Source organism: Pongo abelii, chromosome 8 (assembly GCF_028885655.2).
Source record: "Pongo abelii isolate AG06213 chromosome 8, NHGRI_mPonAbe1-v2.0_pri, whole genome shotgun sequence".
NCBI classification, from domain to species: Eukaryota; Metazoa; Chordata; class Mammalia; order Primates; family Hominidae; genus Pongo; species Pongo abelii.
The window spans coordinates 6,185,532-6,473,142 of NC_071993.2; the positions used below are offsets into that span (position 1 = coordinate 6,185,532).

The window sequence follows — 287,611 nt, forward strand, 5'->3', positions numbered from 1 at the left end:
AAAATACAAAAAAACTAGCTGGGGATGGTGGCGCATGCCTATAGTCCCAGGTACTTGGGAAGCTGAGATGGGAGGATTGCTTGAGCCTGGGAGTTCGGGGCTGCAGTGAGCCGTGATTATGCCACTGCACTCCAGCCTGGGTGACAGAGTGAGACCCTGTCTCAAAAATATATCAAAGTAAAAAATATCCATATGAAAGCCATAAATTGCACACAAAAGTTATGTTTTTAAAAAAGTAAATTTCTTATTGAAAAGATTAGTTTTCAACTAACTAATCAATGCAATTTAAAAATGTGTGAAAATATTTTCAAACAACCAGAACAGACACCAATTAGGTGGAAGATGAATTAAAACTTAAAAAATTTCAGAAAATTCTATGTACTTTAAAAATTGATAATCTCCTTCATTATATTTTTATTTTTATTTTTCTCTCTTTTGAGACAGGGTCTCACTCTGTAGCCCAGGCTGGAGTACAGTGGTGAGATCTCAGCTTAATGCAACCTCTGCCTCCCAGGTTTGAGCAAGTCTCCTGCCTGAGCCTCCTGAGTAGCTGGGATTATAAGCGCCCACCACCATGCCTGGCTAATTTTTGTATTTTTAGTAGAGATGGAGTTTCACCACGTTGGCCAGGCCGGTGTTGAACTCCTGGCATCAAGTGATCCACCCACCCTGGCCTCCCAAAGTGCTGGGATTACAAACGTGAGCCACCGCACCCAGCCTTCTTTCATCATTTTTATTACGAAAGCAATGCAAGCATATTACTCAGAGATAGAAAAATGCAAACAAGCAAAAAAATTTAAATAAAGAATCCTTATAATCCCTATCTGGAGCCAACCATATTGGCAAATATCTTATAGATACTTTGTATATATTTATATATTTTTAAAACAAAAATGGGATCCTTCCATGTAAATTATTTGTCTCTCGACATAATTGAATTTCCCTAAGTTGTTATTGTTCGCTAGTTTGTTCCTATATTTTTACTATTAGAAACCTTACAGAGCAGGAATAACTGTAGAGAATGACTTAGAAAGACAAAAAAAGTGAAAAAACTTTAAAAAATTTGTGAAATGGGCCAGGCATGGTGGCTCACACCTGTAATCCCAGCACTTTGGGAGGCCAAGGCGGGTGGATCACTTGAAGTCAGGAGTTTGAGACCAGCCTGGCCAAAATGGTGAAACATCATCCCTACCTAAACTACAAAAATTAGCAGGGCGTGGTGGCAGGCGTCTGTAATCCCACCTACTCAGGAGGTTGAGGCAGGAGAATTGCTTGAACCCGGGAGGTGGAGGTTGCAGTGAGCCCAGATCATACCATTGCACTCCAGCCTGGGCAACAAGAGCGAGACTCTGTCTCAAGAAAGAAAGAAAGAAAGAAAGAGAGAGAGAGAGAGAGGGAGGGAGGGAGGGAGGGAGGGAGGGAGAGAGAGAGAAGGAAGGAAGGAAGGAAAGAGAAAGAAGGAAAGAAAGAAAGAAAGAAAGAGAAAGAAAGAAAAAAGAAAGAGGGAGGGAAGGAAGGAAGGAAGGAAGGAAGGAAGGAAGGGAAGGAAGGAAAGAAAGATTTCTGAAATGGACGAAGCTGTCCAGAGATATACACGCCTGTAATCCCAGCACTTTGGGAGGCCGAGGTGGGTGGATCACCGGAGGTTAGGAGTTCGAGACCAGCCTGGCCAACATGGTGAAACCCCGTCTCTACTAAAAATACAAAAATTAGCCGGGCATGGTGGCGGGCACCTGTAATCCCAGCTACTTAGGAAGCTGAGGCAGGAGAATCGCTTGAACCCGGGAGGCGGAGGTTGCAGTGAGCTGGGATCACACCATTGCACTCCAGCCTGGGTGACAAGAGCAAGACTCCGTCTCAAAACAAAACAAAACAAAACAAAACAAAACAAAACAAAAAATACAAAAAAAAAAGGAGACGAAAATCATTCTCCACGGTGCACCGAAAGCATCCCTACACACAGAATCCTTGGGAATACTTGTTTTTGATCAAATTATAATCTGATCAAATTGTCTTAACTAGATTGTCTACCCTCCAGGGCCCGCACCCCTTTCTTTTCCCTGTTTCGGGGGTCCCCCGGTTCCATCCATGCTGCATACTGTAGCATTTCACCCAGCCTTTCCTGCCAGCCCAAACACCACCCTTATCTTCTTTCTTCCTGGAACATCTGCCCTGCTAATTCCCAGTTTCCGATGAATTCTAGCATCTGCTGCCTGCCAGCCTCCCGCCAGGCGCTGAGCACAGCTGGAGCGGATCACGCGACTTGTGTACGCAGGTGTCATTACCTATGTTTGCTCTGCAGCCTCGAGGGGGCGCTCCAGCACGTCTGTCTTGTCCCTCTTCAAAAGCTCCACCGTTTTGTGTGTGCTTTCTGATAGTTGCATGGCCTGGGTTCTGCTCCCCCATTGGGTTAAGCTTTGGATTCTCAGTGCATAAAATAAAGATGATATTTATTACTGTTGACAGGAAACGGAGGCAAGCATGAGACTGCTCACGTACTAGGAAATGAAGTAAGGCAGCTTTCCTCCTGGAAGTTAATCTAGAAAATTCCTAAACAATGGATGTGATTGCATCTATGGTCTGTAAACCAAAAAGTTACTTGTGTGTGTATGATGGAATGATTTGGGAACAAATGCACAAATTTTCAACCAAAAAGGGAGGAAGGAGTGGTCTCAGACTGCAGAGTGGAGACACCAAGCAGATCAGGGAGTACAGGCAGACAGCAGGTTCAACCTGGAGGAAGTCCTGCAGTTCTGGGCCTCCTAATCAGGGCTTTTGCACACCCACCCGTGCTTTGATCAGGGGGTGGGGAAAGACCCAGTCTAGACACCTTCTATCTTTGCCCTTCTTCCTTTTTCTGTCTACACACTATTACTTTCTGCTTCTTTTATTGACCAAGTACTTCCTTATGCTTCTCACATTTTTATTTTATTTCCAGTTTCTTGCACAAGTGCTTAATTCATTTAGCTTTTTCCAAGTTTTTAACTGATACAAAAACTTAAAACCATGAATTTTCCTCTTAGTACTATCTGAGCTAAATCCCATGAGTATGTCATTTTCATACTTTTCTAGATATTATGTTATTTTGATTTTGTTTTCCTTTTTGGTCCAAGTGTTATTTAAGCATTTAAAAATCTTCAAGGGGTAGGCATGTTTTATTTTCTGTTTTTTCATTAATTTCTACTTTTATTGAATTGCTGCAGATAATATTACCCATATGATTCTACTTATTGGACTATGTTAAGATTTTTTTCTGTGGTTTAAAATATGACTAATTGTTGTGAATATTCCTTAGACACTGGAAAAGATGTAATGTCTATTTAGGGGCAGTGTTTGATATATTAGATCTATCACAGGAATTGTATTTTTAGGTCTTCTCAATCCTCATTTACTTTTTGTACTCTTAGTCTGGCAAAGGAGTGTGCCAATTATTTCTGTCTATTCATTCACTCCTACAGTGTTTGCTATGAATAATGAAATTATGTGATTTGGTGCAGAGATTTTCCTTTTTTCCTATTTTTTTCTTGATTGTGAATTGTGCTCCTCAAGATAATAAAATGTCCTTCTTAATCTTACTTAATGCTTTTTGCCCTGAAATCAACTTTGTAGTAAGCGGTTTGTGATTCCTGATTTTTAAAATATTTTTTGCATATTCCTGGCATATTTTTTCCAATCTTGTATTTTCAAACTCAGAATAACTTTAGCACTTTCTTGTATACAACATTGAGTTGCATGATGGTTTGTGCTCCTATCCGAGGTTGTAGTTTTTTAATAGGTAAGCTTAGGTCTATATTTCTTCTTGTGAGACATTTGGTCTTGTTCTGTCATATAGTTTGGTTATGCTTTCTGTTTTGTAACTTTTTAAAATATTTCCCTATATTGGTTTTTTTATTTTCTGTGGTGTTGTGTGTGTGTGTGTGTGTGTGTGTGTGTGTGTGTGTGTGCATGTATGTGTGGATTATTTGAAAGCTTTGTAGTTTTGTTCTGGGTTACTCTCAGAATTATACCATCCCATGACGCCCTTAATCCTCTATTTCTTTAGATTGTCTTTTGTCTCTCCACTATATTTCTTTTTTCCCCCTTTTCCCGTTTTCTTAATCACTGGATTTTAATGGATTATAGTAACTTTCTTGGTATATTCCTTCGGACTAAGACGTCGGCTTAAATCTCTACTATTTGATGTATCGGCTTGAACTCTATTTGACACCCAATTACAGATGTAAAAATCATATTTACCCGAAGTCCCACTTTCCCTTCCTCTCCCTACTTCTGTCAGCGACGTCGTTTTTAAAGACCGAGGCTTTATAGCATTGACATTCTTTTCTGTACCCCTAATCGCGGCATCTGTTTCCTTAATCTTACGCTTAACCCCGTGCTCCTTGCCATCCTTTTTGCAGCACCTCGCCTATGCAGATTTATTTTCAACTTTTTGCTTATATAGGAGTGGCTTTGAATGAATGAGATCGAGGGGCCTGGAGGGACTTCCCCCACCTCCCCTATCAGAAAGCCCGGCTTCGGACCACTTCTCCTCACCATCTGGGGGCGTTGCCGCGCTCCCCAAACCTTGTGGAATTTCGAAAATGTGCGCCAGGGCGACACCTCTTGATGGTAAAAGAAGACGCCGGCGGAGGGGAGCGTGCAGTGCGGTCCTCCCGCGGGCAGGGGGCAGTGCGGCAAGTCGCCCTCGGCGCAGGCGCAGAGGCCGAAGCAGGCGCAGGCGCAGGCGCGGCGCAGGCGCGGGCGCGCTCTCCCGGCAGCCCGCGCTCCCTGACCCCGAGCCGCCGAGCGCCCTGAGAACTCAGCGGAAGGTGGGCGCCGCCGAGGCCTCCTGCTGCCGGCGGGTTTCCGCGGAGTGCCGCCCGGCTCCGCGCTGCCGCCGCCGCGGCTCATGGGCAGAGTCGGCCGGGCGGGCCGGGTAAGTCGCGCCCCGGCGGCCCCGGGTGGGCGGCCTGGCGGGACCTGAGACGGGCGCGCGTTTCCGGGAGGCGCTAGACGCAAGGCCGCGGCTTTAGGCCCGTCGCGAGGGGCGGAGGCCGGGCCAACGCAGCCCGAGCCTCCGAGGGTCTCAGTCCCCGCGGCGGGCCCTGTTCTCTCCGCGCGGCTGTGGCCCGGGACCCTCCGCCCGCCGCCGCCTCTGGTGACCCAGGCCCTGACCTTCTCCCTCTTCCCTTCTTCCTCCTCCTCTTGTCTGCCTCGGGCTCTTTGGTACTGAAGAGCGTTTCTCCTCCGCCTCGGGCACCGCATCCTGACGAAGTTGTCTGGTCACCAGAACCCAGTAGCCCGTAGCGTGTCCCCCCTGGCCCCGCACAGTTGCCCCTCTCTGGGGCTCAGAGAAAGGAGCCAGTTCCTCCCAGGGTCTCAGAACTGGGAGTGCGGACGTTGGCGTTTCCCAGACTCCGGAGCTCCCCAGGACAGGAATGCAGCCCTAACCCCGGCGTCGCGTCGGCTCGTGCAGTTTGAACGGTGTTTCAGCGCTCACGTCCGACCCCAAGCAGTCTTTGAGCTTCGCTTCTTGCCCAGAGGATGTGTAATGATCGGAGAATGCAGGTGGAATGAGGTTCTGCCCCTGCTTGCAGGAGTTTGGTTTCTAGGAAAGCAGGCGTGAAAACCCAGGCCCGGGTTGATTTGAGAAACGCAAGTGGGGTCTGGAAGGACCTCTCTTGAGAGAGGAGGTCGTGCTTATGTTGAGTCTTGAAGGTACTTCGTTAGATGTGAGAGGTGGGAAAAAGGCACCCGGCGGAGGAAGTAAGTGCGAAAGTAGCAGAAGTGAAGCCCCGTAGTGCGTTCTGGAAACTGCAGGTAAGGCAGAGAGAAAGGTTTGAGGAGGGGGTGCTGTGTTTCCAGGAGTAGTCAGGTCAGAACATGGAGGTTTCTTGAGAAGCAGTAAAGGAGTGCCATTGAGGGTCCTTATTTTGCTAGAGCCAGGCATATGGATGGGAACTAGGATATTCTAGATAAGGGGAAGATTCGCATATGCTCACATAGACGGGTAGATGTGCACTGGCTCCCCGCAGCAGATGGAGTTTTTAAAAGGATGCAACACAGTTTCCACATTTTTAGTTGATAAAGGCTGGACACATTTTGATCGTAATGACGACTTTTAGGGAATATGGGGTAACAGTTTAGTGAGCTAAACGAGAGGGCCTTATTTTTAGAGTTAGTTAAGCAAGGTGCTGCGTGCTGTCCAGTTTATAACAGAGCAGGTTGTGCGATTGTGGAGCTCTGCGGAACCGAAGACAGCCTTTCTGGAGGCTCTTGAGAGAATTGTTGTACACTTCCAAATGCAACTTTATTTAAAGTGGATTTCTTTTTACCTGGTTTGTTTTAACTTACCTTTACCTTCCCATTCTCCCCTGCATAGGAATTTTTCAGCCCTCCTCCCAGCAGGGAACAGATGATCGCAGGCTAGTCATCTCTCAAACCTTTCGTAATAGTCAATAGTGAAGGAAGTTCTGTTATTCGCCTAAATTACAGGTGACTGTAGTGGACTGTGTTTGCAATACTAGCCTATGGCATTTTGGTAACAGCAGAGATTGAGATTGAATGGAAAGATTAAACTGACAAGGGTGTCAGATGGAGGTATGGGAAAAATTTTTTTTTTAATTCTTTACAAAGTCATGGTAGATCTTATGCTTGAGGTAATATTTGCCATATATATATATATATTTTGTTTGTTTGTTTTCTCCTGAGACAGTCTCACTCTGTAGTCCAGGCTGGAGTGCAGCGGTGTAAGTCGGCTCACTGCAACCTCCACTTCCCGGGTTTAAATGGTTCTCCGGCCTCAACTTCTTGAGTAGCTGGAATTACAGGCGCTCGCAACCATGCTTGGCCAATTTTTGTATTTTCAGTAGAGACAGGATTTCACCATGTTGGCCAGGCTGGTCCTCGAACTCCTGATCTCAGGTGATCCTCCTGCCTCAGCCTCCCAAAGTGCTGGGATTACAGGCATGAGCCGCCGGGCCCAGTCTTGCCATATTCTTTAGGCTTCAAAGAGGCATGCTTTGTTTTATGATGCATGAATATCTATTTAGTGATAGAAATATTTCTTCCTAACAAGCCTGCCTCTTTAGGTGCTCAGAACTCAGACCTTGACTCGTTATTGGTTGTGTGGTGGTGGTAGTTTTTCTCTCCTTAATTATGGTTTACAATTTAAATTTTATCCTACTTATCATAAGTTATGTGCTTAAAAAGCAGATCTGCAGATCTCACTGTTTCATAATAATGTGATTTAAATAGGTGCACTGACATTTTTCGTCCATTCACTAACACATTTAAAAAATATTAATAGAGCCACTTACAATATTCAAGCATGGTGCTGAGCTACAGATACAAAGCTGAACACAAAAAACACCCCTGCCTTTAGGGGGCTTACACTGCAGGAAGAAACCGGTGTGTGAAACAATAGGCAGCATAACTTGCCAAGGTTGCTGTGATCTGAGTATGCTTAAGGAAACCAGTTGCGGGGAGTTAGTTTTATGTGGGGGCAATAGTCACTAAAGGCTTCTGAGATGCACTTGAAAGATAAGTAGGTGGGGTGCTTTTGAGAAGACTCTTCCATGTTCTTTTTCCTGCCAGTTGCACATGTTTTAAAAAAATACTTTCCAGCTTGGGTGGAATCTTGAAAACTCACCATTCTTCCTTCTGGCAGAACCATGTTTGTTATGTTTCCTAAGAAAAAATGTAGCATATATGAAACGTGGGTTGCTCAAAGGGAAGTGTTGCCACAAAAAGGAAAGAAATAGCAAATATTTTAAAGTTATAAAAGCCAGCAATTTGTATTTACTTTTGATCCTGGCTTCTTATGGTATATCCAGTTGTTACAAAGTACAGCTTTTTGTTACCTGGCAGCAGACCTAATGAAATAAATGTGTTATGTTGTCTAAGTAATATGTCAACGTTAATTAGGGTAAGTTTGGGTCTTGGCAGTCTTATTAATGTACTTATTACATTTCAGTAGTTGCGGTGGGGAGAATTAATGAATAAACTTGTATATTCATAAATGCTTAATACAGCTGAAATAAAGAATACACACTTTTTAAGGACTAGATTAACTAAAACTGTAAATAAAATTAACATAAAAGGAGGAAAGCAAGGAAATAATGAGAAGAGGATTCCAGGGAAATTACATGAATGGGTTGGGGGAGTAGTATGGTTGAGTGTGGTTTCTTAGTCTAGATCCTGTCTTGTTTTGGGTGGTGAATTCACAGGTGCTTGCAGCATTATAATAATTAAAAGCAGGTAATAAGTATGTGGATGGATGCGAGTGTGATGTTACTATGATTAATCCCATTCTGTGAACTTAAAATTCAGTGAAAATGATAAAAACGAAGAAAGCTCTTTTGCATTTGCTGTGATGCAGAGATTTGATTTTATAAGCTCAGTGTTACAGAAAACTAGCAGGTGCTGGTAAGATGACATCAGTTTCTAATATTTAAAGCGTTTTGCAGGTTTGAGAAGAGAAATGAGGACCTTTAAATGAACATGAGATTTGCTGCCTAATGATTTCTGAAACTTTTGCGCAATGCAGCAAATCAACTGGAATTGTCAGTCAGCCATCTTAAATAACATGGAATCAGAGGAGAGATGTGTGGTCTCATAAAATCTCATTAATTCACTATTGAATTTTTGCTAAATATTGAATCTCTTGATGGAAGAACTGTTGGCAGCTGAGATCTAGTACACTGCTTGATTTTTAACCTCAAAGTTTAGAGAACTCTTCATCAGAGTTGACTCTTCTGGGGAGAGTGAGGAGTGTTGCCTCCCTCCCTGGGGGTTACCTCCTTCCCTTATTCCCCAGTGCTGCCTGTTTGCCTATTTATTTTTTATTTTATTTTTTTGAGACAGAGTCTCGCCCTCTCATCCAGGCTGGAGTGCAATGGTGCAATCTCGGCTCACCGAAACCTCCGCCTCGCAGGTTCAAGCGATTCTCCTATCTCACCCTCCTGTCTCAGCTGGGACAGGACTACAGGCGTGCACCACCACACCCGGCTAGTTTTGTATTTTTAACAGAGACGGGGTTTCACCATGTTGGCCAGGCTGGTCTCAAATTCCTGACCTCAAGTGATCTGCCCACCTCGGTCTCCCAAAGTGATGGGATTACAGGCATGAGTCACCGCACCCGGCCCATTATTAGTATTTTAATAAAGCTTATTAAATGCTTGCTATATGACAGAAATTGTAGATGCAAAAATAAATAAGTGAATCTTTCCCCTCGAAGTTTAATGGGCATTTGGTTAGCCCGTTTCTGGTGGCACTAATGTATTCATAAACACTTTTGGTAAAGTTCTCAAGTTATAAAGAGAAATGGGTTGAGTGTCCCTTACCAAAAATGCTTGGGACCAGAAGTGTTTCAGATTTCGGATATTTTTAGATTTTTAGAATGCCTGCATATACATAATGAGATATCTTGAGGATGCGACCCATGTCTAAACACAAAATTCATTTATGCTTCATATATACTTTCTACACATAGCCTGAATATGCAATGTATGTCATACTTTTAATAATTTTATGCATGCAAAAAGATTTCACTGCGTTTTTGACTGTGACTCATCACATGAAGTCAAGTGTGGAATTTTTTTTTTTTTTTTTTTGAGACGGAGTCTCACTCTGTCACCCAGGCTGGAGTGCAGTGGCGCAATCTCAGCTCACCGCAGGCTCCGCCTTCCGGGTTCACGCCATTCTCCCACCTCAGCCTTCTGAGTAGCTGGGACTACAGGCGCCCGCCACCATGCCCGGCTAATTTTGTTTTTGTATTTTTAGTAGAGACGGGGTTTCACTGTGTTAGCCAGGATGGTCTCGATCTCCTGACCTCGTGATCCACACGCCTCAGCCTCCCAAAGTGCTGGTATTACAGTGCGAGACACCGCACTCGGCCTGGTGTGGAATGTTGTATTTTGGGGTCATGTTGTTGCTCGGAATGTTTTAGGTTTTGAAGGATTTCAGATTTTCATACTGGAGATAGTCTGTATTGAGAAAAGCAAATATCTAGAGTTTAGTTTGAGTTGCAAACAACTTTTGATTTATCTTTGAGTTTGTGATTTCCCAGAAAGTCGCATTGTTTATTTCTCAGAATGTGTTAGTATTCCCCTTCCATTTTAAGAATAAAGAAGGAACAGAAGAACCCGTAGTTCAATAGGCTTTGGTTTGGTGACCAACTGGATGAAGAGGGCTCAAAAGATTAAACTAAGTTAGGTGAAAGGTGCATGGTCATTTCTGAAGAAGTGTGTTTGGGAGCCACAGTGCTAAGCTGGACACTCAGCATGGTTTTTCTGTGCTGTTGCTCTGTTTGAGTTTTCTTAGATTAAAATTTAAGGATATGTATCTAGATGTGAACAATGAGTTTTGAGTTCTGGGTAAGCTGGAAGAAAAGTGTACAAAAGCCTCAAAAGCTATTTGGTGCATTGTTCTTCCTTCTGGCCAGTGATTGTTGGCCAGAAATTTTGTAATTGAGAGGGCTTCGCAAATGGAGTATAAACTGCAGTTTGGCCTCATTTCCTATTTAGCTGTGGGTTGGATATTGATCTTAGTCTGGGGATAGAGCAGTGAACAGAACAAACTGGATCTAGGTTTTCTTGGAGTTCAGAGTTATTCAACTAGGCTCTGAAGTGGACATCAGGGGATTCCCTTCAAGACTTTGAGGACATGGTTATATTTCAGCCGTATTTCTTAAGGAATGGAGTTCATTATTTTTTCTTGATTTGGCCTCAGTGCTTCAGGCCTGTCATGGGACATCCCCAAGTTCCTGAAAAAGGTCAGTTTGGCACTGAAGACATCTATCAGGAGGAGAGGAGGAGACTGTCTGCATCCCGGCATCCCTTCATTCTTTTCTTTTTTTTTTTTTTTTTTGGCGGAGTCTTGATCTATCACCCAGGCTGGAGTGCAGTGGCGCGATCTTGGCTCACTGCAACATCCGCCTCCCGGGTTCAGGCGATTCTCATGCCTCACCCTCCAGAGTAGCTGGGATTACAGGCGCCCGCCACCATGCCCAGCTAATTTTTGTATTTTTAATAGAGACAGGGTTTCACCGTGTTGGCAAGGCTGATCTCTAACTCCTGACCTCAAGTGATCCACCCACCTATGCCTCCCAAAGTGCTGGGATTACAGGCGTGAGCCACCGCGCCTGACCATCCCTTCATTCTTATGTGATTTGTTTGAGCAGTCGGCCATCAATACCCCTGGACAGTCTGCTTTCACTGCTTCTCTAAGGCCTTGCGGGGACCTTTCATTTAAAAATCAAAATGGAGAGGTTTTAGTTAATCTGAGGGTTCACGTATGAAGGAATGGAAGAAACTAAAAAGTGGTGACGGTTTTCTGGGGTGCTGACTTCAGGCAGGGAGTTACTATACTTAAGACCAAGGCAGTTCTTCTGAGGGAACAGAAGTTGGTGTGCACTCCGTCCCCCACTCCACACAGTGTGGTACCAACATCACCTAAGGTGTTGGGGTGGCAGGGTCTTAGATTCCTGGTAATGGGAGAGCTGAGAACTAAGAGTACCTTCAAGAGAAATGCTTGCCGAATCAGACTAAGGAGGGTATGTGTTAAATATTTTCCTTCTCTTCTGAGCCACAGAACACAAGCAAATTAGGCTTTTCGATAACGCGGTTTCCATGGGAAAATGCTTTATGGGCCCCCTGGAAACTGACAGACTTATTTGTCCATAAATTGGGAACTACTGTCCTAAGCATTTACTTGCAATTTATGGGTTTCTGTTTAAATTATGTTCTCTTTCTGTCTGTGAGATTGATTTCTTATTCGAAGAAGTAAGCTATGTTGGTGGGTTTCAGAATGTTGAGTTTTTTTTAAAAAGTGGCAGTTGGGGTTCACTGGCGAGGGCTCTGGTGTTGGCCTGGCTGGGTTGAGCTTCCACTGTGGCCTTGGGCAGATTGATTCCCTAAACCCCAGCGTCCGTGTCTGTGCAGTGCTGGGCTTTCATGGGACCTACTGCTGATGCTGCATTGCATGTCATGCTTTGCGCTTGCTGACTCGGTTTTTGTTTCATCGTGTTCCTCTGTTCTGCACGGAAGCTGTGTGTTGCTCGTTCACATGCAGATTGTTGATTGTCTCTTTGTAATCGCTATCATTAAAGATGACAAATTTCCACTTGGTGTGATATGAGGAAATCAGAGTATTTAAGATATAACCAGTCTACTCCCCCCTTGATAATTGTAATTGACAAAATCACATCTAAGAGATCATTTCTGTCATTTTTTTCCCTGGGAGTATGTTTAAATTTTTTCTTTATAAAAGGGTAGCTAATTGTGCTATATCAACCTGCTAATTTGTGTTTTTGTAAGGCTTCTACTTTTTGGCACTGACATAAATAGAATTTTTTAAAAATTGGATATATGTAATTAATGATGTCCCAATTCTTACCTCATTATGTGCCCTAGCATTGAAGGATTTCACTCATGAATCACTAGACTGCATGATCTTATAGATGGAAAAATGAATTCTAGAGGCTTATTTTAAAAATAATCCATGGTGTATCAGGAAGAGCCCTACATAAATGGTACCAGGAGCCTGGGCCTCTGTTGCTGAAAGGTCCGGGACCTTTTACCTCTAAAATTTCATGATACTTATTTTAACAAGAAAAACCTTTATTGAATTGTGCATTCTTTAATCCCCACCCCTTTTGCCTTTCAGCATTAAACTGAAGAAAAGATGTCCCTGTACGATGACCTAGGAGTGGAGACCAGTGACTCAAAAACAGAAGGCTGGTCCAAAAACTTCAAACTTCTGCAGTCTCAGCTTCAGGTGAAGAAGGCAGCTCTCACTCAGGCAAAGGTAAAGACAAGCCCAGAGCATGAGAGCAGAGGCCTCCAGAGCGGGTTCCTCATTAGGATGAGAAGGAATTTGGTTTCAGCTTGCTCTTCTGCCTTTGTATTGGGTAAATGGTGTTAAGCATTTGTAGGGGGAGAGGAATGAGGAGTTTAAGGCCACTTTGCTACTCCTGGATCCTGGGAATAGGAACATTTCGTGGGGTAGGAAAGAAGAAAAACAGTACTCTGCGGGGGCTGGGCACGGTGGCTCACGCCTGTAATCCCAGCACTTTGGGAGGCCAAGGCAGGCAGATCACGAGGTCAGGAGATTGAGACCATCCTGGCTAACAAGGTGAAACACCGCAGGCGCGGTGGCGGGCGCCTGTAGTCCCAGCTGCTTGGGAGGCTGAGGCAGGAGAACTGCTTGAACCCGGGAGGCAGAGGTTGCAGTGAGCTGAGATCATGCCACTGCACTCCAGCCTGAGCGACAGAGCAAGACTCCAATTCAAAAACAAACAAACAAACAAAAAAACAGTACTCTGAACCAGCAGTGACACTGGTTTTCAAACTTAAGTAGTGGAGATCTAAGATTGAGTGAGAACTTGTTTAAGGTGCTAATTTTGTAGCCATACTCCTGATATTCTGGCAAACCGTAGTTCAGGCTGGAGCCCCAGGAGTGGGCATTTTTAAGTAGCATTCCTACTGGTTTGTTGGAGGTAGTTTGGAAGCAGCACTTCGGGAAGAAGCTCCACAGAATACCTAAGCTGCTGGGTGCGATTTATTGAGGGCTCAGGTTGATTGTGAAGGTGTCAGGCATACGTAGTCTTGGATGCTAATTGCTTTTGTTTCTGTTGTGTACATGTTGGGTATTGGCAATGTCCTTGAAATAACTCAACATGTAAAACATTAAAAACGTAGTTGTCGATTTGCCATTAAAATGTAGGCATGAGAATGGTATTATGGTTTGTTTACTATTTTAGAGATCTTTATGTTCTACAGTATGCATTCGTAATGGAGGCTGTATCCCCCCAAACAGAGCGAATATTGGTCTTTTTGGGGGTGAAAAAATCTTGCTCATATTGTGCACAGTGTATCTGTGGTGTTAAAATTTCATGTGCGGGAGAAAATGTATTAAAAGGCTCCTTGTTGGGGAGGCAATAATTAAAGTTGAGAAAAAGTACTTTAGAGATACGTACTGAAATATTTACTGATAAGATGATGTCATTTTTGGGATTTACTTCGAAACAATTCAGTCCCGGGCAGGGGAGGGAGGGAAGAACAGAACTACCCATGAGTTGATAATTGTTGAAACTGGATAGTAGAGACTTAAGAATTAATAATAATCTCTAATTTCATGTTTGAAAATTTCCATAATACACAGGTTTTTGTTTTGTTTTGTTTTGTTTTTTTAAGACGGAGTCTCACTTTGTAGCCCAGGCTGGAGCGCAGTGGCATGATCTCAGCTCACTGCAAGCTCCGCTTCCCAGGTTCACACCATTCTCCTGTCTCAGCCTCCTGAGTAGCTGGGACTACAGGCACCCGCCACCGCGCCCATGGTGTTTCACCTTGTAAGCCAGGATGGTCTCGATCTCCTGACCTCGAGATCCGCCTGCCTTGGTCTCCCAAAGTGCTGGGATTATAGGCGTGAGCCACCGTGCCTGGCCAATACACAGGTTTTTTTTTTTTTTGTAAGTTCTACTCATTTTTCTTTTCCCTTTACCACATCAATAGATACTTACATGGAAGTGCTTACATTTCATTGTTCAGTATTGTAGAGGGTTTTTTTTGTCTTTTTTAAATTCATCATTACCAAATTTAGATTTTTTGGATGCCAGTATTTTTTGTTTTTTTTTAAACAAGCTTTCATTCCAGATGTAAGGAAGGTTAGCAAAACCTCGTTTTTCTCTGTAATTTTTTTAAAAGTACATTTATAAAATCTTTGTAGATTTCGTGTAACTTTTGCTTTGCAGGAAAGATGCAGATGTGAGCCACCGTGCCTGGCCTCATATAGATTTTTAAAACTTGAGGTAGCTTGTGAAGTTATTTCTACTAACTTTATAAAACTTTTGAGATTGCTATGTACAGTTAGTTTTGTGGGGTTTTTTTTTTTTAAGGGAAATGAAGATTGCATTCTCTTAGGCTGTTTAGTTACTCAGAATACTAGATTGGCCTAGCCAAACCTGTAAAGGTATTTATTTGGTAGAGAAAATTTGAAGCTGTGGTTTCATTTGTATCTCCATTTGAAAAAATACAGAGTTGTTTCTTGGTGTCCACAGGGGATTGGTTCGAGGACCCCCCGCCGCCCATACCAAAATCCAAGAGTGTCCAAGTCCCTTATATAAAATGATGTGGTATTTGCACATAACTAACACACATCCTCCCATATTTTAAATAATCTCTGGATTGCTTGCAATACGTAACACAATGTAAATGCTGTGTAAAAAGTTGTTATACCGTATTGGGTTTTTTATTTGTATTTTTTGTTGTATTGTTTTATTAATATTTTCAGCCTGGGGTTAGATGTGGAACCTACTACATACAGAGGGCCAACTCTATATTGAATAGAAAATAATAATAATAGAAAATATGTGATTCTGGCTGGGCGTGGTGGCTCACACCTGTAATCCCAGCACTTTGGGAGGCCAAGGCAGGTGGGTCACCTGAGGTCAGGAGTTTGAGACCAGCCTGACCAACATGGTGAAACCCTGTCTCTAATAAAAATACAAATATTAGCCCGGTGTGGTGGTGTGCACCTGTAATCCCAGCTACTCTGGAGTCTGAGACAGGAGAATTGCTTCAACCTGGGAGGTGGAGGTTGCAGTGAGCCGAGATCGAAGCACTGTACTCCAGCCTGGCGACAGAGCAAGACTCCATCTCAAAAAAAAAAAGAAGAAAGAAAGAAAATATGTGATTCCAATAAATCCCCCTTCTGTTCTTTAAACTTTCGTATTTACTTCGTGAGTTGTTAATTGGATTAAATTTTGTTTGCTTAAATTTATAAGTATTGTTATATTCAAGAGAGATGAAGGCTTATTTTGTGCCTTTTATAGTGGTAATGAAAATTTGTAACACTTTAAATTGCAAAAGAGAAAAATTAAACCTTTCTAATCAAAAGATCTAATGGTTACCACCATACCCATATGATCAACCTTAGCATTGCTGTTAGCCTGAGGCAGTGTGCCTGCTGCGTGATGCAGGAAGGGGCACCCTGCCTCACCTGGGAGGTATTCCTGCCTAAAAGCTTTACCCTGAATTCAATCAAGCCTTTCACCTCCAGGTTTCAGGAATTACAAGGCATAGAATAACAAGCTAAACTAAATAACCAGGTAGTTATTAGACAGATCTAGAACAAACAGCATTTTACAAGACAGTGTCAGAGGAAAAAAAGGAAGAGGAGATGAAGATGATGGTGATGATGATGATGGGGAAGAGGGACTGTTCTTGATCAAGACACTTAAAAACCAAAAGCATTTCAGGAACTTTGGTAGGATCCTGGTTCAAAAAAAATCAGCTGTTTAAAGGACATTTTGTAGGTATCTTGGAGAATCTGAATGTGAACTGGATGGGAAATGACATGGGAATTAGTGATTTTATTAGGCATGGTAATCTGACAGGAGAATGTCCACAGTTTCAGGAGATTGGGGTGAAGTGTCATGATGTCTCCAACTTTCTTTCAAATGGTCTAGCAAAAAATATAGGTGTAAGGCCAAGAAAGTATGGTAGAACATTAACAATAATTGAATGTATAGAAATGATTTTCTTTTAAAAACTTTTTTTTGTAGATTCATAATAAAGGAGATAGGAAGGATTCTATATCCTAGTGGGGTGAATAAAACTCTTATCTCCAAGTATCTTTTGAAAGTGACTAAGTTTACTGTAAACCTTTCACAGAAATGGAGAAAATCTCGTGTTTTTGAAAAAGCTGAAAGAAAATAATATATGATTATAGTAATAAAAGGCTGTTGTTTTAAGATTATGGTTTTCTCATATCTCAAAGGTTTGTTTCAGGGACCAGAAAGAAAATCTTTGTTGCAAACAGTGTGAATTTTAATTTGAAACTTCAGTGTGTTTTCCTTGGTTTTGATGATTTTAGAGCCAAAGGACGAAACAAAGTACAGTCCTCGCCCCAGTCATTGACCTGAAGCGAGGTGGCTCCTCAGATGACCGGCAAATTGTGGACACTCCACCGCATGTAGCAGCTGGGCTGAAGGTAAGCCCGTACCTGCTTGTGACCTTGATACATTTTTCTGTTTTCCATGTGGCTTATTTTGCTTATAAGTTCCTCTTAACAGATGGTCTCCTTAGTAGGCCTTTGAAACCAGTCAATATTATTTTCCACCTAATTTTTACTTTTGTTTTGCCAATTATAAAATTTATCTATTTGAAATAAAATAGTTTGTTGTAGAAAAATCAGAAACTAGAGATATGCAGACAGAAAAACAAATTACCTTCAGTCATACAATCCGGAAGTGAAAAACTTAATATTTTTCCCTTCTGTGCCTACTCCACCTTCTGCTAACTTGCTTTTCTTACTTAATACGTTGTGACTCTGTCAAAAAATATAGGACTGTATGATCACGTTAATGGCTTCACTGTATTCCCTTGTGTAGATGGACTATAATTTAATTCCTTTAATGCTGGATATATATGGGTTGTTTCTATTTTTTGCTATCATAAACAGTGTTAGTACTTACTGATTTATTGTGGATTAAAACAGAGAAAGGGGTTTTAAAACCCACTTCTACCGCCCTAACCTTTATGATTCCAGTGATTTTACATATGCTTAAAAACAAACGTGGTCAACTCTAGAAATTGGGTTACTGAGGATGAAGAAGATCTGGAAAAGGATAACTCAAAATCATAGTTAAAACTAGACAAAATGAGGTAAAATGAGTGAATAAACGAGTTAAAATTATACCCACAATTTAAGTATACGTTTATCTTTCCACAGATGGCATTCAAAAAATGACTGTGTTCATTTAAACAGCATCATGAATTGCACAAAACCGCTTGATGAAAAATGACCAAAAGATTAATAATAGTGCTATCAAGACAGTTTCTTAGCAAGACGTGCCTGTCCTCCCCACCACCTGTGGGAAGGGCTGCATCAGGCTGGGGCAGCCCCAAGGGCACACTCCTGCCCGTCTGTTTCGCGTCACTGTTCTGGGTTGGGCTCCGTCTGCTGCCTGTCCTGCTTATGTTCTGGGCCAGGCTGTGGCTGCAGCTTACCCTTGAGTTATCCTTTTCTGAGGGGAGCAGGTGCTGTTCCTGAGGGCTGGTAGTTCTTCAGGAGGGAAGGCACCCCATGGTGGAGGTGATTTTTTGCTGATTCCTAGTCATTGAGCATTTTCACCCATAAATTTGATACCTAGTTTATTCCTACTACATCTAATTAAAAAACTGGTTCATCGTTTCTTCTGTAATTGTGTATTGGTTCTAGTACCTATAATATTAGTCTCCTATTTAATGAGTAAGCCTTTTTCCTCCTTGTTACATAGTTTTCACGATCAGTTTTTAATTTTATTCTCATTAAGCGAATGCATCATAATTTACACAAGTATTCCCTAACTGTAAAACCACCTAGATTTGCTTTTACATTGCCTTTATAAATACCACTCTAATGAACATCTTTTTGCAGTTTTTATTTTTGAGACAGGGTCTTGCTCTGTCACCATGCTGGAGAGCAGCGATGCAATCTTGGCTCACTGCAACCTCCTCCTCCTGGGCTCAAGCGATCCTTCCACCTCAGTCTACTGAGTAGTTAGGACCACAGGCATATGCCACCACACTTGACTCATTTTTTGTAGAGATGAGGTTTCACCATGTTGCCCAGGCTGGTTTTCAACTCTGGAGCTCAAACGATCCACATGCCTTGGCCTCCCAAAGTGCTGAGATTACAGGCATGAGCCACTGCATCCAGCCCTCTGATGAACATCTTTACAGAGATGTTTCTATGTAATTAGGGTTATTTTCTTAGATTTTCTGAGGTGGCATTAAGGTATCAGCCGTTTTTATGGCCAATCTGTTCTGGCACCAGTTTACTCCCAGCAGTGCACAGTATCACCTCAGGCATATGAGGGTGAATTTTACCCCATCCTCCCCCCTCAGCATTGAGGGTATTAACATGTTAATTTTTTTAAATTGAACAAATGACTTTATTCATTGCAGCATTCAGAAAAGGATGATTGATTTCATTATTAAGCGTAGCAGGGTTTATATGTAAAAGTTTTTTTCTTTGAAATTTTGAAGTGTCAGAGAATGAACCTTCATATTGACAGTTTGTTCTCTTAGACACATTGTGATAATTGTGTTAGATAAAGTGAGTGGCTGGTTGTCATTTTCTCTCTAAATAATAACTGAAAAGAAATCTTCATGTGCTTTTGTATTTTTTAAATGTCTTTTATGAAATGAATACAAATGCATAACTAACCTTTAGGAGCCCTACATTAAATACATTTTCCAGTGGTAGGGCCTGGGAGGTGATTATAGTTATTTTCCTAATTGCTCTTATTCATTGGATCATAGCATTTCCTGATATTTCGTCGTAAGGAAATGATGAAGTGTTTGTTTTATAGTGCAAAATGTCAAACTGAACCATGAAACACTGGAACTGTTAGATTTAGGTCTGTTAATATGGCATGTAAGCTGTCTTGATTTTGTCAGTTCTGTGTTCAAGCAGGAAACACGTTTACAAACGACCTTCTTGCCTTTGATACAGTTGGACATTGTACCTCCTGTAAGAGGTACAGACTGGGCGCTCAAGGATATGAATCCTTGTCGTTTTGGATGTGTTTTAAAAAAATGGGGACACTAATCCTAACCTATGCTTGTTTGAGGTGTCTTTGAAAACCAGAGAAGGCATCTTATTGTTACAGATAATAACGAAGAATTATGCTAAGAAAACTAACAGGAGAAAGTGTGGGAAGGTTTAGGAAAGTGGGGTCAGAGCTTCCAGCACCACGTGTAGACCGAGGCTGCCAGCCTAGGGTAAAGTTCTGTGTCTACTCATGTATTTCCTAGTATACTGGCTGTGCTCTGCCTCTCTTGTTTTGCTAATTTCTTTGTCATGGCTACCTCTTTTCTTTCAAAGAGTAGACCAAGTTTCTGAATGTATAGACGAGAAAACACAAAGTGTTATCTAAACCTGATTTTAGTGAACCTTAAAAAAAATTATGATGCTGGAAGGGACATTACATCCCCTTGTGTCAAACTCAGTGCCTGAAATGCAGCCTACCTGGGAAGGGACATGTGTTCAGAGGATTAAAAAGACCAAGAAGATGCTTTCTAAGATCTCCATATATTGTTATCTCCATGTAATCAGAATCTGAAGTTATTCTATTAAAATGATGACTGCAAGAATGATTGTGGTGTTCATGGTTGTTTTATTTTTTAAGTTGTCATAGAGATCTATAAAAACGAGTATTCAGTGCTTTACTATAAATATTCTAATTTTTTGACTCAAAGTACTAGTAACTTATATTTTAGCTGGTGGTGGCTTATTTAGGAATTCCAGGAAAAATGCCATAGAGTATTATAGAAATAGTACTAATCTAAGAGGTGAAATTTATGTCCTGTTTCTGCTGCCACCTGACTAGGCCCGTGGCTTTGTCTGGTATTTGTTTTCTTTGTCTATAAAACAAAGGAGGAGGCTAGCTGATGTTCAAGGCCCTTTTATCTCCCATATGCTTTGACCTTAATTCTGTGAGTAAACTGGTAAGATATAAAGATGATTTTTACTGCTGTTTTTACCTTCCTCAGGATCCTGTTCCCAGTGGGTTTTCTGCAGGGGAAGTTCTGATTCCCTTAGCTGATGAATATGACCCTATGTTTCCTAATGATTATGAGAAAGTAGTGAAGCGCCAAAGAGAGGAACGACAGAGACAGCGGGAGCTGGAAAGACAAAAGGAAATAGAAGAAAGGGAAAAGTAAGGCTTCCTTTGGATTTGGGGATATTTTACAGTTGAAATATTCATTAAAATGTTAATGAATGAGCGTCGCTGCTGTCTGTAAGGCTGAAGTTAATTGTCATGGGTGATCTGAGCAGTCACTACAAGGAATCAAACTGTTTTACGATTTGTACCTGTTACATCTCAGAATCACAGCAAACTTCACCTATAGACTGAAGACCTGAAGTGTATATTTTGAGTGAGTTGTTAGAAAAATAACTTATAAACCTGATGTTGAAAATTTTTTTCTATGCTGATACTCTGCTATAGGTTGACTATCCCTAATTCAAAAATCCGAAATCTGAAATGCTCCAGAATCTTTTGAATGCCAACATGCCGCTCAAAGGAAATGTGCATTGGGGGATTTTGGCTTAGGGATGCTGAACCGGTAATTGTAATGCAAATATTCCAGAATTTGAAACACTTCTGGTTCCAGGCATTTGGAATAAGGGATTCTCAACTTGTAAAATCACAGCTATTTAAAGTACTTAAAATATTCTTCTTAACTTTACTATTTTTGAGCCAGGCGGAATTTTTTAAAATTCATATGCAGCTTTTATTTATGTTTTTGCAAAGTACGAGTAGTAGGATGTATTTGTAGTTCTTTTTAAGAATATTTAGTAGTAATTATCAAATAGTTAACATGTATTAAATATTAATATACTGTTTCCCATTTATTGAATCGTTTCATGAGTGAAAGTGTTATAGACTATTGAAATGATTGAACTATAACTATGTTGATAGGCCTTAACATTGGAAGAGGTCAATGTCAAGGAACCTTTTTTTTCTTGCTGGTTACTCTCATATACTTATTGGTTCAATTTATCTCTCGAATTCTTCTCACTTCTCATACTTTATCTACTTTAGTCTTTTACCAGTTATGCTTCCTACCCCCTCTACCCCTGCAACTTAATAGTTGATTGTGAAAGGATCTGGATATCTTCCGGTCAAGAGGAAGTCATCCCAGGTTCAGGTCTCTAGATTGGTTCATCTGTGATGAACATTTATTTCCTTTGTTATCACAGAAGGCGTAAAGACAGACATGAAGCAAGTGGGTTTGCAAGGAGACCAGATCCAGATTCTGATGAAGATGAAGATTATGAGCGAGAGAGGAGGAAAAGAAGTAAGGCGTGAACAAATATGTCTTAAACATATATAAATACTGGAAGTGCAATTCCACTGTGTGCTTTTTCTTTTCAGTTTGATAAATAGTTCATTTGACATTGATTGGGTAATTTTCTTTCTGGAATCCCAGCAATACACATTTACGTAACAGTTTTAATTTATATTGGGTTTTCATATGTATTTTCCTTTGAGCTTCACAACCACTTTCTAACATGTATTTATTGGATACTTTGGGACTAGCTTAAAATCTGTTCCTGCACTGTCTTTACCTGCAGCACAGTCCAGTTGGCCTATGCTGAGTCCACTCTGTTGATTCTCTTAGTGGGAAAGCATAGTTAACATTGAGTGTGTCTGTGTTGGGCATTGTGACACATTTCATATCCACTATCTTAGTTAATCCCCAAATGTTCGGTTTTTATTAACTTGTTTTGGAATTCAGTATATAGGTTGAATATTTGTAGGTCTCGTTTTTCCAGCTTATAAATTGACTGCCCTTTTTAATAAGGAGCATGCTTTCCACACTAAGGATGTTTTTTTTTTTTTCTTAAACACCAGCAGGAACTAGATAGCTTTGAATGAGAAGACTTCGTTTGACCTTGTAGCTCATGATAGGGAAGTAGTGGCATGCCCGTTATATGTATAGTTGTTGACAGATTGATGTTCTTATTTTAATGTGATTAGTAGCAGATTTCCAGTAATCACCCTGAATTTTTTTTAACTGAACTTATTAGAGCTAATCTGCTTTTCAGAATCAGTAATCACTCTAGGTCCTAGTGACAAGGTTAATAAAATCATAGAAGTATTTCAAAAGAAACAGAAGAAGGTTTTACTCAGGTTCATATTTCTCGAGGATTTTATATCGTCCAGTCCTGTTCATCAAAATGCGTGGACAGTGGCTTTAGAATAATTTCTAGAATAATTCTTTAGAAGAATTTATTTATTTATTTATTTATTTTTGAGATGGAGTCACTCTGTTGCCCAGGCAGGAATGCAGTGGTGCAGTCTCGGCTCACCACAACCTTCAACCTCCTGGGTTCTAGCAATTCTCTTGCCTCGGCCTCCAGAGTAGCTGGGATTACAGGTGTGCACGCGCTACCACGCCCATCTAATTTTTACATTTTTAGTAGAGACGGGGTTTCACCATGTTTGCCAGGCTGGTCTCCAACTCCTGACCTCAAGTGATCCACCCACCTCAGCCTCCCAAAGTCCTGGGATTACAGGTATAAGCCACTGCACCCGGCCTTTTTTTTTTTTTTTTTTTTTTTTTGAGACACTCTTGCTCTGTTGCCCAGGCTGGAGTGCAGTGGCGCCATCTCGGCTCACTGCAACCTCCATCTCCCAGTTTCAAATGATTCTTCTGCCTCAGCCTACCAAGTAGCTGGGATTACAGGTGTGCACCACCATGCCCAGCTGATTTTTGCATTTTTAGTAGAGATGGGGTTTCACCATGTTGATCAGGCTGGTCTCAAAACTCCTAGCCTCAAGTTGCCTGCCTCAGCCTCCCAAAGTGCTGGGATTACAGGAGTGAACCACTGCGTCCAGCCAGAAGAATTTCTTTTGTCAAACATTTTGTGCTGATTCAGCATGACTTTGTAATCAGTTTTTAAAGTTTTACATTTTGTTTTTATTTCATTGTTGATTAAGCTATAATACATATGTGTTATGTAATATTATGTATACGTAATCCATATATGTTAGGACTTATACCTAATGCAAAATTGCTTGTGGTCTCCACTGATGTTCTCCTTCCAGTTGTCGGATACCAGATAGAAAAGATCTGTCTTATCTCTTTTGGTTTGTTTGTGTTCACCATTTGTTGTCCAGGAAACACACCAGAAATAGTGACAACATGCAGCAGTTTCTTCAGAAGCCAGAAGGACCCACACTTTCAAATGTGTGTTTAGTTCCAGTGGTTTGCACCCTGGAAAAGGAGTGTGCTGTGTGGTGGGGGAGATTTGGTATCGCAGGGAGCTGGGTTTACTCCCTTTCTGTTGATTCACTCCCCTCTGATCATTCTCTTATTTGTAAACTGGATGCAGTAATATCTGCTTCAGAGGTCTGTGAAGCCTGAACGAGGCCATGTGTATAAAGGGCCTTATGGGTATTGCTCTCGGTAAATAGTTACATTACTCTCTTTTTAAGTAACTGCTGGTTCTCTTGGTTGTATCGTTTTGCCTTAAAATTCATTTGCAGACTACATTGTGGGGCTCTTGAGTTCCTTTTATGAAGGAACAATTTTGCATATCTGAGGGAGTGTTGCCACTTTTCTACATTTTAAATCCTAGCATCAGAGGTTTGTTTATATGTAGCAGGAGGTCATCTGAAGTAGCAGGTCCTCCTTTTTTAGTTTTTTCTTAGTGGGGGTGGGTGGTAGATATATGGTGTGTCATAGTCCTTTGGGAGTCTGACATCAGAAATCTCCTTTAATGCTTGGATTTGTGGTTTTGCAGGTATGGGCGGAGCTGCCATTGCCCCACCCACTTCTCTGGTAGAGAAAGACAAAGAGTGTAAGTAGATCTGTTTCTTCCTCTTTTATTCTGATACAGGTCTTTAACCCAATCATGGGGGATCTCAGTTTGGGCCCCCAGGTTTCCTGAGTGTAGAGGGAAACGGCCTGCAAGCCTGCCTGGCTCTGTCACCTGAGGCCGCACCTGGATCTCAGAATGCAGCACCCTCCTGCAGAGACCTTTCTATGCCAGGCTCTGAGGCTTGGATTTCATGCAGTGGGATCCATCTCTTTTTTATGCAATTCACTTTGATTTCGTTAACATTTCTTATTTGTTGTTAGATTCATTTGGAGTTAAAACAGCAGATCATGACAGTTTTTTAACTCAGAGGTTTAGAGGCTGTTATATTCATGACCCTCCACAAGGTGGCATTGCCTTCCTTGATTAGATTTTTTCTTCCCTTTCCATTTCAGTGCAGGTGGGTTTGTGTGTCATTGCGTTGCCAAAACACCCTCATCCACTGTTCTTCTCGCAGTGATCTGCTCTAGAATTTGGGGGTTGGGATTGGACTTCTGAATATCATCTAGGTCATTTTCCCATTCTCTGGATTGGACCATACTTAAACTATCCCAAGCGGATATTCTCATTTATAGTACTTTTTAAAACTTGTTGAATTATTTATCTTTTAAGGAAGATAATTTCTAAGATGTTATGAAATACCTATTATGTGAAAACAACAGACAAACAATAAAACCCAATTGAAACCAGTCTCTGGGAGTGGGGCTCAGGCATCTCGATGGTCTTAAAGCGTCCTGCTGACTTTCATGTAACTAAGGTTGAAGCCGCCACTCCAGTGCGTAGCCCCTAACCTCGGAGACCTTTGTGGGCCGTGAGCTGATGAGATAGTGAGGTCGGAGTCTAGACAGGTGCACCCAAGGTACTGCAGGAGTCAAAAGATGGCCAGATTGTATATCCTTAGAACATACAGAACATCTTTCCGGCAAGAATATTCATTCAAGAAGATTTTAAAGGGTAAATAACATTTCAGTAAGATATAAAGAGGACGTTTGAGGAGATAGAAATAGCAAAAGGAAAGTTAGAATCAAGAAAGTAGTGTCCTCCCTCTGTGGTTTTAAAAAAAAGTCATATAAAGGCCGTAAAATTGATTTGGTGTTTTTCTCACTCCTTGTGGTAAACCAAAAAGTAGGTTAAATTTGTTCAAGATAAATAATTGATACAAGTGAGGTTTCAAAGTGTTTTGTGTAGTATTTTGGTGAGCCTACTTTATTTTTCTCCAATAGTACCCCGAGATTTTCCTTATGAAGAGGATTCAAGACCTCGATCACAGTCTTCCAAAGCAGCCATTCCTCCTCCAGTGTACGAGGAACAAGACAGACCGAGATCTCCAACCGGACCTAGCAACTCCTTCCTCGCTAATATGGGGTAATGATTTGATGTTCTTATCTAAGGACTTGAGAGACAGTGTGAAGCGTTGATAGCCCTTTCAATAGATGCAGCTTGTTTGAAACTGAGGACGTTCAGGCTATGGGGAGACTCTTGGTGTGTGCAGGTCACACGGTGCCTGCCTCAATCATGTGGAGCGTGTTCCAGTGTAATGATGGGGCTTGTTCAAAACAGCAACCTCCTACTAGAAGTTTTGACTCATTTTGATATTGAACATTATTTTTCTAGACAGGCACAGAACCTGATTAATGTTTACATTCGCCTTTGTAACATTTGCAAATAGTTCATATGAATCAGAGCTGACTTACTATCTCCAAAGGGCAGGTGATACGTTTTTTTTCCTGATAAAGTGGGCCATTTGCTTTGAGGTCATGGTTCTAAAACCTTTGGTCTAAAAAACTCAGGGTCATTCTAACTACAAGTAGACATTTGTTTGCCAGCGTATAAAATTTGACTGTAAGGCTGACGCTCAGGTGGGGCTTGGGGATTTTTTTAAACCATGCTGGGCTTGGCAAACATTTTGGTTGAGAGGATGTTCTGTGTTGTTGACTTTGATCCTGTGAAACGGCTGTCCCATGAAGCGGTTTCACACGAAGGCTTTGTTCTGTGCTGTGTTGCATCTGCCGGCTGCTGCCTGTAGCAGAAACGCAGCTGGGGAGACAGCGGGTGGGGTTGAAAGTCACTGGTCTCCCTTCCAGTGCTCAGTGACCACATGCAAGTGGTGACCGTGTTTTATGGTGCAGACATAGGACATGGCCGTGGCTGCAGGAAGATTTGTGTGCTGGAGGGTTGGACAGACGTGAAGCTGGTTTTGTTTTGTTTTGTTTTGTTTTCCCTGTTTATGATAAAAACTGACTTTTTACTGAATTTGCTTTTAACCAGGAATTACATCTTTAACTTGTGCTTAGGAAAGATGCAAGATGGTACCTTTCAGCAGTTTCTGGTCTTTTGAGCCCTAGAATAGCTTGTTCCAATGAAAATGTTAAGAAGTAATGTAGGTGCAGTTCCAGTTGAAGCGGGGTTTTGTGGCTTAAGCCCTAAGCAGCAGTGGCCATGGGGTTGGGGTGCCCTTCAGGCCCATGCCGCACCTCAGAGCGCAGTGTGAGAGCCATTTGGTTGTTGCAGAAAGCAGTGACTGAGAGTTGTGGGGTCCGGTTTCAGCTCTACCATTAACAGCTGTACAAATAATTTATTTGTTTTCTGAGATGGAGTCTCACTCTGTCGCCCAGGCTGGAGTGCAGTGGTGCGATCTCGCCTCACTGCAACCTCTGCCTCCCGGGTTCAAGCAGTTCTCCTGCCTCAGCCTGCCAAGTAGCTGGGACTACAGGTGCACACCACCATGCCCAGCTAATTTTTACATTTTTAGTAGAGATGAGGTTTCACCATGTTGGCCAGGCTGGTCTTGAACTCCTGACCTCAGGTGATCCATCCACCTCAACCTCCGAAAGTGCTGGGATTACAAGCGTGAGCAACTGCACCCAGCCTGTACAAATAATTTCTAATATGGCGTCTTGCATTACTTCTAAGCCCACCCCTTAAGCTAGTCAGCTAATCTTGGCCTCCGTTTCTCATTTGTTAAATAGGTGATCTCTAAGGGTTCTTTCATTTGTATAGTCTGTGGTTGGAAACTCTCCTGTGCTATTTAGGAAAATGGGATCATCTTCATTATATGAAACTTCATACTTACTTTTTGATAGCCACTTTTTAATAAACTGTGCTCATAAGCTATGTGGCAGTGCAGGTCCGGAGCACACAAAAGGTCTTGTGTTTCCTAGCAGGGCACTGAGGAGGCTCCACCAGAGAAACTGACATTTCCCCTCCAAGACAACAAGATATTCTGGATCTTAGTCATAGCTTTTTCTATTTCTTTCATGCTGCACATCCCCACAGCTTCCATCTAATAGCCCACTCCTAGTTAATGAGTGACTTTGTTGAAACCGCTGTGGAGCACGCACTCTCTCCAGAAGGAGGTTGTTGTGATGTAAAAATGCAACCTATCTCCAGTTGACGATGTCAAGGCTAAGAGTCCTTTCCCTTCTCCTCCTGCCAGGGGTACGGTGGCGCACAAGATCATGCAGAAGTACGGCTTCCGGGAGGGCCAGGGTCTGGGGAAGCACGAGCAGGGCCTGAGCACTGCCTTGTCAGTGGAGAAGACCAGCAAGCGTGGCGGCAAGATCATCGTGGGCGACGCCACAGAGAAAGGTGTGTCCCCAGGGAAGCGTGTGACTAGAGGGAAAGGACTGGCCCCATCCGTATCAGACATGGCCAGTCTTGATCCTGATGTGCCAGCAGGAGGACAATGACGAATGTGGCCAGAGGGAGAGGGCTGGCCCTGCCATCACTAGAACACAGGCCGTCCTGATCATATGATGCACTGCCACTTCTGTTTTGTGAAACCAGGAATCCTGAGGCTCATCTTTATTTTTTCAGAACAGAGGTAGAGGTGAAGGCTTGTGGAGGAAAAGATGGTGAGAAACTTGGGCAGAAAATGAATAGTCCTCAGGAAGCAATCTTGGTTATGTGTTTAGAGCATGAAGGACAGAGCCATATAGTGTGGCAGTGAATATACGTGCTATCTCCATCTCAGAGGTCGTCTCTACTTTTCCCTCTTGCCCTTTCAGTATAGATGTGATTTCTGGTTCTCTTACAGATTGTTTGCTTTGCGAGATCTAATGTTATGTTGCAGTCTCTTGGTAAATGATGCCTAGTTGGTGTTTTATTTTCATTTAATTTTTACAGTCTGTTCTGTATTGAGGGAATTCAGGAAAGAGACAAACATATGTTAGCATTTTAATCAGGGAAATTAAGTTTGAGTCAGCCTAGCTGAACTTCCTTTGCTAAATAAAGAAGAAAACTTTTCTGGCAGCCCCGTTAATACACAGCTAGGATACCTCACGAGCCTGACAGGTGAGTGCCAGAAACCAACAGTCGTCCCGACTTGTGAGGTTATCTGAAGTAAGGCAGCCGGTGGCTGGATTAGTAACAGCATATTCCCCTGGGCCCGTGACCTTGAACGTTTGCTCCAAGTCAACTCACCTATAGGAATTAGCACTCACATGCCCTGTCAGCCCTTTGGGAAGTGAGATGAGCAAAAATTGCAGGTAATGGTGGAGTCTCAAAACATCCACATGCTATTGTAAAAACATGCCAAAGCAAAGCAGAGGCTTTCATTGCAGATAAGGCTGTGTTTTCGCTCAAAGGCCAATTGTATAGATGCCTAGGACATAAATGGTGGGGATCGCTATTGAAATTAAATTAATTATTACAAGTAGGACTCAGTTCTGTAACACATCTAATGATATGTTTTGATACAGATGCATCCAAGAAGTCAGATTCAAATCCGCTGACTGAAATACTTAAGTGTCCTACTAAAGTGGTCCTACTAAGGGTAAGAAGCTGAGGAAAGCAAGCTGTCCGCCTGCCTACATTTGTGTGTGTCACCCCAACCTACCCTGCTCCCCCTAAAAGTTAAAACTGAAAATGATACTTTGCAAATAATACTTTGGGCAGATCCCACGTAAGGCTGATTTTAGATTTTTCACTAATGTGTAAGTCTCTTTGCTAAGTACAGTGTTTTAAGACTGCAGTGAGTAATTAAATATTTGAAATTGCTAGAGCTTCAGATAGTTTATACATTTTGGTGCTTGCGTAGATGCTTTTGTAGCTCTTTACAGGCTTAATATATGTTTTAGTGTTTTAGGAAATCCTAACTTTTGGGTACTTTGGGGATGAAATTTTTCATTATGTCATTTGGGATTGAGAACATTTACCATCACTGAGTCATATTTATATACCTCTGCTAGGTGTTTGTAAATTATACCTGGTACTTGAATTTGTTTATTTTTATGTTTAAAGAACATGGTTGGTGCAGGAGAGGTGGATGAAGACTTGGAAGTTGAAACCAAGGAAGAATGTGAAAAATATGGCAAAGTTGGAAAATGTGTGATATTTGAAGTAAGAGCGTTTTCTTTTGATGTTTATAACACAAGTTGTAATTGGCAGATTACAAAACATTTTCTACAAACAGGACGGGGTATGCTATAAGTAACATTCTTACTGCAGAAAGTGACAGGCGTTGGTTATTTGTACTTCTCTTGCTCAGTTATTACAGTCTTAAACATAAAGACAGTGACTTCGAGTTTTATTTGGTGAAGAAACAGGAATGCTTCATGATTGAAGATCAGTATGATGACTGAAGACCTTGATTCTAGTGTGCTCAGTAGTTTAGTTCCTTAGACATACCTTTGGTTTCAGTCATTTGGTGAGTATTTAGTGCCTCTCACATGCACTGCACTGTGCAGAGAGCACTTGGATTACAGGAAGCATGCTCTGTACTCTCAGTGGTGTGTTCAGTTGAAGAAACACAAACACATATAAAATAACTAAAGGATACTCAGTTACTAGACTAGGTAGTATTGACTAAGTTCAGGAGTTGAGAAAAGGATTAGATCAGTGAAAAAATAGAGACTGCCTTGTGAGCAGTAGCAGATATGGGCTGCGCTTTGAAATGAACAGGTGGGATTTGCAGGGAAGGGTGTTCTGATTGGGATAATGGCTCATAGGAGACAGTGAAGATCAGGACTACCAAAATGGAATGGATGGGCCTGTTGGGGATTAGCAGAAGTGCTTAGGTGGGTGGAATTACAGAGGGCTAGGAGAGCTAGACAGAGCTAATCAAAATGAGACCTGATGTGAAAGGCCATTAGAGCACCAACCTTTTTAATCTGAAAGCTCTGCTTCCTCTGTTTCTTTATGCTATTGCTGTTTGTTGACCACATAATTATTTGTTTACATCATCAGCTGGCACAGGGCCTTTATGAGGTCAGAGACTGCCTGGCCCTGTGTTCCTGGCACCTAACAATGCCTGTCATAAAAACAGGCATTCAGTACATTTTTGATGATGAACAAATTATACTTATTTCCTTGGTATTTGACAACTACTTGACTGTATATGATGATAATTAGAATATTCACTCTGAGAAATCATTTAAAAGAGAAAACTCATTCAGTGCAATCTCAAATCCTTTACTCATCACGCTCTCATTTTTTTCCAGATTCCTGGTGCCCCTGATGATGAAGCAGTACGGATATTTTTAGAATTTGAGAGAGTTGAATCAGCAATTAAAGGTTAGTTGTACAGCTAAATATTAAAGAATAAAAAAGTTGAATTTACAGCCTTAATCTTTACAAGTAAAGTTACTGTTTAAAGTTAAACCTTTATCTTATAGGATACCTATATTAACTGTCTTTTGTTTGCCTTTCAGCGGTTGTTGACTTGAATGGGAGGTATTTTGGTGGACGGGTGGTAAAAGCATGTTTCTACAATTTGGACAAATTCAGGGTCTTGGATTTGGCAGAACAAGTTTGATTTTAAGAACTAGAGCACGAGTCATCTCCGGTGATCCTTAAGTGAACTGCAGGCTGAGAAAAGAAGGAAAAAGGTCACAGCCTCATGGCTGTTGCATACCAAGACTCTTGGAAGGACTTCTAAGATATATGTTGATTGATCCCTTTTTTATTTTGTGGTTTTTTAATATAGTATAAAAATCCTTTTAAAAAAACAACAATCTGTGTGCCTCTCTGGTTGTTTCTCTTTTTTATTACTACTCCTGAGTTAATGACATTTTTTGTTAGATTTCATGGTAATTCTCAAGTGCTTCAATGATGCAGCATTTCTTGCACTAAAAAGAAAAAAAAAAATAGAAAGTTTTGGGACATGGGGTTATATTAAATTATTCTTTGTTTTTCTTTTTCTTTTAATAAAGCCTGCAAGTTACTAAATTGTAGTTTCCTAAATTCTGTAGTAAAGTATCATCTTGGCAGTGTGCCAAAGGTGAAAATGATGCTTTCTCTAACAGAGAAATTCTTAGTGACTCCAGTCGTAGAAAAACGTCTTTACAACCTGAATAAGATTGAAGAATTGTGAACATACCATGGCCTATTGGATGAATCATTTGCCGTTAAGCTAAGTCAGACTGTAGGGTTTGTGATGGAGTTATGGAGTATGTGGGTATAGAAATCATGAATCTAGCATTTGTTTTCAGAGACTCAAGCATAGTCTTTAGGGTAGATCAGAAATGACAAATGAATTCAAAACCTAGCAGGTGCATTGTAAATGTGTGCCTAGTTATGTTTTGGAAATGGCAGTTCCTTGGGGTCATGTTTCTACTGGCAGAATTTGCAATAGTGTTCTATTGTGTGTAATTTTAAAATGTATAAGATTATCCACATTGGCCAAGTAAACTGTACTGCCAATTAATAGAATTCTGGAATTGTGAGAAATTGTATCATTGAAGTTCAGTAGGATGTGTGGCTTAAAAATTTATCAGGACCACTAAAAAGAAAACAAAAATATTTGGTACTGAGGTTCATTGCCAGGGCAGGAGTTATTTCCAGAAAATACTCATGCCTGTGTTCTGTTCCTTGCTTTCCCAAATACTGCATGTGACTTTCCTAAGTGGCAGCTGAAAGACTCGAGCCCGTGTTGTCTCCTTTGGTTATTATGACATGAAAGTGTATCAAGAACTCAGCATTTCTTTGCATCCATGGACTTGGTTTGGAGACATAAGGAATATTCTGACCCTTTTTAAAAAAGGATTTTCTCATGTTTTTATTTAACATAAATAAAAGAATAACATTTTATCTTTTGTGGTATTATTTTATTGAATAAAATTGAGTTTTATGATAAAAGTGCACCTGTTCTGTAAAGTAAGTTGGGGTTAAGGAATGTGAGGTAAATTACATAATTGAACATTGTGGAGGAGAGTAAGAATCAAAAGCAGCCCTGGAACTTTAGTTATCTATGGAATTAGGCATACCATTTGTCAAGCGGACACCATGTTTGAGCTTACAAGTACCCGAGTGTGCCATGCTGAATGTAACGAGGACTAGTTTAATTTTAGAAACTAATGGTTCCAACCCACCTTTCATGCATGCATTTATTGTTGTTATGCTTTGTAATAACATTGTTCGCACCTAAATGGGTGGCTTTTCCTAACATTCTCATGGTCAGCAACCAGAGAATTGAAAGCAACTCATACTACTTGATTTCCGTTCGCATGGGCACAACTTAGTGCATGCCTTTCTCCCCAGTCTTTTATTTTTAAAATAACTGCATTAATCAGTTAGTGCTTTATTTATAATGAATTTCTGATAGTGGAATAATTTCTAAATCTCCTGCAAGTTAGTACTTGAGAAATTTGAAATTAATTTTCAATATTAACATTTAAGCTAATATAAAAATTTTAAATTTCAATAAAAATTAAAAATTATGTAAACTACAATATAACTGGCAAGGTTCCGTGTAATAGACGTTTGTGATTCTTGGTGGCCCATCTGTGAGTTTTCGAAACCCCCCTTTTTTTTTTTTTTTTTTTGAGATGGAGTCTTGCTCTGTTGCCCAGGCTGGAGTGCTGTGGCGTGATTTGGACTCACTGCAACCTCCGCCTTCTGGGTTCACGCCATTCTCCTGCCTCAGCCTCCCAAGTAGCTGGGACCGCCACCACTCCCGGCTAATTTTTTGTATTTTTAGTAGAGAAGGGGTTTCTCTGTGTTAGCCAGGATGGTCTCGATCTCCTGACCTTGTGATCCGCCTGCCTCGGCCTCCCAGAGTGCTGGGATTACAGGCGTGAGCCACCGCGCCCAGCCTGAAACCCCTTTTTCTGTGTGGGGAACTTCCTCGTTTCCCTCCTCCCCGCAGGAGACTAGAAACTTGCTTTCCCAGCCTGTCTTGCAGGTTGAATAGGGTTGTGCGCTTGGGATTTCTGATCAGACCAGCACCGCAGTGTGGGAGAGAAGCTGTGTGAAGAGTCTGTCCTCTGACTTTGGCAAGGGTTCCTCTGCACAGTGTTGTGTGGCACTGGGGGCAGCAGTGGCAGAGACCTTGTCATCCCTGCTGGTGTGTGGTATCTGGCAGAGCAGTCTATGAAGGGGTTTGGGAATTTTGCTTTACATAAAACCTGCGGCTTGTCCCTGGCCTTTTCCTTTTTTTTTTTTTTTCTTGAGACAAGAGTCTTACTCTTGCCTAGGCTGGAGTGCAGTGGTATAATCTCAGTTCACTGCAACCTCCACCTCCCAGGTTCAAACAATTCTTGTGCCTCAGCCTCCCAAGAAGCTGGGATTACAGGCATGTGCCACTACACCTGGCTAATTTTTTTATTTTTAGTGGAAAAAGAGTTTCGCCATGGTGGCCAGGCTGGTCTTGAACTCCTGGGCTCAAATGATCTTTTTGCCAAAGTGCTGGGATTATAGGCATGAGCCACCACACCCAATCCTTTTTTTTAAATTTTTTTATTTTTTGGTAGATTTCTTTCTGCTTAAACAAGCTAGAGTGAATTTTTAAATCTGCACCTAAGACCCCTGACTGATAACAGATTGATAGCTGGGATTGCACATGACAAATCCTGAAAGATGGAGGAGGTAGGATGGGACTGGTAAGGACCCAATTTCCCTGGGCTGAAAAACTGGTGAACCTCGTTACTTGGTGGTGAGGCATTTAGCCATTTAGCCAAGCTGCTGCTGTTTCTTGGACTATGGGCTGGTGTTATGGCTTGCCTCGGCCTCCCAATATGCTGGGATTATAGATGTGAGCCACTGGCCTGGTTTTTTTTTTTTTTTTAATGTGCATAAATTAAGATTTAGTCGTGCTCTGAAGTTTTATGGGCTTTGACAAAACTTAATGTCAGGCCGGGTGCAGTGGTTCATGCCTGTAATCCCAGCACTTTGGGAGGCCGAGGCAGGCAGATCACCTGAGGTCAGGAGTTTGAGACCAGCCTGGCAAACATGGCAAAACTCTGTCTCTACTAAAAATAAAAAAAATTAGCCAGGTGCGGTGGCACATGCCTGTAATCCCAGCTACTCAGGAGGCTGAGGCAGGAGAATTGCTTGAACCCAGGAGGCGGAGGTTGCAGTGAACCAGGATTGCGCCACTGCACTCCAGCCTGGGTGACAGAGAGGGACTCTGTCACAAAAAAAAAAAAAAAAAAAAAAAAAGCTTAATGTATTCGTCTTTATAGTATCACACAGAATGGCTTCAAAGCCCTAAGAAATCCCCTGTGCTTCATCTATGTAGTGAAATTTCCACCCTACTCCACACCTGCATTCCTGGCAACTACTGATGTGTTGACTGTCTCTAGTTTTGCCTTTGCCAGAATGTCACGTAACTGGAAAGCACATACCACACAGCTTTTTTCAGACTGGCTGCTCTTGCTTGGCAACGTGCCTGTCAGATTCATGCATCTCTTGTTGTGGCTTGATAGCTCGTTCTTTATTCCATTGTGCGGATGTACCACCATATGTTTATCCATTCACGTACTGAAGGCCATATCGATTACTTCTAGTTCTTGGCAGCTATGAGTAAAGCTGTAAGCATCCATGTGCAGGTGTTTCATGGACATGTTTTCACATTAGCGGGGTACATATTTAGGAGTGTGATTGCTGGATTACATGGTAAGACTTTCCTTTTGTCTGCCCCGTTTTCAAGCTCTGTACTGGCATATAAACTTCCTCAAATCTCTCCCATCTTTAATGGAAATAGGTCAAACCTTGGATTTTTAGCCACTCCCCAACTCCCTGGTGTCCCCATTCTTTTTTCTCAGAGAATCCCAACATCCTGCCTCCACCTCCTTGCTTCTTACTGCCTCTTCCACTCAGCCCACACTTGCAGAATGAGGACTGCGTCGACTACAAATTAGACCTCTGCTTCCACCAGGCCTCCTTGATAGTTCAGCTAAGAGCCGTGCAGTGAGTCTCCTGACGTTTTATGGCACTTGACGCTGGTAACCACTCCCTTCCTGAGGACGGAGACCACGGCCCTGCCAGTGCCTCCTTGTATCGCTCACCCTTTACCTCTTCCCAAGTGTTTTTATCTCCTTGCCTTGGCCTTGGGCTGCTTCTGTGACTCACCCATATTTGAATCTCAGCCAGTCTTCCTTACCAAACTTTAGATCTGTATCCAAGTGCCTATTAGACATCATCCCCTGACTGTCCCCTTTGCACCTCAAACACATGTCCCAAACTTTAACTCACTTCTTCCCTTTCAAGCTCTCCTGCTAAACTCTCTGATTTGGGGGAAAGCATCATCTATTCAGTCATCTAACTCAGAAACCCAAGAATGACCCTCCATTCCTCACTTTCCCTTCTATCTAGATCCAGTCTGTAGTTGAGGACCGCCGGTTCTGTTTCTTTTCCATCTTTCGTGGTAACGCAGTGGAGCTCCTTCATTTCTGACCCCTCATCTCCTGGGAGTAGGCCCGTGGGCTCCCGCTGGTCTCCCTGCTTTAACCGTGCACCCCTCTCATCTTCCGACTCAGTGCCTCAGCTGTTCAAGCCACTCCCATATACACAATCCTTACCGCGTCTAGATTCGTGCTTGGAAGCCGGGGCGTTCTCACTGCCCTTGCTGCGCCGCCCCTTCCCTTAGGTTCCTGTGATGGGAGCGTTGGCAGTGACTTCTGCTCACGCTCTCCCTGCTGCCTGGAGAATTGCCCCTTCCCTCATTCTCCTTCCAACACGTATCCTGGGTCTGCTGAGTTGCTACTCATGCGAGGTTTATTGGCACCACAAGCCCCATAATTGAGAAACAACAGTCGCCAGCTGCATACCTCCCCCGCGGGAACTACTTTTAACTTTTTAGCTGGCCTGCTGCTGGTCTCTGCCTCCATACTTCTAAATACATCCTCATGAGGCTCCTTCCTTCTCTTCCTAAGCAGATGTCTCAGAAGAAGAGGCTGTACTTACTTTCCACCTCCCTCATCTCCATTCAGTCTTTAACTCGCTACAACTGAAGGAGTAAACCCAGAAAAAGATGGCATTGACTCGGGGAAATAGGGAACCCCAAGTAGGAGAGAGGAAGCAGTTCCTAAGGTCATGATGAAAGAAGTCTTGGTCCATAGCCATATAGGGGCCTGGAGAACTCGCGGTCCATCCAGGAGCGGGAAGATGAGGGGCTTTCCAAAGTTGTAGAATAATGGTAATTAACCATGATATATACAACTGACTCAGCTGAGATGAATACACAAAATGCCATATCATATAAATACTGATTACAGGTTTGTTTTTAAATGTTGCCCTAGGCCTAACTTGAAAGAATGAATAGGAGGGTGTGTGTGTTGGGGGGCGCGGTGCGGGGGGTGGGTGCATGGGAAAGCTAAACTTTGTTTCTTTTTTTTTTTTTTTTTTTTCTTTTTTTGAGACGGAGTCTAGCTCTGTCTCCCACGCTGGAGTGCAGTGGCACGATCTTGGCTCACTACAACCTCTGCTTCCCGGGTTCACGCCATTCTCCTGCCTCAGCCTCTTGAGTAGCTGGGACTACAGGCATGTGCCACCACGTTCGGCTAATTTTTGTATTTTTAGAGACAGGGTTTCTCCAGGCTGGTCCCGAATTCCTGATCTCAGGTGATCCACCCACCTCAGCCTCCCAAAGTGCTGGGATTACAGGCGTGAGCCACCGTGCCCAGCCCACTCATCTGCTTTCTAGGAAGTCAGTGGATTGTCAAACGTTCTCTTGGTCTCTCCTGTGCTGGAGCGTTGCGCTGGATCCTGTGTCTTAATCTTCTTGATTTCCTCTCTATTTTTGGTGGAGCTTATCTTGAAGTAGTTTCCTAAGAAAAGATACAGGGGAGATATAGTTTGTTAGGCCATGCATGTCTGAAAAATCTTAATTCTGCATTTTTCTTTTTCTATTTTTCTTTTGAGACAGGGTCTCCGTTGCCCAGGCTGGAGTGCAGTGGCGCGGTCACAGTTCACTGCAACCTTGAACTCAGGGGCTGAAGCGATCCTCCCACCTCAGCCTGTAGAGTAGCTGGGACCACAGGCACTCACCACCACCCACAAAAATCATAATTCTGTCATGCTGAATTGCTAGTCTGACTAAATGTGGACTTCTTGATTAAAACCCATTTTCCCTCAGAATTTTGAGGGCGTTGCTACATTCTCATTTTCTTGTTTTGCTGTTGGTAAAGTCAGTGTCCTCCTTGCTGACCTGTTTTTCTTCTCTCTGGAAGGTTCTGGAACCACTGGAAGTTTCACGACTATGCCGTGGACCTCTTCTCGTTCAGCATGGTGGGCATTGGGGATGAACCCTCTTTTTTTTTTTTTTTTTTTTTTTTTGGAGACGGAACCTCGCTCTGTTGCTCAGGCTGGAGTGCAGTGGTGTGATCTCGGCTCACTGCAACCTCCACCTCCCAGGTTCAAGTGATTCTCCTGCCTCAGCCTCCTGAGTAGCTGGGATTACTGGCATGCACATCATGCCTGGCAAATTTTTGTATTTTTAGTAGAGACAGGGTTTCACTATGTTGGCTAGGCTGGTCTTGAACTTCTGACCTCAAGTGAACCGCCTGCTTCAGCCTCCCAAAGTGCTGGGATTACAGGCATGAGCCACTGTGCCTGGCCAGGGGATGGACTCTTTCAATCTAGAAACTCATATCCTTCAATTCTAGAAATGTTTCTCATAATAGTTCTTTGATAATTGACCTTCCTTCCTTCACTGTATTTCTCTTTCTGGGACTTTTACTAGTCAGTGTATTTCTGGGTTGGTCTCTCTCTTTTCTCTTTTATTGGCAACCCCTGATCTAAGGCACTAAGGTATAGAGGTGGTTGAGTCCTGACCACAGCCATGAGGGTCTAGATTTATGTAAATGATGGAGCTGTACACATTACTTTATTTATAGCAAGATATTGTAAAGATTTTGAAATGTCATTTATATGAAGTCAAGATTATTAAATTCATAGTTCACTGTAACCTCAAACTCCTGGGCTCAAGCGATCCTCCCACCTCAGCCTCCAAAGTAGCTGGGACTACAGGCACATCCCACCATGCCCAGCTAATTTTTGTATTTTTTGTAGAGATGGGGTTTCACCATGTTGCCTAGCCTTGTCTCGAACTCCTGGACTCAAGCAATCCTCCTGCCTTGACCTCCCAAAGTATGGGGATTCCAGGCACTGAGCCACTGCACCTGGTCAATGTATTTTTATATATGGTCTAAGGGTATCAGCAAGTTGCAGATTTGATAACAGCTGGGTCTTTTTATTTAGTAACCACCCTTTTTTCCTCCTCTGTACTCTCACACAATATTAAAATATCTCCTATTAAATCTCTATTATCCTCTTCTCTTCCTGTTGCATTTTTCTCCCACAACTTAAGGCTCAAATCTAAGCAGTGAACACATAAGCTAAGACAGTGTCTATCCATGGACGGGTTCGTGACAAACCCCTGTGGGTCCCTGGCTTGCTGAAACCAGGTTTCACATGAGGGGAGGAAGTGGGTTGACAAGAAGGGGGTTGCTAAGGGAACTTTATTACTCATTTCTCTTGGAAAAAAGCAGAAGGAATAAATAGAATAAAAGTCTGATAATTTGGCAGACATGCTTTGCAGTTACTTGCAATACTGTGCTTAGGTTCAGAATAAGGAACTAAGTAACAATCATTGATGCTGAATCGCTTCAGAAGTAAGCTGATGGTGATTCAATAAACTCTCCCAGATGACCGCTGTATACACAGGTATTTTATGAGGGTGCAACTGGATTAAGTCATTCTGAACTGAATTTTGCATAATTATTACCAAAATTTGGATTGAAAAGTAAGTTTACAGTTGGTATTCCTATTATTTTAGTTTTTGTCAAAATAATATCTGTACATAATTATAAAATCAACTAAGTCTTCGAATACTCATAAATCAGAACAGCACTCTGCCTCCACCAGTCCTGTTCTCCAAAGGAAAATACATTCAGTTCTTGTTTTTTTTTCTTGTTGTTGTTTTGTTTTTTTGCTTTTTTTTTTTTTTTTTTTTTTTTTTTGAGACAGAGTTTTGCTCTTGTCGCCCAGGCTTGAATTCCTGGGCTCAAGCGACCCTCCACCCTTGGCCTCCCAAAGTGCAAGGGATTACAGGTGTGAGCCACCATACCAGCCTTCAAGGGCAGTTCTGATGCCTAACACCCACTGATCCAGCTCAACAATATTGGATCACTTGAGGTCAGGAGTTCGAGACCAGCCTGGCCAACAGGGTGAAACCCTCTCTCTACTAAAAATACAAAAATTAGCCCAGCATGGTGGCGTGTGCCTGTAAGCCCAGCTATTTGGGAGGCTGAGACAGGAGAATCACTTGAACCCGGGAGGTGGAGGCTGCAGTGAGCCGAGATTGTGCCGCTGCAGTGAGCCGAGATTGTGCCGCTGCACTCTAGCCTGGGTGACGGAGTCAAACTCGGTCTCAAAAAAAAAAAAAAGTCTCCAATGCCCTCTGGCCTTCCCGGTGGACATTGGCATATAAAGCTCACAAACACCTTCTCCCTTGCAAGGAGGATGATACAGAATCTTCACATTCTGCTGCATGGCACCAATTGTGCTATTTTAACAACAATGACTGTGCAGAAATGAAGCCAGTGCTTTTTTCCTCCAAGCCTTTGGACAAAGCATGTTTTATGACAAAAATAATCCCTCCGGCTCACATGTCCTCTCAGGCTTCCCACTGCTCTCCCACACAGCCTCTCGCTCCAAGAAGTGAGTCCCCTCCCGTTAATGCCAATCTTTCGGGCACACCCAGAACTTGTTTCCAGAGACTGAAATAACATTTCCAACAGGGTGGTGCCACCGGATTTGCTGAGCTGTTTAGTGGCCCGTAGTGAGCTGATTTGTGTTGGGTAGATTATCTTCCCTGGGCGTGACGGGAAGGAGAGACTCAAGGCAGAACTTCTTTTTGAAACAAATGAATTTGGAAATATTAGGCAAGGAGGAAATAGTGATATAACTTGTTTTTTCCAGTATTGAAAAATGCTACCTCTGTACTTAACCGCAGAGTAAGAAACGTTCACGAAAGTATATATTTTTATAGCATTGAAGTTAACCATTGGAGAGGGATTTATTAACAGCTTACTATTAGTCAGTATGAGAATTTGTTTAAAGTATTAGATACCCCAAAATCCTATTCAAAAAGACACAAATATGACTCTAAAATATGTAAACAACAATGCTAGTAAACAAATGAAGGTACAATTTGGCCCAAGAAACCCCCACGTTCAGAGCTTAGAGAAAATATATTACTTTTTTCCCCCTTTCTGGCTTTTACAGCCTTACTAAAACAAAAACAATTCTGGTGACTGAGGATTCAAAAAAAAAAAAACCCAGCCGGGCGCGGTGGCGCACGCCTGTAATCCCAGCACTTTGGGAGGCCGAGGCGGGCAGATCATGAGGTCAAGAGATCAAGACCACCTGGCTAACATGGTGAAACCCCGTCTCTACTAAAAAAAATCAGCCGGGTGTGGCGGTGCGCGCCTGTAGTCCCAGCTACTCGGGAGGGTGACACAGGAGAATCGCTTGAACCCAGGAGGCGGAGGTTGCAGTGAGCCGAGATCGCGCCACTGCACTCCAGCTTGGGTGACAGAGCAAGACTCGGTCTCAAAAAAAAAAAAAGAAAAAAGAAAAAAATTGTAATTCCAAAGCATGAACCCTTCACTGAAGCCACTGAACACTCATCCACACCGAAACTTCAAAAGTTAACACTGGTTCACACAGTTTGCCTGATCCTTGAGCGGCAGAGTGACTCACTGTCTGCAGCCAGGCCTGGACAGCACCGCTGGTCCTAAGTCCCTCAGTGTTCAAGTCTCAGTCTACCCAGCCAGAGACGACCGCTGCGCGTCCTCCGTCAGATGGCAAAGCCATGACTTTGTGCCGACCTACAGAACGTCAGTTAATCTTGGGAATCTAAAATGATTCATTTTATTTAGCAAAGTGTTTTCAATTCCTTCAAGATTGGTGCTTGTCTAAACCATTTGCTCTGAGTGAGTTGTAAGGAGTCAGGTACAAAGCACCTTAAATACCCCAGGCTCAGGGCGTTTTGAACAGGCCCTGCAGGCCGGCAGAGGCCCTCTCCTCCTCCCCAGAGAGCAGCGCTGTGGACCTTGCTGAGCTGGTGACCCGCCATCCCCAGCCCTTCTCCGGGAAACCCCTTCTGTAGGAAACAAATTTCTCACTTCCCCAGCACCTAAGTGCCATCATTCTGTCTGGTGAGATGAAAGTGGAAATATCTCCATCTTCTGGGGAAAGCTTTCATTTTCTTGGTGAAAGGAAAAACACAGCTGCTGAGACTCCTGTGTCCCCGGCTTCAACCTTGAACTGGGGCCCGGTGGCTGGAGATGCAGGGAAAGGCTCAGACCGTGAGCAACTCCAGCTCACTGCAGTGGGTGGACTAGAACATTATCCAGCCTCTGCACCAGTCCTGGACTGCTCACCCTGACTTCTACAAGAAAAAGAAATCCCTTTTTGTTAAGTCATAGTAAGTTGGGGTTTCTGTGACTTAACAGACGTACACCTGCAGGGTGCAGTGGCTCACGCCTGTAATCCCAGCACTTTGGGAGGCCAAGGCAGGCGAATCACTTGAGGTCAGTAGTTCCAGACCAGCCTGGCCAATATGGAGAAACCCCGTCTCTACTAAAATACAAAATTAGCCAGGCATGGTGGCGCATGCCTGTAATCCCAGCTACTTGGGAGGCTGAGGCAGGAGAATCGCTTGAACCCAGGAGGCAGAGGTTGTGGTGAGCCAAGATCGCACCATTGCACTCTAGCCTGGGCAACAAGAGCAAAACTCCATCTCAAAAACAAACAAAAAACAGACCTATACCTAACAGATAGGGAATTTGGTATCTGAGAGCCAGTGGCTCCAGGTGACAGACACTAATGTATGGCGTTGGCTAAGAGGAGGTCCAGTGGTGGGGCGGGGACCCAACTCCTTCAGCCTGGAAAATCAGGGTCCTACTTGATGGTAAATGATCAGTTGTGTGCTCACCTGTTGTGAGACCTAGAGACTAAAGCTGTAGCGTAAAACAGTGGTTCCCAAACCTTTCTGGCACCAGGGACTAATTTTGTAGAAGACAGTTTTCCATGTACCAGGGTTGAGGGATGGTCTGGGGATGATTCAGGAGCATTATGTTTATTGTGCACTTTATTTCTATTATTGATACATTGTAATATGCAATGACATAATTAAACAACTCACCATAATGTAGAATCAGTGGCAGCCCTGAGCCTGTTTTCCTGCAACTAGGGCCAGCCTCCAGGAGACAGATGAGGAGGTGGGCAGGTCACCAGGGCCAGCCTCTGGGAGACAGAAGAGGAGGTGGGTAGGTCACCAGGGCCAGCCTCTGGGAGACAGAAGAGGAGGTGGGTGGAGAGGGAAGGTGTTAGGTTGGATGATGTGTGGAGAGAAGGCCTTTGCTATGGCTGCTCGAGCATGCGACCAAACAGAACAGACCAGGAATTTACAGCTAGATGTGTAAGGTAATTACATTGTCCCAGAAACCAAAGGCTGCAGTGGTTCACTCCTGTAATCCCAGCACCTTGGGAGACCAAGGTGGGAGGATCACTTGAGCCCAGGAATTTGAAACCAGCCTGGGCAACATGGTGACAGCCCATCTCTAAAAAAAATAAAATTAAGTAGGTGCAGTGGCACGTGCCTGTTGTGGTCCTGGCTATGCAGGAGGCTGAGGTGGGAGGATCACCTGAGCCCCGGAGGTCAAGGCTGTAGTGAGCTATGATTGCACTGCTGCACTCCAGCCTGGCCAACAGAGTGAACCCTATCTCAAAAACAGCAACAAAGAAGCCCTCAGGCTGGCTAGCAGTAGCCCCTGTCTGTTTAGGCCATGAGGCCATCTGCAGCCCCTGAACCCATACTGAAGAACTGAATTGCAAAACCCTATGTTCTCCATCAAGGGTGTCATGCCCAGGGCCCTGCTTAGATGAGGACTTGGAGGACCCTCCCAGAGGCCATGGAAGTCAGTGGGAAGGTCTGATACAAGGTGCCAGGCTGGCTCACTGGGGAGCTCGCTGTATCGCCAGGGCAGGGAGACCTCACTGCTCCTTCCAGCAGGATCTCGCGTGTGACTCGTTTTGTCTTCCCATCCTCTGAGTTTCTGAAGGGGGATTGTATTGCAATGGTCTGTTTCCTCTTCCACCATTCCTTACTCAATATGTTGATGATGGACTACATGTCTTTGGGCTATAGCTGGTGGGATCACGAGGAGCTCCCTCTGGAACCCAAGGGGACGCCTGCACGTCATCTGGATGCGCAGGACTCGGGAAGGTGGATGCCATGGCTTGGGTGGTCTTGAGGGTGGTCCTCCAAGCCTTTGGCAGGGGCAGTGTGTTCTCTAGAAAGAGGTGCACTGGGGCTGACCTGGGAAAAGACCAACCCGATTCGCATTCCCAAACCCTTTCTTGTATTTAACTTTTCAGAAACGTTCCATCTGCTCTCTCTCAGCACCACTTTGCAGCTAATCAAGAAGATGCAAGCAGACATCCACTGGGGGCAGGGAGGGGTTCCGAGAGTGCTGAGCCTTCCGGATTAAAGGGACATATGCTGCTGCCCGAATCCCAAATGCAGCGTGATGCCTGCCACTACCGCAGCCCATCTGCAGTCTTGAGGAAGAGGGTGCAGGGGCTACAGAGGCTGTCCTTGACATGAATCAGCCTTCAAAGCAGGATTAACTACTGCTGCCTCCAGACCTTCCTGTTTTGTGAGAAAAACAAATCCCAATGTGTTTAAGCCTCCATGAGTCAGGTTCTCATTTACATGTAGCCGAAAGCATTTCTGAAGGGTGCAAACACACTCAAGAGATGAGATTCTACCCCATCAGCAAAAACCGTTAGGTGAAGTTGATGAACCTTTTTCAGTCAACACTGGTTTCATGTAACAGCTTAGTGATCTTTCCAGGGGGTGAGATTTGGGGTGCACTGAGGAGGCCTCCCTACCTAAAATAATTCCAGCAGTCCTGTTATTGATGTCTGAACTTCTACATGCAGAGCCACACACAATCTGCGTGGTATCTACACACACACACACACACACACACACACACACAGCTGTTAGGAGGGGCCTGAACAGCCAGGAGTGAGGACGGCAGCATGGGAGCTTGGGACAGAAAGCCAGGCTGTGGTTTCACGCATTGCAGATCCTATATACCAGAAGCCATTTCTCTTTCTTCCTTCCTTCCTTCCTTTCTTTCTTTCTTGTTTTGTTTTTTGAGACAGAGTCTTTTTCTGTCACCCAGGCTGGAGTGCAATGGTGCGATCTCGGCTCACTGCAACCTCCACCTCCCTGGTTCAAGTGATTCTCCAGCCTCAGCCTCCTGAGTAGCTGGGATTACAGGTGTGCGCCACCATACCTGGCTAATTTTTGTATTTTTAGTAGAGACAGTATTTCGCCATGTTGGCCAGGCTGGTCTAGAACTCCTGACCTCAGGCGATGTGCCCGCCTCGGCCCCCCAAAGTGCTGGAACTATAGGCATGCGCCACCACGCCCGGCCAGCCAAATCTATTTGTAACAGATTTCACTTTCAGAAAATTTCTCCATATAATCCAAATCTTTCATTTTCCAGTACAGACCTCTTTCCTCTTAGCACTCTGTTCTTGATGACTTAGAAGTGTCTTTTCTCTTTATATCATTTGCACGTCATTCCTTCCCGTCTCCGGCTTCTTCTTCCCAGCCCTCCTCCCCCTCTGCACACAGGAAACCTCATTCTGTGGTGTGAACAGGGGGATTCCCGTCTTCCTGAAGCGACTTAGTCTTGAGCTGCCTGTGCCCTTCCCATCGCAGTGAATGCTGCCAGTTGGGGATGACTGGGCAGCCATGGGGAAGGTGAGCAGAAGGCAGAGGAGTCCAAGCCCCTGAGGTGGGGGTGGGAGCAGGGAGGGCTGCAGGCTCAGCTGCTGGGGCAGGAGGAGGAGAGCCAGGACCTGGAGGAGTGTGTGTGTGTGTGTGTGTGTGTGTGGTGGGGTCAGTGGGGAGCGGGGGAGTCTTTTATCTTTACCACTTGTTTGCCTGATTAACCTACTTTTCTCGGTTTCTAGGGAAAGAGCAAAAAAATTTTTTTCTTTCTCTGAGACACAGAGTAAAGCACGTGGCATCAGGACTGCAGCAGAAGGCCAGGCGCAGTGGCTCACACCTGTAAACCCAGCACTTTGGGAGGCTGAGGGCGGGGGTGAATCACCTGAGGTCAGGAGTTGGCGAGCAGCCTGGCCAACATGGGGAAACCTCATCTCTTCTAAAAATACCAAATTAGCCAGGTGTGGTGGCACGTGCCTGTAATCCCAGCTACTCGGGAGGCTGAGGCAGAAGAATCACTTGAACCTGGGAGGCGGAGGTTGCCGTGAGCCGAGATCACGCCATTGCACTCCAGCCTGAGCAACGAGTGAAACTCCATCTCAAAAAAAAAAAAAAAAAAAGAAAGAAAAAGAAAAAGAAAAAAAAGACTGCAACAGAAGCGCAGGGCACCCTGGGATCCCTGCAGCCTCTCACCTTCAACCTCTGTGCTGGGATCCATCAATTCCCTTCCCATTTGACTGTCAAATCAGAAGGGTCTTTGCTAATTTCAGCCTAAATCGGGAGAAAGCTGACCTCGATTTAGCTGGAATGACAGTGATGACTAATTTGTACACCAGAATTAATAAAGCTAGCTCTTCCCCCACGGGGAGAGAAAGATGATGTGGTTTTCTTGCATCTGCACTAACTAAGATTGCTTTTTGGCAAGGTTAGAGAAATGCTAATTCTCCACACTCCCAGGAGGGGGTCTGCTGACAGCTCCTGGACTGTCACCTGAATTGGGGTGTGACTGGGCCAGGGATGTCCCAAGCCAACCAGCCAGGCACCTGGACGGGTGGGCTCTTGACCCCCTGAGGCCACTGTGCTCTTTGAAGGAAAGTCAGTAGGTCTGGAGGCAAGCGTGGTGGGGACCCCTTCCCCCTGGCGGGCCAGGAGCTCCTGTTATAAGAGCTCCAACAGGCCTCCGTATTTTCTGTCCCTTTTTACAGGCAAGAATTCAATTCTGGGTCCTGAGCAGGGGTTGTCCCGGTCAATAAGCAACTTCAGTTCCTTGGGACAGGACCCCAGACTTGCTGGTAATGACGTCATTGTTTCTTTACTGGGTAAGTCTCTCTTAACCCTGGAAAAGTCTGTTCACACAGAGAAGCGTGAAACAAACCTCATACTTTTGATATTTTGGGGTTACGTTTAGGCGATCTGTACATATTTGATATTTTAAGAAGTTGCCGTTTTAAGAGGATGTGGCATATTTTAACTTGTAATTTTAAATGCAATGAATGGACTGGCCTCTTGATTCCAACTTAAAATATGTAATTGGGTGATTGATAAAGATTTGTGATTTAAACTCAGATATTCAACGCCGATTTATTAAGATTATAGGCAGTATGGGAACATTTAAAAAAACCCAGAGATTTGCCAGAGTTAGTTGTTAAGCACTTGAGAATGCTTGTGAATAAACTGAAGTATTTAAAAGTATAAAGTATTAATATTATAAATGCAGTTTAAAAATTTTAAGGCAGCAAGTTCAGTGGCTCATGCCTCTAATCCTAGCACTTTGGGAGGCTGAGGCAGGCGGATTGCCTGAGCTCAGGAGTTTGAGACCAGCCCAGGCAACATGGTGAACCCCTGTCTTCACTAAAACACAAAAAATTAGCCAGGCATGGTGATGTGCGCCTGCCTATAGTCTCAGCTACTCAGGAGGCTGAGACAGAAAATTGCTTGGACCCAGGAGGTGGAGGTTGCAGTGAGCAGAGATCACGCCACTGCATTCCAGCCTGGGTGACAGAGCAAGACTGTGTCTCCAAAAGAAAAAATTTCAAGGACATTTAAATAAATAAATTTCAAATAGGAACAGTCATCAAAGTTTTCCTTAACAATGACTGTTCAATGTTTTCTGTATTATAAAATAAAGTTATACATGGATGGAGCTGGAGGCCATTATCCTAAGCGAACTAACACAGGAACAGAAAACCAGATACCGCATGTTCTTGCTTATCAGTGGGAGCTAAACACTGAGGACACAAGGACACAAAGGAGGGAACAACACATACCAGGGCCTCCTTGAGGGTGGAGGGTGGGAGGAGGGTGAGGACCAAAAAGCTGTCAACCGGGCACGGCGGCTCACATCTGTAATCCCAGCACTTTGGGAGGCTAAGGCGGGCAGACCGCTTGAGCTCAGGAGTTTGAGACCAGCCTGGGCAACATGGTGAAATCCCATCTCTACAAAAACTTAAAATTAGCCAGATGTGATGGTGCATGCCTGTGGTCCCAGCTATTAGCGAGGCTGAGGTGGGAGGATTGCCTGAGGTAGAGGCTGCAGTGAGCGGTGATCATGCCACTGCACTCCAGCCTGGGTGACAGAGCAAGACCCTGCCTCAAATTTTAAAATAATAATAATAATAATAAAGAAGGCTACCTATTGTGTACTATGCTTATAATTTAGGTAACAAAATAATCTGTACACCAAACCCCTGTGACATACAATTTACCCATATAACAAATCTGTACATGTATCCCTGAACCTAAAATAAAAGTTAAAAATAAATAAATGTAGGAGTGCAAAAGGCTTATTGAAAAAAAATATAAAGTTAAGAATAAATAAGTAGGCTGGGCGCAGGCCGGGCATGGTGGCTCATGCCTATAATCCCAGCACTTTGGGAGGCTGAGGCAGGCAGATCACCTGAGGTCAGGGGTTTGAGACCAGCCTGGCCAACATGGTGAAACCCCGTCTCTACTAAAAATACAAAAATCAGCCGGGCGTGGTGGCACATGCCTGTAATCCCAGCTACTCGGGAGGCCGAGGCAGGAGAATCGCTTGAACCTGGGGGTTGGAGGTTGCAGTGAGCCAAGATTGCGCCACTTCACTCCAGCCTGAGCTGGAGAAAATCTATTTTGTTAAGCAGGAGAATCTATTTTGTTAAGCAGGAGAATCGCTTAAACCTGGGAGGCGGAGGTTGCAGTGGGCTGAGATTGTGCCACTGCTCTCCAGCCTGGGTGACAGAGCGAGACTTTGTCTCAAAAAAAAAAAAAAAAAAAAGTCATTTGCTCCTCACATTTGGCCACTGATGAACACTGTTTGCATGTTCCAGGTGAGGAAACAGGTGGAGGAAGGGAGTGCCCGGAGCAGAGGCCCAGCCCCGCCCACACGGCCTGGCTCTCCTGCCTGGTTTAGTTTGGCCTCTAAAGCGTCCTTATTACAAGCAAAGTGCAACCCCACCACAGAGAATCCCGTTTCTCTCTGGGAGTGCTTATGTGATTAATTTGAAGTCACCATGACTCTGTTTTCCTCTGCAGAATTCAGCAGCATATTCCAGGATTCCAGGAGCGCAATGCAGTAGAAAGCAACCACTTGGCCCAGGAGACCGAGACTAATTTCTGGAAAAGAGGCAGCCAGGCTCCTCAGCCTTATGCAGCTCATGAAGACTCAGTACACTGAGATCGAAGGTCCTCAGTTCCCAGCTAAGCGAGCCTCCAAGGACTGTGACGTCCCAACCTTCGGACGAGGATGGAGGCGGGAGGAGACACAGCGCCGGCCAGGAGACCTGGTGCTGGGGCTCTGCCCCTGGTCTGGCGCAGCAATCGGGGCAAGTCACTGCCCTGGCCGAGGCCGGCTTTGTCGGCAGAGAAATGGGTGAATGCTGCCTCCGCTTGAATCCAGAGTCAGGATGTTGTGGGAAAAATTATATGAAGGTTCTTTATAACATTAAAAAAATTATAAAATAAAATAAACCTGTTGCATATTTGCCAGGGGCTGGGCTTTCTGAGAGTGGACAGGGAACAGCTGAGCGTGCTTGACGGCTCTGTGGTCTTCAAGGACTCTGTCTCCTGTGTGACACTGTCCTTGGCTCAGCGGGCTGTGGAGGCCCCAAGTGACGCTGTGAACAGCTGGCAAGAGCCTTTCCCTGACTCTACAGCCTCCCTGTGGCTCCTCGTCCCTTATGAAGGAAGGGGTGGCTGCCCCACCTGTCGGTCCTGGGCACTGTCCTGCTCCCCTGGTTGTGGAGTTGCCAGGACGGCGGGACAATCAGCACGACGCTCTTCTTCTGTCGGGGACATCACCACAGAGAAGAAAAGAGCCTCTCCCTAGAGAGAAATCCTGATGTCTGAAACTTCAGCTGAATGGAGGAGAAAGGATAATTCATCCCCTTTCCTCAGAGCCAGGGCAACACGTAGGAGCTGCGTTTTGAGGGGAGGATGACAGAAAGGGCGCACACAGCACACCAGCTGTGCTAGGGCTGGGCCAGGCCGACCGTGGGCCCTTGGGGAGCCCATGCCCCCCACCAGCAGCCTGCTGCCAGGTTCCCGGGCCCGTGTGTGCGCCTCCTCCCAGGTGTTCAGCTCGGCTCTCACCCAGGAGCTGCCGGGAAGGGCTGTGCAGACAGAATTAAGGTCCCCATGAGTTAACTGTAAGATGGGAGACTGCTGGGGGCCTGAGTCCTTTAAGGCAGAGAGCTTTCTCCTGCAGGACCCAGAAGAAGACATCAGTGTTCAAAGCACGAGAAAGATCCAACCTGCCCTTGCCCCTGCTGAAGGAGCAGCCACGTGGCATGGAACGAGGGTGGCCTCTAGGAGTGACCCCGCTGACAGCCAGCGAGGAAATGGGGATCCTATTCCCACTCCACAGGAACTGAATTCTGTCAGCAAGGAGCAGCTGGGAAGTGGAGTTTTCTCCAGAGGTTCCCGATGAGAACTCAGCCAGTCAGCACCTTGATCTCCGCTGGGTGAGGTCTGTGCGGATCCACAGCCAGGCAGTGTGACTTCTGACCTTGAGAATCGGGAGCTAATGAAGGGGTGGGGCTTAAACCACAAAATTTGTGTGTGTGTGTGTTTTTTTTTTGTTTAAAAAAAAAAAGAACACTACATAGCAATAGAAAGTAAACAAACATCCCCTCCCTTAAATCGCACATTTATTGAAGTTCAGTAGATGTAAATTAGCACATCTGTCTCTTCCTTCCTGAAAGCATTTTTTTTGTTTTGTTTTTTTGTTTTAGAAACACCGTCTCACTCTGTTGCGCAGGCTAGAGTGCAGTGGTGTGATCTCGGCTCACTGCAACCTCCACCTCCTTGGTTCAAATGATTCTCCTGCCTCAGCCTCCTGAGTAGCTGGGACTACAGGTGTGCACCATCACGCCCGGCTACTTTTTGTATTTTTAGTAGAGATGGGGTTTCACCGTGTTAGCCAGGATGGTCTCTATCTCCTGACCTCTGGTGATCTGCCTGCCTTGGCCTCCCAAAGTGCTGGGATTACAGACATGAGCCACTGTGCCGGCCCTGAAAGCATTTATTTTGAAACAATTTCAAACTGAAAAACACCTCTATCCCCTTCTCCCACACTGACCAATTGTTCCTCACCAGTTGTCCATGTATTTGCTAAATCATTCTGCATGTGTGTGTCTTGTGTGAGTTCGTATTTTTTTCTGAGCCATCTGAGCCCATTTACCCGTACAAATGAACAGCAAGCCCATTTACTCCTACAAAGAAAGATATTCATTTATATAAGCACATAAAAAATTCAACCTTGATGAAATGTCTATTCTATAGACGTAATCTGAAGTATGAATATGCCCACTTTACAGATGGACAAACTAAGGTGGAAAAGTTACATGCCTTACCCAAAGCCACACAAATGGTAAGTGGCAAAACCAGGTTCCACCTTGAAATCCTGGGCTCTTTTTCTTGTGTTCTGTCTGTTTCAATTGGGGTCCAGTCGGAACAAGATAAACTACTCTGGGTGTTTCGAAGAGCTGAGATTTAATATAGGAAGCCCTGTAACTGTAGGAAGCCACAGCCATTCCTTTGGGGGACTCAGAGAGGGGAATGGTGTCACCCAACAGCCCAAGAATGTGCTCAGCACCCCAGCTCTCAAAGCTTCAGGAAGGGAGAGACCCCCTCCAGCTGCTGCTGAGCAGGAGCCCAGGAGCCGCCCCCTGCCCCCTGGGCTGACCTGCCGGAGCCTGAAGTCACCAGCTTCCCGTCACTGCTCAAGCGAAGTGGGGGTCTGAATCCACAGCTTCGCCATCAGCTATTGGGGGACCTGCACGAGTCATTTAGCCTCCGAATGCCTCATTCCTCTGTAAAACGGGGCATCTGGTTTAGATGAGCTGTAAGGTTCATTCCAGTTCTGAAATCTCTAATTCTTCCCTCATTGTGTTCTTTGACTTTGAACAACTCATGCCTCTGTTTTGCACCTCGTCTTTTTCAGTAGCCTCTTTAGATCCGATAGCAGTCCAAGGGGAGGCAAGGGAGACTGGGGTGGTGGAGGACACCCACAATGACCAACCTGTGTGCTTGCCATGGCTGGCTTCTGCTCCAAAGGCACCCTCTCCTCTTCTCCACACCCCATCTCCTCTTCTTTCTCCCTTGCTCCTCATCTGAGTTCCTTTCCTAGGTTGCGGAATTCCCCACCTTACAGACTTATGAGGCACTATAGCTGCTGAAACCATCAGATACTTCCCCAGCCTTTCCTGCAGCTAAGGGGGTGGGGTTGAGACCTCCACGGGGGAGCCAGACGCTCCTGCCCGGCCTCTGAAGATGACTCAAGAGACAAAGGAGCAGGCTCAAGAGGCGGTGCCCCCATGAGGATCTAGCGTCCTGAGTTTGCCAGAGCTGCTCTCTGATGTGAATTTGGCCAAAGTTCTGGCAGCTTTGGCTAGTTCTCCTGACTTTCTCCCAAACCTGTGAGCTACTCGATACCCTCCAATAAATTCCTCTCTGATTTAATCACCCAGAGTTGGATCCCTAGCTTGCAGCCGAAACCCCTGACTGACACACATGTTACCTCATGCAATGCTCACAGCCACCCTAGGGGCAGGCGTTCTTATTGTCTCCATTTTACACATGAGGAAACTGAGGCACAGTGAGGCCAAGGAGCTTGCGTATGAAGTCACGTAGCTGCGAGGGGCGGCAGCCCCCAGATTATGTCACCAGTGCAGCCTAAGACATGGCAGAAAATGCTTCAGGGATGAGGCCAGTTGTGGTGGCTCACACCTGTAATCCCAGCACTTTGGGAGGCCAAGGCAGGCAGATCACTTGAGCCTAGGAGTTCAAGACCAGCTTGGGCAACATGGTGAAACCCCGTCTCTACCAAAAATACAAAAAAGTAGCTGGGCGTGATGGCACATACCTGTGGTCCCAGGTATCTGGGAGGCTGAGATGGGAGGATCACTTGAGCCCATGAGGTTGAGGCTGCAGTGAACTGTGATCACGCCACTGCATTCATTCCAGCCTGGGCCACAGTCCTGTCTCGAAAACAAAACAAAACAAAACAAAACAAAAAAACAGAAGAAGAAGAAAATGCAGCAGTGACAAGAAACTCCTGGTCACTCAGCACAGGCTTTTCCTGAGGATAGAGATGTGTGGTGAGAGCCTGTGCAGTCCCACCTGTAGAACGAGAGCTGTTCCATCTCAGCTTCATCTAGAAAGGTGACGTTTCCTATAGATTTTTGTTTTAAGCTTGGAGCAGAAGACCATACTGTATAAACAGCAAATTAGGAAAATTAAACATATTGTTTTAGTGGAAGAAAACTGATTTTTCTTTTCCTTTTTTTGAAACATGTCTCTCTCTGTTGCCCAGGCTGGAGTGCAATGGCGTGATCATGACTCACTGCAGCCTCAACTTCCCAGGTTCAAGCCATCCTCCCTCCTCAGCCTTCCCAGTGGCTGGGAGTCCAGGCGTGCACTGCCACCACACCCAACTAATTTTTAAAATTTTCTTGTAGAGATGGAGTCTTGCTATATTGCCCAGGCTGTCTTGAACTCCTGGCCTCAAGTGATCCTCCTGCCTTGGCCTCCAAAAATGCTGGGATTACAGGCATGAGCCACCGTACCTGGCCAATCTGAGAATGCATCCTCGTGGTTAAATGACTTATGACTTTATCCTTCTCTCAGATTCCCTAAATGTCACATAACCACAGCACAATTATCAAAATGTGAGAATTAATAACTGGCTAATAATAACTGAATAATAATTAACTTGCATTTCATCAACTGTCCTATGAATATCCTTTTGGGGGTTCAGGATCAGTCCAGGGTCCCTTATTGCGGTTGTTGGTCATCGTGTCTCTTCAGTCTCCTTGAATGTGGAACGCTTCCTCCACCTGCTTTGTCTTTTGTGATTTGGACATTTCTGAGGACGTCCTGGCTGGGTATTTTGTTGCACATCCCTTATTTTAGGTGTCTCATGTTGCCTTGCGATTAGATTCAGCGTATGCATTTTTGGCAGGAATACCACAGATATGACTTGGTATCCTTTTCTATGAACCATGTCGGGAAGGACATGACGTTGATTCCGCCCATTCCTGGTGAGGTCTGCCAGATTTCTCCCCTATAAAGTTACCATTTTCCCTTTTGTAATGGATAATTATCTGGTGGGGAGATGCTTTGAGTCTGTCCATATCCTGTTTCTCATGGTATTTTGCCCACTAATTTTAACACCCACTGATGATTCTTCCCTGAAACAAGTACATTGTGGCACTTGCCAAATGGTGATTTTTCTAGTTCCATGATTCCTTCTACATGTATTGGTTGGAATTCTACTGTAAGGAAAAGCTTTCTCTCTTCCCTCATTCATTCATTCATTCATCTATTTATTTAAATCAGTATGGGCTCAAGATTCTTCTTTAATTCCATGGGTCACAATCCGTCTACTACCATACTATCTTGTTCTTCAGACTGTCCCAGAAGAGCCCCTTCAGGTCAGCCCTGGTGTCTTTGGGACATGTCCCCATCATTTTGAGGCACCACAGATGCTCCCGGCTCATCTCGTGCTTTCCCACCCTAACCCTCTAACCCTCTGAGATCTCCTGGTTCCTTTAATTGGAGGATGGTATTTAGAATACCAAGACCTGGGAGGTAGATGCACTCATTTACTTTCTTTTTTTCTTCTTTCTTTCTTTCTTTCTTGCTTGCTTGCTTTCTTGCTTCTTTTGAGACAGAGTCTTGCTCTGTCGCCCAGGCTGGAGGGCAGTGGTACAATCTCGGCTCACTGTAGTCTCCGCCTCCCGGGTTCAAGTGATTCTCATGCCTCAGCCTCCTGAGTAGCTGGGATTACAGACGTGTGCCACCACACCCAGCTATTTTTTGTATTTTTAGAAGAGACAGGGTTTCACCATGTTGGCCAGGCTGGTCTCAAACTCCCGACCTCAGGTGATCCACCTGCCTCGGCTTCCCAAAAGGCTGGGATTACAGGCGTGAGCCACCGTGCCGGGCCTCATTTACTTATTTTCAGTGTTCACAGTTCTCTCCGATACTGTGGATCATGAATCCTTTCACAGTCACATGCATGTGCATGCACACACACGCGAATGGTCTGGGAGCCCATGCCCCGGCAGGTGGGGTTTCTCTTGTCCTGTCCCTCTCAGCAGTGGTGCCCACCCAGGCGCCCCCTCCTCCTCACTCTTCTTGGAGACCAGAGCTTCCTATTCACTACCCTGGGGCAGTTAAAGCAGCCCCTCCCTGCTCCTAGCTAAACAATGATGATGATAATGGCAATGATCATAATGATGATGATAATGGCAATGATCATAATGATGATGATAATGTTAATATAATAATGATGATGATAATTATAATACTGACGATAATAACAATAGAAGCACCCATTTATTAAGCTCTCCTTGTGCTGCATGGACAAAACACTGAGGCTCAAAGAGCATTTTTCACATAGCATAGGAAGGGACCCAGCAGGGACTCAGACCCATCCCAGATCCCCCAGCCTTCTGGCAAACTCCAAGGAGATGGGGAGCTTGAGGAGGGGGATCCACACCACAGGCGGGCCCTGGCGTGGGGACAGCCCGGTAGTGGGAACGGCTGTGGACTCTCACGTCGGGGATGTGGCAGAGGCCTGAGGGTGGGCTCTGGACTCTCACATTAGAGATGTGGCAGAGGCCTCGAGTGGGGGTGGACAGGAAAGGCATCGGCCTCAAGTACTCCGTGGACCTGGCTGGTCCTGCCCCCCCACACTCCTTCACACACGTTCTTTATTGCCATTGTCCCTGCCCTCATCAGAGGATCCCAGCATGCTTCCCACAGCCTGGAATTCCTTTGCTGGGAATGGGAGACAAAGCCATACATTCTATCATCAGAGAGGAAAGGCCCAAAATGCAAACATGCAGCCAGAGAGAGGGTGTGGCAGGCAGGAGTTTCTGAGTAGGGAGTGTCAGATCCCCTCCTACTGAGTGCCACCCTCCCTTCCGAGACAGCATGGGAGCCATCAGCCTATGAACCGGAGAGAACTCCAGGAAGGAGCCCTTTTCTTCCTGCAATGAGGGCAACCGGAAGCTGTGGCCATGGCACCTGCTGTCCCCGGAGCCTGGGCACTGACATAAGGGAGGAAGGCGGCACCTCCCTTTCCCCCTGCCCTGGCCACAGAAGCCTCAGGATTGACAGCTCATCTGCGGGTAGGTCTGCCCAGGTAGGGGTCACTGCATAAGGGGTCTGAAGCCCCCGGGGCCCTGGGGTCCCTATCCTAGGTCACCTGCAGGCATAAGTCGCTCCTTTCCTCTTCAGCTCTGAGGTGTGGTCCAGAAGTAGTGGACTGAACTAAGCAGCACAGTGGTCAGCATCACCTGGGACTCCGCCTAGAATGCTAGAAATGCGCATTCTTGCCCCCGACCCCTGCAAGACTTACTCAGTTAGAAACTCGGGAAACAATCGGTGTGCCCAGCCCTCCAGGTGGGTGGTTCCGATATCTGTTCAGGTTTGAGAACCTTTGTGCTCAGGACCTCCGGTTACCAATTCATGCCACTTACGGTGACCATTCTCAAATGATGACAGAAGGAAGAAGGATGAGGAAGACTGGAGCCTGGCTGGGCAATCCTTGGTTTCCTCATGAACCCTTGCAATCAGGTTACATTTTGAACACCACTGGGACATGCTAAGAGCTCCTTTGGAGCACAGCAGTGCTCACATCAATAGTCCAGCAGACTAAGCACGGAGATGTCAGCAGACACACTTGAAAGTTTGGTGAGTAATAATGAAAATACTCAGTTCCGTGATTCATACTATATTGTTGACAGGTCTGGGAATATAGTCTTAATTTAAAATTGCTTCAGATCTTTTCTCCAGGTCTGAAAACCAGAGGGACTGTGCCCACGATCCCCACCGTTTCCCTGACCAGCACGGCTGTGGCGAGTTCGTTGTTCAATCCCGGATGGCTCGGCAAATTCAACCCCCTCCACCCTGTTCTATCGCCGCATGGATCTGCAGAGGCAGCCATTCCTGCCGGGTGGATTTGCCTTCTACGAAGGATAACACAGAACCACTCTTTGAGTTATTTGACACTGACATCAATCCTAGTTGGCTGACTCTGGTTGGTGGTGAGAGAACAAATGTTCCCAGGGACTATTAAACAACCACAAAAATCTGAGAGGGCGGTTATCTGAACATGGAACAGAAACAAGACAGTAACGAGTTCCAGTGCTCTTTTTTTTTTTCTACACAGGATTCAAACGAACTCAGAGTAGCGAGATCAGAATGCATGAGTCTGACCCGTTTTTACTCACAACACCTCTGATACCAAGTGCGTGGGTTTTTTTCACACCGACAACCAGTTCCCCCAACTCTCCAGACACCAACTGGGTGGTCTACGATTCCATTCAAATCTGACACTAACTCCACAGGCTCCGAGGCTCAGTCCCTCAAGACTGCCCTGAGTTCAGACGCCAGCCTCCTGACTCCAGCCCAGGGTACCCACACTTCTGTCCAACTTGGCTACAAAGTTGGGGGTTTCCTACACTCCCCCTACCCTCCCCCACAGTTTCACATTCAGTAATTTCCTAGAACAGCTCACAGAACTCAGGAAGGCACTTTACTGGTACTGGTTTATTATTAATATAAAGCACTGGACTCAGAACAGCCAGATGGAAAAGATGCTTATGACGAGGTAAGGGGGGGGGTGGAAGGCCAAGGGGCTTCCCCATCCTCTTCAGGCTGCCACCCTCCCGACACACCTGCATGTGTTCACCAACCCAGAAATTCTCCACATTTTATCTATTTTTTTTTTCTTTTTGAGTCAGAGTCTTGCTCTGTCACCCAGGCTGGAGCGCAGTGGCATGGTCTCGGCTCACTGCAACCTCTCCTTCCTGGGTTCAAGCAATTCTCCTGCCTCAGCCTCCTGAGCAGCTGGGATTACAAGTGTCTGCCACCATGTCTGGCTAATTTTTGTACCTTTAGTAGAGACGGGGTTTCACCATGTTGACCAGGCTGGTCTCAAACTCCTGACCTCCAGTGATCCACCCACCTCGGCTTCACAGTGCTGGGATTACAGGTGTGAGCCACAGTGCCTGGCTCACATTCTGTCATTTGGGGCTCTTTTTTTTTGGATTCATTATGTAGGCATGGTTGATTAATCACTGGCTGTTGGTGATTAACTTAATCTCCAGCCCCTCTCTCCTCCCCGAAGGTCAGAGGTCTGAGCTGAAAGTTCTGACTAATTCCAGCTCCCAGCCCCCATCCTGGAGCTGCCCAGTCCTCTCACTGACATTCAAAAAACACTCATCCCTCTGGAGATCCCAAGGGTTTTAGAAGCTCTGGACCAGAAAACAGGATCAAAGACCAAATATCCAGCCATGGCACCATCCACCTCTGAGGGCATGTGCTCTGGCCTTACTATGACAGCGGCAGTGAGTCTGATACAGACAGGATGATGCACGCTTTATCTGGAACCCTTGGCCTTGGATAAAATTTGTCTTCTGTAGCAGTTAAGTCCATGGAGCTAAGTCCAGGTCCACCTGCCATTGCAATTATGGCAGGGAAAAGGACAGAGGGAGCTGACGATTACACCTAACTTCGGATTTGGGGCGCCCTTCTGTTTCCCCACTTCCTGCTTCGCTGACACTCACACCCCCAAAGGCGGTGGCGCAGAAGTTGAAGTCAGGGCTCAGGACTCCATCTACAGCCAGGCCCACGAGCAGGGTCTGTTCTGAAGGCTCCACCAGCAGCTGTGTCCCAAGCCAACTGGCAAGACACCGTCCCCCCTCACAGTGGCTTCCTCCCCGTGGCGTCATCTCCCTTCCAAAGAGGGAGGAATTTGGACTATTACCCATGAACGATAGCAGGCTAAGAAACAAATTATGATTACGAAAGATTAAAGAAAAAAAAAACCACCCACACCTACTGGCTGTACCTTTCCTGCATGATTTTTGCTACCGCATGGAAAGCGGGCCAATCGCTATTTGCATGGGTGTTTTAAATATCAGGAGATCAGGAGATTTGCTCCTGACATCATTTTTTTTTTCAAAGTGCAACAGAAAATAGCACTTTTCACAACAATTAACTGTTAACTGGCTCCAAAGAAGGTCTGCTTTTTAGACATTTGGGAGGAATAAAACGCATCTTCTCAGATGTTGGCCTTGGCAGAGGCAAGGTCAGTGGTGCTGGGAGGTGACTCCCTGCATTTCCGTATGTCCGTTTCTTAAGTGGTACTATTACTTCCCTTGAGTAAGGGACGTAATATTGAGTAATATTTATTGAGCTGTGTGTGAGAGACTGTTCCAGGCTCCGGGAAAACAGCGAACAAAATAAAAAAAATTGGCTGCTTTCATAGACCCCACACACGAATAAGCACATAGGGAGTCGGTCAGGCGGTGACCCGTGAGGAGGAGAGAACGCAGCCGGCGGGACGCGGAGGGGTCGAGGTTAAAGCGAGGCAGTGGGGAGGCCCCCAGTGAAAGACGCGAGTTTCTGGGGTGCTCCCTCTAGCCAGCAGTTAATTTCAATTCTGCCGGGCGCGGTGGCTCACGCCTGTAATCCCAGTACTTTGCGAGGCCGAGGTGGGCAGATCACTTTAAGCCAGGAGTTCCCGACCAGCCTGGGCAACATGACAATACTCGTCTCTACAAAAACATTTAGAAAAATTATCTGGGCGTGGTGGCGCACGCCTGTAATCCCAGCTACTTGGGAGGCTGAAGCGGGAGGATGGGTTGAGCCTGGGGAGGTCGAGGCTGCAGTGAGCTATGATCGCACCACTGCACTCCGGCCTGGGCGACTGAGTGAGATCCTGTCTCAAAACACACACACACACACACACACACACACACACACACACACACCCCAAAACAACAAACAAAAAAAAAAAAAGAGAAAAAGAAAAAATTACACAATTTCAGTTTGTTCAATTTGAGTCAGCTGGTGATTCGAGCGTGTCCCCTGTGCCCGTAGGACATAAAAGTAAAAATGGGATGGAATTCCCTCAGGTCCCGTCCTTCGGGAAGGATGGCTCGGAACAGCCCGAAAGAGCAAAGGGAGTTGGTTTCTTCCTGGACCAATCTTCCCCTGTCCCGTGGAGTCCACAAGGCAGGCGGCAGCTTCAAGGCCGGCAAGTTCCGCGTCTGGGGGGCTGCGGGCCGCCCCTCCGGGACCAGGGGGATCTGGGCGGGACAGGGCGGCCCGGCCCACGCCCCGGCTTCCCCCAGCAGCCCGAGGGCGCCCCGAGCTCACGGCTGGCGCCGCCCCGCGCTTCCTGCCTCGCCGCGGATCCTCCTCCGCGCGGTGACGCGCCAGGCTTTGACCAAATATGTCCCTTTCCCCTCCCTCGCCCGCCCCGCCGCCCGCAGGCGCCCCGAGCCGCGGGGCTGCCGCTTGGACGTCGTCCTGCTTGGGTGTCGCGGGCCGGCCCCGCGGGGAGCGCCCCCGGCGCGATGCCCTTCAGGAAAGGTAGGAGTCCCGGTGACGCTGCCCACGGCCCCAGCGCGCGCGGGGACCTGAGCGGCCGCCTGTGGGTACCCGAGCCTCGGGTCCTCGCCAGGCGCGGAAGCACTGTGCACCCGGGCTGCGGCGGTGCAGCCCCGCGCCGAGCGAGTCGCGCTCCGCCTTGTCCCCTCCGCCCTGCGCTGCGCCCCGGACCCGCGTGTCCCTCCATATCCGCACTGTCTCCTCCGGTCCTGCGTGTCCCCTCCGGCCCTGCGCGTCCCCCTCCGGCCTCGCGTCTCCTCTCCGGCCCCGCGTCTCCTCTGCAGCCCCACATTGTGCCTCCAGATCCGCGCTACCTCCTCCAGACTCGCGCTACCTCCTCCAGACCCGCGCTACCTCCTCCAGACCCGCGCGTCCCCTCTGGCGACTCCGCGGCCGCCACCACGTGCCCGAGCCGGGGGCGGCACTTGCAGCGAATTCCTGCTTCCTGCTGCGCTCCAGCCCCGGGCCGCAGATAGACCAGGGCCCCCGACCCGGAGAGACCCGGAGGGCGGCTGGGCCCGGGTCCTGAGGGCGGGATTGGTGGGCTTGGGAGCACGGAGAGGGGCAGCGCGGCGCGGGAGGTAGGCAGCCCTGGCCTGAGTCCCACCTCTGCCCCTCCCGCCTTCTGACCCCCGGGCAGTCATTTCAGCCCCCAGCCTCAGTTGCCTACTGGGCAAAACCGACAGATGGATAGGGACGGCCGCGTGAGGGTGGGAGCCGTCCCCAGAAAAGCAAACTCAGGCCCGCTGATGAGCGCGGCCCGGCCCCTCCTGCAGGGGCTGCCCTCCGCCTTCTCCGCCCTGCGTGCCAGAAAGGCCCGGCTACCTGGTGTTCCCTACCCGCACCGGGGGGGGTCCCAGCGCACTGGACCCCGGTTTACAGGCCGGGTGGTTGGAGGCCCAGCACTGCCCAGAGCCCTGGGCCACTCTCAGCTCAAAGACCCGGGAGAGAAGTGGGAGCCGCAGAAGTGTGGGGAGGGGGCCTCGATTTGACTTTCAAATCAGAGTTGTGTGACTCCTGCGCCGTCTGTTTGGGTTGGGAGGGGTTGAGCTCTGGTGATGATTGTCACTCAACACCCGAGACTCCCCCACTGCGACCTGGGCACACTAAGGACGTTGAGGACTGGGGGTGTGGCGGGGGAGGGGGGGAGCCTGGCCTCCCCTGGCACTGGGCCTGTGCTGTACTGTCTCTCCCTCCCCGCACCCACCCCTCTGCCTCTCTTCTCTCATAACTCAGAGGCATGGCCAGCGTGATGCTACGGTTGCCTGGAGGCTGTACCGGACTTGTTTTTCAAACAGAGGGTGCCTAGGTATCAGCGTGGGCTCCTGGCGGTGAAGGGGGTGGCTGCTGACTCTCCTGTCCCGTTGGGGTAGGGAGATGGGGGAGGGTGGCCAGAAGGAAGGTGACAGCCAGCAAGCAGGGGCTCTGCCACTCCTCTGTCAGCTGGACACGTTTAGTCTCACAGCCACTGTCCTCGGTGTCTCCATTAATCCAGGTATGATGCAGCCACCTTGACTCTCTGGGTTCTCTGGAGGCTCTCAGAGTGTCCCTCCCTCCCTACTCATTAACTGCAGGGGACAATCATTTATCTCTGACTTCATCACTTCTGCCCACTTTTGTCGATGTGGGCTCTGGTTGGGAAACTCCTAAAAGAGACAGACTTCTTTTTACTTGTGAGGGCGCTCAGTAGAGAGCCTTATGCGGCAAAGTATTAAATAGCCAAGCTACTAATGTATTGTTTGCATGTGAAGATTTTGCTTTATGACAGCGTATTTTAGTGCATTATTAGATCACACAGGACAAAACATTAGCAAACTGCCAACCAAGGTAAGCTTTGGTTTTTTGGTTATTGTTATCATTGTTTAATCTGAAGAGACCTTGCTGCATGAAGAGGAAGATGTTATCCTTGCATTTGGCAGACGCTACTTCCTGGAGGTCCCAGGGTGTAAGAAACAGTGTTGCTTGGCATAAGTGCTGTCTGCGTTTCCCGGTCACCCTGGTGTGAGCCAGGGCACAGGCTCTTGGAGGCTTTATCTAGGCAGAGCTTCCCCAGTTGCAGGTGGGACCTCTCACTTAGAAGTAAGCACAGCAAGTGGGAACTGCAGGGAGCCAGGCCGTGGCTGGGTTTGGTGCTGAGCCGTGGTCTGAAGCTGCCTGGAGGGGACAAGGTCCTCCTGTGAGGGACAGCACGGCACCTCAACCCTGCACTGACGGAGGTGCAGGAGATGCCAGTGCAGCTACTCTTCTATATTTTTTTGACCTTTGAGCCATCTGAATGTGTTAACTATTCAGAAAAGTAATTTAAAAATTGGGAAATGAAAAGACTTTGCCACCCTGCTCCCAAAACCAAGAGAAGCCATCTGGAGAAGGCGTCTGTCCTCTGCGGGCTGGAAGCTGAGCAGGGACAGCTGTGGATTCTCTCCCCAGGCTGCGCTTCTGCCTCTTGACAAGCTTCAGACTTTGGGATCAGCTCTGTCAGGGGCCTGGTGGGTACCAGGCAAGTCAAGGAGTTTAATGATGGGGAGATTTGGGTAGGAGATAGGAAAACCATAAGGGATAGTGCAGAGCCCTGGGCATTAGCACCTCGAGGTTTAAAATGTCAAGTGGCAGAGCCAAAACTAGGGACAGCCTGACAGGGACTGTGGCCTCTGTTGGAGAGGGCAGGTAGTGTGTAGCCTGCAGAGAGGAAGCTGGGAGAATCCTCGCCTAGACCTTACTCCTTCCTCCCTCTGATCTCACAGCTTTGGCAGCCAGAGGGCCGGGGAGCCTGATGGAGTGGTCCATACAGGGGAGCCTGACGGGGTGGTCCATACAGGGGAGGCTGCTGGGACACAGAGCTGGGTGGATTTCCCTTTTGGAGGAGAGAGGGTCTTCAGGGTACAACAGAGAAGCAGCCAAAGATCTTAGGTGCTGGTCCTGTCCCTCACTTATGGAAGGAACTAGTGGACAACTACTGAATGTAGTTACGGGAAAGGTGAGTGGTTGTCTACCACGTTATTCATTCATTCTCTAGATTGGGCACTTGCTATGCACCAGCACACGCTAGGTACCAGCTGAACAGCAAGACATGGCGTCTCCTCCCTGGAGCCCACCTCCTGTGCTCTCCAGCAAGTGCCAGGGAGGGGAGTCAGAAGTCCCAATGCAGAGCAGTTCTCAGTAGGAGGCCCCACCTGAGGAGGCTGAACTCCGCATTGAGGGGGTGTGACACTGGTTGACCTCCTGGACTGTCACACAGGCTGTGGTTAGGTTGGTGCTATGGTGCTGGCTAGAATGGAGCCAGAGGGACTTAGACTTCATATTCCACCTGTCCAACATGGACCGCAGTGGTGTGGCACGTGGCAGGCAGGAACCGTATCAGGTGGGTGGTGGCTGCATCTGGGCCATGTCCCCTGTGCTCAGCATGAGGCTGGAGCAGCAGCTGACAGTGGCAGTCCTGGTCCAGGTGGGGGAAGGATGGTGTGAGCATTGCGTTCAGGGCTCACAGCTCTTCCTGTGGGTCTCCAGGGTGACGGTGGTTAGAGTGGGAGGAAGGTCTGTGTCTTTGGCCAATCTGTCTAGAAGAAGGTGAAGTTAGTATCTTGATGTGAAACATAAAAGAAATTCATGAGAAGAAAAGGAGGCAGGAAGCACTTCAGCTGGACACGGAGAGGAAAGTCAGGCATATCATGCCTAACTTTGGGAACCACAATGGAGGGACGCTGGGGCAGTTCTTCCTCTGCAAGAACTTCTCTCCTTAGAAATCGAATAGATGGGCCAGCGTGGCGGCTCATGCCTGTAATCCCAGCACTTTGGGAGGCCGAGGTGGGAGGATCACTTAAGGCCAGGAATTTGAGACTAGCCTAGACAACATAGCGAGACCCTCTCTCTACCAAAAAAATTAAAAATCAGCTGGGGGTGGTGGCGTGAACTTGTAGTCCCAGCTACTCTGGAGACTGAGGTGGGAGGATTGCTTCAGCCCAGGAGTTCAAGGCTGCGGTGAGCTACGATCACACCACTGCACTCCAGCCTGAGTGACAGAGCAAGACCCTGTCTCTCTAAAGAGAAATAAATAAATAAATAAGATAGATGGTGTAGACGGTGACTCATCTCAGGTGATGGAGGTGTGGCTCTGCTAAGAGACTGTGGTCTTGAATAAATTGTTGAGGTCCTTTTCAAGTCTAGAATCCTATAAAAATGTCTTCAGACAGCAGTGTTCCAAGGATTTTTGCACATTCCGCCTTCAAAGGGACAAGGGAATAGCAGGTGAAAGTTCTAATAATAAATAACAATAAGGCCGGGTGCAGTGGCTCACGCCTGTAATCCCAGCACTTGGGAGGCCGAGGCGGGTGGATCACCTGAGGTCAGGAGTTCAAGACCAGGCTGGCCGACATGGTGAAACCCTGTCTCTACTAAAAATCCAAAAATTAGCCAGGGGTGGGGGCGGGCGCCTGTAATTCCAGCTACTTGGGGAGTTGAGGCAGGAGAATCACTTGAACCCAGGAGGCGGAGGTTGCAGTGAGCCGAGATCGTGCCACTGCACTCCAGCCTGGGCGACAGAGTGAGACTCTCTCTCAAAAAAAAAAAAAAAAAAAAAGATACAAAATGCACTGGGTGGGATGTGACGGCAATGTGGCTGCGATATCTGTCACCCCAGTGATCGCCAGTGTTGATTTGGCTGATCTGGCTGGCTAGGTGGGTGTCCCCTTCTTCCCTCACCACTCCACGTGTGTCCCTCCCGAAGCTGTGCACTCGGTCCAAGAGGACGACCATCCCCAATAGAGGAGGACTCGTCTTCAGTCAAGGGTACACGAGTGGCTGCACTCCCCTGCTAGAACCTCCAAAGAAGCTCTCAACATGCACTGTGTGACCTTACTATAATATCCTCCAGTTCCATCCCAAGGATTTCACTCTTTTTTATGGCCGAGTAGTATTCCATGTTGTATATGTACATTTTCTGTATCCATTCATCGGTTGTTAGACACCTAGGTTGATTCCATGTCTTGGCCGTTGTGAATAGCGCTGCAATAAACATGGGGTGTGGATGTCTCTTCACGCCTTTTAAGTTCATGCCTTTTCTGTCACCTTTTGCATTGATTCTATGCACATAGCAGCTCTTGCAGGCGTATCTTGTCCCATAACCAGACCGGAACACTCATTTGTTCTCAGAATGCTTTCTGCATGGTAACTTGGAGAGCTATTTGAGTTACAGTCTATACCTCATGCTTATATTGGACCTGGTGGTAGCCAGTGTTTCATAAATTCTTCTACTTGGTTAATCTGTCATTTTCTTTTGGAATGAGTAGTTGCAGAGCCACATTAAGATCCTTATAGGCCAGGCGCGGTGGCTCGTGCCTGTAACCCAGCACATTGGGAGGCTGAGTGAGGTCAGAGGATCACTTCAGGCCAGGCGTTCGAGACCAGCCTGACCAACATGGCAAAACCTTGTCTCTACTAAAAATACAAAAATTAACTGGGCGTGGTGGTGGGCGCCTGTAATTCCAGCTACTCAGGAGACTGAGGCACGAGAATCACTTGAACCTAGGAGGCGGAGGTTGTGGTGAACTGAGATCGTGGCCACTGCACTCCAGCCTGGGCGACAGAGCAAGACTGTCTCAATAATAATAATAATAATAAATCCTTGTAAACCCTAAATGCTGAAAGATGATGGCATCCCCCCATGTGTAATTTAAAATAAAGACAATACCCAGGCAGGGCGCGGTGGCTCACGCCTGTAATCTCAGCACTTTGGGAGGCCGAGGTGGGCGGATCAAGAGGTCAGGAGATCGAGACCATCCTGGCTAACATGGTGAAACCCCATCTCTACTAAAAAAAAAATACAAAAATTAGCCGGGCGTGGTGGCGGGTGCCTGTAGTCCCAGCTACTCGGGAGGCTGAGGCAGGAGAATGGCGTGAACCTGGGAGGCGGAGTTCGCAGTGAGCTGAGATCACGCCACTGCACTCCAGCCTGGGCGACAGAGCGAGACTCCGTCACACACACACACACACACACACACAAAAAGACAATACTCAGCCATAAATGTAGGGAAGATGAACACATTCCTGAATTTCACTATGGTCATCATTTGGTTCTTTTTTGGAAATACCAGATATCAAGTTCTAAATACCACTGCCACCCAGGGCGGCAAGCATGGGCACTGTCTGAACACTGGTTAGTCCAGCCCCAGACCCCAAAATACCAAGTGCTCCTAAGTCCTCAGGACTGTAGATCTCCCAAATTCCCAAGTACGCATTGCATTTCTCTGCCCCCTGTGAGTCTGTCCTTTAATTTCCCAGGTCACCGGGAGTTCCCAGGGTGGGGCCTGCATCTTCATCTTGGTCCAAGCACCCAGCACTGACACGGTGGTTTTCCTACTGCCTCAGCATCTGCTGTGAACGCCTCTCGGGCTGGAAGCCCAATCACACTGTGTCCTCCTGTCCTTCCCAGTATTTGTACGTAGATGAAACTGGATAAAATGAACACGAGGAAAGGAGCCACAAAGTCACAGAAGCATGGGAAGGGTGGGGAGGACCCAGGCAATGGGGGACGGGGGTAGGGAGGACATTCCCCAGAGAGGACGGGGTCTGAGGCCAGAGCCTTCCACCACCTCCTGGCCCCTCAACATCATGGCTTTCTGAGCATCTGCACATGGAGACCATTCGCTTTGCTCATTCTGCAGGACTGCGGTCATGTCTGCATATCCTTTGCTGCAGGGGACAGTTCTGGAAGCTGCTTAGGCAGGAAGGCACAGGTGGTAGGAATCATGCTGCAGGCTGCGTGAAGTATGGGCGCTTCATGGAAGCCACTGAAGAGCACTTGGCCTCAGTTTACCCATCTGTCAAAGAAGGGGGTGAGCTAAGATTCTCTCCAGTTGGAGATCTATGCTTCCTAATCGCTCGGATGCTTGTCACACCGAGTCTCCAGCCCCCCAGCCTTCCTGGCTAAGTCGGCTGCAGGAAGCAAAAGGAATTCCGCCTGCACCTTTGTCCTCCAAAGACTTTGTCCTGGGCACATGGCCTGGTATCTCCCTGCACCTCCAGGTCAGAAGCTGGCCACATTTTCAGGCAAGTGGCAAATGAAGAGGCCATGACCTTGAATTCTCCAGGCAACGTGCTCCTTCGGCTTTGACTCTAGGACTGAAATTTATGTCCAAAAAATGTCAGTGTTGGAATCTAAGCTCTTGAATGCACGTTCTAGGTTCTCTCCTATTAAGGCAGCTTGGGGCCGGGTGCGGTGGCTCTCACCTGTAATCTCAGCATTTTGGGAGGCTGAGGCGGGTGGATCACTTGACATCAGGAGTTTGAGACCAGCCTGACCAACATGGTGAAACCCCATCTCTACTAAAAGTATGAAAAATTAGCTGGGTATGGTGGCGGGCACCTGTAATTTCAGCTACTCAGGAGGCTGAGGCAGGAGAATCGCTTGAATCTGGGGGGCGGAGATTGCAGTGAGCCAAGACTGTGCCACTGTACTCTGGCCTAACTCCGTCTCAAAACAATAACAACAACAAAAAGCAAAAATTGCCTATCATTCATGACTGCAGAGGAAGAGTTCCAAGATTTCCAGCTGGGTGGTTGAGATGGTGGATCAGGACAGCAGGGAGACGGACACAGGAAGGGAGCCCCAGTCTGTGGAACACCGTCCCACTTACCCTCGCTCCCCGCAGGCAGTGTGTATGAGTCTTGGTGGTATCTTGTGTGCGGGTCTGAGCTAGGGGGCCTGGCCCCAGGAACGTCCAAGGTTCTGGTTGGGGCAGCTACAAGGTGTCTGAAGAGCAGAGGGGTTTGGTCGTCCTGGCACTTCCGCAAGCAGCCTTTCCAGCTGTAGCTCCGGAAAGTGCTCTGACATGACAGTTCAAAAACACACTGCCCCCTGGCCTGGGCTTCAACACTCACTTGTCAGAAAGTGAGGTCCTACATGCCCCAGTCCTCAGCCAGAGAAGCAAGAAGCAGATTTCCCAGCGGCTGTGGCCCCTTGCATTGGTGAGGACACTGGGGTGCTACCTCTGTTTGAGGGGTGACTGACAACTGTGCTTTCTTAGGGTGGAGTTGGTCTGGTGTCGTGACTGTCTGCTTGAGATACTGACCCCTGGCAATCAGATTCTGGAAGTCCTCTCCTGAGGCTGCTGAAGTCATCCCAGAGGCTTGTCCAGCCACAGGAGTGGAGAAAGATCCAATCAGGCAGGCGGGGGCAAACGGGAAGTCGGAAGGGTACCCTCCCCCCTCCCTGAGAAGTGTGGACTTTCAAAAGGAAGTGAGAAAGAGGAAGGTCTTGCCTAGGCATGGGGTAGACCTGTTTGATGCAGGCAGACTTCAGGGAAAGCTGGTCCTCAGTGCCATGGTGCTGTGACTGTCGGGCAGCAGGCACTGGCTCACAGCCGTGGTGGGGACGCCTTGTTTCTCGGAAGGACAGAACCGCCCTCCCACAGCTCTTGTTCCTGGCTTCACATTAGAATTAACTGGGGAGCTAAAAAAAAATAAAAAAAAACCCTGATGCCCCAGAAATTCTGATTTGATAGTTTCTGCCTTGATGCCTAGACAAAAAATGTCCTGAAACAATACTTAACCTCAGACAATACTGTACATGCTGATGTTTTCTAGTCTGTTCCATTTCATTAAGAAAGATTCTGGTCTTATTCCAGTAAATTGATTTCAAGGCCACTAATGGGTGGTGACCCACACTTTTGAGATGCCTGTTCCGGGCATCAGCTCCCACTGCAGAGGCTGGGGAGCCGGACAGCTCCCTTCCCAGGCTCTGCAGTGGGAACGGATGCCTGGAACAGTTCCTGCAGCCAGGCTCCAGTGTGATTCAGGTCCTGCAGCAAGTTCTAGGTGGTCCAAGTGAGGCAGAAGCCTTGCTGGAGGCTTTACTCCTCCACACTGCTGTGGAGCCTCTGACCCTCCATGGAGGCTTCCCAAGCCAGGCAGCAGGGGAGGACGCGTCTGGTAGGAGGGTGGAAAGCATCACGATAACTAGCCACCTGCAAGGGCCAAATCTCTCTGGGACGTTTGCACAAGGAACATTCCGAACCCACGAATAGAGGAGGGCTGCGGATCTGGTAGCTGACGAAATTCAGTAGAAAAGCAAGAAATGTATGGCCAGGTGCAGTGGCACACACCTGCAGGCCCAGCTACTCAGGAGGCTGAGGTGGGAGGATCGCTTGAGCCCAGGACAGCGAGACCAGCCTGGGCAACATAGTGAGATCCTGTCTGTACAAATAAAAAATTAAAAAATTAGCTAGGTGTGGAGGCATGTGCCCGTAGTGCCAGCTACTTGGGAGGCTGAGGTGGGAGGATTGCCTGAGCCTGGGAAGTTGAGGCTGCAGTGAGCCTTGATCGTACCGCTGCACTCCAGCCCGGGCAACAGAATGAGACCTTGTCTTTAAAAAAAGAAAGAAGAGGCTGGGCACGGTGGCTCACACCTGTAATCCCAGCACTTTGGGAGGCTGAGGTGGGCAGATCACCTGAGCTCAGGAGTTCGAGACCATCTTGATCAACATGGTGAAACCCTATCTCTACTAAAAATACAAAAAATTAGCTGGGCGTGGTGGTGGGTGCCTGTAATCCCAGCCACTCGGGAGGCTAAGGCAGGAGAATTGCTTGAACTGGAAGGCGTTGAGCCGAGATCATGCCACTGCACTCTCAGAAAAAAAAAAAAAAAAAAGAAAGAAGAACGGAGAAAAGCAAGAAATGTAATTGAAAGGCTGATGGGCTGCCCTGTCCTGTGGGTGCCTACCCTCATCCGTGATGCAACTGAAGTCACTTCCGTAAGCTCTTCAGTCCTTTCAGCAGTGCCCAGCAGGCCAGGGGCGGCTGTAAGTGCAGAGGCTGCGGCAGTGAACAAAACAGACAAACCTCGGCCATGGAGCTTACATGTGAATGGGGTAAGCCTGTGTGGCTTTGTCCTTGGGAGATGCTTTGAGTGGCTGGTAGGAGGTCATGGTGACCTCCCTGGGCTGGTGAGCAGGTGAACGCTGCATGTGTCAATGGATGTGAATGCCAAGAAGAAAATAACTCAGGAAAGAGGAGGGGGAGGGGCTGGGCAAGGTGGCTCATGCCTCTAATCCCAGCATTTTGGGAGGCCGAGGCAGGCGGATCACTTGGGGTCAGGAGTTCGAGACCAGCCTGTACAACATGGTGAAACCCTGTCTCTACTGAAAATACAAAAATTAGCTGGGTGTGGAGGCAGGTGCCTGTAATCCCAGCTACTCAGGAGGCTGAGGCAGGAGAATTGCTTGAACCTGGGAGGTGAGGTTGCAGTGAGCCGAGATAGCGCCACTGCACGCCAGCCTGGGAGACAGAGCGAGACTCCATCTAAAAAAAAAAAAGAGGGGGGAGAGGGAGTCAGGGACCGGGAGGGAGGAGTGTGGTTGCACACAGGATGGTCACTCCAGGGGACATTTGGACCAAGACTGAGGGGAGTGAGACAGCCTGAGGGGAGTGAGGCAGCGGACAGTGCCATTAGCTCAGGAGCATGTCCAAATGGGGAAGTGTGAGGCAAAGGTCCTGTGGCCAGAGCGGCTGAGTGCAGGAGGAACCTGTGGGCCAGCACCGCTTCTGCAGGGTGAGAGGGTGGAAGCCAGGTGGACGCAGGCTTAGGAAGGGAGTGGCGGCTCAGCACGTCCTCATCTCCCATGGTAGGGCCTTGTTTGGCCTCTCACCTGGAGACAGGATGGCCTGGGAGGGTTTTGGTGGAGGTGTGGGCTGAATTAATATATTTATTTATTTTTTTTTGAGACAGGGTCCCACTCTGTTGCCCAGGCTGGAGTGCTGTGGTGCGTTCTCGGCTCACTGCAACCTCTGCCTCTCGAGTTCAAGCGATCCTCCTGCCTCAGCCTCCTGGGCAGCTGGGATTACAGGTGCATGCTACCGCGCCCAGCTAATTTTTTTTGTATTTTTAGTAAAGACGGAATTTCACCATGTTGGTCAGGCTGGTCTTGAACTCCTGAGTTCAAGTGATTTGCCCGCCTCGGCCTTCCAAAGTGCTGGGATTATAGGCGCGAGCCACCGTGCCTGGTGGGCTGAATTAACGTGGTACCATAAAACGTCTCTGCCACGGGTGGCTGCTCTCCTGAGAGCAGATTGTGGGGTGGCGGGGGAGGCAGGGACACCAGGTGGGAGTCTCTGGGCCTGTTGCAGGTGGCTAGGATCAGGGTGGTGTTGGGGGTGGCTGGATTCTGAATATATTTAGGAGGCAGAGGCGGCGGGATTTGATGGATTTGCTGTGGGGTGAGAGAGAGTGAATCATGGGTAGCTCCCCCAGCTGCGGAGACGCTGGGAGCCAGGTGGCTGAGGCGGTCGAGGCCTGGGTTGTAGTGAGCTGCGGGGAGCCCGCACTGCCACAGCAGCTGCACCTCCTCCAGGCCCTGTCCTTGGTAGAGGCTGTAAGTGGCCTGTAGGAGGTCATGGTGACCTCCCTGAGCAGCTCTGTTTCTGTCCATGGTTCAAAAGGATGGGACCCAGTAAGCAGCCTTCCACAAAAGTCCACTATGCCCCAGGTCAGTCATCAGACAGAGCCATTTCAAGAAGAAAATGACTTGGACAATGGGGGCTGATGCTCACTGCCACCAGCAAAGAATTCTGAAAGGTTCTGAGCATGCTCTCTTCCAAGCTGGGAGAAAAGCACTTACAAGTTTTTTCTTTTTTTTTTTTTTTTTTTGAGACGGAGTCTCGCTCTGTTGCCCAGGCTGGAGGGCAGTGGCGCCATCTCGGCTCACCGCAAGCTCCGCCTCCCGGGTTCATGCCATTCTCCTGCCTCAGCCTCCCGAGTAGCTGAGACCACAGGCGCCCGCCACCACACCCGGCTAATTTTTTTGTATTTTTCGTAGAGACGGGGTTTCACCGTGTTAGCCAGGATGGTCTTGATCTCCTGATCTCGTGATCCGCCTGTCTCGGCCTCCCGAAGTGCTGGGATTACAGGCGTGAGCCACCGCGTCTGGCCGAGTTTTTTCACTTTCCCAGTGTTTCCGTGTAAATACTACACAATTACCAACCAAATGTCTGTCCTTCCTCTGTTTCCATAAATGTCAAGGGCTCCATTGCGAGGGGGAAGCATGAATCCCCACTCCAGGAAGACTTCCTGAACAGACCCCACCCAGGCACCTGCTGACCGGGTTCACTTCCAAATCAGGGTCCTGGCTTGTCCTGGTTTGTCCCCGGTTTTAACCTCGACAGTCAGGTCACCCCTACTTCCAGCTAACCCTCGTGCCACAGACTTGTTGAAAGTTAGATGGCCTCATTTTAGAAAAATAGATTTAAAAACCTCATTCGTGTTTGAACACAGAAAGAAAGAATAAGAAAGTAGGCTTTATGGTGCTGGGCTACTGGCTTGAAACTTTGGAAGATATTTTTCTTTCTTAAAATGTTTTTATGTTTAGGAGATATTAGTGCAGATTTTCTACATGCATATAGTGAACATCCTACCCAATAGGCAATTTTTCAACCTTCACCCCCGCTACCATCTCCCACCTTTTGGAGTCTCCAATGTCTATTATTCCATTCTGTGTGTCCGTGTGTTACCCATTGTTTAGCTCCCAAAGAAGAGATATTATATATATGTACATATATATATGTGTGTGTGTGTGTGTGTGTGTATTTTTAGAGGCAGGGTTGTGGTCTGTCTCCCAGGCTGGAGTGCAGTGGCACGATCATGGCTCACTGCAACCTCCACCTCCCAGGCTCAAGCAATTCTCTTGCTTCAGCATCCTGAGTAGCTGGGACCGCAGGTGTGCGCCACCGCAGTCTGCTTTTTTTTTAAACTTTTTGTGGAGACAAAGTCTCCTTGTGTTGCCCAGGCTGGTGTCCAACTCTTGGGCTCAAATGATCCTCCCACCTTGGTCTCCCAAAGTGCTGGGATTATAGGCATGTGTCATCACGCCCAGCCTCCAAAGAAGAGCAAATTCACTTTTAATTTAATTAATTAATTAATTAATTAATTACTTTTTATTTATCTTTTTTGAGATGGAGTCTCGCTCTGTTGCCCAGGCTGATGTGCAGTGGCACAATCTCGGCTCACTGCAATCTCTGCCTCCCAGATTTTAAGTGATTCTCCTGCCTCAGCCTCCCACCACCACCACGCCCGGCTAATTTTTGTATTTTTAGTAGAGATGGGGTTTCGCCATGTTGGCCAGTCTGATCTTGAACCCCTGACCTCCTGATTTGCCCACCTTGGCCTCCCAAAGTGCTGGGATTAGAGTTGTGAGCCACTGTGCCTGGCCCAAATTCTCTTTTTAAAGTATCTGGGCTGGGTGTGGTGGCTCATGCCTGTAATCCCAGCACTTTGGGAGGCTGAGGCAGGTGGATCACCTGAGGACAGGAGTTCAAGGCCAGCCTGGGAAACATGGCAAACCCTCTTCTCTACTAAAAATACAAAAAATAGCTGGGTGTGGTGGCAGGCACCTGTAATCCCAGCTACTTGGGAGGCTGAGGCAGGAGAATCGCTTGATCCTAAGAAGTAGAGGTTGCAATGAGCCAAGATTATGCCACTGCACTCTAGCCTGGGCCACAGAGCGAGACTCCGTCTGAAAAAAAAAAAAATAAATGATAAAAAATTTAAAAAAGCAATTCTGCCAGGCTTATTAGAAAATGGAAACAAGGATTTTGTCATCAACTTGCTGCCTCATAATAACAGCAAAGGAATCTGAATCTGTCAATAGTTGAGTCTTTTGTGAAAACATTCTAGAAGTTGAATGTCATCCGTTTATAATAAATGAGTCAGCATGTGGTCCTCCAAGAATCTCGTCTGCTATTGTCACCCCATTTCCCGGGTCCTGTTTATAAATGGGGTATGACACAGGGAAGCCACTTCAAGCTGAAATCATCTGTTGTCCAAATCCTGGATTATAGAAAGGCTTTTTCATTTATGATTTCAGTGAAGCAAAAGGTCATGTTATCATGACTGCTTTACAGGAAATGGATTTCTTAACCTTCCAAAACTTTTGAAAATTCATTTTTGAATGAGTAATATGTAACACATGGCCTAACAGTAAATCCCAATCCACGTTATGGAAAAACCGACTTGACTGAATAAGCAGGCAGTCCATTGTTTCTCTGTGGTTGTGTTCTTTTCTCTGGCTTCTGTGAGAAATAACTGAATGACGGGTAAAGCCTTTTAAAAGTCAGGCAGTGTGGCTGGGCGCTGTGGTTCACGCCTGTAATCCCAGCACTTTGGGAGGTCGAGACAGGTGGATCACGAGGTCAGGAGATCGAGACCATCCTGGCTCACATGGTGAAACCCTGCCTCTACTAAAAGTACAAAAAAAAATTAGCCGGGTGTGGTGGCGGGTGCCTGTAGTCCCAGCTACTTGGGAGGCTGAGGCAGGAGAATGGTGTGAACCCGGGAGGCCAGAGCTTGCAGTGAGCCGAGATCGCGCCACTGCACTCCAGCCTGGGGGACAGAGCAAGACTCCATCTCAAAAAAAAAAAAATAAAATAAATAAAATAAAATAAAATAAAAGTCAGGCAGTGTGTAACAAAAGGAAATAAAGAAACTTCACCTCTTTGGTGATCAGGAAAATGCAGATTGAGACCAAAATGAAGACACGTTTCACTCTATGTGCCGGGTAGAAATGAGGAAGTCTGATGGCTTTCAGTGTCGACAGAATGTGGACCACAAAAGCCCCTCACACATTGCTGGTGGGCCGACAAGTGGTACAAATGCCTAGGAGGCAGTTTGGTCTTTTCTTTGGTGTAAAGTTGAAATTCACATACTTCGGCTAGGTGCGGTAGCTCACGCCTGTAATCCCAGCACTTTGGGAGGCCGAGGCAGGCGGATCGCCTGAGGTCAGGAGTTCAAGACCAGCCTGGTCAACATGGTGAAACCCCATCTCTACTAAAAATACAAAAAATTAGCCGGGCATGATGGCATACACCTGTAGTCCCAGCTACTCCAGAGACTGAGGCAAGAGAATCACTTGAACCTAGGAGGCAGAGGCTGCAGTGAGCTGAAATCGCAGCGCCACTGCTTTCTAGCCTGGGTGACAAAGCAAGACTCCATCTCAAAAAAAAAGAAATTCACCTACTCTGAAACCAGCAATACCGCTCCTAGTATTGCTGATGTTCACACAATCATGTTCATAGCAGCACTCTCATAGAAAAACCTTTACACAGCACAAATGCACTTTGACAAGAGGATAAATTATTCTTAGTATATTCACACAAGGCAATATTATAAATAAGCTACACTCAAATAGACAGCAACTCTCAGTATTGTTGATGACTATTAAAAAATCTCAAAACAGGCCAGGCGCTGTGGCTTTCACTTGTAATCCCAACACTTTGAAAGACGGAGGTAGGCAGATCCCTTGAGGTCAGAAGTTCGAGATCAGCCTGCCCTAACATGGTGAAACCCTGTTTCTACTAGAAATACAAAAATTAGCCGGGCGTGGTGGTGGGCACCTGTAATCCCAGCTACTTGGGAGGCTGAGAAGGGAGAATCGCTTGAACATGGGAGGCAGAGGTTGCAGTGAGCCGAGATCGCACCACTGCACTCCAACCTGGGTAACAGAGCGAGACTCTGTCTCAATTAAAAAAAAAACAAAAAGCACCAGGTGTGGTGGCTCACACCTGTAATCCCAGCACTTTGGGAGGCTGAGGCGGGGGGATCACCTGAGATCAGGAGTTCGAGACCAGCCTGATCAACATGCCGAAATCCGTCTCTACTAAAAATACAAAAAAATTAGCTGGGTGTGGTGGTACATGCCTGTAATCCCAGTTACCCAGGAGGCTGAGACAGGAGAATTGCTTGAACCCAGGAGAAGGAGGTTGTGGTGAGCTGAGATTACACCATTGCACTCCAGCCTGGGCAACAAGAGTGAAACTCCATCTGGGAAAAAAAAAAAAAAAAAAGAAAGAAAACCCAAAAAACCAAATACCAAAAACATCAAAATCATTACATATGGTAAGGTACTTTTTATTTATTTATTTATTTATTTATTGAAACAGAGTCTCGCATTGTCACCTAGGCTGGAGTGCAGTGACTCACTGTAGCTTTGACCTGCCAGGCTCAAGCGATCCCCCCACCTCAGCCTCCCCAGTTGCTATGACTTTAGGTGTGTGCCACCATGCCTGGCTATTTTTTCTTTTTTTTAATAGGGACGAGGTCTTGCCATCTTGCCCAGGCTGGTCTTGAACTCCTAGACTCAAGCAATCCTCCCGCCTCAGCCTCTCAAAGTGATGGGATTACAGGCATAAGCTACCATGCCCGGCCTAGGATACTTTGTAAAATAAAATTGAAACAACTAAAACTAAACAATGCTTTTTAGGAATATATACATAATAAAACTATATATTTTTACAAGATTCAGGATAATGGTTACTTCCATTTGAAGGGAGGCATAAGCAGAGGATGGGGGAATATACAAATACATGTCACTTAAAGTCAATAATTGAGATGTCAATTGGCTGATGGGGTCATAGTTGTCTGTTATATTAAACAAACAAATACAAAAGAGGGCCATTCAGGGATCAGTGATGAGAGCCTGAGATGAGGCGAGGACTGTGATTGCTCCCACACCCTCTCTACCTGAGGTCCAGAAAGCAAGAAAGAATGAAGAGTTCCCTTTTGACTTGTTACAAGATCAGCAGTTTCCCGGGTGTGGTGGCTCACACCTGTAATCCCAGCACTTTGGGAGGCTGAGGCAGGCAGATCACCTGAAGTCAGGAGTTTGAGACCAGCCTGGCAAACAGGTGAAACCCTGTATACTAAAAATACAAAAAAATTAGCTTGGCATGGTGGCTTGCACCTGTAATCCCAGCTACTCAGGAGGCTGAGGCAGGATAATTGCTTGAACCCGGGAGGTAGAGGCTGCAGTGAGCTGAGATCGTGCCATTGCATTCCAGCCTGGGTGACAAAAGCAAGTCTCCGTCTCAAAAAAAAAAAAAAAAAAGAGGATGAAGCAAATATGGTAAAATGTTAATAACTGGTGAATCTGGATGAAGATATATAGAGATTCTTTGTACTACTTAAAAAATTTCTAAATTTGAAATTATGTCAAAATGAGAAGTTAAAAGACAAATGACAGGTCACTTCTCCAGTCATCTCCCAACCTTGATTCATTTGGCCTCTTTTTTTTTATTTTTTATGTTTTTGAAATGGAGTTTCACTCTTGTAGCCCAGGCTGGAGTGCAATGGTGCTATCTTGGCTCACTGCAATCTTCGTTTCTCGGGTTCAAGCAATTCTCCTGCCTCAGCCTCCCGAGTAGCTGGGACTACAGGTGCCTGCCACCATGCCCAGCTAATTTTTGTATTTTTAGTAGAGACGGGGTTTTGCCATGTTGGGCAGGCTGGTCTCCAACTCCTGACCTCAGATGATCCACCTGCCTTGGCCTCCCAAAGTGCTGGAATTACAGGTGTCAGCCAGGGCGCCCGACCTCATTTGGCCTCTTCTTTCTGTTGCTCAAACACTCAAGACTCATGACTCAGGGCCTCTGCAAGTTCTCCCTGCCTGGAGCGGTGATAGGGTGACTCTTTATTTTTTATTTTTTTATTTTTTATTTTATTTTTTTTGAGATGGAGTCTCGCTGTGTCGCCCAGGCTGGAGTGCAGTGGCGCGATCTCGACTCACTGCAAGCTCCGCCTCCTGGGTTTATGCCGTTCTCCTGCCTCAGCCTCCCGAGTAGCTGGGACTACAGGCGCCCACCACCACACCCAGCTAATTTTTTGTTTTTGTATTTTTAGTAGAGACGGAGTTTCACTATGTTAGCCAGGATGATCTCGATCTCCTGACCTCGTGATCTGCCCGCCTCGGCCTCCCAAAGTGCTGGGATTACAGGTGTGTGCCACCGCGCCCGGCCTGATAGGGTGACTCTTTAACAGCAATATGAGGATCCCATTTGTTTTGATCATTTGTAAAGGTAACTTTTCCCATTTGTAACTAAAAAGTTATCTGTGGCGGGATCCTTTGCAGTCACTCACAAAGTGTGAATAAAATATCCTGTTCCCAATAATCTTTATAAAAATATAAAAATTTATTATTTTATTTCATTTTGTCATGTCCTTGAGTCATAGATATATATATACACACGTATATATATATATATACACACACACATATATATACACACACACACATATATACACACAACACACACACACACATATATATATAGAGAGAGAGACCGAGAGAGAATCTCACTTTGTCACCCAGGCTGGAGTGCAGTGGTGCCATCAGGACTTGCTGCAGTCTAGAATTCCTGGGCTCAAGCGATCCTCCCACCTCAGCCTCCCGAGTGGGTGGGATTACAGGTGGGTGCCACCATGCCTGGCTAATTTTTTAATTTTTAATTTTGTAGAAACAGGGTTTCACTATGTTGACCAGGGTGGTCTTTAATTTCTAATGTAAACATTTTTAATTGTGGTAAATATAATTTACCATCTTCAACATTTTTAAGTATACAGCTCAGTAGTGTTAAATATATTCACAGGGTTGTACAACCATCACCACCATCCATCTCTAGAACTTTTTCATCCTGCAGAACTGAAACTGCACCCATTAAACAATGACTCTCATTCTTCACAATCCCCAGCTCCTGGCAGCCACCATTCTTTCTGTCTCTGAATCTGACTATTCTAGGGAACTCATGTGAGTGGAATCTTACAACATTTGTCTGTTTGTGCCTGGCCTATTTCACTTAGCATCAAGTGCTCAGGGCTCATCCACGTTGTAGCATGGGTCCGAATTTCCATCTTTTTGGAGGCGGAGTAATATTCTGTGTGTTTACTCACATTTTGTGTATCCATTCATCTGTTGATGGACACGTGGATTGCTCTACCTTCTGGCTGTTGTCAATAACGCTGCTGCGAACATGGGTCTACAAATATCTCTTTGAAACTTTGCTTTCAATTCTTTCGGGTGTGTATATACAAGGAATAATCTTTTATTCATTAGTTTTAGCATCTATTGATGATTCTTGAGTGAAACACTTATTATCAGAGTGTCCGTAAAATGGCTATTAACCATTTTTGTCATTCTTTCCACATTTATTAGTTGGCATTCTTTTGTAAAGAAGCCCTTTCCTGCCCATCCCCCCTTTTACTAGCTTTAATTTCATCATCATTATTAATAGTAGTAATAGTACCAGTGTGGACTCCGGGATTTTTAAAATTATGATTGCATATGTTAGAATCCATTCCTGACATACTCGATGCTCAAGCCACTCCTGGTTTGGCTGAGAACCCTTTCAGGCTGGCTGCTGTGTCCTTGACATGCCCCCTTCAGCTTTTGAGCTGTCTTAGCTTCTGTTCCAGGTTCCTTGTGTCCTTCCCAGTCTCGGCCTTGGGAGCAGCCACTCCTCAAACGAGCCCCGGGTACTTTCAGTGGAGGATGGTCTTTAGAAGGCTGGATCTGGGCTTTTGTGTGCCTCTTCTTGCTACCGGAGTGTCCGTGTTTCCAGGGCCTTTTTCATGGATGGAGCTGGGAAACATTTTAAAATTGTAAATACAAACGGATCAGTTATTCCAGTCCAGCAGCACAGAGTTCTTCCTCTCCTTCCCCCGTCCCATAATTGTATCTTTCATTTGCTTTCTGTGTTTTCCCCAGGAATGTTGTCTTCATCTTGAATCTCCTTTGCTGCTGGCTGTACTCACTAGCAACATAAAATTCCTTGTGATAACCTCTGACCTCTATCCCATATGTGATGACACCAAGTAGAGGGCGATCATTCAATGCAGAGGTGGGGGCCAACACCAAGCCTCCTGGGGCTTAAAAAAATATCTGCAGAGACGGGAAGTCTGGAAGGGAACTCCATCACGAATATTTTATGTTCCCTCCCTCTATCGTTCTCAATCACTGCACGAGTGTATATTACTTTTTTAATAACAAAAAGGAACTTTTAAGGTAACCCTCCCACAACCCTATATAGACTGGATGTCAATTCTTTAGTCCTAGATACACCTGGAGCCTGGCGTCGTGGGGACAGAGGCAGGTCCCTGTGCTGAGGGCGGTGAGACAGGGCGGGCAGGCGGGGACCCAGCTGGAGGTAGGGGGGCCAGACGGGACATCAGCTCCCGGGAGCCCCGCTCTGGGCACGGTGCGCGCCCCAACCCTCCATTGCACCCCGCGCCTGCTCCCTCCCAGGTGCACCTCGAGCGCCAAAGCCAGCTGGGTCCCGGGCCCCGGGAGCAGCTGCGGGTCCGACGGGGGCGTGGCAGGACCGGCGAGGGCGGGGCCTGGGGGTGGTCCGCGCGGATTGGCTGCTGCCTGCGGCGCACGAGCCGGTCAGCGCGCACCGCGCCCCTCCCGGGCCGGGCGGCACGCCGCGTTCACGTGCAGTCGCTCGCCCTCCCGGCGTGCGCCGCGCGGCCCCAGCCTGCCGTGCGGCTACTGTCCGGCTCGTGAGCTCGGCGTGGATCCGGCGCTGGGCCCCCTGCGCTCTGGGGCCCTGGGGTTGTGTTTCCGGCAAAGGATGTTTTCCGAGAAGGCCTGGGAGCGGCTGTAAATAATGCCCGAGAGGAAATAGGCCCGGCAGGTGTTTTTGCGAGTCCCGGCGTTGGGTGTGGCTGCGGCGGGCGTGCAGGCCGCAGATGAGTAAACAGACTAGGAGGACTTTAGGCATCTGGACTCTGCGGGGCGGCCCGAGCGCGCAGCCCGTTTCCCTGTGGGTTGAGGGCGCGGGAGAAGTGGGCGGCCCACCCCGCCCCGCGCGTGGATGCGGGCCCGGGGCAGGTCCGCGGTGGAGGCGCCGCCCAAGGTCTCTGAGCACCCGGGGACCGCTCCTAGCCCCCAGTATGGGACCTAGATCCCCAGAGGACCTCGTATGGATTAGGTCTGTGGCTCCATCCGAATCTTCATGAAGAGGGCCTGCAGTGAATTTGGGGAGAGTGAGCGGGTGAAGGGTCAGGAAATAAGTCACATGAGGCATGGTGGAAGAATTGGGGATGTTTAACCCAGACATGGCAGGACTGGGGACACTTGACCCCTGTCTGGAAGTATTGGAAAGACTTCTGAAGAGGGCCAGCCTCTCCACACCTGTGGGTATTTCTCGTCAGGGGGGAGGAGAAACTGAGAAAAGAAATAAGACACAACGTATAAAGAACAGTGGGCCCAGGGACTGGCGCTCAGCATACGAAGGACCTGCACCGGGGGCGGTCTCTGAGTTCCCTCAGTATTGATCATTATTTTTACTATCTTAGCGAGGGGAGTGTAGCAGGGCAACATGTGAGCAAAGGAATCTGTATCATGAATAAGTTCAAGGAAAGGTACTGTGCCCGGATGTGCATGTAGGCTAGATTTATGTTTCTCTTTACTCAAACATCTCAGTGTAGCAAAGAGTAACAGAGCAGTATTGCTGCCAGCATATCGCCTCCAGCCATAGGGCGGTTTTCTCCTATCTCAGAACAGAACGAACGGGATTGGTCTGCTTTACACCGAGACATTCCATTCCCAGGGAGGAGCAGGAGACAGAAGCCTTCCTCTTATTTCAGTTGCAAAGAGGCCCCTCCTCTTTCACTACTTCTCCTCAGTACAGACCCTTTACGGGTGTCGGGCTGGGGCACGGTCAGGTCTTTCCCTTCCCAGGAGGCCATATCTCAGGCTGTCTCAGTGGGAGGAAACCTTGGACAATACCCAGGCTTTCTTGGGCAGAGGTCCCTGAGGCTTTCTGCAGTGCATGGTGTCCCTGGTTAATCGAGAATGGAGAATGGCGATGACTTTTACCAAGCATACTGCCTGCAAACGTATTGTTAACAAGGCACATCCTGCAGAGCCCTAAATCCATTAAACTTTGATTCAATACAGCACATGTTTCTGTGAGCATAGGGTTGGGGCTAAAGTTACAGGTTAACAGAATCTCAAAGCAGAAACAATTTTTCTTAGTACAGATCAAAATGGAGTTTCTTGTGTCTTCCTTTTTGCATAGACACAGTAACAATCTGATCTCTCTTTTCCCCACAACTTCCCTATGAGGAAGAGGCTAGACTTTCCTTCTGCCTGGGGGCACAAAACAGACTTTCCCAGGTGGAGAATTTCAGGTCAGTTACACAGAGCCAGCAGGGATGAACGTGTCTGGCGTTCTTTGCAGGAGCCAGATGTTTACCTATGTCGGTGGGAGAATAGTGGAGCTCAGATGCAAGTTCTCATCTGCCAGACTCCAAGGTCCTTGCCTTTTCTTGATACATCTATTTTTTTGTAAATGTTTAAGTTCAGAAGTACATGTACAGGTTTGTTATAAGTAAACTCGTTTGTTGTAGATTATTTCATCACCTAGGTATAAGCCTAGTACCCAGTATTTTATTTTTTTTCTTTGTCTTTGTTTTTTTTTGAGACAGAACCTCACTCTATCGCCCAGACTGAAGTGTAGTGGTGCTATCTCCACTCACTGCAACCTCTGCCTCCCGGGTTCAAGCGATTCTCTTGCCTCAGCCTCCTGAGTAGCTGGGATTACAGATGTGGACCACTAGGCTCAACTTTTTTTTTTTTTTTTGAGACAAAGTCTCACTCTGTCATCCAGGCTGGAGTGCAGTGGCACGATCCCGGCTCACTGTAACTTCCGCCTCCTGGGTTCAAGCGATTCTCCTGCTTCAGCCTCCTCAGTAGCTGGGATTACAGGTTCCCCGCCACCACGCCCAGCTAATTTTTGTAATTTTTAGTAGAGATAGAGTTTCGCCATGTTGGCCAGGCTGACCTCGAACTCCTGAGCTCAGGTGATCTATCCGCCTCGGTCTCCCAGAGTGCTGGGATTACAGGTGTGAGCTACCACGGTAGAGATGGGGTTTCATCATTTTGACCAGGTTGGTCTCAAACTCCTGACCTCAAGTGATCCACCCGCCTTAGGCTCCCAAAGTGCTGGGATTACAGGCATGAGCCACCTCCCGGCTTAGTATTTTTTTTTCTGAGCCTCTTCCTCCTTCTACTCCATGCATCTATTTTAGTGGAATGGGTTCCTTTGTGAACAATGATGTTGCAATTATTCATGAAGTAATAAAGCGTTTGTGTATTGATTGATTTCTTTGGACTGGAGGGTTTGCCCAGCCCTGTTGAGCTTTGTCATTGTCTACCTCAGGGGAAGAGGGAGATTGTCGCTGGTCAGAGGAGAATGCCAGGGCTTCTCTCAGATGGAGGCAGCCTCCCATCTCACCAGCAAGTCGGATCTTGAGTAGTACCTGTTTCTGGCCCATTGCCTCTTTAACAAGGGGCCCAGGTGCCCTTGGACTTGCTAAAAGAATAATCATGACTTTGAGTTTAACAGATGTGGTCACAGTATTCCACTGCAATCCACCTTTCCCACTTCTCCTAGCTCTTCTTCTTCTTCTTTTTTTTTTTTTTTTGAGACAGAGTTTGGTTCTTGTTGCCCAGGCTAGAGTGCAATGGTGCAATCTCAGCTCACCGAAACCTCTGCCTCCCAGGTTAAAGCAATTCTCCTGCCTCAGCCTCCCGAGTAGCTGGGATTACGGGCATGCACCACCATGCCTGGCTAATTTTGTATTTTTAGTAGAGATGGAGTTTCTCCATGTTGGTCAGGAACTCCCGATTTCAGGTGATCCGCCCGCCTTGGCCTCCCAAAGTGCTGGGATTACAGGCGTGAGCCACCTTGCCTGGCCTCCTAGCCTTTCTTTTTTGCAAATCTGACACTCCTCCCCTCCACCCCATATGCCTAGACAAGGCCAGCATGGGACTCACACAGGAAGAGCTGAGGACTGGAGGAGTGAGTAACTTTTATCTGAGTACATTTCAGTCCTCCAGGTAGTACCAGGTACAGTGCTCTGAGAAGTTGGGAGGAAAACGCCTGTGCGGGTCTCATTCAGCTCTGCGGCCCTCAGTGTCTGTCTGATATTGAGTCAGTAGTGAGGATGCATAACAGGGTAACCCTTTCTGAGCTCCTGGATTCATTTGCTGAATTAATAGCTTCATACTTTCTGAAGAGAGGAATACTTTAGGAGTCTCTTTTTTGTCTCTGTCACGTTTATTAAATTGTAACATTTTAACACATTTTAAGCCATTCAACATCTCTTGAGAGAAGGTCGGGGTTGTGGAATGTGTATAAAGAGACAGTATCTTGTTTTTCTTGGATCCCTAGCTAGCAGATGTGATTACAGTTTCTTATCAAGAACCCAGCCAGAAAATGCCAGCCAAACACTCTTCCTCCATTGGATTATCTGAGGCAGCATCCCTATCTGGTGGCCTCTCTGCTCTGAGCAGTTTGTGGAGCTCCAGAAGATATCTCTGATGATCCTCTTTTCTTCCTCTCAAGGGATCTCCTGGGTTATTCATCCTAAACCTTGGTCTCATTCCTCTCCTCTGCCCTCAGGTGTTAAGGAATTGCATATCTATGGAGCTAGCCAGCCCAGTCCTAAGCGACACTGTAGAGAAGGTTAAATTTTGTTTCTCTTTGCCTGTTTCTGGTCCTTTGTCCCTTGCTAAGTCCCTAGGTCTTTCCTGCTTTCTTCTAGGTCACATCCTCAGACTCTTGATCTGCGTCATCTCTAAATGATAGATAGTAGCTCAGTTTGCATTTTAACTGATAGCTGAGATCTTTAACTCCAGAAATGCTATCTAACAATTTAGGGACAGGTTAAATCACATTGTCTTCTTTCCCTAGCCTGCCGCACTCTCCAACCCCAGCATTTTCGTACAGAAGGGCAGCTTAGGTAGGGGTGACTGGAGGTGGTGGGAGGCTGGTGGAAGATCATGAGGTAGTGAGTTCTGGAATCCTCCAGGCTGCTCCCACTTGCTGAGCGAGGGCCCTGGCCACCCACACTGATCATGCTTGTATTCATCACCTGTCCTAGAATGTCCTTTCTCAGGCTGGAGGCTGAGGATGCCAGTGAGCGAGGCAGAACGGTGGCTTCAGTCAGCTTTCCTGGGTTCTGATGCCACCTCCGCCACTGAGTAGCTGTGTGACCTTGGAGAATTTCCCAAACATCTCTGTGCTTCAGTTCCCTGATGTGTCAACCTTATGCAGTTGTGAGGATTACACGAGCAGCTAAGCACAAAAGGCTTCTACATGGCCTGGTAGAAAATCAGGATGCCACCCTGCTGATGGGCACTGGAGACCCTATTACAGTCCGGAGTGCTTCCTAAGTGGGCCTTATTATTCCTGTCTTAAAAGAACTCTCCGCCCAGCAGTGACAACTTGGCCATTGCTACCACCATTATGCATGAGTTTACGGGCTAGAAAATGGGATGGGATGGTCTGCACAGCAGCTGCCCACTCGCAGGTGCTGAGTGTATTTCCAGGTCTGTTTGAGCCCTTGTATTCAGGCCTGGGGATGAATGTGGGTGAATGTGGGCGATAGGAGCGAGGCAGCCCCAGTGGTCTGACTTACATTCAAAGCACTTCCATGGAATCCATCTGCCCAGACAACTTCCTAAAGTTGTCCTTCGTTGAATGCCTCTCCTTCCTGCCCCCCTAAAAGTTATCTAAAAGTCCCCACTCCTTATACTTCTCTTTTTGAGCCAGAGTCTCACTCTGTCACCCAGGCTGGAGTGCGGTGGCACGATCTCAGCTCACTGCAACCTCCCCCCGGTTCAAGCAGTTATCCTGCCTCAGCCTCCCAAGTGGCTGGGACTATAGACATGTGCCATCACGCCCGGCAAATTTTTTGTATTTTTAGCAGAGACGGGGTCTTGCCATGTGGCCAGGATGGTCTTGAACTCTTGACCTCAAGTGATCCCCCTGCCTCGGCCTCCCAAAGTGCTGGGATTACAGGCGTGAGCCACCGCGCCCAGTCTTCTTATACTTTCTTGTCGCAGTGCATCTGCTTGGGTGGCAGGTGCACCTGCCTGGGGGAGAGCACGTTTTCTGTTCTTTTCTTAGTCTTACTCAGGGAGGATTGTGATTGGGTCTCTGGCGGCTGCGAGCAGGGTGGAGGTCTTAATTTTAGTGAGCAAGGGGCGTGAATGCTCAGACCTGGGCCACCATGGAGTTGTCAGGGTGTGAGTAAGAGACTGGCGTCACCCATAAATGCAGAGTAGACCCACTTCCTCCAGGATACTTGACTGTGATCTTGGGCCATTGCGTCTGTTCCCCAGGCCCTGAGGGTTCTCCTCAGGTTAGATGGGTATGAACTTGCTGCGCTGATGGTGAAGGTGGGTGGCTGAGGAACAGGGAGAGTGCGTCCAGTACTGCTTAAGAATTCAGTGATGTCTCCTGGGCTCTCTAGAGGCTTACAAACATGTGGAATCTCTAAAAGTCACTCAGAATTTGGAACTCTCTAAATGTTTATGTCCCAGGGCGAAATCCCAGCCCCGAGCTCTATATGTGGGAGTGGCCAGGAGGGTCCGAGCATGGAGGAAGGACTGGCTTCTGCCTGGCTCCCGATTTTACATTTCCCTAACATTGTTATGTCTTGGATGTGCATGTCCTTAAACCTTTCCCAGGTTCCTTTTGGTTCTGGGTCTAGGATACTGAGAAGGTTGAAACATTGGGAGTGTGCTGGCCTTGCTCTCTGGAAAGGCTTTACTTTTCCTCTTCCCTATTTGCAGTTCCTTTAAATTAGTCACATTTTGGGACCCTCTTTTGCATTGAATTTCTGGGACTTCTGTTTGTGGTTATTTTGAAGTGGGGGTGGGAGGACATGCCTGGGCCCACCCCGCGGTTCTTTCGTGAAGACGATGGTTTTCCTTTTAAGCAAAAGAACCTTGTTTACCATTAACCAGAACTCTGGAAATAGATATTTAATCCCAAAACAGAAGTGGTGGTGTGTCTAGAAGCAATTTAAAGCCTCCATAGCTTGACTAGTCACTTTACCCTGCACAACTTTTTGGATTGTTTGGTAATCTAGAAAGGAGAGAGAACGCTAATTGCTTCAACATTAAAGAAACCCACCTTCCAGACTCACTTGCTCCCCCACCCCTCCTTTATGTTTTCTTTCTTGTTCCTCTAAGAAATGAAATATAGAAGACGAAAATATAAACTGGACTACAGCAGGGTGCAGTGGCTCATGCCTGTAATCCCAGCACTTTGGGAAGGAGGATTGCCTGAGGCCAGGAGTTTGAGACTGGCCTGGGCCACATAGTGAGACCTCCTTCCTACAAAAAATTTAAAAAGTATATTTAAACCAGACTAGAAACTTTCAACCACAAAAATCCATGGGGTCATTGAGGTGCAAATGGAAAAACCAAGAGCAAAAGTAGAGGGAGCAAAAGTAAAGGGTGGGGACAGTGTGGAGGTGAGGACAGTATGGAGGTGGGGACAGGGTATGGAGGTGGAGACAGTGTATGGAGGTGGAGGTGGTGGCTGAGCTGAGCAGAGCAGGAAAGCTGCTGGGGGCTGTGAGGAGCTAGGTTGGGCTGGGTGGAATAGCAAGGGCTGGACAGAAAGTGCTTTCAGAAAAGCCCAAGGATAAAGTCCAAAGAGATTAAAGATTAAAAAAAAAGAAAAGCTCAGGAAGAGGAAGATGACAGGTCCCCAGGGGAAATCTGCCTAATCCAGCAGCTGGGAAGACAGATACCCTCAGGCCCTTCCTTAGGGCAAAAGGATTACTCCATGCAGGAAGGAAATATTACAAAGTCTTTCTTCTCTATTTTATTTATTTATTTATTTTTTTGTGAGACGGAGTTTCGCTCCTGTTGTCCAGGCTGGAGTGCAATGGTGCAATGGTGCAATGGCGCGTTCTTGGCTCACTGCAACCTCCGCCTCCCGGGTACAAGTGATTCTCCTGCCCCAGCCTCCCGAGTAGCTGGGATTACAGGCATGCACCACCATGCCACCATGCTTGGCTAATTTTGTATTTTTAGTAGAGACGGGATTTCTCCATGTTGGTCAGGCTGGTCTTGACCTCCTGACCTCAGGTGATCCACCCGCCTCGGCCTCCCAAAGTGCTGGGATTATAGATGTAAGCCACCGGGCCCGGCCCTTCTTCTCTATTTTTAACTCGTCTTTTAAAATTTTTTTTCTTTTTTTTTTTTGGAGACTGTCTCATTCTGTTGCCCAGGTTGAAGTGCAGTGGCGCGATCTTGGCTCACTGCAGCCTCAACCTCCTGGGCTCAAGGAATCCTCCCGGCTCAGCCTCCCAAGAAGCTGGGACTATAGGCGTGGGCTGCCACGCTCGGCTAATTTTATTTTTTGTAGAGATGAGGTCCCTCTGTGTTGCTCGGGCTGGTCTCAAACTCCTGGACTCAAAAGATTCTCCTGCCTTGGCCTCCCAAAGTGCCGAGATGACAGGTGTGAGCCACCACTGCTGGCCTAGATATCTATTTTTTATATGGAATTTCTATCATGTACATAATGTGTTCGTGCAATAGCACATGTGTATTAGATACAGATAAACAGGTTGTTGGGGGTAGAAAAGTTTGGATGTCTCAGCTCAGAACCACGATGAGAGAGTGGGGAGGGAGCCCGTGCTTCTCAAGCTCAAATGCCTAGGAGTCCTTTGGAGATGGCGTTCAGATGCAGATTCTTGTTCCATAGATCTGGCTGGAGCCCAAAGTTTTGCAGCTGGAGGGCTGATTCAGAAATTATGAGTTGGTGCTTTTCCTCTTTTTGCCGCAGTACTCCATTGAGAGTCTTAGTTATGGAGGGAAACCCGAAAACCACCGGTGTCCGGGACAGATACTCTTGACGCATTCTCCCGGAACACCCTGGGGACTGCAAGAAAGCCCCTGCTGGCTCAGTTGTTTGCTGGGATCAGTTCCCATCAGGCATGCGGTTGTGCTTCTTGGTATCGATTTGCTTCTTGGTCCTATGGCTTCTGCAGCCCACGTCGGGAGGGCAAGGTGTGGTGCAGCCTGAGAGAAGCATGCTCCTTTGCAGGAAGGAGAGGGAGGTGCACGGTGGGCTTTTTGGAGCAGAGGAGGCAGAGGAGTCCAAGCTAGGTGCAGTTCCTCTGCTGCAGCCCTGAGCTGGGCAGACAGGACACTTCGCTGGCCTTTCCTGGCCTCATACTTGTCACTCGGTGACACTGTGACCAGTGTGAGCAAACGTTTAGAAAACACATTTAAACACTGTTACTTAAAATTGCAACTTCACAGGGCCAGTATTCTTTTTACCATGTTCCAAATGAGGAAACCGGGGTGCTGAATGATTAAGTGACTTATCCAAGACCACAGGGCTTGCAAACGGCAAGTGGGAGGACTGCTTGAGCCCAGGAGTCTGAGACCAGCCTGAGCAACATGATGAGACCCCGTCTCTACAAAAAATTAAAACATTAGCTGGGTGTGGTGGCGCATACCTGTGGTTCCAGCTACTTGGGAGGCTCAGGCAGGAGGATTGCTTGAGCCCAGTAGGTCGAGGCTGCAGTGAGCTGTGATTGTGCCACTGCACTCCAGCCTGGGCCACAGAACGAGACTTCATCTCAGGAAAAAAAAAAAAGTTCACCCAAGGCAGACAACTTGTCCAGGGAGGACAGAGCTAGATGTTCCTGTGACTGTGGTGCTGGGGCGCATCTGTCCTCTGTCCTGAAAGCAGGCCGCTCCATGCTAATCTCCCGTACCTTCACCTCCTGTTAGGCCAGCGTCCACTGCAGTGGTCCAGCTCTTCCAAGCATCCCCTTACACAGGATCTGTGTTCCCTTCATGGTTTGGCCTGCATGTCCTTCAACCTGGGACGTCCACTGTCTCTCAGTTCTGTCCTTACTGTGCCCTACTTGTCTACTTCGGGAACTCTCCTTCACCACTCACCTCACACCCTTCCTCCAGGAAGCCCTCCCTGACTTTTTAGGCAGAGTTGGAGCCCTCACCCTGGGCATTTCCACAGCAGAAACTGTCCCACCACAGCCGTTGCTTGTGGTCATGTCTGTGTTTGCCAGCAGCCCACAAGAGGTCGAGGCGCAACCTGTAGTCCTCAGCTGCTGGGGCCGGGCAGTGGTGTGCTTTCAGCCTGGAGGGGGCGCTCAGGAAGAGGTTGGTCACATGTGTGCAGCTTTTGTGTGTCCTGTCCATATGGTTACAGCACCGCTTCCTGTGAAGGAGTTGAGCTAGGGGTTGTCCTGAATGCAGAGAACAAGATACAAACTTAAAGAGGCTTAGGGTGTGGCGGGAAACACACACCCCTTCCCCCGCCTGTATATGCTCACGTGAAAAGGTGCAGACAAGTATTTGAGGTAGTGCAGAAAATAAATGCTCGGAGAACAGCAAGGGAGGGATGTTAGTAGACACGGAGGAGGCAAAGGGGGTTTCTGGGTCTCCAGAGATCTGGGGGGCTAGGTGCAGGAAGGCTTGTTTTGGGAGAGAAGCAGATCAGCTGCGGGGGTGCAGAGAGGAAGGGGAAAGGTTGCTTGAGGCCTCTTTGCAGAGGACCTTCCGTGAAGCTTAAGGAGGTTGAACTTGGTCTTAGTGGCAGTCGGGAGCCAGTGATTGTTTCTGAGCAGGGGAAGAAGATAACCAAAGTACTATTTTAGGAAGATGAGTCCCTGTCGGCAGAATGCGCAGTGGACGCAAACAGGACGCAAACGGGACGTAAACGAGACGCAAACAGGACGCAAACGGGACGCAAACAGGAGGAAGAGATGGGGAGTGAGGGCCTGTGGTCCAGGTGCGGCATTTAGAATTTAATCCGCACAGATAGTAGGCACGGAAAGAACATAGATTATGTGTGCGGGAAACCTTATGGGAATTGAGATTTGGGGATTGACCAGGTGTGGGGATTGGAGCGGCTTGAAGAGGCAAGTTCCAGTAGAAGGAGTCATTAGTCCTTACAAGGTGCTCCTTACTCCAAAGCCTGTATTTTTTCTGCTGACCTCTCTGAGCCTTAGTATCCTCTTCTGTAAAGTAACGGGCTTGGATCTCTTGTGATTTGTTCTGGACTCCTGGCACAGATCTGCTGGTTCCTTCATGCCAATGACCCAGGCCTGTTTACCAGGAGAAGCAGACATCGTGACCTTTCCCGTCCAGCCTTACAGCCTAGTTTATCAATCCAGGACAGGGGTTCTTAGAAGAGTCCTCTCTGGTAAACAATAAACAAGCACTGTTCCGTCTGCCTCGCGGTGCCCCCGCACCTGCCTGGCCTCATCACACCGGCAGATGGGACGCAGGCATCAGCTCAAGTTCTGTGGAGGGAGAGATTCCGTGGCCCGGGCTGACCTGGGCTTGGAGGCCTGGAGCTGCCTGCGTCCCCCGCCTGGGAAGCCAGGAGCCGGGGCTCGCTTGTCAGGCGTGTTTCTGTTTCTGTGGCACTGGGCCTTCTGCCCCTGGACTGTGGAGACCCAGTGACTGGCGCAGGGTGAGAGCCAGGGTTGGGACCAGTGTGCAGGCACCAAGCCCCAGAGGAAGGTGCGCTCTGATGGTTCTGGCCCTGTGGTCTCCGTGCAGCCCTCCTGCAGCTCTGCTGAGGGAAGCTCTGGGGTCCCTGTGCATATGAAAACTCTGGGCCTCAGGAATAGCTTCTACTTTGTTTCTTTCTTTCTTTTAATTTTTTTTTTTTTTTTTAAGACGGAGTCTCACTCTGTCATGTAGGCTGGAGTGCAGTGACACGATCTCGGCTCACTGCAACCTCTACCTCCCAGGTTCAAGGGGTTCTCCTGCCTTAGCCTCCCAAGTAGCTGAGATTACACCTGCCTCCCACCAGGCCTGGCTAATTTTTGTATTTTTATTAGAGATGGAGTTTCACCATGTTGGCCAGGCTGGTCTTGAATTCCTGACCCCAAGTGTTCTGCTCGTCTGCCTCCCACAGTGCTGGGATTACAGGCGTGAGCCAGCGCCCCCAGACTGTTTTGTTTCTTTTCTCTCAAATTGTCCCCAGCTTCTCTCCTCAAACCTCAGTTTTACCCCCTCTTTGGTTCCCATGCACAAGTAGAGAGAATATGAGGTTGTCATTTCAATGGCCATCATGACCAGAAAATTGTGAGATTGCATCTCTCAGTCTTGCTCCGTCCCCTCTCTCCTTTCCCTCCTTTCCGTCATGGCGCTTTGGGGTACTTTCAGGTACACAGAGTGTTGGCAATAACAGTAAATATCCTGAGGTGGGGAGCACTTGGATTTGCCTGGCGTGGATTGCGTGTTTGTAGGTGGGAACTCATCCGAGTGTGGGGACCACAGTGCTGTCGTCATCCCCGTATGACAGATGGCACAGCTGGGGCACCGCAGGCGCCAACTAGCCCAGATCTCTCGCTGACCAGCGCTAGGGCTGCAACAGGAACCTGGCTGGCTGGCTCCAGGGCCCGGGCTCTTATCCGAGAACAGTGTTGTTCTTATTTGCCTAGATCAACAAAGTTACTGTAGAGAAAGACAAAAACAAAACAAAATCCAAACCAAGTAAGCCAAAAAAAGCTTAGCATGGGGACCCAGTTCTGCATTTGGTGGTGTTCATAAAAGAGGCTACCCAAATGGCCCATAAGCATAGAAAGCGCTTCAACCTCCCTAATTATTCAAGAGATGCAAATTAAAGCCACAATGAGATACTACTCTACACCTGTTTTAGTTAGAGTGGCTAACAAGAAAAAGACCACATGTTGATGAGACTGTGACTCACAGCAACTCTCATATCAGAGTAGAAATCCATACAATCATCTTGGCAGCATTTACCAGAGCCGAGCATCTGCACACAGAAGGATCCAGGAAGCCCCCACCTTGGCGTAGACGCATGCCCTCAAGGTGCACAGAAGAACGTTCACTGTGGCACCCCAACGGGTGAGAGCCCCCAAACGGAAAGAATGCAACGTTCCATCAACGTGGAGAAATCAAGTGTGGTGTTCGTGCAGTGGAATATTACAGAAGGTTGAAGAAGAACCAGCTATTGCAGGAAGGGACACGGTGGAAGAATCTTATGGGAAAAATGTTGAGGGAAGGAAACCAGGCCAAGTAAAACTGATAGAAAGTTCAAGACCCTGCAGATCGTCTGTATCCGATGTCAAGACATGGGTTCCCTTGAGGTGGTGATGGGAGGGGGCACGGGGGCTTCTGTAGTGACCTGGTTGATGGGTGGGTGTTGCATAGGCATGCTTTCCTGTGAGGATTGTCGAGCTGTGCATTTTGAATGTATTCTATACTTCTCATTTACCTGTTTAATTGTGCAAGAGATGGGGTCTCCCTCTGTTGCCTAGGCTGGAGTACAGTGGGGCCATCACTGCTCACTGCAACCTCGAATCCTGGGCTCAAGTGATCCACCCACCTCAGCCTTCCAAGTAGCTGGGACCATAGTTGTGCGCCATCATGCCTGGCTAATTTTTAAGTTCTTTGTTGTCCAGGCTGATCTTGAACTCCTGGGCTCAAGCAATCCTCCTGCCTTGGCCACCCAAAGCACTGGGATTACAGACTTGCACCACCATGCCCGGCCTCCGTGTTATATTTCAATAATATGTTTATCTGAAAAGTGACTTGGGTGCCAGGAAACATGGGCCCTCCCTAGTCCTGGCTGCCCCTAACTTGTGAGTGACTCAAGCTGTCTCCGGTTCCACTTTCTGGAAGATTGATGGCTTGGATGAGATCGTGGTTTTCAGATCTGTCCTAGCCATAGAACCCTCTCTTCAAACAAGCCCTTACCTGCAATCTGAACATAAAATGCTACCTGGTGGGACTCACGAGTGAGTTCCGGACAGGAGAGGAGACGGCTGTCGCTGGGCTCCAGGATGTGGGTGACAGCGCCTGACTTCCGCTCCTGCCTGCTGTGGGAGACGAGCTTCTTGCACTGGGGCCTGATTTCCCAGGCTGGCCTCTCGGATCCTGTGGCTTCAGGTTCTCCTGGTCATGCAGTGTCCTGGTTCAGCACTGAATTGTTCCCTAGTGGTTTCCTGTGTGGCAGATTCCTTAGCTCTACAGTGAACTCTAACAGGGTAGGCTTGACTGGCTTCTGTGGTTTACTTGGAGTGGTCAGAATGAAAATTCAGAACCTGCCTGCTGACTGAAATGGGTGTTCATGTCTTAGAATGCTCACAAGATTGCTTTTTCTCTTACACATAGTAGAGGTCAATAAAACGGAGTTTGTGGGATGTTTCTCTCTCTCTCTCTCTCTCTCCTCTCTCTCTCCTCTCTCTCTTTCTTTCTTTCTTTTCTTCTTTTTTTTTTTTTTTTTGAGATGAAGTTTCACTCTTGTTGCCCAGGCTGGAGTGCAGTGATGCGATCTCGGCTCACTACAACTACTCCGCCTCCCGGGTTCAAGTGATTCTCCTGCCTCAGCCTCCCAAGTAGCTGGGATTACAGGTGCCCGCCACCACGTTGAGCTAATTTTGTTTTGTATTTAGTAGAGATGGGGTTTCACCATGTTAGGCTGGTCTCGAACTCCCGACCTCAGATGATCTATCCGCCTTGGCCTCCCAAAGTTTGGGATTACAGGCGTGCGCCACCGTGCCTGGCCAGGATGTTTCTGATGCAGGGATAAGGTGGGGAACTTGGGAAATGGTGTACACCACTGACAGCCTGGGGCACATGGGGTGGACATACTGGGAGTGGATACCCGAGGTGGGCACGTGGGGTGGACACGTGGGTGTGAGTGGTCACCTGAGGTGCACATGTGAGGGTGGATATCATGAGGGTGGCTGTCAAGAGGGTGGATGCTGGTTCAGGGCTGGCATGAAGACCCTAGTCATGGGGGAGCCAAGGCGCCCAAGGAAGCCCTCAGGCTGCAAGTGTTGGTTTGGCCCCAGTCTTGGTGGTGACAGGACCTTTGGGAATCTGAAGCCCGGTGACCTTGGGCTGTGGGGAGCCGGCGGGCTTTATCTGCCCAGCGTCTCTGCCCCAGTTTTGGGCCTGTCTGACGCTGGGCACGTGCTGATGTGCGCAGCTTCATTCATTCCTCCTCCACTCACCCACCTGATCACTGTGCAGGGCATCCCTGCCGTGGGCCAGGCTGGTTCCAGGGTCCGTCAGCAACAGAAACAAAAATGCCCTGTCCTCTTGGGGAGACACAACCAGCAACAAGAGAACAGCGAAGGAGGCGTAGGGTATGCGGCTGATATGGGCTTAGGGGAAACGCAGGCAGGAGAGGGGGCTGCAAGGTCAGGCGGGAGCTTTGGGGCCAGGAAGGCCTGGCTTAGAGGGGACTCGGGTCAGGGTTGCAACCGGGGGGTGAAGCCACTGACCCGGAGCTGCTGGAGAGTTTCCGGGGGTGGACAGAGGCCGCCCCACTGGTCCCTCCTGCCCTCCCTCGGTGCCTGCGGTGGGCCGTGGAGATGACTGGGGAGCAGCTGGGCGTTATTTTCCCCGGGGCCAGGGTGGGCATCTCGGCCTCGAGTTGATCTGAAAGGATTTACTGCTGTCAGAGCCACCCCACCGTGTGCAGCACGGACTGGGGGGGATTTGAAGGCAGAGGGCCTGGGGTGTGTCCAGCCCCGCCTGCCCCTCGGCCCCAATCTGCTTCTGGAGAGTGGCCTGGCTGAGCCGGGACGGAGCGCACTGGTCCCTACCTTGGAGGCCTGACTCCCTTGGGAAGTGTCCCCAACCCAGTTCCCGTCTCACTACCAGCCACCACCTCCCCAGCCCGGGGTCCTCCACAGGTGATTTCATCTGTGAGGCGGCTTTCTTATCTCTGGAAGAGCAGTACTAGCTCCCTGGTGGAGTCGTTCTAAAAATGAAAGGCAATGTGTTCAAAGTGCCCAGCGCGCCTGCCGTATTCAATAAAAGGGAGCTGGTATTCATTTAACAGCTGAGAAGAAAAACAGTGAACACTTCTTGAGCTCTGTTTATCTGCCTTGTTTTACTGGAGGAAAAAGTGGGGCACAGAGAAATTAAGTTATTGGTCCGAGGTCACACAGCGTGTGTGTCGGGAAGGAAGGGGCAGCTGGAATTTGAACCTGGCAGTCTGGCTTCCCTCTGGGGAAGAGCAGCGGGTGAGGGCGAAGCCGGCAAGAGCCCAAACTCATCTGCGCTGCGCTGCTTTTGAGCCACACAAATCCAAATAAGGGATTCATCCAAATCCTTTATTTTCTCTCGAAGTTTTGTGATCATTAATCAGTTAACCGCTTGTTCCCTTCTGTGCTGGACAACCCCCAGCTGCAAGGGGCAGGAATGGAGCCCGGGGGAGGCTGTAAAATGGATCACTCAGGCGGTTCCCCAGCGAGCCCCCCGGGAATGAACAGAAGGGTTTCTCTCCTGTGCTGGGATGTTGCCGTCCATGGGGGTCGTCAAAGGACAGGTGTGGAGGCCCAGGAGGACTGCAGGCAAGTGGGGAGAAGAGGAGGAACCCGTCTCCCCTCAACTGGATCGTCATGGGCTGTGTTGCACTGGTGAACCAAAGTGCCAAGGCTGCGGCAGCTCAGATGGGAAGGGGACCCTGTTTTCTGAGCATGCAGACGCCAGGATTATAGGACATTCTGCCAGGCACAGAAACCATGAGAGCCCACCTTCCCCAAAGGCTGCTGACTCCAAAGTGGGGAGGGAGTGGTTGTTCCCAGGCAATAAGTGATGAGATGACCGTTGAGCCCCCAGAGTGACACCCAAGCATGTAACTAACTCGAGACCAGGAGCATCCACTGACAAACGACCGGTGAGGTCGATCCTGGTGATAGAATCCAGGTGCTAGTCGGGTCCTGAGTCGAGTTGCTGGACTTGCAGCATTCAACCATTCAAAGTAACCAGCTTTAAAAATGTCTGTAGCCAGGCTTGGTGGCTCTCGCCTGTAATCCCAGCACTTTGGGAGGCCAAGGCAGGAGGAGTGCTTGAGCCCAGGAGTTTGTGAGCAGCTGGGCAACATAGTGAGACCCTGTCTCTAAAAAAAAAGCTGTAATTGATATTATTTTTAATGGATGGATGGATGGAGGAATGAATGAATGATTGCTTTGCAAGACAGCATGAACCTCAGGTTCCAGAGTCAGGCTTAAAGCAATGAGATTGAGGGGACCATGTAATATTTTTTCCTAACATTAACAACAGGCTTATTGTACAAAGGACAGGAAAATATAAAGAAAGAAATCATTCATAATTACATAACAGAATAGCCATTGTTAACATTTCAATTTTCTTCAAGTTTTTTCTTTTGTTTCCTTTGGTTTTGTTGTTGTTTTGTTTTGTTTTTTGACAGAGTCTCCCACTTTGCCCAAGCTAGAGTACAGTGGCTCAGCCGTGGCTCACTGCAGCCTCAAACTCCTGGGCTCAAGCAGTCCTCTTGCGTCAGCCTCCTGAGTAGCTGAAACTACAGGTGTGCACCGCCACACCTGGCTAATTTTTAAATTTTTTGTAGAGATGGGGTCTTGCTATGTTGTCCAGGCTGGTCTCAAACCCGTGGCCTCAAGCAGTCCTCTCACCTCACCTTCCAAAGTGCTGAGATTACATGTGCAAGCCACTGTGCCCTAGTTTATTTTAATATAGTTTATCACCAGTGTATGCAATTCTGTGTTCTGAGTGCTTTACTTTTAATGACCCAAACTAAGATGTTCTACTCTGTGTATTAGTTCTCTGGCAAGTAGCAGAATTGTGGGATGTGTTCCTAAAACTTAAGATGTATCCTGATCACATGACAGAGGCTGATACATCTTTAAAAGATAAAGTTTGGAAGTGAAACAGAGACTAGAACAGATATTTGTCACACCCATGTTGTATTTTATTTTCATTTGTAATTATTTTAGATACAGAGTCTGGCTCTGTTGCTCAGGCTGGAGTGCAGTGGTGCAATCATAGTACACTGTAACCTCAAACTCCTGGGCTCAAATTATCCCCCCACCTCAGCCTCCCGAGCAGCCAGGACTGTAGGTGTATGCCATCACACCCGACTAGTATTTCCAAAAAAATGTTTTGTAGAGATAAAGTCTTGCTATGTTGGCTCTGCTGGTCTCAAACTCCTGGCCTCGAGTGATCCTCTAGTCTCAGCCTCAGTAGCTGAGATTATAGTCATGAGCCTCTGCACCCAGTCCACGCCCATGTTTACATCAGCATTATTCACAGTAACAAAGAGGTTGGAGCAACCCAAGTTCCATGGAGGGATGAACAGATAAGCAAAATGTGGCCCATCCACACGGTGGAATATTATGCAGCCTTAAACAAGAAGGAGATGCTGACATACGCTACAACATAGATCAGCCCTGAAGACAATGTTCTGAGTGAAATAAGCTGGACATAAAAAGACAAATACTGGCTGAGTGCAGTGGCTCACGCCTGTAATCCCAACACTTTGGGAGGCTGAGGCAGGAGGATCAGTTCAGTCCAGGAGTTCAAGACTAGACTGGGAAACATGGCGAGGCCTCACTGCAGGGTGTGGTGGGACACAACTGTGGGCCTAGTTACTCAGGAGGCTAGGGTGGGAGGATCACTTGAGCCTGGGTGCTCAAGGCTGCAGTGAGCCAAGATCATGCCACTGCACTCCAGCCTGGGCGATAGAGTAAGACTCCGTCTCAAAAAAAAAAAAAAGACAAATACTGCATGATTCCACTCATATGAGGTCTCTAGAAGAATCACACTCATAGAGACAAAGTAGGATGGAGGTGGCCAGGGGCTGGGGAGGGAGAATGGGGAGCTGGTGTTTAAATGGGGACACAGTTTCCATTGGAGAAGATGGAAAAATTCTGGAGCTGGATGGTAGCGATGGCTGCATAACACTGTGATTGTGTTTACTGCCCTGAACTGTGTGCCTAAAGATGGGGAAAATGGACAATTTTATGTATGTTTTGCTACAATCAAACAAAAAGCAAAAGATAAGAGTTGGAGCTGAGGTCCCTGACTTCTGACCTCCTCAGTCTTGGCGGATTCTTCCTCCCTGTCTCCCCAAGTTTTCTCTCTAATCCCTCACCTGGCTTTTCTGGGCAAAGGCCAGCCCGCTTCTCACCACCCCCTTCTCTCTTGCGTATGCATCCCCCCAGCATTCACACACACGCATGCACACACACACACCCCTTGAGGTCTAGACTGGGGATCTGGGTGCAGGAGGGTCCGAGCTGGGAGACCTCCCCATTGCAGCAGCAGACGTGTCACAAACAAGTTGTCCTGCACCTAAGACTAATCTGGAGTGGAGGCTGGGAAGGAAGCGGCCCTGGTGCTGCCGGCAGCCTTTCCATCCTAGGGCTGAGTTGGCTGGGGAGAATGAGGGGCCTCCGAAGTCCCAGGCCGATCCCTTCGCCAGACCTCCCAGGCCAGGTCTCCACGCCAGCGCTCTGTGTTTCATCACAAGTGCAAAGCTGCCAGCAGAGCAGTAGGCCCCGAGCGGGAGAGCCGGGATGTGGCCTTGAGGCCCCCGCCTGGCATGTGTCCCAGCCTCAGGCCCTGTTCCCCTTCTAGGCTTGTGCCACACCAGGCTAAGAAGCAGAGCCTGGGTGTGGGGGCAGGGGGAGCTGGAGGAGGGGGCATGACTGCCCGATGCTTTCCTGGCTTAGCTGGGCAACATCCAAATGCAGTGAAGTTGGCCATCCAGTCCAGTGTCCATGGCCAGGGCAGGAGGGCAGAGGGCTGAGCCTCTGCCAGACAGAGCAGTGCCCTTCCCAGCCCCCCAGGGTCCTCACTTGCTTCACAGAGAGTCAGCTGGAAGGACTATGGGGCCCCACAGACCCACCTGTCGCCACAGGTTGAGAACATGGATGGGGCAGTGCCCAGCAGGGTCTCTGGCTCCAGGACACAGTGCACAGCTACACCCCGCACACGCCTCAGCCCCATCCCTAGGAGACTTGGTCCTTCTGTGTCACACCTCTGTTCTCCCTAGAGTTGCAGGGGATTTTCTCTGGAAACTACCTAGTAGTTTAGGGTCCTAAGAATTTATACAATCTTCTTTTAGAAGATCCACCCAGTTCTTCATTCTCAAAAACAAAGCACAAAGACCTTTAACAGCTGCCGAATGGCTTGTCATAAGCCACACAGGAGAAAAGGCCGCAGGCCCAGCACGATGCCAACTTTGGGGTTGGCTTATTCTAGAATCTAGACTCTTTTTTTGCTCACAAATTATCTCTAAAACACCTCCAGCTCCATTAGGATTCTGTTTACTAACTGCTTCCTGTGCACCTGTCTCTCATTTCCTCAACAAGGAATAGAACGCTTGCAGTCAGGTGCCCCAGCCCCAGCCTGAAGCTGGGCTTGTAGCTGGCATCATGGTAGGTGGCAGTGAAAACTGGAGTCTGGCCTGGCGTAGTGGCTCATGCCTGCAATCCCAGCACTTTGGGAGACTGAGGCGGGTGAATCACCTGAGGTCAGGAGTTCGAGACCAGCCTGGTCAAAAAAAAAAAAGAAAAAAAAATGTATGTATATAAATAATATAAATAATTATATGTATATATAGTTTTGAAAGCAGGAATCTTTTTTTTAAATTTTTTTTTTTGAGACGGAGTCTCGCTCTGTCACCCAGGCTGGAGTGCAGTGGCGCGACCTCAGCTCACTGCAAACTCTGCCTCCTGGGTTCACCCATTCTCCTGCCTCAGCCTCCCAAGTAGCTGGGACTACAGGTGTCTGCCACCACACCCGGCTAATTTTTAAAATATTTTTAGTAGAGACGGGGTTTCACCGTGTTAGCCAGGATGGTCTGGATCTCCTGACCTTGTGATCTGCCTGCCTCGGCCTCCCAAAATGCTGGGATTACAGGTGTGAGCCACCGCGCCTGGCCTGAAAGCTGGAATCTTTACATGACAGGCATGAGCATCACTGGAGACGCTTTTTGTTTTTTATTTTATTTTATTTTTGAGACAGAATCTTGCTCTGTTGCCCAGACTGGAGTGCAGTGGTGCCATCTCGGCTCATTGCAACCTCTGCCTTCTGGGTTCAAGTGATCCTTGTGCCTCAGCCTCCCGAGTAGCTGGGATTACAGGCGCCCACCACCACGCCCGGTTAATTTTTGTATTTTTAGTAGAGACGGGGTTTCGCCATGTTGTCCAGCCTGGTCTCGAACTTCTGACCTCAGGTGATCTGCCTGCCTCAGCCCCGCAAAATGCTAGGATTACAGGTGTGAGCTACTGCACCCGGCCTGGAGAACCTTTTTAAACATTGCACCAACAAAAGCCCCCTCCTGGCAATTCTGGTTTAATCGGTCTGGGATGGGGTTGACACAATGGGTAGTTTTAAAGTTCCTTGGTGATTCTTTTTTTTATTTTGTATTTTTTGAGATGGAGTCTCACTCTTGTTGCCCAGGCTGGAGTGCAATGGTGTGATCTTGGCTCACTGCAACCTCTGCCTCCCAGGTTAAAGTGATTCTCCTACCTCAGCCTCCTGAGTAACTGGGATTACAGGTGCCCACCACTATGCGTGGCTAATTTTTGTATTTTTAGTAGAGACGGGGGTTTCACCACGTTGGCCAGGCTGGTTTCGAACTCCTGACGTCAGGTGATCTACCTGCCTGGGCCTCCTAAAGTGCTGGAATTACAGGTGTGAGTCACTAAGCCTGGCCTTCTTTTTTTTTTTTTTTTTTTTTAAGAGAGGGTGTTTAGCTAATGTTGCCCAGGCTGGTCCCAAACTCCTGGGCTCAAGTGATCCTCCCGTCTTGACCTCCCAAAGTGTTGGGGCTACAGGTGTGAGCCAGCCTGCCGGCCTCCCTCATGGTTCTTACGTGCCACAGGTATTGGAAGCCACTGATCTCCGCCATGCTCAGACTTAGCCATCGGCTTTGCATGTTCACTCTTCTTGTTTATTTATTTTTTTTGAGATGGAGTCTCGCTCTGTTGCCCAGGCTGGAGTGCAGTGGCGTGATCCCACCTCACTACAAGCTCTACCTCCCGGGTTCACGCCATTCTCTTGCCTCAGCCTCCCAAGTAGCTGTGACTACAGGTGCCCACCACCATGCCCGGCATGTTAGCCAGGATGGTCTCGATCTCCTGACCTCATGATCCACCCGCCTCGGCCTCCCAAAGTGCTGGGATTACAGGCGTGAGCCACCGCGCCCAGCCTGCATGTTCATTCTTTTTCTCTCCCCAGATTATTTAGCAAGTTAGCCCGGATCTCAATTTATTGAAACCCGACACAAAAAACCCTGATTTCAATAACCAGGAGGCCCAGTTATTTCCATGAGGACACTAGAGGAAGAAGCACTCGGGTGACCACGGCACACCCCACGAGGGCCTCTGTGGCCTTGAGACACATCGCTCTCTGCCCACAAGGACTCTCAGTTCTTTCTCTGCTCCTCTCCTTTGATCCCTCTGCTGGGGGCAGATTATAGAAAGAACTGCTGGCTTCCTCCGTAATCTCTTTACAAGGCCCCTTGGGGTGGGCCGTTCCAAGCTGGTTCCGCTCATCCGCTTACTCACAGTGGCAGGAGGGTTAGCCACTAAGCTGTTTATCAGTCATTGATAACTTCACATGAGGGTCACATTCTTTTCTGAAAACACGTTTTCACAAGGATAGAGAGAACACACCATAGAAACAGGCCACTGCGGGGGCGAGGAGAAGGCAGAGGGACGCCAGGGTCTCCCATCGGCTCACCTCTGGTCTCGCCTCTCTTCCACCGGGTGCTGCTGGACCTGTGGTCCAGCCAGGGGCTCATCTGGGTTACTACCTGGCACTCAGGCCCTCACCCAGTTATACCAGATCAGTACTTCCTCCCCGCTCCTTTTTTTTTTTTTTTTTTTTGAGATGGAGTTTCACTTTTGTCACCCAGGCTGGAGTGCAATTTGAGATTTCGGCTCACTGCAACCTCTGCCTCCTGGGTTCAAGCGATTTTCCTGCCTCAGCCTCCTGAATAGCTGGGATTACAGGCACCCACCACCATGCCCAGCTAATTTTTGTATTTTTAGTTGAGACACGGTTTCGCCATGTTGGCCAGGCTGGTCTTGAACTCCTGACCCCAGGTGATCCACCTGCCTCAGCCTCCCAAAGTGCTGGGATTACAGGCATGAGCCACTGCGCCTGGCCCCCGTCCTCCAGTTTTAAGAACTCGAGCCCCTTTCCCAGTGGTATAAAGTCTTGCAGATAGGGAAGAGCAGGAACCTTGGTGGCCCAGTAGAACTACTGGTGACCCTGGCTGTCAGAGATAGAGCAAGGCCAGAATAGGAAGGTGATTGGTGGTGTTTTCGGTGGTATATGATAGAGAAATGATTAGAAATAAAACTATTTTGTTTTTTATTTTATTATTAATATTCTAATTAGAAAGTTTATATTAGAATTTTAATGATATTCATAATACACTTAATAGTTAGGGATGCTTTTGGCTGTAAGTAACTGGATACTGGACCAGCAGTGGCTTAACCCCATGGAACTAATGACACGACCACATCCTGTGGCATCCTCAGCAAAGGGGGTAGATGGGCCCAGTGATGACTCATTCCTGTGGATGGAATGGAAAATAACTTTTTCTGAAACCGGGAGTCTCTGTCTCCCCCCATTAGCCAATCAAGGTTCATTCAGCTGAGCAGTGTGGAGTGGTCACAGGTATAACAGTGAACAGTGCCCCCACATAAAGTGAAATTCACCTTCACCTTTCTTTTACTATTACTACATGCTATTTAGTTATCAAGGGAAACTGAATTTTTCACAGATCATTTCAAGAATGGCATTGTGTTTGTGGATTGGAGATTAAATGTATAAACATCATGGTCTTGTCTGGCTGCAAAGTCTAGTAGTGTCTTTTCTCACTCTTAAAAAATTTTTCATTTTTTGTAGAGATGGGGTCTTGCTATGCTGCCCAGGCTGGTCTCAAACTCCTGGTCTCAAGCCATCCTCCCGCCTCAGCCTCCCAAAGTGCTGGGATTACAGGTGTGAGCCACTGCACCTAGCCTTTTTTCATTCTTTTTATAATAAAAGGCTATCTTGTAGGAGGTGCTTGTTGAAAAAGTATGTTATAGGAAGAAGATACTGTGGCTGAGACTGCTAGCATCCCCCAATACCCCTTCTCCCTGCTTCCTCAGTAGCAGAATCCCAGGCGGTTGCCCAGCTGAGAGGCTATGTTGCCTCCCTGCGTTTGCGGGGAGGTGTGCCGCCACGGCTGAGGCTGGCCAGGGAGACCAATGTGGAAGTACGGTATGGACTTCTGAAAAGTTGTCTCAAAAGTGAAAAGGTGGCTGGGCGCAGCAGCTCATACCTGTAATCCCAGCACTTTGGGAGGCCAAGGCGGGCAGATCACTGAAGGTTGGGAGTTCGAGACCAGCCTGGCCAACATGGTGAAACCCTGTTTCTACTAAAAAAAAAAAAAAAAAAAATAGCTGGGCGTGGTGGTGGGTTCCTGTAATTCCAGCTACTTGGGAGGCTGAGGCAGGAAAATTGCTTGAACCGGGGAGGTGGGGGTTGTAGTGAGCTGAGATTGCACCACTGCACTCCAGCCTGGGCCACAGAGTGATACTCCGTCTCAGAAAGAAAAGTGAAAAGGCAAGTGCCTTTTTGTCCTATCTCACTTCCTCTTACTGCCAGTAGTAGCTTGGTATTTAAATAGTGTAACAGGTGCAGTGTGGTTTATATTACGCTGTCTCATGTACAGTAAGTGATGAGATGGGAGAAGTTTAGACAACTGCTCTAGGCTGCGTCTCTAGAAATTACTCATTTCACGTTGGGCAGGTCTTTCGTTGTCAGCAAATGGAAAGTCAAATTAAATGTATTTGTCGTTATCTTTCAGCATTGGTGTTTGAAATATTAGTGATGTCTTGATTCATTGTTTATTCAAAATAAGAATTTTTAGCTGCCATGGGTTTTAAAAAGGTAAGAATTTTGCTCAGAAGTATGCACCTTCCGAAACTGAGGATCATCTTTTTGAGGTGAATGTGCAGAATTATTACCATTTATATTTCTCATGAACTTTAACATTTTTGAGTTTTAGCTGTTTTGAAATAATTCCAGACTTACAGAAAAGTTGCACAAATAGTGCAAAGTGTTCCATAGCACTCTCACCTAGATTCTGCAAGTGTTACCATTTGACTCTATTTTATCATTCTCTCCCTCTCCATTTCTATCTGTCTGTCTATCTATCTATCTATCTATCTATCTATCTAATCTATCTATCTATCCATCCATCTATTTACCTACCTACATATATATATGTCTCATAAAGAGGAAGAGAAAATATATTTATATAGATGTGTGTGTGTGCGTGTGTGTGTGTGTGTGTGTGTGTGTCTGAAGACAGAGAGAAATATATGTCGTGCCTGGCCCATATTTTTTTTCTGAACCATTTGAGAGTTAGATGCGGACATGATGCCCTTTTGCCCCTAAATGCTTCAGGGTGTATTTCCTCAAAACAAGCACAGTATCATGATTGAAATCAGGATATCAACACTGATATAGTTCTGTTATCTAATACGCAAACTTCAAGTCTCACCAATTTTCCCACTACTGCGTTTTACCTTTAGCAAAATCAAGAACAACATTTAGAGTGATTCAAGGTTTCGTCCAGGCTCACAAGCCTTTCATCTAGTGTGTCCTCACTCTTTGCTGCCTCTTGTGGCCTTTGTATTTTTGAAAAGTGCAGGCACTGATTTTTTTTTAAACATTTTTTTCAAAAGTTTAAAATGCGATAAAAATGTATGACACAAAATCGACCATCTTAATCATTTTTAAATGTGTACAGTTCAGTAGTGTAAGGTATATTCACGCCATTGTGCAATAGATATCTAGAACCTTTTCATCTTATGAAACTGAAACTCTGCACCCAATAAACAATTCCTAATTTCCCCCACCGCCTGCCCCTGACGTCCCCCTTTCTGCTTTCTGTTTCTGTGAATCTATTGCAGTGACCTTGTGTAAGTGGAATCATATGGTGTTTTTCTTTCTATATCTGGCCTGCTTCGCTTAGCAAAAAGTCCTTAAGGTTGACCTCTGGTGTAGCTGTGACGGATTTCTTTCCTTTTAATTTTTTTTTTTTTTCTTTTAGACGGAGTCTCGCTCTGTCCCCCAGGCTGGAGTGCAGTGGCGCGATCTCGGCTCACTGCAAGCTCCGCCTCCCAGGTTCACGCCCTTCTCCTGTCTCAGCCTCCTGTGTAGCTGGGGCTACAGGCGCTCGCCACCTCGCTTGGCCAATTTTTTAAAAATTTTTTTAGTGGAAACGGGGTTTCACCGTGTTAGCCAGGATGGTCTCGATCTCCTGACCTCGTGATCCGCCTGCCTCAGCCTCCCAGAGTGCTGGGATTACAGGCGTGAGCCACCGTGCCCCGCGATTTCCTTCCTTTTTAAGGCTAATATTCAATTGTCTGTAAATTCCACATTTGGCTTATCCATTCCATCTGTCGATGGACACTTTGGTTGCTTTACCTCTTTGCTATTGTGAATGATGCTGCAATGGGCATACGTGTGCACGTATCTCTTCAAGAGTCAGGTCACTTATTTTTTAGAATATCCCTAATTTTTTTAGAATATCCTTATTTTTTAGAAAATAAGGTTGCTTATTTTTTAGAATATTTTTTAGAATATTTAGAACTTGAGTCCATCTGTTGCTTCTTTCTAATTAGCTTTAGGTTCTGTGTGTTTGGCAGGGATGCTCGAGTAGTAGTGATGTGCCTGTCACAGACTAGACTGCTGATGGTGAGGTTCACTTTTTTTTTTTTTTTGGGAGACAGTCTCGCTCTGTCACCCAGGCTGGAGTGCAGTGGCGCGATCTCTGCTCACTACAACCACCACCTCCCAGGTTCAAGCAATTCTCCTGCCTCAGCCTCCCAAGTAGCTGGGACTACAGGCATGCACCACCAAGCCCAGCTAATTTTTGTTTTTTAGTAGTGATGGGGTTTCACCATGTTGGACAGGCTGGTCTCGAACTCCTGACCTCAAGTAATCTGCCCACCTCGGCCTCCCAGAGTGCTGGGATTACAGGCATGAGCCACTGCGCCCGGCCTGAGGGTAACTTTATCACTTGCTTAAAGATGGTGCCCGCCAGTTTTCTCTACTATATGGTCACTATTTTGTCCCTTTGTGATAAGTAAGGATTCTATGGGGAGATATTTTGAGTCTCTGCAAATATGTTTTTATTTTTTTTTTTGAGATGGAGTCTTGCTCTGTCATCCAGGCTGGAGTGCAGTGGTGTGATCTTGGCTCACTGCAACCTCTGCCTTCCGGGTTCAAGTGATTCTCCTGCCTCAGCCTTCTGAGTAGCTGGGATTACAGGCACCCATAACCATGCCATCTCTACTAATTTTTGTGTTTTTAGTAGAGATGGAGTTTCACCATGTTGGCCAGGCTGGTCTTAAACTCCTGGCCTCAAGTGATTCACCTGCCTTGGCCTCTCAAAGTGCTGAGATTACAGGCGTGAGCCACCATGCCCAGCTGCAAATATCTTGCTTGTTATCAAGCTTCCACCCACTTGGTGATTCTTGTGTGAAACAATTATTCCTACAGTGATTACCCAGGGATGACCTACAGATTCCGTCATTCCTTCTATACTTATTTGTTGATATTCTACTCTAAGGAAAAGCTTTCCCATCTCCTGCACGCATTCATTCATTCATTGTATCCACAGTTGAGTGGGTTCATGGGTTCCTATGTTTCTCTGGGTTTTAGTCTATGACTATCATTATTCATTTTGTTGTTCACATTGTACAGGATTTTGGGTGCAGTGGCTCATGCCTATAATCCAGCACTTTGGGAGACTGAGGCAGGGGGGATTGCTTGAGGCTGGGAATTTGAAACCAACCTGGGCAACATAGTGAGACCCTATCCCTACAAAAAAAAAAACAAAAAAACCACACACACACACACACACACACACACACACACACACCCCAAAACAGATTGTACCAGATTTGGCCAGTGGGGAACCCTTTAGAATAGGCTCGTGTCTTTCTTGACACATCCACATCATCTTCCCATTAACTTCTATTTCAACATCAGGGTTTTCTGTGCTTCCTGTCTCTATTTATTTCGGAGATAGAGTCTTGCTCTGTCACCCAGGCTGGAGTGCAGTGGTGCAATCTTGGCTCAGTTCAACCTCTGCCTCCCCGGTTCAAGGAATTCTGGTGGCTTAGCCTCCTGAGTAGCTGGGGTTATAGGTGCCCGCCAACATGCCCAGCTAATTTTTGTAGTTTTTGTAGAGATGGAGTTTCTCCATATTGGCCAGGCTGGTCTCGAACTCCTGGGCTTAAGTGATCCTCCCAGTTCTTCGGCCTCTCAAAGTGCTGGGATTACAAGAGCGAGCCACCACACCCTGTCAACTTCCTGTGTTTCAACAGTGATCAATTATGGGTATACATGACATACTAAATAACAAAGATTAAATCTATTTCAAGCTGTCAAGTGGCCGAACACCGAAGGCTGCCACAGGAAAATTATTTAAAGATACATTTGTTAAAAATACATTGATTGATTAAGAAATTAGAAATTGAAACAGAACTATTTCTACTTGGGGTGTGAACCCCATATCACACCTGAATCCCCACCAGCAGGGACCGCTCAAGACCCGTTGCATGCCAAGGGTCTTGACAAAGGAATGTCCCACCCAATCTAGGGCTCCTAGCCCCTGGACTACCCAACTTAGTCAAATGTATGCCTAACTGTTACATCAGCGGTTTCACTTAATATAGCAGTTCTAGACCCAGAGACTTTTACACAGAGAACCCTGAGATCATTCTGAACTTGAGGTGCAGAACAGTGTGTTGTGCAAAGTCACAGAGTTGCTGAGAGGCAGAGCTGGGATGGGGGCTCAGGCCCCCCCTAGAATCACAGGATCCTTACGTCCAGGGCTAGTCAGAGGCCAGCAAGTTTGATTTGCAGCTGTTGGGGAAGTCCCTCTGGAATGGTTTCGACAGGTAGGATCCGGCTGCCGCATTTGCCGTCTGTCTGGCCCACCGCTGTCCACTGTACAGGGAAGGCATCTCCTTCTGCTTTCAAATCAGCATCTGGTTTCTGTTCACAGGAGCAACGCGATGCAAGACAACCCCCGTGCCTTCGTCAGTGGCTCTATCTCCTCTCACAGCCTTGTTCTTTCTCCCTGTCTCGCTCTTTAGCCGTTTCTCATAGGGATGGTGTCCAGGTGGCTCGGACACACTGGTCGCCGTTCCCTGGGGGTAGATGAGTTTATGAAGACCAAATTGGATATGAGCAAAAGCACTCTTGGAAAAACCGTATTCAATCAATCCCTAAATGAGCATTTTTTAAATTAACTGTTCAGGCCCACCCCAGATGTCTGAATAGATTTCTTCTGATCTTGGCTACTCTGTGATTTGGCCTTCACTCCTTGATTTACCCAGCAGATCAATGACATTCCCCAATACACACACACACACACACACACACACACACACACACGCACAGCTTTCTGAGGAGTACACAGAAGGGAACACAATCCAGTCTCAACACTGGTGATTACAGACCATCCCATTCTCTCATTTGAACCCTATACATTGATGCAGCCCATCCGGGAGGTTTCCTAACATCTCGTCAGCAGCTAGCATCGCTGTCCAAAACCTGCCCGTTTTTTTTTTGTTTCTCCTTTTTTTTTTTTTTTGGCTTGATTTGGCTCTATTTTTAGAATGTTTTCCACTGGGAGAAGGAAGAAATATGAGGGGAACAGAGCAGGGAGAGGTGCCAGCTGTGGCTTGCCAGGCTAGGGTTGCTCCACGGCATGTGTTTACACTGCAGTCATGGGCCGGCCTTGCCTGGCCTCTGCGGGTCACCCGGGCACGCTTCCCATACCCAGCAGAACGTGATCTGGGTTCCAGTTTCTGTTCTCCCCAGTCCTGGGTTAGGAAACTCAGTTGTTTTGACATTGACTCTTCCCCTCACCCGTGTGTGTGTGTGTGTGTGTGTGTGTGTGTGTGTGTGTGTGTGTGTGTATGTGTGTGTGTTGGGGGATGTCACTGATCTGCTGGGGAAACCAAGGGGTGAAGACCAAATCATAGAGCAGCCAAGATCAGAGGGAATCTATTCAGACATCTGGGGTGGGCTTGCACGGTTACAAAAAGCGCTCATCCAGGGATTGGTTAACCTAATACTTTATTTATAGTTTTTCCAAAAGTGCTTTTGCTCATATCCAATTTGGTCTTCATAAGGACCTCTTGAGGTAGATGGGGCTGCTGTTCTCATTCTACAGATGATTTTACTGTGAATGGCTGTCTGTCCACCTCAGAGCCCTGCAGGATTTATGGAAGCTGCTTCCAGCTTCTTATGTGAGCCAGTACTCGCTCCTACTTAGGATTATATATTGAGGTTGGACATGGTGGCTTACGCCTGTAATCCCAGCACTTTGAAAGGCAGGAGATTTGCTTGAGGCCAGGAGTTTGAGACCAGCCTGGGCAGCATAATGAGACTCCCGTCTCTGCAAAAACAAAATATAAAAATTAGCTGAGTGTGGTGGCATGCGCCCATAATCCCAGATACTTGGGAGGCTGAAGTGGGAGGACAGTTTGAGCCCAGAGACTCTAGGCTGCACTACAGTTTGTGTGATTGCACCAGTGCACTGCAGTCTGGGCAACAGAGCCAGACCCTGTCTCAAAAAAACAAAACAAAACAAAACAAAAAAGGATTATATATCCATTAGTTGAATCGCTGCAAAGGTAAACATTCATTCATTAAGCAAGCATAGATTGAACACCTTCTCCTTGTCGGACACTGTGGTAGGGTCTGGTGATTCAAAGATGAACAGCTGTCCCTGTTTCTAAGTTGCCTGTAGTCCGGTGATTACTCTCAGGTTTCTGTCTCACGTGTCCGTGTGGAGAGACTGCCAAACAGACTTTGTGTGAGCAACAAGGCTGTTTATTTCACCTGGGTGCAGGCAGGCTGAGTCCAAAAAAGGAGTCAGCAAAGGGTGGTGGGATTATCATTGGTTCTTATAGGTTTGGGGATAGGCGGTGGAGTTAAGAGCAATGTTTTGGGGGCAGTGGGTGGATCTCACAAAGTACATTCTTAAGGGTGGGGAGAATTACAAAGAACCTTGTTAAGGCTGGGGAAGATTACAAAGTACATTGATCAGTTAGGTTGGGGCAGAAACAAATCACAATGGTGGAATGTCATCAGTTAAGGCTATTTTCACTTCTGTGGATCTTCAGTTGCTTCAGGCCACCTGGATGTGTATGTGCAGGTCACTGGGGATATGATGGCTTAGCTTGGGCTCAGAGGCCTGACGGTTTCTATTAGTATTTGTATTTCATTGAGAACAATGGGAATCATTGGTGTCTGCCATTTGGGAAGTGGAAGAGATGCTTAGACAGATAAGGGAGCAGAGGTCTAGACGAGGTGTAGAGAGGGTCAGAACCCGGGTTGGGGTTCCTAACTCCCAAGCCACGTCCCCAGCCACATACCGCAGTCACTGTCTTGCCCTCCCATTCCTATTGGATAAGCTTTGGAGATAAGACAAGCCTGGTTCATCACGGTTGAGTCTCTAAACCTAGATATGCAGAGGTTCCCTGGAATTGCTTCTTGAGTCCCTGCTTAATTCAGTTCTTGACATCACAAGATGAACTCACTCTTTAGTGAATTGCATAGACTTTTGAAAACTATGTTTCTGCTGCGCTAAAGTCTAGGAGCGGGCTCCTTAGCCTGAAGGTTGCCTGTTTCAATGGAACGTGACAGCTGCTTTCAAACATTTAAGGGCAAGCACCTGTTGTTGGAGGGGGATGCAGGCTTAACCCATGTCCAGCAACAAAGAGACAAGGGGCCATGTTCCAGGAAGATCAACTCAGCTTAGTGTAAGCAATGTCTTTCTAGCCAGTAGCGCCATCTAATAATGGAACAAACAGCTTGGAGCCAAAGAGCCAGAGGTCCAAGCTGAGGATCCCAGGACTCTTTAACAGAGGTTTGTGGATTCAGTGGGAAGCTGGCCCGAGAGCTTTCAAGGGCCTTGGAGTGACCACCTAATTTGTCCCTTTGCACAGTTTGCCTGGTGCTGCACTTAGAGCTTCACTCTGTGAAGGGCATAGAACACCAACACTCTTCTTATGGCAAGGATGGGCTCCTGCTCCTGTTCCTTTTCTTTTTTCTTTCTTTCTTTTTTTTTTTTTTTTTTTGAGACTGAGTCTTGCTCTATCACCCAGGCTGGAATGCAGTGGCGCAATCTCGGCTCACTGCAACCTCCGCCTCCCAGGTTCGAGCTATTCTCCTGCCTCGGCCTCCCGAGTAGCTGGGATTACAGGCACCTCTTACCATACCCAGCTAATTTTTGTATTTTTATAGAGATGGGGTTTCACCACATTAGTCAGTCTGGTCGCGAACTCCCGAGCTCAAGTGATCTGCCTGCCTCAGCCTCCCAAAGTGCTGGGATTACAGGCATGAGCCACTGCGCCCTGCCTCCTGTTCCTTTTTCATCCACGATTTGGAAGAAGGTGGTGTCAGGGTCATAGAAGACCCTTAGACAGGAGACATGGGGCGGGGTGGTTTAGGGATTAGTAGTGGCCATGTTTCCCCTACCCTGAATGGGGCTTTGCCCAGGGCTGTTCCATCGGTTTATCTGGGCCTCACAGACGTCTAGAGTTTTCTTCATCTTGTTGTGTCTGGGTCTGCACAATACTGAGAAATTGTCTGGCAAGAAACAAAGCTACTCATGTTCTAGGTCATAGCTCCATGGCTTAGCATGAAAACAAGCAAGATCCATGTGTCCAAGGGCCCCTGCAACCCTCACATGCCTCCTGGGTGGCTGGCCACGTCTGCATGGGGTCACTGCGGCCCAGGACTCAGATTTTCCTCTAGAAGTTGGTTTTGGCAGTGCACCCAGGGAGACTGAGTCACCAACCAAACTTGTAAGAGAATGTAGATAAACGTGATTCGCTTCCAGGAGGATCACAACTGCCAGTAGAGAGTATTCGGGGGGCTCCCCGCAGAATTCTCTTGGGGGAGAAGGTAGGTGGGAGTTAGGGGCCATTGTGTGTGGCGAGGCAGAGAAGGGAGAATTCGGGCTACTGTACTGCCTACTCTGGCAGAGCCAAGGTGGCGTGATATGTGAGTTTCTCAGTCCATTTTCCATTCACTTATTCTCATGACAGATGGTGGTCTCCTTTGGGGAGGTGAGGCCCCTCACTACTTAATGTGGCACGGTTGCAGGTTCCAACATCCTGCTCTTTTTCTACTCTACCCCGCCCCTTGTTTTCAAGACTTTGAGAGGAATTTTCCAGAATCAAGCTTTCTGGCTCGCCTTCCTCTTTAGCTTTCATAAGGACAAACGCTATTCGGGGGAGAGGGCGGGAGAGGTATTGAGAGCCAAGGCACGTGAGACAGCACGGGCAGCAGGGTGCTGCCTCATGAGCTTGCCTTTTTTTTTTTTTTTTGAGATGGGGTCTCGCTCTGTCTCCCACGCTGGAGTGCACTGGTGCAAGCACAACTCACTGCAGCCTCCACCTCCCGCTTCAAGTGATTCTTCCACCTCAGCCTCCCAAGCAGCTGGGACCACAGGCACCTGCCACCACACCCGGCTAATTTTTTGTATTACTTTTCGTAGAGATGGTGGATTAGTCAGGGTTCTGTAGAAGGACAGAACTAATAGGATAGATGTATATATAAGGGGAGTTTATTAAGGAGCATTGATTCCCATGATCACAAGGTGAGGTCCACAATAGGCCGTCTGCAAGCTGAGGAGCAAGGAAGCCAGTCCAGGTCTCCAAACCTCAAAAGTGGGAAGTTAATAGTGCAGCCTTCAGTCTGTGGACAAAGGTCCAAGAGTCCCAAAGCTGAAGAATTTGGAGTCTGATGTTTGAGGGCAGGAAGCATTCAGCACAGGAGAAAGATGTAGGCTCAGAGACTAAGCCAGTCTAGTCTTTCCAGTGTTCTTCTGCCTGCTTTTGTTCTGGCCATGCTGGCAGCTGATTAGGTGGTGCCCACCCAGACGGAGGGTGGGTCTGCCTCTCCCAGTCCACTGACTCAGATGTTAATCTCCTTTGGCAACACCCTCATAGACACACCCAGGATTTTTCAATCCAATCATTTTTCAATCCAATCATCTTGACACTCAATATTCACCATCACAATGGAGTCTTGCTATGTTGCCCAGGCTGGTCTCAAACCCCTGTCCTTAAGCAATCCTCCCCACCTCAGGCTCCCAAAGTGCTGGGATTACAGGCCTGAGCCACTGTACCTGGCTTGTTTTAATCTTTTATACGGCATTTTTACTGTAATTATTATTATTATTATTATTTTTGAGACGGAGTCTTGCTCTGTCCCCCAGGCTGGAGTGCAATGATGTGATCTCGGCTCACTGCAGCCTCTGCCTCCCAGGTTCAAGTGATTGTCCTGCCTCAGCCTCCCAAGTAGCTAGGATTATAGGTCCCCGCCACCATGCCCAGCTAATTTTTGTACTTTTAGTAGAGACAGGGTTTTACCATGTTGGTCAGGCTGGTCTCGAACTCCTGAACTCAGATGATCCACCCACCTCGGCTTCCCAAAGTTCTGGGATTATAGGCGTGAGCCACAGCACCCGGCCTTACAGTACATTTTCTATGTTTAGATATACAAACACCTACCATTGTGTTACAGTTGCCTACAGTATTCCGTAGAGTCACATGCTGTACAGGTTTGTACCCTAGGAGCAACAGGCTATACCATGTAGCCTAGGTGTGTAGTGGGCTCTGCCATCTAGGTTTGTGTAAGTTCACTCTGTGATGTTTGCACAATGACAGAATTGCTTAGTGATGCATTTCTCAGAACATATCCCCATCATTGGCCAACACATGACTGTATTTTTCTTCTTTTGCTTGACCAATAAATTAGGACATCTTAAAACTTTTGAGAAATACACAAAAAGCTCAAGCCATCCTCCACATCTTTTTTTTTTTTTAAGGAAGATAAAACATATTCATTATTCCTTAAGTGGAAGTGAATCCTCATAAAGGTCTTCCTCTCTGTCGTCTTCATGTTAAGTAGACTGGGAAGGAGGAAGAGGGGGTTGGTCTTTCTGTCTCAGGGGTGGCAAAGGCAGGAGAAAGTAGGTGGACCTGTGTGATTCAAATGTGTTGTTCACGGTCAACTGTATATGGTTGGCTCTCACGATCTAATATTTTACATAGGAATCTTATATCTCTGTCATAAATAAAATGAACTTAAAATTTCCTTTTCTTTTACTTTTTGTTTTACCAATCAAGGTTATGCTAGCCTCAGAAATGACTAGAGTTGCTTTTATTCTTTTCTATTTTCTGGAACAATTTACTTAGATAAATCATCTGAGGTCAGGAGTTCAAGACCAGACTGGCCAACATGGTGAAATGCCGTCTCTACTAAAAATACAAAAAAAATTAGCCGAGCGCGGTGGCGCAAGCCTGTAATCCCAGTTACTCAGGAGGCTGAGGCAGGAGAATCGCTTGAACCTGAGAGGCAGAGGTGGCAGTAAGCCGAGATGGTACCACTGCACTCCAACCAGGGTGATAGCACGAGACTCCGTTTCAAAAAAAAAAGAAAAGAAAAGGAAATGCCCACAGGAGACGGAGTGACAGGGTCGGGGCAGAGAGAAATGGAAACTTACCGGAGGGTTTGCCGGGACTTAAGTTGAGCAATTTGAGTCACTTCACCCAGAGCCAGGCTATGGCTGCTGCGTATTCTCCTCACACCCACTTAATAAGACACTAATTCCACTAGATTGGAGAAAAATATGATATTTGTAGAAAAATAATAATTTTTTTGAGACAGAGTCTCACTCTGTCACTCAGGCTGGAGTGCAGTGGCACAATCTTGGCTCACTGCAACCTCCACCTCCTGGGTTCAAGTGATTCTTGTGCCTCAGCCTCCCGAGTAGCTGAGATTGCAGGTGTGCACCACCATACCCAGCTAATTTTTGTATTTTTAGTAGAGACGAGGTTTTGCCATGTTGGCGAGGCTGGTCTCGAACTCCTGACCTCAAGTGATCTGCCCGCCTTGGCCCCCCGAAGTGCTGGGATTACAGGCGTGAGCCACTGCACCTGGCCTCTCCATGTCTTTTCATGACTTGATAGCTCATTTCTCTTTAGAACGGAATCATATTCCATTGTTTGGATGTTCCATAGTTTATCCATTTACTTACCAAAGGACATCCTGGTTGTTTCCATATTTTAACAATTATGAATAAAGCTGGTATAAACATCTATGTACATGTTATGAATTGGTTTTTTGAACCCCCGACATGACATTGTGTGGATAGTCTGTCTCTGTTCTCAATCATGTGTGAGTTACAAATAATTTATTGAAATAAGAGCCCCCTCCCCGTGTCTTTGGCTGGTGATGATGGAAGGATTTGTTTCAGTGTTTTGTTTGGTGTCTCACTTCTCTCCCTCATACATGGGATTTTTCACAAGAGCAGATAGTGACACTTGGTGTCTAATGAGCAACTTCTGGTTGCTCCCAGCCTACCATGCTTGTCACCTCTCTCACTCTCTCTGGGGCAGCGGGCAGGTCCTAGCTTGGTTTGAACGTTTTAACCTGGCTATGGCTGGCACAGGATCATGGAAATGCGGTTGCTTGTGTTTGTTGTTACAGCAGCATTTGGAAGCACTGGTAGGAGTTAGATGACATTGGCTGGCACAGAAGTGTGGGAACAAAGGTGATCCTGGAGAAAAACCACTCCACTGTCCTCTCAAGGCTGGACCGAGCTCAGTGAATTCAGCTATGTGAGCACCTCACCAGGCACTTGCTTTTTTTTTTTTTTCTTTTTTTGCGACAGGGTCTCACTTTGTCACCCAGGCTGGAGTGCAATGGTGCAGTCACAGCTCACTACAACCTCTGCCTCCTGGGCTCAGGTGATCCTCCCACCTCAGTCTCCAAAATAACTGGGACCACAGGTGCGAGCCACCACACTCAGCTATTTAAAAAAATTTTTTTTTTGCAGAGATGGGGTTTCATGTTGCCCAGGCTGGTCTCTTAACTCCTGAGCTCAAGCAATCCGTCCGCCTGAGCCACCCAAAGTGCTGGGATTACAGGTGCGAGCCACTGCACTGGCCAGGATCATTTTCAATAACTGCCCTGCTAATGTCTCATTCTACTCACGGAAGGTCCTTCTCTGACCTTTCCTTCCCAAACAGCTCAGTTGTTCTAGGTGAGTCTGAATCACAGCCTGATCAGCTCCTAAATTAGGATTCCACTCAGCACCCTGGGGTTAGGGTGGCCCTATAATGAGTCTCCTAGGGAGCTATCTCTCTGCGTCTGTGTCAAGCAGAAGGGAAAAACAAAAACAAACCAACAAAAAACCCAACAAACTCTGCTCCTAATTGGCTTTCTTCTTTGATCTCTGACCTGGTTCCTTGACTTCTCTAATCTCAACTCCCTTTACTTCTTCCCATAAAGCAAGTGGGGTTGACTAGGTAGTCTTGAAGTTTCTTTCTATCTTTCATAGTTTCTAGGACCATGACCTAGGAGAAATCATCAATCTGCGCTAGCTTTGGTGTTATTGTAGCTGTAAAAGAATCATCGTATTAGAGGAACATTTACATTATTGGGGGCGTTTTCTGAAGGGCCGCCTTTGTGATACCCAGGTTAGGAGCAGGGAAGTTGGTCAAGCCCTGGTTGTACATTTGGGGTGAAGATGCGGCATTAGCAGAGCTAGGGAATGAGTTAGGAGGATGTCCAAACTAGTAAATTGGGAACCAGTAAATTACCAGAACACAGCTGCAGTTGGGTTGTTTATAAATGATTTTGTAGTGAGGCAGTTTCATCTCTCATGAGCACTCTACCCTAACTTACCTGGGGCTGTAAAGGCTGCCAGGAGTTCTAGCTGGCCATTAAAAAAACAAAAAGCAAAAACAGGTGTGCATTCGTCCTTGCTCCCACGCACTCCCAGTTTGCACTTAGATGTAAGGAGCAGGAGGGGGACTGAGTTAACTTCCTTTTGCCTGCTGCATAGCCAGTGCAGGAGGCGAACCGGGGAAGAACATAGTCTTCCCTCTAGACTCGCAACGCGTTATTGACAGACAGGAAAAGTGCCCGGTCTGCGAAAGTTCAGCCGGACCTCCGGGACATCAACTCCCCGTGCCCTAAGAGCTGACCGCTGTCAGATGCGTTATCTAGGTCAAGAGATTAATGATATGCCTCTGCTGGGGCAGACGCCGTCTCTCTGCTCTCCCTGTGAGCTGAAACCAGCAGTGTGTTTGCAAGCTTGTAGGGAGTGTGGAAGAAGGCCCCCTGGTCCGCTTGCCTGGCCTGTATGTGTGCAAAATCGGTGGGCAAGCAGCGGGCTCGTAGGTGCACCGTCATTCCCCAGGAACCGCCGGCGCTCTTTGCAGGGGTGCAGCCGCTCTCCCCGCGCGCAGCCTGCAGCCCTCCCGGACCCCCGCGAACCCCAGGGCGGGAACTCGTCCCGGTGGCGCGGGCGCTGGCTGCCTGCTGTTTCCCTCTTCGGGTCAGCCCACTCTTATTTCAGGAGTGGAGTGGGACTCTCCCCTGGGCGTTTAGGGTGTCGCCTCTGGCATGTGCTCCCACTGCAGAAAACAAGTCCAAATGCAACGCATCGGGTTTCTGAACAGCCGCCAGAGCGCGGAAACCAGACCGTCAGCAAAGCTGTCGCGGGAACAGAGGCTCTCAGAGGGCGGCGCGGGGGGCGGGGTGCCGGAGTGGGGGTCGAGGCGGCTGGGGAGGGTGGCGGGGCACAGGCCAGGTGGCCGATGTTGCGCGTTCACGGGCCCCTCGGCAGGCGGCGGGTCGGGAGGAGTGGAGGCCCGGGTGGGGCGGGCGCGCCGGGCGGCAGCAGCCCTGGTCACCGCCTGGGCGCGGGCGCCCTCCCTGTGGAGCATGCGGGACGTGAGCGACGTGTGGCAGCCTCTGCGCAGACTTTTCCTCCGCGGTGTAAGTTTCAGCGAGCGCCGCCTTCCCTCCAATCACAGCCCAGCCTCAGCGCTAAGTGTGCACCTCTCTGCAAGGCGGCGCAGCGCTCCCGTACTGAGGCTTCGTTTGCAAAAATTACATCCATGTTGTGTCCCGGCGCGGGCGGCGGTTCCCCACCAAAAGCATCCCAGATCTTCCCCGCACGCCTCTTACCTGACTGCACGACTGTCACAAGCCGCGAGCTGGTGCAAACTGCGAAGGCCGGGAAAGGAGACGGGGCACGCATGCACCAGAAAGTGGGGAGGCAGAGCTGCAGCGCGTGCAGGATAACGGAGTGAATTTTAGGGGTCTGCATGATAAGGGGCCGCCCCCAATAGTTTTCCCTCGACTTAGGTAATGAATTGCAGATCGAAATGGGTCTAGTTTTATTCATTTTTCTACTCGGGGCGATAAAAGTTTTTTGAATGGTGTACATGGTGAGTGTGAAAACCAGATGCCAGCTGCTCCCAGCCCCACTCCACTTCAGTCCAGCTCCCGGGGGCTTTCCCGCCCCCTCCTCGTGCCCAGCACCGCAGGCCTCTCAAGGTTCCCAGTCTTTGGGCTAGGGGAGGGGAGCAAGGCTCAGTTCAAGTTCAGGTTTCTAAGGGATTCAGGAAAGTGGACAGGGTGAGGTAGGAGGATCAGGGAAGCCTCCTCCCCGCGGGTCGCCCGGGTCGTGGCGGGGGATGGGCTCACGGGTATTATCAGGGAGCAGCCTGGCCCATGTTCTTACCTGGACTGCGCCTGCCCCACAGCGCGTGTTAGGAATGCAGAGTATCGGGGCTCCACGGCCCTAAAGGAGCTGCATTGGTAGGATGCACTTTAAGCAGCTTCCCAAGGGATTCGGCTGCGGAGTCCACGGTCTACACTGGGCAGGACTGCGTCCTCCCGGCCAGCACAGTTGAGGTGAGGGGCCGGAATTAGTCGGGGAAGCTGTGCCAGACGTCCCGAGGGGATAACAGGACGAGGGGATAACAGCAGCCAGGACCCTTCAGCAGGGCTGGGCGCGCTCCAAGCCCGGGGCAGGGCGGCAGGAGCTGGTGCACCGCCGCCGCCGGCCCGCAGGGGGAGCTCGCAGGCTGCCTCCCGGCTCGCCCACCCTCCTCCCCAAGTGGAAGGGGGCTGGGACCCAAGGAATGCGGCCCGCCCCTAGGCTGACGTGCGCGTCTGCGGCCAGCCCGGACTCTTTAAAAGCCGGCGGTGCGCGGGGCATCCCAGCCAAGCCGGAGAGGAGGCGAGCGGCAGGCCCTGGTGGCGAGAGCGCGGCTGTCACTGCGCCCGAGCATCCCAGAGCTTTCCGAGCGGACTAGCCGGCCGTGCCGGGCATCCCCAGCCTCGCTACCCTCGCAGCACACGTCGAGCCCCGCACGGGCGAGCGTCCGCAACTTAGCCCAGAGCACGTTTCCCCTGGCAGCGCAGGAAACGCCCGGCCGCGCGCCGGCGCACGCCCCCCTCTCCTCCTTTGTTCCGGGGGTCGGCGGCCGCTCTCCTGCCGGCGTCGGGATCTCGGCCCCGGGAGGCGGGCCGTCGGGCGCAGCCGCGAAGATGCCGCTGGAACTGACCCAGAGCCGAGTGCAGAAGATCTGGGTGCCCGTGGACCACCGGCCCTCGTTGCCCAGATGTGAGTGCAGCTGCGCGGAGCCGGGTTGCAGGGCGCGCTGCGCCGGGCCGGGCCATTGTGTGGGGCGGCTTTGTGCCGACGCCCCTCTGCGGGGGGCGCGCCCGTGCGGGTCGCGCCGGCGGGGCGGGGCGGAGGCGCGGGCTGTGAGTCCCTGGCCGGGCGGCGGGGGCGCTGTGGCCCTTGTCCCCGTGGCTGCCCCGCCGGCCCGGAAACGGCGAGTGCGCCGGCCGGGCTGCGTACGCCGAGACGGAGGGACGCGCGCGCCTGGGCAGGCCAGGGAGGGGATCCACATCCTCCGCGGTCCCTGTCCTCGACACCCGTCCCGGGCGGCCGTGGCCGGAGCGCAGCCCAGGGACCCGGCCGCTCGTGCCTCCGCCCCTTTCCACCGTCCGGATCTCCTCTCTCTGCCTGTTTCCATCTCCTCTCCCACCTTGCTATGCATTCCTATCCCTTCGCTTCACTTCATAACCTATTTCTCTGTCCTGTTTTCTCTTTCGATATATGTCTGTTTTTCTCTCTCTGTTTCTACCTCCTTCCTCTCCCACTCTGTTACTTTCTGCTTTTATCTCTTTCTCTCTTCTCTCTTCCGTTCATCTCCAGTGCCATGGGGGCGCCCGTGCTGGGGGCGCCAGGAGAGCCACCTGGAGCCACGCCTGTGTCCCCGGCTTTGGGGAAGGTCGGTGGGTTGGTGAGTGCACGGTTGGCGCTGCTCCACGCGCGCCGGGCGCACGCACTCCCCGGTGCTCGGAATTGGCTGGCAGTACCCTGCCTCGCCCCGCCGGTCGCCGCCCCCGCCACCAGCGATCCCTTGGGAGAGGGTTACCTCGAGCTCCACCTCAGCTGCGGAGCGCTGCTGCGGAAAAGGGCGGTGGGCAGCGCAGAGAGGCGACGCTGCCTCTCCAGGTAATGCGTCCCGGCTCCCATGGGCTGGACAGGGAGCCGCCTGGTGCGGTTTTGCCCAGGTCAGGTCGTAGCCTGAGTAGTGACCGTGGGATCCAGGTGCAAACTCTCGAGGTGGCTTCGGGTCATCCGAAGGCGCCTGAGCGCAGGCGGCTGGCAGGGTTGCCCGGCTACCACGTTTCTTAGGACGGCCCCCGCGGGACTTGACAGCTCTTCTGGAGCCCTGCCCGGTCTGAATCACCGGCCTCGTCCCGACCTGCCCCTCTCCCCACACCCACCCCCATGGTGTGCCCTGGGTGGGGACGTCAGCAGATCCACCCTGCTGGACTTCAGGGTTCTGGGGTAGCCCTCAGGAGAGGTCTTGTTCCCCCTCTTTGTGAGGTAGCCCAGGACTGGGGGATGCGGGTGTGTTGCCCAGCCCTGTCAGATGCGCTTGAACTGGGTGGCCCACGGTTCTCTTGTCTTTGTGTAAAACCTGTAAGTGGAGTGGAACGCAGCTCTTAAATCCCCAGGGAGGTCTGGCCAAGGCCAAATGCAGAAACAACTTTTGCATAAAACAAGTATTATCTCTATAGCACTATGTAAACTGCAATGGAGGCTAGTCCCATATATGTAAATACATGTGATTGTATACGAATGCCCACGGGTCTGGGAGGAGTGTCCCGTGACTTCTAGGGCTCTGAGATTGGTTGGCATCAGCTCAGTTGTGATCTTAACACCAGCGTGCACCAAGGCGTCCTCCCTCCAGACTTGGATCCTGATCCATTAGACCCCATCAACCTGCACGTCTCGCACGCAGTGAGAGATTTGCCTAAGAATCCCTGTCAGAATCATTCAGAGCTGGAGGGTGGGAATTTGGCTAAAGCCAATGGATTAATTATTTTGTCCCACCTACTGCTGGTATCCTCCTGTGTGGCTTTGAGGTATAGTCTCAGACACATTCCTTCTTGTAAAAAGATCTGCAGCCTGGGTGTCGCACATCCTTATTTCAACTGGTGGTGTCTTTCTCAGTTTATATAGTCACATTTATCTCTTACTGGAATGGAGGGAAGAAGGTATTTCTATTTGGCATCTTTCCTGACACCCTCCCTTGATTCTCTAATGGCATTTGGGACACTGGGTGGGTTTTTCTTTCTTTCTTTTGAGAAGGCGTTTCACTCTGTCACTGAGGCTGGAGTGCAGTGGTGCGATCTCAGCTCACTGCAACTTCTGCCTCCGGGTTTCAAGCGATTCTCGTGCCTCAGTCTCCTGAGAAGCTGGGATTACAGGCGTGTGCCACCATGCCCAGCTAATTTTCATATTTTTAGTAAAGACGCGGTTTCACCATGTTGGCCAGGCTGGTCTTGAACTCCTGACCTCAAGTGATCCGCCCACCTCAGTCCCCCAAAGTGCTGGGATTATAGGCATGAGCCACCATGCCCAGCTGGGTGGGTTTTCTTTCTCCTAAACCTGTTGCCACCTTTATAAGCGGCCTTCTCATTGGAGGTCTGCAGCAGAGTTCCCTGAGGTTTATTATTTATTTATTTATTCATTTTTGTGGCAGAATCTCACACTGTCACCCAGGCTGGAGGGCAGTGGTGCGATCATAGCTCACTGTAACCACCAACTCTTGGGCTCAAGTGATGCTCCCACCCCAGCCAGTCCAGTAGCCGGGACTATAAGTGTGCACCACCACACCCGGCTAATTTAAAAAATTTTTTTCATAGAGATGGGGTCTTGCTATGTTGCTCAGGCTGGTCTCGAACTCCTGGCCTCAAGTGATCCTCCCACCTTGGCCTCCCAAAGTGCTGAGGTTACAGGCATGTGCCACCATTCCCAGCTTCCCTGAGGTTTATTGCTGAAGGAGGGTGTCTAGGATGCTGCTTTTTATAGACAAAGAACAGTAAAACAACAAAACAAAAATTACTGTATCAATAAGCTGCATTATATTCTTGCCTCGGAGACACCTTAACGGGATGCCCTGTTGCTACATCAACATGGTGGTAAATGTTTCTTACAAAACCTGTAGCTTCCTTCGCATGCATCCTGTAACTCCTGCTGACTTACTGAATTTGTGAGTCAGCATAATGGTCAAGAAGTACCTTTTTGACTGACAAAGTCTGGCTTTCCTTTCTGTTCATCATCACGAAAATTCAAGAGCCTCTGTGTTCTGAGGGATCCTGGGTACCGGGCTGAGTCCTAAGATGGTGCTTGGGACTTGGCATTACATCAGAAGTTGCCATGATCAGTGGAGCAAAGGGGGTATTAGTACTGGTCAGGCCAGTGCAGGGTTGTAAGCAACAGGTAAAAGACAGCCTTTTAAAGCACCAAACTTTCTTTTTTGAGACACGGTCTCACTGTCACCCAGGCTGGAGTGCAATGGTGCAATCACGTCTCATTGAAGCCTTGAACTCCTGGGCTCAAACAATCTTTCTGCCTCAGCCTCCTGAGTAGCTGGGACTATCGGCATGTGCTACTGCGCCCAGCTAGTTTTTAAAAATATTTTTGTACAAACGGGGTCTCTATGTTGCCCAAGCTGGTCTCGAATTCCTGGCCTCAAACAATGCCCCCTTGGCCTCCCAAAGTGCTGGGATTACAGGTGTAAGCCAGTGTACCTGGCCTTTTTTTTTTTTTTTTCCTCTTAAAAACAGTGGAATGAGACAAACTGCCAGCTTGTGTTTGCTCGGGATTTAGACACTGCAGGAAATTGAGTCTGAAGAAAGGTTGTTGTGGCACTCAAATACGGATAGAAAAACTCCCATCTCAGTAGCGAGTTACGCCGGCTGCCGGTGTTCTAGCTTAAGGAAGCTGAGTGGGTGATGTCCTAGAGAAATCCCTACCTTATCCCTGGGTAGCCCCTACAGTTTATTTTCTGGGGATGCATTCTGTGTTAGGGTTTGAGTCAGTGGGGGATACAGGCTGTGTGGGTGTTAGGGTTTGAGTCAGTGGGGGATACAGGCTGTGCGGGCTGCTGCCTGTCTGTCTGTGCATTGCACACCATCAGAGAGGTTAGTAACTTAATCTAGCCCGGAGAGCAGGAGTAGGAACCCGGGGGTGCCAGCCTCTCACTGTCCAGGTGGGGGATTCACCATCCATCTGGCTGCTGCTTTCCATAACTGGCCCCTTGTGTCACTGTATCCCGCGGCTGAGTGTTCACCACCCAGCCTTCAGTTTTCTTTTGGCTTCCTGTGTACGTTTGCCTGCAGGGAACGGGTCCCAGGAGGCAGTCTCCGTTGTACACTAATGGTAGTGCGGGCTTGTAGACAGCCAGGGCTTAGCCCAAAGGCACTACTCAGCCACGCTGACCCTGTATCCCCCAAGTAGCCTCTGTCTCACGGGTACCCAGTGCATGTACCTGGTGCGTGTGCCCAGTGAGTGGGCATGTCGTGAACGTGACAACCTTGCAGAATTGAAGTTCCGCGCCTGGGACTTGGTGACTTTCTGGGAGGACTTACCCAAGTGGCCATGGTTGTAACCATGACAACACTTTGAGCTCGAGTCCCCCAGATTCAATTCGGGTGTTTAGTCTGTTACCCAGGGTCTTTACACAGTTGTTCTTTCCCCTGTAACACGGTGACATCTGTGTTCCCCCAGGCATGTTTCAATTGACATCTAAAGTCGACATCTAAATACATTTAAGTTTCACAACTTTCAAAACTTTGGGTGTGTGAAGAAGAAGTTAAAATATTAAATATTTACATAAAATGAAATGAGACACAAATACTCTTTGGAAAATCTTGTGTTAAACTCAATAACTTTTTTTTTTTTTTTGAGACAGAGTTTTGCTCTGTTGTCCGGGCTGGAGTGCATTGGTACAGTCTTGGCTCACTGCAACCTCTGCCTCCCGGGTTCAAGCGATTCTCCTACCTCAGCAGTTGGGATTACAGGTGCCCGCTACCACGCCTGGCTAATTTTTGTATTTTTAGTAGAGACGGGGTTTTGCCATGTTGACCAGGCTGGTTTCGAACTCCTGACCTCAAGTGGTCTGCCCTCCTCTGCCACCCAGAGTGCTGGGAGACCATGCCCAGCCAATACTTACCTTTTCTAATCACTGTGCCTTGCCAGGGAGGGTGATGAGGCGGGTGGGGGTGTCTCTTTTTTGGTGGTAAAAAGGCCCATTGAGAAGCGAAGAAGAAACTGACGGTCACAGAATTAGAAACATGAGGTGTGCTGTGAGTTTTTAAAAGGGGCTGAGGTTGGAGAATAAGACAAAAAGATTTAGTAAGGATTTGTGATTACCCCATCTGTCCAAGACAGTGGTGGGTGTCTGAAGGGAGGGACAGCTGCAAACACCTCAGGCGCCCCTCTCTTTGTTTTTTTTTTTTGTTTGTTTTTTGTTTTGAGACGGAGTCGCGCTCTGTCGCCCAGGCTGGAGTGCAGTGGCGCTATCTTGGCTCACTGCAAGCTCCGCCTCCCGGGTTCACGCCGTTCTCCTGCCTCAGCCTCCCGAGTAGCTGGGACTACAGGCGCCCGCCACCATGCCCGGCTAATTTTTTGTGTTTTTAGTAGAGACGGGGTTTCACCGTGTTAGCCAAGATGGTCTTGATCTCCTGACCTCGTGATCCGCCCGCCTTGGCCTCCCAAAGTGCTGGGATTACGGGCGTGAGCCACCACGCCCGGCGCGCTCCTCTGTTTGAATCTTACTACTTGAGAGACCAGTGCGCAGGGAGAATGGCTCTGCTTTGCCAAGAAGGGACTGGCGGTTTATTTGGGTTTGAAATCCAGTCTGACCTTTTGCCCTATGTATTTACTCTGCTGTCTTTATTGTTGTTGTTGTTGTTGTTTTCCCTCCCTAAATGTCTACTGCCAGAGGAGATTTGTTCCTATGATGAGTGGGTTGACATAATCCCCTGTTGGATAAATCAATCAGCCTCTGCTTCCTTGGTGTGGTTCCGACAGAAATATTCTGCGTATGTGCACAGCCGAGAGTACGTGTGTGCGTCTGTCTCTGCATATCTGGGTGCTCTTAGGAGCAGCGGTGCGGTGGGGACACCTGGTAAGACCAGGAGGGACCCTTGGCCTGGGAGAAGGGTCAGTGGATGGGTATTGTTTCCAAGGAGTTGCTGCTACTTTTCCGATATGGCAGCTACAGCTGCCAGAATGACCCTGGGCACGGTGGGGTGTGCCACACTGGCTTTCCGGGAGGCCACCGTCTCTCCGTGTGCCCCTGGGGACACAAGAAAGCCCCTGGGTGCTTTGTGCTTTGTGCTTGTTTGTTCCACTCATGTGCTCAGGATGCCCGGCTCACCCTGGGCAGTGAAAAGCATCTGTTTTCGAGGAACTGTTTGTTCTAGGTCACTGGACACCAAGATCATGCCAGCCCAGGGCTTTTAGCATCTCCTCATCTGCTGATAGCCTGTCTGTCTCCTTACTCTGCCTGCTGAGAAGGCCACTAATGGTCTCCAAATAGCATGGAGGGGACAGAGGCCCAGCATGCCATGCCTGCCTCCCTGCCCCCGCCTCCAAGCCTAGGAGCAGATCCTGGACATTGACTTCAGTTTGGAGCCCTGTTGGGGGGTCCGGCTTACAGAGGGGCTTCTTCCCTGAGCCATGGCCTGTCTGAGGGGTGGTGGCTCCTGCAGCCTAAGCCTGCTCAGCTTGGACATCAGGGCCTCTGTCCAGTCCGACATCTGCCTGGTTCTGTGTGCAGCTTTCAGAGGTTTTCCTGCAGGCCATGAGGGCTGTGTCTGGGAATGATGAGGACAGCCAGGCTAACCACGTGGCAGAGAGTGCTGGGCAGTGCCGCCCAGGCGGGAGCTGGCGGGTATCATCTGGCCCTGGAGCTTGCATGTCGGCAGGATGCGGGAGTTGCCTGAGACTCCCAGGGCCAGGAGACAGCCAGGGAGATACTGGGCCCTCGGCTTCCAGTACAGGGGGCTTCTGGCTGCTTTCTGAAAAACCCAGCAAAACCCCCCTCCCTGCTGTTTTGTCTTACTGAGATGCCAAGACCGTTGTGTAGCAGCGGAAGCCAGGAGGGAGCTGGCAGGCAAGAGCATCTCCAGGTTTCCTGGAGACAGTGGAGCTGGCCCCTGGCTGAGGTTTCGTGACCGTCCCTTCCCTCGGCAGGGCCCCAGCATTCATCTGAGCCTGGCACCAGAAGAGAGGGTCAGTCAGGGCGTGAGAGGCTCAGGGGTGGAGGATTTACCTGTCCAGTGGGGTAATTTTAGCATTCCGCTTCCCTGACCTACTTTCATTTGATAAACTCTTTTCATTTTCTTCTAATTATTTTTTAATTTATTTTTTTGTAGAGGCAGGGTCTTGCTATGTTGCCCAGGCTGGTCTCAAACTCACGATCTCAAGTAATCCTCTTGCCTCGGCCTCCCAAAGGGCTGGGATTACAGGCATGAACCACCGTGCCTGGCTGTAAACTCCTACTTTTAAAAATTGCCTTTTTAAGGATGTTTTTTTAGAAACGCTGCCCATACCTCCGTGTGGAGGTTTGGATATTGAGGGTGGGCCTCTCTGTCTCTTAACCCCTGGGCCCCAGCCCCCTGCCCCTCTGTCCCCATGTTGTGTTGGAATCCACCCTCTCGACTCTCAGTCCCACCCTCCCTGGGGAGAGGAATCCTTTCCTCCCGCCCGCAGGAGCATGGCCACTTCCACTGTGGTGTCAGTGAGTGGTTCCCTGCTAGGTTTAGCACCCTGAGTATCAGCTCAGGAATTTGGGGTTGGGACTGTCTTTGCCAAGTAGAACCTAAAGTCAGGATTGAGGGACAGGGTGTGGCTGGGGGGCTGTGGCACTAGGGTTGCCTGGTCCCACTCTGGTACAATGCCAGGGCCTTCAGGACGGGAAGATGAAATGAAAATTTCGATGAATGCTGGGTGTGGTGGCTATGCCTGTAATCCCAGCACTCTGGGAGGATTGTTTGAGACCAGGACTTTGAGACCAGCCTGGGCAACACAGCGAGACCCCATCTCTACAAAATAAAAAAATTAGACAGGGATGGTGGTGTACACACTAGTAGTCCCAGCTATTGGGGAGGCTAAGGCCGGAGGATTGTTTAAGTCCAGAGGTTTGAGGCTGCAGTAATCGTGGTAGCCACCGCACTCCCGCCTGGGCAACAGAGTGAAACCCTGTCTCAAAAACATTTTTGGTGAAATTCTTCAGCATTATTGTTGGGTGTGGCCTCTGCTCCTCTTCTCCGGTCACTTGGTTGATGACACACCCTTCTTGCTTGTTTTTCCAGCCTGTGGGCCAAAGCTGACCAACTCCCCCACCGTCATCGTCATGGTGGGCCTCCCCGCCCGGGGCAAGACCTACATCTCCAAGAAGCTGACTCGCTACCTCAACTGGATTGGCGTCCCCACAAAAGGTGAGAGACTGGGTCTCGAGGCCAGTCCCCTGCAAGTGCAAAAACTTGACCTTCCATCTCAGTTGCTGGTTTCACAGGCAGGACCACCCCGGGCGCCTCTGTCCCCTGGTCGGGGAGTCTGATCCTGCCTCCCGTGCAGCTGGGTCCCCCTTCACGCTGTGTCTACACTCTTCTGTTGGGGTTTTTTCCTCACTGGCCATTCTCTTTCCCACTCCCCTAAATCCTGCCCCGACTCAGATTTCACCTCCTTCAAAGCCATCTCCGGCCACCTCAGTCCTTTACATTCCTGTCGCACTCAGTCCTAGCTAACATTCCTCTGCTGATGGCCCTAAGCACTGTCTACCATAGATCAAGGGTCTTCAACCCCCAGGCTGTGGACTGCTATGTTGGGTGGCCTGTTAGGAACCTGGCTGCAGGAGGTGAGTGGCAGTGAGTGCGCATTCCTGCCTGAGCTCCGCCTCCAGTCTGATCAGTGGTGGCATTAGACTCCCATGGGAGTGAACCCTATTGTGAACTGGGCATGTGAGGGACCTAGGTTGTGTGCTCCTTATGATAATCTAATGCCTGATGATCTGAGGTGGAACAGTTTCATCCCAAAGCCGTACACCCACAACCCCTCCCTGTCCGTGGAAAAATTGTCTTCCACGAAAGTGGTTCCTGGTGCCAAAAAGGATGGGGACCGCTGTTGCAGATGACGCATTTAAGAATCTCTGCTTGGTCTTCCCAACTAGATGGGGAATATCTTGTGGATAGGCACTGGGTATTTTTTTTTTCAATTAATTTTATTTTAGATTAGGGTACATGTGCATGTTTGTTACCTGAGTATACTGCATATTGATTGGGGATTGGGCTTCCAGTGAACCTGTTACCCAGATAGTGAACATTGTACCCAACTGGTTATTTTTTAACCCTTGCTCATCTCCCACCCTCCCTCTTTTGAGGGGATGGTTTTTATGTTTACCATCCCCGCTGTGCCCAGGAACCATGGGACACATTCCCCCAGGCCTGGCCCTGGTGGCTGCACCAGCAGAAGGGTTGACCTAGATCTGGCAATGGGCATGAGGCCCCACTTGCTTTCTGATACCATTGGTGGAAATGTGTTGCCCCTATTTTTGCTAGACTTGGGGCCTCCCCCCACCCATCCTCACAGTCTCAGTCTCTGGTTTAGGATATTGTGGGACTGGGATTGTAGACTTGGCTGGAGGGGACAGTGTCGCAGAGCCTGTGGCAGGGGCATTGCAGCTGGATTGGGGAAGCCGGGCAGCCTGTGGCCTGCCGTCCTCAGGAGTTGAGGGTAGCGCAGGACTGTGTGCCGGCATTGCTTCCATGTGGCACCATCTCATTCAAGTTGGTGTGATTGGCTGGGTGGCTCTTCCTTTGGTCGATCCCATGATCCCGGTGTGAGCTGGCCCCTTCCTCCTGCTCGATCATCCAGGCTGTTCTCTTTCCCGTCCACAGTGTTCAACGTTGGGGAGTATCGCCGGGAGGCTGTGAAGCAGTACAGCTCCTACAACTTCTTCCGCCCCGACAATGAGGAAGCCATGAAAGTCCGGAAGTAAGGCTGGGCCGCGGGCGTAAGGCAGGGCCGCGGGCGGTGTAGGGCTGGGCTGTGGGAGTCAGGCTGGGCTGCGGGGCTGCGGGTGTAAGGCTGGGCTGCGGGCTTGGGCTTGTTTTGTTCTGAGCCAGGCTCTGGAGGAGGCAGAGAAAGCCGGCCTGCGGGTGGGTCCTGCTGGTGGCTTCAGGGCTGTGCAGTGTGGAAACAAGCCCTGCTGCCCCTCTGAGGTTGCTGCTCATCTGAGGTTGCAGGGTCTCATTAGTGAGACCTGAGGGTCTCACTGAGCTGACCTTCACTGGGACAGAGCCGCAGAAGCAGCCTCACTGAGAATTAGCAAGTCCTGTTCGTCGGGAGTGTCTGTTTATGTTTGGGAAGGATTTCTTGTTAAGTGCGAGTTGATTGTGAAACCCTAGTGCAAGGGTGTTCGGCCCCGGCTGTATGTTGGAGTCTCCTGGGGGATGCTAAAACCCCCGATGCCAGGCCCCACCCCAGACCAGTTAGCGCAACTCTGTGTGTGGCTCTGGGCAGCCGTTTCTTAGCAGCTCGCCAGGAGTGGTTCCCGCGTGCAGCCCAGTGCGAGCACCGCCTCCCGAGGGTTCCTGAGGCCACCCGTGCGGGGCCCCAGGTTGGAAGCCTCTGGGCCTGAGGGGTGCTGGCCAGCCTGCCCAGCGCTAAGCAGTGTAGAATGGAACCACCAGTTCCTCTGCCTGTCGGGGTGCATCGCGAGGTGCTTGGGCTGCCCCGGCGGATGCACCGGCGCTGACATTCGGCGTCTCTTGTGCATTCCAGGCAATGTGCCTTAGCTGCCTTGAGAGATGTCAAAAGCTACCTGGCGAAAGAAGGGGGACAAATTGCGGTAAGTTCAGGGAATGTAGCCGGCTCGGTGTCCAGTCCCACCCATGAGGGTGTCCTCACCGGCCTGGGGTGTACCAAGACCTGTGCCTCTGGCCCTGAGGGTAGAGGAAAGCAGGGGACCAGGGCAGCCCAATGGCTCAGGAAGGCGGATGTGGGGTGGACTCAGGGACCCACCCTCTCTGTTGCCAGTCCCCCACCTCCAGGGCGGGCAGGACTTGGGTTGCCCACAGGACCACTGGCCCTTCCTTGTACACTGTCCCATTGCATGTTACCGTTCTGCTTGTTTGCTTTTGGGGTATTCCCCCCACGCTACCACCCCTGAGTGCTGTTGGTAGTTGGGGGAGGCCTGCCTCGTAAGTAGGCCCTGGAGAGGACTGTGGGCAGGCACAAGCTCCCCTGAAGCACTTCTGGGGCTTATTCCTGGAGATGATGGGTCTGGCATCTTTGCTGTTCTGGTAAACGTTGTTAAAGTCAAACTTAGAGTCTTCGTCCTGGCCCTTTGCTCTCCATATCAGGTTTTCGACGCCACCAATACTACTAGAGAGAGGAGACACATGATCCTTCATTTTGCCAAAGAAAATGACTTTAAGGTGAGCTGAGCGTCTTGTGTTGTGCTAGAGGGCTCGGGAGAGAGGAAAAGGCCTCAGGAAGCGGCCTGAGTCCTGCTCGGTCCTTCCCCTCCTGCTGCCCATGTTCCTTAGTCCTGCTTGGTCCCTGCCCTCCTGCTGCCCATGTTCCTTAGTCCTGCTTGGTCCCTCCCCTCCTGCTGCCCATGTTCCTTAGTCCTGCTTGGTCCCTGCCCTCATGCTGCCCACGTTTTGCGGCCTTAAATTAGGGCCTTCGTGCGGTAGGGCTCTTGGGGACCGTGGGGCGTTCCAGAGGCGGCAGTGAGGAGGTGGGCTTTCCTGTCTTTGGGAGTTGGTGGGTGGCGTGCTTCCGCTTTGTCCGGATGATGACATCACAGTGATGGCAAGGTTGGTCCTTCGTGGTGTTTGTTTTCTAACATCGCCGCCTCACTTCCACCAGGCGTTTTTCATCGAGTCCGTGTGCGACGACCCTACAGTTGTGGCCTCCAACATCATGGTAAGACAGCCGGGAGCCCCGCGCTTCTGCGGCAGCGCAGACCACAAGGGCATTTGCAGGCCCCGCGCTTCTGCGGCAGCGTAGACCACAAGGGCATTTGCAGTGTGAGGAAGTGGGGGACCGGGTCCGGCTCGGAAGCGCAGCTGAGCCCTTAGGATGAGCAGCCCCCAGCTGGCTGTTGATTGGGAGGTCAGACCTACAGAGCAGTTTTTAACCCAGAGGCCTGTCCTGTGAGGGACTGGCTCCATCCAGGGCAGTGGGCAGGCTTGGATGGGACGTAGGAAATAATTCAGGGAGATAGGATTAGTTTCTGTTGGTGGCAGGAGCCTGACAGCTAGTGGTGATGGAGCTGCTGGGGCAGAGGGCAGCTCATTGCCCCCAATGGGACAGGAGGCAGCAAGTGGATCGCTTGCTGTGAGGGCTCCGGGAGGTAAGAATGCTTGGGCATTGGCAAAAGTCCATAGGGCTCAGCAGCCTCCTAAGTTTGGGAGGTAAGACTCTCTTCCTGCTGATGCATCTTGTGAACCTGCCACAAACCCTCCTGTCTGTGCTGTGCAGGGGAGCTTGCCCAGATAAATTGAGGGCACTTGGCATCATAACTTGATGAATTTCTCCAGTGTTACCACTTGATAGCAATATATATAAACAGGAATGGTTACTATGGAGACTTACTACAGCCCGCCACCCTGTGTTGGAGATAATTTTCTCTTCAGCTTAAACATATCAGAATATGACAATTCTATAAAGAAAAGCAGTTCTGAAAACGTATACTGGGACGCTGTGGTGCTGGCATCTTTGCACCTTTAGAGGGGATGCTAAGCATGTGTTAGCCCTGGTATCTTCCCCAAGGTGGGGGAAGTATTTCTAGATGTCTTTAGGAAATGAATTCCTGTTTCAGGAAGGGCTATTTGAATCGTGAAAAGTCAGTTTAGATTTGTCCAGTGGGTGCAAAGGAGGAGGCTCAGAGTACGAGGAAATCATCTAAACAGAGGGTTTGCCACCTTTCTTTGGCTGGACACTCCTTGTTCCCCTTGGTAGACGGCAGGGTGCAGCTGTGAAGTCATTTTTCCCAGTGAGTGGTCACCAATGTGCTTAGCAAGGAGTTTAGCATTTGTCTGGCTGTCCACTAACAGATAGTCATTTGCCCCAACCTGCCATGTTCAGAAATCTCTTTCTGATGAAATCTCAAAGCAGTTTGGTAGAGCCAGGCATTTGTGAACTTAGATTTTTTTTTTAAATTGTAGTAAAATATACATAATGTAAAATTTACCATCTTAATCATTTTTATTATTTATTTTTTGAAACAGACTCTCCTTCTGTTGCCCAGGCTGGAGTGCAGTGGCACGGTCTTGGCTCACTGCAACCTCTGCCTCCCGGGTTCAAGCGATTCTCCTGCCTCAGCCTCCTGAATAGCTGGGATTACAGGTGTGCGCCACCACGCCCAGCTATTTTTTTTTTGTATTTTTAGAGGAGACGGGGGTTTCACCGTGTTGGCCAGGCTGGTCTCAAACTCCTGATCTCAAGTGATCTGCTCGCCTTGGCCTCCCAAAGTGCTGGGATTACAGGCGTGAGCCACTGCACCCGGCCATTTTAGCCATTTTTTAAGTGTTCAGTACAGCAGCAAATTATATTCCCATTGTTGGGTAACCGCCACACTCTATCCCCAGGACTTTCTCATCTTCCCCGGCTGAAACTCTGTGCCAGGACACAGACACGACTCCCCATTGCCTTGATCTGTGAAGAGTGGCTGCCTCTCAGTGACGGCAGTGGTTGATGAGAATAAGAGCCCAGGCATTCAGAAATGCTGAGTTTCCCTAAAATCCACCTGGTTTCTGGGGCCTGTGCCACTGTGGGTATTGGTAGACCTGTGTTGTTGCCTAGGAGAGTGAGCCCTGCAAAGGAGCGGGCACAGCCCTAGTTGGAGAAGCAGTTAACCACGGACTGGTCACACTGGGGCTGCCTCGGGCGGTGAGGGGTGGAGGAGAAACCACACAAGGCCAGAGGCATCTCTGGGAACTCCTGAGCATACCTTAGAACCAGCAGCCTCCTCCCGGTGCGGGGAGCATTGCGGATGCTCACGTGCAGCTCGGTTGAGTTCAGCGCCAAGCAGTCTGGCGGTGACTCGGGCATGGGACAGATCCTGACTTGCTGGAGCATTCAGAGGTGTTCATTATGGAATCCCCGTGGGTTTCCTGTCTCTGTCCTTCCGGCTTCAGTTCTCCATCTCCCCAGGGAATCCTCCCCATGTAACATCAGGCTGTGACTCAGCCCCCAGGATCTTTCTCCCTTTCTCTTACACACTGGGCCGGATAATCTTTATACTGAGCCTTCTGTGCGCTCCCCTTTTGAAAGCCCCAAATCCTGCTTAATCTCAGCAGAAAGCCTTCCAGCGTGATTTATCAGCTGCCCCTTTGTGGTGTTGCAGGAAGTTAAAATCTCCAGCCCGGATTACAAAGACTGCAACTCGGCAGAAGCCATGGACGACTTCATGAAGAGGATCAGTTGCTATGAAGCCAGCTACCAGCCCCTCGACCCCGACAAATGCGACAGGTGATTCCCGTGGCTGGCCGTCTCTGCAAGACCCACATGAGGGTTCTTATTGAATTCTTGATGTTCCCACAAAGGATTTGCCCCTGGATACCTTTAAAAAAATTTTTTAAGACAGTTTTTTTTGTAGAGATGAGGTCTCGCTATGTTGCCCGGGCTGGTCTTGAGCTCCTGGCCTCAGGTGATCCACATACAGCTGCTGGATACCTTTATCAACTCTCTGAAAATATCTTTTAAAAACAATCCTTGATGACAAATCATATTCAGTGGGACTGAACACTGTGTAGAAGTACAGGAAGTCAACATAGAGTTGAGCCTGATTTTGCTACTGTGCCTCTAATAGTTCCTTAATTTTTTCTTTCCTTTCCTTTCTTTCCATTTATTTATTTACTTACTTGCTTGCTTGCTTGCTTGCTTAGAGACAGGGTCTCCCTTTGTCTCCCAGGCTGGAGTGCAGTGGCATGATCATAGCTCACTGCAGGTTCAAACTTCTGGGCTCAAGTAATCCTACCGCCTCAGCCTCCGGAGTAGCTGGGACTACAGGTGTGGGTGTCCATGCCCAGCTAATTTTTTTTTCTTTAGTAGAGATGAGGTCTTGCTATGTTGACCAGGCTGGTCTTGAACTCCTAGACTCAAGCAATCCTCTTGCCTTGGCCTCCCAAAGTGCTGGGATTACAGGCATGAGCCACTGCACAGGCCCCTTTCTTTTTTTCTCCATTTTCTTTCTTTTTTCTCCCCCTTTTCTGGGAGGCAAGCCAGCCTCACAGCCAGACACCAGCTGTGGGAGTTGTCGCACGCATATGCTCTGCCCCTTAGAAGGATTCGGTCTGTGCCCTGGAGGGGCCTACGGTCCAGCCTTGCTGTTCTCTGGGGAACACATCTTCTGCAGACGAGCTGGGTCAGGCCGGGTGCGTCCTGCTGTGGGCGGTGGCCTGAGCTATGGTCCTTGGTGGGGTCTCTCTGCAGGGACTTGTCGCTGATCAAGGTGATTGACGTGGGCCGGAGGTTCCTGGTGAACCGGGTGCAGGACCACATCCAGAGCCGCATCGTGTACTATCTGATGAACATCCACGTGCAGCCGCGCACCATCTACCTGTGCCGGCACGGCGAGAACGAGCACAACCTCCAGGGCCGCATCGGGGGCGACTCGGGCCTGTCCAGCCGGGGCAAGAAGGTGCGGGGTGTGCTGCGGCATGGGCCGTTCTGGCTGTAGGGCGGTTGCAGGGTCTATAGGGTGGGTGGGGAGGTGTGTGCTGCTGCTGCTGCTTGGTGTGCTTGCTGTGTGTGTTATCTGTGTGTGCGCCTGCGTGTCTCTATGCATATCTGTGCATCTCTGTATGGCTCTGTGTGTGTGTGTGTCTGTGCCTATCCATGTGGCTTTGTGTGTGTGTGTCTTTGTGTTACTTTGTATGTATGTGTTTGTATGTGTGTCTGTGGTGTGTGTATCTCTGTGCATGTGTGTGATGTGTGAGCAATTGTGCACTAGGAAGGGGAGGGGCAGGCAGAGCTGAGCCTGGTCTCTGGGGAGGGTGTGTGCTGCTGTGGCTGTCCCAGTGGCCTGGGGCCCCCACGGTGTAACCAGGTGGTGCACAGCCCCACGTGGGCTGCCTGCTCCAGCCCCTGACTCTTGGAGGAGCTGCAGGCATCTGGAATCAGTGGCCCCTCTCCACCACCTCTCAGTTTGCCAGCGCTCTGAGCAAGTTCGTGGAGGAGCAGAACCTGAAGGACCTGCGTGTGTGGACCAGCCAGCTGAAGAGCACCATCCAGACAGCTGAGGCGCTGCGGCTGCCCTATGAGCAGTGGAAGGCGCTCAATGAGATCGACGCGGTGCGTCCCGGGAGGCGGGCAGGCAGCCTCACCCTCGGATATGGGGCGGCTTCCCAAGAGGCCCTAGACACCCCTGTGGTTTGTTCCCCTGAGTGACCACTGGGTCCCCGCAGGGTGTCTGTGAGGAGCTGACCTACGAGGAGATCAGGGACACCTACCCCGAGGAGTATGCGCTGCGGGAGCAGGACAAGTACTACTACCGCTACCCCACCGGGGAGGTGAGCACAGGCTGGTGCAGGCTGACGGTCCCCAGCACACATGGCCACTGCTGTGCAGGGCTGGGCCACTCCTCCAGGGAGTTCAGTTCCGTGTGGGTTCTGGGGGCTCCTACACCCTCCACCTTGGAATTGAGTCCCCCCAAACTGAACCTTCTAACAGCCTGGGGTGAAGTGCATTTTCCCATAAGCAGAAGTGAGATGTGTTTCCCTAGGGACATAGAACTGTATGGGAGAGGAGGAAGGTGGTGTGTGAAGGTCCACTGGGCAGGCTAGCAGGAGGGGTGGCTCTATATCCCCTGGGCAGCATCTGTGCCTCCCCATGCACGGTGCCCGGGTGGCTGTGGCTGAGGACGCTGCTGCCTCCTCTGCCGATGGGATCCTCCTGGGCCTGGTGTGCTCTCCCTGCCTGTGCCCTGCTGAGCAGTGTCCGTGCCTCAGGCCCCTGTGGGCCCACTGTCCTCTGGCCTCAGACTGAGCCTTACACACCGGGGCCCTGGTTAGCACAGCAGAGAGCCCACAGGAGCAGGAGCTTTTTTGGTCTTTTTCTAAAGTCGCAGCCCTCGTGCTGCTTTTTACATTTTTAAATTGATAGAAAATACACATAACATAAAATTGACCACTTTCATGATGTTAAAGTTATGATTTAGTGCATGTTAGTGTACTCACAGTGCCGTGCAGCTGTCACCACAAATTCCAGGCCTTTCCCTCACTGCACAAAGAAACCCAGACCTGTTAGCAGCCGCTCCCGCCTGCCCAGCCCAGCCCCGGCACCGGCCCGTCTGCTTCCTGCATCTGGATCTGCCTATTCTGGGCATTCCATGTCAGTGGAGTCAGATGCCACGCGTGCCTTTTGTGCCTGGTTCTTTCACACAGCATTGGGTTTTCCAGGTTCCCCGGTGTGGGAGCGGGGGTGGGGAGGGCTTCACTCTTTTTGTGGCTGAGCAATAGTCCACGTTAAACCCTGCCCGTTCTCAACCACTGATGATGATGGATGGTTGATTTTGCATGGCTCTCTGGCCGGTCTGATGCAGGCTGTGGCCAGCGGCAGAGCCCCTCCCGAGTGCCCTGAGCTCACGTGGGCCCGGCCCTCTGTGCTCAGTCCTACCAGGACCTGGTCCAGCGCCTGGAGCCGGTGATCATGGAGCTGGAGCGGCAGGAGAATGTGCTGGTCATCTGCCACCAGGCTGTCCTGCGCTGCCTGCTGGCCTACTTCCTGGATAAGAGCGCAGGTACCTCGGGCAGGCCGCAGCCCTGGGATGGAGGGAGGAGGGAACTGGCACTCGGCGGGTCAGCCGCAGACCTGCCGTGGCCTGCCCTGTGTTGGCTGCTGTGCCATGGGGTGTTAGGAGAAGGGCACAGGTGTCAGCTCCCGGCTGCTTCAGGTCCTCTCTGTCCAGCGCTTCCTTGAAGCCCTTGGGAAATGCTGTGGAGCCCAGGTTGATGCCGGGGACTTCATTGCTTCATAAACAGCTCCCTGAGACCCGCCCCTGGCTCCACACATCCCAGGGTCTTGGCTTGGGGTGGGGGCTGCACTGCTCTTCAGTGCCCTCTAAGGAACAAACAGCCTGGAAAACTCTGACAATCCGATTGAAATGTTAAGTCTTAGCATGTCCAATCCAGTCAGCTGAATCCCTAGACAGACCTAAATTGTTTGGGAGTGACTTTTTTCCCAACTCTAAGTCATTGTGAGGGCGAGTCTTGGTTTGGTGTGATGGCACTCTTTGGGCTAAAGTCTTCTTCTGGGGCCACCTGCTGCCCGGGACAGCTTGTGGCTGGGGACAGATGCCCCTGCCCAACAGGGCTTCCGAGGGTCCTTGTTGGGGGGACCATAAAGGTCTTTCCATGCCTCCCCCACCCTCATGTCTCATTTCTTTTTTTAGAGACAAAGTTTTGCTCTTCTTGTGCAGGCTGGAGTGCAATGCATGCACTCACTGCAACCTCCACCTCCCGGGTTCAAGTGATTTTCCTGCCTCAGCCTCCTCAGTAGCTGGGATTATATGCATGTGCCACCACACCCTAGCTAATTTTGTATTTTTAGTAGAGATGGGGTCTTGCCATGTTAGTCAGGCTGGTCTCGAACTCCTGACCTCAGGTGATCCACCTGCCTCGGCCTCCCAAAGTGCTGGGATTACAGGCGTGAGCCACCACGCCTGGCCATGTCTCATTTCTAATTGTGGGTGTACAATTTCAATTTCAGAGGAGATGCCCTACCTGAAATGCCCTCTTCACACTGTCCTGAAACTGACGCCTGTCGCTTATGGTGAGTAGCAACCCCTGGCAAGCCCTGTCCCCCTGAAAGTGGCCACAGTAGCTTCTTGTGGCCATGGGCTGTAAGCGGCGCTGTCCCTTTAACAGCAGCTTCCTCTGCCCCCATCCCACACCCTCCAGGCTGCCGTGTGGAATCCATCTACCTGAATGTGGAGTCCGTCTGCACGCACCGGGAGAGGTCAGAGGTGAGTGGAGGCCCCAAGCCTCATCCTGGCCATCATCACACGATAGCCCTGGTGGGTGATGGGCGCTCAGGAGGCCCCGGGGCCGCTTGCCTGCAGGTGCTGGCCTGTATGGGGCCATGGGCCTGCTGGCTGCCTTCCTCAGCACCTCTTTGTTCCTGCCCGTCTGTTCGGTGGCTTCTGGGGCCTTCTCTTTTTTCTTTCTTCCTGTGTCCTCTTCCTCCCATTTCTGCTGAGCTCGAGATATGAATATTAGTGAGGAAGATACATTCTCTCTTTTTTTTTTTTTTTGAGACAGGGTCTCAGTCTGTTCCCCAGGCTGGAGTGTGGTGGCGCAGTCACGGCTCACTGCAGCCTCAACCTCCTGGGTTCAAGCGATCCTCCCACCTCAGCCTCCCACGTAGCTGAGACTACAGGTGCGCACCACCATGGCCAGCTAATTTTAATTTATTCATTCTTTTAGAGAATGGGGTCTCACTATGTTGCCTAGGCTGGTCTTGAACTCCTGGGCTCAAGGGATCCTCCTGCCTCAGTCTCCCAAAGTGCTGGGATAAAGGTGTGAGCCGTTGTGCCCAGCCTCTCTTCTCTTTAACATCAGCATAGCACAGTTCTTGTTGCCTTTCCTTTCTGGCAGCTAAAACCAGTGCTTTCAGTTTCCAGAGTTACTGTTTCAAACAGGATCAGCAGGTCAGCGCCGCCACGTGCATGCGATTAGGCTCAGAACCACCAAGAACACGGTGTTGAAAGAGGAGAGGCGTGGAGAGCAGGGGCCTGGGGGATGGCGGGTGGGGAGGGGTTTCAGGAGACCTCGAGGCCTGGCCGTGCAGCTGCTCTCTACCTTGGGGGGAGGCCTGACATTTGGAGGTGGGCCAGGCTGCCTCTGACTGAGAGTGGGCCTCTGCTCAGGTGGACGTGCGTTGTGAAAGTGAGTTTGAATTCACCGCGTACAGGCTGCCAAAAGTACAACACTGTGCTAGTACTAGTCAGACCTTTCTCTTAGACCGAGCGTGACTTTCTGTCATGGTGTTCCCAAAACAGGTGACTGTCTAGTCCCAAGAAGCTTCTTGGCCTTCGGATTTTGGCACGAAGGGATGAGGCGTCTGCCCCAGTCGCTGGCAGTTGCCTGGCTGGTGGGTTGACCTGAGAGAGGCTGGGGTCCCTTGGCCGCCTTGGTCCCTGTCACCCCCTCCACTTCGGAATGTGGGTCACTGGATGCTGCCTTGCCTTTAGACATATGACAACAGCTCTGGTCAGGGAGCCACTGCTCCCGCTATGGGATTGGGCCTGAGCCGGTCCTGGAGCTCTTCCCTGCAGGGAATGGGGGCAGGGCCACGATGGAGACAGACCCCGGTTCTGAGGCTAGAGGCCCACACCCCATCACACTGTCCCTCTCATGGGAGGGCTGTGTCTGGTCCTGGCTGCAGAACCTGCTTCCTGCTGCACGTTTTCTGCCCCTTTGGTCTCCAGGCCGGTTTTGCAGACTCCGTGCCCCATCCTAAGCCAGGGTGCCCTTTGTGTAGTACAGACGGCTCTTCAGATCCTGCCTTAGGGGTCAGCGGAAGGGAGTCAGCACAGTTGCCTTCCCCTCCCCATCCTGTGAGCCTCAGGCCCAGCCTCTCCCTCCTAGATGCCCCTCCTCAGCTCTCAAGAGAGGCTGGAAGCAAAGCTCTTTTTTCTGACCTCATGCTCTGCTGTGATTATCATTCTTTCCCTCCTTGCTTTGCAAGCACCGTGTTTGTCTGTGTGGGGAATCCTTTGATACCATCTGAGGAAGGGGGCACGGGAGGGAATTGCCCCCATTCTTGCTGCCTGGGAGTCACCACACACTCAGCAGCCCATGGTCCCTGGCCCGTGGTCCCGGCCACTCCCCTCAGTCAGTCTTATTGCCTCCCTAAAATCCAGGAGCAGAGAAACTTTTTTGGGGCTAATTTTCCTCCCCTTCTTTGTAACTGTCGCCTTTCTCTCTTTTGTCTTTGTCTTGCTTAGGATGCAAAGAAGGGACCTAACCCGCTCATGAGACGCAATAGTGTCACCCCGCTAGCCAGCCCCGAGCCCACCAAAAAGCCTCGCATCAACAGCTTTGAGGAGCATGTGGCCTCCACCTCGGCCGCCCTGCCCAGCTGCCTGCCCCCGGAGGTGCCCACGCAGCTGCCTGGACAAGTCAGTGCACTCCCCTTCCCTTCCTGCCTGGGGGATGCATGCCGGGCGTGATGCCGCAGATCTGGGATTGCGTGCGTGTGTGTTTGCAAGAATGCGTGCGTGGGTGCGTGTCGGTGTATGTGTGTATGTTGTAGGTGTCTGTGCACATGTGTTGTGGGGGCATGTGCACACACTCACGTGTTGAGGGAGAACATGGGAAGCACCCTCTGAAGTTGAGACCCTGGGGACTTTCCTTGCTGGTGACAACCGTGTCTGCGTTCGCCTCCTTTCTGAAGATAGGGTCTTTATAGGGCAGAAGCAGGCAGTGCAGAAGGAAGAGTGAGATGTCCAAGACCCGTTCACGTTCGTGAATGGTTATTTCTAAAACAAAGAAAGTGGCCACTTTCTCACATAAATAACATGGTTATCCCAGCAGGTAGTAAAAAACCTAAACAAGGCCAGGTGCGGTGGCTCACGCCTGTAATCCCAGCGCTTTGGGAGGCCGAGGTGGGCAGATCACCTAAGGTCAGGAGTTCGAGACCAGCCTGGCCAACATGGTGAAACCCTGTCTTTACTAAAAATACAAAAATTAGCCAGGTGTGGAGGCGGGTGCCTGTAATCTTAGCTTCTCAGGAGGCTGAGGCAGGAGAATTGCTTGAACCCGGGAGGCGGAGGTTGCAGTGAGCCGAGATGGTGCCACTGTACTCCAACCTGGGCGACAGAGGGAGACTCCATCTCAAAAAAAAAAAAAACCCAACCCGATTTCACTTATTTCATTAATTTTGAAGGTTACAGGCTGGAAGATTTTGGTTGTTAGACATTAAGATATGTTTTCAGAAAATGTTTTCAGAAAACTGATCTTTTCATTTACAGCCAAGAACCCTTGCAAATATGTGAGAGGTAGAAATTTCTGGGCTCAAATTCAGGTACCACCCAAGGGTCTGTCCCACCTGCACCCTCCGGGCCTGCTCCCACAAATCAGCCCCGTGCAGCTTCCGGTCGGGTTTATTGATGAGCTGAATGCTGGTGCTGGCTCTGAGCATCCTTTTCAGCCTGCCCCCTCTTCCCGCCTTTTCCGAGACTTCCTTAGGCCTTCGGTGGTGTCTGGAATGTGACCTGGGAGATGCTGCAGCCTCCACAGGTCACTTAACCTCTCCAGGCCTCAGTTTTTTCATCCAGGCAATGGGGGAATAATGGCAGTGCGGAAGTCAGATCAGATGAGGGGATTCATGCCCTGCATCAGGCCCAGTGTCGGGCATGTGGTGGGGACACGTAGACACGGTGAGGTGGCTGTGATTAGTGGAAGCCTGGAGGCCTGGCTTTGGTGGTAGCTCCACACTAACATGAGTGCAGCAATTTAATCGCCCAGATTCCTTCCCCTCCCAGGCCCTCAGTCTCCTTAGCTTTGCGCATGACAGGGGCAGGACTGGGAGAGCTCTCATACATATTCCCTTGTGGGTCTCAGATCTGAGGGTTTTTATGAAAAGCCAGCAGAACTGAAATGGTGTCCGTGTGGCATCCGTTCTGATGGAAATGTGCGGTTGTATTTGGAAGTTCAGAGGCTGCTGCTTTGATGCTTGGGGGGACCAGGCTGGGGAAGGGGGCTGCATCCTCCTGTCCGCTTCAGAGCTGCCTCTGGCGTTGGGAGGACAGTCCTTCAGGGTGGCCAGGTTCTTAGGGATGTCTGAAGCTGCTGGCTGGGCCGGCGTGGGGTTTTGCAGGGCTTCGTCCCTGCAGATTGCGCCCTGCCTCCTGACTGACTTCTCTCTCTGCTTCTCCTCCGCAGCCTTTGCTAGGGCAAGCCTGTCTGTAAGTATCTCTCCGATCATTGCTGCTGCTTGCACTGCTTTCTTCCTGCTTGCTCATTTGGCCTCCTGCCTGTTAAAATATTGAGGATGAGAGCAGTTTTGTGATCTGAGGTCTTCCATGGGGGAAGGAGGAGATGGGCGTAGGAGCAGGGAGGAGAGATTCCTGTAAAGGGTGCAGGCAGTCATGGTGGCTCCACTACTGTTGCGTGTGTTCCGACACCGCCTCACGACAGCTGGCTTCTCCCTGACCCTCTCAGGGCTGCAGGTCGTGGTTTGTAATGAATGGCCGTGGTTTAGGGCTCGGCATAAATCCACATTTCCCTCTCAGAATCAGATCTTGGTGGCAAGCTGCCTCTGTGCCAGGTGCCATTAGCCTTAAAGCCCCCTCCTGCCCCAGGAGTGTCCTTTGTTTTGAAAGGAAAACTTACTCAGAGCCTAATCTGAGTAAAACAAACCTATGGGGAATAGCGGGAGTGTGGTGGGGCCTGAGCTCTGAGCCTCTCCCTCCCCATGAGGACCTCCCACACCCCGAAAGAGCTCCAAGTGGAGACCCTTCTTGGGGATCTGTTTGTCCTGGGTTGGAGCCTGCTCAGCATCATAGTCACGCCCAGGGCTGGGTGTGGCCTCCATCTCTAACCCATGTAGTCACCTCTGCTCCTCCCAGAGCTCTCTGCAGAGTTTCAGGTTCAGCCTTAGCTCTGGCAGCCCGTGGGATAGCTGGGGCTGTGTTTCCACTGCTCTGGGATCCCTTCCCCACCAGGAGCAGACGCCTTCCTGCCGCAGAACTTTAATGACGGCCACATGAAGTGTCATCCCCTTGCCCCCCACAAAAACACACCCCCCCCTTTATTTCCTCTTTGCTCCTTAAGTTACCCGAACTACTTTATGCAGAAACTGGAACGGTGTGATGAGAAATGCAGCCTGAGACGCTGAAAAGAATGGCTGGGTTTTGGAAATGGGAGAGGTTCGGCATGGCGCTCAGATTTTGGTGGCGAAGGGGTGAAGGGCCGGAGGATGTGCCAGTGTCCCCCATGTCCATGTTCCTTAAGACCACCCTGGGAGGTTGGCAGGGCAGTCAGTCCCCCGTTGAATGGTTGAGGGGCTGAGTGACTGCCCCGTGCTTCCAGCAGGTGAGCCGCAGAGCCGGGGCCTGCAAGGCCCCTTGCTTCAGAAAGCCGGCTGCCTCCTCTGTGCGGCTTCTGGGTGTGGGCTGGGTGCCCATTCCCTGCCGCTGTCCCTAGGCCCCTGCCCTGCAACCCGCAAGGCATGGCCAGCTGTTGGACCCTCGTGTACCCCCACAGCCACTCCCTTGCAGCTGCTTCCCACAGCCAGGCTTTGCTTACCTAAGGTGGGCCTGCCCTTAACTTCCAGCTTCTTGGGGCATGCCCTCCATCCTCAGGGCCAGTGTCTGTGATGCGCGGGGCCAGTGTGCGTTGCTTCAGGATCTGGGCTTCTCCTTGTGTGAAACTTTTTGGATTTGAAGCCTGAAGGTTTTACATCTGTGCGTGTCCTGATCCTTTAGACCAGCAGTCCTGACCTTTTTGGTACCAGGGACCTGTTTCGTGGAAGAGAATTTTCCCCACCACGGCAGGGTGGGGGATAGTTTGGGGATAAAACTGTTTTGCCTCAGATCATCTGGCATTAGATTCTCCGAAGGAATGCACAGCCTAGATCCCTCGTGTGCACAGTTCACAGTAGGGTTTGTGTGTGCTCCTCCGAGTCAGGTGGTAATGCTGGCCCGCCCACCGCCCACCTCTGAATGGGCTATGGACTGGGTACTGGTCCACAGCCCAGGGGTTAGGAACCCCTGCGTTAGACAAATGGCCTCATGTTGCCAGGAAAGAAATCTTTCTACTGGGAGGAGCCATTCAGGGCTAGCCCCCCACCCGCTAAAGCTGATCTTACCTATCTCCAAGACTAACATTTGCTAGAATTCCTCCTGTTCAGCAAAAATGCATCCTATGGACCCATCACACCTGACTCAGGTTGGAATTTCACTCTGGAGTCCCATTGTCCCGTCCACCCTGGGTGCATGACCCCACATCTAGGATTGTAGCCACATCTGATTCTAGGAGCCCACCTGAGCTCTGTGACCAGAATTTATGATGAAAGTGAGACCAAGCCAGGCCTGCATCTTGGTTCTACTCCTCCTGGCCTCTATCCTTGGCACTCTGGGCAAGTTAAAGCAATTCTAGGACCTCAGCTTCCTCATCTGCAATATGGAGATAATAACTTTATAAAATTTTCATAATGAGAGTGTAGATACAGCACTTAGCACAATATCTGGCCCCTAGGAAGTGCGTGGGGGATGACGGCTGCTGTTCTTATCAGGGAGGAACTTGGTGCCCTGGGCCTTTGGAGACTTCCGAGCTTGCTGGAATTGGGTCAGCCTTTGGATACCCTCTTGTAACCTGAGGAGTTTCTTCTCTGGGGCAGCAGGAACACTTGGACTTGGGGAGGGGAAACCCCTGGGGTCTCAAGGCCGTGGCCTGGAGTCTTTTTTTTTTTTTTTGAGATGGAGTTTTGCTCTTGTTGCCCAGGCTGGAGTGCAATGGCGCGATCTCGGCTAACTGCAACCTCCTTCTCCCGGGTTCAGGCGATTCTCCTGCCTCAACCTCCCGAGTAGCTGGGATTACAGGTGCCCGCCACCAAGCCCAGCTAATGTTTGTATTTTTAGTAGAGATGGGGTTTCACCATGTTGGCCAGACTGGTCTCCAACTTCTGACCTCAGGTGATCCACCCGCCTTGGCCTCCCAAAGTGCTGGCATTATAGATGTGAGCCACCACGCCCAGCCTAGAGTCTTGACCCCTGTGATCTTGGTTTCCCAGTGAAATGGGGACAAACGACTGTCCGGACCTGGTGCTCTGCAGTGCCTTTCTGGGGGCTGTGCCGGCTGCTTGGGATCGAGAGATCACCTGGCATTTGTGATGCAACCTTCATTTTTAAAATTTCAAATGCACACTAGAAAATCCTACTAAAGATTTTCTTTTTTGTTTTTTCCTTTTCCAACCTGTTTCTTCCTCTTCCCCACTCTGCTTGAAAGACGAACTGTCTGTCACATTTTCTCAAAGTTTTCTCCTTACTAACCGTGAAAGGTAAATGCCTGGGTGCATGTCCCTCTGTCCCCGCACCGCGTCACGGCATCTGGGTCTGTGTGCAGACTGGCCATCGTGCAGTGCGGGGCTCATCTGTCTCCATGCCGAGGGTGTTAAGTGCAGCACCATTGTCGTGAGGTCCTTTCTAGTCTGTCTCTCACCCTCCACGTGTCCTGAGCCGGGGCCCCTGGGTGAAGGACATGGACGTCACCCGGTCTTGCAGGCTCTCCACTGTTACTGTTGCATCGCCATCATCTGTGGGTGCCGGAAGCCGTGGGCTGTTGGTGTTGAGGACGGGTTGGAGCCAGCAGATGTGGAGGGAAATGTCAGCCCTGCTCTCTGATCCCACAGCCTGGCTGGGGCTCTCCCTAGATATGAGGACCCAGGGCTGTCTGAGGAGAATTGCCCCCTCCTGGCGGGCACCCATCACTTCCATCATCCCCTGGTGGGCACCCATCACCCCCCGGCAGGCAGCCATCGTCCCCTGGCAGGCACCCATCACCTCCTGGCGGGCACCCATCACCTCCTGGTGGGCACCCATCACCTCCTGGCGGGCACCCATCACCTCTCGGCGGGCACCCATCACCTCTCGGCGGGCACCCATCACCTCCCGGTGGGCACCCATCACCTCCTGGCAGGCACCCATCACCTGGGTTCCTGAGTCCGGCCCACGCCTGGGCAATAGCTCTGATGCTGCCCAGCCCCATGACTTTCCTCCCTGTGGATGTCTCCAGCCTTGGACCCCCAGTTCTGTGTGGGGTGGGCATGGGCCGTGGTGGCCCTGTGTGCCCGGGCTCTCTCCCACCCTCTTTAGAGCAGTCCAGGTGGAGACACTCAGGATTGGAGAGAATAGTTTTAAACATTGTGTGTTTTCTTGTTTTTTGAGGCGTAGGTGAAGCAGGTCGGGGAAGGAGGCGTGCTGTGCAGTGGCTGCCGTCAGTCGTGTTCCTCGCTGATTTTGGAACATGGTTTTGTTGCGGGGTGGCGGGGGGGTTTGGTACTGGCCAGTGCCTTCGGGGTGGAACTCCCTGCGAGGGCCACTGTGATCAGAAATGGGGCAGGGCTTTAGCAACAGCCCCCTCTGCCTGGCTCCCCGCCTGGGCCTCCCCACCACGTCCAGCCATTCCATGTATCACCTGTGTTCTGCCTGTCAAGCTGTGTTCCCAGAATCTGGATGCAGGAGCTGGGAGTGTGGCTCTGTTTTGAGCTGAGATGAGAGGAGGGGCCTGTGTGTACTTGGAGGCCCCGGGCTCATCCTCTGCCTGGCTGTGGCCAGTGAGGCTCCGTGTGTGGGATTTCTATGGGGTCGTGAGCATGAGGCTCCTGTAGTTGCTGGTGCCCAGCGCCGTGCAGCTCACAGTCCTCCCGGAGCCACACGGCCCCCACCAGGCAAGCTCCTGGCCTGGTGCCCAGCCCCTTCTCTGAGACTCTGGGGTTGCTTCCGTCATGTTCTGGGGCCCACCTGGGCTCTCTTCCACCTGTGGGGTTGGCAGCACCTTTCTTGGATCATGTTCTTTGTCTGGGATGGAGGGAGGGAAGAATTCTCCATTGCGTGGTTCGGATCTTCTGCTTTAGAATTCAGCCAGCTACAAATCCTAACTCCCTCCCCACTTCTCTTTTCTCCTGAAAACAGAACATGAAAGGCTCCCGGAGCAGCGCTGACTCCTCCAGGAAACACTGAGGCAGACGTGTTGGTTCCATTCCATTTCCATTTCTGCAGCTTAGCTTGTGTCCTGCCCTCCGCCCGAGGCAAAACGTATCCTGAGGACTTCTTCCGGAGAGGGTGGGGTGGAGCAGCGGGGGAGCCTTGGCCGAAGAGAACCATGCTTGGCACCCTCTGTGTCCCCTCGGCCGCTGGACACCAGAAAGCCACGTGGGTCCCTGGCGCCCTGCCTTAGCCGCGGGGCCCCCACCTCCACCCTCTGGGTTTCCTAGGAGTGTCCAGCCTCGGAGACCTTCACAAAGCCTGGGGAGGGTGATAAGTGCTGGTCCTGACAAGAGGCCGCTGGGGACACTGTGCCGTTTTGTTTCGTTTCTGTAATCTCCTGGCACGTTTGGAGCTGGGAAGACCACACTGGTGGCAGAATCCTAAAATTAAAGGAGGCAGGCTCCTAGCTGCTGAAGGTCAAGGAATGTGTAAAACCTCCACGTGGCTGTTTGGTGCATCTTGACCTGGGAAGACGCCTCATGGGAACGAACTTGGACAGGTGTTGGGTTGGGGCCTCTTCTGCAAGAAGTCCCTGAGCTGAGATGCAAGTTGACTGGGTGGTCCACACCCTGCTCTCTCGCAGGTCCACACACCTTCCAGGCCTGCGTTCTGCCTCCAAAGATGTTCAAGGGCAGGCTGGCTGCACGGGGAGAGGGAAATATTTTGCTGAAATATGAGAACTGGGGCCTCCCACTCACAGGGAGCTCCAGGGCCCCTCTCTCCTCCGATCTGGACTTGGGGGGAACTGAGAAACACTTTCCTGGAGCTGCTGGCTTTTGCACTTTTTTGATGGCAGAAGTGTGACCTGAGAGTCACACCTTCTGTTCAGGAACGTAGATGTTGGGGTGTTTTGCCCTGGGGGGCTTGGAGCCTCTGAAGGTGGGGAGCAGAACACCTGGCATCCTTCCCCAGCACTTGCATTACTGTCCCTGCTCTTCCCAGGTGGGGACAGTGGCCCAAGCAAGGCCTCACTCCCACTTCTTCAAGAGCTGCCTGCACGCTGTCTTGGAGCATCTGCCTTGTGCCTGGCACTCTGCCGGTGCCTTGGGAAAGTTGGAAGAGTGGACTTTGTCCTGGCCTTCCCTTCATGGCATCTGTGACACTTTCGTGGTGATGGAAAGCATGGGACCTGTCATCTCAGCCTGTTGGTTTCTCCTCATTGCCTCAAACCCTGGGGTAGGTGGGACGGGGGGTCTCGTGCCCAGATGAAACCATTTGGAAACTCGGCAGCAGAGTTTGTCCAAATGACCCTTTTCAGGACGTCTCAAAGCTCGTGCCAAAGGTCACTTTTCTTTCCTGCCTTCTGCTGTGAGCCCTGAGATCCTCCTCCCAGCTCAAGGGACAGGTCCTCGGTGAGGGTGGGGGATTTAGACACCTGAAACTGGGCGTGGAGAGAAGAGCCGTTGCCGTTGCTGTTTGTTTTTCGAGAAGAGCTTTTAAAGAATGCATGTTTTTTTCCTGGTTGGAATTGAGTAGGAACTGAGGCTGTGCTTCAGATATCGTACAATCAAGTGGGGGATTTCATGCTGAACCATTCAAGCCCTCCCCGCCCATTGCACCCGCTTTGGCTGGCGTCTGCTGGAGAGGATGTCTCTGTCTGCATTCCCATGCAACTCCAGACTCGCGCAGTTTTCTCTCTCTCCCTGGATGTTGAGTCTCATCAGAATGTGTAGGTAGGGGTGGGCGTGCACGGGTGCGTGATTGTGCTTAACTTGGTTGTATTTTTCGATTTGACATGAAAGGCCTGTTGCTTTGCTCTTGAGAATAGTTTCTCGTGTCCCCCTCGCAGGCCTCATTCTTTGAACATCGACTCTGAAGTTTGATACAGATAGGGGTTGATAAAGCTCTGGTCCCCTCTCCCCTCTTACTACCTAAAATCAATACCTAAATACAGAAGCCTTGGCCTAACATGGGACTTCAGTATGGGAAGGGCCTAGATAGGGAGAGAGGTAACATGAATCTGGACAGGGAGGGAGATACTACAGAAATGAGAACAGTGCCTACTTTGGAAGCCAGTGACCTGCCTTTTGAGGGGACATTGGACGGGGTGGGTGGGTTTGAGCTATAGTCATGAACTGGCGTCTACTGATTCTTACCAACTCTCCACCCCACAAAATAGCGGGGACCAATATTTTTAACTTTGCCTATTTGTTTTTGGGTGAGTTTCCCCCCTCCTTATTCTGTCCTGAGACCACGGGCAAAGCTCATCGTTTTGGGAGAGAAGAAAAACTGTTTGGAACCACACCAATGATATTTTTGTTTGTAATACTTGAAATTTATTTTTTTATTATTTTGATAGCAGATGTGCTATTTATTTATTTAATATGTATAAGGAGCCTAAACAATAGAAAGCTGTAGAGATTGGGTTTTGTTGTTAATTGGTTTGGGAGCCTCCTATGTGTGACTTATGACTTCTCTGTGTTCTGTGTATTTGTCTGAATTAATGACCTGGGATATAAAGCTATGCTAGCTTTCAAACAGGAGATGCCTTTCAGAAATTTGTATATTTTGCAGTTGCCAGACCAATAAAATACCTGGTTGAAATACATGGACGAAGTGAACCTCTGGTCTTTTCGTGGGGGAAAGAAGAGTCTTTAATTGATGTGTACGGCAGATGCGCCACGGAGCTGCCAACTCACCACTTCATTATCTTCCTTTCAACAGGACGTTCAAGTACAGAGTGTCTAGTGCCTGCATTTGGGGAGAATGAGCTGTCTCAGTTTTTCTTCTAATTGATAGACTTCATGTTTTATTTTTATTTTTAATTTAATTTTTTTCTTTTTTTTTTTTTTTTTTTGAGACTGAGTTTCTCACTCTGTCACCCAGACTGGAGTGCAGTGGCACGATCTCAGCTCACTGCAACCTCCTCCTACCAGGTTCAAGCAATTCTCATGCCTTAACCTCCCGAGTAGCTGGGATTACAGGTGTGCACCACCATGCCTAGCTAATTTTTGTATTTTTATTAGAGACAGGGTTTCACCATGTTGGCCAGGCTGGTCTTGAACTCCTGGCCTCAGGTGATCTGCCTGCTTCGGCTGCCCAAAGTGCTGGGATTACAGGCGTGAGCCACCGTGCCTGGCCCCATGTCGGTTTTTTTTTTTTTGAGACAGAGTCTCGCTCTTTCACCCAGGCTGGAGTGCAGTGGTGCGATCTCCGCTCACTGCAGGCTCCGTCCTCCGGGGTTCACACCATTCTCCTGCCTCAGCCTCCTGCGTAGCTGGGACTACAGGCGCCTGCCACCACGCCCGTCTAATTTTTTTGTATTTTCAGTAGAGACGGGGTTTCACCGTGTTAGCCAGGATGGTCTCGATCTCCTGACCTCGTGATCCACCCACCTCGGCCTCCCAAAGTGCTGGGATTACAGGCCTGAGCCACCGTGCCTGGCCCCATGTCAGTTTTACTCCCTTCCTTCTATACCCCTTCCCCGCGTCCTTTTAAACAGCAGCAGTTCTTGCCTCAGCGGTGCTACAGAAGGTATCTTTCATGTTAGGTTCCTTTTACCTGCCCTTCCCCATCTCCTGGCTTCTGCCAGGTTTCTACAGGGAATAAAACTGAAGCTTCTGTGACTTCTTTGCCACTCATTGGCTGCCAGAGGTTCAGCCGGTTGTTTCACTTCCAGCCTAAGCGTCTGCATCTCTGCAGATGGGGCAGGGTTTAGGGTGGAGCGTGGCACACACAATGAGTGGAGGAAGCCCTGGAGTGGTTCCTCCTGCAGCCGGTATGTGTGACCAGCGTCTTGCTTGGCCTGATTTTTTTCCGGAGCCCCCCACTGCTGCGCTCCAGAAATAGCCTTGACTCCCCGGTGAGTCTTACTTCATCCTTTACGCGCCTGCCGCCCACGCTGTGAAGAGAACAGGTGGCAGAGACTCGGCACCTCCGTTGCGAGATGACTCCCAGGGTTGCGATCTGGCTGCAGCGTGACGAGGCAGAGCATTTTGGGGAATCTGAGGCCACCTCCTCGAGCTCTGAGCCATGTTTAATGGCGTGAGATGTGTCAGGTGCAGGGATGGAGCAGTGGCCGTGACAGAAATCTGGTCTAGCCTTTCAGGCTGACTACCCAGAAAATTAAAAGACTGATCCCAAAGAGGATGTCTATGTATTGTAAGGTCCTGGGCCGGCCGGGCTGTGGGGATCCACAGGGGCTCCGACCTTTCGGGCCAGCTCTGAGATTCATCTGAGAGATGGGCTAGGTCCACAGTCACTGACTAAGTACAGAAGATTCAGTAACCGGGTGGATGCTGTCGGGGAGAGGAGGGCCGGGGCCAGAGAGGGGTGGACGTTGTACACACCAGTCATTTCCATTCGCTGCCTGGACTTGGTTCCTTCCACTTCTCACTCCCTCAGCTCCAGGCACACTAGCCTCCTGCAGGTCCTCGAACTTGCCACCGTGCACCCACCGCAGGGCCTTCGAGAGTGCCGTTTCCTCCCCTGGGAGGTCTCCCCAGCTATCCAGGGTTCTCGCCGACACTTTCTCCCCATCCCCATTCAGTTATCAAAGTCTACGCCGAAAAAGCCTCCCCTGTCTCCTGAGTCCCTGCACACCTTTCGCAGTGTGTGTTGACTGCCTTGCTGTCTGTCTCCTGAACCTGGGCCTAAGATCCCTGAGAGCAGGGCAGCTCCCTGTGCCCTGTCATCGTCATACGGACCTGGACCTGGCCCGCAGTGGGCTCTGTCACCAAATGGATAACTAGCGCTAGGGAGAAGACCCAGATGATGTGCTGGTGAAGAGTGAGGCATTCATTCAGCTTGTAGAGGAGGCTTAGGAAGACTTTATAGAAGAAAGGAAATCTGAGCAAACGTCGTTGAAAGTAACTTTTTTTGAATTAAAAATATTATATTAACAAAAATTCAAAGCCTTCTGTGAGTTTTCAAAATGTGAATTTCACAATACTCGTGAGTTCTAAAGTTTGTTTGTTTTTTGAGACAGGGTTTTGCTCTGTCTCTCTGGCTGGAGTGCAGAGGTGTGACCTCAGCTCACTGCAACCTCCGTCTCCAGGGCTCAAGTCATCCTCCCACCTCTGCCTCCCAAGTAGCTGGGACTACAGGCATGCGCCACCATGCCCAACTAATTTTTGTATTTTTTGTCGAGATGAGGTTTCGCTATGTTGCCCAGGCTGGTCTTGATCTCCTGAGCTCAAGTGAACCGCCTGCCTTGGCCTCCCAAAGTGCTGGGATTACAGGCATGTGCCACCATGCCCAGCTAAAGACTGTTTTATAAACTTCATTTTAAGCTCGTATTTTGCAAGGCAACATAAGTGGGTTTGGATTCAGTTCTCGGTGTGTGAGCCAGTCTTTCCAGTCAATTCATTGATGGTCTAGATAATCTGTGAAAGTGCTGGTTTCAACCTACAGTTTCTGACATACTCCTGAGACTAGGTGAAAAGAGAACCCCCATAAGATACCAGAATCCCCTCAAAACATGACACTTCAGCCCTTGGGACTAAAGAGGACCCCTGGCGCAGTCCCTGAGAAATGTCTTTGGAGAAATTTTTATTTATTTATTTATTTATTACTTTTTGAGACAGAGTTTGGCTCTGTTGCCCAGGCTGGGGTGCAGTGGTGCAATCTCAGCTCACTGCAACCTCCACCTCCCAGGTTCAAGTGATCCTCCCGCCTCAGCCTCCTGAGTAGCTGGGATTGCAGGTGCATGCCACTAAGCCCGGCTAAGTTTTATATTTTTAGTAGAGATGGGGTTTTGCCATGTTGGTCAGGCTGGTCTTGGACTCCTGAACTCGGGTGATCTACCCGCCTTGGCTTCCCAAAGTGCTGGGATTACAGGTGTAAGCCACCGAGCCTGGCTGAGATGCCATCTCAAAAAAAAAAAAAAAAAAAAAAAAGATGTGAAGGAATGCCATAGTTCTCAGGCTTATTGGGAGAACTAAATTTTTTTTTTAACTTTTAAGTTTAGGGGTACAGGTGCAGGATGTGTAGGGTTGTTAAATAGGTAAACTTGTGTCATGGGGATTGGTTGTACAGATTATCTCATCACCCAGGCATTAAGCTAGTACCCATTCGTTATTTTTCCTGATCCTCTCCGTCCTCCCACCTCCACCCTCTGATGGGCCCCAGTGTGTATTGTTCCCCTCTGTGTGTCCATGTGTTCTCTTTATCCAGCTCCCACTTATACGTAAGAACATGTGGTATCTGGTTTTCTGTTCCTGCGTTAGTTTGCTGAGGATAATGGCCTCCATCTCCTTCCATGTCCCTGCAAAAGATAGGATCTCATTCCTTTTTATGGCCGTGTAGTATTCCATGGTGTGTATGTACCACATTTTCTTTATCCAGTCTATCATTGATGGGCATTTGGGTTGAGTCCATGTCTTTGCTATTGTGAATAGTGCTGCAATGAACATACGCGTGCATGTGTCTTTATGGTGGAACAACTTGTATTCATTTGGGTATGTAGCCAGTAATGGGATTGCTGGGTCAGATGGTATTTCTGACTTTAGGGGTTGAGAATTGCCCCACTGGGGAGGACGAAATATGAATGAAACACGCCTGACAGTTCCTGGCACAGAGAGAGCACCGCTGCGGTGGTTATTCATCTGAGCATGCATGCCTGGTGTTTCAAATGCAAGGTAGACGCTGTTATCCCCACTTTTCAGATATGGAACTGTAGCCAGGAGAGCTTACGGACGCTGCTTGATTTTGCTCAGCCATAACTGAGATAAACCAGGTCTGTTAGACTCCCGGAAGGCGCTGTTAGTCACGTCACAGCCTAAGGGCTCCACAGACTGCCAGGATGCTCCTGCGTGAGTCAGCAGACCACAGGAAAGGGAGTTGAGTCGCATATTAATTAGCGAGCAGGGTTTCCTGTCCCTGGGGCTGTGGAGAGGTTTGTCAGTGTCCAGACGAACAACAGATTTTCTGGAGTGGGTCATAACTCAGGATGCTCACATAACCTTGGGGACCAGATGTCCATTCTGTAAGGCTATGTGTTTTTCCCTCCCTACCTCTTCCAGACAGCATCTTTGGGGATTTCCTATTCCTGGAGAACATGAAGACTTTCTAATTTTTTTTTTTGAGACAGGGTCTTGCTCTGTTGCCCAGGCTGGAGTGCAGTTCATGATGTCAACCCACTGCAGCCTTGAACTCCCGGACTCAAGCCATTCTCCCACCTCAGCCTCCCGAGTAGCTGGGACTTCAGGTGTGTGCCACCACGCCTGGCTAATGTTTGTATTTTTAGTAGAGATGGGGTTTCACCATGTCGGCCAGGCTGATCTCAAACTCCTGGACTCAAGTGATCTGCCCCCCTGGGCCTCCCAAAGTGGTGGGATTACAGGCATGAGCCACCGTGCCTGACAATGAAGAATTTCTAAGGGGTACATTTGCATAGATAATTTTAAGGGAATGTTTTCGGATCCCCAACTTCCACATTCACCCTTTCCTAAAACAGACTGAGAAGTTTGCTTACATTCACAATAGTCTTTTTCTGCTTTGCAAACAACGGGCCAAGCTCCTACTTATCGCATGCTCAGTGCTAGGATACAGGAAGTTTGCAAGTTAACATTCCTAGATTTCTTACATGTACAAGAAAGGGCTTAGACTAGATGGTTTTTGGAAAACTTTTTATTTTGAAATAATTTATTTTATTTTATGTATGCATGTATGTATTTTTGAGATGGAGTCTCGCTTTGTCCCCCAGGCTGCACTGCGGTGGCACGATCTCGGCTCAATGGAACCTCCACCTCCCGGGTTCAAGCGATTCTTGTGTCTCAGCCTCCCTAGTAGATGGGATTACAGGTGCCCACCTCCACGCCCAGATAATTTTCACATTTTTAATAGAGATGGGGTTTCACTGTGTTGGCCAGGCTGATCTCAAACTCCAACCTCAGGTGATCCGCCCGCCTCAGCCTCACAGTGTGCTGAGATTACAGACGTGAGCCACCGCACCTGGCCTGAAATAATTTTAGATTTACAGAAGAGTTGCAAACACAGTAGAGAGTTTCTGTCTATGTTTCACCCAGCTGCCCATAGTATAAACATCTTACAACATGGCGCCCTTGTCAAAACTAAGAGTTAACATGATTAGTACAGTACTAGTAACAAAACTACACACTTCATTCAGATCTCACCAGTTTTTCCACTAATCCCGTTCTTCTGTTTCAGGATCCAGAGTCCAGGATGTCACCTTATCTCCTTAGACTCCTTCAATCTGTGACAATTTCTCACTCTTTCCTTTTTATTACCTTGATGCTTTTGCAGAGTACTAGTCAGGTATGTTGTAGAATATTCTTTTTTTTTGAGATGGATTCTCACTCTGTTGCCCAGGCTGGAGTGCAATGGCATGATCTCAGCTCACTGCAACCTCCACCTCCCAGGTTCAAGTGATTCTCCTGCCTCAGCCTCCCAAGTAGCTGGGATTACAGGTGCGCACCACCATGCCTGGTTAATTTTTTTGTATTTTTAGTAGAGACGGGGGTTTCACCATGTTGGCCAGGCTGGTCTCGAACTCCTGACCTCGTGATCCACCCACCTCGGCCTCCCAAAGTGCTGGGATTACAGCCGTGAGCCACTGTGCCTGGCCATAGAATGTTCTTTAGTTTGGGTTTGTCTCATGTTTTCTCATGATGGGACTGAGTCTGGTTAGGGATTTTGGGACGAATCCCACCGAGGTGAAGCGCCCTTCTCATGACATCCTCTCTGAGGGCACACGGCCACACAGGACTTCCTTCTGGGGATGTTAACTTTGATCTTTGGTGAAGGTGGTGTCTGCCCACTCTTGCCAGGCTGGTATTTTTCCCCTTCAACTTTCAATTTTTTAGGAATGAGTCACTTAGTCCAGCTCCCTTTCAAGAGGAGGGCAATGAGCTCCACCTCCTGAAGGGAGCAGTATCAAAGAATCTGTGGCCATGTGTTAAAACCACTACCAGGCCAGGTCCCATGGCTCATGCCTGTAATCCCAGTGCTTCGGGCGGCCAAGGTGGGAGGATCGCTTGAGCCCAGGAGTCTGAGACCAGCCTGAGCAACATAGTGAGACCCCCATCTCCACACACAAAAACCGCCGGTGAAGGAGATACTTTGAGGGTTTGTAAATACCCTGTTTCTCCTTAAAGTTTCACTTTCTAATTTTAGCATCCATTAGTGTATTTTCCTTGCAGCAGATATTATTTGTATTGTGGTGTTCTAATGGTGGTTTTCTTTTTTTTCTTTTTCTTTTCTTTCTTTTTGTTTTAAGAGATGGGAGTCTTACTCTGTCACCCAGGCTGGAGTGCAGTGGCACAATCATAGCTCACTGCAGCCTCTAACACCTGGGCTCAAGCAGTCCTCCCACCTCAGCCTCCCAAGTAGCTGGGATTACAGGTGTGAACCACCATGTCCTGCTTAATTTTTAAATTTTTTGTGGAGTTGGGTCTCACTATTTTTCCCGGGCTGGTCTTGAACTGGCCTCAAGTGATTTTTCCTGCCTCAGCCTCTCAAAGTGCAGGGATTATAGGCATATGCTACTTTGCCAGGCCCTTAATAGTGAGTTTCAATTTTCCTTATTCCTTTTGCACTTATTTGTAATTCTTTCATAAGGAAAATCTGTTCCGTCTCCCCATTTATTTACTTATTCAGTCATTTATTTATACTACTGTGGACTCATGATCATTCCTTTGTAGATGAGTTCTTAAGTCTCTGAACTAAGTCTCTGCAAGCTCTGATTTCCATGAACTCCTTACCTCCCACTCTCCAGAGTATTTAACACTTTATATTCCTGCCCAGGAAGGGCCTGGCCAGGGCACACCATCACCCCTACGTACAGAAGCAGGTACCTTGTTTTCCACCCTGATGGAAGTCCAGCCACATCCTCACTTCGTTTTCCTCATGCGCCTTAACTATTATGCATGGTCTCTAACGTGTGCAGATGAACCTGTGGGATGAAGCTGTTCCCACTGTAGTGCCCTGAAGCAGTGTTCTGTAAACGCTTTTTTTTTTTTGAGACGGAGTCTCGCTCTGTTGCCCAGGCTGGAGTGCAATGGCGTGGTCTTAGCTCACTGCAGCCTCCGCCTCCTGGGTTCAAGCGATTCTCCTGCCTCAGCCTCCTGGGTAGCTGGAATTACAGGTGCACACTATCACACCCAGCTAATTTTTGTATTTTTAGTAGAGACGGGGTTTCACCATGTTGGCCAGGCTGGTTTCAAACTCTTGACCTAAGGTGATCTGCCCACCTCAGCCTCTCAAAATGCTGGGATTACAGGCGTGAGCCACTGCGCCCGGCCTAAACATTTTATTTCTATAATTTACTTCATAGTAGATTCAGTTACTGACCAGCCCAAAGGGGCTCGTTTTAGTTTTTCCAGTGAGGCTTTTATAATATGACTTGGAGGAGGCCGTCTATACCAGCAGGTATCTGCTGAATGCCTGTTATATGCAAGCCACTGTTCTAAGTATTCGGGATAAAAAAGTACTGGAAGACTTGGCAATACCCTACCAGAGTTAACGTCTAGTTGATTCTCTAGGAATGCTCGGGTCCTTCAAGTTCCAAGACAACCAAGAGAGCTGTGAAGAAAGCCAGTGCTCCAGAGAGCGTTTCATTAGAGAAAAAAAGAGAGATCCCTTTAACAACCACATTGTAATCCTTGGAAATGGAACTGCCGCACGTCCCAAGCGGCTGATCCTGGGACAACATATTGAGAATATTTTGTCAGTTCTGAGATTTGAAGGAAACTCAACAAGACTATCTTTCCTTAGTTATTAAATCCCAGAAGGCATCATGGATGAAGTTAGTCAGGAATAGCAAGCATAGAGAGAGGAGGAAGAAAGAAAAGGAAGCCCACAGTGTTTGCTTTGGAGACACCCTTTCTTCCCCCCGGGAAGGGAACTGGGACACGGCCCCGGGCAGGCTCTGGGTGCTGTCACCCTAGTCCCATCAGTGGAGGCAGCTGCTTCCTGCAATGCTCCACATAGAGGCTGAGACGTTTTCCTTCTGGGGCATGTTCTCTTTCCCTCATTCAACTTTGCAGAGCTCCTCAAATGGAGTGGGGAAGGTGTGAGAGAAATTATTATTCTGTCGTTTTATAACTGCCAGGCTTTAGGAGTGCAATGTGTCAGCTGTTTCTTTCCTTTTCTTTTTTTCTGAGACAGTGTCTTGCTAGGTCGCCCAAGGCTGAAGTGCAGTGGCACGATCATAGCTCATTGCAACCTTCAACTCCTGGGTTCAAGCGATCCTCCCACCTCAGCCTCCCAAATAGCTGGGATGACTTAGTGTGTGCCATCATGCCCTGCTAATTTTTTTATTTTTTGTAGAGATGGGGCCTCACTATGTTGCCCAGGCTGGTCTCGAACTCCTGGGCTCAAGCAATCCTTCCACAGCCTCTCCAGTGTTGGGATTACAGGTGTGAGCTACTGCACCCGAAGCTGGTGTCAGCGATTTCTTCCTCATCCCACTGAGGGGAGAGCGTGGCCTTGACTCACCTGTTTGGATGTGAGATGAAGAGCAGACATCAACTCACTTGCCAGGGCTGAGAATGTACCACACACACAGGGAACACGAAGTGAAGGCCACATAGTGAAGACAAAACTTCCTGTTTCCCAGGCAGCTTAACCACCATAGGCTGCAGGAATATTAGTGAAGCCCATGGGGAAGGGAATTTCTGGAGGGACCATGGTCTTTCTGGACCAACTTGGCTGCTCATTCTTTTTGAGGAAAACACTAACTGTATTCCAATTTGGGGCAGGCCTGAGAATTTGGGCGCAGCATCCAGAAAAGCTGTATTTAGCAGGTGCTCTGGGGCAGGTCCTCCCATAAAGCACACCTTAGCCCAGTTGAGAATCTGGGCTAAGATTCTGTCGCTGTTCTCTTACACGGTAATAAATTAGTTCTATAGCAAGCAGATTAGACCTGGACAAGTAATTCTTGGTCTTCTAAATCCACAGCTCACAAAGGATTGGGGGGGATGAGAAGCTGGAAAGGGCAGCTAAGGATATAAGCACGTTGGATGACTGGAAATGCCCTCATCACCCAGAGGGTGTTATGTAAAAGTGAGAAAGGCTGGGTTAAATCAGGTTCATTCGTTCATTCATAATTTAGAGGGAGAGTTCCTATTAATGACCCAAGATTGTGCTGAAAGCTAGGAGTTCATTTTACAAGAGATGAACGAGAGAAACAGTTCCTAGCATACACTCACCATAAAATGAGATTTTTAGTCTGAGAAGCCCAGCTTGCTTGAGCCGGGACCTTCAAGATCTGCAAGTTTAAACTCCACCACTTTACAGGTGGGGAAACTGAGGCTCACAGAGGGAAAGCGAGGTCAGGTGTCACAGCTGCTGGGACTAAACAACTTGACTTGTGGTCTAGCTCTCTTATTTATTTATTTAGAGATGGAGTCTTGCTCTGTTGCCCAGGCTGGAATGCAGTGGCACGATCTCAGCTCACTGCAACCTCTGTCTCCTGAGTTCAAGCAATTCTCCTTCCTCAGCCTCCCGAGTAGCTGGGATTACAGGCATACGCCACCATGCCTGGCTAATTTTTATATTTTTAGTAGAGACGGGGTTTCACCATGTTGGCCAGACTGGTCTCGAACTCCTGACCTTGTGATCTGCCCGCCTTGGCCTCACAAAGTGCTAGGATTACTGGCGTGAGCTACTGCACCCGGCCTATTTGATTTATTATTATTATTATTATTATTATTATTATTATTTTTGAAACAGAGTCTGGCTCTTTCGCCCAGGCTGGAATGCAGTGGTGCGATCAGGGCTCACTGCAGTCTCAACTTCCTAGGTTCAAGGGATCCTCCCTCCTCAGTCTCCCCTGTAGCTGGGACTACAGGCGTGCACCACCACATCCAGCTAATTTTTGTATTTTTAGTAGAGACTAAATTTCTGCTCCATGTTGCTCCATGTTGTCCAGGCTGGTCTCAAACTCCTGGGGTCAAGTGATCCGCTCACCTTGGCCTCCCAAAATGCTGGGATTTCAAGTGTGAGCCTTATTTTTAATTTTTAAAGGCTAGTCAAGTGAAGCAATGGGAGTGGATAGGAATAAAGTAATCTGTAATGAATTGTGATCAATTAGTTGTAAGCACCACTGCACTCAGACCAGCCTGATGTGGCTCCCTTTTCAGTTAAAACTACTTACCTGGAAAGAGTGAGCGGGCAAACAGTGCCCTGGGAGGTGTCAGAAGCTCTAAGTAGCATTAGGGAGAATGTTCTAGGATGCCGGATATGGCAGCTACTACTAACTGATAAGAAGACAATTTCCTTTTCTCTCCTGAAAGCCCCCTCCTCTTCCTTCTTCTCGAAGACCCTCTACACAACCCCTTGAACCTCCCAGTTCCTTGCCATGGCCTGGGTGCCCTGGGTTGATCTCTGGTGATGGCCATTCACCCGGCTGGGCCCAGGCTTCCTGAGGGTCTCCTGTTTACACAGTGAATTTGCCATGTGACTTGCACAAGGAAATTTGGACAGAATTTCCCAAAGAAAGGACTGGAGCAGTTTACACTCAGATTAAAAGCACAGAACACAATCCTTTAATCCGGTAACAATCACGTGATTGATTGATTGATTTCTTGATGTACATTTTTGTTTTTATTTATTTTATTTATTATTATTATTATTATTAATTTTTTTGAGATGGAATCTCACTCTGTTTCCCAGGATTGAGTGCAGTGGTGCGATCTCAGCTCACTGCAACCTCCACATCCCGGGTTCAAGCAATTCTTCCTGCCCCAGCCTCCCACGTAGCTGGGACTGCAGGCACCTGCCACCACGCCTGGCTAATTTAAAAAAAATCTTTAGTAGAGATGGGGTTTCACTATGTTGGTCAGGCTGGTCTTGAACTCCTGACCTCAGGTGATCCGCCCACCTCAGCCTCCCAAAGTGCTGAGATTACAGGCATGAGCCACCGTGCCTGGCCTATTTTATTTATTATTTATATATTAATATTTTTAAAATGTTAGATTCAGAGGGGAGATATGCAGGTTTGTTACATGGGTATATTGCATGATGCTGAAGTTTGGACTTCTAATCATCCTGTCACCCAAGAAGTGAACTAAGTACCCTTGATTCCCGCACCTTCTCCTCTGCTTTTGGAATCCCCAGTGTCTGCTGTTCCCATCGTAAACAATTGCTTTAGACAGCAGCTCTAGGACGCTGGAGAAAAATGTCCATTTTACAAGTTGGGTGCCGAAGAAGCCACCTGAGATGCAACAGCTTGCATCCCTAACCCGAGGCTGGCGCGGCGCCCTTGCTGTGTGGGTCTGTTTCCCAGACCTGGACACGCAACAAGTCCCAAACGAAGTCAGATGAAGGGCCGAGGCCATTATGTAGATAAACCAAGGGCAACATTGGCTTCATTCATTCACTGGAAGCAGAAGCAAGATGTCTAAACGGCTGTCTTCATTCTCGGCTTGGCTACCAGGGATCTCACCTCCTGGTATTTGGATGTTAGGATACGTCACGGTGGGGCCAGTGTTTCTTTTGGGTAGAAAACTTCGGTTCAGGCTCTGAGGGAGGAAACATTGTCAGCTAAATGAAATAGAGCCAATATTTCTTTTATGTTTGGAGCCAAACCTTGGTCAAAAATGGAAAGGCTTTGCCTCTGAGACAGCCTGATTTAATTGTTGAACAAAGCCCTCTTCTTGTGGGGAAGAAAGATGAGGACTCTAACAATTAGCCTTCTAAAATGTAGGCCTGCAAAAACAACTGGGAGGAAGTAGGCAGTGACATCCCTCCGCCCACTGCTTCTTGGCCAGTTCAGGTCAAGGCCAAACAAAGGAAAAATACATCCAATCGGTTCAAGAGTTCAGCTCTCCCTTCATTAAGCGAAAAGCTCGGCTCCCCTCTCCCCGCCAGTCCAGAGCCCTGTCCCATTCCACTTCCGTGATGGAGTGTCCTCCAGACCCCTCCTAATGAACCCTTCCTTGTCGTGACAGGAGTCTCTCATATGAACTTGATTTTCCTACTAGGGAATGAATAAATCAATAGTCTCAAAGAAGAAACAAGCGTCCTATTAGAATACCTGCAGTGGGTTTTAGTCTTAGAGCATCGCGTGAAATCTTCCCCACCACTTTATGAGCTGGTTATTTATTTTTTCCTATTTAATATATGAAAAAACTCAGGCTGAGAGGTTTAAAAATGTAGGAGGTTAAAATATTTGCCCCAGATCACACAGGTCATCATGGGTAGAGCAGGCAATAAATCAGGTAACAATGGTTGCCAAGTGGCCATCAAGCCAATGCCTTTGTTGTTTTCCTGGACTCACCTTGATTAGAGAAAAGTCAAATCAGTTTCCAGAAAGGTAAGAGACCCAGCGGAGCAGGGCCTTTTGAGAATGAAAACTGGCCTTTTCTTTCATTGTTATTGATGTGATTTCCCTGGAAATATATTCACCCCCGGTTTTCCTGGGCCAATATAAAGTTGTTCATTTTGCTGGCTTGGAAATGTTATTCTCTCTCCTTGTTTTGAAGTGTTAAATGTGTGGTTTTCAAAATGCATTTCTCAAACCACTCTATGGAAAGAAAGCAAATAATCTGATTAAAAAATCAGCAAGGACGCCTGTAATCCCAGCACTTTGGGAGGGAGGCCGAGGTGGGCAGATGGCTTGAGGTCAGGAGTTTGGGACAAGCCTGGCCAACATAGTGAAACCCTGTCTCTACTAAAAATACAAAAATTAGCTGGGTGTGGTGGCGCATGTCTGTAATCCCAGCTACTTGGGAGGCTGAGGCTTGAGAATCACTTGAACCTGGGAGGCAGAGGCTGCAGTGAGCTGAGATTGTGCCACTGGATTCCATCCTGGGCAACAGAGCGAGACTCCATCTCAAAAAAAAAAAAAAAAAAAAAAAAAAGGGCAGGGGATCTGAATAGATGTTTCTCAAAAGAAGACATGCAAATGGCCAACAGATATATAAAAATATGTTCAACATTACTAATGTTGATTAATGCATCATTAATGCTTCATGTGGATTAGGAAAATGAAAATTAAAACCACAATGAGATTTTTAGTTCACCCCTGTCAAAATGGCTATTGTCAAAAAGACAAATGATAACAAGTGTTGGTGAGGATGTGGAGAAAAGGCAACCCTTAGGCCAGGAACAGTGGCTCACGCCTGTAATCCCAGCACTTTGGGAGGCCAAGGGAGGCGGATCACCTGAGGTCGGGAGTTCGAGACCAGCTTGACCAACATGGAGAAACCCCGTCTCTACTACAAAACACAAAATTAGCCAGGCATGGTGGCACATGCCTGTCATCTTAGCTACTCAGGAGGCTGAGGCAGGAGAATCGCTTGAACCCAGAAGGCGGAGGTTGCAGTGAGCTGAGATTGCACCATTGTATTCCAGCCTGGGCAACAAGAGCAAAACTCTGTCTCAATTAAAAGAAAAAAAAAAAAAAGAAAAGGAAACCCTTGTACACTGTTGGTGGGAATGTAAATTAGTACAGCCACTATGAAAAATTGTGTAGAAGTTCTTCAAAATATGGAAAATAGAATTACTATTAATATATGATCCAGCAATCTCACTTCTGGGTATTTACTCAAAATACTTGAAATCACTGCGTTGAAGAGATGTGTGTCCTTCCATGTTCATCACAGCACTATCGACAGTAGCCAGTTATGGAACCAACATAAGTGTTCATCAGCTTATGAATGGATAAAGAAGATATGGCATATATACAAAATGGGGTACTATTCAACCGTAAAAATGAACTTTGTCATTCGCAACAACATGGATGGAATTGGAAAACATTTAAATACATTAAATAATCAAGGCACAGAAAGAAAAAATACTGCATGTCCTCACTTATATGTGGAATCCAAAACAGTCAAACTCAAAGAAGCAGAGAGAAGCATGGTGTTTACAGAGGCTGGAATATGGGAGAAATGGGTAGCTGATGGTCAAAGGGTACAAAATCTCAGGCAGGTGGAATATGTGTGTGTGTGTAATATTGTACAGTATGGTGACTATAGAAAATAATCATGTACATTTCAAAATTGCTAAGGGAGTAAATTTTAAATATTCTCACCACAAAAATGATAAGTATTTGAGGTGATATATATGTTAATTAGCTTGATTTAGTTATTCCACGTTGTATTCATAAATCTAAACAACACTTTGTACCCTATACATATATAAATATTATTTGCCAATTTACAATTTAAAAATATGAACATTTAAAAAAGCATTTTGTTCCTGATGCTGCATTCCTAAAGGCTAAATCTCCTGGGAGCATATTGCATCAACCACCTCACAAACAATTATTGGACTCCTACTACAGGGACAGTGTTATGTTGGGTCCTGTGGAAGAGACAAGGGTGACCCAAAAATCGCCTGAGCCCTCAGGAGGTAAAAGGCTATGATATAAAATAGTTTAACACATAAAATATAAGAGATGTGCTATGGTTTGAATGTGTCTTCTCCAAATTTTACGTGTTGCCAATGTGACAGTATTAAGAGGCGGGGTCGGCCAGGCGCGGTGGCTCACTCCTGTAATCCTAGCACTTTGGGAGGCTGAGGCAGGCAGATCACGAGGTCAGGCAATCGAGACCATCCTGGCTAACACGGTGAAACCCTGTCTCTACTAAAAATACAAAAAAAATTAGCCGGTCATGGTGGTGGGCGCCTGTAGTCCTAGCTACTCAGGAGGCTGAGGCAGGAGAATGGCATGAACCTGGGAGGCAGAGCTTGCAGTGAGCTGAGATCACGCCACTGCACTCCAGCCTGGGCGACAGAGCGAGACTCGGTCTCAAAAAAAAAAGAGGTGGGGTCTTTGAGAGGTGATTAGGCCCTGAGGGCTCCTCCCTTGTGAATGGGATTAGGCACCCTATAAAGGGCCCTGATGGAGAGATTGGCTTTCTCTTCCTCTTTCCCACCTTCTGTGATCTGAGGACACAGCAGGAAGGCCCTCACCGGATGCTGGCACCTTGGTCTTGGACTTCCTAGCCTCCAGAACTGTGAGAAAATACATTTCTGTTTTAATAAATTACCCAGTCCCAGGAATCTTGTTATAACCGGCCCAAATGGCAAATGGACTAAGGGACTAAAACCTGTCTTAGTCAGGATGGTATGAGTAGGTTGAACTAAGCCAGCGCTTCTTAATTTAGGTGCACACCAGAATCATCTTGTGACCTTTCACAAGTGCTAAGGTCTGAGCCTCACCCACAGAGATTCTGTTTTGATTGGTTTGAATGCTGCTTTGTCCCCCGTCCCCATGGGTATTTTTAGAGGTTCTGTAGGCTATTCTAATCTGCAGCCTGGGTTGAAACCATTGAACTAGGAAAACCCAAAATATACTTTCCAGCTCAAATATTTCGCAAGTCGAAATCAATGTAAATAGACTTTGGATATTCAGAGGGCAAGGATGGGGTGGAAAGAGAGTACCAGACTGATATCTTTTTATCTCATTGAATCTTCAAAAAGTCCCTGCATCTCCCTTAGTCTGTGGCAGAACCAGCCACCCACCTGCCCATCCAGACTCAGCCATCATCTCCAGGGAATAGTGCCTGTCTCCATTCACCCGGTAAGAGTCCTTGCTCTCTTGAGTTTTTTGAATTAATAGTTCCCCAATAGCTTTTTGAAAAATATGTCTTTGTTAGCTTATCCAGTTTCCTTTTTCTTTTTTCAGTTGTTGTAGCTGTGGATGTGATGGTTTGTTACAACCTTGTACATTTCAGTTGGAAGCAAAACTATTCCTATTAGGCATTGGGAAGCCTCGCAAGAAGAGAGAGATGAATTGGTGTGTGGGGAAGATGAGTCTGGTGGCCAAGGCAGGAAAAGTTAAATTTAGGAGAACAGGGATGTGTGCAGAGAGGAGGGCAACGTCAGATTGGGATGGAAAGAGACAAATAAGGGACGCCTTGGCCGGGCACAGTGGCTTATGCCTGTAACCCCAGCATTTTGGGAGGCTGAGGAGGGTGGATCATGAGGTCAGGAGTTCAAGACCAGCCTGCCCAACATAGTGAAACCCCATCTCTCTAAAAATACAAAAATTAGCCAGGCGTGGTGGCGGGTGCCTATAATCCCAGCTACTCAGGAGGCTGAGGCAGGAGAACCACTTGAACCCGGAAGGTGGAAGTTGCAGTGAGCCAAGATTGTGCCACTGCACTCCAGCCTGGGTGACAGAGTGAGACTCTGTCTCAAAAAAATAAATAAATAAATAAATAAATAAATAAAATAAAATAAAGGCCTTATGAGAGAATAAATTTCAATTTGTAGGGATAGATTCAAATTCATGCCTGTCCGTCTTTAAAACCTGGACACTTTGTCTACACCATCTGTGTAACTGGCTGCAAGAACCCACTGCCCCTACGGAGTGGCTAATACAGAAGTAAAACTCTTTGGCTTAAGTTGTTATCCTGGTGTATTTATGGGAGAGCCTTTTGACTTTTGTGACTGCTACACCCAACTCTATTTTATCTGAGAATGGCTGAGATGGTTCAGGCCAAACTCATGGTATAATTGGTAATAGATACCCAGAACTTTCTCTGTAAGTTTCCTTTGCGATTTTTTTCTTTTGATGTAGTTTGGGATTAACAATAGTGTATACTTTTGGATTAGTAATTGGATAATTAAGCATGTAAGTGTTTCATTTTAACAAGTTCATCTCTCTTGATTCATTGATTCAGTTTCTAGAAATCTCTCCCAAGGCATACATGCAGACAAAGGCTTATAAAGAAAGTTATTTATAATAAGGACAAACTTAGAAATGATTGAAATGCCTTATTTACATAGAAGAATGAGATATATGTAATATGCACATTTAGAACCATATGTGATTATAAAAATATCTGATATAGCTCAAATGGCCATCAATATGGAATTGCTTAAAAGATATGATATAACACTATGGAAAACTATGTGATAATTAAAAATAATGATGTTGTATATATGCAGAGATTTGAAAATATCTCTAGTACATATTGTTGTATCATATAATTCCATTGATGTCTCTCTCTCTGTGTGTATATATGCCAGTGCATAGAGAAACACTAGAAGGATACATAGCACACTGTTAATAGAGGTAAATAGTTTTAGAGAAGTAGGGGAGAGGGATGATAAAAGGACCTTTATGTTTTACTCCATAAACTTTTATATTTAGATCTTTTTTTCTTTTTTTGAGACAGAGTCTTGTTCTGTCACCCAGGCTGGAGTGCGATGGCGTGATGTAAGCTCACTGCAACCTCCACCTCCTGGGTTCAAGCAATTCTCTGCCTCAGCCTCCTGAGTAGCTGGGATTACAGGTGCCCACCACCACGCCCAGCTAATTTTTTTGTATTTTTAGTAGAGACGGGGTTTCACCATCTTGGCCAGGCTGGTCTTGAACTCCTGACCTTGTGATCCACACGCCTCGGCCTCCCAAAGTGCTGGGACTATAGGCATGAGCCACCGTGCCCAGCCTATATTTGGATCTTTTACAATGAGAACATTTACATCGATTGCTCTTGTAATGAAAAGTCATAAAATTGTAACTGCTCCTTTTGAAAAGGCTTGACCATTAGTTTTCTTCCTAGGTGGCTTCTCATAAGCTTGGCTGCCTTTTGAAGGATGAAAAACAAATTACTCTCTCCACTAAAGTGCTCTCCGAAAATTTAACAAATTGGGCAATTGCTTTGAGGTGAACGAGCCACCAGGCCAGGTCGCAGACATGCTTGGCTAAGGTCAATGGCCATGCATCAGGGAAGTGGTACCCTAAAGGAGCTGGATTTGTCCCAGGCCAGGGTGCCAGCGGGGGAGGTGTGTTCTGTGACATGAGCTCAGAAATGTCTTCCCACCATCTTTGATTTCAACGTTCTCCTGCCTCAGCTGCTGGTGCAGAGAGGAGAAAGAAAAAAAAAAGATGCGGTCATATCGTGGTGGTGGGGAATGAGGGATAGGGAGGAGGGCAGTTTGGACTTTACCTAGACAAGAGAAAGCATAGTCTTCAGGAAGCCTTCACTGAAAGGTGATATGCTGGCTGGGCACAGTGGCTCACGCCTGTAATCCCAGCACTTTGGGTGGCCAAAGTGGGCAGATCACTTGAGGTCAGGAGTTTGAGACCAGCCTAGCCAACATGGCGAAACCCCGTCTCTACTAAAAAATATACAAAAATTAGCCAGGCATGGTGGTGCATACCTGTAGTCCCAGCTACTTGGGAGGGTGAGGCAGGAGGATTGCTTGAACCCAGGAGGAAGAGGTTGCAGTGAGCCGAGATCGTGCCGCTGCACTCCAGCCTGGGCGACAGTGAGACTCCGTCTCAGAAAAAGGGTGATGAGGAATGGAGGGTCTTTTTCATCCATGTACTTTCAGATGGCTTTTTTTTTTTTCTCTCTTTAGCCCTTTCTGAGGTATCCACTCAATCTAATCCACAATGTACTCCTTCCTGTTTAGGAGTTAAAGAGTGGAATTCCTGGAAGGGACCTGGAAGGGACCCTGGGCCACCAGTCCAGCCCCCTGAAGGGCAGAGCATTCTCTGGATACCCAGAGAGGTGACCCTGGCATCCAGGAGTGGACCCGGGGCTGCACCAAGCATCCCGGAGCCCAGACTGGTCCCGCTTCCTCACCTTTCTGGCTCTGCGGCAAGCGGCTCCTAACGATACCTGGCTGAAAGAGACCACATTAACCTGAGCTGCTGAGGACTCTGAGAAGCTTCCCTTATGCGTGGTTATGTGGGATTTCCCAGGTCAGTGTCAGTTGTGTAAAATACAGAGGTCTCTACTGGATGATGGGTCAGTTTATGATGCGAAAGAGATATGCATTTCGTAGAAGTGGAAATAGTGCTTGGAGTTCCCATACAACCATTCTGTTTTTCACTTTCAGTACAATGTTCAATAAATTACATGAGATATTCAACACTTTATCGTAAGATAGACTTTGATGATTTTATCCAACTATAGGCTAACGTAAGTGTGCTCAGCATGTTTAAGAGAAGCCAGGTTAAGCTATGATGTTTGGTAGGTTAGGTGTTCTCAATTGCATTTTGCATCTTTGACTTATGATATTTTCTTATTTTTTTCTTTTCTTTTTTTTTTTTTGAGAAAGAATCTCGCTCTGTCACCCAGGCTGGAGTGCAGTGTCACGATCTTGGCTCATTGCAGCCTCCCACTCCTGGCTTCCAGTGATTCTCCTGCCTCAGCCTCCCGAGTAGCTGGGATTACAGGCATGTGCCACCATCCTGGCTAATTTTTGTATTTTTAGTAGAGACAGGGTTTCACCACATTGGCCAGGCTGGTCTCGAACTCCTGATCTCAAGTGATCGGCCCACCTCGGTCTCCCAAAGTGCTGGGATTACAGGCATGAGCCACTGGACCTGGCCAATCTCTGTTTCTTTCCTCCTCCTCCCCCTCCCCCCCTTCCCCCCTCCCCCGCCCCCTCCTCTTCCTCCTCCCCCTTCTCCTTCTCTGACGGAGTCTTACCCAGGCTGGAGTGCAGTGGCTTGATCTCGGCTCACTGCAACCTCTGCCTCCTGGGTTCAAGCGATTCTCCTGCCTCAGCCTCCTGAACAGCTGGGATTATAGTCACATGCCACCATAACCAGCTAATTTTGTGTTTTTGGTAGAGACAGGGTTTCTCCATGTTGGTCAGGCTGGTCTCAAACTCCTGACCTCAGGTGATTTGCCCACCTTGGCCTCCCAAAGTGCTGGGATTACAGGCGTGAGCCATCACAACTGGCCCAACCTCTGTTTCTTTCTAGTCCCCATGTAAGCGAAGCAAAATTTAATACATTTGTTTTTTAGTTAATCCATAATAATGCAAAAATGCAAGATATATTTTCAGGGAAGCGTACTTCAACGGGTGTGTCTTCCTTATCTGACTGTGTACACCTGGGAGGAATAGAGTGTACTTTTCTGTTTTGTTTGTTTAGTAGCCAGAACTCTGCCAGGCCAAACAAACGATGTGCTTGATAGGACAGAATTTGCCAGGGTTGTCGGCTGTGTGAAGGTGTGAGCGGGAACTCCATGTTCTGAACAACAGCCGTCGGGCTGGGGAAGCTCCAATGTCCAGGCTCAGAGAGGCGGACTGGGTAGGCGGGGTACGAAGCTGATGGAAAAGTACCCAGCTGCCTCCTCTTCAGTTCTTCAGCCTCACCGTGTGCGGGAGACGTGTCACAGCAGCATTCTATCATCATTATCCTGGAAGGGTGCGTTGGCGGGGTGGGAGGGCAGCCCTGACATTCACCCGGTTCCTCCTGGGCTCGCCGTGGTTCTAATAGCATTAGCCGCGTGCTTCAGCGCGAAGAGCCCCAGGCCAGGAACAAGGGGCGTAGGCTGCAGCCTCTGACTTGCCACTAATGAGCTGGTTTGGGATAAGCCACGTAAACTCAGAAAAATAGTCATTCCGCCCCTGGCCCTGTCAGAGTCTGATCTCTAGGTTTCTTTATAACCCTGAGAGTTTAGGGCCTATGCCCTTTGAACCCACTGTATCTTCTGTTCTCAGCATCCGGACTGGTACTTTTCTGGAGAAGGTTTAAATCTCCTTTCCTGGGTGGCTTGATGTAGTACTCCTAAACCAGAGGACATGAATTCCCAGGGACTAAGCAGGATTTTGTTTTGGGATAGGAAGTGGCAGGTCACTCAAGGACTTGGGGGGTATAGGTAACTGAACCTATCTTCAGTTTCGTCATCCCTCATGAAAAAAGGAAAAAGGATGGAGTCTGTTCTTCCAAGGATGTGCATGACAGTACCCGAAGGGGACGAGGCTCTACATGGTCCCCAGCTGGTCCCAGGGTTGTGCCAATAAATTCAGGTCTGCAGCGCCTTCTTCGCATACTTCATCTCCAGCCAGGCTGCCATGCGCATGGAGATGGCAGCCACCACACCTCTCTTTCCACAAGGTGGCTGTTGTCAGTGGTCTGACTTCATTCATTGCCCTGGAAAGCTTTAAAAATGAGGCGTGGCTCCTCCCAGGCGTATAACGTGATGAAGCTTCTGCATTTTGCAATCCTGAAACTTCACTTAGAAACTATTCAGTAAGTAGAAACCTGTAGGCAGAGATGGGAGGGCCTTTCAGACCTGGATAGGATGTTCAAATCGACCCATGGGAGGAAGAAAGGATTCAGATGATTGCTGCAGTGGGTTCTGTGCAAAGGGAACGGTGCGAAGGGAGACTCCACTCTTGCTTCCCCAGAGAGTGAGAGTTCAGCTTATTTTCAGAGGTTTCCTAGACAAAAGCATTCCAAATAGATTTCTATATGTCTTAGCTTCACATTTCAAAAAGAAATAACCTACTTAGAGCTCTTTCTTTTCTAAAATTCCCAGGAAACATCACTGCAGCATCATATTTACATTTTTTTTTTCTTTCTTTTGCTTTCACTGTCCTCACAATTCGTTCCCAACAGCAGCATCATAAATGAAGTCTTTCCATCATCACAATTTCATCTTTAGTTGGGGCCATCCGAGGAGTTGGGAAGAGACAGGCACTGCTGTGTGAAGAGACAGGCACTGCTGTGTGAAGAGACAGGCACTGCTGTGTGAGACCCCAGATTCTCATACAAAGAACCCTTTCTGAGTCATTGATCTGAAAATACACCAGCAGGTTCCAACATATTGTATCTAGGCTGTGTGACAACAACCATTGATTACCTGGGAGTCTGAGCTCAAGGGGGTTCAGGAAGTTGTGTGGGCTGAACTTTTTGATCCTAACTCAACTCTGGGAAAAATAAACAAGCACATGAGTCATTTATATTCATGGTCACTAATAAAGGTGGTGGGTTCCTTGCAGCCATGTTTACATTCTTATTTTTAAATCATGACGATGGGAGGTCAGACAAGTGACTTGACCATGGAAGGGACTTGTAAGAGTGGCCAGGATGGAGGGCAGTTGAGGACCCTGTTGTAGGATTAGTGTGCTAGCCCGTGTCCAGAATGGTCTGTGATGGGAAAAATATGAGACAACATTACAGTCCACTAATAGGAGATTGGTTAGGTAAATGATGGCATGTCCTTGCCATGGAGTATTGCATGCTGTGGGTCACCTTCCCCAGACACACCCTGCGATGAGGGTTCCTGTGCATGGGATTTATTATGGAAGAATTCCTAGGACAACCTTGTGAAGGAGTAGGGAAGCTGGGGAGGGAGGTGGAAGGAACAAGTCAGGATGTGATTTCAGTTCGGGTCTGGCACCCACCTGATCCCCATGCGGGACTCTGGAGTGTAGATTACACCCACTGGAGACAAGGAGCCAGGTGTTCATAATCCTTCAGCCCCTCCTAGCACAATGGCTCTGGGAGCCCAAGGACAGGTCTCAGAAGAGAGTTATAGGGGTCGACACCTAAAGCAAAAGCTCACCTAAGCCCAGGCATGGACACTCCAAAATGAGAAAGGGACTGGCAGGTAGAAGCAGAGGGCCTGCTTTACTATGCAACCATCAATAATAAGAAGAATCAAGTAGAGTTCAAAGTACATCGACGGAAATTTCTTTATGATAAGCACTGAGTGAGAAAAGCAGGCTACTGAGCAGCGTATATATTTTGACCTTATTATTTTTTTTGAAAAAGAAATATGTGTGTGCACATAAAGAAAAAAGTCTGGAAGGAAACAGACCCAACTCTTCATTGTGTTACTATAAGAGAGTTTCAGATTGGGGAAGAGGGGTGAAGGGATCATGGAGACATTCAGATTTTATGAGCAGGCATGTCCTGCTTTATAACAGGAATAAAAAGACAGAAATGCACAAGGCCTCTGCCATGCAGCAGGAGCATGTGCCAGTGCAGTTAATGGGCTTCTCTGTTTCCAGGGCTAAGGACCAGACAGGCCACACTAAGTAGACCATAGGGACCACTTGGTGAATTTAGGGATGTTTCCCTTGAATGAACAACACTCTGAAGTCTGCAATTAAACATAATACTGGACTGGAAATTGTGGCCTCAGTGGTCCTCATTTCAGATGACTGATTGTCATTTTAGGCTGTCTTAGGAAAACCTGCTCTTAGCCTAGTGTCTTCTCTTCCTGTTTGAATATCCGCTGGATGTTCATTAGCTTAGCCTCTGCTCCCTGTAGAGGATTGTCTGAATGGAAAAATTACTCTCATGCTTTGCCCACAGCCTGGATTGATGGCCTTGGCAGAACATTAAATTCGTAGGTGAAATAAACTCTCTTCCCACTTGGTGGTAGGTTAGAGATCCAGGCTGACATAATTATTTCCCCTGGCCAGTAAACAGCCAGGAATGACCATGGAAAGGCCTGCAAAAATGGCCACCAACTTTCTTGTTACCACAAAGCCTAAAATTACACTGTATCATATATGGTGTTGTGTTTAGCTCTGGGCAGAGAGAAAACTGCATGGAGGAAGTATTTACACCCTTGGGGTTGCAAGATTTTCATCAAAACCACTCTTGTTTCAGTTCATCTATCCATACACTCATCCATACATACACTCATCCACCCACTCCTTCATTCATTCATCCATCCATCCATCTATATCCATCCATCCATCCATCCACCCACCCACCCATCCATTTATTCATTCATCCCATCCATCTATCCATCCATCCAACCATCCATCCATCTACATCCATCCATCCATCCATCCATCCACCCACCCATCCATTTATTCATTCATCCCACCAATTCATCTATCCATCCATCCACCCAACCATCCATCCATCCACCAACCATCCATCCATCCATCCATCTACATCCATCCATCTACCCATCCACCCATCCATCCATCCATTCACCAACTCATCCATTCTTCTGCTCACCCATCCACCCATCCATCTACTCATCCATCCATCCACCCATCGATCCATTCATAAATCCATCCACTCATCCATTCATTCATCCATCCATTTGTTCATCAGCCCATAATTCCATTCATCCATCTACCCACCCATCCATCTACTCATCCATCCATCCATCCATCCATCCACCCACCCACCCATCCACCCACCCACGCATCCATCCATCCATCCATCCATCCATCCATCCATCCATCCATCCATCCATCCATCCATCCTTCCATCCGTATTTCTAGTAATTATTGAGTGACTCTCATGTGCCAAGTATTGTGGTAGTCACCTTGTCTCCTGGCATTTACCTGTGGCAAACACACTTAAATCTTACCTCCAGCCTCTACCTGTGGTTTTTGAGAATATACTAGAAACAATTTTAAGTCCTCTCATTAGAGTTTGCTGTGTCCTAGCCCAGCATTAATAGTTATTTTCATTGCTCAGTAGTGGAACATCAGATAGTAATATCCATTATGTGATGAGTGCTGGCTGAATGGCAGGCACTTAGCAAAGCCTTCTGTACACCCTGGCTCATTTAATTCTAATTCTAATGGTCATCCTAAGAAATGTGTGTTATTGTCTACATTGTAATCTTTTTATGGTGAAGTACAACATACATGAAAAAAAGCATGGAAAATGTAAAGTATGGTTCTATAATTTATCGCTAAACAAAGATGTATACAATGAGGTTAAAAAATTCAAACATTGGCCAGGCGCGGTGGCTCATGCCTGTAATCCCAGCACTTTGGGAGGCCGAGGCAGGCGGATCATGAGGTCAGGAGATCGAGACCATCCTGGCTAACATGGTGAAACCCCGTCTCTACTAAAAATACAAAAAACTAGCTGGGCGTGGTGGTGGGCGCCTGTAGTCCCAGCTACTCAGAGAGGCTGAGGCAGGAGAATGGCGTGAACCCGGGAGGCAGAGCTTGCAGTGAGCCGAGATTGTGCCACTGCACTCCAGCCTGGGCGACAGAGCGAGACTCTGTCTCAAAATAAAAATAAAACAAAAAAAAAAAAACAAAAACAAAAACAAAAAAAAAAAATTCGAACATTGCCAGCATCCAGAAGGCTCCTTCATGCCCCCTTTTAATTGCCACCCACTTTCTGTCCCTGGAAGTAACCACCATCCTGATATATGTGGTAGTGACTTCTCTGCTTCTTTTTATAGTTTTACCATCTAAGCATGTATCCCCAAGTGCTATAGTTTCCTTTCGCCTGTTTGTTTTACTTTAAACTTTACATAAATCACATTGTATGTATCTTTCAGTGACTTTATTTTCCTCAACATTGAATTCTGAAATTCATACTTCTGTTTCATTAGGTAGCAATCGATTCTCATTTCTGTATAGTATTTTATTGTATGAATATACTACAGTTTATTTCCCATTCTACTGTATTTGGTTATGTGTTTTTCCAGTTTTTTTACTATTATGAATAATGATTCTTGCACACATCTTCCACTGAAAAAGGGCAGTCATTTCATTGGATATGTAAATGAGAGTGAGATTACATTGGATATGTAAATGGGAGGTGGTAGGCCTGTGTTCAATTTTGGTAGCTAGTGCTGAACAACTTTCCTAAACAGTGGCACTAATTTATCTTCCCACCTGTAGTGGACAGGAGGTCAGTTCCCTGCATCTTCACCATCACTTGGTACCACCAGTCTTTCTAATTTCAGCTTATCTGATGGTATGTAGTGGTGGTATCTCTTCACGATTTTAATTTGCATTCCATCTATGACAAACGAGGTTGAGTGTCTTTTCATATGTTTACTAAACATTTGGATATCATCTTTTGTGAAGTACACTTTGAAGTCTTGCTCATTTTTAAAAACTGAATATTCTGCCCTTATTTGTAGGATGTTTTCTGGATGCAAGGTCTTTCTTTTGTTGTTAAATGAGTAGCAAATGGCTTTTCCTAATCTGTCAGTTGCCTTTTAATCCCTTAAAAGCTGTCTTTGGAATGAGATCATGTCTTTTGCAGGAACATGGATGGAGCTGGAGACTATTATCCTTAGCAAACTAATGCAGGAACAGAAAACCAAATACCACATGTTCTCACTTACAAGTGGGAGCTAAAGTGATGAGAATGCATGGACACAAAGCAGGGAACTGCAGACCCTGGGGCCTTCTTGAGAGAGGACAGTGGGAGGAGGGAAAGGAGCAGAAAAGATAACTATTTGGGGCTGGGCGTGGTGGCTCACACCTGTAATCCCAGCACTTTGGGAGGCCGAGGCAGGCAAATCACCTGAGGTTGGGAGTTTGAGACCAGCCTGGGCCAACATGGTAAAACCCCATCTCTATTAAAAATACAAAAATTAGGCCAGGCGTGGTGGCTCACACCTGTAATCCCAGCACTTTGGGAGGCCGAGGCAGGCGGATCACTTGAGGTCAGGAGTTTAAGACCAGCCTGGCCAATGTGGCGAAACTCCATCTCTACTAAAAATACAAAAATTAGCCAGGCATCGTGGCGCACATTGGTAGTCCCAGCTATACTCAGGAAGCTGAGGCAGGAAAATCACTTGAACTTGGGACACGGAGGTTGCAGTGAACTGAGATCATGCCACTGCACTCCAGCCTTGGGGACAGAGCGAGACTCTGTCTCAAAAACAAAAAAACACACAAAAAACTCTTAGATACTAGACTTAATACCTGGGCGATGAAATAATCTGTACAACAAACCCCCATGACATGAGTTTACCTATGTAACGAACCTTCACATGTACCCACAAACCTAAAATAAAAGTAAAAACAAAGCTGTCGGCCGGGTGCGGTGGCTCACGCCTGTACTCCCAGCACTTTGGGAGGCCGAGGCGGGCGGATCACGAGGTCAGGAGATGGAGATCATCCTGGCTAACACGGTGAAACCCCGTCTCTACTAAAAATACAAAAAATTAGCCGGACGGGGTCGGGGCTACCTGTAGTCCCAGCTGCTCCAGAGGCTGAGGCAGGAGAATGGTGTGAACCCGGGGGGCGGAGCCTGCAGTGAGCAGAGATCGCGCCCCTGCACTCCAGCCTGGGCAACAGCGAGACTCCGTCTCAAAAAAAAAAAAAAAAAAACAAACAAAAAAAAACCAAAGCTGTTTTTGGATGTTTTCAGTGTAATCTAACTTATCAACCATTCCCTTTATGGTTAGTGCTTTTTGTGTCTTGCTTAAGAAATCTTTCCCTGCCCTAAGGGCATAAGGATATTGTGTATGTTATTGTATCAGTCATGGTCAAGCTAGGAAAACAGAAATCACACTATAAATTTCAAGGGAGATAATCTAATAAAGAGAAATGGTCACATAGGTTTCAGAGTCTGAAAATCAAAACAGAAGCCCAGAGACAATAGCTTCAGAAATGGGTACTGCCTCAAAGACTAGAGGAGCAAAGGCAAGAAGGTGGTGTTATCAAAACCTAGTAGCTCAGAGAAGGGATCCCTCACGGCGAGGAGACTCAGACTTTTAAGGGGGAGCTGCTGTCCAGCGGTGCTGATAGCCCGGAGGGGCTGTGGTGAGATTGGTTCCAGGGGAGTTGAAAGAAGCTGAAGACTGGAACCAAAATGCTGGCCTGCGGAGATCAGCTCTGTCAGGGAGACCCTAAGCCAGTGGCGCTAGAGGAATTAAAGACACACACACAGAAATATAGAGGTGTGAAGTGGGAAATCAGGGGTCTCACAGCCTTCAGAGCTGAGACCCCCAAACAGAGATTTACCCACATATTTATTAACAGTAAGCCAGTCCTTAGCATTGTTTCTATAGATATTAAATTAACTAAAAGTATCCCTTATGGGAAATGAAGGGATGGGCCGAATTAAAGGAATAGGTTGGGCTAGTTACCTGCAGCAGGAGCATGTCCTTAAGGCACAGATCGCTCATGCTATTGTTTGTGGCTTAAGAATGCCTTTAAGCGGTTTTCTGCCCTGGGTGGGCCAGGTGCTCCTTGCCCTCATTCCAGTAAATCCACAACCTTCCAGTGTGGGCGTTATGGCCATCATGAACATGTCACAGTGCTGCAGAGGTTTTGTTTATGGCCAGTTTTGGGGCCAGTTTATGGCCAGATTTTGGGGGGCTTGTTCCCAACACTGCCCAGGTGATGGTAACTGTGCAGAGGACATCTCTACTTTGCTCCTCCTGAATTTCCATCTCTTTCTAGCAGCTCCTATTGCAAATTCTAGCAGGAAGCCGACGAGCAAGGGGGAAATGAAGAGTCCTGGTCCCAGAATTACAATGCGGGACAAAGAACTGTGGGTGTGGAGCTGAGAGACAAGAGGTTAATAATGGTTATTTTCTTCTGTTTTTGAGACAGAGTCTTGCTCTGTCACCCAGGTTGGAGGGCAATGGTGCGATCTCGGCTCACTGCAACCTCTGCCTCCTGGGCTTAAACGATTCTCGTGCCTTGGCCTCCCGAGTAGCTAGTATTACAGGCGTGTGCCACCATGCCTGCCTAATTTTTGTATTTTTAGTAGAGATGATGTTTTGCCATGTTGGCCAGGCTGGTCTTGAACTTCTGGCCTCAAGTGATTCTCTGGCGATGGCCTCCCAAAGTGCTAGGATTACAGGCGTGAGCCACCGTGTCCGGCCACAGTTATCTTCTCGAGAAGCCTTGTGGTTTTGCCTTTTAGCTGTACCTAAAACCTGCCTGGAATTGGTCTTTGTGAATGATGACAAGGGTTTGGTGTCACTTTTTCCCCATATCGAATTGACTTGGCACCACTTGTTGGAAGGTTGCCTTTTCCCATTGCACTTGAGTGCCATCTTTGTCATTAATCTAGAGGGCCTGCTTCTAGATGTTCCATTATGTATTTGTCTAAACTTGCACCAATATCACACTCCCTTAATGTAGCTTTATTTTATTTATTTTTTTTTGTGATTTCTTTCTTTTTTTTTTATTAAGTATTTATTGATCATTCTTGGGTGTTTCTCGGAGAGGGGGATATGGCAGGGTCATAGGATAATAGTGGATAGAAAGTCAGGAGATAAACACATGAACAAAGGTCTCTGGTTTTCCTAGGCAGAGGTCCCTGCGGCCTTCTACAGTGTTTGTGCCCCTGGGTACTTGAGATTAGGGAGTGGTGATGACTCTTAAAGAGCATGCTGCCTTCAAGCATCTGTTTAACAAAGCACATCTTGCACCGCCCTTAATCCATTTAACCCTGAGTTGACACAGCACATGTTTCAGAGAGCACAGGGCTGGGGGAAAGGCCATAGATCAACAGCATCCCAAGGCAGAAGAATTTCTCCTAGTCAGAACAAAATGGAGTCTCCTATGCCCACCTCTTTCTACACAGACACAGCAACAATCTGATCTCTCCTTCCTTTCCCCACACTTCCCCCCCTTCTTTTCAACAAAACTGCCATCGTCCTCATGGCCCGCTCCCGATGGTCGCTGTCTCTTCGGAGCTGTTGGGTACACCTCCCAGACGGGGCGGCCGGGCAGAGGCGCTCCTCACTTCCCAGATGGGGCGGCCGGGCAGAGGCGCTCCTCACTTCCTCCCAGACAGGGTGGCTGCCAGGCAGAGGCGCTCCTCACCTCCCAGACGGGGCGGCAGCCAGGCATAGGCTCTCCTCACTTCCCATACGGGGCAGCCGGGCAGAGGGGCTCCTCACATCCCAGACGATGGGCGGCCAGGCAGAGACGCTCCTCACTTCCTAGACGGGGTGGCGGCGGGGCAGAGGCTGTAATCTTAGCACTTTAGGAGGCCAAGGCAGGCGGCTGGGAGGTGGAGGCTGTAGCGAGCCGAGATCACGCCACTGCACTCCAGCCTGAGCAACATTGAGCACTGAGTGGGCGAGACTCTGTCTGCAATCCCAGCACCTTGGGAGGCCGAGGCGGGCAGATCACTGGAGGCCAGGAGCTGGAGACCAGCCCCGTCAACACGGCGAAACCCCGTCTCCACCAAAAATACAAAAACCATTCAGGCGTGGCGGCGCGCGCCTGCAATCCGAGGCACTGGGCAGGCCGAGGCAGGAGAGTCACAGGAGCCCGAGGCAGGAGAATCACAGGAGCCCGAGGCAGGGAGGTTGCAGCGAGCCGAGATCACAGCAGTACAGTCCAGCTTTGGCAACAGAGGGAGACCGAAAAAAGAAGGAGAGGGAGACCGAAGAAAGGGGAGGGAGAGGGGAGAGGGGAAGGGGAGAGGGGAGAGGGGAGAGGGGAGAGGGGAGAGGTTAATGTAGCTTTAAAATGAAGTTTGACATCTGGTAGAGTAAGTCATCTTACTCTGTTCTTATTCAAGATTGTCTTGGCTATTCTTGGCCCGTTGGATTTCCATTTGATTCTAGAATAAGCTTTTTAATTTCCATGAAAATTTTGCTAGGATTTTAATTTAAATCACATTAACTCTATAGGTAACTTTGGGAAGAACTGATATCTTTACAATATTGACTTTTTCAATCTAAGAATATGGCTTATTCCTTCATATATTTAGGGTTTTTTGTTTATGTCTTCTGTGTAGATGTCTTACATGTATTTTATCAATTTATTCCTAGGTATTTGATTTTGTAACTTTTTATTATGAAATAATTTCCAAATTAAAGAAAGGCTGTGAGAATAGTACAGAGAAATCCCTTGTTCCCTTTACTCAAAATGTTTTTCAACATTTAACAAAACATTTTGCCACATTCGCTTGTTTATTCTGTTCCTCTCTTTTTCATTCTCTCTATATGTGTATGTTATTTTTATTTTCCATCTTTTCCTTAATAATCTGGGAGTAGATTGCATAAATCAGGCTCCTTTACCCCTTTATATTTCAATGTGTGTTTTGTAAGAACAAAGAGAGTCTCTCATATAACCATGGTACAGTTATCAAATTCAGAAAATTTGACTTTGATAGAATACTTGTATATAATATAGTGTATCTTCCAAGTCATCAATCATCTTAATGATGTCCTTTCTAGCATTGTTTCCCTGGAGGTACACGGTCTCGTTCAGAGACACCTACTGCATTTAGTTGTCAATTTGTGTTAGTTTTCTTTAATTTGGCATAGTTTCTTTTTCTTTTTCTTTCTTTCTTTTTTTTTTTTGAGATGGAGTCTAACTCTGTCACCCAGGCTGGAATGCAGTGGCGCCATCTTGGCTCACTGCAATCTCTGCCTCCTGGGTTCAAGAGATTCTCCTGCCTCAGCCTCCCGAGTAGCTGGGACTACAGGCGCATGCCACCACGCCCGGCTAATTTTTGTATTTTTAGTAGAGACGGGGTTTCACCATGTTGGCCAGGCTGGTCTCAAACTCCTGGCCTCACGTGATCTGCCTGCCTCGGCCTCCCAAGGTGCTGGGATTATAGGCATGAGCCACCGCGCCTCACCTAATTTGGCATAGTTTCTTAAGCTTTTTGTTTTTCATGATATTGACAATTTTGAAGAATACAAGCCAGTTATTTTATCAAATGTTTCTCAATTTGATTTTGTCTCATGTTTCCCCACTATTATGTTTAGGCTATACATCCCTGGCTAGAATATTATGGAAGTCATGTTGTGTCCCTTGGGGTATCACCTATGAAGGGCTGTCACCCCACCTGCCTCTTGTAGGTGATAATTTTGACCACCTGCCCAAGGTATTGTTCAGTTTTTCCACCGTATATTTACTATTTTCTCCCTTGGAGCTAATAAGCAATCTATGGGGAAACACTGGGGCCATGAAGACATCCTACTCCTCATCCAAATTTCCTTTTAATTTTAGCTTTCATTGATGATTCTTGTCTCAACCAATCTTTGCTATAATGATTGCAGAAACATGATTTTCCAGCTCCACCACTCCTTCTGTGTTTATTGTTCAGGATTCTGCTGTCAGGAGGAGACTTCTCTTGTCCTTCATTTTTTTTTTGTTTTTCTATTTATTATTATCATTTTTTAGAGACTGGGTCTAGTTCTGTTACGTAGGTGGGGTGCAGTGGCATGATCATAGCTCACTGCAGCCTTGACCTCCTGCGTTCAAGCAATCCTCCTGCCTTAGCCTCCTGAGTAGCTAGGACTATAGGCTTGTGCCCCGTGCCTGGTTAATTTTAAATTTTTTTGTAGAGACAAGGCCTTACTATGTTGCCCAGGCTGGTCTCAAACTCTTGGGCTCAAGTGATCCTCCTGCCTCAGGCTCTCAAAGCGTTGGGATTACAGGCATGAGCCACTGCGCTTGAGACTGTTTATTTTGTGGATTCATGGATTCCTATTATATTTAATGGGTTATAATCCATACTGTCCTTATTTATTTTGACACTCAAATTGTCCCAGATTTGGGTCATAGCAGCATCTTCAGGCTGGCTCCTATGTCCTTTGGCATGCTCTCCTCTTCTGCTTTGAGGACGTCGTTGATTTCTAGGCCTGTACAATACTCCAGGCTCATCTTGTGCCTTCCCTGTCTCAGCTCTAAGACTGTCCATGTCTCTAACAAGCCCTCGGTCCTAGATCTGGTTGTAGTTGTGTTATTGCCAGTGGGTGTCATTGCTTCTAGGGTGTTTCAGTGGCCAGAGCTAGGATAAATATGTGTATGTGTTCACATATGCATAAATAAAACCATACAATAACTGTAATATGTATGTGTGTCTTATCTATATCTATATATGGTTGTATTATTAGAAATATACATTCATATTGAGATCTCCAATTCTAATTCAATGCAAATGTTCTTCTTTCACCCAGGACTGTCCACATATTTTGCAGAGTCCAAGTAAAATGTGAAACTCCGTTTTCAAAATTTATTCAGTATTTCAAAACAGCAACAGCAGAGCATTAACCCAAATAAAGGGCAAGGGGTCTCTGCCAAACCTGGGGCCCCACATGATGGCCTTGGTCTCATGTGTGTGAAGCAGGCCTTGCCTCCATTATTCTCACAGGGAGAATGCTGGCCCACAGTACTGACACCATAACGCAAGATTGTCTGCAGAATTTGGGGACAATGTGAAAGATAAAAAGCAGAATTTAGAGGTGCTAAATTATAAATCTTTCACGTTTTTTCTCTTGTCATGTTGTTTTTTAAAATTTGCTATTTAATGTTATTCAAAATAAAGAAACATTTAAGTTATTAGCATGAGTTCTACAGTTCATCCTTATATTGTGCAGTGACAATTTGACATGCAAACATAAGAGCATTTAACTCATAAGAGGATTCACCACAATCACACAATTGGTATTTCCCAGCTTGTACAGGCATATGTATCTTGTTCTTATGAGAACAATGGAAATATTGTACAAAACAAACTCGACTGCTTTTATTCACTGCTTGATCCGCTCATGTTCTGCCAGTGCTGGCCACCCTGGACGTACGTACTAATGAGTGAGGAAGGTCTGAAAGCAGAAGGAATTGTGGGTTTCACTGGTTTTCCCTTTCTTCACTTCAGCATGTGTACTTGGCTAATACAGGGAAGTAGGAGGTCAGGATGAGGCTCCTTGGTGGTTAGCGTTTCTTAGAACATCATTGCCTTCTTTCTGCAGTCAGGGCAAGTTCTGGGTCAAACAGAAATTGCAGTCTCTCAGGGCTGTCGGTGTTCTTACTTACCCATTTGTAGACATAGCACGCTTCCTTTCAGCCCCTTCTACTCACTTGCTGAATTCCCAGCCATCATGGCAGCAAGCTTCACTTCTCAAATATCAGTTCAAAGATCAAATTACTGGCCGGGCGCGGTGGCTCATGCCTGTAATCTCAGCACTTTGGGAGGCCGAGGCGGGCGGATCACCTGAAGTCAGGAGTTCAAGACCAGCCTGGCCAACATGGCGAAACCCCGTCTCTACAAAAAATACAAAAATTAGCCAGGCGTGGTGGCGGGCGCCTGTAGTCCCAGCTACTCGGGAGGCTGAAGCAGGAGAATCGCTTGAACCCGGGAGGCGGAGTTTGCAGTGAGCCGAGATGGTGCCACTGCACTCCAGCATGGGTGACAGAGCGAGACTGTATCTATCTCAAAAAAAATATATCAAATTACTAAGAATTTCAAGCTGGCAATGACAGTGTTAAACCACATGTAGTGTCCTGAGTATGGGGCCCTGTGCGACGGAGCAGTTCTCATGTCCCCTGCTTTTCAAGAATTTTCCTGTTTCCCCTCCCCCATGCCACTTCCATGGTCTAGAAGCCACAGGCAGAGCCCCCAAGGTGGTTATGTTGAGATTAGGTGTGGAATTCTTGGCATCATTTGAAGTTACTCTGTATCCCAGTAATGCTGAAAGCAGGTATGTCTTATTTGTACTTCTTGATAAACTTCTTTTTGGAAATTGTGTAGAGGGTTTTTAATTCAAGTGGCTGCTATTATGCCTCATGCTAGGAACCTTTTTGGGGGTGCTTTTCTATACTGTTATAAAAATTATATAAGGCTAGGCACGGTGGCTCATGCCTGTAATCCCAGCACTTGAGGTCAGGAGTTTGAGACCAGCCTGGCCAACATGGAGAAATCCCATCTCTACTAAAAATACAAAAATTAGCTGGGGATGTTTGCGTGCACCTGTAATCCCAGCTACTCAGGAGGCTGAGGCAGGAGAATCACTTGAACCCAGGAGGTGGAGGTTGCAGTGAGCTGAGATTGTGCCACTGCACTCCAGCCTGGGTGACAGAATGATACTCTGTCTCCAAATAAATAAATAAATAGAAATTATATAAATCTATTTAATAAAAAAGACTAGTTAATAACTTTTTTTTGTACTGGATCATACATTCACAAATTTCAAACATAAAGAGGTTAAAGAGGCTGGTGAGATGGCTCATGCCTATAATCCCAGCACTTTGAGAGGCTGAGACAGGCCAATTGCTTGAGCCCAGGAGTTTGAGACCAGCCTGGGCAACTTGGCGAAACCCAGTCTTTACTAAAAATACAAAAAACTAGCTGAGCGTGGTGGTGCATGCCTGTAGTTCCAGCTATTTGGGAGACTGAGGTGAGAGGATCACCTGAGCCTAGGAAGTTGAGGCTGCAGTAAGCTGAGGTCATACCACTGCACTCCAGCCTGGGAGACAACAGTGAGATCCTGTCTCAAAAAAAAAAAAAGAGGTTAAAGATTTTTAAAAATTCATTTTTTGATTATTTACCACTAATATGTAGAAATGACAATTGCTTTTTAAAAAAGTAGTTCGGAACATGGCCTCCCCTCCCTGGGTCTTCATCTTCCCTGAATGGCAATTCTTCGCTATATTTCTGCTTCCCAGTGTGCCCAAGCGGATTATTTTTACGTTTTTTTTTTTTTCAGCTGTTAGATGAAGATACTGAGATACCAAGAACACAAATAACTTTTCCTAAACAAATTTAAGACTGAATTATAGACTCAGTGATCTAGGATGATTTATGCACTTATTTATTTTTAGAGATGGTTGTCTTGCTATGTTGCCCAGGGTGGTCTTGAACTCCTGGGCCCAAGCAATCCTCTTGCCTCAGCCTCCTGAGCAGCTGGGACTACAGGTATGCACCACTGCACCTGGATAGGATGATTCAGTCTTGTCTTAAGGAGCAACACATACATATATTTTTTTCCATTTTCCAGATTCCGGAGTCTGTTTTATCTGTGTGATGAGGCTATGGGGAAAATGCAGTGAATATAGGCTTTGCCATAGGTAAGACGTTGCAGTTAGGAAGGTGGAAGTGACTTAGGGTGGAGAAATGGGAGGAGAAATTGGTTTAGTGTGTGGAGAGAGGAGGCAGTAAGACTTAACTCTTCCCAGGAGTAGACATGAAATGGCTCATATTTCTGGTCACTGACTGAGTTATTTTGTACCTGGACAACTTCAGAAGTCAGCACGTCAGAATTTATAAATGAAGAGGGCCATATGATGTGACTGTATCTGACACATTTTTATCTATTTATTTTGAAAATGGGGCCAGGTGTGGTGGCTCACGCTTGTAATCCCAGCACTTTGGGACGCTGAGGCAGGTGGATCACCTGAGGTCAGGAGTTTGAGACCAGCCTGGCCAACATGGTGAGACCCCCTCTCTACTAAAAATACAAAAATTAGCTGGGTGTGGTGGTGTGCACGTGTAATCCCAGCCACTTGGGAGGCTGAGGCAGGAGAATTTCTTGAACCCGGGAGGCGGAGGTTGCAGTGAGCCGAGGTCGCACCATTGTACTCCAGCCTGGGCAACAAGAGCAAAACTCCGTCTCAAAAACAAACAAACAAACAAAACAAAACAACAACAACAACAAAAGAAAATGGATGTTTAGAGACTCGGGAACATGGGACAAGAATTCTGTTTTCTACTTTCTGGCGAGCTACCACCTGGAACCAGTTGCTTTCCCTCTCCACAAATCTCTCACGGAGATAATGATGCCTTCCTTTTCCCATTTCATATGAGAAGTATAGGTTACCTAATATTACTCATTCTTCTACCACGAAACTAGAGGAACATTTTTGAGGTAACTGATTGTGTCATGCAAGGTTTAAAAGCCCTTCAATGGTTTCCTGTTGCTCTTGCGTTTAATGACACATGTCCTAACCACAGCTCACCGTGTCCTGGGGCATCTGGTTCTTGCCCATCTCTCTAGCCTCAGCTCACCCTACACTCCTCGGCCACAGAGGCTTTCTTGAACTCTTGTTTTTGCACACTCCCTCCCATGTAACACCTTTGTGCTTGCTGTTCCCTCTGGCTAGTAAGGGTCTGGTTGCCTCTTTACCAGGTGGTTTCTAATGCATCAGATGGTGTCATGGCGCCAAGGAGTCTTCCCACCCTCCGGGCTAGATTAGGCCCTATGACATGCGCTCAGCGGACCACATCCCTCCTCTGTAGGACGCCCAGAGTTGCAGTTTCACCTTTATTGGTGTAATTATTTGCTTCGTGCCTGTTCTCTCACTAGACTTAAGCGCCTTGAGAGTAGGAACTGGGCCAGTTTTGACTCATCACTCTCTCCCCAAGATCTAGCCCCCTGCCTGGGATAGTAAGCACCCACTAAATATTTGCCAAATAAATGAAGGAAGGAAAGACATTTTTATTCATTTCATCCTAACTGTAGATTTTCCCAGTTCTTAAACTTGTTTTCTGAAACGTGGGTTTGGATAAGAAGCATTCAGGAACAGATTATTGAAATTGGGAAAAAAAGTGAAAGATGCTCTTCCAGTGTCCTTGCTACAAGTAATTAGTATTCAACCACTTCCCCCGTCTGGAACCTAGTTTCAAGTGCCAAGAGGAAATGTGTTTAGCATTTAAATGGATTCTTCCGGAACACCAGTGGCCATGCGATTGCTGAAGTAGCCAAGCTCCTGTGCACTGTAAATGTCAGCCTTGTTCCAACACCTCTGATAAGGTAAGGACGAGAACCGAAGAAGAGCGTTACCTTTTAATTTACGATTTCCTGGTGCGTGTGTGACACCTGGGAGGCCCAGGCTACGTTCCTTTAGCCACTGAAGGACTCTGACAGCTGCCTCCTGGGGGTGTGGGAGCCAAGAGGCAGGAAGTCAAACTTCAGATGTGTCTATTGAATGTCAGGATGAAGAGCCTGGTAGCAGTGCTTGCGGAAGGGCTGGGAAGCTGAATTCTTTGAGAGTAATGAAGCCACTTCTGGGCAGGTAGCACAGGGAGCTGATGAAGCCCAGTGTTTGAATCAGACCTCTTTTAGCTCCAGTCCTGGTTCAGTACTCTCTAGGTGTGTGATCTTGGACAAGATGTTCAAGCCCCAAGCCTATGAGTCTCTAACTAAGGTTGTGTAGAATAAATGAGACAGTGTACATCAGACCTTTGATAAAAAGTGAATGTTCAATAAAGATAACAGGATACTGTGACCCCAAATAGCCGCAGGGCCTTCTCCCGTGGGTGGAGGGTGGAGCCTGTGGGTATCTGTGTGTGCTTTCTCGCCCACACTGTGGGCGTGTATTTATATTTTTAAAGCTAAATTGAAATGAATCCTAGTTCAACCTTGAATGGGAAGAAGTATTGCAAAAGGGCAATAGGCTATCAGAGGGTGGATGTGGAAGTGGGAGAGGCAGGTACCTATTTACTTAGGGAATATTTACCAATCTCTACCATGTGTGGGAATCTGTGCTTAGCACTGAGGATAGAGCAGAGGGTGGGATAGACAGTTGCCCCTGCCCCGATGGTGGCTGCCATCCAGCAGGGAGGGCAGATGTGAAGCATTACATACGTGCTTACTTGCCATTGTGCATGTATGTTGTATGTTATGAACAAGTGCAAAGCACCCCGAGTTCATGGACAGGGGCTGTAACTATCTGGTTTGCTGAAGCGGCTGATGAAGACAGTGCTGGGAGATGATAAATGTCCCTGCTGTCCCTTAGGACTTGCAGGTAGTGGTCTGGCATGTCCCTCCTTTGACTCCAGGCTGTCTAGAGAAGGTGATCATTCCAATTGCCCCATTAGGACATCAGAGTTTCTTAACTAAACCCTGAATGATGCCTTGGATTTATGGATTCTGTTGAAAGTGTTGAAATAGGTCAGTCTGGCTGGACACGGTGGCTCATGCCTGTAATCCCAGCACTTAGGGAGGCCGAGGTGGGCGGATCACCTGAGGTCAGGAGTTTGAGACTGGCCTGGCCAACATGGTGAACCCCGTCTCTACTAAAAATACAAAAATTAGCTGGGCATGGTGGTGGGTGCCTGTAGTCCCAGCTACTTGGGAGGCTGAGGCAGGAGAATTGTTTGAACCCGGGAGGCAGAGGTTCCAGTGAGCCCAGATCGTGCCATTGAACTCCAGCCTGGGTGACAGAGGGAGACTCTGTCTCAAAAAAAAAAAAAAAAAAAAGAAATAGGTCAATCTGGGCCCCAGCCACTCTGTGCTTTCATGAGTTTCCATCAGCCCTGTTCCATATCCTGGATCTGTGCATGCCAAGGGCTATGTGGGAAGATTTCATTTCAGGTCTGTTGAGAACAGGGTCAGATGGAGGAGGCAGGCTTTATTTCAGATTTGGACAATAGGCCTGAGGGCTTGATTTATAGAGAAAGTCTCAGAGGAAAATAAAGGAAAAGAAAATACTTCCCATTTTCCTAAAGTGTTCACATGCCTCCTGTGCAGTGAGTGGGGCTGAGATTGCAGGCTTTTTTTTTTTTTTTTTTTTTTTTTGAGATGGAGCCTCACTCTGTTGCCCAGGCTGGAGTGCAGTGGCATGATTTCAGCTCACGGCAACCTCTGCCTCCCGGGTTCAAGCAATTCTCCTGTCTCAGCCTCCCAAGTAGCGGGGATTACAGGTGTCTGCCACCACGCACGGCTAATTTTTTTGTATTTTCAGTAGAGACGGGGTTTGCTGGGCCCACCTCACAGATGTGATCCATATTCTCATGATGGCTGTGAAATTAGAGGTGTGACTAGAAGCAGCTGCCCACCAAAAGTAAAACAAACAAAAATGAGGCCTGGAGTTTTCCCCGTTCCTCTTCTGGGGCCCGAGGAGCTTGCCACCCGTGGGTGAAAAGCTTTGCCTTCCTGAGAACTCCTGCTCTTTAAGGGATCCCCGCCGCCATGCAACCTACAATCGCACAGCCCTTTACAGTGTATAAAGCCCTTCAACCCTTGAGTGGGGTGTCGGGAAACCTGTGTTCTGTTGACAGTTCTGTCAGTCACTCTGGGCTTGAGGGTCCTCTAAGGAAAGCATGGAGATTGGACTGGAGTACGTTAAGGACTGAATTGCATCCCTGCCAAAAATAGCACGTTGGAATCCTACTCGCCAGCACCTCAGGGTGTGACCTTATTTGGAGAAAAGTCTTTCCAGAGGCGATCAAGTTAAAATGAGGTCATTAGGATGGGCCTTAATCCAGTATGGCTGATGTCGTTATAAAAAAGGGAAATTTGGAGACAGGCACATGCAGAGAGAAGGTGATGAGAAGAGAGAGTGAAGACAGCTGACTACAGGTCAAGGACAGACGCCTGGATAGATCCTTCCCGCAGCCTCAAAGGACCCAGTCCTGCCGACACCTTAGTCTTGGACTCCCAGCTTCCAGAATCAGGAGAAAATAAATTTCTGTTGTGGGCCGGTGCGGCAGCTCATTCCCGTAATCTCAACACTTTGGGAAGCCGAAGCAGGAGGATCACTTGAGCCCAGGAGACTGAGACCAGCCTGGGCAGCATAGGGAGACCTGTCTCTACAAAAAATAAAATAGCTGAGCCTGGTGGCACTTACCTGTGGTCCCAGTTACTTGGAAGGCTGAAGGGGAAGACCGCTTGAGCCCAGGAGGTTGAGGCTGCAGTGGGCTATGCTTGCACCAGTGTACTCCAGCCTAGGTGACAGAGCGAGATCCTATCTCTAAAAAAAAAAAATTAAAAAACTGTTGTGTAAGTCCCCCCGTCTGAAGTACTTTGTTGTGACATCCTTAGCACACTAATACAGTGTCCTGAAGCTTTTTTTGTGTGTGCTCTAGCCCCTCTGATCCTCCAGGGTTGATCCTGAGCCCCTTCTTAGAGTAATGTTTACATTTAAAAAATAACACACTTTGGATTACGAAGGAAAGAACTATTGAAATACTGATATCAAAATGCCAAACATAAACATTTACGATGTAGAAATATATGTGCCACTTTAATAATGCATTCAACAGTGGCAAGTCTGAAAACAACCGTAATTTCACAGTAGAGATGAAGGGTAAATACTCTTTCAAGACATCTGCAACAGGCTGGGTGTGGTGGCTCATGCCTGTAACCCCAGCACTTTGGGAGGCTGATGTAGGAGGATTGCTTAAGCCCAGGAGTTTGAGACTAGCCAGGGCAACATAGTGAGACCCCATCTAAAAAGAATTAGCTGGGTGTGGTAGCACACGCCTATAGTCCCAGCAACTTGGAGGCTGAGGTGGGAGGATCCCTCGAGCCCGGGTGGTCGAGGTTGCAGTGAGCTGTGATGATACCACTGCACTCCAGGTTGGGTGACAGAGCCAGACTGTCTCAAAAACAAAAAAAAACACACACAAAAAAACAAAAAAAACCCTTGCAATAACCATCACGTGACATGAACGTATTATGATTTTTACTGGTGACTGACACACAGAGGCTGCTCATGTGGTATGCTGCCTGTCTTCATAATGAAAATGCTAAATATCAGTTCCTGGTTAGTGGAGGAAAAGTTTTTTTTCCCACCCACGTTTACATATTCCTGAATTTGATCTGTTCCCGGACTGGGTGGTGTCCACTAGGGGACTTTTGGTGTCTGTGGTTAGGCGACTCTGGGTGGATTGTCCCATGAGGCTGATGCCTCTTGCTCTTTGCTTAAGACTCAGTGACCCTTCAGCACTTGGGGACCTTGTGCCAGGGGCAGGTGGTCATGGCCCCTCCCCTCTGTTGTCATGGCGACAAACCTCTGTGGCCTCTGGAAGCTGCTCCCTTCTCGGTCCTCTGTCCAGAGCCTTGCCATGGCTCCGGTAGATTTCTCTGCATAGCTTGTCTGTGACTTGGCGAAGGAGGTGTGTGGGGAAGGTGCCAGTTCCCTCAGCAGAGCCGCCCTCGGGGCCTGCGCCTGACTCAGGCAGGAAGTAGCTGACACTCCATGCCGGGAACGCTGTCCCCAGCCTTGTGATGCAGTCAGGCCTCTGCTGGTGACTCACCACCGTCACCCAGGCGCTGCTCTTGCTGGGAATTTTCTCATGAGCTCATCTGGCCAGTGCAAAGAACCACACAATCGTTCCCCACATGCGTTCTTATTATGCAAAAGGGAAACCTTGGTTTGGATCTTGTGGGTTTTTTTTTTTTTTTTTTTGAAATGGAGTCTCACTGTGTCACCCAGGCTGGAGTGTAGTGGTGCGATCTTGGCTCACTGCAACCTCTGCTTCCTGGGATTCTCCTGCCTCAGCCTCCTGAGTAGCTGGGATTACAGGCACGGGCCACCACACCCGGCTAATTTTTGTATTTTTCGTAGAGAGGATTACATCATCAAGAATGAAACTTTTTTTTTTTTAATGGCTTAAGGGGTATATGGCTCTTCAAATACACGCAGGGGTTATACTTCCTCCATCTGGAGGGTGGTGCTCCCCCTGAAGCCCACCGATTTGGAGACAGGCTTTCTTCATGCTGGAGTATCTCATTCATCGAAATATGCTTGCTATTTCATGCGTGAAATCAAGATGTCTCCCAATTCATGGCACCTTGTATTTGACAAATAGACGGCAGAAAGACAGAGTCTGTCTTTAGGGAATGAGAGGATTTTTGGTAAAAACAGAACTAAAACTTCTACTGACCCAAGAGAAGGCTTTGTTTGCTTGGAGTGGATTATCAGCCAAATGCTACCTTTATTTTGTGGGATTTTGGCCTTTGAATCAGGTTCATGGGTGGCATGCTATAGAAATAGGATAACAAATGGGATAATTCTTCAAAAAGAAACATGGCCTAGAATGGGAGGGGTTGTTGTTTATTTATATGTATGTGTCATAAAAATATTTTAGATCATAGCAAATGTACGAAAGTGGAAAATGTGTTTATGGATCTATTTAATAAAAGGGCTGTGCTTCAGAAAAAAAAAAAATCCCAAGAAACAAACCAAAAAATGCCAAAAAGAGAAATCTCTGTATGGGAGACTATCATTTGGCTGCAGACAGGATAGTTACAGATTAATTGCTGGCTTTGTCTAACTACTAGCTACAATAACTCCAGTTTGGGGTCGGCCAAGTACCAATGAACTTCGCTTTCTCTGGGCAATAGCTGAGATGTTGCAGCTGCAAGTGGGGTTAAATAGCCTCCAATAAAGGAAAAAACTTGAGGAGTAATTCAATTAAAAAAAATTGACATAATTATAGATTCAAGAATGATGCAAACAAAAAGTGTGCAGGAAGGTCCTTGTCCCCTTCCCTCAGTTTCTCCCAATGTGACATCTTACATAGCTACAGTACAATATCACAATCATGACATTGAGACTGGGTCACAGAACCTACCTAGATTTCCCATTTTATATGTATTTGTGTGTGTGTGCGTGTGTGTATGTGTGTGAGTGTAGTTCTAGGCAGGTTTATCACATGTGTGGATTCCTATAACCATCACCCAAATCAAGATACATCTTGATTTTACTCCATCACCAGGAGGCTCCCTCATGCTACCCCTTTAGAGCCTCAAGTCACCTTCGCTCCTTTCCTCTCCCTACCTGCTGGCAACCACTAACCTGTTCTCCATCGCTGTAATTTTGTCATTTCAGAATGTTGCATAAATGGAATCATATCGTGTGTGATACAGTTTGGATCTGTGTCCCCGCCCAAATCTCATGTTGAAATGTAATCCCCAGTGCTGCAGGTGGAGCCTGGTAGAAGGTGATTGGATCATGGGGATGTTTCTTTTTCTTTCTTTCTTTTTTTCTTTCTCTTTTTCTTTTCTTTTTTTTTTTTTTTTGAGACAGAGTATCGCTCTTTCACCCAGGCTGGAGTGCAGTGGCACGATCTGGACTCACTGCAACCTCCGCTTCCTGGGTTCCAGCGATTCTCCTGAGTAGCTGGGATTACAGGTGCACACCAACACGCCCAGCTAATTTTTGTATTTTTAGTAGAGACGGGGTTTCACCATGTTGGCCAGGCTGGTCTTGAACTCCTGTCCTCAAGTGATCCACCTGCCTTGGCCTCCCAAAGTGCTGGGATTACAGGTGTGAGCCACCACACCCGGCCGTGGGGGTGGTTTCTAATGGTTTACATCATTTCCCTTGTGCTGTGCTCACAATAGAGTTCTTGCAAGATCTGTCTGTTTAAAAGTGTGTGGCATATCCCTGTCCCCGCACCTCCCTCTTGCTCTGGCCATGTAAGATGTGCCTGCTTCCCCTTTGTCTTCTGCCATGATTGTAAGTTTCCTGAGGCCTCCCTAGAAGCTGAGCAGATGCCAGCACCACGCTTTCTATACAGCCTAAGGAACTATGAGCCAATGAAACCTCTTTTCTTCATAAATTACCCGGTCTCAGGTATTTCTTTATAGCAGTGTGAGAATGGACTAATACAGTATGTAACCTGCTGGTGGATTTCTTCATTCAGAAGGATTCCTTTGAGATCCATCCAAGTCATTTCTGTATTATTAGTCTTTTTTTTTTTTTTTTTTGAGACGGAGTCTTGCTCTGTCATCAAGCTGGAGTGCAGTGGCACTGTCTCTGGCTCACTGCAACCTCTGCCTCCTGGGTTCACACCATTCTCCTGCCTCAGCCTCCCAAAGTGCTGGGATTACAGGAGTGAGCCACAGCGCCCGGCTAGTTTGTTCTTTTTTATTAGTGAGTGGTATTCTGTGGTTTGGGTCAGCCATTGTTGATTTTTTTGTTGTTGTTGTTGTTTTTAAGAGGGAGTCTTGCTCTGTTGCCAGGCTGGAGTGCAGTGACACGACCTTGGGTCACTGCAACCTCCAACTCCCTGGTTCAAACAATTCTCCTGCTGTAGCCTCCTGAGTAGCTGGGATTACAGGCATGCACCACCACAGCCAGCTAATTTTTGTAATTTTTAGTAGAGACGGGGTTTCACCATGTTGTTCAGGCTGGTCTTGAACTCCTGACCTCATGATCTGCCCACCTCGGCCTCCCAAAGTACTGAGATTACAGGCGTGAGCCACCGCGCCTGGCCTGCCACTGTTGATTTTTAACCAGTTATCCTCTGAAGACCATTTGGGTTGTTTCTAGTTTGAGGTTATTTTGAATAAAATGGCCATCTGCATAGCCATTTTAAAGCTAAAGTGGATACTAACTTCTAGAGCAGAGGTTTGCGGAGGGCAGACTTTTATACACATTTCTATCCTCTAGGACTTAGCCTAGTGCTTGCATGCAGATGCTCTATAAATGCTCGTTTAAGGAATGAATAGGCACATAGGAGCCATTTAAGGAGACAGTGTGGTGGGTGGTTAAAATAATAGGTTTTAGACTTAGACAGACTCGAATGCTAGGCCTGACTTTATTACTTTCTCCCTGAGAGGTCCCATGCAGGCCTCTGCTCCTTATCTGTAAAACGAGATAGGAACAAGACTACTGTTATAGGGCAGCGGCGAGAATTCACTGAGGAAATGCATAAAGCCCTTAGTGTAGTGTCTGCCACACAGCAATTGCTCCCTGAACTTCAGTTGTTATGATTACTATGAATAGATCATTGATGTGCATAAGATCATAATAATGCAATAGCTACTAACTTATTATGGCTTTTATTCCGAATGCTTTTATCCCTCCAATGAGGACATACCATTTATATAGTCTATATTCATGCATGGTTAAATTTTTAAGTCATGTAAATGTGAATTTTTAAAATGTCTCAACTGACTTCTTTTTTAAATAACAACTCTTTCTTAGTGTTATTATCTTAGGAACATTAGTGGTCAACTATCTAACATCGTATGCATATTTTTAGAAATTTGGAAGGACTGAAATGTTCTTTTCTGTGCCGCCAATCAGGGGTTTCTATCAGCCTTGGGAAAGGGCATCTGCTCTTATAAAAATGGGCTGAGCAGATTTTATTTTTCCTGTTCATCGTATTATAAATTCATCTGGAGGAACAGCAAGGATCTTGGTTCTTTGGTTGATGTATGAGCACTTAGAAGGGAGAAAGGCTCTTTTCCTGCTTCCTGCTATGCCTGCTGTCTGTGTGCCTGGGGTCACGTTTGGGGGAACGTCTCTCCAGTGACCTCCTGGAATGTCAGCAGAGCCCTGAGTCATTCAGAACCTCCCGCCAGACAGCACGAGGCGGCAATCAGAAACTAACCATTAACTAGCTCCGGGGGCACCAGGAGGTGAACAAAATTTCCAGCCGTTTGACAAAGACCAGTGCTATTTACCATTACATAAATGAGGCTGGAGTCATTGATCCTGACTTCTCAAGGCGCTCCTATGCGGAAGGTGCTGGGCTACTCTCTCCTGGGTTCTGGGGATTAATTAGACATTGGCCTGACCCTGGCCGGATGCTGTGTGTGTAGGAAAGGCTGTGAAGGAAGGCCTCTTGGAAGACTCTGAGCTTTGCAGGTGGGCAGGACATCAATAGGCAGATAGGACCGGATAGCTTTGGGAGACAGGGTTCCAGGGCTTTCCACGCTATCCGTGTCACACAGCAGACACACCTGGCTCGTTACCTTTGAGCTGTGACATCTTTGCTCAGCTGCCCCCTCTACCTAAAACCCCTTCTCTGGAGACATTCTTTTCATCGATCAAGACCCAGTGCTGGCGTCTCTTCCTCCAGGATAACTGCCTCACTTCTACCAGGCAGAATGAATTGGATTTTTCCCTCTGTGGTGACATAGTCCTTTATTAAGCTGTATATAGTACTTGCCACCTTATTTTATTTGGATGTGTAGACCATCCACCTTCCTCCTTTGGACGGATAGCGCCCTGATGGTACAATTGAGCATGGGCCATGTCATGTCCCTAGAAACATGTGCATGGCCCCAGCCTGTGGAAGGCATCAGCCAGTGTTTGTGAACCTGGCTGGCCTGACGGTGGGAGGAAGTGGGACGGGGCAGTGGCTCTCAGTGCTCACCAATATCCTGTGTTCCTCATCCTTCAGGACACACCCTTAGATCGTGTTATTGTCTTTTGTCACCGCCTTTGTGTTAGATGTGAGCATAGCATCAATCCTGGCCATGGAATTTGTCACTTTTAGCCCAGTCTAGAAAAACCTTCTCTGCAGGAGCCCTGCTCTCTTCTCCATCTGCTTGCTGAATAGAGAGGGGCATGAGGCTCTCTAGGAGGACAGAGCTACAGATAGCAGAAGTCAACGTCCCTGGTTAGAAACAAGGGGGAGTGTTCCCTGATTGGGAACACTGAATTGGGCTTTACGAGGGTAAGGCACATGCTTTTTTTGTTGTTTTAAATTTTTTATATTTCTGTAGTTTTTTGGGGGAACAGGTTGTGTTTGGTTACATAAGCAGGTTCTTTAGTGATGATTTGTGAGATTTTGGTGCACCCATCGCCCGAGCAGTATACACTGAACCCAATTTGTAGTCTTTTATCCCTCACCCCTTCCCACCCTTTCCCCTGAGTCCCCAAAGTCCATTGTATCATTCTTATGCCTTTGCATCCTCATAGCTTAGCTCCCACTTATGAGTGAGAACATACGATGTTTCGTTTTCCATTCCTGAGTTATTTCACTTAGAATAATACTCTCCAGTCCCATCCAGGTTGCCATGAATGCCATGTATTCATTCCTTTTTATGGCTGAGTAGTATTCCATCATATATATATATATACCACAGTTTCTTTATCCACTCATTGACTGATGAGCCTTTGGTTGGTTCCACATTTTTGCAGTTGTGAATTGGTGAGGCAGAAGCATTTAATTGGGAAAATTCCTGAAAGTTTGGGATTGTTTTGTTACAGCAGCCAGCCTGACTCAGTTTAACTTTACTTACTAACACAGAGATGGAGACTGCATACTAGGGCCTACAGAAACAGCTCCATCTAGCTGCAAGTGAAGCCCAGGCTGTGTAGTTTTGATTCTGGACAACCACATGCCCAGCTAAAAATTTGGCATTGATAGAAGAAGAGAATAACAGATATTGGGGCTCCCATAACAGCATCTTCCATAGAGGCTCAGACAGCTCTTTGAAGTTTTAAAAAGTGCCACTTCTCCTAACTGATACGTTCCACTATGTTCCCCCCACCCTCCAATTAAACCAAGCAGGGCTCATCTTACTGAAAAGCTGTTGAATCAGGATTTTCTTTTTCTATTCTTTTTTTTAAAAAAAGTTATACTGGGGCAAACTTTGAGGTATTAACTAAAGTTTCCCTAATCTCCCTCTGTCTCTATTAGTTGGCACTGCACTCCAGGATCCTCCTAGGGAACTAGACCCACAAGGCTGAAGCAGGCTTCACTTTAGTAAGAAGGCAGATACAGCAAAGATCAATTGAATCTCTAAGTAGATTTTAAAACAAATTCATGAGCTTGAAATCTAAGGAAGTTAAAATGGAAAGATTTTTGAGCCCAAAGAATAAATCCTGAAGGACTCAGAGCATGAATTTCTTTTCTTTTTTTTTTTTTTTTTTAAGAGATGAGGTCTCACTATGTTGCTCAGGCTGGAATGCAGTGACTATTCACAGGCACCATCATCGCACACTACAGGTTCGAACTCCTGGGCTTCAGTGATCCTCCTGCCTCAGCCTCTGGTATAGCTGGGGCTACAGGCACACACCACCATGCCTGGCTGAATTTTATCATGAATATGATGACAATGGAGATGATTGTGTGATGATGTAAAATCTGTTTTCCTGCTAGAGAGAAAGCATGGACTAGTTGAGGGCATGGAAAGGAATTGGTGGTGACCGGATTCAGGCTTAGATCCCTGGCTCCTCCTCTTTGGGTCAGATTCTCAAGAGACAGGATCATAAGAGTCTCTCCACTGACTCTCAGATTCTCTGTGCATAAGATACCCTTGGGCGGCTCAATGTGTTTCCAGATTCCCGCTGCGTGGTCTGACTCAGTGTGTCTGTTGGGAATATGGCAGCTTAATTTTAAAATTACTATTCTGATTATGATAGCACCACTGTAAATTTAAAGGGATTCTGGAGCAGCTGTGGCTGTAGCCGCAGATGTAGTGAGGCTGGGGGCTTAGCCCCGCCATCCAATGGGCCAGGCTACCCTTCAGGAAGGACAAGCATAGACCTAAGGCCACTCTAGGCCAAATGTCTCTCTTTCTCTGAGGACAAGAAAAAAGCTCCTTGAAACTCATTCACCACCAAGAAGGTGCGAATAAGGGGGTAAGTGAGCCTTAAAGTAACCAAGCATTTACTCAAAAGAGGAAAAGACGATTCAGAGGTTAGTGAGTTTACCCTGACTTGGCAAAATTGTGCCATATTCTGCCATCAACAAACATAGGAGCTATGTTCTGTTCAGCGATAAAAGCGTATAGAAAGTTCATTTGTCTTTGCATGTCTGAATGTTTGGTTTTTAGACCTACCAGGTGTGGGGTTTAATCTGGAATTTCTATGGCGTGATTTATTTTTCTCACTCGCCCTATATTTTCCTGCTGTGCTAGTTGTTCTATTTATTTATTTGAGACAGAGTTTGGCTCTTCTTGCCCAGGATGAAGTGCAATGGCACGATCTTGGCTTACTGCAACCTCCACCTCCCGGGTTCAAGTGATTCTCCTGCCTCAGCCTCCTGAGTAGCTGGGATTACAGACATCTGCTACCAAACGCCCAGCTAATTTTTTTGTATTTTTGGTAGAAACAGGGTTTCACCATGTTGGCGGGGCTGGTGTGAAACTCCTGACATCGGGTGATCCACCCACCTCAGCCTCCCAAAGTGCTGGGATTACAGGAGTGAGCCACTGTGCCCAGCCAAGTTGTTCTATTTAATCAGGACAATTCTGTGTCTATTGCCTTGGGAGGTGTGCGTATGGGGGCAGGTGGATAGAACATGACTCAAAGCAGAAGTAAGTTTCTTTGGCTTTATTATTCCCAAAGCCTATGTCCTTATGGGAATGGTGAGGAGGCCTGGCCATCTTGAGACAACAGGCTGCCCCACCTCCATCCCTGCTGTGCCGACTGAGTCCAAAAGCTGAAGAACTTGGAGTCCGGTGTTTGAAGACAGGAAGCATCCAGCATGGGAGAAAGATGGAGGCTGGAAGACTCAGCCCTGAATGAGAGGAAAGAGCAAAGGGTAGGCAAGTGACAAATAAAGCAAGGTGGAAGCACCGGAGAGAGGAGCTGTAGCCATATCAGACCAACCTGGTTCAGTTTTTAGTGAACAAAGTTATGGGTTGTTTTTCAGTTGCCATGGACCCTCAGACTGAAGTTCAAGTAACGTGAGCATGCCCAGGTGAACCAATCGTGCAACCACGGGTGGAACCTAAGTGCTCAGACTGAGCAGTGGGGACTGAATTAAGGAGCAAACACTGCAGGCAGGATCCAGGATCCAATCAGATTGGACCCTGGTGCCAACCCGTGGCAGGATTCAGTCAGATCATGCCTCCCAGCATCATCTCATTGCAAGATCCAATCAGATCATGCCTCATTACCCTATGCTTATAAAACCCATTGCAGCCCCCAGCTCATGGAGACCGAGCTGACAGCTTCCTCCTCTCTCCTTGTCAGTTAACTCAGAATACATCTTTCTCACTGCAAAAATCCAGTGCTTCAGCCTTATATTTGTTAAGGTGTATTTTATGACCCAGAATATGATCTGTCTTGATGAATGTTCCATGTGAGCTTGAGAAGAATGTGTATTTTGCTGTTGTTGAAAGGATTATTAATAAATGTCAATTAGATTCTGTTGACTGATGATGCTGTTCAGTTCCATTGTGTTCTTACTGATTTTCTGCCTGCTAGACCTATTTTTTATACAGGGGTGTTGAAGTCTTCAACTATAATCGGGAATTCATCTATTTTTCCTTGTAGTCCTTTCAGTTTTTGCCTCACATATTTTGATGCTCTGTTATTAGGCACATATACATTAGAAATTGCTATGTCTTCTTGGAGAATTGACCCCTTTATCATTTGTAATGTCCCTCTTTATTCTTGATAATTTTCTTTGCTCTGAAGTCTGCTTTGTCTGAAATTAATATAAATACTCCAGCTTCCTTTTGATTAGTGTTAGTATAGAATATTGATTAGTAACTTTCTTCATCCTTTTACTTCAAAATTTTTCATTATGGCATAATATACACAATGAAATTTATGGTTTAACTATTTTAATGTATACAGTTTAGTGGCCTTAGGAATATTCATAGTGTTTGGCAAGTATCACCACTGTCCACTCCCAGAACTTGGAAACAAGAACTCTGAACTCACTGAACTGTAACTCCCAGTTTCCCTCTCCTCCATCTCCAGCCCCTGGTCGCCTCTATGTTACATCCTTTCCCTATAAATTTCCTATTCTGTCTACCTCACGTAAGTAGAATCATACAATATTTGTCCTTTTGTCTTTGGCTTATTTCACTTACAACAGTGTTTTCAAGGCTTAGCCATGTTATAGCATAAATCAGGATTTTTTTCCCATCTTTAAGGTTGAATAATATTCCATTGCATGTATACCATGTATTGTTTATCCATTCATCTATAGATGGACATTTGAGTTGTTTCTACCTTTTGGCTATTGTGAATAATGCTGCTATGAACATTGATATACAAATATCTACTTAGCCTCCTGCTTTCAGTTCTTTAGGGTATGAATCTAGAGGTGGAATGGATAGATCATATGGTAGTTTTATGTTTAAGGTTTTGAGGAAATGCCGAACTATTCCACAGCAGCAGCACCATTTTCATTTCTATCAGCAATGCACAAGTGTTATAATCTCTATTTTTTTTGTCTTTTTTTTTGAGATGGAGTTTCGCTCTTGTTGCCCAGGCTGGAGTGCAATGGTATGATATCGGCTCACTGCAACCTCTGCCTCCTAGATTCAAGCGATTGTCCTGCCTCAGCCTCCTGAATAGCTGGGATTATAGGCATGTGCCACCATATCTGGCTAATTTTGTATTTTTAGTAGAGATGAGGTTTTACTATGTTGGTCAGGCTGGTCTCAAACTCCTGACCTCAAGTGATCCACCTGCCTCAGCCTCCCAAAGTGCTGGGATTACAGGCATGAGCCACTGTGCCCAGCTCAATCTCTTTACTTAAAAAAATTGTGGTAAGAACACTTTATGTGAGATCTACCCTCTTACCAAATTTTTGAGTGTACAATTCGTTATTATTGACTCTGGGTACAATGTTATGCAGAAGATCTCTAGAGCTTGTTCATCTTGCTTGACTAAGACTTCATGCCTATTGATTAATGAGTCCCTATTTCCCCTTCCTCCCGTCTCCTGGCAACCACCATTCCACTGTTTGATTCTATGAATTTAACTATTTTAGATACCTCATGTAAGTGGAATCATGCAGTATTTGTCTTTCTGTGACTGGTTTATTTCACTTAGCATAATGTTCTCAAGTTTCATTCATATTGTCATACTGAATTTTCTTCTTTTTTAAGACTGAATAGTATTTCATTGTATGTATGTACTACATTTTAAAATCCATTCATCTGCTGACCATCCTTTCACTTTTTTTTTTTTTTTTTTTTTTTTTTTTGAGACGGAGTCTCACTCTGTTGCCCAGGCTGGAGTGCAGTGGTGCGATCTCGGCTCACTGCAAACTCCACCTCCCGGGTTCACGCCATTCTCCTGCCTCAGCCTCCCGAGTAGATGGGACTACAGGTGCCTGCCACCATGCCTGGCTATTTTTTTGTATTTTTAGTAGAGACAGGGTTTCACTGTGTTATCCAGGATGGTCTCGATCTCCTGACCTTGTGATCTGCCCACCTCGGCCTCCCAAAGTGCTGGGATTACAGGCGTGAGCCACCACGCCCGGCCCTTTCACTTTTAATCTATTTATGTCTTTAATTTGGGTCTCTTGTAGGCAACATATAGTTGGGTCTTGTTTTGTAATTCACTCTGACAGTCTTTTATTTTATTATTTATTTATTTATTTTGAGATGGAGTCTCACTCTGTCACTCAGGCTGGAGTGGAGTGGCATGATCTCAGCTCACTGCAACCTCTGCCTCCTGGGTTCAAGTGATTCTCCTGCCTCAGCCTCCCAAATGGCTGGGATTACAGGCATAGTTCACCATGACCAGTTAATTTTTGTATTTTTAGTAAAGATGGGGTCTCACTATGTTCGCCAGGCTGGTCTCGAACTTCTGACCTCACGTGATCCGCCCAACTCGGCCTCCCAAAGTGCTGGGTTTATACATATGAGCCACTGTGCCCAGCCAGGCTTTGCTTTTAATTGGTGTATTTAGACCATTCACATTTAAAGTGATTATTTTTATAGTGGGTTTAATATCTACTGTATTCATAAGTATTTCCTATTGATTGCCTCATTGTCCTTGCTGTTGTTTTTTTTCCACTCCTTTTTCTGCATTATCTGGTTTTAATTGAGCATCTTATATGATTTCATTATCTTCCCTCTCTTAGCTTATCAATTATACTTCTTCTTTAACCTTTTTAATTGGTTGCCCTAGAATTTGCAATATACATTTACAACTAATCTAGTTTTACTTGGAAATAACATTGAACAACTTCGCCGGTAGTGCAAGTATAGTTGTGTACTGTATAATGATGTTTCAGTCAACGATAGACTGCATATACAATGGTGCTTCCATAAGAGATTATAATACTGTTTTTTTGTTTTGTTTTGTTTTGTTTTGTTTTGGAGTCTCACTCTGTCACCCAGGCCATAGTGCAGTGGTGCAATCTCAGCTCACTGCAACCTCCATCTTCTGGGTTCAAGTAATTATCTTGCCTCAGCCTCCTGAGTAGCTGGGATTACAGGCACCTGTCACCATCATGCCCATCTAACTTTTGTATTTTTAGTAGAGACGGGGTTTCACCATGTTGGCTGGGCTAGTCTTGAACTCCTGACCTCAAGTGACCTGCCTACCCGGGCCTCTCAAAGTGCTGGGATTACAGGCACGAGCCACCGAACCTGGCTGAGATTATAATACTGTATTTTTACTGTACCTTTCTGATGTTGGCTATCTATTTAGATAAACAAATATTTACCATAGTGTTACAATTGCCTACAGTATTTAGTACAGCAACATGCTGTACAGGATTGTAACCTAGGAACAATAGGCTATACAATATAGCCTAGGTGTGCAGTAGGCTATACTATCTAGGTTGTGTAAGTACACTCTGTGATGTTTGCAGAAGGACAAAATCACCTGATGACACATATCTCAGAGTACGTCCCTGCCATGAAGTGACACCTGACTGTACTTTATAGCAGAGTACTCCCAATTCCTCCCTCTTGTCCCTTATACGATTGCTGTCATTAATTTCACTTATCTATAAGCTATAATCACCAAATACATTATTACTATTATTATTTTGAACAAACTGCTATCTGTTAGATCAATTAAGAATAAGAAAAATAAAAGATTTTATTTACCTTCATTCATTCTTTCTCCATCCTTTCTTTATGTAGATTTGAGCTTCTGACCAATATTGTTTTCCTTCTCTCTGAAAAACTTCTTTTAATATTTCTTGCAAGGCAGTTCTATTGGAGACAGATTTCCTCAATATTTTTCTGGGAGTGTCTTTATTTCTCCTTCACTTCTGAAAGATAATTTCACTGGGTACAATACTCTAGATTGATTATTTTTCTTCCAACACTTTAAATATCTCACTCCACTTTATTCTTGCTTACATTCGTTTCAAAAAGAAGCCCATTATACTTTTTAATCCTAGTTCCTCTGTAGGTAAGGTGTTTTTTTCTTTCGTCTGGCTTCTTTCAAGATTTTCTTTTTGTCTTTGATTTTTTTTTTGAGACGGAATCTTGCTCTATTGCCCAGGCTGGAGCAGTGGTGCGATCTCGGCTTACTACAACCTCCACCTCCTGGATACGAATGATTCTTGTGCCTCAGTCTCCTGAGTAGCTGGGATTACAGGCACCCACCACCACGCCCAGCTAACTTTTTTTTTTTGTATTTTTAGTAGAGACGGGGTTTCGCCATGTTGGCTAGACTGGTTTCGAACTCCTGACCTCAGGTGATCTGCCTGCCTCGGCCTCCCAGAGTGTTGGGATTACAGGCATGAGCCACCACGCCCGGCCTGTCTTTGATTTTCTAGATGTACATTTCTTTGGTATTTATCATGCTTGGTGTATTTATCCTCCTCTGAGCTTCCTGGTTTTGTGGTTTGGTATCTGTCATTAATTTTGGAAAATTTTCATCCATTATTACTTCAAATTTTTTTTCTGTCTCTTTCTCTTTTTTTCTATGTGGTATTTGCATTACATGTTTGTTGCATACATGAGTTTTATTTTTTATTTTTGTTTTCAACTTTATGTGTACATATTTAATTAAAATAGAATAGGCATAAATCAAAAACAAGAAAAAAATCAGGATAAAGTGTCACTGTCATTTTGTTTGCAAGGAGGAATCAGGAAGTGCAACAAATTACTAGAAAAATATTCTAAAACCATCTGAAGTGGCTAGGTTACATAATCTTCAGAGTCAAATGCCAAAGTTAAGTATTATACCACTTAATCCACAAATGAAAAAAAAGAGGAGTCAAAAGTTTATCCTGTTTAGGCTGGGTGTGGTGGCTCACGTCTATAATCCCAGCACTTTGGGAGGCCAAGGTGGGCGGATCACTTGAGGTCAGCCTGGTCAACATGGTGAAACCCTGTCTCCACAAAAAATAAAAAAATTAGCTGGGCATGGTGGTGCATGTCTGCAATCCCAGCTACTCGAGAGGCTGAGGCAGGAGAATTTCTGGAGCCCAAGAGGCAGAGGTTGCATTGAGCAGAGATTGCGCTGGTGCACTCCAGCCTGGGCAGTGGAATAAGTGAGACTCCGTCTCAAAAAAAAAAAAAAAAGTGTCCTGTTTACTATAATAATTTTTACATTCAATCTATAGTGCTACTGGCAACTTTTAGAAGAAAGAAGTTTCCATTATGCATTGACTAGAAAATCTCAAACTAAGCAGCTATGCTATGCTATAGCTCGTTAAGTATCATTAAACTGTTCTGGGCTAGTGTACATTTCAGATTAATAGAGAACCACATTTTGCGTTTTAGAAAGGCAGCAGTAATTATATTTCAGCTTTTAGTCTAGATGCTTAAAAAAGTTAAGGCGACAGTTCAAGCAAATTAAGTGAAGGTAGTTAAGATTTCAGAACAATCATCACCATCTCTTACAACCTGCATACACTGTTTAATGCTTATGTGGAAGGAAACCAGTGGTTTTTCTTTTTCTTTTTTTTTTTGAGACAAAGTCTCATTCTATTGCTTAGGCTGGCATACAGTGGCTTGATCTTGGCTCACTGCAACCTCCACCTCCCAGGTTCAAGCGATTCTGCTGCCTCAGCCTCCCGAGTAGCTGGGATTACAGGCATGTGCCACCATGCCTGGCTAATTTTTATATTTTTAGAAGAGACAGGTTTTCACCATGTTGGCCAGGCTGGTCTGGAACTCCTGACCTCAAGTGATCCTCCCACCTCAGCATCCCAAAGTGCTGGGATTACAAGTGTGAGCCGCAGCACCCGGCCGAAACCAGTGTACTTTTTTTTTGAGACAGTCTCACTCTGTCGCCCAGGCTGGAGTGCAGTGGTGCAATCTCGGCTCACTGCAAGCTCCGCCTCCTGGGTTCTTGCCATTCTTCTGCCTCAGCCTCCCGAGTAGCTGGGACTACAAGCGCCCTCCACCACACCCAGCTAATTTTTTGTGTTTTTAGTAGAGACAGGGTTTCACCGTCTCTACTAGCCAGGATGGTCTCGATCTCCTGACCTCGTGATCTGCCCACTTCGACCTCCCAAAGTGCTGGGATTACAGGCGTGAGCCACCGTGCCCGGCCCGAAACCAGTGTTCTTAATTGGCATTTTATACACACATACACAGAATTAAAAAAAAAAACTATCAAAGGCAATCATTCTAAGTGTACTGTACTGTGGCAGAATGTGTTAAAAATGCAAACATGCCATAGAACTAAAGTAACATGAACAGCACTTCTCATGACCTAGGAGAAAGGTGACTGGTTCTCACACAAAGCTAAGCCTGTATCAGTCATCCTAATCACAACGGCTTATGAAAGTATCAGGTTTCCGGAAGAGAAACTATTCCAGGAAAGTCAGTAAATCTCTTGAAAATTTCACCTCTATAAAACCAGCATAAGGCTATAGCTCTCTTGAAATCTGAACAGGGTATCAGATGAAACAGTAAGATTCCCAGCCATAATGTGAGATGGAAAGATCCTCATGCAGCATATGCTCAGTTGCTGGCCCCAGGAAGCTTCATGTGCAAAATACAGAAGTTGCCAAAGAAGGAAACTGGAGACGTTCAGCTACATTTCCGTCGTGCGGTGAATTTTAAACCCTCAGGAACGGTGTGGTCTATTAGGCTTTTCATCATGCTTAGGGTTATCCACTTAATCTGTTCAAAGATAAAAGCAGACATGATTGTAATAGTAACTAGATTCCCAGATGTTGACAGTATGTCTGCAATTTGAGAGTCCTTCAGTCCAGTGACTTTCTGTCTGTTGATTTCGACCATTTCTGGCTACAGAACTGTCTTTCACTATGGATGTTACTTTTTCTTTCTTTCTTTATCTTTCTTTCTTTCTTTTGGAGATGGAGTCTCACTCTGTTGGCCAGGCTGGAGTGGAGTGGTGCAATCTCAGCTCACTGCATCCCCTGCCTCCTGGATTCAAACAATTTTCCTGCCTCGGCCTCTGGAGTAGCTGGGATTATAGGTGTGCACCACCATGCCTGGCTAATTTTTGTAGTTTTAGTAGAGATGGGGTTTCACCACATTGGCCAGGCTGGTCTCAAACTCCTGACATCAGGTGATCTGCCTGCCTTGGCCTCCCAAAGTGCTGGGATTACAGGTGTGAGCCACGACGTCTGGTCTATTTTTCCATTTTAAAAGATAAAACCAACATGTCCAGTGCTGTCCTTATTCATGGTAGTTGTCCATTCAAAGGGCCTGTCATGAATGGTCATAGAAATCTTCTCTTCAAAAGCCTGTTTGAGCACCTTGTGCACTTTATCCGAGCTCCAGCCTGCACAGTTTTCACCACTGATTTGGAGTACTTGGTTCCCAAATCTCAGACCAACCAATAAGGTTGGAGAGTTATCCTTGACTTGCTGAACACATATACCATTATCTATTGATTTAAGCCTGAGTTCAATTTTTCCATCTTGATCCTTATGGCTTCATGAATTTTCCATCTTGATCCAATGGCTTCATGAATCCCTTGCTTAATTTCTGCTCTACAAATTCCAACATCATTACCAGTTACAGGAGCCATTGTATAGTTCATACTGGAAGGTCTTGCTGCCAACTGCCCCTGAATTGGCGCACCAGAAACCATGGTCATATTTGCATGTGTTTCTTCTTTATTTAAACTCAGGCCCATGTGTTGAGAGAGCTCTGGATATAGTTTGGGATAGAGGTTTCCATCTTGAGAGATGTGAACAGAAGCTTCTGACAAAATTGCTGGGTTGGCAGGATTTGCAGAAAAAGCAGTGTATTAATCTGTTCTCACACTGTTAATAAAGACATACCTGAGACTTGGTAATTTATAAAGGAAAGAGATTTAATTGACTCACAGTTCCACATGGCTGGAGAGGCCTCACAATCACAGTGGAAGGCAAAGGAGGAGCAAAGTCATGTCTTATATGGCAGCAGGCAAAAGAGCATGTGCAGAGAAACTCTCCTTTATAAATCTATCAGATCTCGTGAGACTTATTCACTGTCACAAGAACAGCATGGGAAAGACCCACCCTCATGATTCAATTACCTCCCACTGGTTCCCTCCCATGATACATTGGAATTATGGGAGCTACAATTTGAGATTTGGGTGGGGACATAGCCAAACCATATCAAGCAGTTAGAGCCTGAATTATTTAGTCTACCTTCAAGTCTTCGAGAGATGGAGAGAGATATTTTTGCATGATTCTTCTAGACCACAAGGACCCACTTGCCATCACCGCCTCCAGTCACTCTGCATAAGTAAGTTTTAGATTTCAAGCCTCTCCTTTTGATTCTTTCTTAGAGTTTCCATCTCTCTGCCTCCATTTCCCATCTGCTCTTGGATGTTGTCCAACTTTTCCATTAGAGCCTTTAGCATATTAATCAGTTATTTTACATTTCTAGTCTGATAATCCCCAAATCTCTGCCATATCTGGGTTTGTGTATGATGTTTGCTTTGTTTCTTCAGAATGTGGTTTTTTTTTTTTTTTTTAATCATGCCTTGTAATTTTCTATTGAAAGTCAGATGTGATTTATTGGGTAAAAGGAAATGACATAGATTGATCTCTAGTGTGTTTATCTGGCTAGGAGTGAGGCTGTGTTCACTGTGTGCTGTAGCTGTGGTGTCAGAGATTAAAAATTTCTTGAACGCTTTTGTTTTTGTCTCCCGTGGTGTCTTGGGTTTTCCTAGAGACTCCTTGAATAGGGTCTTAGGCTTGTAGAATTTTTTTTTTTTTTTTTTGAGAAGGAGTCTCGCTCTTGTTGCTCAGGCTGGAGTGCAATGGTGCAATCTCGGTTCACTGCAACCTCTGCCTCCAGTGTTCAAGCCATTCTCCTGCCTCAGCCTCCCAAGTAGCTGGGATTACAGGTGCCCACTTCCACACCTGGCTAATTTTTTTTGTATTTTTAGTAGAGATGGGGTTTCACAATGTTGGCCAGGCTGGTCTTGAACTCCTGACCTCAGGTGATCCATCCCCCTCGGCCTCCCAAAGTGCTGGGATTACAGCCGTGAGCCACCGTGCCCAGCCAGGGTTTTTTTGTTTTTTTTTTTGTTTTTTTTTTTAAAGCTGAAATCCCGTTATTATACAGGGGCCATCTTGATGTGGTGGTGAGGTGTGGGGGTTAGGGAAGCATTCTTTACTTTTCTGATCAAGTCTTAGTCTTTTAGTGAGCCTGAGTTGGGTGTGTTTCTCTTCCCCCAGGTCAGCTGGGCCTTGGTAAAACCCCAGTAGGTTAGACTCTGGTAAAGTAGTTTCCCTTGAGGGCAGAACTTGTTAAAGAGAACAGAGAGCTCTGGGTGTATTTCAGAACAGTTACTTTCCCCCTCCTCTGCTGTAAGTTAGAGGGTATTTTTCTCTGATCTTCACAGTGGAGACATGGTGGAATTTCTCAAGGCAAAACTCACACAAGCGTGGGCACCTCCCTAAGACTGGGTCCCTTTAGACTTTTCAATTCTCAAGCTAGTTTACACTGAGCCTCCAGCAACTAGCTGATGACAGTTTCACACACTACAACAGATATTGGCTCCAGCTGTGAGTTTCTGTTCCCAGGAAGCTGTCATTCTTTGTATTTTTCTGTCTCTCCAGTTTTGGGGACAGAGATTGGCTCTGTGACCTCAGTTCTCTGATGGATCAAAAAGTTGATGATCTTTAGTTTGTTCAGCTTTTTTTCTCGTTGCAAGAATAGGAGAGATGACTTCCAAGTTCTTTACTGGAAGTTGGCATTTTCTTTTTTTTCTTTTCTTTTTTTTTTTTTTTTTTGGTAAGTAAATGTAAGTTTGTGGACCGAGATGTGTACCCACTATAGACTGATCTCTACAAATATTGTTGGAAACTTCTCAGCTGCCATTCAATTCAAAAAAAGGACTCTCAGACCTAGTTTAGAGGAATGTTACTGGAAAGGGGTCCCAATCCAGACACCAAGAGAGGGTTCTTGGATCTCACTCAAGAAAGAATTTGAGGCAAATCCATACAGTAAAGTGAAAGCAAGTTTATTAAGAAAGTGAAGTAATGAAAGAGTGGCTACTCCATAGGCAGAGCAGCGGTGTGGGCTGCTCAGTTGCTTACACTTATTGTGACTTCTTGATCATATGCTAAACAAGGGGTGGATTATTCATGAGTTTTCTAGGAAAGAGGTGGGCAATTCCTAGAACAGAGGGTTCCTCCCCTTTTTACACCATATAGGGTAACTTCCTGATGTTGTCATGGCATTTGTAAACTGTCATGGTGCTGGTGGGAGTGTCTCTTAGCATGCTAATGCATTATAATTAGCATATAATGAGCAGTGAGGATGACCAGAGGTCACCTTCTTCACCATCTTAGTTTTGGTGGGCTTTGGCTGGCTTCTTTACTGCATCCTGTTTTATCAGCGAGGTCTTCGTGACCTGTATCTTATGCCGACTTCCTATGACCTAGAATGCCTAACTTCCTGGGAATGCAGCCCAGTAGGTTTCAGCCTCATTTTACCCAGCCCCTGTTCAAGATGCAATTGCTGTGGTTTGAACATCTCTGACAGGAACCCAAGGTAAAGGGATAATTAAAGCTTGGACCTCACCTGTGTATGACCAACCATGCTGTAGGGAAAACAGCAGCACAATCTTGAGGTAGAATCTGGGTCTCCTAACACCAACCAGGCTTGCTTGGGCGTAACCGGGAAGTGGAATATTTTAGTGCCTATGACATTCCTTTGTGTCCCAGTGGAGCATAAACAGATTCAATGTTGGCTAAGTGCTGGAAGAGCAGCCCAGGGTCCCCCGGCCCCTGCTATGCATCTGCCTTGATTGATGTGCACAGTGGAAGTGGCTTTCATAGGAGAAGCAATTGTGTGTAGGTTCCTGGGAGAAAAGGGAACATGCCACTTGTTCCCTGGTGAGGACACAGGGATGATGTCTGAACCCTAGGGAGAGAGTAGGCAAAAGATGAAAAGGCCACATCCATGAGCACTTTGTGTGGCCCAAGAGCAGGAGTAAGGCTGCTTCAGAGCCCAGGTAACAAAGTGCAGATGAGAATCAGGAGAGGAGTGCCAGTGAGGTGTCCTTCTTTTTTTTTGTAGGCAACTTGTAGTCATGGCACACGTAGGGACAGGTAAGGAAGCACCGTTGGAGGGAAGCAAGATGTTTACTGCTGTAGGAGCAAGATGTCCCCATGAGGGGTACGTGGAGGACGTTTCTGAGCTCCTGTGGGGACTGTCTCAGGAGTGTTTGCATTTGAGCTGGAAGCTTCTTGTCATGGATGAATTACAGCTCCTTGATCCTGACCCTGTGGAAGGTGTGTCAAGTGATCGAGGATGCTTTTGAGTAGGCTGACCTTTCCTTCTCTCCATATCCCAGAGGGGTCCTCTTTCCTATCTGTGGGTATTTCTACCTCTGCTCCACACATCCCTAGTCTTGTATAACACCTTGGCTTACAGGTGTTCCTAAAGACCCATCTCTCCTCTGCTGATGACTTCCTGGGGGTATCAGCCTGTTCATCTGTCAAGAATGTGGATGAACAAACATATACATTACACTTCCAGACTGAAGAGGCTCTTAATAATTGGGCTGGAACCATAAGTCACTATGTTTATTTAGGTATGGAACTTACCAGAACAGAAAGAAGGGGAGAGGAAGGAGACTTCTTGGCTAGCAGTCTGTTTGTCTTATAAATCAGTCTGATCTCTTGAGCAAAAGTTAAAGGGAAAAAGTGGAGGAGACACTGTGACCTGGCCTAGGAAGTCTAGGTTTAAGCCAAGCCAAACACATTTCTCCTCTGTCTCAGCTCTGTGAGCTGTGAGTTCTGCTTCTCCTAGGGTAACCTCGGGTTACCCTATGTTACCTTGGGCAATGCCCATGGAAACTGGCTCAAGAAACAGAAGTAGGAGAATGGCAGAGTCCAGAGTCCACTTATTCTACAGTTCAGGGCACTCTTTTTTTTTTTTTTTGAGACAAGGTCTTGCTCTTTGCCCAGGAATTCAGTGGTATGATCATAGCTCATTACAGCCTTCTACTCCTGAGGTCAAGAGATCCTCTCATCTCAGCTTCCCTAGTAGCTAGGACTATAGGCACACTGCCTGGATAATGTTTAAATATTTTTCAGAGATGGGGTCTTGCTATGTTGCCCTGGCTAGTGTTGAACTTCTGGCCTCAAGCAATCCTCCTGCCTCGGCCTCCCAAAATGTTGGGATTACAGGTGGGAGCCACTGCACTTGGCTTTGTTCAGTGCATTTTCAGGGCATCCTGAAAGGCCAGGCCTGGATCTTGGGCAGCTGTTCAGGAGCATTCCAGCTGTGAATGGTCCTGAATGTCTTTGTGGCCTTCCAGATGGATCTGTAACGCACCCCAACGCAGGTGCTACCTGAAGACATACTGGATCTGTCGGTGCAGAAAAAGAATGCAGCATTTGGTGGCTGCAAGTGATGCCAATCATTTTGAAAAGCTTGTAGTGCTGTGCCAACTGTTGCTTAGGTAATTTATATGACATCTTATTTTCTCCACCTGATTCTAAGCTCCTTGAGGACACGTCTGGTTCATCTCTGTTGGCCGCATAGCCTAAAACCCATGCTGGTGCATCCTGATTTCATTTCCTTCTCGGATGTAGTGTAAGCATTAAAATTATATTGATTGCCTCCTCTTTAGGTTGACAAATAAAACCTTTAAATTCTGTTTTTCCTAGTGTTTCCTTTGTAGGATTGGAAACGATGGTCTTGATAGCGCTGTGGTTCACAAAGCATTAATGGGTCACTCTCCTAGGGGAGACATGTCAGTTGATACCTTGTACTCTGCATGCAATTTTCAGAAATGGTATTTGCTTTTGTCAATGTTGGTTGTGTTGCTGCTCTAGACGAACCAGCTTGTATTCCTGTCTTTACTCAGAGGTAGGTAGGATTCTTCCCCAGGCACCTACAGCCCTGACTAGGATTTACAGGTAGGGGTGAGTCAGCTGACCCAGGAGGGTGGCATCCCATAGTCAGGACAGAGAGAGACTCACTGGCACGTGCTGGGTCCCTGCATTGTCCTAACGTGCCTCCTTGCAGGTAGCATGGCTGAGTCAATGTGCCATGAGTCAGAGGCTGCAGGAGGTGAACTTGAGCCTCACTCCGGCATTGATCTTTCGCAGGGATATATTGTTAGTTCCTGTCTCTTAAGACCGATAAAGGGTAATAATTTACTGGCCTCAAGTTTGTCTTCTCTTTGATTTCACCATTTCTTCTCCTTATACAGGAATTGCTTGACGTTGACCTCTCAGGAATTTACCCAATTTTATACTCTTGGCATCTCCTGGGCTTAGAACCCCTTACCTCCAACCTTGCTCCCTGGCTAACTTCTACTCTTCCTTCAAAACTCAGCAGAGATGGCACCCCCTTTCTGAAACAGAGGACTGTTTCTGAAACAGTCCTCTGTTTCAGAAAGTGAATGCCTGAAGCTGTGTTGAGGGTGGCACTTAGCCCCTGGTTTGGAGCTCCATGTTTCCTTCACTGTCTGCTGAACATTTTAAGGCATCGATTTGCACTTTCCTAGGCTTGCATTCCCAGAGCCTAGTGCAGTGCCTGTTCAGAAGATTCCACTGAGACTTTTTTTGTGTGTGTGTGTGTGAAGAGGGAGGAATGTTAAGCCTCACCAAGTCTGATTATACTAAGATCACTTAATTTTTTTCTGCCTTTTTAGAATACCCATTGTAGTTAGGGTTAGTACCCATGGTTTGGCACTTACTGGTTCTGTGGTTGTTGGGTGCCTTGTTTGTCTCATCGGGCAGGATGCGAGTCACTCCAGGGCAGCATCTGTTCCTCATATTCCTCTCACATCGTTTAAAGCCTCCCTGTGTGCACTCAAGCCACACAATGAACCTTCCTGCCTTTGCCCACAAGCCTGAGAACTCTTCAAAGTGAGACTGTGTCTTATGCATTTTCACTTCCTCCATCATTTGACACAGGGCCTGGCACATAACAGATGTTTAATAAATACTTGTATTTATTGAATAGGAATAGATAGTAGATTCTAGAGACATAGTGAGCTCAGCTCAAGTTCAGTTGCATCAGGGAAGTCTCCCTCACACCCCCAGCAGCTGCCTGTCTCTGTGCCTGTGCAACCTTTAGCAGCATGAGCTGCCTTGAAAAGTCAAACCCGGCTTTTCCAGAAAGCAACTCAGCAACTCTCTCCTGGGGCCAGAACTGCTCCGAAACGGGAACAGCTGTGCATATTCTTTGATCATTAGCAGGAAACGATGTGTCGTGTCTCAAAGCACCTTTACATGCTGCTTTCTTATTAACTCCACCCAGAAGCCCTTGCCTTAGCAAAACCAGTCTCACGAGGCACTGTGGAAGTCCAGAGTTGAGTGCAGCTGGGTTTGATTCATTCCTGGGCTTGATTTCTGGAATCCTCCTAGATTCCTTCCTGGGTTTGAGTTCTGGAAGCCTTGGTTTCTTGAGGCGATTATGCTGTAGGTACTAGAGAGAATCTACTGCCTTCGAGAGAAGGGTAATTACTCAGGATTTGAAAGGAGACAGGAAGCTGTGGGTGCCAGAAATAGAGGAATCTTGTTCTTTTATTTTTGGCAACATCCAGCGAGGTGGGAAGACTCCTGAGGAAAATGCCTTTCTGGGGCACCATGGAGGCTGGTCCCTAACAGCAGAAGCTGCCATCTTGCGGAAGATTCCTGTGCCCAAGCTTGGCATGGCCAGCCTTGGTGGGCCATGTGAACATGAGATGATATCTTGCTCTGTGTGCCTTCTTATAATTTGGGGGGAGATGTTGACTAGGAGGAGGCATCCACCATTGGGCTTTTCATTATCGCAATGGAATGGTGACTTGGAGTTGACTTTGACTCAAGGAAATAAAGTAAGATGAAGATTTACACCTACCTAGATTAGAAAACTAACCTTTATACCTAGTACATATGTACACGTGTAAGGCATCTGGTACAGTCCCTGGGTGCTTCAGGGACTTCATAAAGGTACATTTCCTTCACCCTCACTTATAAATAATGGTCGATGCATATTCTTAGATCATTTGAGATACATCCTTAAAAACTGTTGAGCATTGATCAAAATTTGTTTTGGAAATAAACTTGTTTTTAGTGCCCCAGAGAAGCACATTGTTTCTTAAAGTGAAGAATCCTTGTTGAAGATGAATTGTGCTAATCTGGATTTTCAGGATTTTTACTTATTGCAATAACAGATAGATTGAGGAAAGCACCCTTTTATTTTCTCTGGAAAGCACTGATGGATGTAACTGATGACAACTTGACCCAGCAGGGCAGTTAGTCTGCCCTCAAGAGCAGCTCAGCTCAAAGGGCGGTGTGGGAATCGCCAAGTGTGATAGAGTCAAGTCCCAGGTGAAAGGGAGCTCTAATTTATCAGAATTCCTCTATCTTTATAAGAGAAGCTAATTTCAAATCACTTCCTTCGTTATGACTAAATTTCAGGAAATGAGGATCACATTATTCCAGTGCAGAGAACTGGGCTGAGAGTCACATGCTTTATTATCTGCTCTGATTAATGACTAACCAACCTCGTAAGTTCCCCACGACACAGGTTAGTGACTGGATGATCATTTTGCTTTATCCACTTCCTAACAGGAGGAAACAGAGAAGTGAGCTAACTTTGTTATTTATACAAAGGTAACATACTTGTGATTTTTCTTTTCTTTTCTTTTTCTTTTTTTTGAAACAGAGTCTTGCTCTGTCACCCAGGCTGGAGTGCAGTGGCATGATTTTGGCTCACTGCAACTTCTGTCTCCCAGGTTCAAGCGATTCTCCTGCCTCAGCCTCTTGAATAGCTGGGATTACAGGTATGCACCACCACATCCAGCTAATTTTTGTATTTGTAGTTGAGGTGGGATTTTACCATGTTGGTCAGGCTGGTCTCGAACTCCTGATCTCAGGCGATCCACCTGCCTCGGCCTCCCAAAGTGCTGGGATTACAGGTATAAGCCACTGCCACTGTGCCTGGCCAGTTTTTTTTTTGTTGTTGTTTTTTGTTTTTGTTTTTTGAGACAGAGTCTTGTTCTGTTGCCCAGGCTGGAGTGCAGTGGTGCAGTCTTGGCTCACTGCAACCTCCGCTTCCTGGGTTCAAGCAATTCTCCTGCCTCAGCCTCCCAAGTAGCTGGGATTACAGGTGCCTGCCACCACACCCAGCTAATTTTTGTATTTTAGTAGAGACGGGGTTTCACCATGTTGGCCAGGCTGGTCTCGAACTCTTGACCTCAGGCAATTCACCTGCCTTGGCCTCCCAAAGTGCTGAGATTACAGGCATGAGCCACCGTGCCCGGCCCATACTTGTGGTTTTTCTATACCTATCTTCCTTTCAGGTGGGAGCCCAAAACAAAAATATGTGTGTGTGTACACACACACACACACACACACACACATACACACACACACATATATATATTTGTGTGTGTGTGTGTTTTATGTGATCTTTCTTGGCTTTTGCATTGAGAAAGTCATCTTTGAAATTTAGAAAAACTGTCAGACTGTTGGAAGGCACCTTGGACATGGCGTCTCCCCAGTGCCTTCTTTATGCATAGAAAGGGCGCTTGAGGTAACGGGATATCATGACTCTTGTGAGATAACAGAGGAGTGGAGCAGAGATGAGAACTCAGGCCTCCTGTCATCTGTCCAGGGCATGTGGGTAAGATCAAGCATAGGACTGGCTTTATAAAGCACAAATATTTGTTTGTCAGCAACTGTTTGTTTATTACTTCATTTTTGTTTTTCTCTTCTAAAATTCAACCTAAACTCTTTTATGATTTATGGACTGCTCTAAGCTTACAAGACTGATAAATATGTATATGCTGTGTGAGGAATACATTGATTTATTTACAAAGGTAGCAGAATCCTAATGCAAAAACAAACAAGAAAAAGAAAAAGAAAGAAAGGTGTAGACTGGTTTTATTCATAAATAGAGAAGTGAAAATTCGAATAAAAATATGAGCACATGGTGCAACGTAGAAACATCCTACCATGACAAAGTAAGATTTATTCAAAGAGTGCAATGATAGTTTCACATTAAAATTTTTATTAGTTTAAGTATTACATAAGTGGGTCCAGTAAAAAAAAAAAAATAACTCACAACATCAATGAATGCTGAAATAGCATTTATTTACTCTTGATGAAAATACAGAAATCAAGGCTGGGCATGGTAGCTCATGCCTTTAATCCCAGTACTTTGGGAGGCCGAGGCAGGTGGATCACGAGGTCAGGAGTTTGAGACCAGCCTGGCCAACGTAGTGAAACCCCATCTCTACTAAAAATACAAAAATTAGCCAAGCGTGGTGGTGGGCACCTGTAATCCCAGCTACTTGGGAGGCTGAGGCAGGAGAATCACTTGAATCCGGAAGGCAGAGCTTCCAGTGAGCCGAGTTCGTGCCACTGCACTCCAGCGTGGGCGGCAGAGTGAGACTATCAAAAAAAAAAAAAAAAAAAAAGAAAATACAAAAATCAAGAAAATGAAAAATAAGTGTTGATAGTGAGTTCCAGCCAATAGAACAGAATAGGAGTGAAGTGTCCCATCTCTTAGCTGAAGCTTCTGTGACATGGGTGCGCCCCACAGTCTCACCTGTGGCTGGCTGGATCCAAATGAAAATGAGAGTGCAGGGGACAGCAGAGACACAAGCTGAAAGGATCCTGGGTCCCTGAGTCACCATGTGGAGACGCCATCAACACAGAGTGCTGCTTTGATCTGTTTTCTAAGCAAAGAGTTTTAGTGCCCCAGAGACACACATTGTTTCTTAAAGTGAAGAATCCTTGTTAAAGACCAATTGTGCTAATCTGGATTTTCAGATTGTTGACTTACTGCAATAACAGATAGATTTAAATATTTAGATAGAAAGCTCCCTTTTCTTTTCTCTGGAAAGCACTAATGGATATAACTGATGACAACTTGACCCAGCAGGGCAGTTAGTCTGCCCTTTAGGGAGCAGATCTAAGCCTGTGTAACCTGAGACACGGTAGATTTGGGGTCATGAGTCCCCACAGTTCAGCACACCCTAAGAATCCGTCTATTTTTCTGTACAGCATCACATATCCCTTCTGTAGGCCTATATGCCAGTCCAGCCATCCTCTGCTAGCTACCACTACCGTTAGACATTAAATGTATCTAATATGTTCTTTTTATCTCTTAGCCACCACGCCTGGCTAATTTTTTGTAGTTTTAGAAGAGAGAGAGTTTCACCATGTCGACCAGGCTGATCTGAAACTCCTGATCTCAAGTGATCTGCCCTCCTCGACCTCCCAAAGTGCTGGGATTACAGGCATGAGCCACCGTCTCTTACTATTTTAAATTAAAAATATTAGGAACTTTTTTTTTTTTCAGTAGAGATGACATCTCACTATGTTGCCCAGGCTGGCCTTGAACTCCTGAGCTCAAGCTATCCTCCTGCCTTGGCCTTGCAAAGTGTTGGGATTACAGGCATGAGCCACCGTCTCTTATTATTTTAAATTAAAAAATATTAGGAATTTTTTTTTTTTTTTTTTTTTAGTAGAGATGACATCTCACTATGTTGCCCAGGCTGGCCTTGAACTCCTGAGCTCAAGCTATCCTCCTGCCTTGGCCTTGCAAAGTGTTGGGATTACAGGCATGAGCCACCGTCTCTTGTTATTTTAAATTAAAAAATATTAGGAATTTTTTTTTTTTTTTTTTTTTTTTTTAGTACAGATGACATCTCACTATGTTGCCCAGGCTGGCCTTGAACTCCTGAGCTCAAGCTATCCTCCTGCCTTGGCCTTGCAAAGTGTTGGGATTACAGGCATGAGCCACCGTCTCTTGTTATTTTAAATTAAAAAATATTAGGAATTTTTTTTTTTTTTTTTTTTTTTTTAGTAGAGATGACATCTCACTATGTTGCCCAGGCTGACCCTGAACTCCTGAGCTCAAGCTATCCTCCTGCCTTGGCCTTGCAAAGTGTTGGGATTACAGGTGTGAGCCACCACGCCCAGCCAATTATTAGGTATTCCTACATTTATGAAATTTGTTTTCTTTTCAAGCATGCTTAGCCGTTCCTTGCACTCTCTCATTCCTCGTTCTTGCTTTTAAGCTTCTGATTTATTTCCTTAAGCGCTGAAGTATTGGCAAGTAGGATTCTGGGGCCTGAGGTTTCTGTTTGCTTGCACACAGAGGGCTTTTCTTTCTTTCTTTCATGTTTAAAGATCCTTTTACTGTGAGCTGCTGACTTTCCTGGTTACTTTATCTGTGGGACTTCTTTAAGGCCTGGTTGAAGCACCGTAATCTCTCCAGAGAATATCTGCTTCTGTCAGTTGCCTAGGAGGACTACCATCCCTGAACACTTAAAACGTAAATATCCAAATGGGTCTTTTCAGATAACATAGGTAATGTGAATTCAGACTGGAAATCTGCCTGGAATCTGGTTTGAGGTAACAACTTCTAAGGGCAGGTTTTTTTCCCCTTCTCCCCAGAGTGCTGAGGTCAAGACAAGCAGGTTTTGTTTCCTTTATTTTTTTGTTATTTACATTGGGTTAATTTCTCCTTCCTCTTTTTTATTTTTAGAGACAGGGTCTTGCTATGTTGCCCAGGCTGGAGAACAGAGGCTATTCACAGGAGTAATCAGTGCTCATGGCAGCCTCAAACTCCTGGGCATAAGTGATCCTCCCACCTGGGCCCCATGAGTGGCTGGCACTCCAGGTGCGCACCACTGCATTTGGCCTTCTCATTCCTCTTATTCTGAGGATTTGCCCTTTGGGCAAAGGGGGTTCCAGTTTTCTATGATGATTCTAGGCTTTGTCTCCTGTCTCTGGGCCCTATGCATCTATCAAAGCAGAAACTCAGGATGCAAGCTGGCTTGGATATTGCATTACCTCTCAGAGATGCATTTGAAAATATCTGTGGAATAGTTAAGTGGTATTTTGGGGGCATTTAGTCCTCAGATGGCTGGAAACAGGCTGTGTCTTCAGCCTCTCTCTGGGTTTGTGGGACAGGCCAGAGGCCATCAGCACAATGTGGTGGATGGCCGTGGGCTCAGATCAACAAGTAGCTGAAGTTAAGCTTGCTTTTCAAAAATGTAACAGATTTCCCTACATATTAAATATTAAAAAAAAGAAACATATGAAAATCCAGAAAGATGAATTAAGATTTGAGATAGTGGAGGAAGGAGATAACACCTTTACTCCAGACACAGAGCCTCTATTCAACATAATAACTATTCATCACGACTTCCCCCATGGAAGGCCCTGTCCTGGGCCCTGCAAAGGAGAGCAGGTCTCAGGGACCTGCCAAAGATGTAGACACACTCATGTCTCTTTCATGAGGCTCTTCCAATAGGATGTGAGACAACCGAGTTACGGGGTCATAAGTAGTGACAGGGCAACTTTCTCAGTTCATCAGTGTAATGGTTAGTTTTACGTATTAACTTCATTGGGCCAGTGTGCCCAGATATTTGGTCGAACATTATGCTGAATGTTTCTGTGAGGGTGTTTTTGGGTGAGATTAACGTTTCAATTAGTAGACTTTGAGTAAAGCAGGCCACCCTCCCTGATGTGGGTGGGCCTTGTCCAATCAGTCGAAGACCTCACTATAATAGAACAAAAGACTGACCTCCCCTGAGCAAGAGGGAATCCTCTAGCAGGCGGCCTCCAGGCTCCATCCACAGCATCAGTTTTTCCTGCTTCTACAGCAATGGCCTCGAACCTGAGCTGCAACATCAGCTATCCTGGGTCTCTAGGCTGCCGCTCACATTGCAGATTTTAGACTTGCCAGCCCCCAGAATCCCATGAGCCAGTTCATTATAATAAACCACTCACACACATGCATGCATGCAGACACACACACATGCATGCATACTACGCACACACACACACACACACACACAAACACTCACCCTACTGGTTCTGTTTCTCTGGAGAACGCAATCAGGATGTAGATGGCTACCAGCAGTGGCCCCAAAGAAAGGAACATTTCTATGTACTGAAAATGAATTAGGACTATAGACTGTAGTTTAAAATATCTCCTTCTCTTTTTCCTTCCTTCCTTCCTTCCTTCCTCCTTCTCTCCCTCCCCCACCCTTTCTCCCTTTCCTACTTTCTTTCTGCCACAATGCCATGCTTGCACCACTGTGGCATGATGGTTGTCTGTATTGTCCCGATTGAGAATCTGAGGCTCCAAAGTCTGGTGTCACAGCCTGAGGTGATGAAAATCCTTGCAGATGCATCCAGTGGGAAAGGTATTGAGGAGTGCCGTGGTTTGAATGGGTCACCCAAAGTTCATGTGTTGGAAACTTAGTCCTTAATGCAACAGTGTTGAGAGATGGGACCTTTAAGATGTGATTAGGTTATGAGGGCTCTGTCTCATGAATGCATTAATGCCATTATTCCAGGAATGGGTTAGTTGTCATGGGAGTGATTTTCTTATTAAATAACGAGTTCTGCCCCCTTCCCCATTCCTTTCTCTCACGCTCTTGTTTTCTGCTATGGGATAACACAGAGAAAACCCTCACCAGATGCTGGCACCTTCATATGGGACTTCATAGCCTCCAGAATTACATTTCCTTTCTTTATGAATTAGCCATTTTTGCGGTATTCTGTTATAGCAGTTTAAAATGGATCAAGACAAGGAGAAAGCATCATTGTTTGATTTGGAAGCCACTGACTTCAAAACAGCCTTTTCAATACACTTCACCCACTTCTCTCTAAAATGCAGGAAAGGCCAGGTGCGGTGGCTCATGCCGATAATCCCAACACTTAGGGAGGCCGAGGCAGGAGGATCACCTGAGGTCAGGAGTTCAAGACCAGCCTGGCCAACATGGCAAAACCCCATCTCTACCAAAAATACAAAAATTAGCTGGGCATGGTGGTGGTGTGTGCCTATAATCCCAGCTACTTGGGAGGCTGAGGCAGGAGAATAGATTGAACCTGGGAGACAGAGGTTGCAATGAGCCAAGATCATGCCACTGCACTCCAGCCTGGGTGACAGAGAGAGACTCTGTCTCAAAAAATAAATAAAATAAACAGGGAAGAAAATAGCTTGAATGTACCTCGTTATAGTTAAGATCAGCAAGTGCATTTAGACTCCTTTAATTAATTCAGATAATAAAAACAGGTGCTAAAGGCATGTTCTCTTTTAAAAAAACATTTGCTGCCTACAGTTAGGCTTAATTCTAAACTTCCTATTTATTATACTGTAAGTTAATCTGATACACCCATGACAGCAAGCGTTATTATTAAATCATCACCATGCATCAGCCAGGACCATGTCTTTGCCTTCTTGATCAGTGTAAATCTTTCTTGTTTCCGGAATCCCCTGGAAAGTCATTTTATAAACATCATTTTAAAGATGCCGATAGGCCACCCCGTAAAGTAGTCTTGCCAAAATGAAACTAGCAATTTATGAGACACACAAAGAATAGAAGAACAAGTTAAAAGGCACACGGGAATGTGCCAGCAAGTCCATGGGACTTATGGGATGCTCTACAGGACAAACAACCTGATTTCAACAAAATACTGCACAAATAAATAAAAGAGAGGGCGGGTGGAATGTCCAGTCTCCGTACAGGGACTTGAGGCAGATCCCCAATTACAATGTGAGAAACCTAGTTGGATTCTGATTCAAAAAAATTGTAAAAAATGAAAACCTAAATCTACACATTTGTGACATTTATGAGACAAACTAGAAACTAGAAAATTGCATACCAACTGGATTTTTGATGACAGTAAGGCGTTATTGGCCATTTTTGGGGTGTAATAAGAGTATTATAATTTTTTGGCTGGGTGTGGTGGCTCACACCTGTAATCTCCGCACTTTGGGAGGCCGAAGTGTGTGGCATGTGCCTGTAATTCCAGCCACTTGGGAGACTGAGGCAGGAGAATAGCTTGAACCTGGGAGGCAGAGGTCAGGAGTTTGAGACCAGCCTGGGCAACATGGCGAAACCCCGGCTCTACTAAAAATACAAAACTTAGCCAGGCATGGTGGTGCATGCCTGTAATCCCAGCTACTAGGGAGGCTGAGACAGGAGAACCTCTTGAACCCAGGAGGTGGAGGTTGCAGTGAGCTGAGATTGTGCCACTACCCTCCAGCCCAGGCAACAGAGCAAGACTCCATCCCCGCCCCCCACCGCCGCCGGCCACCAGCCAAAAGAGTATTATAATTTTTTTAAAGAAGAACTTTTTAGACATATTGCCATATTTATGGACGAAATCATAGGCTGTCTTGGATTTTTGCTTCAAAATAATCAGGAATGGGGGAGAGGACAGTGTAGAAAGAGCCACATTATTCATGAGGTGCTGATTGCAGAGACTGGGTGATGGGTACACCAGCTCATGATACTGTGCTGTTTCCATAAATGTTTCACTTTCCTTAATACAACATTTTTTAAAAATGTGTCAATTCTCACAATCTACTGATGCAGGAAATGAATTACTTTATATGACTCTCTTCACTTTAATAGATGTAAGCTAATGTATTCTGAACAGCTTGGATTGATGGGCATTAGCTGTTTTCACATAAATCGTGGAATTTCTCCCATGACTCAGGGTAAGGTGCTGGGGCTGCCAGAGGACCTGCCTCAGCAAGATTTTTCTCAAGAGCGAGACTCCATCAGCCCGGGCAGATGGGAGCAGGTTCTTGGCCGGTGTAGACAGCAGCAAACAGCAGAAGGGAAGCCATTCTCACTACATCCTCCCTGCAGTAGCCACAGCCAGGCCCTTAGGAGGAGCAGCGACCGGGGGTGTCCGGAAACATCCTGTCCCTGGATGGAAACTAGGTCTTGTTTGGATTTTTTTTTCTTTTTTTGCCGTGTTAGTTAGGAAATTATTTATTAATTTACAAGACAGGTTTTATCTCAGCCAAGGTGGGAAATGGCGTCCCTGTCCCTCCCAAAGCACAGAGCACAGAAATGAGGTTGTTTACATCGCGAGTCTCTGCGCTGGTGTTTAAGTCATTAAAAAGATATTCGAAAAGAAAAAAAGTCTCTAAATACAGGTTTATGGAATAATTCATAACAGCTTTAAGGAACCATCATGGTACACTGGGAAAGTCACCCATATTGCAGGATAGATTTCTTCTGTTGGCTGATGAGCATTTGTTTATAGTCGGCCTTGACTCTACCACAATTTTATAAGTAGTTCTTCTATTTTTTTAAAAGCAACATTTTGGGACGAAATATTGTGAACAAATAAGGAATACGACTATATTTGTGAAACCCCTTGTTAATGTCCAAGTGATATTTTAAATCTTGAAATGTGATTTCCTGTATTGATTTCCAATTTCCCATGCTCCTCTATCTCCCTGCATGGGCTGCCATGGAAAATCACCAAAAGCACTCCTCTGATCCCAGGTAGCTCTGTTCCTGCCACCTGTGGGCTTTTGCTCTCCCTAATTCCTCCTTGTCTGGCAGAACCTCTCAGGTTCCCTACGGAAAACCCACCAGCAAGCCACTGCAAATTATAGTCAAGAAAATGCTTTGTTGGCTGGACACAGTGGCTCACACCTGTAATCCCCGCACTCTGGGAAGCTGAGGCAGGCGAATCACTTGAGGTCAGGAGGTTGAGACCAGCCTGGCCAACATGGCGAAACCCCGTCTATACTAAAAATACAAAAATTAGCCGAGTGTGGTGGCGGGCGCCTGTAATCCCAGCTATTCGGAAGACTGAGGCAGGAGGATCACTTGAACCCAGGAGGCGGAGGTTGCAGTGAGCCAAGATTGCACCACTGCATGTCAGCATGGGTGACAGAACGAGACTCCGTCTCAAAAAAAAGAAAAAAGAAAGAAAGAAAATGCTTTGTAAAGGCAAACACACAATGGTGTGTAGTAGTAATACCACTGGGGTCGCCTGAAAGTGTTGAAGTCAGGCATTCCCTGAGCTGGGAACACTGTGTTCCTCTTCATCTGTCCTATAAGGTATAAAGGCTGCAATGTCAAACCAGGTCCCTGAAATAGCTCCAAGAATCGCACGTTTCTGCAAGTAGCGGCACAGACTACATTTAAAGAGGGCCTTGTTCATAAGAATCGGGGGCAGGAATAAGTGCCAAATGATGAAGGGAAAATGACAAAGTAGCCAAGTAGCAGGTTACAGGAAAGCTCTGGGGGTTGATCTCGGGGGTGGCAAGCGGGGCTGTGCTTAGCTCTGGCCTCCGGGACTGTCTTGGCTGTCTGTCATCATCTCTTGGAGGGGTCCTGATTAGGCGGACAGGCTTCTGTGTGGAGGGCTGGAAAGCTTGGCTGAACTTTTTGGTAAAGAACACAGAGGTAGGATTGAAAGCTCCTTTTCTATCTGCCAGGATAATTTGTATCTTGGAAGAATAAAATATACAATTTTTTTCCAATTTGTTTTTGCTTGGGCTCTTTCTACCTGTCCTCATCTCTCACCACTGTCTCTCCATCTCGGCTCCAATCTTATCTGAAGTTTCAGCTCTAATGAAATGCCTACTGTCAGTGGCGTGCCAAGAATGGGGCCGTGTGAGCCATCTGCCTGGGGTGCAGGCAATAACAGGGACACTGCCCATAGAGAAATTTAAAAACAATAATAAAATAGGCTAAAATCTACTTTTGCCATGTGCTGGCAATTCTAAACAATGTCAGCTATTAAACACACCTTCCAGAAAAAAGATCTCTGGTTGGTATGCGTTCTAAACAACTGCTGGGGTGCTGGCTGAGTTTTAATGATATGTTAAGGTTTCACATTAGCAGGTTTTTATTAGTCATTTGTTTGTAAATATTGTTTTCTACATGGAAGTAAATTTGGAGACCTGCCAACTGCTCACAGTCAACTTCCAACACATGTCAACTTAGCTATACACCCTGGTTTCAAGAACAAGCCGTTAATAGTTCAGAATCTTTCTAGCTGACTTTGGACATAGTGAGAGCTGCGTATTCCTCTGTTTAAACAGTGGAATCAAATAAGCAATGATTATCAGTGACTGGAAAAGACCAAGAAACAGAACTTGAGTTATTTCACTTTGTCATCCCATGTGACCACTTGGAATTTCTAAATCAGTGTTTAAAATTTAAACCGGTGAAACTGTATGAACTGGGAGGTGGAATACTTTTGTTTGGCAAGAGCAAGTTTTAGCTTGCATGTGAAATCTCTTACTAAATGTGATGATAGCTTTAACATGAAACTGCTTTTTAATTATTGCTTGTTTGAAAACAAAAGGACAAATCAAGAAATTAAATGTCCGTGACGTGATTTCATAGCTGCCTACCTGTTACCTTTCACAAATGCTTTGATTTTATTGCCATTTACTGGTAATTTTTGTAACTGTCTGATTAGACATTAGACACACAAAGTTTGATAGAAGGAAAATGCTATAATCAGCAGTTTTACTCTGGCTATTACTATCATTCATTTAATTTCATAATTATCACTATAAGTAGTTTATGGAGGGAGATGGTGTTAAAAACGACCCACCCCACGTGCCGAACACGCTGGGTGCTGGTTGCTCAGTGTGACCGGTTGTCTCCTGCCGAGCTGCTGTTCCTTCAAGCACGATGCTTTTCCCCTTGTAAGTTCCTGCTCCCACTTTGAGACTCAGTTCACAGCCCCTCCTCTGCGAGACTCTTCTGATTCCATCTCGCCTAAATGATCAGTTTTAATTTCCCTTCTTGCCTTTGTGCATTGGTTTATCCTTGCATTGGCTGTGCTGCGGTTTCATGATTTATTTGTTAGTCTCTTTCTGCTTCTAGATGATGAGCTAATGGAGAGCAGAGATCACAGCTCATTCATCTCAGTGTCTCCAGTTCCCAGCCTAATCCCTGGCACATAATGGGTGCTAAATCATCACTCTTGGAATGAAAGAAGAATGATGTGGCTCTCAATAGCTATTAAATTAGGCTTGGCTTGGAGACTGTTCTTTACACTAAGTTTTTTCTGTTTCGTCAGCTCAGCGGCTAACACCCTCTCCGCAGGTGCTCCCCCCGCTGCTGCCTCGCACACCTCAACACTCACCCTAGCGCCAAGGCGGGGGGCAGAGGAGGCAGGCAGGGGACAGGTATGGGTGAGGATACAGAGGAATGGGACGCGAAATCCAGACTTCTAGAAATTGTGCAGCATCCCTTGACATCCAAGCAAGGGCGGGCACTGTTTCCCGAGAAGTAAAGCTTAGGATGAATTTACATTGCCTATGAATAGAGTATTCCCACTCCCCAAACCATCCCATATGTGGGAATATTCTAGAAGCAAAAAGGCCAAAATGATTTCCTCTTTTTACCCATTTCATTAACTTTGGTGGTCCAGCACCATTCTAGGGTCTATGGAAAATACCAGGAAAGAGGCACATGTTCATTGCAGAAAAATCAGAAAATGGAAATAGGCAGAAAGAAATTTTTTCAAAATGCCCATAATCCCATCACCCACAGATAATTGCCATTAGGATTTAGGTAGAGATCTTTTCTTTGTCTCTGTCTGTGTCTGTGTGTATGTGTGTGATCTATCAAAAGGAACCATAATACACATTCTGTTTTGTGATGTCATTTTCGCCTAATAACGTATCATGGCATCTTTCCATAGTCCTATGTGCTCTTTACAGTATTACATTTGGCAGCTAATATTGCCCTGTGCCATTATATGATGACTTCTTCAACCCCCACTCTATTATTGGATATTTAAGTTGGTTTTAAACTGGCTTTTACTGTTAAGAACCATACCTGTGCTGTTTACAATCATGAATCATTCACTGAGCAAATGCTGAACAGTTTCCTTAAGAGAAGTGTCTGGAACGGGAATGGCCGGGTCGAAGGGTAGGAACTAACGAGCTGCCCCTTCTAGACAGCCTGACGGGAAGGGCTCAGCGGAGTTTGTGACGATCCCATAATAAGAAGCTGATGTGGAACTAGGGATCTCCTGGGCTGGGTCCCACCCCAGGAAGTCTCTTCTCTCCACTCTGCATTTTTATCCATCCCAGGAAATGACTGATGCCACAGCTCAAAGGGGCATGGCCTTGAATAGCAGAGTCCAGGCAGGAAGCATGGCCAGAAGCCCTGCAGGGACTCTCCCTCACATTGCCCGCTCTGTGGTTAAGGAGAAAAAGCCTCCCTAGAGGCTACCAGCTGACTCTCTAAGTGGCATTCACCAGACCCAGCCCACCTGCCCAGCCCTAGACCAAACAGCAGTGAAAAGGAATGAAACTGCCCTGACCGGTTGACTTTAACCCTGGCTCGTTTCTAGGGACTTGGCATGAACTGCCTGAATCCAGTCAGGCTCCTTAAACAAACAGGGGAGGGAGAAGGGCTGCCCAGCGGTGAATGCCATCCCAGAGTGTGCATGAAACTGTTACAGAAAAAGGTCCAGATCCAGACCCCAAGAGAGGGTTCTTGGATCTTGTGCAAGAAAGAATTCAGGGCGAGTCTGTAAAGCGAAAACAAGTTTATTAAGAATGTAAAGGCCAGTTGCCTTATAGAATGTCCCATATTCTAGAGCTACATGATTATTCTTGGAGGTGTAACTTAATTTGTTCCTCTGTCCCCGAGTATTTTCTTTTTTTCTTTTTTTTGAGATGGAGTCTCTGTTGTCCAGGCTGGAGTGCAATGGTGTGATCTAGGCTCACTGCAACCTCTGCCTCCTGGGTTCAAGAAATTCTTCTGCCTCAGCCTCCTGAGTAGCTGAGATTATAGACATGCACCACCAAGCCTGGCTATTTTTTTTGTATTTTAAGTAGAGACGGAGTTTCACCGTGTTGGCCAGGCTGGTCTTGAACTCCTGACCTCAGGTGACCCTCCTGCCTTGGGCTCCCAAAGTGTTGGGATTATAGGCATAAGCCACCGCACCTGGCCCTGTCCCCAGTATTTTCTGATTAGATTCAGATGAAAGGCTTTTGGGAGAATAGGTGATACTATATAATACATATTGTATTATACCAGGTGGCTCATAATATCAAGCTGTTTTACTGTTGATGATGGTGTATTTGATACATTTGATCCTTTAAGAATGGAATCCAGAACAGTTTCTTTCTCTTTCATTCCAAAAGAACCATCACTACAAATTCGTTTATATAGAAGAGACTTTTCCTGAAAATGTGGGCATAATAGCATGGCTTATAGTGGAATACAGTAAAAGGAAGAGATGAAGACTGAGTGTTCCTTCTGGAAGGTGGTGTATGTGTGTGGAGACATGGATCTGTGACATTCATGAGGTGGACTCTGATAGACACAGACACCCACCTTGGATCCTCCTTCAGGAAAGGACTCACTGCCCAGCTGTGAAGAGTGTAGTTGGCTGAAAACCTCTATGCGCTCCTTCCGGATCTGCCTGGGCTGTTGAGCTAAGGTCACACTCTTCTCAGGGGCACCTCGACCAATGTCAGAGCCATGTAGAGGTAGCTGAGGGCATGCTTTCACCAGGGTGGCCACCAAAGATCAATGACTTCAAAAGGCAATGGCACAAGAGCTTTTCTGTTTCTGCCCAACACAGGACATCCTTGGTTCAGGAAAAGTTATAATTTAAATATGCATTCAAGCTTTTTCTTTTCTTTCTTTTTTTTGACAGAGTCTTGCTTTGTCATCCAGGCTGGAGTGCAGTGGTGTGATCTTGGCTCACTGCAACCTCCGCCTCCCAGGTTCAAGGGGTCCTGTGCCTCAACCTCCCGAGTTGCTGGGATTACAGGCATGCACCACCACACCTGGCTAGTTTTTGTATTTTCAGTAGAGTCCGGGTTTCACCATGTTTTGGCCAGGCTGGTCTTGAACTACTAACCTCAAGTGATCTGCCTGCCTCAGCCTCCCAAAGTGCTAGGATTACAGGCATGGGCCACTGTACCTGGCCAAGCTTTTTCTTACTATAGAGTGGGAGTGGCATCCTCTCCAGCCTTCTGCATGTGAGGTACAGGCCACCTTTGCTCTGGAGCTCCCTGCTAGGCTGGAAGACTCTTGGCCAGGTCTGCATCATAGTGTGACCCTCCCCCTGCCCAATTGCGTTTTGCAAGCATGACTCCCCAGTCCACTTTTTATGCTCCAAACGTTGCTGCAGTCTTTTCCAGGAAGAACTCAACTGGCACACAGACTATATGGAGAATCTAACTAAAATTCTGGCTCATTTGCCCAGAAAAAACCAACCATGCATGGAAGCCCCAAATCCTGAATACAAGTTCAAGGTATTCATGGATGCCTTGAAGCCCATGGACCCCACCTGAAGAGCCCTGGGATTCGACTCTCCACCTGCACTTCATACTCCCGTGGGGGACGTGCTCTTGATACTGTCAAGAGTTGTAACTCTAGCAAGGAACAATGGTTGCAGTCTGGGCAGGACAACCATGAGAGGCAGTGCAGTGACGCATCTCACTGGGTGGCAGGCGTTCTCTCTCATTATCCTTCCTCATTGAATTTGGTAATGAACCTTCATAAGGAGAAGATAAATTCTCCTGGGATCTTTGGGTCCCTGAGAAGCAGGAGAGCTGACATTGGAATAGAGAAAAGCTGGCATCTTAGGCTAAATGATAACTGAAAAGGGTGTAGGCAATTTTCAGGTTTCTTCCTAGATTGTCCAACTCAATCAGGGCAAAGGAGGGAGCAGGAAGTCCAGAAAATCATCATGTTCATGAAGAAAGAGTATGCATTTGTAGAGAGTTGTTCATGAGTTTCAGCTCTCAGAGCGGAAGGCATTGGATGGGCTATTGTAGCAGGAAAAGTGGCATTTCAAGATCCTAAGGTCTAGGATTCAGGAAATTCAATCAATCAACACCTCATTATTTGTTCTATCTCACCTTGTTTCATAAAGAATGATGATGTGTCCCTGTGTGGTCATGTAAAATGGGTTACAATTTGGAGGCAGAGGCTGAGGGTGGAAAGGCTGAAGAAGCCGTGAAGAAATTGTGTCTGGGTCCTGCGGGAGGGGCAGACAGAAGAGGCAATTGTGTGCAAAGAATGCGTATTCTCAGTAGCCAGCGATTTAAGTTTGGTGTGAAGGATATAGCATCTTTGGGAAGCAACTTGGTGATTCTCAGGATGAACAGGGCTTTTAAACCAAATCAGTGTTACACAGAAGCGGCATGTGGTTGTGACACCAGTTCAGAAAACTATACATACATAACCTGAAAAGCGAAAGTTCCTTTTCATGACACCATGCCCCCTCCACCCTAAATTCAGTTCTCGGGAAATAGCTACTGTTAGCAGGGCTGTGTCTTTTGGATTTGCAGTGCACTCCTCTTTCTGGGAAGGCACGGGTGCAGGGCTCCTCCTGTGGGGAGGACCACTTGCCCATCCATGCACCCATAGGGCCACCTGCTCCTTCTCAAGCTGCCCCTGGGAGCAGATGCGTCTTGGATCACCCTAACTGGCTCCTCCATGATGAGGACAACCATCAGAGTGGGGAGCTTGGAGTGGTACACCACCAGCTTCCTTCTGTTGGTAGGAGCCCCATGACGGCCTTGCATTCTAAGGACAATCTGATTGGCTGATCGTTTTATCCCTTGGAAACTCAGATATGGATGGAAAGTTGAGAGGTGAGCTCTCCTTCTTCTCCAGGGAGTTGAGGGGATCCTGCCCATTCCCGGAGCTGTGCTCCAGCCTCTGCCTGCACGCCCGAGGCTGGCCCCACCTCTGCCAATATCCACTGCCCTGTTTTGACTTGCAGCAGAGACGCTCATTTTGCGCTTTTGCCTGACCACGAAGATTTGTCTGTTGCAGCTTTCTCGTGACTGATGTTATTTGCTCCACTGTGGAAAAATCCCAGGAGACTCACAGATCAAGGGCCTAAAGGCAATCGTGTGGGAGACCTCTGACACTTTGTGTAAAGGGGAAAAACATTATTCCCAGGAGGCAATCAGTCCTCAGGGCGGTGAACTCTGGCCATGGGACCAGCTCCGTCTCTGCGGTGAAATGAGGATGTGTCATGTTGAAACATGAGTGGGACTTACAAAGGTCTGGAGGCCAAGTCAGAATTTCCAGGCTGCTTCCATGGGTCCCACGGTCACCCTGGGGTCTGGTCCGAAGCCTGGCTTTTTCCCATTTGAGACTCACATTTTCCCATACCCTAACACGGAGGCTAGCACAGTGTCTGATACTTTGTGGACCCTTGACCAATATTCTCAGAAGGAAGACTTTGATAAATATTCTAAAAGTGCCTTATCTGTTCTAGATGCTAGAGATCCAGCAGTAAATAAAATGAACTAAAAATGGAACTACTATTTGATCACCAATCCTGCTATGGAGTATCCACCCAAAAGAAAAGAAACCACTCTATAAAAGAGATACCTGCACTCTTATGTTCATTGTGGCACTATTCACAATAGCCAAGATAAGAAATTAACCTAAGTGTCCATCAGTAGATGACTGGTTAAAGAAAATTTGGTACATATACACAATGGAATAGTACTCAGCCATGAAAAAGAATCATGTCTTTTGCTGCAACATGGATGGAGCTGGAGGACATCATCTGAAGTGCAACAACTCAGAAACAGAAAGTCAAATGCCACACATTCTTATTTATAAGTGGGAGCTAAATAATGTGCACACATGGACATAGAGAGTAAAATAATAGACATTGGAGACTTGGAAAGGTGGGAGGAGGGTGAGGGATGAGAAATTATCTATTGCGTGCAATATTCACCATTTGGGTGATGGGTACCCTAACAGCCCAGACTTCACTGCTATGCCAAATAGCCATGTAACATGTAACAAAACTGTAAAAATAATTGTAAAAATTATTAAAAAATTGTAGAAAATTGTAAAATTGTTAAAAAAAATCCCCTAAATCTATAAAAATTAAAAAATGGACAAAAATTCTTGTTCTAATGATTCCTAAAAAATTAACTCCCTTGATACATTCTATTTCTTCCTGATACATTCTGTTATCTTTCTGTATTTCTACCAATTAATTTGGTTTTATTTTCCTTCAAGAAATAAACAACAAAACATCTTGTTAAAGGGACCATTCTTGTTCAGGTCAATAAACATAAATGAACCTGGCCGGGCGCAGTGGCACATGCCTGTAATCCTAGCACTTTGGGAGGCTGAGGCAGGAGGATCACTTGAGCCCGAGTTGGAGACCAGCCTGGGCAACATGGTAAAACCCTGTCTCCACCAAAAAAAATACAAAAAATTAGCTGGGGTGGTGTCATGCACCTGTGGTCTCAGCTACTTGGGAGACTGAGGTGGGAGGATTGCTTGAGCCCAAGAGGTTGAGGCTGCAGTGAGCTGTGATCATGTCACTGCACTCCAGCCTGGGTGACCGAGTGAGACCCTGCCTCAAAATAAAATAAAATAAAATAAAATAAATGAAGAATGCATCTTCTAAGAGACACAGCCTACGGTGGATAAATGAGGAATATGAAACTGTAGTTCTCAGGAAGCTCAAAGTCATTCCTTGGATGCTTTTGGCTCAACCTAGTTTTTAAAAAATGGAAAAATGAAGAAATGTATGAGCTTATAGAAGAGAAAATCCAGAGGTTGTGCTGACCTTCAAGGTAGCAGCAGTGGCTCACAGATGTCATGAAGAAACAGCTTCTTCTTCTTCTTTTTTTTTTGAGACGAGATCTCTGTTACCCAGGTGAAAGGGCAGTGGCACGGTCACGACTCACTGCTCAGCTTCCTGGGATCAACTGAGCTGAGACCACAGGTGCACACCATCATGCCTGGCTAATTTTTACATTTTTTCAGTAGAGACGAGGTCTCCCTATGTTGCCCAGGCTCATCTTGAACTCCTGGGCTTAAGGGATCCTCCTGCCTCTGTCGCCCAAAGTGCTACAATTACAGTCGTGAGCCACCACGCCTGGCCAGAAGAAGCAGCTTCTATCTGTGTTCTTCACCCTGCCTGTTGCAGTGTTGATTTTAACCTAAAACTGGCTCTCATCACAGTTCTGGAACAGCTGCCAGTAGCTCTCAGAGCCACATGTTCCCTCATTTGTGCCTGACAGGAGAGAGGCTGGCTTTCCATGGCCTTCAGAGTGGGAAATCACCTTGCTGGAGGCCTCCAGTAAATTTCTGCCCAGTTCTAAATGGTGAGCGTTGGGTTCTGTGTCCATTTCTGAACCAACCACTGTCCATGGAAATAGGATGCCTTTTTACCCTGCAGTGGACATCAGTTGCCCAACTCATAAGGAGGGATAGAACAGAAGTCATTCTACAATTTAAGTCTAAAGTTGACCTTTATCCACCTTCTCAAAGCCTTCCCTCTGGGCCTGGTGGTCTCTGTGGGACAAATATTTTCCTTCTTCTCATTTCCCAGCAAGTAGAAGTAGGGTGTGTGTCCTCTCTCCTCCCAACTGCTGATTCCGAAACTTTTTGTTTTGCAAAACCCCATGCTCCTTTGAAACTGATGCCTTTATTCCTCCCTCAGCCATGTCCTCATCACCTAGTAAGTTCCTTGTCATGCCCATTCTCTGTCGTTTTTTTAAGTTCTCAGTTTTTCTTTGTATCCTTTCTTCTAATTTCATTCTTGTTTAATTCAGTAAACAATCAAACAAAAAAGAAATATGTGACCCAACATTCTGCTTCTCAGTTTTTTCCTTTGTTTACTTTTTAAACTTCCCTTCTCCAATGTGATCCTTTCCTTCCCTAAATCCCAGCCATTGACTTTCATCATCTTATTCTGTGTCTTGTCATCAGCAGAAACTGCATCTCTTTTGGAATCTTGATTTTAAATGCCCTATGTCCTGGCTACTACCTTCTCTCCTTCTTGCTAACTTCCTACTCTCCTTTGCATTCACCCAGCAAAAATCACTCACTCACCCAACCCTGGGTGAACCCAATGATCTACTTTCTTTGTGATTGGACTGAACTGCTGAATATTGTTTGAGAAACTCACACTAACTGGCTTCACAATGAATTGCAAACCTGACTGAGGGCTCAACTCTATGTAGAAATTCTGCAGTGCCTCCCTGTAGGCATCCCAGCATCCAAGATGGCCTCATTACTGGCTGCTCCTTCTCCTTTGCCGATTCGGCCTCCACTTCCTGGCTTCTAAACAGACATTCCCAGGGCTTCCGCTCAAGCCCTCTTCTCTTCTCTCCCATTCGTTCTGCTCTTTCCACCTGTATTCATTTCCATAACTTTGAAACACCATCCATGTAATTGTGACTTCTAAATGTCTCTCTTTAATCCAGCACTTTCCCCTGGGTGCTAGTCTGGTAAATTGTCTGTTGACATATCCAGTTGCTGACTCACAGGCGACTCAAACGGAACATATCCCACGTGAATTTCAAATCTCCCTTTCTGCTTCATCTAATATTTATCTTCCAGTGTTCTCTGTTTCTGCAGATCGACCCTGTCACCATCTACCCCCTTACTACAGCCCCAGACCCTCAATGTCTCCATTTTCTTCACCAGTCTTTTTCCTTCACACATTCAGCATTCAGCAAGCTCCATGGATTCCACCTTCAAAAGAGCCATATCTCAAATCCATCTACCACTTTTCACCTCTGTCACCATCCCCAGGACAGTCCATCATCATGTCACCTGGCTCATGATAATAGAGTCCTAAATGGCTTCCCTGTGGCCACTCTTGACCACTGTCGTCCACTCTTCACCCAGCAGCCTGAATGATCTTTGAACAATGTCAATCACATTATCTCACTTCCTTGCTTAAAACTTGTCAATGGCTTCCCACCATGCCTCAAGTTCTAGTGCAATCTTCCGTTACCTCCCTCTCAAGCCACATTGGCTCCCATCCTCCCTTGCTCGTGATGCTCCAGTAACGCTGATGTCCTTTTCAGATCTTAGAACATGTTGAACTCTTTGAACCTCAAGGTCTTTAATGGACTTTCCTTTCACCTGGATTAGTCTTCCTTGGTCTCTTCTCATAGCAGAAATTTCTCGTCTCTTGAAACTCAACTTGAGTGTCGTCTGAAAGATGCCTTGCTGTCCACCTCCTCTAATGTGTGTCTGACTCATTATTCTCTGTCATGACTCTTTTTTCCCTTTGAATGAAACTTCTCATAATCCTAGTTATATTATTTACTTGTTTATTGTCAGTCTTTGCCATTAGAAGGCGCCCAGGCTCAGGTGATTCTCCCAGGCTCAGGTGATTCTCCCACCTCAGCCTCCCGAGTAGCTGGGGTTACAGGCGCCAGCCACCACGACTGCTAATTTTTTGTATTTTTAGTAGAGACGGGATTTTGCTGTGTTGCCCAGACTGGTCTCAAACTCTTGGACTCAAGCAATCTGTCTGCCTCGGCCTCCCAAAGTGCTGAGATTACAGGTGTGAACCACCACGCCCAGCCCGGCATACAATTTTTAAAAATAAAATGTAAGCACTCAAACTTTCAAAGTTAATAACATGTGCTTATTGAAAATGAAGAGCACGTGGAAGACAGCACTCAGAAGCCACCTGTAATCACAAGCAGATTACATGTGACCTTGCACTTCTAAGTCCTTGTGTGTGGATACACACATAATTGAACGCATATTGTTATGTTGTTGAGATCACACAATATGTATCATATTTTCACACACAATGAATATTTATCAACTTAAAGTCCCAAAGCCAAGAGTATTTTGATAACCAAGAATACACTACACCATTTCAATCAGGAAAAAAATGTAATTTTGCCTTTCATGGAGACAAAAATTTCCTGAAAGACAAAAATGGCAACAGTCCTCTGAATAAAGATGTTGGCAGAGTTACAATTAAAATACTGCGTTCCCTTAATGCTCAATTTAAAATAGGGTATAAAACACTGGGATATAATACTTCTAAGAGAATGACCAGAGCTATCCTAGTAAAATGTTAGCAGAGAAGGTATGTGTCCACTGAGTTATTTAGCAGTGTATTCTTACAGTAATCCCCAAAGAGATACACACTTACATCAATGGTTATCATTAAGATGGAAATAGCAATGTGTCTGTATAGTTCCTTCCTCATGCTCCTTCTGCCGCTCTGTTGCTGACCCAATTAATGAGTCCTGGGGTGCACTGCTCAGAGATGGCTTCGTAATACCATGTTCAAGAGGCTTCTTTTGTGTTAATTATAATAAAAACATTTACAAATGGGCCAATTCACTAGCTCTACCTTTTATCATACATTGTCATCTCAAGACATCTAAAAAACCAACTATGTTGTGAAATAAAGAATGAACATGGTCTACCTTTGCAAGGACATGGATGGAGCTGGAAGCCCTTATGCTCAGCAAACTAATGCCTGCAGAAAACCAAACACTGCATGTTCTCACTCATAGTGGGAGCTGGAAAATGAGAACACATGGACACAGGGAGGGGAACATCACACACTGGGGTCTGTCAGGGGAGTGTAGGGGGTGGTGGTGGTAAAGCATTAGGGAAAAGACCTAATGTATGCTGGGTTTAATAACTATGTGACGGGTTGATAGGTGCAGCAAACCACCATGGCACACGTTTACCTATGTAGCAAAGCTGCACATCCTGCACATGTACCCCAGAACTTAAAATAAAAATAAAAAAGAATGAACATGGTCTATAATAAACACAAGCACTTACTAAAAACTGCACATTTGGAACTGTGGTGATAACCCCAAACTGTCTTCTAGATATGGAGTTACCAGTAAGGAGCTCCACCGTGACTCTCCTCCCTGCTCTATTGCCCCGACGAGGAAGTGTGAAAATGTGTCTGGCTCCATCCAAGAGGTGGGTTAACAGAGGTCGCTCCCAGAAGACAGTCCTTCCTATAAACTGACAAAATAAAAATGCCCAAAGTGTGTTAAAAGAGGCTATAAAGTGTGTTATAAGGAGGTAGTAAAACAACCTCTTTATAAAACAACCCACATTTATAAAGGGTTGTTTTGCTACCTCTGCTTTTAACACACTTTGGGCTCTTAGGACTTGTTTATTCCTTACTAGACACCAAAATTAATGAAAATACACAGATAGAACCGTGGTCAGACAGCCTGAAATTGTCTAAACTTCCCTCTGTACCCCTCTCCCCCAAGAGATCAAATTTAACACCGCTCTCAAAAGATAATCATCCTGAGAGTTAGCAGAAAAATCGAAAGTGTATTATTTTACATTATCTACTTTTAACATATATGTGCACTTCTAAATACTTACGCTACATGATTCAGAGATGATGGAAGAAGTTCATCCACATTAACTGCACACATGCAACAAAGGCTGTGTCCTGAAAGCATCTTCTACCTAGGAACATGCTGGCCTAGAACCCTTCCCCTTCTCACATCTATCAACCCCGTGGGCAAATCTATGCACGTGCAATGCTTAGAGGTGATGTTCACGATATCCACTAGTCATTTTTAGAAGACAGTCTTTCCTATGAATTTTAACACAAAACTTACAAAATTGCTTACTAACTGGACTTTGGTCGAACACTGGCAACCTCTTTAACATCTAGAAAGAATAGGTGCTATAAAATTAGGACTTGTTTGTTGATCATATACACTACACTCACAGCAAAGTGAGACAAAACACAGCCCTGAGACACTGGTTAATCTGGCCTCACCATGGGCATGTTGGCAGGGAGCCCATGGGCACTTGCTCCTTTCTGCTCTTCCCTAGACCAGAACACAAATACAACGTGTCCTGTCCAAAAAGGCGGTTTGGCCATTCCATTGCCCAAAGACAATGTTTCATGTGGATTTTAACAAAAAGATATTTGGAAAATATGTCCCTTTACAACATCTACTTTTAATATATACCAACCAGTACTTCAGAACATCAAGAAAAATTACGTATCTCAAAAAGGAACATGGTGAGGCCAACTACATCTACATTGGTCAAGAATAGAAAATGCAGGCAGGACAATGGTTGGGAAATGAACATGTCCTCCAAACATGACCAATTGGGCATAGAACCCTTCTTCTGAACTTGACCCAAACTCAGCTTCTGCATAAATTCAGGGTGTGCACAGACCTCCTACAGCTTATTCATGACCCTCTAGACTAGCCTATGGAGTCTAAGTTAAGAACCCCTCTACTTAGGAATTTTCTGTCTTTTCCTGATTCCACAGTTACTTCGCTGAAGAAGAGAGGGCTTTGTTGAAGTCTTCCCATGCTTTCTGCACAGGGCTCTGGCCTTGGAGAAAGGATTTCCAGTTACTGCAGTGTCACTTGGCCCTGGGTCTCCTCCTGGGAGAGAGAAGTGTACGGCTCCCAAGGTTCCTGGCAGTTTTGAAAGAGCTCTCAGCCACAGCCAGCTTTACTTTGGCAAGTGAGGCCATCCCCTTTCTTTCCTCCTTTCCTTTCCCATGGAACCTACTCCTTCCATCTGTCTTTCAAGCTCTGCCTCAGAAATGGCAATTCAAGCCTGATTTTCTCCTTGAATGCACTCTCTCTGTGAAAGAGGCTTTTCACCAAGAATGTGGTGCTGGTGTTTCTCTTGCCAATGGGCTAAACAAAGACCTCCGCACCGGGTAACATTTGGGCAGGCCTCTTCACACATGCCTGTCCTTCTCCGTCGCACTTGGCTAAAGCCAACAACCTATGTGTGAAAAGTATAAAGAGATGGAAAAATTCCCATGAAAAATCCTTCCGCAAAGCAATTGCGAGACAACTATGGCGTCATCTGATAACATGATTTCTATTTTGCATCTGTTCCATTGTTGGAGGGCACTCATAGTTGCAAGCCTTGCGTGTACATACACAAAAATTATAAGTGAATGCATCTGCTCAGGTTATTAGCCACTGATTGTGAAATAATCTGAAGTTTGAGAGTCTCAGTTAATAACCTATGGGTGCTGAGAGCATTCAAAGACCCAATAGCATAAGTATTAATCACCTCTTTTCTCCAGAGTAGCAAATAAGAAACCAGGAAGAGCTCAGTTTCACTTCCAACTTGTTCTTTAAGGGCCTTAGAGTTGATAGTTGTCCTTATCTGGGCTCCCTAATGCCATGACAAATCAACGAGAAGAGAAATATGCCCCAAATCAGCACCCAGACACGCTGGTGCCAGCCTGTGTCCACGCTCCTGCAACAGCTGCTGCTCATGGGGTAAGACTGAGCCAGGTCTAAGATTAGCAGCGTCCCAGCTCCTCAGGTTCCTGTACATTGACTCACAACGGAATCAAAACTCGAGAGCTCAACTCTCTGGTTTCTTCTGCTTTCTTTTCTGCAATTTTCTTTTCTTTTTTTTTTTTTTAAACTTTATTTTATTGGCAACCGTGAAAGAGATATTTACAACAAGACTCAGAGCAAGGTCAGAGACCCCTAAACAGATGGTTTTCCCTTAACTTATCAGGCTGGAGCAGAGTTTAAACCAAGCTGGAGGAATCCCTCCAGCTCTGGGCACAATGTAATCTCTATATCCTGGCCTTCATCGCATTGGCTGGAAGCTGGTTGGCTTCATCCAAGGGCCTACTTCGAGGGGATTCATGCTTCTGCAAGTTTGAGCATCCCTCACTCCTGGCGCTGGCGGTGCCACTCGGCCATGGACTGGAGCATCCACTTGGTCTGGAGCTTGTACAAATAGCAGCCATAAACCACGACTTCGGTGAGGTCTGAAGACTCCAGAGCCTTCAGCTCGAGCATGGCCTTGCTCACCAGCTCAGTGTAAGGGATTCCTCCCTCCCCAACCTCCAGAGAGTTAGAGACAGCTCTACCACCCGGCGTTGAAGAAAGCTGACCACTGGTGTGCTTCCAGAATGCGAGAAGCTCTTGAAGCCCAACATTCCCTTTCAGTGATGTTACTGACATTTTCCCAAAGCTGTGTTCTTCAGAGTTGCACATGGCATTGTTAACAACTATTTTTTAAAAACATTTTTTAGAGACGGGATTTTGCCATGTTGGCAGGTTGGTCTCAAACTTTTGGGCTCAAGCGATCCACCCTCCTCAGCTTCCCAAAGTGCTGGGATTAACAGGCCTGAGCCCAGCACAACAACTATTGAAACCCTTGTGAGTTAATTGGATGATTTTGCCTTTTTCTAAACCTTTGAGTTGAGACTCCTTTATCACTCTCATTTCCAGCACCTCAGTCTTCCTTTTTCCTTCCCGTCACCTAATCTTCTTTCTTCTTCTTCTTCTTTTTTTTTTTTTATGAGACAAGGTCTTGCTCTGTCACCCAGGCTGTAGTGCAATGGTGTGCAATCACTGTTCACGGCAGCCTCGACCCCCTGGGCTCAAGGGATCCTCCCCGTTCAGCCTTCCCAGTAGCTGGGACTACAGGCGAGCCCACCACGCCCAGCTAATTTTTGTATTTTTTTGTAGAGATGGGGTTTCATCATGTTGCTCAGGTTGAATCACCTAACTTTTTATAGAAAGTCTCCAGAACTTCTCCAGGTTCTGGAACCTACATTTGATTTGAGGGTGAGTGGCCTTTGACTCTTGGGAGAATGTTAATGATGCAGAAATGCACTTGGGAGAATTGAAAACAGACCGGAGGAACGTGTGTGTGGAGGCTGCGCGTACCCCGCTAGGACGGGGGAGACGCGCTGGAGGGCAGCGTGGGCGGCGGGAGCACGGGTGGAGGGAGCAGCTGCTCAGGCGGGAGCCCTGCGGAACGCGACCCTCTGTGCACTGGAGAGCAGGAGGCTTTGAGGTGCTCTTTCTTTTTTTTGAGACGGAGTCTTGCTCTGTCGCCCAGGCTGGAATGCAGTGGCGCGATCTCGGCTCACTGCAAGCTCCACCTCCCGGGTTCGCCCCATTCTCCTGCCTCAGCCTCCCGAGTAGCTGGGACTACAGGCGCCCGCCGCCACACCCGGCTAATTTTTTTTTTTTTTTTTTTTTGTATTTTTAGTAGAGACGGGGTTTCACCGTGTTAGCCAGAATGGTCTCCATCTCCTGAACTCGTGACCCGCCCACCTCGGCCTCCCAAAGTGCTGGGATTACAGGCGTGAGCCACCGCGCCCGGCCGAGGTGTTCTTTCTATGCCAGTGGTTCTCAACCTTGACCGCATGTTGGAATCGTCAGAGGAGCTTAAAATGTCCAGACTGTGCCCCAGAGCAGAATCCCTCGGGATAGGGTCCAGGGATCAGGACTTTTTTTAAAGCTGATAATTTTATATATATATAAGATCTGCTGTTGCCTGAACTTCATGTGAACAGGTCAGGCCCCTGTTGGACCCCTGGAGCCTGGTTAACGGGAACAACCACGGTGGGCATTAACCTCTTCCTGGCTAGAGGCCGGGAAGGCTGCTATATATACACAGAGAGAGAGAGAGAGAGAGAGAGAGAGAGAGAGAGAGAGTCTTTGTCACCCAGCGTGGAGTGTGCAGTGGTGCGATCATATAAGCTGATAATTTTTAAACAGGTAACTTCAGTACGCCAGCACGGTTGAGAACTATTGTTCAATGCAAACTTAACATATGAAGCCCCTCTCATGTGTCAGGCATGGTGTCAGATGCTGTTATGGACTGAATGTTTATGTCCCCCAAAATGTATATGTTGAAGTCACACCCTCAGTATGATGGTATTGGGAGGTGGGGACTTGGGCAGGTCTGAGGTGGTGAGGATGGAGCCTCATGACAGGATGAGAGCTCTTACAAGAAGAGACACAAGAGAGATGATCTCTTTCCGTCTCCTCTCCGCCATGTGAGGACTGCAAGAAGGTGGCCTTCTGCAAATGGGGATGAGTCCTCACCAGGTGTGGGATCTGCCAGCACCTTGATCTTGGGCTTCCCAGCCTCAGAACTGTAAGAAATAAGTGTCTGTTGTTTAAGCCACCTCATATAATATAATTTTGTTATAGCAGCCTACATTGATTAAGACAGATGCTAAGAGTATAAAGGTGAAGAAATGTCCCAGTACTTCATGGGAACACATCCCACTGGCCTACAGAATCAAAGATGAAAGAGAGATGGATTCACATGGTTGCTGGCTCTCCCCTGCTGCACTTGATGGTCTTCTCTATCAATGGTTGATGTTTGCTTTCGCTTTGTTAGAAACACGAATGATTCACTGGATGCAGTGGCTCACGCCTGTAATCCCAGCACTTTGGGAGGCCGAGGCAGGTGGATCACTTGAGGTCAGGAGTTCGAGACCAGCCTGGCCAACATGGTGAAACCCCATCTCTACTAAAAATACAAAAATTAGCCAGGTGTGGTGGTGTGCACCTGTAACCCCAGCTACTGAGGAGGCTGAGTTAGGAGAATCGCTTGAGCCCGGGAGGCAGTGTTTGCGGTGAGCCGAGATCAAGCCACTGTACTCCAGCCTGGGTGACAGAGTGAGACTGCATCTCAAAACAAAACAAAACAACCAAGAAACGCAAATGATCAGGGCTTCAATTCTGCAATGCAACAATCACTAAACATTTGTAGAGAATCCTAATGGCTTTTACATTTTCAGTGCCACTGTTCTCTTGCAAATAATATGATATAACCAATCAATATTTGGAAGGATCTCTGAGATTGCTTTAAAATTATTTCATGTTAATAATTACGAACATTTGGGTAATGCTTTTTGATTTTACAAAATGTCTTTATATATAAGCACTGGTTCTCCACCAGAGGCAACTCCCTCCCCCAGGGGACATTTGGCAATGTTGGGAGACATTTTTGGTTGTCCCAGGTGGGGAGAGTGTTACTGGCATCTAGTGGGTAGAGGCCAGGGAGGTTGCTAAACATCCGACAATGCACAGGACAGCCTCTGACAACAAACTATTATCCCATCTAAATGTCAATAATGTTGAGGTTGAGAAACTCCCATACACAAGATCTTGCGGAAATGTTTGCAATTTTTGCAGTTATTGCATGCGTAAGATATTTTCACAATTCTTTTACAAATCAGGATCCCGAGGGTCAAAGATGATGAGTTACTCATTCTAGATCGTAAGTGACAAAGCCAGGTGTATTATGCTGAGCCTGTTTACCTGCAGGCTAGCGTCATGTAGAACCAGTGTGGTAAGAGTGGGCAAGCAATTTACTGTGCATCTCTGCTTAGAAGTGAAGCAGAAAGTCATGTGGAACCACCTCAGCTGAACAAAATAATTTTCTTGACCTCGTTTGATTCCTTGGTCTTGAACAGGTTTTGGGCTTAAGGCATGGAAAGTTTGGTCCTTGCCCGTGTTATTTGGCTCTTTTCATTTTTGTTGTTATTATGGTCAAGACTATTTTGGCTGGTGCAGATGAAACCAATGGAGATTAATCTCTGACCTTGTCCTTGAAAATCCCCTACCAGGAGCCAGATCCCACTTGAGAGCACAATGCCTCATGAACACAGCAGCTCCTTGGAAGGCAGATGCTCCCTTCCTTGAGCTTCATGTGGCGAGGTCAGGCCCCTGTTAGATCCCTGGAGCCTGGTTAAGGGAAGAAACCACAGGCAACAAAGCCCAACTGGTCCATGCTGCCCTGGGCTGGGGTGGAGGGGGATGCTGGCAACTTCATGGAGCACGGCAGTCCCTCTGCACTGCTGTGGGCTCCGCGCGAGCTGGGAATTCCAGTCTGGAATCCAGAAACTCTGCTTGTGGTCAGACCCAAGAAAAGGCTTATTTCTTTCAATCAGAGCTTTGCCATCTGTACAGAAGGAAGATTTTCTGGTCTCTTTGTGTGAGTCAGAGTTTTCCAGAAAAAGAGAACCAGTAAGAGATTCTACATTGTATTAGTCCGTTTTCATGCTGCTGATAAAGATATACCCAAGACCGGGGAACTTACAGAAGAAAAAGGCCTAATGGACTCACAGTTCCACATGGCTGGGGAGGTCTCACAATCATGGTGGAAGGTGGCAGGTACATCTCACATAGTGGCAGACAAGAGAAGAGAGCTTGTGCAGGGAAACTCCCCTTTATAAAACCATCAGATCTTGTGACACTATCACGATAATCGCATGGGAAAGATTTGCCCCCATGATTCAATTACCTCCCACTGGGTCCCTCCCACAACATGTGGGAATTGTGGGAGCTACAATTCAAGATGAGATGTGGGTGGAGACACAGCCAAACCATATAATACATATATAGAGATAGAAACAGAAAGAGAGAGAAAGAATTTTTCATCTGTATTTGTGTTGTGTGAAAAGATATATGTAGAGAGAGGCTTATTATAAAGAATTGGCTCCTGTGATCATTGAGTCTGAGAAACCCCAAAATCTTCAATCAGTGAGCTGGAGACTCAGGAAAGCCAATGGTATAAGTTCAGTCTGAGTCCATGTCCTAAGGTAGAAGAAGACAAGTGTCCCAGCTTGAAGACAGGTGAGGGACAACAGATTCTCCTGTACTCAGCCTTTTTGTTCCCTTCAGACCCTCAACTGATTAGATGCGGCTCACCCACATTGATTAGATGTTTTACTCAATCCACCAAGTCAAATGTTAATCTCACCCAGAAACACCCCCACAGAGACACCCAGGATAATGTTTGACCAAATATCTGAGCATCTGTGGTCCAATCAAGTTGACACATAAGGTTAACCCTCCCCCTCTTCTTCCCAGATGTGTTTTGAGATGTTCGTGAAGCACCTTGGATAGGTGCTTACAGGCTCAAGAAGTATCAGAGGACAGCATGGTATTATGCCTTTTTCCCTTAAAATGAATTTCTATGTAGTAGCGAATTTTGTGTCTATATTTGCACTGTCTGAAATGATAGTCACTAACCACATGTGGTTATTGGCACTTGAAATGGGACCAGTGCAACTGAGGAACATAATTTTAAAATGTTGTTTAAATTTAGTTAATGTAAATTGAAATAGCCGCATGTCGCCAGTGGCTACCATATTGGGCAGTTCCGCTGTAGATGCTCTCTGAGCATCAGTCTGCAGTAGTATCCAATAAGACACTTACAGCTGCTGCAGGATACAGGACACGGCACATGAAGAGATCTGTAATATTCACATCTATGGAATATCAGGTCTCAAGTAGGCTCATTTGGTCTCAGGAGCTCCTATCAGATATACAGCTGACATTCATCATGTACTTGTTACTGAAAGGAAATGTGCTATGCATGTTGTCTTTGTTAATTCATTTATTGGGCAAATATTTATTGAGAGCATTATCTGGGCCAGGCAGTGGAATAGGTTCTGGGAATACAGAGGTAAGCCAGATAGACACAGCCCCTGCCCTGGAACCATTTGACCAGGGAGAAAAGCGAGCAACCAGCTAAACACCTGGGTCCTAGGTCACAAGCTTGTTCACATCTTCACTCAACAAATACTGACCAGGTATTGTCCTTCTCCTGGGACCTAGCAGTGAACAAAACAGAGACTCTCCTCCCATGTCATTTGCATTTACTGATCAGTTACAAGTCACGTGGTCTACCAATGGAGTTATCCAGAATCTTGTTTAAATGTTGATATTTACAGCAACCTTATGAAGTAAGTGTTGGTTTTTTTTTTTTTTTTTTGACAGAGTTTCGCTCTTTCGCCCAGGCTGGAGTGCAGTGGCATGATCTTGGCTCACTTCAACCTCTGCCTTCCGGTTTCAAGTGATTCTACTGCCTCAGCCTCCCAAGTAGCTGGGATTACAGGCACCCGCCACCATGCCTAGCTAATTTTTTTGTATTTTCAATAGTGACAGAGTTTCACTATATTGGCCAGGCTGGTGTTGAACTCCTGACCTCATGATCTACCCACTCAGCCTCCCAAAGTGCTGGGATTACAGGCGTGAGCCATCGCGCCCAGCCCACAAGTTTTAATGACTTTTTTTCATAGATGCTGAAACTGAAAAAGGGTGTGGTTAAATAATTTGCCTAAGCCAGTCTCTGGCAGAGATGGGATTCATATCCAGCTACTGATGACCAAACGTGGTGAACAGGTATCCTACGTCCCAAGGAACCCCATTCCACCTGAGCACCGGATGGGAGGGATATTGCAATCACCCCCGTGCATGATGGACAGGTCTGGGAGCATTGGACACTCAATGGAAACTCATGCCCCCTGTCAGAAATTGGCAACTGCCACTGCCACTGCCACTGCCACGGCACTTGCAAAGTTTGCACACGGTCCAGATGTGGCCCGGCTTGTTGCTGTCATGGTAGCAATAGTAATTACTTAGGGGATTTCTGCAGATCTTGCTCATATTGTGCATAATGGGGTATAAAATATGGAAAATTTGCCTCTAAAATAAAGTGTTGCTGGCAAACTCAATGTTTCTGAAGCTGTTTAAATTAAGCTCAGTCCACATGAGAAAATTGTGGAAGATTTGAATAAGCAGAGTAGAGTAGATTAGAGGAAAATGGAATGAAGCTCCCAGACAAACAGGAGCTCATTGTAGGGGACAGTACTGATGAGTAGAGGAGATGCTGTGTGATCACCAAACAGCTAAGGAGCCAGGCAGAGGCAGCCCTGTTGAACCAATCACTCCAAAAAGTGAGACCGAACCACAAGCTGCAATGTCAGAAAAGCACTCCACACGCTGGCAGAGAGCTCGAGTGAGGATTCAGGGTCAAGATCCAGTGGAGAAAATACCCCTCCCTCCCTTTTTGTCTCCCTCCCTCCTTTCTTTCTTTCTTGCTTGCTTGCTTGCTTTCACTCTTTCTTCTTTCTTTCTTTCCTCCTCTCCTCTCCTCCCCTCCCCTCCCCTCCCCTCCCCTCCCCTCCCCTCCCCTCCCCTCCCCTCCCCTCCCCTCCCCTCTCCTCTCCTCTCCTCTCCTCTCCTCTCTCTCCTCTTCTCTCTCTCTCTCTCTCTCTCTCTCTCATGGGTTTACTCTGTCACCCAGGCTGGAGTGCAGTGGTGCAATCACAGCTCACTGCATTCTCTACCTCCTGGGCTCAAGCAGTCCTCTCACTTCAGCCTCCCAAGGAGCTGAGACCACAGGTGCACAGCACCACACCAGGCTATTTTTTTTTTTTTTGTATTTTTTGTAAAGATGAGGTTTTGTCATGTTGCCCAGGCTGGTCTTGAACTCCTGGGCTCAAGAGATCAGTCCACCTTGGCTTCACAAAGTGTTAGGATTATAGGCGTGAGCCACCACACCCAGCCTTTTTATCTTTTTCTTTTCTTTTTTTGTTGAGACGGTGAAGTGTCTGTTGTCCAGGCTGGAGTGCAGCCTCAACCTCCTGGACTGAGGTGATCCTGACATGTAAGCCTAGCGAGTAGCCAGGACTATAGATACGTGCCACCATGCCTGGCTAATTTTTTTGTAGAAACGAAGTCTCCTTATATTGGCCAGGCTGGTCTCAAACTCCCTTGGCTCAAGCAGTCCCCTGCCTTGGCCTCCCAAAGTGTTGGGATTACAGTCAGGAGTCACTGCACCTGACCTGAAAATATTTCTAATCTTTGAGTTAATGCCTGTTACTCAGGAAATACAATGTATACATAGAAAATTCTGTATTTGAATTTCGGAAAATTTTGAAAATTTGTATTCTATTTATATGGTTGTGTTTATTAAAAGGGCCTCCATTTCATATACCTTAACAAAGAAAGGTATACGAGTTCTAAGTTCTAAATTTAGATTAAATGTCTTTTTAAATTTAAAAAAAAGTAATTTTCATGGTGTTCTGTTGGGAATAGCACAGTGCTGTGGGTTTGTGAGATAACGAGCGAGAGTGTTCCTGCTGGGTTAGAATCATTTGCTTCTTCCACAGGGAAAGAGAATTCTGTAATGGACTATAGTGAGTTGTGACTTACTTTGGCCAACGAAGCCATTTTTTGATGGGTTTTCTCCATCTCCTGTTTCCTGTCTCAAGATCAGCAACGCTTCCAATAGAGGCTGCCACTCATTTCCGGGTGTGGAGCGGAAGCTGAGCTGGCCTGCCATAGACACCAATGTGAACTAGAAATCAACCGTTTATTGTTGTGGGTCATTGTGATTTTGAGGTTGTTTCTTACTGTGGTATGGCCCAGCCTGTCCTGACTCTTACAGCAACGGATGTTTTCCCTACACTACAATCTCAGCCCTCAGGGATGCGTCTCCGCCTTGAGAAATAAGATTCATTCAGAGGATGTGGTTGTTTTCTTTCTCACAGAGGATGCAGGGAAGAAGGAAATGGGCTTTGCAAGAATTTTAGTGAAGATAAAGCCAACTCATTATCCATGAAAAATACACAGAGCACAGGGTTTGAAGTCAGATAGTCCCGAGTTTAAATCAGAGCTACTACTTATGTGCTGTGTGGCCTTAAGGGAATTATTCAATCTTTCTAAAAATCAAATTTTCTTTCTATAAACCTGGGATAAAAACACTTATATTTACAGTGTTTAATTGCATACTGTTAAAATTATATATATGAAGATATATACATATATGTATAGCCCTTAGCAGAGTATAACAGACCAACATATGGGTTTACAAGACGTATGTATTCATATATATAAATTATATATATGAATACATATTAATATATATGTGTATGCCATATATAAACCCATAGTGTTGGTCTGTTATACTCTGCTAAGGGCTATATATATATATATCTTCATATATATGTATATACATATATATTCATGTATTCATATATATGAAGCCCTATATATGTATATATTCATATATATAAACGATATATATGAATAATATGATATGAATATACATGGAGGTATTTTTTATATATATATATATATATATATGAATCCCTTAGCATAGTGTAAGAGCCTGACACTGCAGGTTTAAGAGATGTAGGAGCTCAGTAAATGGTAGTTCTTATGAACATTCATATACACGCACATAGAGGCATTTAAATGACTTACGTACACAGTCTGAATGCTGATACAACATCCACAAATTTAAGGAGAAATGCAATCATAGAAACCACTCATGAGCTGGCATAGCTGATGCATCATATGTTTGCTCTAATTGCAATATGGCTAGATAGCAGTTTAAAAGATTCAACAATTATTTAACATTTTAGAAGCCAAGTTGATTTGAGGCTGTTTTTAGAAATAGAATATTTTCATATATGGTAAAATTTCAAGAGTCGTATTCAAACCAAGCCGCCAAATCATTTCGGTTGTCTTTCAAAGACGCATCTACTGATGGCATGGTTCCAGATGTGTCAATGACAAGTGAGATTAAAAAAAAATCACGTGTTCTTCCTACTCACAGCTAGCTTTAAGACTGGTGATAGAAACAGGTGTGTGAGCAATGAATTATATTAGGAGACAAACAGCAGCCTAAATAACATGCTCAGGCTACACCAGTCAAATGTAATGTGCTGAGCCTGGGGTGCCCAGTGTGGCCCACGACGAGCGCACTAGCACTGATGGGAGAAGCTCCACCATCACTTAATGAAGACAAGTCCTGCCTTGCTGGCATATGATCAGCTTTAGTCTTGCTCCAAAACTACAGCAGCGGCAGTAACAACAACCTGTAACATAGCAGAGCTCTCCATTCATCCCTCCATGTGCCGGATGCTGAGGGGAGTGGTGAGATGGGAGTGTGAGCCCCACCTGCATGAACCTACGCCAACCAACCCAGAGATGAGGCTCCATCAGGGCATCAGGTTTAGGCTGGGGCAGGAGGCCAGACTTTCCTGAGAACGTAATATTCAAACGGAGACCAGAAGGAGAGTAGAATATGTGAAAGTGGTGATTTGGGGAAGAGCTTTGACCCTTGAGCTGTGGGAGGAAGGCCCATGAGGCTGGAATAAGGCAAGAGAGGGGCAGAGTGATGGGGGAGAAGGCTGGAGAGGCCAGGGTGGGCCAGGCAGAACCCAGCGGCTGTGCACCTGCTGACCATGTGCCACGGGAGGTCATTGGAGGGCTTTACGAAGGGGAAAGATATCATCTTACTAATGTTTTTAAAAGTTTTTTATGCTTCCTCAACATATTAAACATGGAATTACCATGTGATCCAGCAGTTCTACTTCTGGGTATATACCAAAAAGAATAAAAAGTAGGGACTCCAACATATTTATACCCTAGTGTTCACAGCAGTGTTATTCACAATAGCAAAAATGTGGAAGTGAAGTAACCCCAGTGTCCACTGATGGAGAATGGATAGGTAAGGGATGGTCTGTCCACACAATGGAATATTATTCAGCCTTAAAAAGGGAAGGAAATTTTGGCACATGCTACAGCGTGGATGAACCTTGAAGACAACACGCTGAGTGAAATAAGCCAGACATAAAAGGACAAATACTGTGTGATACCACTCCCATGAGGTCCCTAGAATAGTCCAATTCAAGGAGACAGAGAGTAGAGAGGTGGTTGCCAGGGGCTGGGGGAGATGGAAGAATGGGGAGTTATGTTTCCTAGGGACAGAGTTTCAGTTTGGGAAGAAGTAAAAGTTCTGGAGGTGGATGGTGGGAATGTTTGCGCAACAATTTGAATGTACTTAATGCCACTAAACTGCACACTTAAATATGGTTAAAGTGGGCCAGGTGCGGTGACTCATGCCTGTAATCCCAGCACTTTCGGAGGCCGAGGTGGGCAGATCACTTGAGGTCAGGAGTTTGGGACCAGCCTGACCAAAATGGCGAAACCTTGTCTCTACTAAAAAAACAAATAAACAAACAAAAAAACCAAAAATTAGCCAGGCATCGTGGTGCGTGCCTGTAATCCCAGCTACTCAAGAGGTTGAGACAGGAGAATCAGTTGAACCCAGGGGGCAAAGGTTGCAGTGAGCTGAGACTGCGCTACTGCACTTTAGCCTGGGTGACAGAGCAAGACTCCATCTCAAAAAACAAAAAAGTCTACCTCTATCTCTATCTCTATCTCTATCTCTATCTCTATCTCTATCTCTATCTCTATCTCTATCTCTATCTATCTATATATATGGTTAAAGTGGTAAGTTTTATGTTATGTATATTCTAACACATTAAAACAAAGCTTGTTATGGGTGCTTTAGGGGGAACGGGGGGGCGGTGGGGGATGAGAGTGGGAAGGGAAACCAGTGTTGGAGGGACAAGCCTCCTGGCTCTTGCAGTAGCCCCAGGAGGAGCCCGGGATGGAGCAGCAGAGATGAAGGGAGTGGGTGGGTTCTCTGCTCACAGGTGAGGATGTGGTGAGACAGCGGGAGAGCCAGGTGCCAGGTGCCAGGGATAGCCAGGTGCCAGGGATAGCTGCTCCCCGTTCTGGCACCAGCAATGAGAAAATAAAAACACCACAGAGTGTGGCAGCAATCGCTGGGGGAGGGACACACTTGGTGGTGCGGGGAGGTGGGGCGGTGGGGGTTCAAGTGTTCAGGTTGGACACATACCACCTTTGAGATGACTACGAAAGACCCAAGGGTGGGCATTAAGTAGGGGGCTGGATACATAGGTCTGGAGCTCAGCAGGACACACCAGGAAGGAAATGGGAGATGATAGAATGGGAATGTCACGGAAACCACAGGGAGAGAGGGGACTGCTCAGGTGGAGGGTGAAGGGCAGTAGTAAAAAATGCAGGCCAGGAGGTGCAACAAGCCTACACCAGGCCTGACTGGTCAGCCTTGAATCCCAGCAAATTATCCTTTTCTCTTTAACCAGAGACATGAGCACTTGGATGAGAGTTGCCAATCGCTAGATATTTAAAACTGCTAAGTGAAATAAACTGAGCACAGAGAGACAAGCAATGCATGATCTCACTTTCATGTGGAATTTAAAACAATTTTTTGTTTTAATTTTTTCTGAGACGGAGTCTTGCTCTGTCGCCCAGGCTGGAGTGCAGTGGCGCAACCTCGGCTCACTGCAACCTCCGTCTCCCAGGTTCAAAATTCTCCTGCCTCAGCCTCCCCGAGTAGCTGAGATTACAGGAACCCATCACCATGCCTGGCTAATTTTTTTCTTTTTTTTGGGTTTTTAGTAGAGATGGGGCTTCACCATTTAAAACGATTTGAATTCATAGAAGTAGCGGGTAGAATGATGGCTACCAGAGGCTCGGGGAGAGGGAGGAAAGGGGAGTTATTGGTCAAAGAATACAATGTTTCAGCTCGACAGGAAAAATAGGTTTTGAGATCTATTGCACAGCAGAGTAACTACAGTCAATGATGCATATTTCAAAATAACTAAGTTATATATAACAAAATAACTAAATGTATCATCACAGAAAATGTCAAGCAATTGAGTTGAGGGATTTGTTCGTTAGCTTGATTTAATCACCCCACAATGTGTACATATATCAAAATATCTCATTATATGCCATAAATGTAATGCAATTATGATCTGTCAATTAAAAATAATATAAAAATGCATGGAAACGAAGTACACAGGGCAGTCCTGCTAGTCCCACGGACCTCTGGTTCTCCAAGCTGCAAAATGCAGATGACTGGCTCCCTCGGTGGCAGGAGACAGGGTCAGGTTGGAACCTAAGTAGGCATTGAGTATCAGATCTTACCAAACCAACTCTATCAAACCCTCTCTGCTTGGAGAGGCCCAGCATGAGAGAGAGCGAGACATAAAGGAAAAACAGTGATGGCTAGGAGGGAAAGGAGGTATAGAGCAGCAAGGTCCACAGCCTACCTGAAATACGAAGGCTCTGTGTCTGTATGCCGTCTATTTTGTTTGCATAGGGATCCTCTTTTTCCTTCAATTAGTCTGACAGAGGCTTTGCTGATCGCAGGCAAGAGAGTGAAGAAACGCCCACACAGCAAGTGTTCTCATCTTCAGGCAAGAGGCAATGCCAGTCTCCTATTATAGTGGTCATAAAAAATGTCAGTTACTGTACCATGTACATATGTTGAAGGAGAAATTCCTTCTTGCTCTCTCCTTGTCTCTCTTTTTTAATTGCAGGAGACTCCTTTTGGAGCTTAGAATTAGTTTGCATTTTCTGGACATGCTCCAGCTGGCCCCAAAGTGGGTAGCAGAGAGGAGCTAGTTGTAGAATAATGGAGATTTTCCTCAATATGTAAGAACTCCCTAGCCCAGGCACGGTGGCTCATGCCTGCAATCCCAGCACTTTGGGAGGCCAAGGCGGGCGGATCACTGAGGTCAGGAGTTGGAGACCAGCTTGGCCAACATAGTGAAACCCCAACTTTACTAAAAATACAAAACTTAGCCGGGCATGGTGGCAGACGCCTGTCATCTCAACCAGCTACTCGGGAGGCTGAGGCAGGAGAATCACTTGAACCTGGGAGGCAGAGGTTGCAGTGAGCCGAGATCGTGCTACTGTGCTCCAACCTGGGTAACCAAGCAAGACTCTCAAAAAAAAAAAAAAAAAGAACTTCCCAAGAGTAAACACTACTAAAATTTTGTATTTCAGCTGGGGAGAGTTTACCAGCCACACACTTGGATTAGGATGGGGTTACCATAATCTATGCTGGCACAAGTGAGAAGTGGATGTCTGCTGGGGGCTGTCAGAAAAATCGGTGGGGAAAGAGCTCAGCTGCAGGTACCAGTGAGCCTTGAGATGCTGTGGACTGTGGGCAAGCTTTCCAGGCCTAGGAATTTAGGCCGGATTTTGAAGCTTGGCATCACCACGACCTGGAGGGTAAAGGAGAAAGACTTTGGACCCAAATCCAAAGGAATGAAGTAGGAAGAGGAGGCCAGGTGGAGTTGGAGGCATGGACAGGGGCTATGCATGTCTCTGGAACCAGGTTCAGGGCACCTAGAGTTTTGTGATAGAGCGCCAGGTGTAGGAGGGACATGGTAGATCCAGAGGTTCTGCATCCTGAGAGCCTCCTGCCTCCTGGGGCAGAGACACAGGGTGGGGAGGCTGATGGTCCTGATGCTGGCGCCAGGCCTTCTGTGGCAGAGGATTCTGCTCTGCTTCCTGCCCAGCCCTGCGTCTGAGGCCAGGATGTAGGCAGGCTCAAAGCAGGGTGAGGACATGTGTATATGCATATGTGTGCATGCCTGGGTGTGCACATTTGTTCACATGCATGCACACATCTGCGTGCATATTTATGTATGTGCATGTGCATTTTGTGTGTGTGCACATGTGTGTGTTGCTTCCAATAATATCCCCATGTCTGGCCTTCCTACTGCACGCAGCCACATCTGGAGGCAGGCAGCTGAGCCAGATGAACTGTCAATACCCATCTAGCTTTATTACAATGTGATTCGGGGACTCTGCAGAGAGCACTCTGCAGCAAAGTATGACATGGGATCTTTTTCAGCTATGGACTTGCCAGCAGTCTTCTGCAGCCATGTCTTCTGGGCCAGCCTTGTAGGGAATTGCCCCTCCCTATTCCTGCCCAGCCTGGTTCCATCTGGTTGCTGTCAGGCTCCCGGCTGCTGGGTGGAGGAGAACTGCAGTGGCAGAGTTTGCTCATCTGGATGCTTAATAAGCAGGCACCCTCCCTATGCCAAAGTAAAGCATGCAAGAGAGGACTCTGACGGGTTGTGGGCAAGATTAGCGTCGGCTTTGCCATCCCCAATCTCATCATGACCTCCTGGGTAGGGGAAAGGGAGCCCCTGGCAGAGGCTGTGGCCTTCTCTTCACTGGCAAGATGTGGACTTTTCCTCCTAGTTATGAAAGGGCCATGGGGTGTGTCACACATTGAGGGAGGTCTAAGAAAAGGAAACTGCCACCCATGTTTGACTGTGATGACACTGGTAGAAATGCCATCCCTGGAGCAGGGATAGAGACCGCCTTCTCCTTCCCCTTGTGTTTGTTTCCATGTGCTTGTTTCCACTGGGAGTGGGAGGATGAGTTTAGAGAGTATTGAGATGATGCCTTCATTTAGGTGAAGCAGAGCTTGGCCAAATCTAAAGTCAAGCTCCATAGATGGAGCCTCGCTAGAGAGCTGCCTCTGAGGAGCTAGGATTGCTTATAAGAACCAGGGAGGAGGAAACACAGTGGGATGGGGTAGGCAGGGATGCAGGCTGCCCATGGAGCAAGGTGGAGAACCTGTCACAGGGTACCCGGGCTTTTACAAGGGCTTTTCGGGGAAGGAGCTGTATCAGAGGCTGTTACTTGCCTCCTCAATATCCATTCTTCCCTTGTGTTGCTATCACAGGAAGGTGAACGCGTGCCCAGCTAAAAGCCTATATTTCAGTGTCCCTTGCTGGAATTGTGGCCAAGGAGATGTAAGTGGAAGTCACTGGACGGGATTCTGGAAAGGCTTTGTGAAGGGGGCTGACCCAGCTGGAAAAAGGGACCTTTTGTACTTCTGTCTTCTACTTTTTTGTATCTGCAAAGAAGTGGGATGACTGGAGCTCCAGCAGCCATCTTGTGCCTATGAGGTGAATTCTGGAGAACAAAATCCCACAGCCGAAGGTGGTGGAGCAGAATGATATAGGGTACCTGGTTCCTGCTGACAATGTGGAGCCCTCCTATGCTCCCTGGGCATCTCTCCTCAGACGATGCCATGTGAAAGAAAGTCATCCCATAATGTGATTAAGCCATGCTTACTTTGAGTCTCTGCTTATAGCAGACAAAAGCCATTTCTAGATAATTCAGGAGACTAGGCAATACAGACTAGCCTGCTTGCAAGACAAGCTTTCTTAGTCAAGCCTAGGTCTTCACATAGGACTCTTATTCAGGGAATTAGACTGAGAAAAAAGGCAAAGAGGAATCTACATGAAAGAGTGTATTGTGGTGAAAGTTAAACAGTCAAAAATAAACAGCAGTGTCGTTAACAAAATGCCCTTCTTCAATGTGCTCAAACACTTCAGAGTCCTGTTTTCTCAGAATTAGGGGATTGAACATGACCTTAAATATCATTTAATTTGTTTAGCCCCACTCCCCTTTTTTCTTTTCTCTTTTCCCCTTTTCTCACCCACAGAAAGTCAGTGTCTTTCTGTTTGTGCCTGCTAGCCTTTTGCTGCCAATATCTGAGCAAAGTTGCTCCATATGACCCTGTGATATTGGCAGATCACAAGATTTGTCTCAAGTCATTCAGTATCAGATCCCAGAAGTAGCGACTCTTCTTTTGCTGATGCCTATCCATCTATTTGTCTATCTCTCCATCCATCTATCTACTTATCCATCCATCTGTCCATCCATCCATCCATCCATCCATCCAATTTCATCCATCCATCCATCCATCCATCTACTTATCCATCCATCTGTTCATCCATCCATTAATCCATCCATCCATCCATCCATCCATCCATCCATCCATCCATCCATGCATCCATCCATCCATCCATCCATCCATCCATCCATCCATCCGTCCATCCATCCATTTTCATCCATCCATCCATCCATCCATCCTCATCCATCCATCCATCCATCCATTCATCTACTTATCCATCCATCTGTTCATCCATCCATTCATCCATCCATCCATCCACGCATCCATCCAGCCATGCATCCATCCATCCTTCCATCCATCCACCCATCCATCCATCCATTTGTTCATCTGCCCATCCATCCATCTATCTTCTCTCTCTCTCTCAATCGTCTATTTGTTGGTTGTTTCAAGCACTGCGGCTACACAATTTAAATACATAATCTTCACAGCAACCCTACGAGCCTTGTTATCTCCATTCCACAAACTAAGAAATGAGGCTAAAGATAATAAAGTAATTTGCCTAAGGTCAAAGAACTAAATGCAGGATAAGGTTTGGAAGTGTCTATGTGGTTCCAAAGAACCCGACACATTGAACCACTTTGCTAGGCCGGCTTGTCTGGGTTATACTTCCACATGACAAGCAAATAGAGAATTCATTCCAGCCAACACACACTGATTGCACAAACATAAAACAGATCTTATAAAAATATATATTTGATGGGCTTCCAGGTAAAGACTTTGTGTACAGCCTATCATGATTTACTCTGGTCTCAAAAACTTGCTTTAAAAGCCCAGAAAAAAAGGTGTGATGTTAAAAGTCTTTGGGTCAGTTGGGTAAGAGGACATCATCAGAGTGGCAAATCCTAATGAAATGGAAGCTCCATGGCCAATAGAAATGGACCCTTGTTAGATTGTGGCTTGTTGTAGCAATTCAAATATATTCACCTTTCAAATCATGTCTTTTCCAGGTATTATAACCACACAGGGGAAAGCCAGGTTAGCCCCTGTCTTAGAGGATGGTCCTTTTCTGGATCCCCAGGTTATAAATTTGTCCTACGACATAGGTTAGTGTATACTCTTGGCCCTTCAAAGGCTGTGGTATTTTGCTGCTGACCTTCAAGACGTTCCATAGTATGTAGTCATTTTAATTTTGCAGAGGTACAAGTTCAAGGGATATCTGAGATGAGATATTCAGCTAGTGAGGAGGCAAGGGGGTTAGCAAACCCTGTAAAGCTCTTCAGGTGATGAAACATTGTTAAAAGTATAGATAGCAATTTGGTAAGAGACAAAAACTTAATGAAATTTGAAAAGACCATTATCTTGTGGGATGGGGATATTTATAGGAAGGGTGACTCAGTGGGCAGGGACTGCTGGGAAAAGCCAGGAACCTGTAGAATCATTAGGATCCAGTCATTTGGAGTTTCCTCCAGGTCTGGGAAGACATTCTTTCCCAGTTCCCAAGGGCCATTGCACTCTGATTTGGAAAAAAATAATTTAGGATGAGTATAAAAATGATAAAACTTGCTCATCAAAGTGACATTTTAGACATATCTAAATATTACCACGTACCGTATTATACTGTCATAGTTTCCCACCATGTTTTGTTCCTTGGAATAAGGCAACTTATAAATACTCTCTATTATGTTTTTTTTTGTTTATTTGTTTGTTTTGTTTTGAGACAGGGTCTCACTGTCACCCAGGCTGGAATGCAGTTAGTGCAATCATGGCTCACTGCAGCCTTGACCTCCTGGGCTCAAGTGATCCTCCCACCTCAGCCTTCCAAGTAGCTGGGACTACAGGCATGCACCACCATGCCCAGCTAATTTAAAACATTTTTTTTTGTAGAGACAGGATATTGCTATATTGCCCAGGCTTGTTTCCAACTCCTGGCCTCAAGTGATCCTCCCCCCTCAGCCTCCCAAGGCATAAGTTACTGGTGTGAGCCACTGCGCTGGCCTATATTACATGTTTTTGCTGCTTCTGTTGGGGAAGAATTTGGTGTTTTGTCTGAGAGAGATGACAGGAACCTTGGCCAGATGCCACTACCAGGAACTCAGTGTCCTTCTGTTGGCACCTGCTTGCCTTTTTGCTGCCCATATCAGAGCAGAGTTGCTCATTTGCTTCTCTGGGCACATCTTGTATGGAATCTTGGGCCCCAGACAGCAGGGCTGCAAATGACACACTCAGCTGCAAGGCAGCAGTGATCTGTGGATGGGATTCAAATCCAGAGAAAAAAATGGGAGGCTCGAACTGCATCTGAAAATCAGCAAGAAAGAAGCAAATTCACGTGAAATGGCACAGCCATCACTTCAGCGTTGACTCATTCTACTCAAACCTGTCACGGCTCACACGGGAGTGGTCGTTGGAATAAGGGACTTCTCCTCAGGCGAATGACAAAGAAACACAGATTTGGATTTGCCCAGGTGTCTGGAGAGGAGGCTGCCCCTGGATGCCGCGCCCCACTGTGCAGAAAGGGGGTGCCTGGGGCATTGTCACCGCAGCGAGTCTGCACCTACCATCCTCTGGCCTCTTTCTGCCACCTCTGCAGCCTCTCCAATTAAATTTTAAAAAAGTAAAAGTGGGGACAAGAATCATCTGCCTGCCTGTGTTTGGCCCTCCTTCCAAGTTTTTGTGTTCTGTTTGAAATCAAACTTATGCTTTCTTCCAAAATGAATGACAGAGAGAGAAAAAAGAAAAAGCCACCCAGGCTTGAAAAGTGGTAGCTTCTTGCCGCCGACTTCCTGCCGGTGCCAAGTCAGAGGGAGCTCTGCATGTCCTCAGTTCACCCTCACCAGGCCACACCGCATGCAAATAAGAAGCTGTTTCAGTGTCTGCCCATCTGAGACGCTGACATAAAAAAGGAAGAAAGAAAGGAAAAAAACCACCATCACCACCAACAAAAAAACCCAAAACTGATTAATTCTCGTAGATTGCAGCAGAGCAGGGGGCCTGGTGGTGACACATCCTGTTTTGCTCTTCAAGTTGTCATCCCCCAAGCCAATAAGCTCCCTCATGAACGGCACCAGTTATGAGGGGTGACAAAGAATTCAAAACACTCACAGGACAATTTTCCTAACCCTTGGTCTCTCGGAATGCTATTTTTTAGGCTAATTTGTTTTGATGAGAAAACTATGCCTGCTAGGCCTATTTTTAAGCCATATTTGAAGTCAACGCAGTTGGTATTTGATCTTGCAAGAACGACAGAGGCGTCAGCAGCAGCTCTGCCATTTAAGAGCTGTAGCCTGGTGGGACACTGTCCTGCAACCAGGGCCCCAGCACAAGAAGTATCTCTGTTGTTATTTGCTTCTCTTCTCTGAGATCCATATTTGATTTGAAAAATCACCACTTGAGCAGCACCTGGTGATTACGTAACCATTCAACTCTGTGTTTTATCCTAGGGCTAGGTAAGAAATTGAAAATCCAGCCTGAAATAATTAGTTTAGCTGCAGACAGGGTATATTAAACAGGCTCAATTTAATAGAGCTAGAACCATAAGATGAATGTATTTATCTTCAGTCAAAGATGACATGTTGGACCGATTCCTTCATTCATCACTTTTCTGTTATGTTTAGCCCTAAGGAAAGTCTTTTTTAGATACGTAAGATGCACTTTCAGGGTTAAATCATCTAGTCCAGTCTGAATAAAACATCAAAAGCACCTACAATCCCAAGCTCCTTCAAGAACTTTGCAGGCAGTCTTCAGGTGAGATTGGTAAGACTATTAATTGGAGTAATGAAATAAAGTATTATCACATCTATTTATTTTTCTCATTTTCTTTTAACTTCTCTTTTGTGTATATTCTAAAATACACATAATTTTCGGTTCAGTAGGGCATTTTCCGCTTGTAAGTAAATATGAATATATTTCAGAGTGAGCTCAAAGTTTTACTTTATATTTAGGTAAGCATTTTTTTTTTTTTAAGATGGAGTTTCACTCTGTCACCCAGGCTGGAGTGTGGTGGCTCCACCTTGGCTCACTGCAACCTCCACCTCCTGGGTTCAAGTGATTCTCCTGCCTCAGCCTCCTGAGTAGCTGGGATTACAGGCACCCATGACCATACCCGGCTAATTTTTGAATTTTTAGTAGAGCTAGGGTTTCACCATGTTGGCCAGGCTGGTCCAGAGCCCCTGACCTCAGGTGATCCACCCACCTCGGCTTCCCAAAGTGCTGGGATTACAGGCGTGAGCCGACAAGGTAGGCAAAAGTTAAAAACAAAAAAAACAAAAAAAAACAAAAAAATTTTTGGAATAGTCTGTAACAGAGGAGGGCCTGAAGAGACGTGAGGTGATTTGTAGAAGCATCAGCCAGGAGGCATTCCTCCAGGAGAAAAATTTTTACTTAAAGGAGAGAGCTTAGTGATGGAGAAGGAAAAGACCTCGACAGACATTCAAGATTAGAATCATAAATTGTCCATTGATTGGGTGTGGCTCTGGGAAGTGGAGGTGCTGTGGGCAGGGGCTGGCTTGGGCAATGAGAAAATGGTATTGCTTTTGTGCCCACTCTGTCCCAGGACTCAGCTGTGAGTGCCTCCAAATTCACCACATTTATTAAACCTCAGTGCTCTGAGACAGCATATGATGGCCTAGCAGGATGTCCATTCTTTTCCTGGAACCACCCATCCAGTTATCTCCTTGAGTCGCCTGGGCGGCGAAAGGTGGTCTCATGCACAATTGATGCGGTGTGATCCCCCTGCTATGTCACGCATGGCATCTGCCCTCTTCCCTGGCACCTCTGCCACTCCAGGTTATGCCTGTGCTGCTGCCCATTTTGTGCCCACTTGGAAAGCCTGAAACCTTCTCGTGCCTTCTACTGCAGCTGGGGAGCTTCTTCCACGTCTCATAGCCAGCTTCTCCAGAGGGAACTCCCAGAGCTGACTGTACTTTCCTACCTCAGCGTCTTCTTCCTGGGATGGTGTCAAAATATGAACAATCACAGTTTCATGCTTTCAGGAAACCACCTTCTCTTCCATCCTCTCCTTTGGCCTGCTCAGATATCCAGACTTCTTAAAAATATTTTTCCCACAGGCTCATGCAAATTAAGGGATGTGGCTGAGCATCTGCTTCAGTGTCCTCAAGCAGGTCATGAATGTTGCAAAGCCCAGAATTGTGCTAACCTGGTAGAAGGCTGGTTTAGCCAGAACACACAGAGAGGACCTTCTCATGATGGTGTGGCTGAATTCCACATGTTACTAACAGTATCTTGCCCTGACCCGACTCCAAGTACTGATCCCCAAGGAAGGCATAATAGAGAGCCCATCTTGGGGATGGATGATGACTTCATGTGCAAAACAAGTCAAATTCAGGATGTGTGTTGTGGGCAGAGATGGCAATGCCCAGTCATCTGTTAGGTATACAGGTCTGCTGTACAGGAGAAAAATCAGAACAGAATTTATGTTTGTAGTGTTTCTTTTAGAGGCTGGGGAATTGAAACCACAGGTGAGTAAGAATGTACAAGGAACCAGACCTTCCTGAAGAAATAGCTGATCCAGATTGGTGTCAGGAGCTGTACAGGGGGATCCAAGAATGTCTTGTCATACAAGCCGGACAGCTATTAAAGACAACTGAGGTCATGGCAAAAGGGCCCAGGCTTCTACTGGCCAACAATAAGACAATTTGAGCATCCCAAAGAATAATGACTTTAGTGGACTGAAACACATCAACATGTATACATCCATGAATTCATAATACTCAAAACGGTAAAACCAAATTCATTTGTTACCTTTGGAGGAGTCTGTCACCTCTGATTATTCTGAAAACTGGTAAATAAAAGGGGAAAATTCAAGCATTTATTCTGTTTTTCTTGTATAAACTGTACCTCACAGTTACTGAAGAGCTGATAAGGGAAATGTCTTCTTTATTGAAAAATTCAGCTGATACATTTGGAAGGAATGAGAGAATTAGAGTATCACCATTAGGTGACAACGAGGGTCCAGTTTTTTATTTTTCTTTTGCTGAGTGCTGGGAACATAGTGATAACAAAAAAAGCCATGGTGTTCTGGCCCTTGTGGAGTTTTGATTCTAGCACATTAATCAAATAATCCCAGAGCAAAAATAAAATGGCAACTATGGTAAGTGTAGACAAGGGAAAATACACAGAACTTTTAACAGCTTAGATCCGAGGAAGCTGACCAGCCTGCAAAAAGGGACAGCTTCCCTAGGGAAGTGACTTTGGAGCCGTGACGATGGATGACTAAGAGTTAACCAAGGAACGGAAGGAGGGACGAGGAGACAGAGAAGGCTTTCCAGGCAGAAGCCAGAGCATGTGCAAAGATCCTGTGGCAAGAAGGAGCCTGGTGCAGGGGAGGAACGAAGAGACATGCAAGCTGGCTGGAGTTCAGAGAGGGAGATGGGCCGGCAGGTGGTTGGATGGGGAGGCAAGGATCAGATCATGAGTCCCTTGGAGAAGCAGGAAGGCATCATGATGACTAATGTCAGAGGCAGGGGAGGACAGGTAGGGATAGACAGGGAAGCAGTGCTGGGAAGATGCTAAAATGCTGCAGTTTGTGCTTGGAAAGATCATGGCCTGGTTCTTCCATTGTCATGATGGGTTGTTCTCTTTCTTATTGTTTTTCTAATTTGTCTTGACTAATGGAGAAGATCAGGAGCTCAAAAGATAGCGGTTGTTTACAGCACTCAGTTTGGCTGCTATAGGTTAATGGGTTTAGACTCTTTAAGGGGATTAGGCTTTTGCTCAGAGACCAGTGGAGTATTCTAGCCAGGCTGTCTTGTGAAGGTGGTATGTTAAGAACTAGGTTTGTCTGATTTATCAAATTAAAATGTGGTACATCAAATTAAATTTGAATTTCAGATAAATAACAACTAATTTCAGATGTGTCAGATAAAGAATGAATATGGCTCTAGTACAATATGGGATAATGAATATTTTCAGATAAATAGATGCCCTGTATTCTGTGTAGCAAGCATAACTAGAGAATCAATGTTAGTGCTCAAACTAAGAAGACTTTTGAGAAATTATCAGAGGTAAATACAAATATACATTTCCATCCATCCATCCATCCATCCCTGTTGAGCTCCAACTATGTGTCAGACACTTCTGGGGGGTTGAGGGTATTGTGATCAGTAAGACAAACTCTCTGCCTTTATGGTGTTTACATACTAGGAGAAAAATATTCATCTTAGAGAGATTATAAAAAACAAATCTTCAGAAATAGTACCTGTTACATCCAAAATAGAGGAATGTATAAATAAATGTTAATATGATGGACTAACACGCAGCCATTACAAAAATCCTGTTTTGAAGGCTATTAAATGTCATGGTGAATTGATTCCAATATAAAATCAAATGAAATAAAAGCAGTTCACAAAACCACGCATGAGGTATGTAAATTTTGTAAACCAAAATTTCAAGGTCACCTCAGTATCTAGAAAAATACACCAATGGTGGCTGTATCTGAGTGCTGCTAGAATTATTACTAACATTTTATTATTTACATTTATATTTTCTTTTTCACAGTTTCTACAAAGAATTATGGATGATTTTTATATTTAGAAAACCTTTTTTTATTTGTAGACATCTATTACCTGTGGGCCCCACAGCAGCATGGAAAAGATTAAAGATTTGTGTCAGCTTTGACGCTGCTGTTAATTATCAGGACAACCTACAGCAAGTCATGCCATTTATCTGGGCCTCACTTTCTTTGGATTTAATTATGGACTAAGCTGTGATTTTCTGTGTAATTAAGAACCAAACTAAAGTTTAAAAAATATGTCTTTGTTTTATGGAAGAGTCCAGAGACACCATCATTATACTGTGTGTCTTTATAAAACCCATATACCTTATTCTTTTGTTTTATTTAGCTATTGTCTATAACTTACTTTTAAATAGTCTAGTATAGACAGGTGTGTGTGTGTGTGTGTGCATGTGTGTGTGTGTATTCTGAATCCTCTATAAGGTTGTAGCTAAAATTTAAAATACGTTAACTGGACACACATCTTTTAGGAGTGGTTGGTAGTGTTTGAAGGACTCCTATAAGGCCTTAATGATCTTTATCTCCAGAGAGTTCTAGAAGGTTCCCTAATTAGCCTAATAAATAAAAGAAGTTATTTTGCACTGGCAAATTAAGGAGTGTTGGAGATATGTGATTTGGCTAGAGCTATTTAAAGACACCCCTGTCCTTGCATAAATAGGGTTTAGGAATCTAGTAATCCTGGATTAGAAACTTTGTTTAGAGTGATGCCTAAACCAGGTATGCCAATCTGTCTTGTGTCCACATACTAACAGAGGGTTCTAGCAACTTAATCCCATTAACATGTTAGCTGAAGACTACTGCTAGAATGCTGTTATGTTTGTTTAGAGTTAATATTTCATGGAAATGTCTGAACCCTGGTACTGTATTAGACTCATAGAAATGGCTTTGTGCCTGTTTGCTAATAAATATTTCTCTGTGTGGCAGAATTTGGTCTGGGGTTTGCTGTCTAGCTGTCTAAATCACATATCTCTTAGTATCGCAGTAATGGGTGAAGAGATATATAGTTCTTCTCACCTTTAATTGTTGGATGTGCAAAGAACCTGGTAATTTTGAATGACCGAATGGATTGAGATCAGTTGGCATATTAACAATAAACTTTATTTTACAGAAATCTTTTATTTACTTGAGGTTTTAAAATTATTATAAAACTAATAACGTATAAAAGTATCTCCCAAACTAACACAGATTCCTACTACTTGGATGTATTATGTATCTATTACCTGTCTTTTATTTTTAGAATAGAGCTGTGTTCCACAACCTCTCAGTTTAGGCTTATAGGTTCAATAATTCATTAAAAATGAATGCTAGGTTTGAAAAGTGTCACCCGAATGCTAAATATTCAACAGGCAGCCTAGTTCTGGCTCTCTGGAGAGAGTAAAGAGAGGTTTTGGCAAAAAGTCTTGGAAATAACCAGCTGATCTTACTGCTTTCATTTTGATGAGATAATTTGTGTTTATGCACATATTGAATTACGCTTAAATACATGGAAAATTTAAAATGCCAAAGGAAGGGCAAAAATGCTACATAGCACACATTTTAAGTGTTTTTTTTTTTCTGCTAAACTCAAACCACTTGAAAGCTAGGAAGAGTCGCTGCTGGAAGTGACAGTAGATGCTCATAGTCATCACAGGAGCTGAGCTCTATAACTGTACCCAGCCCAGGGCCTGTACTTAACACTGGTTCCTACAAGGGTGGTGATGTGAAGTGAATGCTTGGGAACTGGGACTGGGATGTAAATTTCCCGTTTGCCAGGGGCCAGCTCTGGGACCTCAGGTGAATGTGACACCTCTCTGGGTAGCCAAGTCATCACCTACAGAATGCAGGACATGTCAAACGACTTCATTTGATGCACAATAAGCAAAAAAAAAAAAAAATCAGCAAACTCTCAGGGGACTTTGTAAAGACACAGGCAGTTTGAGGAGGTAATGTGGCAGAGTGGGAAGAGTGAGAATTTGGTAATAACCAAACAAACAAATAAACAAAATAAAGAAACAACAGATAATGTTTTCTGAACATTTACTATGTATGGTGGAATATAATATCTTCGACAGATCTTTTGATTGAGTGTTTTTATAGGTAAGCTGATTCCTCAGTCTGAACCTTATTTGCCATTAAGACTGCCCCATGCAGTGCAGTTGGGAAGGCAGGAGATTAGATGCAGGTGAAGTCCTAGTCCTAAAGGAAGGGGAGGTAAAAGAGAAAAGCTCGACTTTTTCTGTTCCTGGATACATTATAGTATCAGGAGTAGGACAGGATGGAGGCAGAGTGAGCAGGTAATAGAGTGTGAGTGTGACCTTGGGCAAGTCATTTACCTTCTAAGCCTTGTAACTCAGCAAAACTGAACTAAGAAAGAATGAATTACTTTGCAGGTTGCTGTGAGCATTGTAAGTATACAGTCAATTCACTCGTTTATTTGAGATGATATTCTGAGCAGAGTAGACTTATACATGTATGAGACACGGTTTCTATCTTTGAGGAGTTTATAGTGGAAAATGACATCTGTAAATAAACACAATAAAGTGTGACAAGTCCTCCCCTAGTCAGCCTAGAAAAGAGTTTTAAGAGCAGGTGAAGCACAAGCTGATTCTTTAAGGATATGTATCAGGTGGACGAAAGGGCAAGGAAAACCCAGGTTTGAAGGTATGTATGCATACGTATTACAGAACTGCTCAGGAGTATTAGTTTATTGTTATTATTGTTGTTATTATTGTTATTATTGTTGTCCTTGCCTTTGAGGGCTTATAACATCATTGAGAAAATGTGATGATTAAACATGGAAAATGCCACAGAAACAACAATAGCAACAACTCCAAGCTGTGCACTTGAGGGCTAGGGGCCTGTTAGGAAATAATAATAAAGAAACAACAGATAATGTTTTCTGAACGTTTACTATGTATGGTGGAATATAATATCTTCAACAGATCTTTTGATTGAGTGTTTTTATAGGTAAGCTGATTCCTCAGTCTGAACCTTATTTGCCATTAAGACTGCCCCATGCAGTGGAGTTGGGAAGGCAGAAGATTAGATGCAGGTGAAATCCTAGTCCTAAAGGAAGGGGAGGTAAAAGAGAAAAACTCGACTTTTTCTGTTCCTGGATACATTGCAGTATCAGGAGTAGGACAAGATGGAGGCAGAGTGAGCAGGTAATAGATATTTAATTCATTTATATTTAATATACTAATATTTACTTCTACCATCTAAATTTATGCTCTTTAATTGTCCTGAAATTTCTTTGTCCTCTTTGCTATTTTTAAGGGTAGGGATTAGTTTTTTTTCATTCTACTTTTTCCCCCTCCAGTAGTTAGAAAGTTATATATTTCTATTCACTTACTGCTTACACTAGAAATTATACTACTCATACTGAATATATCAAATTCTAACTGTTAATATCTTTGTCCTCTGGTGTACCAGATTATATTTCCTTTTGTAATTCTTAGGATTTGTCAGACATACTGAATCTGTAGATTGATGTCTATCATCATGAAAAAAAATTCAGAGACAGTCTTTTTAAATGCCTCTGTGATATTTTCTCTTTTTCTCCTGTTGACTCTGTTCAATTCTCTTTTCTTTTAGAACTCTGATTAGATTAATGCTTTACTTTCTTTATTTGACATGACACTTGTTCTCTTTTTCACATTTTCATCCTCTTTAACTCTCTGGATTATCTTCTGCATAATTTCTTCAGAGAAACTCTCCAGTTCGTTGTCTTTTCAGCTGTGTCCAATTTGCTATAAAACTTGTTTATTCACTTTGCTTTAAATATTTTAGTTTTTGTTTCTAGAAATTTCTTCCCCCATAGCTTCATGTTGGTTTTATGTCCTGCAACTTTATTGAATTCATTTATTAATTGGTTCTAATAGTTTTTTGGTGGCGTCTTTAGGGTTTTCTATATATAAGATCATGCTGATCTGAGAATAGGTACAATTTAACTTCTTTTCCATTTTGTATGACTTTTATTTCTTTCCCTTGTATACGTGCTCTGGCTAGGACTTCCAATACTATGTTGAACAGAACAGGGCTTGTTCTTGACTTGTTCCAAATCTTAGAGGAAAAGCTTTCAACTTTCCCCCATTAGGGATGATGTTAGCTGTGGGTTTTTCATATATGAACTTTATTGTGTACATTCCTTCTATAACTAATTTGTTGAACATTTTTTATCATTAAAGAATGTTGAATTTTGTCAATTTTTTATGCGTCTATTGAAATGATAAATTTCATTGATTCATTAGCTTATGTTGAACCATTCTTACACACATGGAATGAATCTCACTTGATCACAGTGAATGATTTTAATTCGCTGTTGAATTTGATTTTGTTGAGAATTTTTGTATGTATATTCAGATACACTGGCTTGTAGTTTTTAATTTTTTTGTAGTGTCTTTGTCTGGCTCTGGTACTGGGATAATGTTGCTCTTGTAAAATGAGTTAGGAAGTATTCCCTCCTCTTCAATTTTTGGAAGAGTTTGAAAAGAATTAATGTTCTTTAAAGATTTGGTAGTATTCAGCAGTGAAGCCAGTAATTCCTGTGCTTTTTTTTCTAAGTTATCCAATTTGTTGGTGTATAATTGTTCATAATAGTCTCTTGTGATCTTTTGTATTTCTGTTGTATCTTTTGTAATGTCTTCCTTTTTTTATGATTTTGTTTTTTTCTCTTTTTTTCTTAGTCTAACTAAAGGTTTGTTGATTTGTGTTTATCTTTTGAAAAAGCCAGCCCATAGTTTCACTGATCTTATTCCTGCTCTGATATTTATGGTTTCTGTTTTTGTTCTTTTAGTTCGTTGAGGTGAGTTGTTTATTTGAGATTATTATTCTGTTTTGACATAGACATTTATTGCTATAAACTTCCCTCTTAGGATTACTTTTGTTGTATTACATAAGTTTTGGTATATTGTATTTCAATTTTCATTTTTCTCAAAAAATTAAAAAAATTAAAAATTTTTTTCATTGATCCATTTGTTCTTCAGGAGCATGTTGTTTAATTTCCATGTATTTGTGAATTTTCCAAAGCTTCTCCTGTTATTGATTTCTAGTTTTGTACCACTGTGGTCATAAAAGATACTTGATATGATTTCAGTCTTCTTAAATTTGTTAAGACTTGTTTTATGGCCTAACATATAATCTATCCTGGAGAATGTTCCATGTGTAGTTGAGAAGAATGTGTATTATGTAGCTGTTGAATGGAATGTTTTCTATATGTCTGTTAGGTTCATTTGATCTAGACTGTACTTTAAATTCAATGTTTCTTCATTAATTTTCTTTCTTTCCATTGCTGTCAGTGGGGTGTTGTCCTCTACTATTATTGTATTGAAATTTATCTCCCTTAAGATCTGTTAATACTTGCTTTATATATTTAGGTGCTCCAACATTGGGATTGACTGTGTATATATATATATAAAGTTGTTATATTCTGTGGCTGAATTGACTCTTTTATCATTACATAATGACCTTCTTGATTTCTTTGTACAATTTTTGACTTAAATTCTATTTTATCTGATATAAGTATAGCTATTCCTTCTCTCTTTTGGGTTTAATTTGCATGGAATATCTTTTTCCATGAAATCACTTTGTGTGTGTGTGTCCTCATAGGTGAAATGAGTCTCTTGTAGACAGCACATAATTGGTTTGTTTTAAAAAAATTATTCAGCCACTCTGTGGTTTTTATTGGAGAATTTAATCAATTTATATTCAAGGTAAGTATTGATAGGTAAGAACTTACTACTTTCATTTTGTTAATTGTTTTCTAGTTGTTTTGTAAATCCTTTGTTCTTTTTTTTGCTATATTCCTTTGTATTTTTTTTTCTAGTAGTATGTTTTGATTTCTTGCTTTTTCGTGGTTACCATGAAACTTACAAAAAACATCTTGAAGTATAAAAGGTTATTTTAAGCAGATAACTTTGATGGCAAAAAAATAGAAAATAAAACTGTACAGTTTTAGTCCAACACTTGCCCAACATTTTGAATTTTTGATGTAATTAATTCAAATTAATTTAAATTTAATTTGAATTTTTGATGGCATAAGCTTTATATGGCATGTCTCTCAACAAATTATTGTAGCTATTATTAGTGTTAATAGTTTTGCCTCTAAACCTTCATACTAATGATATAAATGTTTTACACCCAATCATTACAGTATTAGAGTATTCAGAATTTGACTGTGTACTTAGTTTTACCAGTGATTTTTATTGTTTTTTATTACTCATTAGCATCATTTTCTTTCAGCTTGAAGAACTCCCTTTAATATTTCTTGTATGACAGGTCTAGTGGGGATGAACTTTTAACCTTTTGTTTGTCTGGAAAAATCTTTATCTCAATCTACTTCATTTCTGAAGGACAGCTTTGCTGGGTACAGTGGTCTTGGTCAACAGGTGTTTTGTTTGTTTGTTTTTCCCCCCTTCAGCACTTTGAATATATCACTATATCATTCTGGTCTTTCTTGGCCTGTAAGCCTTCTGCTGAGATATCTGTTGATAGCTGTATTGGAACTTCCTTATACGTTATTTGCTTCTTTCACCTTGATGTTTTTAGAATCCTCTCTTTGCTTTGGTTTTCAACAGTTTGATTATGTCTTGGGGTACTCTTGTTTGGATTAAATCTGATTGGAGATCTTTGAGTTTTCTATACTTGCATATTTACATCTTGCTTCAGGTTTCAAAGTGTCCTGTGATTATTTTTTAAAATGAGCTTTCTACCTCTTTATATTTTTCTTCTCTTAAATTCTTATGACTTGAATTTCAGTCTTCTGATGTTGTTCCATAAGCACCAGAAGCTTTTCTTATTTTTCATTCTTTTTTCTCCTCTGACAATATTTTCAAATAACTTGTCTTTGGGGTCACAGATCCTTTTCTTCTGCTTGATAAATTCTATTGTTGATACTCTATTGCATTTTACATTTCACTTATTGTATTTTTTCAGCTCCAGGATTTCTGTTTCTTTAAAAAATTACTTCACTCTCTCTGTAGACTTCTTGTTCTGATAACTTATTATTTTCCTTATTTTATTGAATTGTTTATCTGTATTTTCTGGAAGTTCACTGAGCTTCCTTAAAAGAGTTATTTTCAATTCTTTCTCAAGCAGTTCATACATTTCCATTTCTTTAGGGCCAGTCACCGGCACTTTATTTTGTCTCTTTGGTGATGTCATGTTTTCCTGATTGTGCTTGATCCCAGTGATTATGCATTGATGTCTGCAAATTTGAAGTAGGTACTTATTTCATTCTTTGCCCAGGCACTTCGTCTGGGAAAGCCTTTGAACAATCAGTTCATCCAAAGATTCTGGACAGGCTATCTGGCATGGTTCTAAAGCTTGGGGATACTGGGGCTGGGGCATCACTGGAGCGGGCCAGAAACCTGGGGTTGCTAAGGCTTGCCTGCCACTGAGGGCAGTCTGGACCATAGGGCCACTGAAGTTGGCTTGCCCTGTGTCCTGCCTGGTGCCTGAGTGGGTATAAAGGCTCAGTCTGCAGGTACCAGTTTGGGGTCTGGGGCTATGTGGGCCTGTCCAATGCTGAGTTTTACTGTGGCAAGACCAGTGTTGGAGACCAAGGCAAAGTCCTGTACTCACTTTTCTCTCTTTTCACCAAATGAATGACATCTCTCTCCATACTGTGCTGCCTGGGTTTGGGGAAGGAATGACGTGGGAAATGTAAAACTGTCCTTCCTACCCCCTTTAGTGTATTTTTTCTTATTATTGTGCTATGCCAGGTGTTGCAATCTCTCACCTGGTTTCCTCAGCTTTTGTAAAATTATTTTTGTGTGTGAATAGTTGTTCAAATTGATGTTTCTGCAGAGAGATAATCACTGGAGAGTTTTCTTCCACCATCTTGCTCTGTCCCTGTCTTCTTAACAGATATATTTCTAATGGAAACTTTCAGGAAATACATAACAAGGAACACAACGTTGATATTCCAGAGGAAATCAGGCTTAATTGCCTTCAGGGTAAACAGATCAATATCTTACTCTAGGACTAGAGTCTGGGAGTGCAAACCAGAGGGACATTAGTATTTTTACAATATCTACACTTCCTTGGATTTTTCCCACAGAGTATTGACTTTAGGAAGTTTACACTCAAGAGAAAATAGGCTGACTCTAAGAAAATCCAGGCTAGAGCATTACTTGAATAAGGCTTTATCTCCATTAATGGGCTAAATAAGTTCAAGTGTGCACATCCATCCCAGAACTTCAGAGACTGCCTGTCTCAGACTCTAATGAAAGGAATAAGAGAGAATGGAAGAACTTTATATAAGACATAGAGGCCATTTTTGGAAATAAGCATTTGGATGGCAAAGAATTGAATCAGACAAATTAGAAATGAAGGAAGAGGACATAGAGTACCAGGTTAATATTTTTATAAGCTTAAGATGATAACATTTCAGGTCCTCATAGTAAAACATTATACCTCTTCCCTCCCTATGATACTTTTAACGTTTTACTTGTGTTATAATTTTTTATATCAATTTCTCTCTGTCAGGTTCTAAGCACCTCACAGATAAGATAAACATAATTACAGTGTTAACTTAAATTCAAGTGGACATTCATGCTACCAATTATTAACACACACAAAATATATAGCCAACAGGTATACTCATTAATGTTCATGGTCTGGTAACTACTACTGAGGACTCTGAGTGATTTAAAAAAAAGGGCTTAAGGCCCAAAATCTCATGAAAATGTCTGAAATGATTCCTGTAGAAAAGGAATTGAAGTGGATAGGTTTATTTTGTGGCAACTGACAAGTGAAATTCAATTGATTTCAATTTAACAATCCTATTATGTTTCAAAAAAGACAGTATAAAAATATACTTTCCAGCTGTATTGGAAGAGAATTTTGAAGGACTACTTTTGGTACACAGTTGGTATTCTTAAGAAATCATGCCAGAGGAACAACAACAGAGGTAGCACCTCAACTCTTGTTGGGCTATGCAGCTGATTCTAGGAGACTTCAGACCCTTGGCAGCTGTTCTGCTTACTGTTTCAGGTCACTCTGAACTCTAGAAGAGTCTTAAACCTTTTCACTTCAAGCACTGTTCTCGCCTTTTGTTCAAAGTGATAATATCAGGGGAATATGTAGCAGCCAGTTAAAATTAATTTATCCATGTTAAAAGGATATTTGCTTGGAAGAAAGTTACAGACTAATTTCCTGCCAGTTCAATTTTACCCATTGCTGAAGCCAGAACTCTCCACACTATCCTCAAAAACATCCTTCTTTTTATTCTTGACTGTCAATTTTACTGCAAAATGCCTATCATGTCTGTGGTCACAGATCCATTTTTTGCTGCCACTATGTATTTCAAACCTCTGTCATCTCTTACATGGACTCTTGCAGAAAACATCTGAAGTTAGCTATCCCTTCCTTTAATTCATGTGCTGCGCTTAACCATAGCTTGTGTCAGATCACAGCCCCAAGGAATACCTTCAATGTTTGCCCAGAGGATCAAGCGTTAAGTGTCTTAGCATGATTTTCAAGGCATTGAGCAATCTGAGACCGATGTACTTTGCTGACTTTTCCTCCTGAGAGGCCCTGATGACCTTATGTCCTGGCCACACTTGATATTGCACCAATTCCTCCTATGTCATGTACATTCATGCTTCTGTGACTTTGTTCAACCTGTTTCCTCCACCCAGATTATTGTTCTCATTCTCCTTGCCTGGTGGAAGTCCATTCATCCTTTAAGACCCAGCCAGGTGGAATGGAACTTGCACAAGCTCCCTTATCTAACATGGTAGACACCAGCAATCAGCTGATTAATCAAAAGAGTCAGTCAGTCAGTTAAAGAAGGAAATAAAAAAATAAATAAAACCAACAGAGTAAAACGTTCTCACTTAAAACATAAGAACATTCATTTATTGACCCTTTGGTGGAAGACTTTTTGAGTGTGGTTTCTCTGATAGAAGTTCTTCAGACTTTCTTCATAGAGTACTGTCAGAATGTTTATTTCCTTTTCCAGTTTGGGTTCCTTATAAAGGAGTGAGAATTTAAAGGTGCTTGAAAAGCAATTCAAATGCAGAGGTTTAGGCTTTTATGATTTCATCCCCCATCTTTTACAATGGTCTTATTTACCTCTAGTTAAACAGCATTAAAAAGTCAATTTTGCACACCAATGGTAACGTACTTAATACCCTGAACTGCATACTTATACATGGTTAAGATGGTGTCTTAGTCAGCTCTGACTGCCATAACAAAATAGCACAGACTGGGTGGCCTAAACAACAGACATTTATTTTCTCACAGTTCTGGAGGCTAGAAGTGACACATCGAGGTGCTGGTCAAGTCAATTTCAGGTGAGGCCTCTCTTTTTGGCTTGCAGGTAGTGCATTTTCTCTGTTCTCACATGGCAGGGTGGAGTCGTGGAGCACTCTCAGATGTCACTTCTCATAAGGACACTAATCCTATTGGATCAGGGCCCCACCCTTAGGACCTCATTGAACCTTAATTACTTCCTTAGAGGTCGCAACTTCAAATACAGCCACCCTGGGGGTTAGGCTTCTACATAGGGATTTTGGAAAGACACAAACATTCAGTCTATAACAGATGGTAAATTTTATGTTATATGTATTTTACCATCATTCAAAAAAAAAAAAGAAGCTGCCAATGGTTTTCTGAATATATATATACGTATATATATATATATATATATACGTATATATATATATATATATATACACACACACAGATATGTATATATATATACACATATATATATGTATATCACTTTGCCTAACTGGGTCGTTTCAAAGCACTCAGCTTAGTTTTTATGGAAACAACTCTCTTTTGTGTTCATATTTCATTCATCGTGGAATGTTTTGCTAAAATAGCCTGCATAGGTTTGAGAACCACTGTCATTGACTCTGGTAGAGACAGTGGCCCAGTGTGTGCCTCTGAAGATAAGCTTTCTGGCAGGTATGCTCTGCGCATGACTGAGTCTATTTTACAGAGGCCATGGAGAGCTGTCATTAATCTGTGAGTCTGTGAAGTGGAGGCCACTTGACAGTTTCTGCTGAGATACTTCCGATGCCCTCAGTGTGTGCATGATCCACAAATAGCTTGTAGTCACTGTTTTCCTGATGAGGGATGACTTTGCATTGCATCTCGTGTGTGTGCTTGACATCTTTAAGATACTGTGAAGTTTTGGAGGAAAGTCTAATTTTAAAAGTTGGGTTAGGTTTTGGCTATAATGATGTTATACAACAAATAACTGAAATCTCAGAAGCTTTTAACAGTAGTCATTTATTTCACACTCATTGGTCAGCTGGTCATTATTTGGCTGACCGTGGAACCAGAACAAAGCCAAAGTGGTGTTCTCCAGGGGTGCTTTTTCAGGCCACAGTGGGAGCCCAGCCAACGCCCTCCTTCAGTGATTGGTAAAAATTTCTCCCCGAGATCCCATGCTGTTCTATCCTGAACAGCTTTGGATGTTTATTTTTCTGATTCTATCTCTATTATCTCTCTTCTGTTGACACATTCCTAACATGAAGACATTGCAGCCCTGGCAGGGGAGAACAAATATTTCCCATTCCACCCTCCTAGGTTCAATGACTTGGGCCCAAGAATCAAACTGATAAAAGGCAGATTAACAAGAGGGAAAAAAAAATTTTTAATTATATAGGTATGTACAAAAGCTTACAAGGAAACACATGGCTCGAGGAGGTGGCCAGTTGATTGAGGCTTATGTATCGTCTTAGAATAAACACATTAAAAAGGGGTCTTGGGCTTCTGAGTAGGGAGGCAAGTTATGAGAAGGGGAGGGGAGGAGACGTAGGGTAAATAAGTTTGCCTTGTTATGCAGGTAAGTCAGGTGATGAGAGTTGTTGTCTTGGAGAGTAGCTCTCTTCCTGGTATGGGGACATCTTTACAAGTGGAGATTTCCATTATAAAAGTAAATTTCCTTTACAGGAGGGGAAATTTATATACTCCAGTTTTAGGGAGTAAGGGAAGAGGTAAAGGCCTTGTCCGGCAATCAATATGGTTGTTTTAGCTCAAAACAATCTATATGCCTGTTAAAGCAAACTAAATATGGCCGGAGAAGGACTCCATACTTCTATATTTGAGTCCTCATGGATGAACTGCAACCTAGTTAATAGTATGCACCTGTAACAATGGCTGAGTGTTGGCCAATCCTAGTGGCCATGCTTCAACCACTCATAGACTGCTGAATATTCAAACTGTGTTCATATAAGGCAAACGCCGAGCTGTAACCAATCTCACTGTTTCTGTACCTCGCTTCTGATTTCTGTACATCACTTTACTTCTTTTGTCTATAAATTTGTTTTGACCATGAGGCACCCCTGGAGTCTCTGAATCTGCTGTGATTCTGGGGGCTGCCCAATTCGCGAATCATTCATTCCTCAATTGAACTCCTTTAAATTTAATTCTGCTGAGGTTTTTCTTTTATCATGTCAATGAGGCCTAATTTCCCATGGCATTTCTGGTGCCCTTCTCCCTCTGCATAAGGTGCAATGTGGAGTGCACAAGGCTGATTTAATTCCTTCTTTCTTGAGTGCTATCTCTGCCAATGCATTATGTGCTTCTTATATGTATAGCACAGAGTGAGGGGTTACTTATCAGTCTCTGCAGCGATGCACCAAAAAAGACCCATCTCATAGAAAAATGGAAGTTAAATAAGAGAGAGAAATAATTCTTTAATACCCCCCTACAACTTATCTAAAATGAAGACCTCCCTTTTCATACATGGGCTAAATGCAAATGCCTTAGGAGGGGTTACACACTGATTTAAATTCACCCTAAAATATAAATGATATGTTTCAGATTTTAGTTTTGATCAGTGCGTTAGTGCATTCTCACATTGCTATAAAGAAATACCTGGGACTGGGTAATTTATAAAAAAAGGAATTTAATTGGCTTATGGTTCTGCAGGCTATGCTTCCTGTACAGCCTGCACCAGCACCAGCATCTACTCAGCTTCTGGGGAGGCCTCAGGAAGCTACAATCATGGCAGAAGGCAAAGGGAAGCAGGCACATCACATGGAGAAAGCAGGAGCAAGACAGAGGGGGAAGGCGCCACACACTTTTAACAACCAGATCTTTTGAGAACTCACTATCATGAGAACAGCACCAAGAGGATGGTGCTAAACCATTCGTGAGAAATCTACCCCCATGATCCAATCATCTCCCACCAGGCCCCACCTTCACCACTGGGGATTACATTTTGACATGAGATTTGGTGGGGGACAACATCTAAACTCTCTCAATCAGTAACTACAAATAGGAGAATGAGGTGTTAGGACACTCAAAGATGAAAAGAAGTAACTTGTTAGAAGTGGCACACTGGCCACTGAGCTCTTACTATAGGCAGGGATGGTACGGGGGTCCCATAAGAGAAGGTGGGCAATAAGGGAGGAGAGAAGGGTGCAGGATTGAGCAGCTGTGGCTCCTAAATTGTCATCATCATTTTCATAGCTATGGTAATCACCAACCCTGTTGAATAAAAGCCATCTTGTCCAAGAGGTATATAGTCCAAGCAATTCAAAGATCCTGAAACAGTCCTGCCATTGAAGCCCAGATTTTTTTCAGGTGGTCCTGAAAATACTCATCGCTCTAGACCTTTGCTGTTTTCAAGTCTTGGGTACATAGCAACCCCTGTATCCACAGTAGGTATAGCTGGTTTCTTTATATTTTGCCATTGTATTCTGTATTGTAGAGTATGTATGACCAGACATTAGTACTAGAAGAAAGAAGCTTTAGAGATGTTGAACACTTCCCTTTACAGTTGAAAAAGTTCAAGCTGGGGGGTTAAGTGATTTGTCCCAAATACCCCAACAAGTTAATGGCTGTGGAAGGATGAGAATTATTGCCTGTCTTACTAACACCTCCTTCTAAGGAAACTGGCTTATCTGCAGGTAGCTATCTTGGGAAACTTGTGACCCCAATTCCCTGTGAGAGTTCATTGAACGAGCATGGTCATCTGACCCATGTACAGTCGATCTTTTGATTTGTTCACAACCTTTGACACATGACCTTGGCCAATCAGATTTCCCCCCTTAGAAATGTGAACCAAAAAACGAAGCTGAAATTGCTAATGTCATAATATGGAGGGCATTTGCATGGCTATGGTGAAGCATGCAGTTGAGACTGGGAGGGAGCCTGAATTGTAAAGGAGAGAGTAAAGGGAACAGGGCACATTCAACCAGCAAAAGTCCTAGAAGGAGCAACCACATGGCCCATGTGAGAGAGGAATTAGCCTGGGTTTCTGTCAGAGGCATTCGAACCAGAGCGACTTCATCTTGAGTGAGAGCTAGGAAAATGAGGCTGAGACTTGCTGGGTTGCACTCCCAGAAAGTTAGGTATTCCTGGCCTCTAGATGTTTATGGTTACGGGAACAGATGGATAACATTTACTAAACAGACCTAGACTTAGGAGTGTCCTTGTATCCTGATATCTTGAGAACAGAAGCATTCCTAATTTTGCCTTAAAGAAAATAATATTGATTCTTGCAAAATACAATAATTAAGAAAATTAATGCTTTATTACAAATCCTTGTAGCAGAACACATCTCCCCATAATCTATTTTTTATCCTATATATAAACAAATGTTGTACCTAGGGTGAACACATTCTTCCTCTTGCTTTCAGGAACACCGTACTCTGCCTATAGACGAGCTATTCTTTCACCACTTTACTTTCTTAATAAACTTGCTTTCACTTTACAGACTCGCCCTGAATTCTTTCTTGTGCGAGATCAAGAACCCTCTCTTGGGGTCTGGATCAGGACCCTTTTTCCTGTAACACTTCCATGGTTCCTGGGGCAGCTCTGGTTCCAGCTCCAGTTCCAGCAAAAGCCCATTTGCACCCAGCCACCCCGCTTCTTAAATGAAAGATAATTTTGGCATCTGTTTCTTGCTACCAGCAGATGCTGATTGGGACATGACAGAGCCAGGACTAGCTGCTAGGTCTCCTGGCTCCCAGCTTATATTTTTTTCCACTATACTTTACTATGTCCTGCATGCCTTCTAGAGTTTTTTAAACCTGTTGAGGGCCAGGAATAATTTATTTAACTTGGTATGCCTTTAACTACCTGGACTTCACTCCATAAAAATTGATTGACTTGAATTTAATTATCAGTAATTCCAAAATTATGAGTAATGTCCTTTCTGAATTTATTTTTCTAGAATATAAGCTTTTTTCCTTGCTAAAAGTACCAACACTTTACAATATTTTCAGGTGAACAATTTATGCTCTAGAAGAAATTGTTGGCTGTAGGATAGGTGCCCCTGGCCAAAGGAAGAGCACTGTTTTCTGGCTGTGCTCAGCCATCCTGGGCTGTGAATGATGGGAAAGTTGCTCTGTTCTGAATCGCAAATTCACGGCTTTCCTTGATGCAGTTCTCAACTCACAGACTTCTTTGTCTTGCAAATTAACTACAACTATCCACCTGTGAGAATTTCAGGGCAAGTTCATGAAAGTTGTGATGCTTACAATTTTATAATTCAGCAAATCATTTTGCTAAGAGACTTCTTCAGGAGATATATTCTCTCGTTATTGTACTGTCTCAGTTATCTATTGCTGTATAATAAATCGTCCCAAAACTTAGTGGCTTAAAACAACTCTTTATTACCTAACACAACTCTATAGCTGGCTGTGTTCAGCTGGTATATTCTTCTGCTCCACGTGGGCTCACCTGCACTGGAACATCCAGGAAGGCTGACTCACATGGCTGCACAGTGGCTGTCAGCCGAGAACCTCACCATTATGCCAAATGTCTTAGTTCTCATCCACAGTGCATCTCTGGGGGCTTCTCACAGTGTATTCACTGGGTCCCTCCAGGAAGTGTTCTAATAGACAGAAGACTCAGATCTCTTAAAACCCAACCGTGTGGGTGACACAGCATCAATGGCTGCCATAGTCTACTGATCAAAAGTAGTCACAGGTCAACCCAGATTTAAGGGGATGGGAGACAGACCCTATCTCTGAGTGGAAGAAGTGGTAACACTGCATGGCTGTTTTTAACCAGCCACAGTTCTTGATGACAATTTCCTAATGGAAAAGATCTTTCTTCTGCAGGACTCTAGAATAGCGTTTCTCAGGTGTTAATGTGCAAAGAATCATCCCGTGATCCTGTTAAAATGTAGGTTCTGATTCAGTAGGTCTGGGGTGAGGCTTGAGAACCTGCATTTCTAACAAGCTCCCAGGGATGCAGCAGGCACCTGCAGAGCTGTTAAAACAGATTCCTCCCACTCCTTTCCTCTGCTCTAGAAAAATCCTCCAAATCCTGAAAACATCTGGAGAGAAGCAGAAGGAGATGGTAGAAGCTGAGGCCCCACAGTGGAGCAACTTTGATTTCCATTGATTTTACAAAAACACTACCACAAAGAAATGGCAAAATCAATGTTGGCAATTTATGTGGATAAAATGTAACTGTCAGGTGGAAAATAAAACCTGGGCAAACACTAAGTGTATCCCCTGAACCATCTTAAATGTGGTTTGTGTACTCACGTGGTTGAGTCCTCATGGATGAACTGCAACCTAGCTTAACAGTCAGAAAAAATGGAAAACAGTCAGAAAAAATGGAAAAAGTGTACACCTGACGTGGGTAAACTTTTAACAGTGAGCCTTACGGTCTTCACCAATTTCAGGTGCTCCATTTCCCAACCCTACCCCACTTCTTCAAGTCAGTTCAGTAAATAGTTACTGATCCCTTATTCAGTAGAAAGCACTGTATCGGATACTGTAGGTGCAGAGAGAAGACAGCCCAGCATTCTTTCTCTACAGAACATTATACTTTGGTAGGGAGACAAGTGACACATATAAGCCTCCATCAGTTCATTAAGGGTTTATTATTGCAACGAAACCCATATGACTTTTGGGGAATTTGATGATGGACAGGATCAGGGAATGGGAGTTGTGAAAGTTCTTAATTTATTTATATATTTATTTATTTATTTAGAGACAGGGTCTTGCCCTGTGCCCAGGCTGGAGTGCAGTGGTGTGATCATAGCTCACTGCAGCCTCGACTTCCTAGGCTCAAGCAATCTTCCCACATCTGCCTCCTGAGTAGCTGGGCCTATAAGCATGTGCCACCACACCCAGCTAATTTTTAAATGTTCTGTAGAGTTGGGGTCTTGCTATGTTGCCCAGCTGCCCTTCTGGGCTCAAGTGATCCTCCTGCCTTGGGCTCCCAAAGTACTGGCATTAGAGGCATGAGTCACTGCACCTGGCCAAAATTTTTTTTTATTTTTAATTGATGCATAATAGATGTATGTAGTTTTGGGGTACATGTGACAATTTAATACATTCATATAATTTGTAAAGATCAAGTCAGTGTACTTGAGATATCTGTCACCTTAGATATTTGTCTTTTATATTAGAAACATTTGAATTCTTCTATTTTGAAACACACAACAGATTATTGTAAACTGTGTCACCCTACCGACCTATCTAACACTAGGTCTCGTTTCTCTTAACAAACTGTATATTTGTACCCATTAATCATCTTTTCTTCACCCGCTTTTCCCCCTACCCTTCCTTAGCTGGGTAACCACCAATCTACTTTGTATCTTCGTGAGATCTCCTTTATAGCTCCCACTTATGAATGAAAACATGCAGTATTAGAAGAGTCATTTTAGAAGAGGTTTAGAGGCTGTGTAGGAGTTCTCCAGGAGAAGGTGGAGGTTGGAAGAAGGGAATTACAGTAGGCAGGGAAAACCTGAGTGAGAAAGTAAAAGCCTGGGTCAAGAGGACAATGAATGGCCCAGGAGGGTGGGCCCCGTGCTGGGGCTGGTGGGAGATGAGTGTGGAAACTACAGGGCTTTGCAGGCCAGGCTAAGGAGTTTTCCTTTCATCTGGAAGATGATGGGAGAACTATCAAAGGGGTCAGAGAAAGGATGCTGTCAGTCTCCTCTGCCCCACTGAGTTAAGCAGCCTAGTTTGTGCTGTTCATGCTGATGGCCATGCTTGCTCCCCCTCTCGCAGCTCCTCTCCCACTGCTGCCCCCATCCATCTACTGAAGACCTCGGGTATTAATCCATTCTCACACTGCCATAAAGATACTACCTGAGACTTGGTAATTTATAAACAAAAGAGGTTTAATTGACTCACAGTTCTATATAGCTAGGGAGGCCTTAGGAAACTTACAATCATGGCAGAAGGTGAAGCGGAAGCAAGGCATGTCTTACATGGTGGCAGGAGAGAGAAAGAGTGAAGGGGGAACTGCCAAACACTTTTAAACTATCAGCTGTTATGAAAACTGACTCACTATCACTAGAACAGCATGGGGGAAACCATCCCCATGATCCAGTCACCTCCTACCATGTCTCTCCCTCAATACCAGGGGATTAAAATTTGAGATAAGATTTGGGTGGAACAAAGAGCCAAACCATATCACCTTGCTAGTCTTTAGATACCAATTGGACTTCCCCAGGCAGCTCAGCAACTGTAGTGCTTTCCTCCTCTGAATCCATAGAGGTTTTTTTTTAAATTTATTTTTATTTTTATTTTTAAATTTGAAACTTCTAAGGCTTTACTTATGTTATTCTTTCTGGATTTTTTTTTGTTGTTGTTCCTCTTTTGCTGCCTGGTAGAAGGCTACTCAACTTGAAATGTGCCACCAAGATGCCGTCTCTTATGTAAAGCCTTATCCCACCACCTAGAAGCAGAAAAATGTGCTCTCTGCTACAGCAATTCACCCACTCTAATGTCACAGACAGATGTGCGCTGGTAAAAAACCACCATCTCAAAAAAGAAAAAGAAACAAAGAAAAAGCCAACAAAACCCAACCCAAACCAACACCACCAAAATCCTGATTTGTGGTATTTGCCAATTTCTGTAGTATAAATACTCCCACCATGGCGGCTTTCAAGCTACCAACTTGAGATTTCCGAACTTGCAGCTGGGAAGAGATATGTAATGTCAGTTCTCAAGAGTTGATACAGGCCAGGCATGGTGGTACACACCTGTAGTTCCAGCTACTTGGGAGACTGAGGTGGGAGAATCACTTGAGCCTGAGAGTAAGCCATGATTGCACCACTGCATTCCATCCTGGGGAAAAAAAAAGAGTTGGTACGAGCTGGCTCTAGCACATCACTGGACTTTATAGACCTGGCCTCACTGTGGTTCAATGTTCACATAGACTACAAGTATTTAGGAGACAGAGACAATGGGCCTGTCTTATTCATCTTTGTTGACTAGTGCATGTTCCAGTCTGGCATATAGCAAACACTCAATGTATAGTTCTTCCCCAGGTATTTATTATTTGAATGAGTGGCTGGTTACCATGTGTCTTAGTCCATTTTCATGCTGCTTATAAAGACGTACCTGTGACTGGGAAGAAAAAGGTTCAATGGACTTACAGTTCCACATGGCTGGGGAGTCCTCACAATCATGGCGGAAGGCAAGGAGGAGCAAGTCACATCTTACATGGATGGCAGCAGGCAAAGAGAGAGAGCTTGTGCAGGGAAACTCCTCCTTATAAAACTATCAGATCTCATGAGACTTATTCACTATCATGAGAACAGCACAAGAAAGATCTGCCCCCGTGGCTCAATTATCTCCCACCAGGCCCCTCTCACAACACGTGAGAATTCAAGATGGGATTTGGGTGGGGACACAGCCAAACCATATCATTCTGCCCCTGGCCCACCGCAAATTTCATGTCCTCACATTTCAAAACCAATCTTGCCTTCCCAACAGTCCCCCAAAGCCTTAACTCATGTCAGCATTAACTCAAAAGTCCACAGTTGAAAATTTCATCTGAGACAAGGCAAGTCCTTCCGCATATGAGCTTGTAAAATCAAAAGCAAGTTAGTAACTTCTTAGATACAAAGGGGGTACAGGCATTGGGTAGATACAGCCATTCAAAATGGGAGAAATTGGCCTAAACAAAGGGGCTACAGGCCCCATGCAAGTCTGAAACCCAGCGGGGCAGTCAATTCTTCAAACTCCAAAATGATCTCCTTTGACTCCATGTCTCACATCCAGGTCATGTTGATGCAAAAGGTGGGCTTCCATGGTCTTGGGCAGCTCCACCTCCATAGCTTTGCAGAGTACAGCCTCCCTCCTGGCTGCTTTCATGGGCTGGTGTTGAGTGTCTGTGGCTTTTCAAGGCACATGGTGCAAGCTGTTGGTGGATCTACCATTCTGGGGTCTGGAGGACAGTGGCCTTCTCACAGCTCCACTAGGCAGTGCCCCAGTAGGGACTCTGTGTGGGGACTCTGACCCCACATTTCCCTTCTGCACTGCCCTAGCAGAGGTTTTCAATGAGGGCCCCACCACTGCAGCAAACTTCTGCTTGGGCATCCAGGCATTTCCATACATCCTCTGAAATCTAGGTAGAGTCAAGACTTAATTCTTGACTTCTGTGCACCTGCAGGCTCAACACCACATGGAAGCTGCCAAGGCTTGGGGCTTCCACCCTCTGAAACAACAGCCTGAGCTGTATCTTGGCCCCTTTTAGTTATGGATGGAGTGGCTGGGACTCAGGGCACCAAGTTCCTAGACTGCACACAGTAGAGGGACCCTGGGCCTAGCCCACGAAACCATTTTTTCCTCCTAAACCTCCAGGCCTGTGATGGGAGGGGCTGCTGCAAAGGTCTCTGACATGCCCTGGAGACATTTTCCCCATTGTCCTGGTGATTAACATTCAGATCTTCATTACTTATGCAAATTTCTGCAGTCAGCTTTAATTTCTCCTCAGAGAATGGGATTTTCGTTTCTATCACATTGTCAGGCTGCAAATTTTACAAACTTTTATGATCTGTTTCCCTTTTAAAACTGAATGCATTTAACAGCATCCAAGTCACCTCTTGAATGCTTTGCTGCCTAGAAATAGAAATCTTCCACCAGATACTCTAAATCATCTCTCTCAAGTTCAAAGTTCCACAAATCTCTAGGGCTGGGGCAAAATGCTGCCAGTCTCTTTGCTAAAACATAGCAAGAGTTAACTTTGTTCCAATTCCCAACAAGTTCCTCATCTCCATCTGAGACCACCACAGCCTGGATTTCATTGTCCATACCATTATCAGCATTTTGGTCAAAGCCATTCAGCAAGTCTCTAGGAAGTTCCAAACTGTCCCACATTTTCCTGTCTTCCTCTGAGTCCTCCAAACTGTTCCAACCTCTGCCTGTTACCCAGTTCCACGTTTTTGTGTATCTTTTCAGCAGTGCCCCACTCTACTGGTACCAATTTACTGTATTAGTCTGTTTTCATGCTACTGATAAAGCCATAGCCGGAGCATTCTATGTCACAGGATCTGTCTTTGATTCCTATCCCATGACGTTATTAATCGCACCTACGTTCAATATCCTAGCCCCACCCCGCTGCTAAGAGGTGTTATTTAATTCATGCTTGTTGGACATAAAACAACTAATACAAACAAGCCTACAATGGCTTTTTCACATCAACCCCACAATTAGAACTTCACAAACCCCCTCCCCTTATTCTGCCGGTGCCACCCAAAAACATCTGAGACTGGGGAAAAAAAAGAGGTTTAATGGACTTATAGTTCCACATGGCTGGAGAGGCCTCACAATCGTGGCAGAAGGCAAGCAGGAGCAAGTCACATCTTACATGGATGGTGGCAGGCAAAGAGAGAGAGCTTGTGCAGGAACATGCCTCTATAAAACCATCAGATCTCATGAGACTAATTCACCATCACAAGAACAGCATGGGAAAGACCCGCCCCCATAACTCTGTTACCTCCCACCAGGTCCCTCCCACAACAGGTGGGAATTCAAGATGAGATTTTGGTGGGGACACAGCCAAACCATATCACCATGTCTCTCCATGGACTGACTTGATGGACAATTCTTTGGAGGTGGATAACTGTGATTGTCCTGTAAATCATAAAGCAGAGAGGGCACCCCAAGAAAAGCTACATTACCCAATTAGATGCTGGACAAATGTTAAATACATAGCTGCCTTCGTTGTGGAAACAGGGGCAGGGATCTGAGGACTTCTATATCAAGACCCTTCCACTCCTCCACTAGTTTACTTCTCTGGGTCTATTGTTAACATTCATCTAAAATGCAACTCCAACAGAAATTGTGGGACAGGGATGTCCCATTCACCTGGATAAAGGCTGTACAAGGCAATACAATGGCCATGTGCAGCAAAAATATCAGGTGTCTAGAAACATATTAGGCCAGAATTAAGCTGTAGCTCTCTGCATAGTTTATGAGACACTTCTCTGAAGTGCAGCTGAAAATGATGGGTGTGTGTGTTTTAAATCTGAAGGCCCTTGGGAATGGCATGTACACAAATGTCAGTGTTTGTGGGCATGAAAGGGAAGGAAACCAGACATGGGGCTGGTGGAGAAGACTTAACAGCTGCAGCTGGCGTGCTCTTGCTTTGTCTTTGATTCTTTCAATTCCTGTTTGGCTTTGGTCCCATGTTTCAGGCTGTGACTAAGGTTTCATGTCTATGGGGGCTAAGTAGACATCAAAACAAGAAACGCCACTCAATGTGCAAATGGCTTTGCCCGAAGTGCCACTGAAGAAGACAGGTGGGCATTGGGCTGGTGCTTTTCTGCTTCTACTTAAATAGGAGAGGATTTGGTCAAACTTAGTTCTTGGGACAAGGAGCTGTTTTGGACAAACGGTTTACAGAAGGTGAGGCTGGGTGTTTTAAGAAGGGAGGTGAGAAGTGAGAGATCTGAAATCTGGTCCTTGTAATCGGTCATCTTGAAACATGGACTTGACTGTCGTGGAAATGGTCTACACCTCAGTTTCCTTTTTACCACAAGCCCCTTCCCTCCATCTCTGTCGACACATTTCCTTCCTCTTGCTCCAGCCTCTGCTTATTTCAGGGGCTCAGTTTTCTCAAGATGGCCCCATGAAACTTCCTTGACACAGAATGCTTCTCTGGATGCTATATCAATCGATTACATGTTAGTATGAATTTAGCTAATATGCTACCTCCACATGTGACTCTACACTCAAAGTATCCCAGCAGAGGCACTCTCCCAGGTGCAACAAGATGGAACAGTCAGTTTCGGGGTCTCTTATCATGTCCCTATATAAACACAGGTGTGGGAGGCAAATATTTTGAGATGACTGCATGGAACTCTGTACTCCTTTTCCATATAATGAGTATATTATTCTCCATCGTCTCTCCATTGCTCAAAAACACTAATATCTCCTCTCTTGAAAAAGTGACAGTGTGAGGACTGGGAAGCTGAAATTTTAGCTCAGAAGTCTACAACTAGAACCAAGTTTCTAAAAATGTGCTGTGTTATATAATCCAGGAGGAGGCAATGGAAAAGTACCAGCTGGTGTGGGACTGGAGGCTTTCCTGCCTCTGACTCACTCAGGCAAAAGGTCTTGAATTAAGATGCTTCTCAGAAAATCCAAACAAAACTCATTCATTCTCCAAGGCTTCACATTCGTTGTGGGAGTCAAAATGTAACCATGGGACTGAGATTGCCTGGGCACATTTGGGAAAGTTCACAAAGTTTGTTCTTGTGCCCCTTGAGGCCAGCTTCCAGGGCCTCTCCACTCCCTTCCAGATGCCCGATGCCATCCTGCCGTATCTATGGCACCACAGACAGCCCTATCGGGAAGATGGCCTAAATGGCTTCCCTGTCAAA

At 46.5% G+C, this 287,611-nt stretch overlaps 2 protein-coding genes, 2 long non-coding RNA genes and 1 pseudogene across 13 annotated transcripts; 3 read left to right on the forward strand and 2 right to left on the reverse strand.

The window, feature by feature from the left end:
• Nucleotides 1-4,697: 4,697 nt before the first annotated feature.
• On the forward strand, nucleotides 4,698-31,307 carry RBM17 (RNA binding motif protein 17). The gene is made up of 12 exons (XM_002820500.5): nucleotides 4,698-4,915; nucleotides 12,646-12,786; nucleotides 16,855-16,971; nucleotides 20,520-20,686; nucleotides 21,733-21,830; nucleotides 24,283-24,339; nucleotides 25,581-25,722; nucleotides 27,794-27,945; nucleotides 29,058-29,131; nucleotides 29,599-29,697; nucleotides 30,798-30,870; nucleotides 31,008-31,307. Exons 2-12 carry the CDS (start codon nucleotides 12,664-12,666, stop codon nucleotides 31,109-31,111), a joined length of 1,206 nt encoding a protein of 401 aa, XP_002820546.1. The 5' UTR covers nucleotides 4,698-4,915; nucleotides 12,646-12,663; the 3' UTR covers nucleotides 31,112-31,307.
• A 4,966-nt stretch (nucleotides 31,308-36,273) lies between these two features.
• Nucleotides 36,274-42,016, reverse strand: LOC129048154 (uncharacterized). Of its 2 annotated transcripts, none has more exons than XR_008510257.1 (3): nucleotides 41,706-42,016; nucleotides 41,281-41,408; nucleotides 36,274-37,343 (listed from the first exon to the last, which is right to left on the reverse strand). It is a non-coding gene; the product is annotated as an uncharacterized LOC129048154 (long non-coding RNA). The 2 variants fall into 2 exon arrangements; XR_008510258.1 differs by having other exon boundaries at nucleotides 41,717-41,957.
• A 35-nt stretch (nucleotides 42,017-42,051) lies between these two features.
• LOC129048155 (uncharacterized) lies at nucleotides 42,052-46,379 on the forward strand. The gene is made up of 4 exons (XR_008510259.1): nucleotides 42,052-42,113; nucleotides 43,963-44,376; nucleotides 45,213-45,364; nucleotides 45,577-46,379. It is a non-coding gene; the product is annotated as an uncharacterized LOC129048155 (long non-coding RNA).
• A 13,715-nt stretch (nucleotides 46,380-60,094) lies between these two features.
• On the forward strand, nucleotides 60,095-237,541 carry PFKFB3 (6-phosphofructo-2-kinase/fructose-2,6-biphosphatase 3). Of its 9 annotated transcripts, NM_001135487.1 has the most exon segments (17): nucleotides 60,107-60,199; nucleotides 128,173-128,298; nucleotides 129,757-129,853; nucleotides 130,643-130,709; nucleotides 131,224-131,298; nucleotides 131,735-131,791; nucleotides 134,217-134,341; nucleotides 135,305-135,512; nucleotides 136,019-136,165; nucleotides 136,279-136,383; nucleotides 137,483-137,612; nucleotides 138,581-138,643; nucleotides 138,772-138,836; nucleotides 140,820-140,993; nucleotides 142,759-142,781; nucleotides 145,825-145,876; nucleotides 147,510-150,132. In NM_001135487.1, coding segments are annotated over 16 exon segments (1,521 nt in total). In that variant the 5' UTR covers nucleotides 60,107-60,183; the 3' UTR covers nucleotides 145,868-145,876; nucleotides 147,510-150,132.
• On the reverse strand, nucleotides 207,405-207,929 carry LOC100443168 (syntenin-1-like; annotated as a pseudogene).
• Nucleotides 237,542-287,611: the final 50,070 nt, after the last annotated feature.

What these genes read in the sequence shown, in the direction of transcription:
- PFKFB3 (XM_054521568.2), top strand. Translation starts at nt 120,031, where the DNA reads ATGCCGCTGGAACTGACCCAGAGCCGAGTGCAGAAGATCTGGGTGCCC. An exon ending in CCAAAGAAAATGACTTTAAG is followed by an intron (nt 131,299 to 131,734) that starts GTGAGCTGAGCG and finishes CACTTCCACCAG; the next exon opens with GCGTTTTTCATCGAGTCCGT. An exon ending in TTGCTAGGGCAAGCCTGTCT is followed by an intron (nt 142,782 to 145,824) that starts GTAAGTATCTCT and finishes TCTGCTTGAAAG; the next exon opens with ACGAACTGTCTGTCACATTT.
- RBM17 (XM_002820500.5), top strand. Translation starts at nt 12,664, where the DNA reads ATGTCCCTGTACGATGACCTAGGAGTGGAGACCAGTGACTCAAAAACA. An exon ending in TCCTTCCTCGCTAATATGGG is followed by an intron (nt 25,723 to 27,793) that starts GTAATGATTTGA and finishes TCCTCCTGCCAG; the next exon opens with GGGTACGGTGGCGCACAAGA. An exon ending in CTAAAGTGGTCCTACTAAGG is followed by an intron (nt 29,132 to 29,598) that starts GTAAGAAGCTGA and finishes TTATGTTTAAAG; the next exon opens with AACATGGTTGGTGCAGGAGA.